This window comes from Pituophis catenifer, unplaced genomic scaffold (assembly GCF_029215685.1).
Source record: "Pituophis catenifer annectens isolate HBS135680 unplaced genomic scaffold, rPitCat1.0.hap2 SCAF_3, whole genome shotgun sequence".
Lineage (NCBI taxonomy): Eukaryota > Metazoa > Chordata > Lepidosauria > Squamata > Colubridae > Pituophis > Pituophis catenifer.
The window spans coordinates 42,842,048-43,130,405 of record NW_027256883.1 but is presented as its reverse complement, the minus strand read 5'-3'; the positions used below and the strand labels follow the sequence as shown (position 1 = coordinate 43,130,405).

Below are 288,358 nucleotides of genomic sequence, written 5' to 3'. Positions count from 1 at the left end.
GTATTTATAAATTGCCCTTTTAATATCTAAGTTGAAATTCCCTAAACAGCAGGTCTGTAAATGATGCTTGCTGGAAGCTGAGCATTACTTCCAAACATTTCAAATAACTGAATACAAGACAGAAAGGAGCTGTAAAAGAATAGCACCATTCTAATTTCTAATTTCTGACCTGCAGAGGAACATCCTCAGATTGGGAATCATTATAATATCTACACTCTTGGTTATCAGAGGTGTTGCAATCTCATCTGGTCATTTGCTTCATCTCCATAATATACCAATTGACTTTATTTGTGGTGACTTAACATTGTATAATGAACTAAACCATTTTAAAAAGAGTCCTGCTTCACATATTTTTATCTTCTGTTTCCTCTGATTTCTGCAGAAAAGGAAGATATTTTAGATTCTAAGTTCTTTGTTTTTCTTATTCACCAAAGCTGGAAATGATGAGAAACAGCTTAATAAACCATAAAATGTTTCCTTCTTTTGCAAAACTGTAGGAAATGAGGATTGCTTCTTAATTGGGTTAGTTAAATTAAAAACAGTGTGTTTCTGATAAATTACTTCTTGGGGTGCTCTTCACCATGGGGCTCAGGTAGCAATATAATGTATCAAATTTGATCAACAAGGAATGAAATGTTAAGGAAGAATTAAGCTCTATTGCAAGTGAGTAGCAAAGAGAAGCAGTAATCAGGAAATAATCAGGAATTAAAGGAGCAAAACTATATGGGAAGAAAATGTAACAGCCTTTGAAGCGTTGAATAATACATGTTGTAAGGACAACCAGAGTTTCATTTTAAAAAGGGGTATGTCGCTTGTCTTCTTTTCTCTGTACAAATGCCTGTTCATGCACATATATTTTCTCATTGAAAGAGAGAAAATAGTTAGCACCTGCCAGCTGCCCTTCCTGCCCTATTTTTCTCCAAACGCAATGCGTTTGCATCTCCCCTGATGCCAATTTTAAAAGCAGGAAAGCAAGGTCAAACCAAACTGTGGCCAATTTTTTCATACCTGAGAAGCAGTAAAATAGCCATCCTCATTCTGTCATCTTTGAGTAGAATGACAAAAATGGAAGGAGCCATTTCAGCTTAGGCCTAATGTTAGATGTGCCTGCAGGGATTTCTTGAGCAGATCTGTTTTCTTTTAAGTTCATCTTGAAGCATGAAAGAACAAATGATAGAGCATCTGCCTAAACAGCCTGTCCTAGCTCTGTCCTTTCTATTTGACTGACACCTAAAATATAACTACGTAAGTTTGTAAAGCATTATGAAGCAGTAAGAAAAGGAGAAAAAAAATGAACGTTTGAAATTCACCCAAGAAACCCAATAAAAGGAATAATAAGAGAAAGAAAAGCTTTAAAGTATTTTATACAGTATTTCCCATCCACACTCATATTGCTGATCTTAAGAACTTAGAGATAAAGAACAGCTAAGGATGATGCCTACAAGCAACCAGGAATTCTCAGCTGGTACAGTCCGTAACTCAGAAATTAACCCTTGGTACCTTTATTACGCACATCTATGGACTTCATTTAAAGCCACTTTTACTGCTGTAATAATATGTACTACAAATTCAAAGAGGCAAATATTATATGGTTGCACTTAGAATGTTTGCATAATGGAAAGGTAAATTATAAAAATAACATGAAATGCAGAAGGCCAGGGCTTCCTTCATTTATACATTCACACAAGCAATTACTCTCAGTCAGTGGTGAAATCCAATTTTTTTTACTACTGGTTCTGTGGGTGTGGCTTGATGGGCATGGTGTGGCTTAGTGGGTGTGGCTTGGTAGGTGTGGCAAGGGAAGGATACTGCAAAAACTCCATTCCCACCCCACTCCTGGGGGAAGGATATTGCAAAATCTCAATTCCCACCCCATTCTGGGGCCAGCCAGAGGTGGTATTTGCCGGTTCAAATTTCTGTTACCGGTTCTCTAGAACCTGTCAGAACTTGCTGGATTTCACCCCCGCTCTCAGTACCTACAGTCCCCTTCTGGCTGTTATAGCCAGATATGTTCAGATCAACCTTCTATTCATTTGATTACCTTCAGGCCAGATATTTATAACCCTGTAAGTTTTTTTTTTTTTTTTTTTAAATCAAGTGATGTTGTAGGCAATAGGGAGCTTGGTCCAGAAACTCTGCAGAGCATTCAATGCTTTAAGCTCTTGATATAAAAATAGTCTTTTAATAAAGGTATCCTGAAATGCAAATACATGACATTCTATAAAGTTATAATGAAGTTAAATGTGAACACTTTTGTTTCCTTGAAAGTAACCATCATTCTCCATCACATATAAAAGAAGTGCTATTTATAGAGGGAACTGATGTACCATTTTTCTCAATTACCCTGTTGTTGTTAAATTGCATCTGTCTTTTCTCTTTGAGTGAAAAGACAGCATGCATAATATGAGCTTTTTAAATTAACTATGCTGAGTGATGGTGCTTGCTTTAAAGTCATTTTATGGATTTCACTAACTCTGACTAGATCCAACGCTGGATTTCCCCAATCACTGCTCAATACCTATAGAAAGGACAACACTGGGGCACAGATATTTAACCAGAGAACGGAAAATTTACCAATTTAATCTTCAACTGCTCTCACTAATATTAGACAGTTACTTTTTTGTGGGGGAAGGGAAGGAGGAAGAATGTCTTCAACTCAGTCCTCACTCTTGGCAAACTGTAATTTTCTTGGCAAGGTTTTTCAGAAGTACTTTGCCATGGCCTAGAGCTGAGAGACAGTTAACTGGCCCAAGGTCAGCCAGCTGGCTTTTTGCCTGGTTACAAATATATGCTGAAAATTCTGATCAGTTATTCTTTTAGGGAAACAAATACATCTTCAGTGAAATGTGACACTATGGAGTGTTCCAGTTAGACTTGATCTTTTCTCCAATCTGTTCTTGATCCTTCCTGAACTGACACACAAAAGGCAATCCTGCGTATTTGAATAAAAGCAAACTGTCGAAGCATGAAAAGCAAAGTATATTGTATTGTATTTGTATTTTACAATATATTCTTTTAATACAAAATAATATATTGTATATCGCTCAGGTTTGAACTGTAGCATCCTTGGTGCTCTCCGAGCTTGGTTGCTTGCTTGCAGATATTTCATTAACAATATAGATAACATCATCACTGCTAAGGAGTGTGGAGTTTGCTCCTGTTTTTATACAGTAACTTGCCCGGCCAGTGTTGGTTGGATTGTGGCTTTCTCCTTTGTAGTTCTTTCATTAGGGTATTGTTTCCTGCTTGATTGTTTATCTGGTGTTAATCCCTGCTGGGCATAAACTTCTGGAGAGTTCTGATCTTTTTGTTTCCTTATTAGATTTTTTTAATCTCTCTTTTGAATGGGGTATAAATGTGGTTTATGTCTATATTTCTATCGATAGCTGGCTTGTCTGAATGCCAAGCTTCCAAGAATTCCAAATTTTACATCATGTCTTCTGATTGCTAGTTGGTGTTCAATGTTCAGTGATGCACTGTCTACCCTACATAATGGCTGTTAAGAATCTTTACCTTCTTATGTTATATATTACTCAGTGGTGGGTTTCAAAAATTTTTACTACCGGTTCTGAGAGTGTGGCTTGGTGGGCATGGCTTGGTTGGCATGGCAGGGGAAGGATACTATAAAATGTCCATTCCCTCCCCAATCCAGGGGAAGGTTACTGCAAATTTCCTCCCGATCAGCTGGGACTTGTGAGGCAGAGAATAGATGGTGGCAGTGCCAGTCAGAATTTTTACTACCAGTTCTCCGAACTACTCAAAATTTCCACTACCAGTTCTCCAGAACTGGTCAGAACTTGCTGAAACCCACCTCTGATATTACTCCTGATTTTTCTTCTTGGGCTCTGAGTCTTTTGGTTTAATTAAGATGTTTAGTCGGTTTGTGTGCTACAATGATGCCATGTGGTTCAGAGGTGGGTTTCAGCAGGTTCTGACCAGTTCTGGAGAACCAGTAGTGGAAATTTTTAGTAGTTCGGAGAACTGGTAAATACCACCTCTGACTGGCCCCATCCACATCTGTTCTCTGCCTCCTGAGTCCCAGCTGATTGGCAGGAAATGAGGATTTTGCAGTAACCTTCCCCTGGAGTGGGATGGGAATGGAGATTTTACAGTATCCTTCCCCTGCCACGCCCACCAACCCACACCCACAGAACTGGTAGTAAAAAATTTTGAAACCCACCACTGATGTGGTTGTTTCTGATAAGCTTTTGATATACGATAGTATTATCCTTTTCATAATTTGGGTTGGCTGTGCTGTGAGTTGAGTCATCAGGCACTTTTTTGATAAACTTTCATGGGTATCCATTTTGTTGGAAAATGTGTAGGCAGTCTGTTTTCTTTTTCTGATATTCTGTACTACTGTACTGTATTTGTACTTGTATGAATAAAGTTCTTACCTCATATGGGAGGTTAGTTTTTTATTTGGCAATGAAGCACTTAGTTAATGTAGGTTGTTTTTCTATAGATTTGCATTTCTAATTTGCTGTTGTCTCCTTTGTTGATAAGAATATCCAGAAAGGGTAATGTTTTTTTTTTTCCCCTTTGTCACTTGTGAATTTTATTCCTTTGGAAATGTATGCCTCTTCTCTGATTATTCCTTTTTTATTATATTGATGGTGTCATCTACATATTGGATCAATAATTTTGGTTATATGTGTGGGAATGTTATACTTTCTAAATGCTGCATTACAATTTCTGTTATGAATTCTTGATGGGGTGATCCCATGATGTTCTTCTGAGCAGTTAATACATTTGGCCATCAAACTGAAAGCAGGAAGTTAGGCACTGGTTGAGAGGTCCATGATGATGGAAATTTCAATGTTAGTGTGTTTGTGAGGTTGTTGTGTTGTGCTGCCATGTACTCTTTCATTAGTTCATTAGTTTCATTAGAACTGTGTATAGAGATAGTGCTGAGAGATTGAACAAAACCATAATTTCATCTTCTTATATTTTTAGGTTTTTTATTTTCTGGAAACAAAATGTTTGCTAGATGTGAAGAGATAATAATAGTAATCATAATTTCATCTTCTACTTTTAGGTGTTTGATTTTCTGGGGGCCCTCTAGTAGGGAGTTGATTTAACATACATATATAAATCAAAGTATATTTTGTAGAGATGGTCAACTTTACCTATGAACTTGGAAGACAATGCTTTGGGATTGCTTTTTCAAGGCCATAAAGGCTCATGTCTCATTTTTACAATATAAAAGAGGAGTACTTACTAAAGACTAAGAAGTACTGACTAAGGAAGAATAGAATACTGCCAAGTTTGCATATAGCTGAGATTTAAATAATGTCTAAAAATAATGTTTCAAAACTCATGTACACAAAACTTTTTTTCTGCATACAAAAGATAGGATAATTAATAGATTTTGCCACTGAATTACATTAACACAATAGAATCATTAACTCAGGTAATCAAATTCACTATAATGAGCTGACTGGAAAAATGTTAAGATTCACAACTATGATGATTTAACTCTTGTAGCTATATGTGGATAATAGTGTGCTGTTAAATAAATATATTTGTTTTTAAATCAAGTGAAACCCAGTTCTTTAAAAAGAAGAATGTCAGGGTTCCAAGGAACACCCCCAACGAAATAAAGCTCTGAGGCCTGAGGTTCCTCAAAGTTCCAATTTATTAGAGATGTCATGTTGGCACATCTGGGAAAACCTGAATCTGAAAACTTCCAGGTTTTCCACACCCAGATGACAGTTCACAGCCCTGCCCCACACCCACAAGTTCATCACATTGTCCAATCAACTCTTCACACTCAACTGGATACAATCTTCAGGCAGTCTCCATCAGATGCAGGCAAAAGTCCTTGAATATGGAATGTTGTTATAACTAACTTTCTACTGCTCTAATAACAACCCCCTCCCAACTTCCTCAGCTAAAATATGTGGCAGTTAAGAAGCAAAAAAGAAAATTGTCTTCCAAAACTGACAAAGAAGAAGAAAAGCTAAAAAAAAAAAATAGTAATTATTTTAAGAATCTTGGCTCTCCAATGTACTTCTGTAGATATCAATGTGTCTGCAGATATCCCTGTAGAATTTTCTAAGCTTTGTGTCCCATCCGATTTTATTTAGTGTTGTATTTATTTCTGTTTATTTTTAAAAAAGAACATGAATGTAATGAAAACAAGAGGTTTATTTATAGTATATTTATTTATACTATATTTACTATATTATATACTATATTATACTATATTTACTATATTATGTACTATATTATACTATATTTATAAGATGCATGTCTAATAGGTTAATTTAGAAATGATTTTTTAAAAACAGCTTTGTTTGGAAGTAGAACTACTACAAGAAATAGACAGGGTGTTGAATTGAGTTGATATAGAGTGTCTGGGAAGGACTATATGACAACATTACGTATTCTTCTTCTAGTAAGTGGCTGTATTGTGATTAATCAAGCCTTTCGTGGCAACAAGTTTTGACACCACCTCTCGCATCTTCTCAAATATCCCACAAGCTTTAAAAGGCTTAAGTTAACCTCCCCACCCCAACTTCATATTCAAAGTGGATTTTTTTCTGGTATTTAATATTGTCACAGGGGGGGAAAAAACTTATCTAAAAACCCCAGAGACACATTATACCTGCAAAAGTTTGAACTTTTTCATACTTACAGACTTTACCAGTGAAAGCCTTCTGGATTTGTTTTTAAATGGAACTTGGAAACCCAGATAATATCTTAACATATTGCTCTATCATCTAAGCCTAAGGTAGATTGTGATTGTGTAATTTATTACTTGGATGTGGGGAAGTCAGGGAGGACTGCAGAGCACTGGGAATAGTGTGCAAATCCCTCTTTCTAAAACCTGATCGGAGGGGGCTGCATCTGAGAGAAGTAGAAATGGCTTTAATCACAGCTGCCAGGGAAGTAGCATTTCTTTCTCTAAGCCTATAATGATTTTTTTTTTCATTCTATTTCATTGCTGGATTTAAGCTACATACAGATTCAAGGAGGCCTGTCACCCTTTAATAGGCTTCTTTTTGAAAAGTGAAGGAGAAAAACAAATTATTCACTCACATTCCCAGAGAAAGGAGCAATTTACAAACTACAGCAGCATAGCAAGGTACTGGTTCCATACCCAGGAAATGAAGAAAAAAGCAGTTATTAAGTTAAAAAACACTCCCCCAGGAGATTATGATTTTCAAAACTGCTTGGGGACGGGGCAAACATAGAGAATTGAAAATGGCAGGTAGATCCATGTGAATGGAGTTTAAATAGATCTTTGCTTAATTCCTTCACAAACCCCCTTTTCTTAAACTAATATTGCTTATATATCCATCTTCATGGAATAAACAAAGTCAATTCAAGATCCCATAAAGTGTGGTATCACTAGTCCCACATGACACCCATATTCTCCATGAGTGTTTTAAATAAAACCTAATTCCCATCAAACTGTGCTGTAAAAATGAACATAGGCACATCAGCATTCCTCGTTTCTCCATGTTGGCTCTCTCTGGCCTCCTTTTGTTAGTCCCTCATTATCAAATTGGGAGGTGGTATGTGCCTTATTCAGGAAAACCTAAGAGACTGCATAATAAAAAGTTAACATGATAATATTACAACATAGCATGCCAATTTGTCAGTTTATTACAGTCTTGGACTATTAGAATATAATACACTCGCCAAGGCTGCCCACCACATTGCTTCACCAGTCTACTTACTTTGCAAGATGATTTACACATTTAAAAATGACAGCTTTAACTCACAATAACTTGCTAAAATTCTGCTGCTCAAGAAAGAAACATGTTTGCCTCCCCCAAAAAGTCAATTAAATATATTTAGTGCCAAATTATCATGTTCCATCTCAGTCCACCTTTCCTAAAATACTTAAACAAGAAGAGAAAAGAATCTGGCGTGATTTATTGAGAAACAATTTTATAGCTTTCCTTATTAATTTCTTTTTAAGTTTTTGAAATTTTGGAAGAATTACAAATGGATACCAACAAAGTTTATAGTTAAAACTCAGATATCCAAAAAAATTCCTTGTAGAAATTAGGACTTCCTTGGGAAAATGTACTTGCAATCATAATGAAACCACTAACAAAGATTTATCAAGATCTTCTTACCTGAGTTTGTTACATAATATTACAACCAGAGTTTCCCTGCAACAGTAAACATCTAATGTTGTTATAACACAGTCATTGTTATAATGTGGCTTCTTTCTTTTTTCTATCCTTGAACTTTAGCCTCCATTCCATCCAAGGATCCACTTTTCTATTCTGCCTTTGCTTTACAGTAAAAACTCATGATGTCAGTAGCAATCAAGGCAACCAAGTATATATGCATGTGTATATGTTGGAGGGTTTTTTTCCATGTGCATGGGGCATGTCACAAACACAGTACAAATCACTTTTTTCAGTGCCGTTGTAACTTTGAATAGTTACTAAATGAATTGTTGTAAGTTGAGGACTATCTGTATATCTCTATCTGTCTCTCATCTATGCATTATCTATCTATCTATCTATCTATCTATCTATCTATCTATCTATCTATCTAACATCTGTCTGTATTGCTAGCTAACTTTGAGAAGAAAAGAGAAGAGAAGAGAAGAGAAGAGAAGAGAAGAGAAGAGAAGAGAAGAGAAGAGAACAGAACAGAACAGAACAGAACAGAACAGAACAGAACAGAACAGAACAGAACAGAACAGAACAGAACATGCATTTAAAGCCGGCACAAAAACAAAAAATACTTCTGGTTAGCTAGATAAGCTTTATCTCACTAAGAAAAGAAAAGCAAAGACTTAACAATACTAACTAACTAACTAACTAGATAAATAAATAAATAAATAAATAAATAAATAAATAAATAAATAAATAAATAAATAAATAAATAAATAAATGCATGTTTCAGCTGCAAGCATCTGATGTAAAGGGCTACTGGAAGGGAGGTGAAAAATAAGGTGATCACAAGATGATGGCAGAGCAGGGCTGTTAAGCTTCTGGCCCAGATGCCGGATGCGTCACATGCTGGCCACGCCCATGCCTGGTTTAACGAAGGGGGGAAAAGTCCCAATACATCATGTGATGTCACCGTGACGACGTGTGGACCCCTGTGGTAGAAGAATAGCAATTTCTGTATCTCTCTGCTGCCATCCAGTGGTCATCCAGACCATTTCCATAGTTCAGAACTGCTAAACAAAATTAAGGAATTTATATTTGCCCAATTCTGAAATGCTCTATTAAGAGCCTCTATAAAACGGAATCCTGAATTAAGAATCAGAATGAATGTAAGAATGTAGTGTGAGGAATCAGCTGTAAATATTTCCTTTTCTATCTGATTGCTTAAATATAGAGGATAGGCAGTTCTATTATACTGCTTTATTCCCTGTTTAGCTGAGTGACCTTGAAAAGGGCTGTCTCACATTATTTTGAAAGTCTGCACTTCTGCAGAATTCTCTTTTTCTTATTGCTTTTAGTGATCTAACTTACATAAAAGTATTCATTTATGAAAACCTCTCACTCTTCCTAAATAATTTGCATACCAAAGAGAAACTGTAAGTCATCCGGAGCTGCATGCTTTTTTAGATCCTTTGTAGATGGTTTTGTGGGCACCTTATATGAGTATGTTCCCATCTCTCGGCTGGAGACTAAAATTTATTCCTTTCTTATGCTATGATGCTTTGAAATGTTAAGAGATAAAACAGGCAGCAGCGTTAATGACTATTGAAGGTCATTTGACAGAACTTGCATTTCATTTTAGCATTTTCTTTTTATTCATAAGTTTTCCCTCTCACATAGGTGAAATATGTTAGACAATATAGAGCAGGAGTCTTCAACCTTGGCAACTTTAAGCCTAGTGGACTTCAACTCCCAGAATTTTCCAGCCAGCTTTGCTGGCAGGGGAAATCTGGGAGTTGAAGTCCACTAGGCTTAAAGTTGCCAAGGTTGGAGGCCCCTGATATAGAGCACTCTTCAGGCTTCATATAGCCACTCCCATTGCTCCAGGCTGGTCAAAGACAATATCACATGTAAGGCAAAGCAACAAGCAGTGCATGCAACCTTCTTCCCACATGAACCTGTAGAACAGGGGTGGGTAACTTTGGCCTTTTATGACTTGTAGACTTCAACTTCCAGAATTCCTGAGCCAGCCATGCTGATTTAGGAATTGCACAAGTCTTAAAGGGGGCATAATTTCCCACCTCTGCTGTAGAACTATAGGGCAAGTCATTTAGGCACTTCTTTGATTCCCCAGCAACAGAAATACAATGGATAGTTCATATCACCAGCCATCTACTGCTTGACAATGTGCTGTACTCTGTCCAGTGGTAGGGTTGGCAACTCACAACCTTTCAGTGCTGCTTCAGGGTAAACATTTTCTCTCTACTCATGCAAAATATAGTCATCCAAAACCTATAAAAAATATAAGATAAAAATCACATGGAGGCAGATTGTGTACAAAGGAATTCTTAAACATTTAAGCTGATTGATTTTTCTGCTCTTTTACCAAAGAGCTTTTTAATACATGGAAGCTAGAAGAAATCAATGAACATAGTTCTTACCATGTATTAGTGTTATCGCTAAATCAATCTAAATGCATACTTTAACTGAAATAATATGGTGTAAAGTGCCAATATACTTGTATATACATTTACATTGCAATAAATACCATGTTATAATTTGCAAAAAAAAAAAAAAAAATAACATGGTTAATATGGCTAAGATCTTTTTATAGAAAAGATCAAATCTAAATTAAAAATTAAAGTAAAAGGTATGTCAATTAAATATAATTCAAGAACAACTTATATCAACATACTCTAGCTATATAATAGCTAATACAAACACATCAAAGAAAGCAAGTATATGGTGCCACAGACATAAAAATAAGAGAAAAGTTGAATAGCTCCTTTTTTTGAAATTGCATTTATTAGGCATCAAAGAACCTATTGAAATATCAACGAAAAAGGTTTTTTTGTAGTGACTTAGTATGAAAAGGAAAGTGAAATGATTTCAGCAATGGAAAAGCAGATACCAATTTCCAGTGTTTTCAACAAACAAAATGCATAAGTTTTGGGAAATAATGTAGCATTACATGACACATAAATGTTTCAGTTTTTTAAATTGCAGGTTACTGTTACAAGTGCTTGGGCTGGCAGACTTTATTTTTGTTTTGTTTTGTGTTCACCATGAGGCATTAAAGTGAAACAAGATAACTATAGTATCTTTGCTGATTATAATGTTTCTGTGAAGTAAAGATTTAAAAGTGCACTTGATGAAATGGAATTGCAAACACTTTATTAGTTCAAAGACTTCTTGGACAAATATAGCATTTTGAGCACCAAACTGCTTGATTATTTATAATTAACAAGAATTTATTAAATTGTTATTATGCTTTCTCCTTAATAATTAATAGTGACTAATAATTGTTTGTGGATCTCATTATCATCCATTTGATCAGTTTGTGACTAGAGTTTGTGACTAAATATAGCCATTGTTTCCTCCAGATCAACTTTCTCCAGGGTCCTGTTTTCAGCCTTATGAGGTAGTCCAGACAAGAAGCATATCCAGATGTACTAGTTATATTTTATTCTAAGTTTGTATTATTACCGTATTTTTCAGAGTATAAGATGCACATCCCCCCCCCAAAGATGGTGAAAATTTGAGTGCATCTTATCCACTGAATGTAGCCCCGCCTACCCGCTGGCCCCCACCCTTTGGCCTCTGCTTCCCAGCAATTTACCTCCTTGAAGCAAGCAGCAAACAGCCCTTTTCAGCTTCAGTACAGCCTGATTAGCACAAGCAGTTGATTGTCAGTTGGATCGGCCTCCCGACCCTCAGCTATTTCAGGCTGCAGGGATTGCCATTGCCTATTGCCGCGCAGGCCTCCGCTGCTTGCTACAAGGAGGCAAATCGTTGGGAGGCAGATTTCTTTTTTTCATGTGCTGAAAATGAAAATGAAACTAAAGCAGCTGTTTGCTGTTTGCTGCAACAAGCAAATTGCTGGGAGGCAGAGGCAGATTTTTTTCTTGTTTTCCTTCCCCCAAAAAGTAGGTGCATCTTATAATCCAAAGTGTTTTATACTCCGAAAAATACGGTATTTTAATTTAACATATTTAGGGACTGCCCAGATTACTTGCAAAGCAACTGTTAACAGAATCTCGCAAGTCTGAAAACACATTTCTCTCCATTGCCTTTCCGGCTCAAGAAACTGGGGAGGCTCCCTTCTGAGACTTTTGTCACATCTACAATATTCTGCAGACTGTGCTGCCTTTTAACTGACCGTTGTTCTGGCTGCTGCTGTTCTTTTTATTTTCCAATATCATTCCCACAGACCTTTACTCCTGCTTTGCAAATGTATTGGGACCGAAGCCCAGAAATGCTCAGGTAGTATGCAAAAGTGAGCATAAAGATAGTCCGCATTTAATAACAATTGGGACCATAATTTTCATAGCTAAGTGAAATTGTAATTGTAAAAGTGGACATCATGTGACTGTGTTGCTTAGTGATAGCAATTCTGACACTTCCAGTTGCCATCTTTAAGTGAAGCCCACATTGTCATTAAGCAGGATAGTGTATGACCTCTTGCCAGGTTCCTCTTGACTCTTTTTTTGGGGGGGAAGTTGGAGTGAAAGTTGCAAAGATGTGACCATGGGGACACTGTGATGGCCACAACTACAAGGACCGGTCACAAGTAGCACTTGTTCAGTGCTGCTAAAACTTTGAACAGTCACTGAATGAGTGGTTGTTAAATGAGGACTACCTGTATATCTCCCCCCCCCTATTTATTAGGAAAATATCCAACCCCCAAAAAATCAACATTGTCAACAAATACACTATGGATTGCTTGTGAGTAACTATGTTTAAGAGATACTTTTTATTCTTGGAGCTTTGATGTAGGAATCTTGACAAACTTGACACAAGTGTGGTTTGAAAAATAAAATACATAAAATCACACATTATCTTCCTAAGTAAGATTATTAAAAATCAATCTCCCAGACTATAGATAAGCAATTTTGGGTGTCCATGGATGTGGCACTAAAATATTTTTACAGTTTATATGGCAAACCTGCATTCCTAAGGCTTGGTGAAAATGTTTGCCCTTCCTTCCTTCCTTCCTTCCTTCCTTCCTTCCTTCCTTCCTTCCTTCCTTCCTTCCTTCCTTCCTTCCTTCCTTCTTCTTTCCCTCCCTCCCTCCTCCCTCCCTCCCTTCTGCTGGATTAGTAGATCGCCTGCCCTTGCCCTACATCTAAGTAAACTTTCCAACATAGATGAAAGGGAAATATTTTGCAACCTCTTCTAATCCATTACAATTTTCCATTTCAGGAAAAAAAAAATTAAGAGTGTGGCATTGTAATAGGTACCTGTTAGATTATGATTATAATGAACATTTCCTCAAATATTATAAGAATTCAAGTTTTATTCTCAAATTGCTCTTTATCTCTATTGTGCTGGCTGCTACTGTTATTTTAACATCTGAACATTGTAGATTTTTCTTTTTCTCCTGTAGGCAAGCATTCCATCTTGTAGAAAACAGTGTTCTGATGGGGTCAACATATTTTTCTAGCAGGAAAGGTCACATTCTGCATTTCAAACAAGATCTGGTTAACTCAAAAGAGAATGGGTGGGGGAACCTTGTTTTACTACAAAGAAATTTAGACTTGGTAATTTACTTATCAATCAGATAACTTAATAACATGAATCTCATTGAGTCTTTGTTTTGATCATACATTTGTTTCTGCTGCTTTGAAGTGCAAATGTAATTCCTATTCTTTCTCTTCTTCCCACTCCACCAGATCCATTCCATCATTATCTTTGCACTGATCTTTTTTGCTTGCTAATTTGAGAATATGTGTGCCCATAATCGCCCTTTACACACATTTTCATGCTTGTTTGGGACAATCCTTATACCAACTGTATAATTTAAAACAATAATGAGGTGTGTTTTTTTTTAAACAACTTGGAAATAGGCTTTGTAAGTTTTATGGCGAACTTTGCTTTCACAGTAAACAATGTGCTATCAGGCTACTGCCAAACTGATGGTTCAAATATATTACTTTGCCATTCCAACATATAGTTAGAATTGAACTGACCATACACACATCTGGGAGTCCAGTTGTTCATGTGTTTGCATTTGTTTGGAGACACATGTCTTGCTGTGTGAAAAAAAATAAACAATATAAAATGACATTATTGTTGCAGTTCTTAACATTTGTCCAGCTTAGTTGCAGGCTCTGTTGATTTTTTTTTTTTTTTTTTGCACAAATGCATAATGCAATAAAGAAGTCTTTTTATTAACCATCTTGTTGCTGAATTCGATACTGATTATGGTTGAAAGGAGGTGGCTGGCCCAGGGTCACCTAACCAGCTTCTTTATTTGAAAACCAAAACCCAAGTCTTCCTGTTCCTAGTCCAGCACCTTAATCACTACACCAGGGGTGAAATGCTCCCAGTTTGGACCGGATCACTCGATCCGGTAATGATGGAGGCGGGTGGTTCGGAGAACTGGTAGCAAAAATCCCTCCCCACCCCCATGCCGCGCAATCATCAGAGGCTTTTTATTTTATTTTTAAAAGCATTTTTTCTACAACGTCTTCAGCCGAAAAAATGCTTTTAAAAGTAAAAAAAAAAAGCCTCAGCCAATCAGGCAAGTCAGCTGGGATTGTCAGAGGCTTTAAAAAAAAAGAAAAGCCTCTGCCAATCGGGCAAGTCAGCTGGGATCATCAGAGGCTTTTAAAAGCATTTTTAACAACCTCTTCGGCTGAACAGGTTGTAAAAAAAATGGTTTTAAAAGTTAAAAAAAAAAGTTGGCCATGCCCACTCAGTCATATTACCCCACCACCACCAAGCCACGCCTACAGAACTGGTAGTAACAAATTTTACATTTCACCACTGCACTACACCATATTTGCCCTCTATATGACAAAGTGTGATGACTCCCCTGGACGCTTCCCCAGATGCTAGTTCGAAGGCGGATGATCTGGCAGCTGAGGGCTATGAGGCAGGAGTGGAGGGGCCAAGCACAGAGGAACAACTAGAGAAGCAACCGACTGGGCTAGACACAGAAAAGGCATGGCTGCAGCTCGGAAGTCCAGAGACTTCAGGTAGAGAAGATACACAACTGCAGGTGGTCAGAGGAGATGAAGAACTACCTCCTTCTCCAGATCCAAGAGCACGTAGAGACAGAGAAGGTCTGTCTCTCTGAACAACATGATAAAACCACTCTAAACATTTTCAGGTTTCTTTTGTATACACATTGCATTTATCAGTTATTGGTCAAAACGTGGATTTTTTTTCATAAATTGAACATATTTACTTTGAGGATTTTATATATGGTAAAGTACCAAAGTAAAAAATGGATTTCATTTTATTTTGTATCCCCCTTGGCCAGTAATAATTGCAACTAAACATTTCTGATAACTATGGATCAGTCCTGCATATCAATTGGGAGGAATTTGAGCCCATTACAGAACAGTTTCAATTTGGGGACTCTGGTAGGTCTCCTTGTATGAACTTCTCAGGTCTTTTCATAACATTTTAGTAGGATTAAGGTCAGGAGTTTGATTTGGCCATTTCAAAACATTAATTTTCTTTTGCTTTGATTTGGGTTCACAAACTTTTAAGCACCACTGTAAATAAGCTTAGCGATTGCATTTGATGTTTGAAAGTAGGCTTATAAAAGAAGTTTGAAAATAATAAATGGCAGAGCTAAAGAAATAAAGACAAGTTACATCGTTTAGGGCACTAAGGTGGGGCCAATGATCAAGACAGTAGTAAGCTTACTGTATTTTCAAGCAACTGAAACTGAGATCAGTGGTCTATGCAGGCAAAGCTGGGAAGTATGAACGCAAAACAGGAGGTGAATTTAAATACCAAGGAGAGCAGATTTTAATCATCTGGTAGGCATCAAATTGGAAAAGCTATCTTTTTTTATTAAAAAGAATCTTTGAAATGAATATTTTAATTTATTTATGACAGAAAGATCTAACACAAAATATTTTCCCTTCTGTACTATTTTTGTTTTCCCTCTAGCTCTTCACAATTTATTAGAAAAAGCCTCTCTTTCTCCTGAAAGAGTGCTCAAATGGATCTTGTATAATTTATTTCTCTGCCACTTTTCATCTTTTTTTTTATTCTATTATTATGGCCTACTTTTTATTAATCATTCTGCTGGCCCATAAAGAAGGGAACTTCATGGAAAAAGTGTTATGCCCTTCACAGTTTTATTACTCCTTCAGATGTCTAAGCACAGGCTGTGTGCCATAGGAATTGACAGTTTGTTAAGCTATCCTTGATGTCTCAAGCCAAAACATTAAACAAATGCAGTTTTCTGATCAGCACTCTGTGTGGCTCAATGCCTCAAAAAACAGGCTGAATTTATAATATCAGGTTATTTCTTTTTCCAAGATAAATAAAAATAAATAAATACACAAAACAAAAGTCTTGATAGCAAGTTAGCTTCAACTTATCTGTAACAGCTCAATATAATTTCTCTTTATAATAAAGAAAAAGGTAAAGGTATCCCCTGTTCAGTCTTTTCCAACTCTGGGGGCAGTGCTCACCTCTGTTTCTTAGCCGAGTAACCAACATAATCCAAAGACATTTCCTTGGTCATATGACCAGCATGACTCTATATGGAAGTGCATGGAATGCTGTTATCTTCCCACCAAAGTGGTACTTATTTATCTACTCGCATTTGCTTTTTTAAAATGCTAGGTTGGCAAGAACTGGGATGAGTAATGGGAGCTCACCCCATCGTGCAGCACTTGGGTCTTAAACCTGGGCTGTCAGCTTTCCAGCTGACAAGCTCAGCAATCTTAACTACTGAACCAATAGTGAGATTCAGCCGGTTCTGTCTGGATCCTGCAAACCGATAGCAGCAACTGCGGGAGGCTCTGCCCACCTGCCCAGATGTAATGCGCAACTACTATGCATGCACACTCACATTTGCGAACCGGTAGGGAAGGTAAGTGAATACCACCTCTGTGCTGAACCACTGCATCCCGTCTCTTTCTAATGCTTAGGCTGAGTGTTGTCCACTAGAAAGAAAAGAAAACACTAACTCAGCTGAATAGTTGTTAATTCTCGAACAGCAAACCTATGAGGTGTGACTCTTCCTTACAATGCTGATTTGTACCATATTTTTAGTTTAAATATTGCTATGATTTCAATATTTGACAATCAGCAGAAGAAACTTAATAACTCTTTTATATGCAGAAAGAAATTTGCAGAAATGTCCCAGGAAGCAGAAAGTTTCAGGCATCGACATTATCACATTAAGAAAGTCTGATGACATAGATGCTATTCTAAAATTCTGACACCAGTAATTTGAAGAAAGCAGTTAATGACTTGCTGATTCTACAATATTTTTGGCCATCTTTTAAAGAATACATGCTGCTATCCTGGATGTAGAAATATAAGGCTCCAAAGTAAACTATACAATAACCCCTACACCATCAGTCATTGGAAATGTTAGTCTCAATGAGAGTGAAGTGCATCTGATTCCAAGTTTAATCAGTATTCCTTCAACTACAATACATAGGTTGGATTTGTGTCATTAGATAAAAGACATCATTCACTTGTATCCACAGTATGCCAATACATTCATGATTAACATAAAATTATGTTTTGTCTGGTTCCTCTCTCAAAACTCTCTCTGCTTTCTGGGAATAATGCATTACTAAAAAGGTACTATGCAAATAAACAATGGGCATAACTTAGAAAAGGAAGCTCCATATTCTAATTAAATGTAAGATAGTTTGACTATAATTTCAGACTAAGTTAGAATCACTTTTGTAGCAAGTGACTCAGAAATTCATATATTATCATCAAGTATTTTTTAGACTATAGTGTAAAATCCACCCAATAAAGTGGAGAAAAATAGCAATAAGCCAATATACCAAGATTATCATCCAAGAGTAATCTGTTGCTGTTTTCTGTAGCAGCAGAAAATAAAAACATCATAGTTCAGTTCTTGCTGTCTGTAGTTCGCTATTAAGGTATACGATCAATTATCTACAATCTCTCATGGATACTCATATTTTAGTCTTACAGGTGTTGTAGAACACAGATGCTCTCATTTATATAATTTTTGAAATCAAAGGAAGATTGTGGAGTTCTCGGGGCTCTCTGAGCTTGCTTACTTCCAGACATTTCATTACCCAACAATGTAATATCAGTGGTGTGGCTTCCAAGTTCAAGTTTGCAGTGATAATGTTTTGATATAATATTATAAATATCATTCATGTTATAATATAAGCTATTTCCTGGCGATACATTCCTCCCTTCTGTATCGTATAATCAGATCCATCTTTATACAAAATATTCAAGTATAACATTTGAAACTGCGACATTCTAGAACAAATGAGAAAACATTTCTGCTTTATGGGAGATACTGCAAAATCTATCATTTTAAAAGAGTGGTGTTTCAGAGGACGCCATCATGCAGCCACTGAATTGAAAATAATCAAGAAGTTTACTAAATCATGGTACAGCAAACCATATCTTAGCACTTCGCATGAATCAAGTTATAGTCAGTAATTGTATCTTGAATTTTTTTTCTAAACTGCTATTTTTATGCTTTCTACAGAGATGCTGAGTATTTGCATTCTAACTTCCATAGTAAAGTAACCTAGAAAAATATTGATTTTTGTTGTAAATAAACCAAAATTCTGTACCCAATCATATTTTCCTAGTTTATGTTGCTATTAACAAAATAATGTAGAACTTCATTTTTTTCCCTTGCTCAACAATCACTAAAGTACCAGAAATTACCTTGATATGACAACAAAATCAGTTAGTAAGATAATAATAATGCATTGAATCTTTAGAATTCTGAGTTTGATTTAAGAGGGAAAGGTTGTTATTTGTTTTATTTTGCTTAACAAATGGAGAATGAAGCATGACTGCTTTGACATGTACAACTTCTCTTTGCAAGTCATTGAGACCAACGCCAGCCTACTGAGAACTGCAGATAGACTTTTATGTTCTATTTTTGAGAGCTGCTAGATTTGATTAGAAATTGTCTATATAATTAAATAAATAAAATATTGGTAGTTTTGAAAATGGAAAAGCAAGTGATCCTACATCCCATGTGCCTATTCTACTTTATCCCCAAGATATTACATTTAGAAATTAATTTTAAAGTACAACAGATAGTTATAAAAATGTTCTCCCTCTTCATATCTTATTTTTGTTTGTATTAATAAGGTCTCCATCTTTCTTTGTGTAAGAGAAAAATCAATAAAAAGATATTGTCAAAAAAGCAAGAAAGAATTCAGTAGGAACCTATATACAACTGAACAAGTACCCTGATTAAGAGAACAGTTGTGAAGTTTCAGATACTAGAATGTATTATTCTATAATCACTAACTACTGTAATTTCCTGCACAGCAAAGTTGTAACAATTCATTACTGTTCAGTCCATTCCCAATTAAACTAGGATATATTCTGAATTTATATCCAACCAAGCTTCCGTCAGACAGGACAGCTTTCACTATTGATGCATGCTCAGTTCATGCTGAACTGCACCTATTATTCAATCTCAAATATTGTCATTCTTTACTGTCTTAGATTTATAGTCCAGCTGTCACCGATAGAGAAATGGCTCAATATAATGACAAGAATATTTAACTCTTTGCCAAACTTATTGATTGTTTCACATAGATTGTATCTTTTCCTAGCCATCTTTGTGAATCTTTCTTAGCGTCATGGATTTCCTGAGGCTTCAATCAGACTTTGATCACATATTTTATGGGGAGAACCATTTATCTATTCTGCTCCAATTCTCCAACCAAATCAGGCATCTATTCATTTCATGAATAGATCACAATGAGCAGTGGATAGAAAAAACTATGGTAGCAACAATGGTTTCCAGTGCACTGAGATTCTTAATATTTCTTATACAAATGCATAATGTAGCACAATAATAGCCATGTATTTGCTTTAATGTTGCTAAGCTAATTCTGGCGGTGGTGGTGGGAAGGATGAAACAAAGAGTAAAAGTCATTTAAGAATATCAGCATAGTCTCATAAGCCTTTGAATCAACTACATTTGTGCCAGGATTGTATGAAATTCTGATACTTATTTTCTTAGTCATTACTCATTGGCTTCTGAATCCTTGCCTATCATTCATTAATTCATTCGTTCATTCAAATTTTGACTTCTGTGACAGCCATTTTGTGAGAGTTCTCATAGCAACTTTTCAAAATTCTAAACAGTCCACTATCATCAAGCTAACTCTGATCTATTATATCTAAGGAGTTGGAAACATATACTTCCAAGATATAAAGAATATAGAAGTATAGTGAAGTATGGTACATTAATTTTACTGCAAGGTATGATTTAAATAAGAGTTGAAACTGGCTTTATTTTGAAGAATACTTACAGATAAAATTTCTATAGTATGATACTAATTCAATGAAAAGTTGATGAGCAAAAGTGATTAACAACTTTTTTTTTTTTGAAAGGTCATATTTTAACATTATTTAAAGTATCAAAGCACTTCAGCAAGAACTTGTTTAGTTACAGCCATTTTACCCAGGCTATTGAATTTATTTCCTAAAGCTTTACAATTTCCTCCTTCAAAGGAGTAATAATCCAACTGTATCTCCTGACATTTTTCTGGGAGATTGATCTTTACAGTCATATGGCTTTTATAAACATAGTACCCATAGTTACATGATTTATTTCATGCAGAAATATTTTCATATGTTAACTATCATTTCAGCTTGTCTTCAACCATATCAACCTATGCAATACGAAGCAACAAAATGTCAATTTGAATATTTTGTTCTTCTAAATGGTCCATAACCGAAAGAATTTTCTAGGTTGTCTGTGATTAAAAGAGCAAATTTATTCAGGAGTAAAGCCACTGCAGTTATATAACTTTGAAAGAGTTTCATAATCAAAATATCAAAAGCTGGTGAAGTTCAAGAAACATCTATTCAGATGAGATAACATTGTCAGCCAGCAAACAAAAATCATCCATCTTTGTTAACTAGGGCCATCTTATTGTTACTATCGAGACCAGTGGTGGGTTTCAAAAATTTTTATTACCAGTTCTGTGGGTGTGGCTTAGTGGGCATGGCAGTGGGAGGATACTGTAAAATCTCCATTCCCTCCCCACTCCAAGGGAAGGTTACTGCAAAATCCCCATTTCCTCCTGATCAGCTGGGACTGATGCGAGGCAGAGAATAGATGGGGGTGGGGCGAGTCAGAATTTTTACTACCGGTTCTACAAACTACTCAAAATTTCCGCTACCAGTTCTACAGAACTAGTCAGAACCTGCTGAAACCCACTTCTGACCGAGACTGAGAGGAATGGTCTAATGCAGGGTTCAGAAACCTTAAACACTCAAAGAGCCACAAAGGTCCTAACCAGAAGCCTCCCGTTCAATTCTGGAGCTGACCAGAAGTCTGGTTCCCCCACCATAGAGTCTCCTCCTAACATGGCATCCATTTTCCTCTGCCTGTCTTAACTGAAAGCCCTATCAATTATGGAGCTGACCAGAAAACCCGCCCCTTGCCATAGAGTCTCTTCCTGGTGCTCCATGCTTTTCCTCCCCATAACTGGAAGCTCTTCTCAAAAGTGTGGTGCTGATCAGTGACAGGGAGCCTCAGCAGAGGGATGAAAGAGCCACATGAGTCTCCAGAGCCACAGGTTGCTGACCCCTGGTCTAATGGAAGGTATTAGACTTCCCATAATATGCAGTTAAATAGAAAGCTTAAATTGCAACCAATAGTCTTTAGAATAATAGAGCTATTCATCAAAAATACTAGATTGTACCCAACAGACAATAATGGAAAGGTCACCGAAATATCCATGTATTCAACTTATATACCATGCTAAACAATGGTTTGCTTAAGCATATTTTACTGAATAACCATAAAACTATAAACCATAAAATTTCTTTGCAAATTATACTAGTTATTTTGCATGACATACTAAATGAAATAAATGATGTTCAGGCATAATGTGTAAATCCAGCCAAAGAATATGGTCCAACAATTCTTGAATCTGATTAGATGTTATTACCAACTTTTCTCCCTCCAACAAGTGACTGACCATAAAAGAGGTCAGAAAGTGATGCTCCATTCTTCATCAGGATCTCTTGGATCTCTGGGTGACTGCAATAGATGCCAACACTCCAAGCACTCCACTAAGCTAATGTGACAAATTGACAGTAATGCAAATGTGAATGTGATCTCTTAATAAGACCATCCTTTATGGTAGGTCAAAGCAGGGATAAGTGCTCAGTCACTCAAGCTCTGGTCATCTCATGGTTGGACTACTACAACATGTTCTACATGCAGCTATCTTTGAAGAGTAACCAGAAACTTCATCTGGTGCAGAACACTGTTGCTGGGGCACTTCTTTGGGTCCATAGGGTGGCCCTTGTTACATTGCTGTTCCACAAGCTGCAATAGTTGCTAGTTTGCTTCCATGTGCAATTCAAGGTGTTGGTTATCACCTATAGCAGGGATGAAATTCGACCGGATCGGACCGGCTCAGGTGAACCAGTAGGGACAAATTGAATCAGTTCACTGAACTGGTAAAAATCACCCCTGGTTGGCCCTTCCCACGCCCATCCAGTCGCCGCTCACCTCTTCCAGCTGCTCACTCGGCCCTTCCGGCTGCTTGATATTCCATAGAATTCAACATTAAATGCAGCAGAGAGAATCCGAACTTTTCTCCCTCCATTCACAGTGGAGCTGCTGCAGCCTTTCCCTTTATGGTACTTTGACCCCCGAGAGGGAGTGGGCATGGGGGGGACCATAAAAGGAGCAGCTCCGCTGTGAATGGAGGGAGAAAAGTTCAGATTCTGTCTGCCACAGCCTTCACTATGAGCCCTTCTCGTGCTCATACATACATTTTTTCCTACCGTGTTCTTTGGGCATGGCTTGGTGGGGGGAGTCCTGTGACTGAGTGGGCGTGGTCATGAAGGACATCGAGTTTGCAGCACCCACTCAGTCACAGGACTCCCACCTAAACCACGCCCACAGAACCAATAGGGGAAAAATTTGAATGTCACCACTGACCTATAGGCATGGGTCCAGGTTATCTGGAGAACTGACTAATCCCAATGAGATTAGCCTACTCCATCTACACCAGCGGAAGAGGCATGCATAACAATGCAAATTGAAAAATTGTGAAAACCTTATCAGGATGTCATGTAATATATTTCATTATACCCCTTCCCCCACTTCAAATTTAGTCTGCCAGCAGATCCCCATAGACCCAGGTGGCTTTCAGAACAAATTATCATGATGACAAAGAAACAAACAAAAGAAGATGAAAATATTAAATGACGAGAAAAATTCATGATAATTGAACACAGACTTTTATCATCAAACAAAGACAAGGAAACATATCTCAATGTAGAATGTCAACAAATATTGGAATAGTACCAAAAAAAAGCAATATTGTTAAGACTGGAGAACTCACTTTGACATCTATGTCTAAAGTAGATTGCAGTCATTCATGGACACAATCTACCAGATATAAAGGAGCATAAAGGAAGATGAAAAGAATATACTCAAACCATTTAGAAGTGGTATCATTGATTGACAGAAACATATAGGAAGAGTAATTCCGATGCCAACTCCACTAAAAATGACATATTATAGACAATAGACTACTTGTCAAATAGGACAGTTCCAGGGAAAGATGAAACACCCACTGAATGCTGGAGAAAAAGAAACAAAATTCTAATTCTATGTCAACAGATATGACACTAGGATAATTAGGCATTATAGACATTAGGATAATATTTTAATACAAATAGATATGAAGAGTGAAATATGGGAATAATGAATAAGAATTAAGCATTAATTGGAAAATTAGAGATTGAATAATGGTATTATTAAACATGCATAAAAATATGATTAGCAGTGAAATGATAAAATTAAGCAATGAGTGATTAGATAATGAAAGAATATATTTTAATGTAAGCATGTGTATTAATAGTAGAATTATACAGATTGGATGATTGGAAAGAACATGAATAGATTTACCTTATATGTTTAAATGATTGCAATTGGTATTAGAATTGTACATTGAAACACTGAACAATGAAAGATGAAACTTTAATATAAATAGATGTGAAGAGCTAAATAAGGGAAATATGAATAATAAAGCAGGTGAAAAATGGAAGATAGAAAAGAAATTTCTTTGAATACTATGGTGACATGAAAAAAAAGTTAAAATAGAGATAGAAATAAGAGGGGAATAATACTATATGCATATATAACAAGATATATGTAATAATAGGAGGAAAGTTTAGAAATTGAAGGGCGGTAGTATTAGATATGTTTAAACAATATGAAACAATGAAAATGAAATGTAATAACCATGAGTAATAATATTATATCTATTTGTAACCCTAATCCTAACCTTTTTGGTGGCTGACAGTGAATGAACCCTCAAGCTTCCACTACAAACATATACATATGTACATATGCACATATTCATACATACCTAGTCATGTTCAACAGGGGTGGGTTCTAAAATTTTTTACTACTGGTTCTGTGGGCGTGGCTTATTTTGTGGGCGTGGTTTGGATGTCATGTGACTGGGTGGGTGTGGCTAGCTGGTCATGTGACCGGGTGGCCATGGCTATTTGTATAGCCCTATGTGTATAGGGCTACTCAGAAGGCTGAAAAAAGTCATTTCTGACAGGTCCTCGCACTTATGACCATCCTCACATTTATGCCCGTGCAGCATTCTTAACAACCATGTCACTCATTTCACAACTGCTTCTCTTCACCATGGTGATAAGATAGGACAAAACACGTAAAATGTGAGGACAGACGTAAGTTTGAGGACTGGTCAAAAGTGTGAGGACCAGTCAAAAATAACTTTTTCAGCTCTCTGAGTAGTCCATATGCAAAAAAGAATACAGCAATAGAGAGGGATGAAGGAAGGGAAGGGAAATTAGAGTAGGAGTGAGGGTAAGAGAGGGAGGAAGAGAGGAGGAGAAGGAGAAAGGAAGAGGAAGTAGGGAGGAGAAGAAGGGGGGAAGAGAAAGTAAGAAGGAAAGAAAAGAGAGAGGTAGTAGGTTTGAGGAGAAAGATTGCTGTACAATAAAAACGATGAAAGGGAAGAAAGCCAACCCCAAACAAATATAAAGATATTAAGATAAAGAATGAATTGTTAAACTTTAAAGAATAAAAGAGAACAAATATGAATAAATAGCAATAATTAGAAACACACATACAAACATACAATGTATTTTCTTTGAACAGAGTATTTGGCCGGTTCACAAATTTAAACAGTGTTTAGTCATTTCAATTAAATTTACAATTTCTATATTTCCTTTTTGCCATATTTATTCCTCATCTATTTTTTAAAAAAACCAATATTACCCTTCATCCTCATCTCTAATCTTAATCAAATTCAATTTTCCCCTTCTATTCTATATTATACCCCTTCCCATTGTCATCTGTTTTTATATCCATCCTCACATTGGTTAATAATGTAATATTAGAGTTGTTTAATACAAATTCAACATTTTAATATAAATCAATTAGTTATATAACTATCTTTTTTGTATATTAATCAATATGAACATGAATATTCCAATTATTTCCATGCAATCCAATTTCTTACAAATCAATTAATTATATTTACCAATAATAATAAACCAAATAATTTCCCCCATATATTCCTCCAAAGCACAACTTAACCATTTCTGCTTTCAACACAATATACAATTAATAGTATCTCAATTATTACAATTCCCTAGTTAAATAGAGCTTTTTTTCTTTTGTATTTTAAAATCTTGAACTCTCCTCTTTTGCCCTAAATTTCCCATTGTTTACAGTTTTGCACCTACCTTTTTTGGTGAGGAAAAAGAAAAAGAAATCTCTCTCTGCCTCATTTTGTCACGTTGCAGCAAAGACCCTGCTTTACTTTCAGTTTTGTTTTTCAGCATAGCTAGGGGAAAAAAAATCTGCTCCAGCAGCACTCTTTGCAGCTAGCAACAGAGCCCTGCACAAAACAGCTGAGAGCAAATCAGCTGAGAGTCGGGAAGCCGATCTAATCAACTTGTGCTAATTAACCTATGCTGAAACTGTAAGGGGCTGTTTTTTCTATTTTTGCAGGCACCGGTCTACTCATTTGTTTTAACACTGATCAGCTGTAGGGCGTCCCTTTGAAGCCCCACGGCAAGAGTTTAAACAGGTTTTTTCCCTCTAGCCATCAGCTGGGACTCAGGAGACAGCAATAGATTAAGAGTGGGCGGGGTAAGCGAACGGGGACCGGGCCGGGAACCGGTTCGGGGGCGTGGCCAGCCAATCTTATTACCGGTTCTCTGAACTATTTTTTTTTTTTTTTACTACCGGTTCTTGCGAACTGGTGCGAACCGGGAGCAACTCACTACTGCAACCCACCACTGATGTTCATGGCTATGCCTCTGTGTATGCTGGAAGTAGTGACCAGGAATGAAGGTTTCCTTCTGTTTGGGTGAAGATAATAAATTAAGTAGAAACACTGCTCTTTCAGGGAAGTTTTGACACCAAAATTCACTGCTATAGTTTCTAGGACTTCGAATAGGTTTGAAAGCTTTATGGATATTTAACCACCTAGGGATTTGATCTAGATCTATTGTGATCACTTGCAATTCTCTAGCATGTCTTTAGTAAACCTCAGAATTCCCTACAAGATGGATAAAGGGGTATTTGTTTCCCCCCTTTTTTTCAAAAAAATCTTTCTTCTGAAATGATAATTTAATGCCTTAAGTTTTGCAAGGTCTTAAGGATCTTATTTCAGAAGTTCTCCACTCCATAGATTCAATCGATGTCACCTGAAATCCTTCTCCCTTTATGTTTGTAATCCAGCCTTCAGGCTGATAAAAATTCTGCATTCTAAGTATTAATTACTGTCTATTTAAATAAAAAACTCTGCTAAACAGTGAATGCTGGGAAGTCAAGAAAAAAAAAAAAGAAAACCAATAAGGAATTATTGAGTTTTTGAACTCATTTCAGCTAAATACAACTTAAAGCATGCTGTTTCCTTATGTAATAATAAAAGTTCAGTCTTCTATTCAATTCAGTCTTCAGATTGAATCATTCAATGTTTAGAAACAAAATAAAATTATTGGTTGTAATTTGAAACGTCAGTACTCTAAATGCTAAAGAAAACGTTCATGTATGATTTCATGGCCATAAGCTTACCTACATGTGTTGCTTTGAGAATCAGACATAATGTGGTTTCTAAGAGGTGATCCCAGCTTAATGGCATGTAGTCATCATCAATCATGCTTTTACTATTCAGTACTTAATATTTTTATTTGGTATTTTATATCTAAGCACAAGAACTTTTTCAATGATACCATTCATGCATTTAATATTTATTGTATCACATTAGTATGTGTTTCCACAACATTGAAACAATGTCCTTGAACACAGTTATAATAAGGCATAATTTGTATAAGTAGCAGTAACATGTGGTTGTTCTAGTATATTCAGTTTGTATTCATATTCAATATAAATTAAAATAGCTGTCAAGATTGAGCATGCTATTATGATAGCAATTGCTATTTAGAAAAGAATTTGTGGGAATATGAAAAGGACAATAGGTTAAAAGAGTTTCAAGATGATTTATTGTAAATACCCTAAAACAATGTTTCATATTTGAAAGTCATTATGAATACTTCAAATGCTGACTAATTGCCTAGTTACTTTTTGCATTGTAGATGAAGGGAATGGCTCGCCACTTTAGAAGCTTTTTGCCTAGATAGAAGAGAAGATGGTACAAAGAGCAGCTGCATAGATTTATTTCAATTGAATCTTTTCAGCTCTAGAAAAATTGAAATTTCTCTTTTCTAATATCCTAATTTAAAAGGAATATTTTATTTTATTTGGTACAAAGTGAATAGCCCAGAGTTGCTTAATAGAGATATGGGTATCTAAATTGATTGATTGATTGACTGACAGACAGACAGACAAACAAACAAACAAACAAACAAACAAACAAATAAATAAATAAATTGCCCATAAAATTATGCTATGAATGTTCTGAAACTCTGTCTTAGGATGACATCCCATTTTCCAAATCAGAAACAAGTAACCTTGCTGCTTGTATCTCTGCGATTTATATTGTTTTGTTTCCTAGTATGATTTGATTGCTTATTAGTAAGCTATGACTATCGCTAAGTGTTGTATCTTATGATTCTTGATGAATGTATTTTTTTTCTTTTATGTACACTTAGAGCATATGCACTAAAGACAAATTCCTTGTGTGTCCAATCACACTTGGCCAATAAAGAATTCTATTCTATTCTATTCTATTCTATTCTATTCTATTCTATTCTATTCTATTCTATTCTATTCTATTCTATTCTATCAATATCTTGGAACCTAAGAATATTTTATGAAAACATTCCTTCTAGTAGGTTCCCCTTCCCTAGCAGGTATTATATTAGGGTCCTTCAGCTAAATTGTTACAAGTAGGAAGACAGATAACAAGTGAGCAAGAACCATTAACAACACACTGATGCAATTACAAAATGTGTTAAATAACTTCTATGTATAGGTACAGAGGAATTGTAATACGAAGCTTGCTAAATTGCATACAAATTGCCCCAACTTGCTAAATAATCCATTCTACAAGCTATTACATATGCAAAGAAGGGAACGCACCATTATTTTCTTGCCAACTTTTTACAGGTTAGGAAAAAAGAGAAATTGCTAAATATTTCTGTCCTGCCTCTTTCCTCTGGCAGTTGAATCTATTGGATCATGATCCCCTTCTCTACTCTTCAATGCTCTCGTCTGTTGACTCTACCTCCCACTTTTAATAAATCATTCACATTTGTTCTTTATTGATGAGCTATCAATAAAATCAGCTTGAGACATACAAAATAATTTCCAACAAAGAATAACTCTTTAATCACATGCCTGTAGATAATAGGAGAATATTTGCTAATATACCTTAAATGTATTTTTCAAATCAAAGAAAGAGTCCATTCTGCCAGCAGTTTCTTACAATTGGTATGTGGCAAAACCTTTTCCATGAAGAATGATTTGTTGCAGTGGCGCAGGGTTAGAGTGCAGTACTACAAGCTACTCCTGCTGATCACCAGCTGCCAGCAGTTTGGTAGATCGAATCTCATCAGGCTCAAGGTTGACCCAGCCTTCCATCCTTCCGAGGTCAGTAAAATGAGGAGCCAGATTGTTGGGGACAATATGCTGACTCTGTAAACCACTTAGAGAGGGCTGTAAAGCACAATGAAGTGGTATATAAGTCTAAGTGCTATTGCTTCCAATCAATAGTGTGGTCTGATTGTATGATACTGCAGATGATCAATCCTGACAGGTAGACTCTGGCTAAAGTCTTGAACTTTAACTTCTTTTCCTGAATTTCTATTTGCACCCTACCTGACAGAATACCAGTATCAGTATTATAACTCCCAGGGGAAACATTCTCTTCCTAGCCAGCTATGCCAGCATATGTCTATGAAAAATGAAATAAATTTACTGAATTCTATTATTTCAGATGTTGTAGCATTAGTTTGTTGTTTCGGTTGAAATATGTAATATTCAATCTTTATATAGGATTGTCCTATCTTTTTTTTCTTATACAAATGTAAGGACAGTGTTCTTACATTTGTATAATGTAAGAACTCAGTGTGGGATAAACCTCTCTGAGTTTAAAAAAAAAAAAACTTGAGAGAAGCCCATTGCTATATAAATATGTTCTACTTCTTTCCCTCCCATACTAAATACCCAGAAAAGTTTGTAAGTATTGAGAATTTGGGCTCACAAATGCTTGTGTGCCATTCTTCAGGGAAGGTGAAAACACCATAGCATTTGAATATCTATGGAGATTCTCAATCATCCAGGTCAGGGGTCCTCAAACATTTTAAACAGGGGACCAATTCATGGTCCCTCAGATTGTTAGGGGTCCAGACCAGCTGGGCATGGCTAGGTGGTCATGTTACTGGGTGGCTATGGTTAGGTGGTCATGTGACTGAGTGGGTGTGGCCAATTTAGCAGTCCATTAAACAATATACACAAATTAAACTTTAATTTGTTATCCTCCTGGGGGTGGAAAGGTTAGTGAAGAGATATAGCTGCCTTGGGGTGTGTGTGAGGGACTTCTGTTTTTGTGTGTGTGTGTGTGTGTGTGTGTGTGTGTGTGTGTGTGTATGTGTGTGTGTGTGTCTTTCCCCCTCTCTCTCTCCCTCCCTCTCTCTGGAGGCTCGGGAGGCCAAAAACAGGCCTATTTTTGACTTCCTCAGTCTTCAGAACCACTCTGCCACCCAAAAATGGGCCTGTCTTTGGCCTCCTGGGGCATCCGCATATCTTGTTTTTGGCCTCCTCAGCTTGCAGAAGGTGGGTGGGGGCGCCAGCTGGTAGGTGGGGTGATGTGGGCGGGGCAGCCTCGTGGTCCCACATGGGCTGGATTAATGGCTTTGGTGGGCCATATGCGGTCTGCGGGCCGTAGTTTGACGACTGCTGATCCAGGTCATAGTTTTTCTAAAGGTGCTTTTCAAAAGGCAATTGTATTTTCTTGTTTTTTTTTTTCCATTAAAACTTTTTTCTTATCATCTAAGCAGCTTCTGCCATTTACTTTGATAAAAGAGTTCACATATCTAAAAAACAGAACTGAAGAAGCTTCTTGGATGAGAAGCAAAAAGTTTTCAAGGAAAAAACTCCAAGAAAGGCCAGTTGCCTTTTGAAAAGCATATTTGGAAAAATAGCATTTGGATAGTCAATAGTCTAAGCTTCCATAGGTGTTACAAATCACTGCATTTCTCCTGAGGTCACCTTGGGTTGAGACAGAATAGCAAATTGCATATACATCCTAAATTAAGATGCATAATAAATTCAATAAAACTATTTATTAAGATAATCTCACAAAAACTTATTTTTTTTCCCTTTAGGAATCAATGCCACAACTCCATAGCTAAATTACTTTTATTGAGTGATTTTAATAACAGAACCATGCAAGTCTGATTGTGTTGTAATCAGGGATATGTCTCACTAAGACTTTCCCTCATGTTTTCTGTTTGTTGTGGATTTACCCCTCATTATTTTGGTAAAAGATTTCACATATCTCTGTCAAGGTCATCATCTTTACAGTAGCTTATATATCTCTGAACCATAGTTAATCACATCTGCTTTCAATGATCTTGTCTCACTGGAGTTTGCCCTAGACAAGGAGAATAAGCCTATTTTGTGCTTGGAATGCTTTATTTATTCCTGCCAAAAATGAGACCATCAAAGGCTCAAAGTTGAGAAAGATCATCCTGCTCTACAAGATGTTCCACCAATGGCAGGCAAAACAAAAGATAGTTCAAATATACCACTAATGATTAAAATAAATGCTTCCATAATTCTGAACTACATCCTCACAGTTTCCTGGTATCTAGGCCGATATCTTAACTACTAGTGTCCACCTGCATATTTTGCTACTTTTTTAAAATATGTGTTTCATTTTCATATTTATTTCATGATGCTTCCAAACCCTAACTGGCTTATGAAAATAAAACAATGAAAGAATGTATAGTTTTTTAAAGGAATTTGATATAAGAACCTTTATATTTCTTTATCCTGTTAAAACTCATTTGTACTGATAAAAGATGCAGGACAAAGGAATTTTGTTATTGTGACATTCAGTTTTACACAATCCACTTTTAAAGACACTAACTTCAGTTTTGCTAGTACTATGTCATAAACTCATTTAATCAAAAGTCTACATAATTCTATATTTTTAACTCATAAGAACATTTATTTTTAGACAAAAATATAAAAATATGCTTCTGATACATGCACAGCTATGCAAAAGATTCATATTTCAAGATATCTATTTGTGAAAAATAAACAAACATTTATAATAAAAACTACAGAACATTATCCAGGTTCCCAAAGTGAGAGCTGTAATCTAGGCAAAGAAATAATAATAATAATAATAATAATAATAATAATAATAATAATAATAATAACAACAACAACAACAACAACAACAACAACAACAACAACTCCTCACAGAAAATCTCTCACCTGCTGTACATGGATGGCCTGAAGCTATATGGAAAATCGGAAATTGAGATCCAGTCACTGACCAATACAGTTTGAATTTTCAGCACTGACATCAGCATGGAGTTCGGCCTGAACAAATGTGCCTCAGTGGCACTGAAGAAAGGGAAGATCGTAGACAGTGATGGAATTGAAATGCCCAATGGACAAACCATCAAGTGCCAGCAACCCAAAGCCTACAAATACCTGGGCATACTGCAGCTGGACAACATCAAGCACGGGCAAGTGAAAAATGTGGTCAGCAAAGAATACACACAAAGGGTCAGGAAACTTCTAAAAAGCAAACTGAATGGCAGTAACACCATCAAGGCTATAAATACTTGGCCATACCTGTCATCAGATATACTGCTGGGATCGTCAACTGGATACAGGCAGAGCTGGACAGCCTGGATAGGAAAACAAGAAAACTGATGACCGTACACTATGCGTTGCACCCACGTAGTGATGTTGACAGGCTATATTTGCCCAGAAAAGCAGGAGGCAGAGGACTTTTGCAAGTGAAACAGACAGTCGAAGAAGAGAAGTATGCTCTGGCAGATTATGTGGAAGACAGTGTTGAACCAGCTTTGATGGAGGTCAACAAGAAGAAGCTGCTCAAAGTGCAGCAAACCAAGAATCAATATAGGAAAACAGCGATGCAAACATGGGCTGACAGCTGGTGTAATAAAGCACTGCATGGACAGTTCCTTGAAAAGATCCAAGGAAAAGTAGATAAGGAAAAGACCTGGTTATAGCTGACTAACGGAACATTGAAGAAAGAGACAGAAGGCCTGATTCTTGCAGCCCAAGAACACACCATCAGAACAAATGTAATCAAAGCCAGAATAGAAAGATCTGCTGATGACCCCAAATGCAGACTCTGCAAAGAAGCGGATGAAACCATTGACCAAATACTGAGCTGTTGCAAGACAATAGCTCAGACTGACTACAACAACGTCACAACACAGTTGCTCAGATGGTCCACTGGAACTTGTGTCACAACTACTATCTGCCTGTAGCAAAGAACTGGTAGGATCATAAGCCTGAAAAAGTGGTCGAAAATGAGCATGCAAAACTACTGTGGGACTTCCAAATACAGACTGACAAAGTTTTAGAACACAATATCCCGGATATCACAATTGTGGAGAAGAAAAAAGTGTGGATCGTCGACATTGCCATACCTGGTGACAGCAGAATCGACGAGAAACTTGAAAAAGTCACCAGATATCAGGACTTGAAAATAGAACTGCAGAGACTCTGGCATAAACCAGTGCAGGTGGTCCCAGTGGTACTCGGCACACTGGGTGCTGTGTCTAAAGACCTAGGCAAACACTTAAAAACAATTGGTGCTGACAAGATCACCATTGGTCAGCTGCAGAAGGCCACTTTACTGAGATCTGCTCGCATAATCTGCCGATACATTACGCAGTCCTAAATGCTTGGGAAGTGTTCGACTAGTGATTTGTGATACGAAATCCAGCATGGTTATCTCGTTTGCTGTGTATACTGTCATTTTTGTGTATATAATAATAATAATAATAATAATAATAATAATAATAATAATAATAATAATAATAATAATAATAATAATAATAATAATAATTGTACGTTTCAGTACAATTTATTGACATACAATTTATTGACATTGCGGTACCAGGAGATGCCAGAGTCAAAGAGAAAGAACTGGAAAAAATAATGAAATATCGCGACCTGGCCATTGAAACTATGTGATTATGGATGAAACAGAGGAAGAGGAAGAGGAAGAGGAGGAGGAGGAGGAGGAAGAAGAAGAAGAAGAAGAAGAAGAAGAAGAAGAAGAAGAAGAAGAAGAAGAAGAAGAAGAAGAAGAAGAAGAAGAAGAAGAAAACTGAAGTTTGAATGACTATGTGAACCAAAGTACAGAAAAATTGCTGCAGGCTGTGAAAATGGAGAACATTATTAAAACAACAGAAACAAAGACAAACATAAGGAAAAACAGCTAGATGTCAGGTATGCTTCCTTCAATATCCAGGAAAGAAAAACCCAAACTCAAACATTTTGAAGAATTTAGTACTTTTACTGAATATGAAATGATCGCAACCCAGGTAAAGCTGGAAGTGAGCAAAATGCGCGAAATGCATCTACTAAGCTTCTCCCCCCCCTGTGTCCATTTATCATCAGCCAATCCAAAGGTCTCCCAAAGGTCAAGTGGCATCACGTCTGGCAGCGTCATTCATCAGGAATGTAGGGCAGTTGGTCAGCCAGCCCCTTTGAAGATTTACTTTCGTTTCCTAGGAAGACACGTCCTACAAGGAAAAAAAAAACACCTCCTGCATCTTCCTACCCTTCGCCCCCATAACTAATCCCTCCCCCGTTTCTTATGGCAGCTGAAGCAGGCAAAGCTGAGGCTGACATTCGGCCCCTCTTGCAGAAGAGACGTTATTCCTAAATAAAAGGAAAGAAGAGAGAGAGAAACAGAATATATACAATAATTATGGTTTATCTGGGTATTTGGTATAGAATTGCTGTACTTTCTTGGGAGCTCGAACATCCCATTTATTCACCCATTCAGCCTGAGACAAAGGGAAATGTTTCCAGGCAATCAGATATTGGACTTTACCATGGTGTTTCCTAGAGTCCAAGATTTCCTTAACTTCAAAATGTTGCTCCCCCTCTATGAGAATGGGAACTGGAAGGGTGCTTTGGTCAGCCCTTAGGGGAGACGAGTGTTCAGGTTTCAATAAACTAACATGAAATACAGGATGTATACGTCTCAACGTTTTAGGCAATTCCAATTCAACTGTTACTGGATTAATTAGTCTAATCACACGAAATGGTCCCACATACTTAGGCCCTAGCTTTTTGGACTTCTGGGTAGTCTGTAGGTATTTAGTAGATAAATAGACTTTATCACCCACTTTATAAATGTGAACTGGGGACCTTTTCTTATCGGCTTGCGCCTTATGGGCCCGGTGTGCCTCATCTAATGCCTTCCGAGTCACTGCCCATGTGCTCTTTAATTGTTCAATCCAATCCATCAAAGAGGGATTTTGAGGATCATCTTGTGGTAGCTCGGGAATGGGTACGAAATCCTGGCCCGACGCGACCTTAAAAGGAGTGAATCCGGTGCTACTGTGTACGGAATTATTATATGCCACTTCTGCAAATGGCAACAAGTCTACCCAATTGTCTTGCTGGTAATTTACATAACACCTCAGGTATTGTTCTGGCACCCCATTGGTTCTTTCACGGGCCCCATTTGTCTGGGGGTGGTGACTGGAGCTTAGCCCCTGGGCGGAGCCTATCAACTTCAAAAATTCTTTCCAGAAACTGGAAGTAAATTGTACACCCCTGTCAGAAATTATTCTTTTTGGAGATCCATGTAGTTGGTAAATCTGCCGAATAAACAGTTTTGCGAGGGTTCTTGCTGAAGGGATCTTTGAGCAAGGGATGAAATGTACTTGTTTGGAAAACAAATCAGTTACAACCCAAATAACAGTGCAGCTCTCACTCTCTGGTAAGTCCACAATAAAGTCCATAGATATTTCCTTCCATGGGGCGTTCGGTCTAGCCACACTTTGCAGTAATCCAGGGGATTTTCCTGGAGGTCTTTTAGCTGAGGCACATATTGGACAGCTAGCCACATATGCCTCTATGTCCTTTTTAAGTGCAGGCCACCAAAATTGTCTCTTAACAAGATGTAGAGTCTTGACAAATGCAAAGTGTCCTGCGGCCTTGGCATCATGAGCATATTTCAATACGGTTGTCCTTAATGTGGTTGGAACATACAATTTCGATCCAACCCAAGCTAGTCCATCACGAAGTGTGCATTCATTCGAGTGGTTCTTAAACCACTCGTCAGTCTTTAGCGCTTCTCGTAATTTTTCGAGCAAATCCCCCGAGAGTTCTGGTTCGGTTTTACTCTGTGCTCTGGTAGTGACAGGTGTTGCCAATTGTGTCAAGGGGATCATTGGTTGAACCACTTCCTTCTTGATGCTGTTGTACTGCGGCAATCTGGAAAGCGCATCCGCCATGAAATTTTTCCCCCCAGGAAGGTAACGTAAAGTGAAATTGAAACGCTTGAAATGTTGGGCCCAACGAGCCTGTTTTGGTGATAGTTTGCGTGGTGTTTTTAATGCTTCTAGATTCTTATGATCAGTCCACACCTCGAAAGGGTGCTTCGCCCCTTCTAAAAATTGTCTCCATGTTAACAGCGCCCATCTAACTGCAAACGCCTCCTTCTCCCATATGGCCCATCTCCTTTCTGTATCTGATAGTTTACGGGACGTGTAAGCACAGGGTTGTAAGTTCCCGTTTTCATTCTTTTGCAAGAGTATTGCTCCTACAGCTACGTCGCTGGCGTCAGCTTGTACTACAAAAGGTTGTTCCATGTCGGGGTGTTTGAGCATAGGTTCAGCCACAAACAGCCGTTTCAGTTTTTCGATAGCGGCTTGACAGTCCATAGTCCATTCTAATGGTTTCGAGGGTTTGGGCCTTACTTCCCCTTTGGTTTTTAACAAATCTGTAATTGGTAGTGCGATTTTCGCGAAAGAAGGGATAAATTGTCTATAGAAGTTAGCAAACCCTAGGAAACTTTGTAACTGTTTACGGGTGCGCGGTGCGGCCCATTCCAGTACTGCCTGGACCTTTTCAGGGTCCATCTCTATTCCCTCATGCAATATACGATATCCAAGATAGTCGATTTTGTCTTGGTGAAATTCACATTTAGAAAATTTGGCATAGAGTTCAGCTGCTCTGAGTTTCTTCAGGACCATTCGAACTAATTTTACATGGTGGGCCATGTTGTCAGAATAGATTAAAATGTCATCCAAATAGACCAACACCCCCTTATACAGGTGCTCGTGCAATACCTCGTTTATTAACTGCATGAACACAGCCGGGGCTCCCTGTAGTCCAAAAGGGAGTACTCTAAACTGGAAACATCCTAGTGGGCAGTTAAATGCGGTCTTCCATTCATCTCCCTCTTTTATTCTCACTCGGTAGTATGCCTCTCTTAAATCAAGTTTGGTGAAAATTTTTCCCTTCCCTAAATGGGCTAACATGTCCTTCATGAGTGGGAGGGGGTAGATATTTTCTACGCAAATCGCATTCATGTTTCTATAATCAACTACGAGACGAAAGGATCCATCTTTCTTTTCGCGGAACATTACTGGCGCCGCCACCTTGGGTTTGGCTCGTTCGATGAATCCCCGTTCTAAGTTTTTGTCAATAAAATTCCACAATTCCCCCAATTCTCGAGGTGTCATGGGGTAAATTTTTGGTTTGGGAAGTTTCACCCCAGGCAGTATTTCAATGGTGCAGTCGGTGGCCCTGTGGGGAGGCAGAGCATCCGATGCCTTTTCGCTAAAGACTTCCTTGAGATCCCAATATTCCTTTGGAATTTTCTCTTCTCCTTCAATATAGTTAATGGCTACTGCCACCCTTTCTGATTTTATGTCATCTTTCAGAGGGGGGCCTTCCTTTTCCGGAGTTGGTTCTGCCGTGCGGATGCGTAGGACCCCCATCTTCCAATTTACTCATGGGTTCCATTTTTGCAGCCAGGGCAGTCCTAAAATGAGGGGTCTCTCCATTCCAGGGGCTACAATAAATCTGAGATTTTCTACATGATTCCCCAACTGCAGTTCAAGGGGTTTGGTCATAAAGCTAGCTGGGCCCCCTCCTGCAATCGACCCGTCTAATTGACAAAATGCAATGGGTCTTTTTAAGGTTTTTAGTCTCAGTCCCATTTCCTCCACTACTTTGGGGCTAATTATGCAACTAGTGCACCCCGAGTCCAAAAGGGCTAATAATTGCACATGAGTTCCTGTGGAGGGCACTCTTATTTCTACGGGGATGAGTAAGGGTTCTTCCGTGTGACTCACCCGATCGTCGGTGTCTGAGTCGGAGTCCGTCTCGCTGTCATCATCATTGGTCGGAGTTCCCAACTCACCCTGGTTTCGGGGAGTGAACTCAACGACTTCTCCTTTCAGGGCGGTGTCACGGGTTTTGGCGGGTATTTTGTCGCTTTTCTTCGGGCCGGCTCCAGTAGCTTTTGGTGGTGGCTTGGAGAAACATTCAGCAGCCCGGTGACCTTCCTTTCCACATTTGAAACAGGTGAAGGGCTTTGACTTGGGTTTGAATTCGGTCTTCCCCCCAGTCATCTTTGGGGCCCCCTTATGGTAGAAAGAGGATGACTGGTCTCCCATACGTCTTCCTCGGAGTTCGCTCCATCTCAGCTCTATCTCCACATCCTCAGCTACTATGTACCATCTATCCAAATCTCCGGGGACCCCCATGCTTCTGCAGTCATGATATGTCTCTTCATTCAATCCATCCTTGAAACTCTCTAATAGAGCCATTTCTGACCAGCCTGTCATATAGGGCGCCAGTTCACGAAACTCTTGGATATACTCTGCCACCGGCCTCCGGCCCTGCTGAATGCTCTTCATTCTGAGTCTAGCCTTTCGTTCAGCTAAATGGTCTTCAAAACGCCTCCTAAGGGCCCTCATGAACTGGTTGTAATTTCTCAGCAAGACGGAGTTGTTATTGTGGAGAACCACCATCCACTCAGCAGCTGCTCCCTCTAGGGCATTCGCGACGCTTCTGACTTTAGCCGCCTCTGTTTCGTAGTCCTCCCCCCAGTCCTGCATGTGGTTCCACACTTGGGTCAGGAAAAATCCCAAGGCTTTAGGATTTCCATCAAACTTCCCAGGAAGGGGGGGGATTTTTGGCTTTTTTCGTCTGCGGGGGGGGGGGGGGGGGCTGTAGGGCTGGGGTTCTCTGGCCGGCTGCATCTCTCCCTCGAACTGCTGAAGCCTGGGACGTTCCCTCCTCAAACTCTTCCTCTCCCCCGCAGGCTGTCTCTTCTGGCTCCCCGCTGGGGCTTGCTCCCCCCTTCTCCACAGGAATTCCAAAAGACTCACGGTTTTTTCTGCTTTCTTCTACATCACGGATAAGCTGCAAGGCTTGTTCTATCATGAGACGTTCCTTTTGCTCTTGCATCCACACTGCCTCCTTTTTACGGGGTCTGGAAGTCGTCACTCCCCGGGGGTCCTCCCCCCAGTCCGGCAGTCTCCCCACTCCTTTCGACCATCTAGCTTCCTCCAGCTCCAAACGGAGTCTTTCCAACCATTCTGCAGTCTCCTTTTCCGACTGGAGGGCAGTTGAACTCGCTGCCCCCATCTTCTCTTCTCCGTCACTCCCTCGATCTGACATATTTTGGATTTACAGTCCCCTCGGTTTTTGTCCGGGATGACTGGATGTGACTTCCAGTTTAATGTCAGGTATGCTTCCTTCAATATCCAGGAAAGAAAAACCCAAACTCAAACATTTTGAAGAATTTAGTACTTTTACTGAATATGAAATGATCGCAACCCAGGTAAAGCTGGAAGTGAGCAAAACGCGCGAAATGCATCTACTAAGCTTCTCCCCCCCCCCGTGTCCATTTATCATCAGCCAATCCAAAGGTCTCCCAAAGGTCAGGTGGCATCACGTCTGGCAGCATCATTCATCAGGAATGTAGGGCAGTTGGTCAGCTAGCCCCTTTGAAGATTTACTTTCGTTTCCTAGGAAGACACGTCCTACAAGGAAAAAAAAACACCTCCTGCATCTTCCCACCCTTCGCCCCCATAACTAATCCCTCCCCTGTTTCTTATGGCAGCTGAAGCAGGCAAAGCTGAGGCTGACACTAGATGACATATTAAATAGATAGAAAATCTATTGGACAGCACTTGAAAAACATTGAAGGAAAATTTGATAACAACTTGACATGGGCATGGCTTAAGATGGGAACCATCAAGAAAGAAATGGAAGGTTTAATAGCTCACTGCTCAAGAACAAGCACTACAAACTAATGCCATGAAAGCGAAGATACAAAAATCCATTGATAATCCAAACTGCCGACTTTGCAACGACAAAGTTGAATGTTTCACATTTAATATGTGAGTGCAGCAAAATCGCACAGATTACAAAGTTAGACATGACCGAGTTGCTAAATTAATCCACTGGTCATTATGTAAAAAATACAACTTAGCTGTATCCGAAAAGTCATGGGAACATAAAGTGGAAAAAGTTGTTGAAAATAAGAAAGTGAAGATCTTGTTGGACTTTCGAATACAGACAGATTGTCATTTGGAACACAACACATCAGATATCACAGTTGTTGAAAACCGAAGCGTACAATTGATTGATATCGCTGTACCAGGAGACGCCAGAGTCGAAGAAAAAGAACTGGAAAAAATCATGAAATATCTCAACCTGGCCATTGAAACTGCACGATTATGGATGAAACATGTGACAGTGATACCCATTGTCATCAGGGCACTTGGCACTATGTCCAAGAATTTTACAAAGTACATCAAGAAATTGCAGCTTCCTGCAATAATGCCGGCAGAACTGCAAAACACTGCGCTACTTGGAACAACATACATTTTAAGAAGATACTTGGTCGATACTTAGGATGCTGGCAGCGACCCGTATCAACCATCAGAACCAGTCAATGATATTTGTGATACATTTTTAAATGTTCAGTTGACTGAGTTTCATGTTTAATGAATAAAAATTTATAATAATAATAATAATAATAATAATAATAATAATAATAATAATTAATAATAATAAAAATAATAATAATAATAATAATTACACATAGAATTACATTTACAATTACACCAGATTTGGTCTTAACTACATCTTTTAATTTTCTTTGAAACGGAACAAAATATCATTTAGTTACTTTGGTCCCTTAAAATTTCCTTTCTGGTTTTCCTTTCAATTGATTTAGTACTGTGGCTATAGTTGCTCCTGCTGCTTGTTAAAAATCTGGAACAAAGATTTTGCTCTTCATTTTTTCATGTCATATGCTGCATATATCATCTTCAGTTAAAAATACTGTCAGTGCTAAACATGCTGAAAATGTAAGACTCGCTGCTAGAATTAGCTTTCAATAATTTTATTCAAATAGAAAAAAGAGAGACCAGGTAAAAACTTTAAAAGGTACCAACATTACCTTTTAAAATGCATGCACTTAATGCTCACATTCTCCTTAATTCAATTATTAATGACAGCTTCATATGAAGAGAGCAGACAAGACTGTAACTTTCAGTGCCAAAAGCAGCTCATCAAGTTCTGTGAGATGAACAAGAACTGAGGAACAAAATATCTGTATCTACATGAATTCATCTCTGCGGGTGAGTGTCATAGTATTCATCATCTACTTGATCTGCTTTTTTATAATTTTAGCACTATGTATTTGGTCTCTGTACATTTTCAAATGGTATTTCATTTCATTAACAGCTTGAATAAAGTGCACTTTCAAAGCATTTGTCTGATCAGATCCAACTTGTTCTGATCAGAACAAAATTTAAAAGTTGTGTTTCATTCAACCCAACTTACCTACTTGCATCTTTTTTTTTTTGAGCAAACAATTTTAGGGAAGTTTTCTTATAAGTACAGTGATACCTGATACTTATTTTTAATTGGTTCCAATATTTTTAAAGCTTTTTTTTTTTACATATCCTCCAAACGGGATAAAATATCCCTTCATGTTCTTCACATTTCCAGCACAAATTTAGAGTTATTTCCATCACTGGTCCAATACTTCCATTCTTCTTCTTTATACATCAGCTGGGACCATGAAAGATTAACAGACTGATTCAGGACTTTCACTGAAATCCAGAATTGGAATTGAGAGGGAGGGGGGAACCCAAGAGTCACATAACACTTAAGAATGTCCAAAGTGCTTATGATTTAAATGTAGCCAGCATTCCAAACTATAGATTATTCTACAAACTGAGACATATAGTGTACATTCTCATGAGTAAGGAATGATTCTTTGTGATATACAAAGTCAACTTATCTCAGCCTGGCTCTCTGCTGAAAATAAAGAGTTATTTGATACAAAAGAGATAATTCAGCAGAAGCCCCTGGAGATAAGTCAATAAAGAACAAGATTTTTGACTTCCGGTTTGCTGCTTGTCGCCGCCAGATGATCCCTTCGGATCGCCAGCCCCATTGCCTGTAAAGAGCTGCCTTCACAACGGAATGGCGGCTCGAAAAAACTCCGTTTCCACGAGGAAATGGAGATAGAGCCAGCTAGGGTGGGTAGAGCTCTCTGCGTAGCCCCAAAAGTTTTTTTTTTACTTTTGGGGACGGAGCAGATGAGACTCCCCATTTCCCTAGCCGCCGCTCCGGGCTTTGGGAGACCTCTGCTTATGCAGAGCTAGGCGACAACAACAAGCCTACAAATTTAGCAGATTAATTAAAGAGGACGTGAATTGGACCTGTGAATCTGAATCGCAAGTATTTCATTTATTTTATAAAAGTTATTCAAGAAGGGAAGAAAGAAAAAAGAATTTTTAAAAATGGTGACTGCCGAGGCTTGAGAAGGGGCTGAAAGGGAAAGTCCTTCTGTTTTCTATTACTACAAAGTAGCGGAATAAATAGTCTTGGCTACAATTGAAGGTAAAACTTCACTTTTGTGTTTTTTTTCTCCTGGAGATTTGATATTGATCTTGGCTGGAAAGAAGCTTTTTTCTCTCTGCTTTTCTTTTCTTTTCTAAAAAAAGTTTGTCTGGGCGGAAACATGGCATTGAGACTTATAAAGCCGGACAAACAAGCAGTGTGGGGGGGATTCCCCCATTAACAAACTACATGAACAAGTTCTAAATCTCCAGTCTCAGAAACCTGATTTTAACATAATAGAATTTCTCTTGGAGGAGATTGTAAGAAGGGATGAGATTGTGAATCAGAACTTTGAAAAATTTAAGCAGGAAATTAAAGAATTGGTGCAATCAAAGTTTGATATTTTGGAACGAAAGATTATAAAAATGGCTAATGGTTTTACAGAATTTATGATCCAGTTGGATGCAAATATTAATTTATTAGAGTCTAAAATGGAAGAAACTGAGGACAATAGAATACAAAAAATTGAAAATGACTTGACAAATACTCAAGATAATAGCTTAGAAGAAAAACCTAAAATGGAGGCTGATCAAAAGACTTGTAATGCAGAAAATTTACAACAACGGATTGAAAGAGAAGTTTTAATGATGCAATACAATTTCACTGAATATGCGATTAGACTGAGAGGACTGCAGGAAAATAACAGAGATGATTTAAGGAAAATATCTTCTGAAATACTGGCTGGGATTTTAAAGGTTCAACCTGAGGAAGTATTTTGTAGGATCAATAGAGTTTATAGAATAAATTCCTGGACTGCAAAGCAAAGGCAATTGCCTAGAGATGTGGTGATTTATTTTACAGATAAGGAGATAAGAAATAATATTGTGCAAAATTCTTATAACTCTACTTTGCAATGGTTTGGAAGAAAGATTTGGATATACAAAGAGCTCCCGCCCAAGATGTTATTGGAAAGAAAGAAATTTGGTTTTCTGGTGACTGAACTTAAAAAAAGAAATATTCTATTCAGGTGGGATGCTCCAGTTGGTATTATATTGAGATATCAAGGAGAAAGATATCAATTAAATACTGTTGAAAAAGCGGAAGAATTTTATCAAAAATTTTTGAAAATGAATTCAACATCTTTATGCACAATACAGGATAAGCAGAAGGAATTGGAAATAAAGGGAAAACATCGAATTATAGAGGCTTCTGTAGACAAATTGCCTTCGGATTCTTTAGACACCTCAGCTGGATTATCTACAAATAAAAGAAAAGTGGCATCGGATTCTAACGTGATCATGATTCATCAAGTCACAGACAAGCATGGAAATCAATTAGCTGATATACAACTGATAGAAAAGAAATATGAGCTACAAAAGCAAAACCAACAAGATCAAGTCATAAAGCAGAATGAAAATCGATCAGTCGATATACAACTTGCAGAAAGGAAATTAGGATGGAGATCAAACCCACAAAAGGAAAAGAAAAAAAGGAATAGGTCTCACAAAAATAAAAATTTCTAAATTAAGCAACAGTGAAGCCAGTTTTTTTTTTTTTTAAATGAATGAATATATGAAAAGACAGCTGAGGTGAAGTATTGGTTAACATTATCCTGAGGAGAGTGACAGACCTCTGCAATGCCGTAATTTTGGGATGTGAAAAGAGCCTTAAACTGGTTGGATTGGAATTATCTATTTTGGATTTCTTTTTATTGATAAATGTATTATATTTAGGTTGAGCTATAAGGCAAGAGAGCTACGCTGGGGCACGCAGAAGATCTGGTTGTTACCCATTATGATGATGGGAATTAATAATCCTGAAGAAAACCACAATTACAGATATTATATGGAATATAATTATAATGTCACTCGGGTGGTTGTTTTCCTTTTTTATATATATATGAGGAGATTTATTACTGATGGGGGCAGATGATAACTGAGGATTTTGAACAATCTGTTGCAACTAGGATGCTATGTTACCCTAATATGGATGATGTACTCAACAATCTAGTGGAAAGACATCAAAGAAGATATTATATGGATTATAAACTTAAAGCTATTGATTTTTTTTACATAACGGAATTTTTTTTTTTAATAGGGCGGGCAGTAGATTAAAGATATTAAGAATTGTTGTGTATGGCAACTTTGTAGGAAAGTGGGTGGAGATAGGTTAGTTTACTGATTGTTTAGTTTAAGAAAAGGGATGCTTAAGTGATATATTTATGGGAGTGGAGCAAATGGATGGAGCTGAATAAATGCTAAATTAGGATTTATGGGGAAAGCTGCTTTGAAATGTTATATTAATATATACAAAAGATTAAATGTTAAAGCAGGACTTATTATATAGTTTTAAAAGTGGAAAGTTGTTATGAAATGTTGTATTAATATACAGATATAAGTATGGGGGAGGAGTAAAAGGGCAGATTACTGTTAAATTGGGAATTATAATAATATTATTATGTTAAATTAGAAGTTATTATGCAATGTTATAGTAGAATGATATTTTGAAATGTATGGTATTAATAATATTATTAGTAAGTAAGGGTCAGTATTTAGAGGAGGGAGTAAGAGGATGGTAAAATATTATATAATCTGTTATGAATTAGGTTTTTGTTGTGAAGAAGTCACGGGGGGATGGGTGGTGAGGGGGGTTAGGGAGGAGGGGGAGAAAAATGTGGGAAAAAATTTGTATTTGAAAACTTTTTCAATAAAAAAAAAGAACAAGATTTTTCCTCTTTTCATCAGCCTTTATTCAACACAGTGGAACTTCCAAGAAATTGGAAAAGTCTAGATTACTGAATAAGGGGAACATTTTTTTGTAAAAGGATTGTTGTTTCTATAAAAATAGAAATGCATATAGCTAGTCTTTTTTCTTTTACTCCTATTTGTTATGTTATGCAAAGGTTCATGTTCTTTATTTCTTTATTGCAAATTATGAAATTGAGTATTTAATTTGAGCCTTGATCCTGACTTCAGACTATGTTCAGGGAGGTACAGTTTTTTTTGATATAGTTTTTATTATTTGTAATAATATAGTTTTTATTATTTGTAAAAAAAAATAATAATTTACTAGAAGCTTTCCTGCATCACCACCTGTGTTCTATAAAGCTCTAAAACATACTGGAGTGGGGAAAGTCCCTGAAGTTTCAAAAATAATGAGATTAACAAAGTTAAGCATAATAAATGCAGGAGATACATACTGAAACCCATTTTCAGCTTCTTTCACCATTGGCCATATTTCCAAGAGACATTAAGAACTGCTTCCTAGGTCTTCAATTATGTGAACAAATGAAAAAAAAGAGCAAAAGTCAATATTGCATAAGATTTATAACAGAAGCAGAAAATTTATGGCTTTCTAGCCAGTATAAAATTACAACTTCCAACTTTAATCATGCCATATAGTAATATTGCAATATCAAGAAAGATATAAGTCCTCAACTCCTGAGTTAAAGGAATTTAAGAAAATATTGTCACCAAAATAAAGCACAAATTACAGGGAGCCTCCAAATTGTTTGGAAAGGGATTTCCTAAGAAGGAAAAATAAATATATCAAATTGCTGCTATATGAGAGAAAGAGAGGGGAAAAATGCTGTTTGGAGAAGAGCTATCAAATTACATATATCATAGAGGTGATAACATAATGTGAAAATCAATCTAGCAAAATTTTAATTCAGAATTTAGAATAACTACAGTTCAGAATAACTACAATTTATATTTATATATTTTAAAATAACTTTAGTAATAGTTCAATTAATTATGTTATTATCAGCCCATATCAATCCATTGCAGGATGTTTGTCCTGCGCAATATATTCAATGGATAATTTTCAGCTTCCTAGCCTCGGGCTAATAGAGAATAACAGACCCAAAGTCACCCAACCAGCTTCTCAGCCAAGTAAGGGAAGACTAAAACCTGTACCAGTGGTGGGATTCAAAATTTCTGTGGGCGTGGCTTGGTGAGCGTGGCTTGGTGAGCATAGCTTGGTGGGCGTGGCAGTGGAAGGATACTGTAAAATCTCCATCCCCTCCCCATTCCAGGGGAAGGTTACTGCAAAATCCCCATTTCCTCCAGATCAACTGGGACTCTGGAGGCAGAGAATAGATGGGGATGGGGCCAGTCAGAGGTGGTATTTACTGGTTCTCCGAACTACTCAAAATTTCCGCTACCGGTTCTCCAGAACTGGTCAGAACCTGCTGAATACCACCTCTGACCTGCACCTCTTTGCTTTGTCCAGCATCTTAATCACCAGAACAGGGGTAGGGAACCATGGCCCCTTTATGACTTGTGGATTTCAACTTCCATGTTGGCTCAGGAATTCTGGGAGTTGAAGCCAACAAGTCATAAAAGCCAAAATTTATATTTATTTTTAAATGTTTTAATATTTGTATTCTATGTTTTTTATCTTGGCTGTACACCGCCCTGAGTCCTCAGGGAGAAGGGCGGTATATAAATTGGAAATTAAATTAAATTAAATAAAAGGGCCATCCTTCCCCATCTCTGCACTAGACCATATTAGCTTTCTGTTGAGATAATATAGTTTATTTAACAGAAGTGTACAGATTATAGTCACTTTGCCTCAACAAAGATTAGAGGTATGATTCTGCTTTGCATTGCATGTACACTTGGTTTGAACTTCCAACAGGATCTACATATCACACTACTTAATATTTTAAATCTTAAACTAAGAAAGGGTCAAAAGATATAAACTCTTATCTTTTATTTGTCCTACTAATAAGAATCAATTTCAGAGAACAACCCAAAAGTTATTTATAGGAGGAAAAATATCATTGAATGTAACTGCATTTCCTTCTGGGGAATAACTGCATCAGAGATTGGTTTCAGAAGGTTGTGACCAGTTCTGGAGAACCGGTAGCAGAAATTTTGAATAGTTCAGAGAACCAGTAGTAAAAATTCTCACTGGCCCTGCCCCCATCTATTCTCTGCCTCCCAAGTCCCATCTGATTGGGAGGAAATGGGGATTTTGCAGTAACCTTCCCCTGGAGTGGGGAGGGAATGGAGATTTTACAGTATCCTTCCCCTGGAGTGGGGTGGGAATGGAGATTTTACAGTATCCTTCCCCTGCCACCCCCACCAAGCCACGCCCACCAAGCCATGCCACGCCCACCAAGCCATGCCACGCCCACCAAGCCACACGCACAGAAGTAGTAAAAATTTTTGAAACCCACCATTGAACTGCATGGTATTAAATCTAAGAGAACTGAAATATTAATAACTAATATTCACTGAAGAAAGTGTTTCAATTTCACCTACTTAAACAAATGTTACCTACCAATTTTTTTTATTGAAAAGTTTTATAAGAAATACAAACAATTTTCTCCCCCCCACTCTTTCCTCTTCCCCACATAATAGAAAGTGTACATTTTCTTATACAAAACAAAGCATTAAAATAAGACATTTTAATTACATTCGGAGTTACTCTTCTTCTCTTTCTTCCCTCATTCCACAACAAACCTTCTTCTTCTCCTCCTTTCTTTCCCTTCCCTCCCTCCTCTTCTCTCCTACTTTCTCCTGCCTCCTCTCCCACCTCATCCTACTTCCTTTTCCTTTCCCCATTTCTCTCTTTTTTCCCCCTTCTCACCTTCACTCCTACTCCTGTCCCCTTCCCTTCCTCCTCTCCTTTCTTCCATTCCTCACCCTCCCTCTCCTCTTCCTACCCCCTCCTCCTCTCTCCTTTCTAACTTCTTTGCTGTGAAATATTTTCCTCCTTTAGTGTCTGAGCAACTCCTGTATTCTACTCGTAGATACTTTCTTCTGCTAAAACTTTCTCTATTCACCACTTCCCCCCCCATCCCTTATCCCACCCTCCCCATCCCCCCTGACTTCCCAGAGCAAAAACAGGGTATAGTATCTAACGAACATATGCTAAAATAAACTAACTAATTATAAAGTTCAAAACTCCCACATGTTCTTTAACTCCCCTTGCTCCAATTCATCAACCTCCCTTTTATAAATTCTCAAAACCAGTTAAATTAAATTCATTCTTCCTACTTAAAAAAAAAACTTTTTCTTAATGTGTAATCCGATACTTTAGCAGTCTTTCAAACAGTAAAAATCATGAATAAATTCCATTTCTATACCCTCGAACATCATTCTTTTTAAACATTACTCCCTAGTGAAATTCTGAGTTTAACATTAATCCTCTTTCCTTCAAAGAAAAAAAAAGAAAAGAAACATTTTTCATCTTAAAAAATCTTACACATTTTATCTCATATATCTTTTAAAATAATATAGTCTTATGTTAATCATTTTAAAAATCTCTTAATACCTTTAAAACACTTATTTACCAAATATAAATTTCAAAATCTACAGGAGGATGTCTTTCAAATTTTCAATTAACTGTCTTAATACCTCTAACTTTTTAGAGAGCAGCCCTTTTACTATCCAAAACTAATTATCATTTTGCAATAAAATTCTGAATTTAACATTAATCCTCTTCGCTTCAAAAGGTTAGGCATCTTAAAAGCTTATACAATTTATCTCATATATCTTTTAAAATAATATAATCTTATGTTAAACATTTTAAAAAATCTCTTAATACCATTAAAATACATATTTGCCCGATGCCAATTTCAAAATCCACAGGAAGATATCTTTCTTAATCTTCTGTTCTTCTCTTCTTTCTATATTTTTTCCAATCCTTTTTTTTTTATAAATTCTTTCAACAGTTCCCCCAATTTTATTTTTGAAACTTTTAAAATGGTGATTTGAGGTTGATGTTTCTGAAATACTCGCTTTCTTCTTGAGGTCGCGTTTTCTAACTTGAAATCCCCATTCCGTCTCTTCTTGCTTGTATAATCATTCAGTCCTTTTCTTTGTCCATATAGCCAGAATTTGTTGCCATAAAGATTGTCAACTTGCAATAAAGAGACTATTTGTTGCTTTTCTGTCAATTAAATGGAAACGTCCAGCAAAACCTTTGTTTCAACTGTGCCAACCTGTCTTTTAATCCTGACCATCTCTTGATCTTCCAAAAACAAATTCCTCTAAATAATTTCCTGCTGTCCCTCTAACAACTGCTTATATTTTCCCAAGCTGTTTTTTGAAAAAGCCCTTTCAATTGTATCCAACAGGGCAGAAGTAAAAGAGTCTAGAAGTTCTTGAAAAGCCTGAGCAGTCACGGCTTGAGAATTTGCTGATTCACCAGCCCTATTGTCAGCCATATTTCAGCCACTTTGTGTTCATCCACCTATCAGGACAACAATTCAACTCTTTTCCATATAGTATAAAACAAGATTTTAGTTAAAGTCAGTACCAAATTCTTTCCCTCAATACCAAATTCTTTTCCTGGCCGCTTTCACTTTAAAACTTTCTCTTAAAGTGTAATCCAGTAGCTGTATCACTGTTGCGAACGTTAATAAGCCTTAACAAGCATTTTCCCTAGTAGTTTCCTCCTCCTGCCCTCAGGCGCCATTTTCTGCATTTTAAAACGGAGTTAAAGTGTTACTTGCAAGTTTTCCTTTTTGTTTTCTCCTTATTTACTCTGTCTGCGATCAAAGTAAAGATGTTAAAATTCCCCCCATTGATTTTCAACAGATTTTGGTCGCGGCTTTTAGCTCCGCTTTGGCAGAGTCGTCCCTGGTCTGGAGCAGCTTGACAGGCTTCAATAGCGAGCCCACACCCTTTGCGCCCCAGGATTTCTCCTAGCGCACTTGGGGGGCTCTACCTCCGCCTGTCGACTCTTCTCTCTCCCCTTTGCCGGGGAGAGGGTTCCAAGCCTCCAGACAGCTGGTTTTTCGGCTGTTCTGGGGCTTTTATGGAACCGGGGATTGGGCACTCGTAAAAGAGCGTCTTCAAAGCTCACGGAGCCAACAGGAAGTCCCCAATTTTTTTTATCTCTCTTATTTTTTGCAGTGACAACCTATGTGCAGTCACACTGACTGAAGTACAATGGCATGAAGATTCCAATTCTCTATGCATTCATTCATCAGTGTCAGAATGACTTTATGTGAGAGTCACCTCCAAAAAGCCATTGAATCTCATATATAAGAGTTTATTAAGCAAAACAAGTTATTGTTTTGTAAAATATCAAGGCAGGGAACATTCACACTGTTAATTATTATTTAATTTTGATGTCTATTGATACTTTTTATAGGACAGTTTTTATTTGGGTGCTTCTATTTTACATAGTCATGCTATTAACTGGACCATTTTAAGTAAAATAACATGGAAACGTTTCAAACAAATAAATTCTACTTTAAAAGTTACATTTAATGGAGTTCTCTTTTTTAATTTTCTGCTTGCAACCACTTTTATTAGGGCACCTACTAAGCCACATTGAAATCAACATAAAAACATCACTAATTACATGATTTTTTCACTGAAGATGGAACTATAAAACCTATTGCAGTTCTTCTGGCTTTAATCTCAATTTTATGAACATAAAAGGAAAGGTTAGGGTTACCAAAAAGTTAATTGACCTATTCGATGTATAATGAAAAATATAACACAAGCTTTTAGTGAAATTCATCAGTTTGACAATATTATGCAGACTGGATTTAGAAATGTTCCCAATCTGAATTTCTTTCTGCGGTTTAGTGGTTTGAATTATTTAGTGTGCATTTGAATTATCTAGTCTGCCAGGGTCACAGCAGAGAAGGCTCTTCTCCGGGACCCTGCCAGCTAGAATTCCCTGACCGGTGGGCAGTGGTGGAATTCAATTTTTTTTAACAACCGGTTCTATGGGTATGGCTTATTTGGGTGGCTTGGAAGTCATGTGACTGGGTGGGCGTGGCTAGCTGATCATGTGACCGGGTGGCCATGGCTATGTGTATAGGGACTACTCAGAGGGCTGAAAAAAGTGATTTCTGACAGTTCCTCGCACTTTTGACCATTCCTCGTACTTATGACTGGTCATCATTTATGCCCATTGTAGCATTCTTAACAACCATGTCACTCATTTCACAACTGCTTCTCTTCACCATGGTGACAAGATACAGTGAAAAACATAAAATGTGAGGACAGTCGTAAGTGCGAGGACTGGTCAAAAGTGCGAGGACCAGTCAAAAATAACTTTTTCAGCCCTCTGAGTAGTCCATATGCACAAAAAGACTACCCAGAGGGCTGAAAAAAGTGATTTCTGACAGGTCCTCGCACTTTTAGTCCTCACACTTATAACTGGTCATCATTTATGCCCGTTGCAGCATTCTTAACAACTGTGTCAATCATTTCACAACTGTGGTGCTTCATGTGACTGGGTGGGTGTGGCCAGGTGGTCATATGGCATCGCTTCTTTGCCCTAATGACAGTTTGCTGCAATGGTCATAAGTGTGAAAAACAGTCATAAGTCACTTTTTCCAGTGCCATTGTAACTGTTGTAAGTCAAGGATTACCTGTACAAAAATACAAAAAGCTTCTTTGCTTTCAAAAAGCTGCCCTAAATACAAATCATTAGATTAGAAATACCTGCAAACTGGAGTTACAAATCAGGCAGGGTGGCAGAGTACCTTGAGGAATTAAAATAGTTAAAATGCAATGATAACTATCAGCAGCCAACTCTTGCTCATAAAGGGAAACCCTTTAGTAGAGAGGTCATTTAAGCTCTCCAGAATGAAGCAAAGGAACAGAGTATCTGTTGCTTGTTAAACCAGTTACCAGAATAAATAGACACAGAACTAGTCAGATTTCCAAAGCTGCTTCTTTTCAGGAACAGAGATTAACATTTTTCCTTCCAAAAAAAGCTGAATAGGGAAAATTATCCCATCACTAAACACAGGATTAAACATCACCAAGCACAGAATTAAACTTCACCAAAAACCAGTTTTAGACCAAAAGTCAGAATGGGTATGTAAACTCATGTTTGAATGTCAATCTTTCTAGCTAGCCAAGAAGCCTTGCTGAATGTCACTCCTTGTCATGTTCCTTGTCATTAAAAGCTTCTGCTTCATTATTCAATTATTTCTTCAAAGTGCTGATCATTGCACTCTGGCTGGAAGAACTCCAACAGGAAAGTGTTTCCTCCCAACAGCGGTGTAAAAAGCTTAAAACAACCCTTCCTCCTTTAAGAAAGTCAAGCAAAAAAAAAAAAAAAAAAAACCTCCGAGAACCTCCGGAACCGGAAGCAACAGTAAGTCCAGGCATACTGCCGGAGACACAGTTTCTGTAATCAGGGCCATAAAGATTAGGCTAGGAAACAACACCAAATGTTGTAATTCCTTACAGGATTAACCCTGTAAAGTGGAAAAAAAATAAAAGGAGATTTCTTTTAACAACCGGTTCTCTGAACTGCTTAACTACTTAACAACTTAACAACCGGTTCTACCGAACCAGTGTGAACCAGTAGAATCCTACCACTGCAGTTGGGGTCCACAGCATGCCTTCTCTACTAGCACAGGTGGAACAGGTCATTCCCATGTTCTGTGGAGAAGTAAGCAAAGAAGAAATTAAAATAGCATTTGTTTTAGCTTTAGTTCCTTTCTGATTTGTTGTGAGGTAGTCAGTTAATGGATCAGAAGGTTATTTTCTTTTCTCTTTCCCCACAGACACTCATTCCAGGAGGCTGTCATCTGCTGCAGTGGACGGTCATCAAATTCATTTGCAGGATGAAAACAAATTCCAGTTCTGCTGAGACTTTTGTGTGGTTTGATGGTGCTGCTAAATAGCATACACTGATCACTGAATAGCCATAGCACAATAATGGGACTATGGGCATAATGATGGGAAATTGCTGGTGACCTTTTATTTTTTGAAGGCATGTAAACATTTTCTTTTGTGTTGTTTTTGGAAGAATCAGCAGGTAGGGATGTCAGTTTCTGTCACCTAGTAGAGGAGCAGCAGAAAAAGCAATTCACAAACCAAATAAACCAAGTATACTTATATGGTCTGCAAACCAACCCCATCATCTAAATTGAGCTAGCTACAATAGCGATAACGACTTACAATTTTGTTGCACACAGCAAGCTCTGAATTGAATTAAATGGTTCACCAGGAAAAAAAAGTTTACAATATTGAAGCCCCCAAAACACTATGCCAGTCTTAAGCTAGATTTGTTGTTTTATTATTTTTGGTATGCATAATACAACATGTTTGGGTAGAAATATACATATACATATACGTATACGTATACATATATACATATATACATACATACATACATACATACATATATATATATATATATATATATATATATATATATATATATATATATATATATATATAATGGTGTTCTTTTCTTTTAAAGAGGTGGTTTTATCATTCCCATAATTGGCACAATCTCCCATCTCTAACTCCCAAAATCTCCAATTTCCCCAAATCCTATCAGAATAAACGTGTGAGTTCCTGCAACACCATCTGGAATAAGAGGTTCAGACTGGCTGTCACATCTTGAAATCTAAATTTGATCCCCATTATAGTCACAGTGCAGCAGAGTTTCTATTCCAGAGGTGGGTTTCAGCAGGTTCTGACCAGTTCTGAAGAACCGGTAGCAGAAATTTTGAGTAGTTTGGAGAACCAGTAAATACCAACTCTGACTGGCCCCGCCCCCATCTATTCTTGCAGTAACCTTCCCCTGGAGTGGGGAGGGAATAGAGATTTTACAGTATCCTTCCCCTTTCATGCCCACCAGGCCACACCCACCAAGCCATGCCACGCCCACCAAGTCACGCCCACAGAACCAGTAGTAAAAAAATTTGAAATCCACCACTGTTCTATTCTTAGTCTGCTAAGGAATAGCAGGAATAGGAATTCACAGTTTTGATGTTTGATGTATCCCTTTTCCTGGTTTCCACCTCTCCACAAAGTTGTGCTGCAAAAATTCACCATCAAAATAGAGAAGTTACGATAACACAATTTAATTTCTTGTTTGATAACAACAAGAAGGAAAACTAACTTATTGAGCCTCACAAAAATAGTCTGGCAATTTCCCAGAATAGGAAAAAAACAATTGGGCTTGACAAGTCTCATATCACTCTCTCAAGTGATGTCCTTGGTAAATTAAATAATTCTTACCAAAAATAGTGCAACTGCTGACTGCACACCCTTTGTGTGGCTGGCTGGCTCTTTTCCTGCTGATCTGAATGGTTGGCAGCCTCTTTGGCAGATATTGCCAGCCCCACAGCTGTGTTATTGGTCCCAAGGATCAGAGCTCAAAATATGTACAAAATAAATATTAGAGAGATACAGTAATATTATATCAAAATATATTTCCCCAGTGTCCTGACTGTTCTTTTCCCTTTGCAGAAGTCATTTTTAAAAGTTTATTTTTTTCCTAAAACACACTTTTTGATAGCACTGAATTTGACACTTAATTTATTGCTGCAAGTTGTTGTTTGCCATCACTCTGCAATCTTTTTGGCTGGTTGGTTTGTGGTTTGAAAAAGCGCCTATATGACTGCATGCCACTCAGAGACTTTCATGTATCCCCTCTAGATAGATTGGCCATTTATAGTAAGGCTGTGACTGATGCACAACCTCTTAAATCCTAAATCTTCCAGAGACAAGGGAAGATTTTGAGCAACCTGCTCTTAGATTCTTCTGATTAAGGCTAAGTATTTTCTGATCTTTTCTGAAATGTTCTAAGATTAGCTGTAGAATCAGTTTTAATTTATGTGCATGCATCACTTAAAACAGACAAAAACTAATATATAATTAATTCCAGAGTCTCATAACTCTGATGAAATATGCATTAAAATGTGTGTGTATGGATCAGGGGTGGGCTTTACTTACCTTTACTACCGGTTCGCAATAGGATCGCACGCGCGCATACGCAGAAAGCCAATGACGACATCCGGGGTGGTGGGCAGGGCCTCCCGTTGATTTTACTACTGGTTCTTGCAAACCGGTCCGACTGGTGTGGATGTATGTATATGTGATACATATACCAGAGATAGTTTCAAAATAAATTGCTAGTGTTCAAGAGGAAGTTATTGACAATAGCTGATGCAAGAGAAAAAGTACAGAGGAACAGATCAATCCTATTAATGAAATAATAAAGGTAATTGAGAGAAATATCATATCAATTTCTTGAATCATTAAAAAAAAGTATAATTAGGCATCTGAAAATTATCATCTGAATAGTATAAACATATGTATTATTTCAGAAATTCTGAAACAGCTATTACTTAATTAATTAGATTTATATTTCCATTTTTGCTTTACAAACTTTTCAATGTTATTACATAGAATTTATTCTGTGAAATTGTGCTCTTCATTGGAATGGAGTTTTTAAAACATATCTAAGTCAAACATAGCCAAACATAGACTTCTCTTTTTATTTATATACTACTAAAACTCTTGCATCATGACTGGGTGAATCAATGCATCACTTGCAAAACATTTTGGTCAAGGTACCTCAAATGGGTTAACTTACAGAATGCATCCAAAATCCAGGATCCACGACTTCCAAGGAAATGAAATTTGGGAAAGTTGTGGTTGCTTCAATGCTCCTAGCTGTTGCTTTGCTGCTGGGTTGCTGCTGCAGTGATGTAATCTTAATTTTCAATATTTCATGAGTTTTCCAGTAACTTGTAATCCTTCTCTCTCTCTCTCTCTCTCTCTTTCTCCCTGCCTTACCTAATGGGATGAGATGGGATGGGAAGGAATGAGAAGGGAACGGAAGGGAAGGGAAGGGAAGGGAAGGGAAGGGAGTTTTCCAATGCTCCCTGCCAAATTTCCATAAGGAAATTCAATGTGGAAGTTGACAGGATGTCGCTCCTCCCCTGACTGCTTTTCTTCCTGCCCTTAGTCACTTTGTTTCTTTGTTTAGATATATAATAATTAATATCATATCATATCATATCATATCATATAATTTATAATAACAGAGTTGGAAGGGACCTTGGAGGTCTTCTAGTCCAACCCCCTGCTTAGGCAGGAAACCCTACACCACTTCAGACAAATGGTTAGGTAAGATAAGGAAATATAACTGAAACGATGACCCAAGGGCCTATCACAATATTCTTACTAGATCATATACCCATATTATGTCATTCTTTTGTAGTTGGGTGGTGGAATCTTTATTACTTGCAAAGTCAGTTCTTGTCATTACCCTGACTGACATGTATCTTACTCTTTTTCTCTCAACTTCCTGCTTGCTAGTTAGCCCCATGACTATGCCATTAGGCACCCACTGTAAAGCAGAAGCCACACATCCACTGCACGTAAAAATAAAATGATGAATGAAATTAATGGAATAGATAAGAGAGAAAGGAAATCACCCACTTTTGAGAAAACTGTCCTGTTCACAGTCAAAGTGAGAGTGTTAGGGAGAGAACTTTAAAAACAGCAAAAACAGCCAAGTGAGTAAATGCACAATGTATTTAGCTAGAGAAGATTGGTTACGTGCTTATAATCTTGAAATATTTTAATTCAAGTAGTTCTTTCCAGTTAGTTAAATCTGATCTCAAGGGAAACTGTCTTGTTTTATGATTTTTTAAAGCTGTTGTCTCTCTATTTAAGACAAGTCAACATTGTGTCATCTTCCATTTTCCCTATATTTGACAGCTACCTTGAAATATTTTTTCTGTTGACAAGAATTACAAATTCATTTATTAATTAATTAGCACTAATAAACATAAAGTCTGTCAAATAACCACTTAATATAAAGTAAATTAAGGCAATTATTAAGTTCCTGAAAAGACTGAGGCTATAGCTAACATAGGAAGCAAGACATTTAAAACTTTTTTTAATGTGATGGTAATCTGTCGTATCTAATTTATTATACTATGTCATTCTTTCCTAAATTGGTGTTTTCCAAGTCTGTTGAGATATCAACTCCCCAAATTCTGGGAATTGCAATCTCAGCTTACAGGATATCAATTTCGTAAGTGGAATAGAAAAATGTCAATTTTTATTTTGCTATCAGTATGGGTAGAGAGGCCTACACATGTCAAGAACTTAGTTAATTGTGAATGTATGACTTTTCCTTTATTTATTACATCAAAGTGCTCAAATTATTTGGCTTATTTCTTTAGTTGTTTACTATAAGTTACATGTGATATGAGAAATCTAGCTAGATATTTGCTTCAGGATTCAGTTTGTTTGTTTGTTTGTTTGTTTATTTATTTATTTATTTATTTATTTATTTATTTATTTATTTATTTATTTATTTATTCATTCATTCATTCATCCATTCATTCATTCATTTATTTATTTATTGTTTATTAGTCCAATTTACATGCTGCCCTTCTCCGTAGACTCAGGGCGGCTTACAATGCATTATAGCAATAGCTTGCATACTTTTTTGTATATACCTGCTTATTAGGGCTTTCGGTCCCCCCAAGTGGTTTTGTTCCCACTAAGCATTAGATAATAAGGCTAAATTGCTGCTGTTAAAAACTCTGATTAAAAAAAAGAAACTAAAAAGCACATGCAGATTACAAAGTAAAAGAAAGAGCACATGTGAAGTGTTTATTTATTATTGAAGACCAGAAATGTAGACGATGCAAGTAGTACCTTTCCTTTCAAAAACAACAGCTCCCTATGCATTACTATCAAAAGCAACACCTGCCTATGTTAACAGATTTACCAATAAACTCCACTGCCAGTTCACCATAGGTTTCTTCTAGTATATGCTTGTAAAACTAATTGTACTTCACTGCTGGGAAACTCTTATGTGCCAGATTCTGCTAGAAAGTTTAAACATTGCTGCTTGTAACAGAGCTGTCACAGTAATATTGCGAATAATACAAAAATTTATAATACAAAATAATAAAGAGAAAACCTTAATCTACATTAAGAAAATCAACAGCTGAAATGTATTGGAAATTCTGCAAAGTTAATAAAGTATTTTAAGAATGTATTTGTTTGTTCCTTCAAGTCACTTTTCACTCTTCAAGAGTCTGGATAAATCTCTGCAGTTTTCTTGGCAAAATTTCCAGGTGTGGTTGGCCATTGTCTTCTTCCCAGGGCTAAGGAATCATGACTGGCCCAAGGTCATCTAGTTGGTTTTGTGCCTAGGCTAGAACCCACAGCCATTCATTTTCTGACTTGGTACTTTTAACCAGTACACCAAACTGCCTCTGTTTTGATATTTGCCTGTTCAAATTTCATTCTTTTTAAACTTGTTGTTTTACTAATATGTCGATCATAGCTATGACACAGGGGTGGGTTCTAAATTTTTTTTACTACCAGTTCTGTGGGCGTGGCTTATTTTGTGGGTGTGGCTTGGAGGTCATGTGACTAGGTGGGCGTGGCTAGCTGGTCAGAGTCATTTCTGGAAGGTCCTCACACTTACGAACAGTCCTCGCACTTACGACCTGACTCATTTGTTTGCTTTTAACACTGATCAGCTGTAGGACGGCCCTTTGAAGCCTCGCGGCAAGAGTTTAAACAGTTTTTTTCCCTCTAGTCATCAGCTGGGACTCAGGAGGCAGCAATAGATTGGGGGTGGGACCAAATAAAAGGTAAGAATAACGTGGGAGGGCGGGGGGATGGGAGGGTGGGGGGGGGAAGAACCGGTTCGGTGATGTCATATCGTCACCACTACCGGCTCGGCCGAACCGGACTGAACCGGGAGGAGCCCACCACTGCTATGACATCTCATATTTTTCTCAGCTGTTGTTATTTAGGTTCTGTCATTTATTTAAAATCTCTAACAGTGCAACTATATTTATTGTGATTCAGATGAAAGGCCTGTGCATTTAAAGAGAATTTAATCAGTTCATCATTTCAACCAAAAATAGTTAATTTTTATTTTTTTAAAAAAAAAACAATAAAATGAATATAGTACAAAGAATGAGTAGCATTCTTTTGAATTTGGCTGGAGAGACTTTTTACAGTCTTCTGTATAAAGTACAGGTATTCAACTTGGCTTAGTCACAATTTCTCCAAATAAGTCAACTCTGAATCCAAGCCACTGAAAATACAGGTAAATTCTGTCCTTTTTCATCTCATTCTTATTCCTTTATGCATAGACATAGATCTAGTTATTATCTTACAAATACACATATACATATGTGTCATTCCACTATGAATATAACAGCACAAATGCCAAGATGGCACATTCCCTCAGATAATTCTCTCTCTCTCTCCATGTTCACCCTCTTCATTTCTCCTTCATTTTTAATACAATAGCTGGTCCAGGAAGAAAGAGAGAGAGAGGGAGGGAGGGAGGGAGGGAGGGGGAGAGAGAGAGAGGGAGAGGGAGAGATTTTGGAAACCATCAGAAACATTTAGCACTACATTATCCTTCAATCTAGAGTAGATCTAAAATAAAGGTATTTATCATTCAACAAATGACAGTTGAGTCTTGGCAACTGGACTTTTTTTCTTTTTGGTTTGAAACTGTCCAGTTCAAAAAATCCAGTTGCCATGATTCAACTTCCAGACAACTCGACCTGGATGACTGAGAATCTTCACTGACATATTGTCATTCAATAATGCATCCTATGCATTAATTAGTCATTGTGGCAAGTTTTTTTTTTTTATCTCCTTTGAAGATGGTCCAAAGTTTTAGGACATAAATTCACAATACCTTAACAAATGAATGTTTTATTTTTATATCTCCAAATATAACTATGGAAAACAATAACCCAAACTGAGGCAAGCTTAATGGAAAGGAATTGCTGAAGAGAAAAGAGACATGCTAACCCGTCCTAGTTTAGCTGATTTTTTTTCTCTGTAAGAGCCAAAAAGCCCTCTATTTTTTTAACTATAGTTGGCATGAAAACAAAACAAAATCAGTAGAAGGAAATTTGTAAGAAAGAATTGGCAACAAGCAAAACTTTAACAATACTTGCAGCCTATTGAATTCCTCCTTAACATACATTAAGATGAACATTCTCCATGCCAAGAAAAGTGTTTTCTTCACATTGTAATTGACCTCAAACTATTTAAAGGCTAATGCCAGTAAGTTATTTTTTTAAAAAAGTAACATGAACTGCCAAAGTAAACGAAATATTATCAAAACTCTTTAGGTGGTCCCAAATAGTGTCAAAGGGTTGCAAATTACATCTTAAGATGATCATTCTTATTCTTCCTGACTTAGTTCATGAAAATTTCAAGCAAATTTCAATAAATACCATAGCATTATTTATTCATGGACTAGCAATATTATCAAAGCTGAACTGCTATTGTGATAACTGTGATAAGAAAGTAAAGTGCTAGTTTTATGTTAGTTATATTTAATGTTATTTCTCAATTTCATTGGAGGTCATCGGCTGTCTCAGATAATGTTGCCTCAGATGTTGCCTCATTTGTTACTGAAAACTCCACACATAAATAGTTAAGACTGAATTAAATGTGAGTGACTTTGTCAAAAAAAGAGAAAAATAAGAAGGCTAGCAAATATTCTTGCTCATCCAAATCAACAATCCTCATTTAGCCACCACAATCCATTCAGCAAAATGGTTGTTAAACAAAAACCTCCAGAGATGGAGCACCCACAACTTGTTCTAACTGTCAGGAAACTTCTACTTACATTGGTTCTCTCTTTGATTAGTTTCCATCCTTTGCTTCTTGTCCTGCCTTCAGGTACTTTCGAGAATAGGTTGATCCTCTTTTCTTCGTGGCAGTTGCTTAGATATTGGAACACTGTTATCACATCAGCCCTAGTCCTTCTTTTCATTAAATTAGACATATCCCCAATTCCTGCAAGCATTCTTCATATGTTTTAGCTTCCAGTCCCCTAATCATCTTTGTTGCTCTTCTCTGCACTCTTTCTAAAGTCTCAACATCTTTTTTATATCGTATATAACATTGTGTATAACAACATTGCCAAAAAGACATTAAGAGTTGTTAACCGAAGGCATATATTTCCTTGATTCCCAAGGCAGAAAAAGATTCATTGCTGATCCACAATTACAGGACTATATCCCTTTTGAATACCAATTATAAGATCTTCACTTCAATTTTAGCAGGGAGAATGAAACATTTTTTAAACCACTACATACATAGAGACCAGAATGGGTTCTTGCCACATAGACAAATAAGGGATAATGTGAGGACAATAATAGATGCAATGGAATACTATGAGACGTTTTTGGATAAGGAAGTAGCATTCATTTTTGTAGATGCTCAGAAGGCATTCGATAGGATTAGGTGGAAATTTATGTTTGCCTTGTTAGATAAAATGGAATTTGGAGATAATTATATACGGGCGATAAGATCAATCTACTCAATTCAAATAGCTAGAGCTTTAATTAATGGAGAAGAAACGGGTAGGATTGAAATTGGAAAAGGCACAAGACAAGGATGCCCACTGTTCCCACTTCTATTTATCTTTACACTAGAACCTCTGCTACTGGAAATTAGGAAGAATCAGGGAATAAAGGGGATGAAGGTGAGATCTGAAGAATATAAAACTCAGGCATTCGCGGATGATTTGGTTTTTATTGTAGAGGATCCATTAGAATCAGGTAAAAACTTGCTTCAGGAGATAGAGAAGTATGGTAGAGTTGCAGGTCTCTGAATCAACAAAGACAAGATGAAGATTATAATAAAGAATATGACACGAAATCATTGGAATGAATTGGAGAGAGAATTGGGCCTTCAAGTGATTAAAAGAATAAAATACTTGGGTATTTGGATGTCTTCTAAAAATACATCCATTATGGCAGATAATTACACAAAGTTGTTAGCCCAAACAAAGACAGACCTAGAAAAGTGGGAGCACCTGCAACTCTCCTTACTTGGTAGGATAGCTACAATTAAAACCCACGTACTTCCAAAATGGAACTACTTATTTCAGACTGCCCCCATGAGACTGGATAGTGGTTTTTTTAAACTGCTAGTTATGTGAGGAAATTTGTGTGGCAGAAGAAGAAGCCCCGGATAAAACTTAAAATGCTCCAAGAGGCTCCATGTAGAGGAGGATTTGGTCTACCGAAATGGGAGTTTTACTACCAAGTGGCTAATTTAACTTGGATCAGAGACTGGATGCTTTTAAATAGGAAGAGGACTCTTACATTGGAGGGTTATGATTTGTGTCAAGGTTGGCACCATTTTCTATGGAGGGAGAGGGGCAAGAAATGTGGACAGTTTTAGAGACACTACCTTTGGAGAATATTATTAGAATCTTGGGAAAGAGTTAAGGACAGGCATTATTCAATGATTCCGATTTGGTTTGCCCCATTAGAGGCAGTAACACATGTGACACTATATAATAAGGAAATACCTTTGACTTATCAGGATTTGCTTGACCCTCAAGGGGAATTGAAGACCTGAGAGGAGCTTACAAAACAGGGCAAAAAGGTAGACTGGTGGGCGTATGCCCAAATACAATCCAGAAAGGACCAAAGAAAGGAGGGAATATATAGGTTACTACAGGAGTTAGATAAAATCTTATTGGGAATTGAAAAGAAATTACTTTCAAGGTGCTACCAGTTTTTAGTATCACGATGGATTGGCGAGGAGGTGATCAAGGACACTATGATTGTCTGGGGGAAGAACCTCGGATTTTCTCCAAATCTGGATAAATGGGATGAGATATGGAATAGGAATATGAAACTTACTTTGTCAACCCCCTACAAGGAAAATATTTATAAAATGGTCTATCGTTGGCATATCCCCCCGGCAAGAATCGCAAGAATGTTCCCGGGAATTTCTCCAGCATGCTGGAAGTGTGGGAATGGTTGTGGGACGTACTACCACCAATGGTGGACGTGCCCCAAAGCAGGCAAATATTGGTCCAAGGTTTGGAATTGGATGGTGGAAATTACAGGATATAATATAGAGCTGAAACCAGAGATTTTTTTATTAGGAATGAAACCAGACAAAATAACTAAGGAAAAATGGTATTTGATCCTCCACATCACTACTGCAGCTAGGATACTATACGCACAAGAATGGAAAAATGAATTAATACCCACTGAAAATAAATTGATTTGAAAAATTACAGAATGCGCAGAGGCAGACCAGTTAACGAAACTACTTAGGAACCAAAAAGATTCTGATTATTACAAATGTTGGAATTGATGGTATAATTGGGTGAAAGAAAAGAGAGGAAAATGAAATGGATTGTATTAGTGGTATAGGCGCAGATTTGTGTACGTTAGTTGCAATAACCTTGTATGTATATATGTAAAGTATTGTATTTTTAAAAATGAAAATAAACTTTTTTTTTAAAAAAAAAGAGTTGTTAATCTAATCTTGCATAGCTTCTTCTCTGGTAATATTGTACTACTAACTAGAGCATACAAAACATTTGCTAGACCAATTCTTGAATACAGCTCATCTGTCTGGAACCCGCACTACATATTGGACATAAATACAATCGAGAGAGACCAGAGATATTTTACAAGAAGAGTCCTCCATTTCTCTAACCGCAATAAAATACCTTATGCCACCAGACTCCAAATTTTGGGCTTAGACAATTTAGAACTACTCTGACTTCAGTCTGACCTAAGCATAGTACATAAAATTATCTGCCACAATGTCCTTCCTGTCAATGACTACTTCAGCTTCAACCACAACAATACATGAGCAAATAATATATATAAACTCAAGGTAAGCCGTTCCAAACTCAATTGCAGAAAATATGACTTCAGTAACAGAGTGGTCAATGCCTGGAATGCACTACCTGACTCTGTAGTTTCTTCCCCAAACCCCCAAAACTTTAACCTTAAACTGTCTACTGTTGACCTCACCCCATTCCTAAGAGGTCTGTAAGGGGTGTGCATAAGTGCACCAGCATGCTTACCATCCCTGTCCTAATACTCCTTTTTACTTACTCTTTTCATGTATTCAAATTATGTTTATACTTTTACCTGTTATCTTATATATGCTTGACAAATAAACTTATGATTATGATTATGTGGTACAAAAACTGAATGCAATATTTCAAGTGTGGTCTTGTAAAGGTATTGTAAAAGTTGTACTAACACTTCATGTGATCTTGATTCTATTCCTCTGTTAATGCAGCCTGGGACTGTGATGGCTTTTATAGCAGCTGCAGCAAACTGTTGGCTCATATTTAAGAGATTGTCTACTAGGATTCCAAGATTCCTCTCACAGTTACTGCTATTGAGCCAGAGACCACATATTCTATATCTATGGGAGGTTTTTCTTACCTAAGCATAGAACTTTACTTTTCTCACCACTGAATTTTATGTTGTTAGATAACGCCCAAGTGTTCAAGTCTGTCGAGATTCTTTTGTATCTTGAGTCTATCTTCTGGAGTATTAGCTATTCCTGCCAGCTTGGATGTTAGAATAGGAACTCATCAAATTTGTCATCTGCAAATTTGATGAGTTCCCATTCTAACATCAAAAACATCATCAAAAAAGCTCAACAAAGAATGTCCTTTCTGCGCAAACTCAGAAAGCTCAAACTGCCCAAAGAGCTGCTGATTCAGTTCTACAGAGGAATTATTGAGTCTGCCATCTGCACCTCCGTAACTGTCTGGTTTAGCTCTGCAACCAAATAAGACAAACACAGACTTCAACGGATAATTAAAACTGCAGAAAAAACAATTGCTACCAACCTGCCTTCCATTGAGGATCTGTATACTGCATGAGTCAAAAAGAGGGCTGTGAAAATATCTACAGACCCCTCACATCCTGGACATACTGTAAAATGTTTTAACTACCCTCAAAATGATGCTATAGGGCACTGCACACCAGAACAACTAGACACAAGGACAGTTTTTTCCCGAATGTCATAATTCTGCTTAACAACTAATTCCCATAACACTGTCAAATAATTTACCGAGACTGTATTACTATTATTCTTCTCTTCCTTACTAGTATCTATCTCTTCCCACTTACTACTATAACCATGTTGCTTGTTGTTGAACCATCTTTCAATTATATTGTTTTTATTTGTTTCCTAATACGATTTGATATCTTATTAGTAACCTTGACTCTCACTAAGTGTTGTATCTTTTTGTTCTTGATTAATGTATTTTATTCTCCTTATGTACACTGAGAGCATATACATATACCTAAAATAAATTCCTTGTGTCCAATCACACTTGGCCAATAAAGATCGTATTATTCATGATCACCTGTAGCTGCAAATTAGCTTTCAAAACTTCATTACATTACATTCTTCATTGAGATGAGTAGTAATTTACATAAATTTACTTCCCATTTTCTATTGCAATTTACAAAATGAAAATTTCAAGAACTAATCTGCAGAAAACATTTCCTTGTATGTTTTACTACCCATTTTGTTCAGTTTGGTAAAAGAGATTGCTCTGAAAGAGTTGGGTAGAATGTACTTCTTTAGTTATAAGATGGCTAAAGGGTTTCTATGAATAGTCTTATAATGTCCTTGTATAATAAAGCTTGTTGTTTAATTATCTCCGTCTCCTGCTTCCTATGTTTGTTCAGTTAAATTCTGAAGGAATTCATGAAGTACAGTTGTCAGCATCCAACTAAAAATCATGGGTCTTAAAGATTTCAGAATTCTGTAAAGATTTGTACTTTATATACTTACGGATAAACCAAGAATTTTAGGTGCTAATATCCACTCAAAAATTGAGTTTGGCTTATCCACAGATGAGCTTATATACAGTAATTGAACATAGCCACAATCAACAGTAGCATTCTTTTCCCCCTCAGACTGTATTGTAAGGTCAAAAACATCACCAAGAGAAATTTAATATGGCCTCTCAAGCACTCTGATAATATGTTCTGTACACGTCTCACTTTTTTCAATTTTTGTTTCTGAAATAGGGAAAAGCACAATCTTACATAAAGCCCATTTTTCTTCTTTCAGCTAAGATTTCCTCCTCACAACAAACCATCTACTACCCACTATCTTTTGACCAGCATTTGCACATTTCCCCATCTTTAGAAAACATTCTACTTGCTTCTACTTTACTTGCTCTAGTTTTTCACCATTTGTGTATATAACTAGCAATTGTTCTATTTTTAATGCTGCTGGCTGAGAACCCAAATGATTTGCAGCAAACATTAGATGGGACTGTCTGATAGAGAATATGAACCTGAAAATTTATATAGCCAACTCTCTCAATTTTCAGATACATCTTCCATGCTGGATTATACAGTCTAAATTGACTGCAAATCATTTGGGTTCTCAGCCAATAACCTAGCATTGTCTGTATAAAGTACTACATGTATCTTCATTGCACAAATCATCTTACACCTTCACAAACATTTTTCCACATTTATCTATAAATCACCAAGAGGACATCACTCTTCCTGAACTTACTGTCTCAGCGTTGTTTATTCTCATGCATGCTTTATTTCTATAATATTCTATTCTTATACCGTTTAGCAGGCAACCTTAACCTCCATATCTGTGCAAAAACTTCCATAGTTTTAGCTGGGTTGTCCTTTAAGTCAAAAATATTCAATAAAAATAATATTTTAAAAATCAGAACTTTTTCCTTTTACCACATCTGAAGACAACTTGAATACAGAATTCCATGTGTGTGTGTGTGAGAGAGAGGGTTGGAGAGATCTAGAAGCTAAAGTGTTGCTGAAAAAATAAAGGTATATTTAAAGGTAGGCAAACAAAGGCCTACAAGAAAACTTGTGGGCTGTGCAAATGGAAGACATTTTCTTTTTTCCCTTTCAAGACAAAGATAAACCATGACAAAGAAATGAATATATTATTATTGCCATAGTATTCCATGAATACTCACAGTCATTTGTCTGTGAATGTGAAATCTGTGAAATGAAGAAATCTGGAAATAAATTACTATAATTCTTTTAATGTAGAAAGCCCAACATGATTCAGAATGAACAAAGTCAGGAAGTGAATGTGCTGTCTCTCACTTTTATTTATCGATTATTGCACATGTACAGATTTTAGCTATGCAGTGCGATATATATTTGCACAAATGATTTTTTTCAGCTTTTGAAATCTGTAGGGTTTTTTTTTTTTAATTATGCAAACAGTTCCTCCTCACTCAGAGTTTTTATTTTTCATCATATTCTTCTGTAAGGCAACATTGCCCTCTTGTGGCTTTATAAAAGGCATTGGTTTTGCTTTGAAATAACCTGTCCTCCTATAACTGGTTCAGACAGTATTTGTTTTAAAGGTTCCCTCTACGGCAGCAGAAGCATATAAATGAATCAAGTCACAAGGATCTGCATCTACCACAAAGAAAAAAGGGGAAATAAGTGGATTCCTTCCATTTGTTTCATTTTCACTGTTTGGCACTTATTGTGTTAACAAAGGAAATGAAAATAAGCACACTTCATTGGCCTGGCTGGAAAACTAGTCGTTACAAAGTCACTCTTTCTATTTTTATTTATTCAATTGATGGGGTACTCCCATTAGGTGCAGTAAACTAGGTAGAAATTCCTAATTGCATTGTAGTCATTGAAGCATTACATCTACATTCGGTTTGTAATAAAATCAGTGCAGCATTAAATCTTGATTTTGAATGTTCAAAAAATGCCCCCCCTTTTTTTTTTTGTTAAGGATAAGAGCATCTTTGATCTGCATATTACAAGTCCTTGAAAACCACTTTAAAAAGTAATATTAACACATTAAATTATGAGTTTATGAGACCACCAGCTCATATGCTTATGAGACCACCAGCTTTAAGTGGCAATTGAAATCTGCATCAAATAACGTCATAAACTATAAATATTCAAAGCCAATGCTTTAAAATGCACACAACACCTTTCAGTAAGTAAATATATAGAGATACTTTTTTAATTGGACAATATTTTTTATCCATTTAGGATGAACAACAAGCTTTATTCTGAGAACTACTCAGTAAGGCAGACAGGAGAGTCTAAATCCACTCAGCAGCTTCATGGTAAATCAAAATTAAAATTAAGACTCCTTGATTGAAAGCAATACCATTCTTTCCATTCAAGGCCTGTGAAATGTAGAACAAATGCTAAAACATTTGTCTGCTTTTACCTTCATCTGAAATGATAAGTAATGAGTTGTAGTCACTTTCAGGAAATCTGGATTTTATCTTTTTCCCCCTGATGGCAATAGAAGTATAAAATTATTATTTTTAAAAATGGTAAATGTACATTTGTCACTTTACAAAAGAAAACTGCACAATCATAAATTTACTCAATCAATTTTTATTATCACAGACCAGCATTACCATGAATTTACTTATTCACTTGGGTGCTTCTGCTTACCTACTTGGAGTGCCACAGTTCTTCTGAGAAAACATGTACTGTGTTAATGTAATTTACCTTCAGCACAGCGAACCTAGAACTCACTTCCATTTTAGGGCTTTGAGGAGTGTTTTATGTAAACAAGATCTGGAAGAACTCTGGAAGAACACCACTTTTAAATATACTGTATGTTTAGAAGATCCTTGTTGGATACGAAATTACCTCATTATATGACTAGTGCAGTATACAGGTTTCTTTGCAAAAAGCCTGTGGGTCAAAATGGGGAACATGAAGGAGATAATGTCTAATATTGGGACAATTGCACCTACAGTATTTATCCTAAACAGAATTTTGAGGAAAATGCTTTCTTTGGGCATCATTCTCATCAAAATATAACATATAGCATAACATATCATGACTTTAAGGGAAAAAAAACTTTTTTGAGCTCAACCTGAGGTTAGTACATGAATGGAAGACAACCAGGAAAATTAGGGCCATTAGATTATACTGAAAAGTAAGTTAAAAGACAACAATCCTGTAAGTATTGCAATTACAAACCACTTCTATATTGTGGGCAACAAAGCAATTTAGATGTATTGAAACAGATTGAAATAAAATAAGCTGAAAATGTATTGTGATAAGGAATCCCAATTGTCCAATTTAATTTGTACGATAACTGCTACTGAATCTAATGTAGAAAATATGCAAAACAACAACAACAAAAAACCAACCAGCCGTATAAACATAATTAGGAGAAAAGAAATGTACAAGTAATTTGAAAGCAAGCAATGCTATATAAACCCTTGCTTGGGTAGAATCTGATTATTTATCAGCGAAATCATTTAACAAGGATCATGAAATCTGAAGTATCCATGTATATCTTCAGATAGTGGCAACATGATTATAAAAACTATTTCACATGTACACCAAATGGTGGAAAATGTACCAATATAAACCTGAGAAATGCATACGATAGAATATTTTACACAATTGTTAGGACAATTTTGTAAAGAACATTTTGTATCTGTCAATTATGTGACATTAATTTAGACAATTGTATTTTAAAAAATATACATGAAAAAGACTGCAAAAATCTGAAGCTGAGTTATTTGGCTTGCAGAATGCATAGAACAGATTAAACATTGAAGTTGATGCGATTATGTGATACTGATCTAACTTAATCTATGCTATTTTAGTTTTAATTTTTAATAAATTTACTTTTAGCAAAAACTGACATTTAGCTTCAAAATATTTTAATTATTAAAAAAAGCAGTTCCTACCAGTTTTTAGGAAGTTGCTAAAAACAAATGAATCTGAGGGTATTTTCTTGATTTATTCATCACACCATTTTAATCTTTTGGGGGGGGTAATTTATGCTACTTTATTGTGGCTGCCTTCTGATTGAACTTATATCTCACTGCAATAAAGATATCATGCCAGCCATATGAATGTGGAAATGTCTTCAGATGGCGCTGGCTCAAGGCCTTGAAACAGAGATGACTACTGCCCCCTAGAGTCAGCAACAACTAGCGGAGAAAATCCACAGGCACTCTTTTCCTCCCTATAGTATAAGATTGCAAGAAGCTACATGCCGTACACAAATCTGTGTATTTCAAAATTTCAATATATATTCAGGAACAGTTCAAAAAAAAAAAATGTTAATATTCAAGCTATTACTTGAAGCCTGTCTTCACATATAAAATAACAAAACAAAAGGTTTTATACAAGGTACGTGGTCGAATACGGCCATTATGTGAATCATAGTTGTTAAATAAGAAACTAGAGTTTGGTTTGTTTAAGGAGTGGACAACCATGCCAACGGCCCTTAAGATTCCTAGTCCCAACAGTTGGCAGCTGTTATCAGTAATCAATATTTTGATTTTGCTACACACAGCATCTTTGCTCTTCAATTTTCCCAGTAACATAATTTCCAATCATTTAATATCATTTAGAATTCTGAATTTCCCAATGTGGACAGATAATTTTGCAAAGGGGTACAATGTAATTGAAACAGGAAGCATGCCAGACATTTTTACTGGAATGATGATCAGAGATTTAACTTCGATTGAGTCTGAATTTTATTATTTTATTTTAAAATACAAATCCAAAAATGTGAAGTAAACTTATACACAAACAAAAAATGCTTCAGTAACTAAAAAAAACCAACATAATATTTATAACTCTTCTATTATCTGAACAAGTTTACAATAGGAAACACAAGAAATCATTCTTCAAGAAACAATTTGTATAAATTTCTGGGAAAACCTTTGCACTCTGAAAATTGAGAAAGTACGAAAAACCAACACTAGAAGATAATTGTTTTTCAAAATATCTTAAACTTTATTTCAGCTAATAAAATACACTGGATGTGTCAATGCTTTCCACCACCGAATGTTCAGAATTACTGCAGTAGTTTCACTATATAAGCCTGCCATTTGTCAGTTTCTGTTGCTGTGATATAAGACTGGCATACTTTTCTAGAAATGTATGTTATTTGTTAGTGTTACTTTTCTGAAAACCACTCTACATTATAACCCCTGAACATTTCCCCCAATAGAATTTAATTTGATAATTGCAGGGGAGGAGGACATTATTCTGTATTTAAAAGAAAAAGCCCATGTATTTCACAGACTGCTCAAAATTTTTATAATACTATAAAGTGGACACGAGTAAAAAGACTTTTTGAATTATGTAGATGAAATGGTTGATTTCTATTAATTCTGAATGTGAGAACATATATATAGCAGTCATCTACTGAATCTGCTTTATTTATCTACAATAATAAACTGTATAGGAATCCTCTCCATAAGGAATGCTTTTAATTGGCCCCAGAGATTAGGTGTCCTCAAAAATTATAAGTCTTAAAGCATATTTTGAAGTTTCTTTCATTCACTTAAAGCTAGTAGAAAGATGCTCTAAAAAATTACCCCTTTAAATATTCAATAAAATATTCAATATTGAATATTCAATATTCAATAAAAATGCAGTTGGAATATTATAGTCAAGCAACATGAGTCCCCAAGCTTGCAAAGAGGAAAACTAATATCAAGCGTAAAAATGAAATGCATCTTCCCTTATCTGCAATAAATAAGGTACAGAATCAGTTAAAGTGCATTGCTGAACAAATCCTTGAATTCTATTATTACTGCTATGCAAAAAAGCAATACAAGATTGTTTTCATATGTTCTATTCTATAAAGGCGTAAATATAGTAGCTGAAATTACAATCTTTTATAAATGAAAGATGTTTTCTGTACCATTAAATTTAAAAATAAGTTACATACTTTTTCATAAATGCTGGAAAGTTAAGAAATCAATCATTGGCTGGTGTTAAAGAAAAGATTTTTTAGAAATGCTATAGTCAGTATGTTCTTTAAGGCTCAGAGAGAGAGAAAGAGACAGAGACAGAGAAGCAATCATTTTTCTTGACATTTTTTGGCAAGATATATAAAAGAAAATTATCTGTCATTTCTAAATTTGAATGCATATATTACACTAAAGCTAGCTCATTCAATGTCCACTGCTATTGCACTTCTGTATTCCTTTGAACACACTTACTTCAACACAGTAACAATGATTTGCAATATAACCATGGTAAAATAAAATGTTCCAATTCAGTGACATGAAAAATGTCTGCTTGTTTAAAAACTTTCTTAAGAGAATGCAGACCATCCTTATTGTTATCTGAATACACTTTTATTCACTTATATAAAAATGTTATTAATTCTCATCAATACAAATTTGTCAGGGAACAAAAAGATTTATCATGCAAACTCTTAATTAATGCTATATACTGGTGTGAAACCCATTTCTAGTCAAGTTAAAACAATATAACCTGGGGGGGGAGGGGGGAGAAAAGGCAACAAAATAGGATTTAAAATAGGAAACTACTGCTGAATCCAAGTCCTTGTAGCAAGTTATGTTTCGATTCATCACAGCTCTAAAGCCTTGTTGAAAGATTACTGTACTTAAGTAAATGCTACATTTCAAGGATTAAGAAAATATCAAGTAGGCATTATTATTTTACTTAAAAGCAAAGGTTATTTTTCTCTGTAGTATGTCAAGTAGGCTTTTAGAGATTCAGGGAGTGGTAGATTCATAATCTTTTCCCGCAATAAATTTGGTGGAGGTTCCTCTGTTTTCAAGACTTCATTTTGATCTTTTTCATCATCTTCTTTGTGGTCTTCCTCCATCTTTTCATCTTCTTCACTATCCAAAGGTTGAGGAATGAGTTGATTGCCAACAAACACATAGGTATTAATCCTGCGTCTACGACACCTTCTGCGTTTACGTTTTGGTGGAGGTTTCTGTGTAATACCTTTGGTTTGCATTTCATCATTTACATAGTTTCTAAGGGTGCGTCTAATGTAGATCCGTGCCAAATCCTGTAGATTCCTAACAGCACAGGGAGCTAGAAAGAGAAAAAAATGAATTAAATAAGTCATGGTACTTAAATTACACTATAAAATATTTTGAAGTGAATCATCAAAAATATTGAACTAAATTTAAAATATATAAAAGCAGCAATCACTTTTCTGGCATGATTTCTTAATAACTTTGACAAAGGACCTTGGAAGGCAATGTTTTTTTGTAATTTCTTCCAATGGCTTCTTTTGCTCCTTGTATTTTATTAAACCAGACACCATCATGACCATTTTGAAACAGGAGTTTCCCTATATTCCAAATATTTTTAAATATGAGTACTACTTGGTGCTGTCTTGCAAGAAAAATAAGGACCCCTTATTTCAACTCTGAGCTACAAATATTCTCCTTTATTGGTATTTTAAAATATTTTTAAAACTTGTGTCCAATATAAAGAAGTTTGTAATAACATGGTTCATCAAACAAAAAATCTGAGATGACAGAACAGTGAACATATAGAAAACCACAATAAATCACATGTAACTTTAACAATGTTTAAAAATTTAGACTTATTTATTTTCAATCATCACTTTTGCATACTCATTTACTTGCTATGAATTAATTCCATCCTGGCAGAAGGGGCATGCTATGGACTCCATCAGCCATGGAAATTTCAGCTGGTGGAGAACAGAAGAACTTTTTCTGAGATGGCTCCTGCCCTCTGGAGCATCATGCCCCTTGAGGTTAGATCCACCTCTACTCTCTTGGTCTTCCATAAGAGTCTGAAAACTTTGCTCTTACATTTGGCTTGGGGCCCTGTTTGGGTTGTCCCTTGCTGGAGATAATTAGTAGACTAAAAAGATCCCACCTCCACCCTGTTCATGTATTTGTTTCTATTTTACCCAGTTTTTATTAACTTTTAATGCTTGTTTTTAATGTTTTAATATTTTATATTAACATTTTTATGATATTGTAAACTGCCAAGTCGCTTGATAGTGAGATGGGCAGCATATACTTTTAATACATAAGTAGACACATAGTTTGGCTATCTAACTCAGAAAGAAATAGATTGACTGCAGGCAATAAACCAGAAGACTGTAAATTCTATTCATGCCTTAGGCATGAAAGTCGGCTGGATAACTTTGGGCCGGTCATTCTCTCTCAGCCCAACTTACCTCACAGGGTTGTTGTTGTGGGTAAAGTAGGAGAAGAAAAGGTATTAGGCCTGTTTACCTCATTGAGTTATTTATAAAAAATAATAAAAACAAAATATAAATAAAATAAAGTTTATTCTGAAATTTTATTATTTTTACAAATAGAAATATGCAGCAATATAGTACAGTAAGTTATACCACAATATGCCATCCATTAAACTATGTTCTAAGCAACTATATTTTATTTAATTCACATATCAAAGTGAATCAAATCCCAGTAACAATGAATTCATAAATTGTTTTAACCCAGAAACAGGTTAAATTTACATGGTGCACTACCCTCCCATATCAGCAACCCCTAACAACTTTTGTTAGCACATCAGCTAGGTTTAAAATTAAGATTCTAAAAACAAAATCACAAAATGGAATCAGTAACAAGATGGATTATAAATATGGTATCCTAGTCAGCCAAAGTTGTTCAGCTTCAGGGAGAAAATATTGTAGACAATTATTAGGCAGAATGGGCGGAGTCCAATGGATTGTTTGCATAAATAGGAGACACATTTGTAAGATTACCAATTTCCTTCTAACAGGGAATTCTTGATAATATATATTATGCTCTTGTTCAGGATCTCAGAAATGTTTTGTAGTTAGGACTATTTATTGCTTAGAACGTGGCCAAATATATAGAGGAATTATTAAGTAAGTGTCGATATGATTTTTTCATTTATTCTTTTTCAAAAAGAATACATGCTTTTAGCTGCTTAAATTTACTTTTAGTCTATGCTAGTTGTACTACAAGGAAACACACAACAAATACTTACGCAGCCCCACACTATCGTTTTTGCTGGTGTCACTTTTGCTTGGCTGTACAAGTGGAGCAAATGATACAGCAAGGATGTTTTTGCTTTCCCAAGTATTCTGTCCAGTTCTCAGGATCTGGGTTAGCTATATAGAATCATTGAAAATTAATGATACAAATTTAAGCTATTACATCAATACTTGTATTTTGTATTTGTTTCTCATATAATGATCTTGTTCTGATAGACTGGGAAAAACTATAGCTTATAATTTATGCAAGTGAACTTGGGTAAAACTTAAGACTTGTGGGACCCATTTTGATAAAGGGTTGCGGGGTTCCAATAAACATTTTACTTCTTAAAAGCTCTTCGTATAAATCCAAAATTTGGCCAAAAATCCTCGGTTTTCAGGGTTTTAGAAAGTGAATTGGATGTAGGCTTTGCGACTATTTTAGTCCATCCCACTTACCCCAAAAACCCCTTCAAATAAAAAAGGATTTTATTTAATTTTTGCTCCAACTGTTTGGCAATATGAAAGTATTAATGTCTTCAATTCTTTCTGCTTCTTTTTCCCTCAAAAGAAAAGACAGCTGCAAAAAAGTTGGCTGTAACTAGCCAATTTCAGACTTTATTTATGAAGCCGAATACCTATTATTGGCTAATAATACACTCATAATTGGATAGAGAAACATGCTAAAGTACCAATGATTATCTCTCCCACAATAAATGTCCTAACACCAGGAAAGATTATACTTGTTAACCCTTTTAGCCAAATTCCATCTGTGATTATAGTCACAAGGATCATCTTCTGCAATTATAGACATGAACTTAGTAAGGCTACCCATCTTTTAAAAAGGGATATATTTTTGATACTTTCCAAATAATTTGAACATTTAATTTCAATCAGTCCTAGCTATCATTTATAATACCTAGGAAACTGAGGAAATTGTAATCTAAAGTAAACAAAGGGTAATGTTTCCTTCTATCTAACTTAGAATTTGGGGGAAATCATAAACAATGAGTTGGTAACAGCCATGCTGCTATGTGTAATTATTCCTATCATGATCATCACAATTTTGTGATGATCCGTCAGTAGCCACAGATGGAATTAAGAACATATTAGTATAATTTTTGTATTTTCCTTCAATTTAAATTAAAAAAAAATTAAATTGTTGAAATTTATTAGTGGAAAAGTATGGTTTACTATTGAGCTGTAAGTACTTAAAACCTAATTTGTAACTGAAGCAGCCGCAGTTTCATCTTTTTTCCTTTACAGTATTAGCTCATGAAAAAGTATCAACCCAGGTGACTACAATCTTTCCTCTCTTCTTCACCATAGTACACACATTAGGGAAAGAACCTACTGGATATAAGCAAAGTGGCAGCAATGTTTCCAGCTACTTCATCAAAGGCTTTTGTTTACAGCACTGGACAGTGTAGACGCATAGAGCTGTGTTATTCAGTTTGTGATGCTTGCCTCCCCAGTAACTGTCACTATTTGCCTACTAATAAGTTTTGGGGACTCAACTGATAAGCCAGGTACAAATAAAAGGTTTAAAATATCTTAAACAAAGTATTCAAAATTACAAATTAGTAACATTTATTTTTAAACTGCAGTATTTCAGCATATTAACAGGCAGAAGTAAGAATCATTTAAGAAAAGGAATGGGCGATTTCAGTGTCTAAGAGAATAGATAATTTAAATCCTGTTTTCCCAAGCTTTTTCTTTGGGAGAAGGGTTCATAGGTCACACAATATTGTATAATGGATTAATGCTGTCAAAATTATATTTGCAAATTCACTAAAAATCAACTACAGGTGGGCTAGTAGAACTGTCCTGAAAGATCAAACTGTTCAATTAGAACATTTCTTGAAGACAAAAGAGTTTTATTGTTGGTCCTTATTCTTCCATTTTACATTCTGTTTACAGTACTAAGGTAGCTGACAATAGAAAGATTAAGAATAATGTTATTTAAATGTGACAAAGGAAATATAAATATTCAAAGAAAAAAGGTTTAAATCACCTGATCTTCTATAGGCATAACCAAAATCCCTCCAATTTTCAATAAAATTTTCATGTAGTTTTCGTGGTCTTTTTGCACACCTGCTCCACAATAAATCCGGTCATACTGATGACTGTCTGAGGCTATCTGCAAGCAATTTCCAACTGCAAATGCAGGTTCACAAAATTCAAATCTGTGGATAACCAAACATTTCATTTTTTTTTTTAAAAAAGTAAAATTAGAAAAATATAAATATTGCTGAAACTGAAATATCTCTGCAATTAAATACACAACCAACATTTTTATGTTATATATCTTTATTTGATTAAAATGTAAAGTTGAACATGCTTTAGTATTGTTTCAATCTGCTATTTATTACTCAATATTTTGTAATTTAAATTAAAAAATATAAAATATGGATTTTTTTAAAAAATAAGAAAATAAAGTACATTACAAAAATATATTGGCAAGCCTACAAAGAAAACCAGAGTGAAAAATATACACCTAAATGAACATCTGCAAGGAGAATATTCTGAATAAAAGGTATCATGACTCAGAAGGCACATCACAAATGACTTTGGAATGACAATCTACCGATTTATGGCATCCACAGTAAGATCTCCCTAGGCAAATTTAGCAACCATGCAGGTTTATAACAGGGAAAATAATCTGCTAGATAACTCAGTGTGAAATTACTCAGTGCTTAATATGCCAATTACAAAGTATTTATCCCAGTAGCTAATATGCAAGCAGTACAGTTAGCTTTATTATATAAATAAGATGATTCTGGCCAGATCCTGCTTCAAAAACCTGGTCTTACCTCCCAGGCTAGAACACAAATGTAGAGCGTATTTTAACCATCATAAGAGTTATCTTTGTCCAGGAAAAACTTTAGTAAACCAACAAAAGCTAGACAATTACAAGCATCTTGTCCAAACCTCAAATATTAAAATCTCATATTTTAGAACAGGCAGTACACTGAATATCTCACTAACTCTTATGTGAAAAGAAATATGCATGGTGTCATGAATCTAAATTATCTTATAGTAGGTGCTTTACAAAATTGTTACCACAAGCTACAGATGAAAGTGATATCAATACTATTTCAAAAATTTCTTATAAGATTCAATATTCTTATTTTATTCTTTAGGAACACTGATGCAAGCTTTACATTCAAACATGATAGCATCCCCAGTATTAACACTTATACTGAAAGTCAGTTTTTAAAATCTCTTAAATAGGCTGCAAAACATTTTTTTTGTGACTGTAATAATTCTGAACGGCTGTAAACCGACTGGTCATTAAATGAGGACTATCTCATATTGTAACTGTATTATATTGGAAATATACAGAATACCCATATTTACCATGGATATAATTTAAAATTCAGCATTCTATATTTATTCATTTCAGTGTGAAGTCTGCTAAATTAAAGATACATTAAAGAGATGGTGATAAAGTGACATGTTTGCATCACGTTGCATCTCCTTCTTTAGCTCAAGGAAATATTTTCCTGAAACTGCATAGTTCCTATGCAAGCCTAAGAAAAGCCATGGTTTCTTTAAAGAGTTGCTGTCTGGTATATAAAAAACACTTATACTGGGATCAAACACTTTTCCTGCTTTGGATCCAAATAGTTGCACAGACATTCTTCCAACTGGAATGACTTCTTAGGGATTGTATTTAGTCCCTATTCTTTCAGATTTTATGAAATGGGTCAATTTAGACAGAATATTTCAATCTAAATGAGTTATTTCAACGATTCATATTTTATTTTCCCTGTTAGGAGTGGGCATGCTGCACTTCTAGACTGAGATCATAGAGGTGTTTGGAATGTGGGATGGCTGATGTCTATGGAATTTCTCAGTAATCCAGGTGGTCATGGTTGTCCCAAAGGTGCTTTTTCAAGAAGCAACTGGACTTTCTGGTATTTCCTTGAAAATGTTTTGCTTCTCATCCAAGAAGCTTCTTCAGCTCTGACTGGATGGTGGGGAATGGAAGGCTAAAGGAATATTGGAAAAGCTCAGGAGAACAGAGAGGATTGCTGGTTTGAAAGAGGAGTCAAAGAGGCCATCTATCTCAAAACTGAACAGCCCTCTCTCAACAGAGGGGGAGGGATACAACATCTATCTATCTTCAGTCTACAACATAGTCCTTTCAATAGTTCCAAGTAGGCTCCACACCCATGCCTTGATGACACAGATAAACCTCTAGCTGGCCTTAATGACTTGCTGAAAGAATGCAAATGACCAGTTGTCTGCAAGGAGTATAAATCCTTCTATTCCCCATCATGCAGTCAGAGCTGAAGAAGATTCTTGGATGAGAAGTGAAACGTCTTCAAAGAAAAACCAGAAAGTCCAGTTGCCTCTTAAAAAAGCACCTTTGGAACTTGTCTGCAACAAAGCTGCTGCTTTTTCTCCACATACTTCTTTCTGTAGACAGCAGAGTCCTGGAAAATGACAAGCTTGGTTTAAGGAACTGCAGATCTGCTCAGTACACAATTCTACATGGTATATGGCAGGTTTTTTTTTTTTTTTTACTTCTGTGCATGCAGTGAAAAAACATTTTGCCATGCACAGGTAAACTAAGTAGCCCTGTTTCACAGAACATTTCCACAATGTGCCTAATGGCAAACAGTACAGATATCAGATAATATATTTAGAATTTATATCAAAGCAATATTAGTGCAAGAAATTTATCATGCATAAACCTCATTCAACCAGCTGTGCTGATGATTAAATTGGTTAATGCTATAATGTAAATCAATCTCTCACAATACAAAGGACAGATGTTAAGCAAATTAACTTGTCATATCCTCAGCAAACTTCTATTTTCTTTCATCAAAAGTTCAAAAGATTCAAAAGAGTAAAAAAAAAATGACACCTCAATACTGAAGATAAAGTTTCTTAACGGAGAACCATTGTTTGGTGTTATGGTATTTGTTGATTTTATTAGATTTAACAACTATAAATCTATATGAAGGATTGCCTCTAATATGACTCCATGTTTACCAGTCACATACATCAGGTGTTATCAGTCCCTAATCATGGTTGGAATCTTGCAACCCTTTTAAGATTTTTTACAATGCTTCTATTGGGAGTTGGATGCTACATATAGTCTCTGCATCAGAAAATTAATCTAGGAAAATACACTTATGTATTCAATGAAATACGTTGAGACATGCTGAATTAATGGAAAATAATGATAGTCTCAGTGATTTGCTATGGGGAAGACAAAAGCCCAATTATAATACCATTAATATCAAAGTTATACCATTGAGTAAAACAGAGTGGCCCAACAATGAAACCAGACAAAAACCCAAGATAATGTATGGTAATGTAAGGGCACAAATTTATGCTCCAAAGGCTGTTTAGAAACGAGTGGATTCTCCTGAACCTTTTCTCCTGTTGTGTAGCTGCATCCAGCTTCCTATTTAACTGTGTACTGTTACAGACTATTCAGATGCACACTAAATGTTCTTTCGAAACCCCTGAAACTCCATTGGTAATGGAAATGAGCCATTGTACAAATCTGTAGTTATACAAATAAACCCAAGACACTAGACTGTTGTTTTAAAACATTCTTTTTCTTCATGATCAATGAAACCGTGTAGTTAGATATAGCATCAGGTTGGCTTTAAAATTCACACCAGTTAGTGCCACATAATGTGCCTTAGAACAATGTAATGGTCAAGACTAAAAGTTAATGCTAAAACATATGTATGTTCGTGTTACGATTGCAGATACAAAAAGTAACAAAATAAATGTATTTCAGCTTTTTATTTAATCTAGTGAGCCACAGAAATGAAATGATTATTTAAAAGAAAATACTACTGGAGTAGAGTAAGAACTTTCATGTCCTATGTATTGACCTCCTTTATTTAAATAACTCATTAGAGCACAATCTTCTTTCAATCAAGTTGCTTGTTAGAACATGGTCAAAGATTGATAAAATGGATAAAACACATTGCAACCCAATCTGTGGCACAAAATAGACAAAAGAAAAAAAGAAAATAGTCAAATGAGCAATATGAAATACAGTTCAGAAAATTAGGCCAGATTTCTCAGATTCACAAGGCAGATGCAAGTAAAATAATTACTTAGGAACTCCGGAAGCCAAAAAATGTCCTGTCCTTATGGCTAGCTACTGAGTAAATATAAGTTTACTCATATTTATATAAGTTCATTTCATAATTCAGTCAGAACACATCCATGTTTTTCCCACTTCTGCATATGAATCATTAAATATACTCCATTATTTTTTAAAAAATAATAGTAATCATATGGCCTTTGGAAATACTATAAAATGGATTGAAACAAATTTGGACAAGAATTCCTTCAAGACTTCTGGTATATGTGGATAGGAAGGGAGGGAGGGAGGGAATTTATAGTATGATGATGAACCTGTAATTTGACAATGTTGATGTAAGAAATTTAACATTAAACATGAACTAATCTATATAAATTATCATCTGCTAGTAAGTAATCTGATGAGTGCTAATGCACTTCAAGGGCATATTACATTAATCTTGAATTCCCAGTATCTTCTATAATAAATAGAAACCAAATCTCATATAAAAGAATCATTAACTGAAGAGGTCATGTCAGGACTGATTAGGCTGAGGCTACCTGAAAAATTCTAAGAGCGCCATTACTTTTGGAATAAATTAGACCTTCTGATAGGTGATGATTTATGATGGTCTAATATATCATAAAGATAAGATTGAATTTACATACGTTTATAGTCTCTTCCCTTTATGCAGCAGGTATACATGTTCCATTGATCCACCACTGAAGGCTATATAAAACTTCAAAAAATATCATTTGTCTAACTTTGGGGCATTATGCTGACTCTGTAAACCACTTAGAGGGCTGGAAAGCACTGTGAAGCAGTATGTAGGTCTAAGTGCTATTGCTAACACAGAATTGCAGCAGTTTGTTGCAACAGGAATTAAGCTTTCCTCTTCTGCCATTTTAAATTGTTTTTCACAGTTATAACTTTTGTGGATTACAATGGTTTCAATTTTTTTTTGTTTATTTTAGATTATACAGTAAGGATGTATAAGGGATGTACAGTAAGGGCTCTTTTTAAAATATGCTGTCTTCAGAGCCAAATAATAGTTTTCTCCAAGGTGTATCATATTTTAAGATTTTCAGGGTAGCAAGGCATGAGAATTTTATCATCAGATACTTTCTTGTGCTATATAAATATATTTCTAACTATTCTAAGCAAAATGAAAACTGCCTTGATGTAACTCATTTAAATAAAATTATCATATTTCTTGTTTGCTATTTTTCCTAGTTCTTAATAAGTCATAGCATTTTTAAGAGAAAATAACTTGATTGTAATTGTATTCTGAATATAATACTGTAACAAACTATATACCGTATTTGTATAGGACACACTTTCCCCCCTCCCCCCCAAAAGTGGATGGAAAGATCTGTGTGTCTTATACAGCGAATGTTGCCGAAGCCCCTCCCACTCGCCAACCCCCACCTTTTGGCCTCTGTCTCCCAGCAATTTACTTCCTTGCAGCAAACAGCCTGGTCAGCTTCAGCAGAGTCTGATTTAGCGCAAGCAGCTGATTAGCGGTTGGATCGGCCTCCTGGAATACCACCTATCAGCTGTTCCAGGCTGCTGGGATCGCAACCGCCCATCAGCACTGGCCATTGTTGCAGCCGCCTATTGCCACGTCCATGTGCCCCTTTTTCGGCCTCCGTATGTCCCATTTTTGGCCTGTTCCAGGCGATGGCGATAGGTGGCAGCAGCAGCAATCCCTGCTGCCTGGAACGGGCCAAAAACGGGACATGTGGAGGCTGAAAATGAAGCATGTGGAGGCCAAAAATGGGATGCACGGAAGCCAAAAATGGGGCACTTGGAGTCGGTGATAGGCAGCAGCAGTGATGGGCGGTGATGGGAGGTGACAATCCCCGCAGCCTGGAACAGCTGATAGGCGATATTCCGGAAGGCCGATCCAACCACCAATCAGTTGCTTGTGCTAAATCAGGCTGTGCTGAAGCTGACCAGTTTGCTGTTTGCTGCAAGGAGATAAATTGCTGGGAGGCAGAGGCAGATTTTTTTTTCCTTTTTTTTCCTCCCCAAAAGCTATGTGCGTCTTATACTTCAGAGTGTCTTATAGTCTGAAAAATACGGTAATAATTGTAAATGACAAGTTCAGGTTTAAAGAAAAAAAATATCAGCAAAGCAGGTGGCAACAATGACTTAATGGTCAGTATATTGGCATATCACAATGATTGTGCTAAACCATAATTTTAAAGAACAAAGTTTAAATTACCTTTAACTGGACCAGTTATTACTTTCTTCTGTATTTTTTAAAATGATAAAATAGGAAAGCGATAACCTTTTATACTACTTTAATACCTTATATAGTAAATATTATTTATTAGATTTATGTTCCATTTTTCTTTAGGGGAGTTCACAATGCTACCCTTCATTTTTCCTGAAAAAGGAAATTATAATTCGTCTAAATTATCCTGTGAATATATGTAGTTGAGGATGAAATGTATTGAAATTCCAAAGTCCTTAATTATTAATTATTCATATAGCTCTGAATGGAACGTATGGCATAAATGTGGTAATAAAATTATAGTTATATTTGGATACAGATGCATTAAGTACTATATAGATTCTGTAAAGATTACCTTTAGTCTTGGTAAAAATTACATTTCATATCAAAACATGCAAATCTATATTGGCACTACATTCATCTGAAGTTAGTTTTTTAAATGTTTTCCAAACTATTTTGTCTTACACAAGTGTAAAATAAATATTTATCAAACTTTCAAATGGGTATATTTAAAGCTGTTATTACTGATGCAGTTAGAAGAGTTTTAAGTAATTACTTTTGAAAACACCAAAATTTATTGCTTGCCAATTAGCTGTATTTCCATATTTAATCTGTATTGATTGCATTCTGTAGAGCTTTGTCTTGAAAACTGAGCACTCTTTCTTTCAGTATGTTAGCAGAGCCTAATATTTGGCAAGGATCCATCAATGTCATGAGCCAAGAAAACTCTCTTAACCAGAGGAAAGGTTTCACAAGGGTTGGTGTTTTGGGGGGTTTTTTTGGCCAAAAAGTGCCAGCAAAAATAGTGAGAAAGCACAAGAGCATTGGTAATAGAAGTTTATGGTAACTGTGGTAAAATTTTGCACATGAAATAATTATCAGGAAGAACTTTAATTTTATTGTGTTCAGTGATTAAAGCCACAGCATATTTAGCCATACAGTACACAGTAATGTGTTTGTTGATTGCAGAGATTTGTTATATGGACAAAGTATTTTTTAATCCTGATTTCAATTTTGGCAACCGGACGAAGCAAATGCAATAGACACAATTCTGTTTTACAGGATCCTTAATTATTCTGCTGTTCTTTTTTTACCTGGATAGAGACTTCGTCAAAACTTCTAAGTTCAATGTGCTTGCAAAGCATGATGTAAATATAGTATTCACCCAAAGTGTCTGCTAAGAGAATCTCAAATCTTTCCAACCAAAGCAACATGAAAATTATTCCAAGGATTATGTTTTGCTTGCTTTTATAATAAGTAAATTTATCACAGTTCTCATTTCAATAGCAGAAGCTTCCAAATCTGAAAACTGTAGATTTCTACTTTTTTTTCTTCAAATAACCAATTATCTGTAAAATGACATATTTATTCAAGTGGAAATTGGATAAAAGGCCTTTCTTTTTGTTGTGGGTCAGCAGAAGTTACTTTTCTAGTCTTCACTGTATTAATAGAACTAAAACATACTATTGTTTTATTCCTGGGAGGCTGAATAAGTGGACTTTCTTTCCTTCTGCAGATATTAGCGATTAAAAATATTATCTTATTAGTAATACTGTTTCCAGTAGTAATACTACAATTGTTCTCACTTACCATTGTAGAAAGATGACTCTTTCATTACCCAGAGATGAAGGTATCCTTGCCCAGAAGGAATCATATCAGCTTTTGCACTTGGGGGAATGGTAGAGTGCTAGCAGGTGGGCAATCTAGCACTGCCCCGTGGCTGTCCCTCCAAGACGGATATTCTACATCTAGAAGCTGACTGGGAGCAGAAAAGACAACATATTCCCCTTCAATAAACAAGTGAAGAGGAATCCTGGCATTGCAACATCTGTGCATTAGACAGCCATAAGGATCCTTCTAGTTTCAAAATTTAAAGTAGATCATGTCAACTAAAGAAAGAACAGCATTGCTTATTAATTTTCAAAATGAGGGCAATGCAATGACCTAAACTTACAAAGTGCTTCTCTTAAGGATTGTCCATATAAAATAGAAAGTTGTGGTTTGCTGCCTAAGGTAATGTTTTCTAGTGAAAGTAAATTTTAAAAGGAAGAAGATCTAGCCTTCATGTGTTTCAAAATGATATCTCCATTTCAAAAGGGAGCTAGTTTTTTGAAATGTATGTCAAACATAGAAGCTGAATTTACTGCTAAAATATCTCCACCTTTTGAGAATAGGTATACAACTTTGGTGATTTTTTCCAACTGCTACAAAGTTGAACGTATAGAAAATTTTACTTTGAAAATGTAGATTTAAATGTCAGATAATGAATGTCACAAACTTATTTGTGAATAGACATTTCTGACACATTTTTGAACCCACTTTGTCATTTTAGATACCTATAAAGCATCAAAAGTAACTAAAAATTCTACCCTATTATTGCAAATACCATGAAATTTATGCCAAAGAAGAATACACTGCTTCATTTTCTGATTAGTTGAATATACTGCTTTTTCTAAAGTAAATATGATATACATTTCCAAAGATCATTCCTTGATGAAATATAGCTCTACTTATGCACATTGAAATACTAATATTAATAGTTTTTAAAACCAGATTACATGGGCCAGCAATCTTTCAAATTTGTTGGAGATGTTTACATCTCCAAAAAAAAACCAAAATCTGATACCCAATACATTTGGGGTGGAGGAAGAGTGCAATAGACATGAAATGCAGTTTTAGTCTTAAACATGTTAACATCAATTTAGCATTTTTAAGGACTTGCAACCATTGGTGTCATATGAGTTTCCAATTCTTCTGTCCATGATTGAAAAATTCCAATACTAATTTAAAAATGTTCATATATAATTGGAAAAGATATGTTCTGGGTTTAATTTACATTAGTGATTCCATCAGACATGAAAGCACCTCAAGTAATTTTGAAACAGCCCAGGCATCAGGGATATATTATGCCACCAAACTCTACTTAAATTGAAAATACTGATACTGTTCTGAGCTAAGCGATTCAAATTCGATTTGAAGCTAAGAAAAGCCTTTAGAGTAATTGTTGCATAACTGATTTAAAATACTATCCCAGTTTCTGCCCATTCTTTCCAATAAAACATTTTACTATCTATTTCTTAGCATGGATTTCTTCCAAAGAGTTAAATATTTTCCTCATTTATTTATTAAAATATAATTATAGAACAGATAGTATTAATAAGTGGACAAAGAAAATTTCGTAAGTTATACAACTAACAGTCATTATAATATTAATAAAATATAAACCAAAGTAAAATGAGTTGTTTTTGTCATATTATACACAACACACACATACACATACACCTTTATCTATATACTACTAAAACTACTAAATACTACTACTAAAACTTGTATGTTTGTCTGTGTGTAACCTTTAATGGGACAGTGTAGCACAGGCAACAATTTATAAACCAAGGTACTTCAAACTGGCTGTGTCCAATGCATCCAAAATCCAAAAGAATGACTCATATGAAATTGAAATTTGGCAAATTTTATAAAACGTTTTATTTTATGAAATTATCATAAAACATTTTATGACATACCAATAGTCCTCAATTTACCATCACAATTGAGACCAAAATTTCTACTGCTAAGCAAGATGGTTGTTAACTGAGTTACATCTGATTTTACAATCCTTTTTGCCATGGTTGTTAAGTGAATCATACAGTCATTAAACAAATTCAGCTTCTTCCATTTCAAATTTAATTTTTAAGATTCTCTAAATCTTTATATCTTTCCAATGCTTTGGGGTTTGCTTGTTTTGTTTTTACAAAGCCACGAAATTTAGTAAAATGTTCCTTCTGTTTCATGGCATTTCCATCATTTATTGCTGCATGATCTCTCTCTTTTTTCTGGCAATTATTAACAGAATTGTATGTCATCTATACAACATTTCTTATTAGTTTTTTTTCTTAAAATCATGTGATATGTGAGCTAAAAGAATAAATCTAATCTTAAAAATTAGAGAGGGACATACTTTAAAATACTCCTTCAGAATACTACTTATTAGAACACATATATACATTAACATTTAAATATGATGCAGAGAGATATTTTTTAAGAAGCAGGATAAATTAGACAAAATTATATATATATATTACATATATATATATAATTTTGTCTAATTTATCCTGCTTCTTAAAAAATATCTCTCTGCATCATATTTAAATGTTAATGTATATATGTGTTCTAATAAGTAGTATTCTGAAGGAGTATTTTAAAGTATGTCCCTCTCTAATTTTTAAGATTAGATTTATTCTTTTAGCTATTTGTATATTTGTTTATTAGTTTGTTTATATGGTATAGCTTTCATTAAGTAATTCTTGCTGTTTTTAATCTATTCATGATATCTGGGTGGACTAGATTTATAAATATAATTACACTTGCTTTTACTTTAATTATCTTCAACATGAAAAGCATTTAGAGTAAAGGCTAACTGTGAAATTGTTATTTCTCATCATCTTTTTGTAAAGTTCCATAATTTTATCAAGCTTTGTCTTATATGTCCTTTTTGGTATTGTCCTCTTTTATATCCCTTATATCATAAGTATCTGTACAGTCCATTAGCTAGACCGGCTTCTTCCAGTATTGACATTCTACAATTCAGGAATTAAAACCCAAACAGTTAAGTTTTCATGAGTCTCAATCAAAATCTATCTACATCCCAATAAACCCCAAAGATTTCTTATGGCATACACTCTTGGAAATAAATATCTTTTCTACTATATGTTTCTACTATTTCTATTATATAGAGCCATGCTAGCGCGGTGGTTAAAATGCAGTGTTGCAGGCTGACTTTGTTCACTGCCAAGAAGTCGATCCTGACCGGCTCAAGTTGACTCAGTCTTCTGTCCTTCTGAGGTCGCTAAAATGAGAACCCAGATTGTTGGGGGCAATATGCTGACTTTGAAAACTGCTTAGAGCAGGGGTGTCAATTTCGTGTCGTCACGTGACATATTGGGACTTTTTTCCCCTTTGCTAAACTGGGCAGGGGCAGGCCCAGCACGTGACGCATCTGGGCCATGGGCTGCGAGTTTGACACCCCTGTGTTTAAAGAGTGCTGTAAATCACTATGAAGCAGTATATAAGTCTAAGTGCTATTGCTACATTGTTAGAAGAACGTTCTATGACGATAATGAAAATAAATAACTTTTCAATAAGGCCCACAGAGGATGATTTTCTACTAAATTTTCAGTTAACAAACTTATGGATGATAAAAATAACTTTTGTGATATTTTCGCACGTCTGGTACATTAAAGGTCACAATAATCAGGGAGCAATCTTAGTTTAGTTAATGAAATCCTTGGTGATCTATTTCCCCAAATATATAGTATATTCTATAGAACTTTCCACTCTGAAAACATTAATTTCTAATTAACACTGAGATACTTCTCAAAAAAGAAATCAAATGAGGTACAATATTTATTTTAATAACATTAAATTTACCACACTTTAAATTCATTTATTAACATCTAAATCAATATTTTCTAAATTTTTCAATATACTTCCACATATTCAGAAAAAAAAATCCTCAAAGTAGTAATAAAGTGTCCACAAGGATCAATATATTCTCGCCATCATTACCGTATTAGCGCTTTATTTAAATCATAACTCCATCTGACTTTGCTATTGCCACTAATTGAAATATTCAACCAACCAATTTTATATAAGATATTTCATCATTGTACAATATGAGATTCATGTATGACATCAATTTTATATCTACTGAATATTTTAAATACCTTAAGTGTATTTCACATATCATTCATTTCAACTCTGTATCCTTCACCTCAATACATGAAGAATTGAAATTTAAAGTAAGTGCTCATATAAATCACAGATTATAAACCAGTTTGGCAGGCAATAAATGCTAACATTATAGATATATGAGTACAAATAAATATTAAATAGGTAATCAAACAAGTGACTAGAGAAGATAAGTCTAAAATTAAAAGTATAAAACAATACATAAAAAAGGAACTTAAAGATATGTATAACATTATTTCCTTGAAGAACAAGTTCGCCACCAAACTCACTTCTCTTCCAAATGTCCAAATGGTCCAAATGTTAATATTATTTTATTTATTTAAACCAATATAATGATAGCAAAACCCTGCAGGAGACAATAGAAGCCAACAAAAATAAAAACAGAAGAAATCTAAACACAAAAAAAGACAGAATTTCAAAATGGCAATGACCATTCACTGTACAGTGAGAAATGCCAGAGCAGGTGAACTGGGAGGCAGAAAATAATGGAAGGGGGAGGGAAAGGAACTGTTTTTTTTTGTCCAAAGTTTAACCCAAGGACATTTTGTACAAACATATGTAAAAAATAAAATCAAGGAAATAATGAAATATTAAGACAGTTAATAAATGACTTTCAAAACCTGAAACAGAACCAAGAAACAGGAAAAGAAAAAAACAGAATTTAAAATCTAGAAATCTTCAAGCTACCATTATTTTCTCTGAAGATTTACTAGGAACCATTATGAGCTAGTAAAATAATCAAACTGGTGATGGGTAAGGAGTTAGATAAACTGGAATAGAGAATTTGCTTACACATGCTTACAGGTATTATGAACACTAACTATCTTAAATAAATAGCTAGGTTCAAAAATGCTTTCTACTGGGTTCAGTAGGTTTAAAAGCTACTCATTAAGTGACAGGATATTTTATATCATGCACATATTTATAGTATGGTTATATTAAATACTTCCTTCTCCAGGAAGGAACAGTTCACATTATCTTTAATGCAACATAATTGAGAGGTGCTCATCCTCCCTTTATAACTATCACCATTCTCTGAAATAAATTACACGCCAGCCTATATATTTTAATGCAAACTGTAGAAACGTGAGAAAAGTAAACAAATGTAATAAATAAATAAAAATAAAAATAGGTTGCATTATGCTGTTTTGCCTTTACTTAGGTTATAATATTTCCTAGTACATGTGTACTATGATTAGCAAGTATTTGCCCCCTTTCGCTTTTGTTTTATGCTTTCCAGGGCCATTTTAGCTTATTGCTTCTTGTTCTGTGGTCCAATTATTTTAATATACTGTAACAATTATTTTTATGTTTTGTCATATTTAAAGTCTCAAATACCACTGGTAACCAGAATAACTTTTTTTGCAAATAAAACAATTTTCCAGAAAAGTCACAAAAATTGCTTTTAATCTTTTAATGGATCATTTTTCTTATTGCTCAGTGAATTTTGTAAGCGTGTGGGTGCCTGCTTTACTTGTTGGCATTACTGTAGATAACAAAGTTATATATAACCTTGGGAACCTAGTCTAAGGCTAGAACATGCATTAAAAACTTTTAATAGCATACTTACACCTTTCCATATTTGCATGTATTTACAACAGATTAACAAAATTTTGTTCTAGATGAAAGGATGAGAACTCTTCATGCTTAAAATATTAAATCAATAATAAATATCTCACTATCACCATTAAGACTTCTGTAACAGCTAATTCTCAGAGAGTTTATTTTCAAAGCAAGCATATATTGGGATATTTACGTGACCCAAACTATTAGTATAAATGACCACTTTAGGGTTTGTTTCTCATTTCAAATTAGCTTAAATTGACAGAATTATCTTGAATATTTCCTGCTAATGTCAGGAATATTAAAAATACTAATTTACCTTTCCAATTTGACAGGACTGGACAGACAGGAAAGGAAGGCATGTAACTATTTTGCCTAAAGCAGATATTTCAATCATACAAAACTAAAACCAAAAAACAATATCAATACATACTGATCTATGCTTTAGAACCTATGGTTTGCCTATATCCTATGCTCAGCATAATCAATTAATAGATGTGAGTTTATGCAGACATAACCTACAATCCATTTATACGAAGAATATAACATTTAGTCTGAAAATTGCTAAATAAAAATAGTGGCAGTTATTAATGAAATGGTAAATTAGATACTAGCAATTAATACATACTCGAAATATGTGCCAAAATACAACTGTGAAGTAGCTAAAGTGCTAAATACTTCGTAATACATACAATTTAAATATAGCATGAATCCTTTCATTATAAGCTGTAATGAAAGCCAAAAGATTACTTATTTACTGATTTTAGACTTTTTGAATCATGTAATTCTTTACACTTTGCAACAAATAGCCATAGTATAAATAATATAGCATAACTATAGAATGTAACAAAAAACTCATAAATAGCTTACTGTATTTTTCAGAGTGTAAGATGCACCTTTTTTCCCCAAAAAAGAGGCTGAAAATTGGGGTGCATCTTATACTCTGAATGTAGCCCCACCCAGGTTTCAGAGGCTGAAAAAAGCATCAGAAATGAAGCTTCAGAAAAGCCCCCAAACTGAGTTTTAGAAAAGAAGTCCCCAAACAGAGTTTCAGAGGCTTTTTTTGTGAAGCTCTGTTTCGGAGGCTTTCAGAGGCAGGAAAAAAAGTTTTTTCTGAAACAGAGTTTCAGAAGTTTCAGAGGCAGAAAAAAAAGCAAAGAAAAAGCAAGGCACAGAGCTCACAACCAAGGAACCTGTTGCTAAAATTCACCTCTGGGAACAACTGATTTGGAGTATTCCAGGAGGCCAATCCACCTGCCAATCAGTTTTTTTCTTATTTTCCTCACCAAAAACTAAGGTGTGTTTTATACTCGGGTACATCTTACACTCCGAAAAATATGGTAATACCAGAGCAATATATAAATAAGTCTTCCACACTATCTTAACCAAACATATAAGTTCTCCAGAAGAACTCAATTTTAATCTATTTCTGTAAGGTCAACAGAATCAGGTCAAATCTAACTTCCAATGAAACACTATTCAATAGTACAGGGATCATAATAGATAAATATCTCCTACAAGCCTTGCCCCCTCTAAATTCAGTAGTGAGAAACTATCAGCATTTTTTCAATATGTTGTATCACATATGTTGACTTTGGCTGGAGGAAGCAATCCTGAAGGTATCTCACTACTAAACCATATAGGGCTTCATTGGCTAAAACCAATAATTTAAATTGCTAATGCAAGGCTCCAATTGTAGGTTTCATATTTGGATGGTTTAATATTTTCAAACCATATAAAAGCAGTTAGATGCTGCAAATTAATGAGTGATCTTTAACAGCAGTTCCATATATAAGTCACTGCAGTAGTCCCAACAGGTGGTGGTAAGAATGTGAGATGTCATTGCAAAGTCCTCACATTCCAGGTACCACTACAATTGGTGTACTAGTCAGGGATGGTTAAAGAGTTTCTTGGACATGGCCTCCATTTGCTTATCCAGCAGTAGCTGTGATCCACAAGTTACAGAATTACTCCTTCATGGGCTCTTCTGTCCTCCAAGAAAAACAGTGGACATTGCAGAGACCCTAAATAAAGACTAATTGTATCTTGCTGGGTTTAGTATCAGGTTGTTCCTTTCCATCTAGACCAGTGGTTCTCAACCTTCCTAATGCCGCGACCCTTTAATACAGTTCCTCATGTTGTGGTGACCCCCAACCAGGGGTGGGTTCTAAATTTTTTTACTACCGGTTCTGTGGGCGTAGCTTGTTTTGTGGGCGTGGCTTGGAGGTCATGTGACTGGGTGGGCGTGGCTAGCTGGTCATGTGACCGGGTGGCCATGGCTATGTATATAGGGACTACTCAGAGGGCTGAAAAAAGTCATTTCTGACAGGTCCTCGCACTTTTGACTGGTCCTCACACTTATGACCATCCTCACATTTATGCCCGTGCAGCATTCTTAACAACCATGTTACTCATTTCACAACTGCTTATTTTCACCATGGTGATAAGATAGGGCAAAAAACGTAAAATGTGAGGACAGTCGTAAATTCAAGAACTAGTCAAAAGTGCAAGGACCAGTCAAAAATAACTTTTTCAGCCCTCTGAGTAGTCCATGTGCACAAAAAGACTACCCAGAGGGCTGAAAAAAGTGATTTCAGACAGGTCCTCGCACTTTTGACCGGTCTTCGCACTTATGACTGGTCATCATTTATGCCCATTGTAGCATTCTTAACAACCGTGTCACTCATTTCACAACTGCTTCTCTTCACCATGGTGACAAGATAGGGCAAAAACATAAAATGTGAGTACAGTCGTAAGTTCGAGGACTGGTCAAAAGTGCGAGGACCAGTCAAAAATAACTTTTTCAGCCCTCTGAGTAGTCCATATGCATAAAAGGATACAGCAATAGAGAGGGATGAAGGAAGGGAAGGGAAATTAGAGTAGGAGTGAGGGTAAGAGAGGGAGGAAGAGAGGAGGAGAAGGAGAAAGGAAGAGGAAGTAGGGAGGAGAAGAAGAGGGGGGAAAGGAAAGAAAAGAGAGAGGTGGTAGGTTTGAGGAGAAAGATTGCTGTACAATAAAAAAGATGAATGGGAAGAAAGCCAACCCCAAACAAATATAAAGATATTAAGATAAAGAATGAATTGTTAAACTTTAAAGAATAAAAAAGAACAAATATGAATAAATAGCAATAGTTAGAAACACACATACAAACATACAATGTATTTTCTTTGAACAGAGTATTTGGCCGGTTCACAAATTTAAACAGTGTTTAGTCATTTCAATTAAATTTACAATTTCTATATTTCCTTTTTGCCATATCTATTCCTCATCTATTTTTTTAAAAAAAACCAATATTACCCTTCATCCTCATCTCTAATCTTAATCAAATTCAATTTTTCCCTTTTATTCTATATTATACCCCTTCCCATTGTCATCTATTTTTATATCCATCCTCACATTGGTTAATTATGTAATTATGTAATACAGTTGTTTAATACAAATTCAACATTTTAATATAGATCAATTAGTTACATAACTATCTTTTTTGTATATTAATATGAACATGAATATTCCAATTATTTCCATGCAATCCAATTTCTTACAAATCAATTAATTATATTTACCAATAATAATAAACCAAATAATTTCCCCCATATATTCCTCCAAAGCACAATTTAACCATTTCTGCTTTCAACACAATATACAATTAATAGTATCTCAATTATTACAATTCCCTAGTTAAATAGAGCTTTTTTTCTTTTGTGTTTTAAAATCTTGAACTCTCCTCTTTTGCCCTAAATTTCCCATTGTTTGCACCTACCTTTTTTGGTGAGGAGAAAGAAAAAGAAAAAGAAATCTCTCTCCCTGCCTCATTTTGTCACCTGCTTTACTTTGTTTCCTTTTAGCTAGGGAAAAAAAAATCTGCTCCAGCACTCTTTGCAGCAAGCAAAGAGCTTGCAAAACAAAAGCTTGTAAAGGAGCCTACAAAACAGCTGAGAGTGAATCAGCTGAGAGTCGGAGGCCGATCTAATCATGCTAATTAACCTATGCTGAAGCTAAAAGAGGCTGTTTTTTTCTTGCTGTTTGCTTGCAAGGAGGTAAGTGCTGCGAGGCACAGGTCAAAGGGGGGCCACCCTCCTTGCCACTTAGCCCCCATTACCCCCTTTGCTTCTAGCGTCCCTCTGCCGCCCCCCCTTGCCGCTTACCACCCCAAGGCATCCCACCGCCCCCCAGGGGACGGTACCACCCACTTTGGCAACCACTGGCTTAACTACTTAACAACCGGTTCTACCAAAGTAGAATCCCACCACTGGGTCTACCCATTTATATTTGCAGGCACTGATCTACTCATTTGTTTTCTTTTAACACTGATCAGCTGTAGGGCGCCCCTTTGAAGCCCCGCGGCAAGAATTTAAACAGTTTTTTTCCCTCTAGCCATCAGAGGGACTCCGGAGGCAGCAATAGATTGGGAGTGGGCAGGGTAAACGAACGGCTGGAGATCCAACAGAACAGAGAGTGAGGGTGAGTGAAGGTGTGAGGGGGGGTGAGTGGGCTTTGGCGACCCTTGTGAAATGGCCGTTCCAACCCCAAAGGGGTCACGACCCCCAGGTTGAGAACCACTGATCTAGACCCTAATAACTTCCAAATAGTGGGACAAGGCTTTGTCTGCATTGCCAGTATGGCCAGGATGGAGTATCACCAGCCTTTTAATATATCAATCACATCATGAACTGACAGATGACATTCTTAATATCTTCAAAGAAACATTAAAAAGTCATGGGTAGAGGATCAAACCTGTAGCAGTCCACATAAGAGGCTACTGGATTGCTTCTTTGACAACTTCTGGCTAAAACTACCCACTGCTGAAGCACAGTGCCACCCCCTCCAATAAATAAATAATTCAGGACATGATAGTTAATGGTTGTCAAGAGGTCAATTGGACCAGAAGTTGTATACTATCCCATCAATGTTTTGACAAAAGTCATGAACAGGGATGAAATATGGTTCCGTTACATATCCAGGATGGACTGAGAAGAGTCCAGATAATTCATTCTAGGAAGGTTTGCTTCATAGAATTCCACTGTTTTATCACAGTAGTTCAACAATCTTCTCAAAAAAGGGAAGCTTAGGAATAAAGAGTTAGTTGTCCAATACAGTTAAATCCAGAGAGGGCTTTTAAGGAAAAGGTGCATTACAGCTTTTTTTAAAGATGCAGAAAACACCCTTTCCAACAGAACTAACTGACCACCTCTTAGATACAGCTGATCACATTTCTCTCAACTATCCAAAAAAATCTGGAAGTACATTAATCCAACCCATGCATTCAAATGAGACATTAGCAAGCACCCTGTCATTTAATTGGCTAGTGAATATAGCAGATAGTTACCATCATGAATCCTATACATGAAGAGTCAAGAGTTCATAGACAAAATGTTGTATAGAACAGTTACAAATGTCAAGCAGGCAGGTTTACTTCCAGTCTTCTTCCATTAGCACTTTAGGTGTCGCTGCTAGGGCTGCATTTCCAGAATTCTTCAACAAACAAAGGAGCCAATCCAGGATTGGCTAGCACAGAAAGGCTATTTGTAGGCAATAATATTAAGAGAACAGGTTGCTTCTTGCTGCTGGTAGCTAAACAGGGAGGTGATGGAACTGCCTACCAGATTCATCGGAAATTTCCCAAGTATCTGCTGGTACTATGAAAAAGTAGCAGAGATACAGGTGCTATTTAAAATATTCCTTGACTGAAATCCAAAATAGGTTGTACTACTCAATTTTAATTTGAAGTTCAGAAATATTCAGAATGCATTCCAGTAATTTTAGCAAGTAGAAATATTTACATATGTGTGTGTGTGTATGTACATGTATGCGTGTGAGTATATATATATATATATATATATATATATATATATATATATATATATATATATATATATATATATATATATAAAAAGACGAAGAGTGAGAAAAAGTAAGGTAAGGAATACGAGAATCTCCTCAAACAACATGAGAGACCAAGATGTGCAATACTTTTAAAGACTGTACAAGTATTGATAATACAACCGCATTATCAAATTAATGAATGCCTTACATTTTGAACATTTTAAAATAATGTTGCAAACTTGTAATTGTGGCTGCAATAAATAAGCATGGCAAGTTTCCTCAAAAGTCTTCATAAATACTTTACTACTATAAGGAAAAAGATTTTAATATAAAATTAGCCATCAATATACTTACTTATCAAAGCTATCGCTGCATTTTATGAAGCTCTCCAGTTTTTCCTTAGCATATTCCACCACATCAGGATGAAGTTCTATTCCATGATTTACTCCAAAAGGGCCTGTAAATTAATATTCAGCAACCATGTGAGATTATTGAATCAATGTATTTTTATAAAACTGTACATTGATGTGTATGCTAAACAACTACATAGCATTAAGTAGATAGTGGAAACGTATGTATTCTTACAAAAGAGAAAGTTATCCAATAAGCCACAAACCATATAGCTGCTATACTGATACAGGAGTAAATAAAGATCCCAGGGCTTAGCAACTATTCTTTATAAGTAGAAAAAGGAATGACTGCAGATAATTTAGTGCGCTGCAGAAAGTTGTTTATTGTCAATTGCAGATCTTTGGATGGTTTCACAAAACTGTGCTTAACCTTGTTTTAAAATCAAAACCACTATGTCAGGGGTATCAAACTCGATTTCATTGTGGGCCACATCAGAGTTGTGTTTAACTTGGGGGAGGTGTGGGAGCATGGCCAAGATGGGCATGGCCGGGGTAAGCATGGCCAGCTCGACATCACTTGTCGAGGCTCAGTTTTTGGCCGAGATGGGCTCCTGCAGCCCTCTACCAGAGTAAACAGAGCCCGGGGAAGCCACGTGTGGCCCACCCAGGCTCAGTTTTAGCTGGCCGAGTGTTGCAAGAGTCTGTTGCGACCAAAAATGGAGCCTGAGAGGGCTGCGCGAGACCCACCCGATCTCTCTTTTTACTGGCAAAGCACAGGGGGCCAGTCATTCGCTATTTCCAGGGCGGCCCGGTGGGCCAGATCTAAACACCCCGTTGGCCAGGTGTGGCCCATGGGCCTTGAGTTTGATACCCCTGCACTATGTGGTTATGATGGCAATCTCATTTATGATAGTGGTAGTGCAGGTTTTTATTCAACTGCCTGCTTCTGTTTATAAAAAGCAGGAAAAGATCCAGAATAGTGCTTAGCATTATTAGCTGCTTTTTCATTAAAACATGGCAAGAAGGTATAGCTCAAAATTCCTTATTTATCAGGGAGAATATATTGAATTATGTTATTTTCCTCACTTTATCTCCCACTTTCAAAATAATGAAATAAAGATATAATATTTAAATTTAAGTCTCAACTTAAATGTCATGATTGTACTTTTAAAACAATTGAAGGGTTTCTATTTTGTACAAGTGGGCAATACTGACATAAAAATTAAGCTATAAATATTTGCTCATCTTTGCAAAGTCACAAATCTCTTGGTAATTTAAGAAATTTTGATCAATTACATATCAGGAACACTAATTTGAAAAGCTACTTGTTAATATCTTGCAAGTTTGGCAGGGGCATAAACATGCTACTTTAAAACCGAGAATATCAGTAAAGTCAACCTATATAAAATTAATGTTCAATAATTTTAAAAATATTACCTAATATTAATCCCACCATTGTACTTAAATATCCGGTTCCACTACCCAGATTAAGAAAAGACAATCCAGGCTGAAGCTTTAATGCTTCCATGACTTCAGAATAAATGCATGGTGCCGATAAATGTATATTTCCATGCTTCCAAGCCAAGTCTTTATATGCATTGTCTCTATAGCCTTCCAGATAGTAATCACCACGATCAATAGCTCTGAAGGCTTGTTCTACTCGCTCAGTGCGAATATATTGTGCTTCTTTCAAGTTATCAATTAAGTCATCATTATCTTCGCCTGCACTCACAGCTCCTCCCATGATGATTGTCTTTTAACAATTCAATTAATTTTGAGAATACATTGGTAGGTACTTGTCTGATGTTTCCACATAGAAGGTCCAATCCAGTCTGGCTCAATACTGCTTTGCAAGAGAATCCTAAAAAGATTTTTAAGAAGACATACTTTTATTTTCACAAGTTGTAAAATGTAACCAAATTCAGTGATAATTGGATAGGAAAAGTAAATAATCTTCTTTGATGTCTAATGTAGTAGACATACAGTTGCTAAATTAACCAAATACTCAATATACAGTGAAAGTCCTCAGAATTTGTAGAAAGCCTTACTAGATGAAAGTAATCCATATCCGCCACCCCAAATGGAACTAGGTCAAAACAAAGCTGGTCTGGAAATGTACAGTTGATCCTCAGTGGAAAACAAGTCTATTAAAAGAAAAGAGCAAATCTGTATGTTAATTGCCCATTCAGAGTAATACCGATATAGTAATAGCAAGCAAAATTTTCCTTGTAAATTTTTACTTACAAGTAAAATGTTATCTTATCCAGCAGGTAACTGGATGTTTCCATGTACAAGGAAACAGCAGATAACTGGATGTTTCCATGTACAAGGAAACATGGCAGATTTTATATATTTTTCTTATTGACTATGGAATACATTATTTGACAGTCTCTTTTCTAAATACAACCTTCATGCAGAAAGCACTGGAGAAGATAATATTGAAACTGATACTATGGTTTTTAAAATCTATTTGAATTAAGTTTTATAATAATAAACAATTTCAGTTAAATATTGAATTTTCTTCTCAAAAACGTATTTGTCTCCTTATTTATTATAAAAAAAATCCAGAAGAAAAAGTGTGTGAAGAATTGTGGAAGGACACATGAATCAATAAAGTTGATTGTAGTAAAAAATCATTTAAAATGAATCTTAGTCTAGTAGTCCAAAGTTAAATGTTGTTATATTAGGGTAAGTTAAAGATGGATTTAATGGTCTTTCATACGAAACAATGACACTTGAAAGCCCAATTAAGTAATGAACAGAGCTTTTTCTCCCCAGGAAACTATCTAAAGGTTATTAAAATAGCTCAGCTTCTGTGGAACAGTTACAGTAAGCTATATGATAAATAGAATAAACATGACATCTAAAATGTTTGAGGTTGATTTGCCCACATCCAGAAAAAAGGAAGTATTTATTGGAGATCACAACAAGTTGAATTATATTTTTATTTACTCAAGCAAATGAGAATTATTACTGCATAGTTGGATCATCAAATGTTTGGAAACAACTGGTATCAGTAAAAACATTATAGACTATTTATAGAAAAAATAACAAAGCAGTGGGAAACAGAATACACAGCTGGAAATGAAAAATAGAGGCCTGTCAGCATTAGGAGGGGCATCTTCCAGAGTGACCAATTATCATTCCTATCTGCAAATACACGATGCTGATACATTACAACATCCCAGGTTCTACACATCTTGGGAAGAACTAGATGGGTAGAAGGCCTATATGTTATTTAGAATTTTCTTTTTAAAAAACGGCAAACCATTTTTATGTAGTTATCAATAAAATCCCATATAGTAACCAGAAATTGAACTTCAATGTTTCTTCAGTTCAATTCAAGAGAAACAGGAATTTTTATTTTAATATTTCTTATCAGTTATACTAAAAATAAAAATTTCATATTAATAATTTGTGCTTCTATATAGTTTAGAGGTGGTCAGATTTGTTCTTTGCGAAAATGAAATGCTGCCAAACACATCAAACTGAAGTCGAGATGCTGTAATTAATGAAGCATTTTCAGCAACTTAAGTTTTAAAACTTTTCTCATTCTGACTAGTTGAAAAATTCTGAAATGTATATATAACCAAACTGATTAAAAAGTACCTCTTCCCTAATAGAAAAAAAGCTGTTCAAATTGCTACTACTGTCCAAGTAATTATGTTTAAAGTATTTCAAGCAGGTAAAACAATTCTTTCTCAGCCTTATTTCCACCCATAACTACTTTACCTTTGGCAGTTAACATATACCTGCAAGTCAGTGACACAATCATAGGCGCACAGATGACCTTACAATAAGCAAACATACCTAGAGCAATACGTTTGCAATTCTCCATTATCCTTGAGATTCAGTAATGATATTTCATCATTTAGACCCATGGAAAGGGGATCTCATGTAATTCTTATGATCTCAACAATTTTCTCCTTTCTTTTAGCCTCAGCCTTAAACATCTAGAGAACATTTCCTGATGTCATGGTAAAACCATACAATGGACACATAAACACCATGTTATTTAGAAAGCTTACAGAGTTCCTTCATAATCACATATTTCCTCTTTTTATCTGGAACACACCATCAAAACTATCATCTATTTTGAGACTTTAACTACAGCCTCATTTGTTCTGATTTGATTTGTTCTGATTTGATCAACTGAATGGAATTAAATCAGGCACTGTTAACTGATAACTTGAAATCTGTCTCACATTTAACCTGCATCTGTATAACCTTGTCTTCCCATTCCTTTCCTCTTGCCTCATACCAATTAAATCCTTTATCAATTTAACTGTTCCATGTATCTGAAAAAAGAAGTTATAGCTAACAAAAGTTTAGGCGTTTTAATGAAATTTGTTAGTCTGAAAAGTAATTATCAGACTCCTCCTGATTTTCCTCTCTCAACTGTTAACAATATCTTTCCAGTGAGCAACAGAAAATTTTCCTGTAACGAGGATATGGAAATAATCTTCTCTCTACCTCTTTGCATTTTCCCACAAGTACAGAATCTGCTGTTTTAGGATCAACCAACTATTCATTCATTGATTGTATAGGAATTGACCAATCAGTTTTCATCCAAACCTGACAATGTGGGGTATAAGACAATGACTAGCTAAAGTCTTCTTAATTATGTCTAAGATGAGACTAGAACTGATAGTCTCCTGTGTCTTAATCATTAGACCAAACTAGCTCTCGTAACATATGAAACTTATGGCCCTCCCAATTTTTGCTGAATTGTAACATGCTTATAATAGATTTCAATAGGATTAGAAACTAGAATAGGTTTAGAATAGGATTCCCTGCTCTGATTTTAAAAGATACACTAGGAGGACTTCTAGATAATCATTTCCCAATGAGAGTTAGCACCTGTCAAGAGATGTGATATACAGAATTCCTTTTGTTCTAAAAATGCCATGAACTGAAGATAGACCATGGGCTCAACAAAGATTTATGTTTTATTAAGAACTGTATTATAAAGCATCAGGAAATATGACATAATTTATATGATCAAAGTATGTGGCTGTGTAATATTTGCTCATTCCAATTACTATAGGGCTAGCCACACCTGACTCCAAACAATATATATATTAACATAAAAGTTTTTTTTGTTAAATTAAGGGTGGCCAGGCTCTTAACATTTTCAGGATCTCAGGTTTGCGCACACAGCTAGATCTTAAGAGTCTTATGAAAGACCTAGTCACAGCTGCCACTTGCTCTTCAAGCAGGAACAAGTCCATGAAGACCTCACCAGGTCTTCTGGGGCAATGCTATCCCATCCAATATGGTACCCATCCCTATGGAAAAATCTTGTTCTCAGGAGGAATAAATACCCAAGGCTACTCCATTTTGCTTGGACTGAATTGGAGACAATTGTCCCACATTCAGGGCCCTACAGCCTCTAGACACTGGGATAGGATATTCACGACATCACCCAGCAGATCTGGTATGGAGATATATAGCTGGGTATCATCTGCATATTGATGGTATCTCACCCCAAATCATAGAATTGCATCACCCAATTATTTCATGTAGATATTAAATAGGACAGAACACCAAGCTCTAAGCAACAATATGAAAAACAGAAGATAAGCAGAGCCATTCTATTATCAAAATATATTACAGGAACACTGTAATCGTGTTAATATGAACAGGAACAGGTCTGTTACAAAATTCTACTGTCAATAGATTATAATGCTAATATGACACACTCAGAATGCTCTAATGCCGTGATGACGAACCTATGGCACGCATGCCAGAGGTAGCATGCAGCGTTCTATCTGGTGGCACAGGAGTCATCGCTCCAGTTCAGCTTTGCTGTGCATGCGTGCACACCTCCTGCTGGCCAGCTAGTCTTCGGGTCTCTGCCGTGCATGCGTGGGGGGGGGGCAGGGCATTGTGGGGGACCATGTGCGCATGTGCAGGGGGCAGGCTGTGGGGGAGCGCACACATGCACAGGGCAGAGCACGTGCAAGGGGCACACAGGCCTGCGCTGGAGGTGGGGTACATGCATGGGGGCCACGTGTGCATTGCATTTTGGGGGTTCAGGTGCGTGTGCGTACTTTGGGCACTTGGTCTAGAAAAGGTTCTGCTCTAATGCATTAACTTGTGTTTTTTATGCTGGCTAAGCTTGCACAAGAAGCAAACAGAAAAATTAGGAGGGGAAAAGAAAGTTTGCTGAAATAGCAACAACATTCTTCCTATTAGAAAAGATTGTTGTGAATATTTAAGACATATTCACTATCATCTCACCATAATATCCAATTTAGTGAATGGCTACATGACAAAAGGTATAAAATGATCTGGCCTATTTCAAGGACATATAAAGACATCCTTTGTCTAAAGAGTTACTTATAAGCATTTAAAGCATGCCCTTGAAATAATGTTCTTATTCAATTTCAGCAATGAATAACATTAAAAATTATAGCTGTAAGATTATAAGTATAAGTATAATTTTATTTCTATACCGCCCTTCTCCCGAAGGACTCAGGGCGGTGTACAGCCTATTTAAAAACACAAGACAAACATCAATTAAAAATTAAAAATTATTAAATAAATTCAGCTCAATTTAAAACCCCAGAAATTTAAAATACCCCAATTTAAAATTATTATGTTGATAGCCCGGCCTGGCGGAACAACAGGGTCTTCAGTGCACACCGAAATATCTGGAGGTCGGAGATCTTACGTATTTCTGGGGGCAGTTCATTCCACAGGGCTGGGGCTCCCACAGAGAAGGCCCTCCACCTGGGTGTCGCCAGCCGACATAACTTGGCCGATGGCACCCTGAGGAGACCCTCTCTGTGGGAGCGAACTGGCCGGTGGGAGGCTATTGGTAGCAGAAGTCGGTCTCGAAGATAAATAAAAGATAAATGTTTCCTCGGTCCAGTGGTATTTGACTCAAGGGGGCAATGCTCATCTCAATTTCTTAGCCGAGAGTGCCAGCGTTGTCTCAAAACATTTGGTCATGTGGCCAGAATGACTATACACCGAGGCCAGGGGTGGTATTCACTTACCTTCACTACCGGCTCGCATGCTCACACCTGCCAGCTCTGTGCATGCAGAGCGTCAAAAACGGAACATGATGACGTGCCAGATGGGTGGGCAGAGCCTCCCGCAGCCACCACTACCAGTTCATGTGAACCGGATAGAACCGGGTGAATACCACCACTGACCGTAGCACATGGAATGCTGTTATCTTACCATCTAAGTGGTACCTATTTATCTACTCACATTTGCATGCTTTAGAACTGCTAGTTTGCAGAAACTGGGTCAAGTAACCAAAGTTCACCCTATTGCATGGCACTCGAGCCTTGAACCCAGGCTGTCAGCTGTCCAGCTGATAAACTATGCATCTTTAACCACTGAGCCATGCCTTTTTATTGTGTGTTAGAAAAAATATGTTCTAAATATGTTCAACTTAGCAAAATCAGTTTTGCTTCAATGTAAACTGCCAACTAAACTGAGTTATATATTTCAAACCTGGAAGAAGTTACTAATGCCCTTTCTCACATACTTTCTTTAAATAGTATTAAATAGTATTATTAGTATTAACAGTAGATGGCAGCTTCACTCAATAAACATTTTTTTTCTGGGGTTAACCACACCTTTCAAATGGAGTTTTATTAGCAAATACAAAACTTATATTTTCCAGAAATAAGATTTAATTTTGTTCTTATGCTTATTCTATTGCTTTGAAGAGACAAAATATAATATGCACTACTTGCAACAGATAAAGAGCAGATGCTTTGGATTTATTTCACCCTCACTAAAGTGCCATATGCCAATTGCCAGATACCAGGGCTCCTACTTGCTTCTCATGTCAACCTTCCCTTTTTTATTTGTTTCTGTTAAGAGTATGAAATTACAGATGGGAATTGTCTCTTCATTTCTGTACAATATTAAGACAATTACATACACTGGAAGATACTTCTTGGCCTTTTGGCTAACATTAAATGTAGTAGATATGTCTGAGAAACACAATACTGATTTGTCAGAGTTTAACATATAGCTAACAATATTCAAGTAACAATTTAACAGAACTACGAATTGTTATACAATCTTATGCATGTTTACTCAGAACTTCTAGAAATTCAATTTAATTTGAACCCAAGAATATAGTTTATTGCATAGCTGCACAGATTAAGAACCAACATGTAACTTAGTTTATACTAGGGCATTTAATTTTCCCAAGGAGCCACATGAAAAACTGGGACTATTTGTTATAGAAATGGCTTATATACAGGTGAAACTCGAAAAATTAGAATATCGTGCAAAAGTTCATTTATTTCAGTAATGCAACTTAAAAGGTGAAACTAATATATGAGATAGACTCATTACATGCAAAGCGAGATAGTTCAAGCCTTGATTTGTCATAATTTTGATGATTATGGCTTACAGCTCATGAAAACCCCAAATTCACAATCTCAGAAAATTAGAATATTACATGAAATCAATAAAACAAGGATTGTACATAGAACAATATCGGACCTCTGAAAAGTATAAGCATGCATATGTACTCAGTAATTGGTTTGGGCCCCTTTCGCATCAATTACTGCCTCAATGCAGCATGGCATGGATGCTATCAGTCTGTGGCACTGCTGACATGTTATGGAAGACCAGGATGCTTCAATAGCGGCCTTCAGCTCTTCTGCATTGTTCGGTCTCATATCTCTCTTCTTTCTCTTGGCAATGCCCCATAGATTCTCTATGGGGTTCAGGTCAGGTGAGTTTGCTGGCCAATCAAGCATAGTAATCCCATGGTCATTGAACCAGGTTTTGGTACTTTTGGCAGTGTGGGCAGGTGCCAAGTCCTGCTGGAAAATGAAGTCAGCATCCCCATAAAGCTCGTCTGCGGAAGGAAGCATGAAGTGCTCCAAAAACTCCTGGTAGACGGCTGCGTTGACCCTGGACTTAATGAAGCACAGTGGACCAACACCAGCAGATGACATGGCTCCCCAAATCAACACAGACTGTAGAAACTTCACACTGGATTTCAAGCATCTTGCAGTGTGTGCCTCTCCATTCTTCCTCCAGACTCTGGGTCCTTGGTTTCCAAATGAGATGCAAAAGTTGCTCTCATCAGAAAAGAGGACTTTGGACCACTGAGCAACAGACCAGTTCTTTTTTTCTTTAGCCCAGGTAAGACGCTTCTGACGTTGTTTGTTGTTCAGGAGCGGCTTGACAAGAGGAATACAACATTTGAAGCCCATGTCCAGGATCCGTCTGTGTGTGGTGGCTCTTGATGCACTGACTCCAGCCTCAGTCCACTCCTTGTGAAAGTCCCCAACACTTTTGAATGGCCTTTTCCTGACAATCCTCTCCAGGCTGCGGTCATCCCTGCTGCTTGTGCACCTTTTTCTTCCACACTTTTCCCTTCCACATAACTTTCTATTAATGTGCTTTGATACAGCACTTTGGGAACATCCAACGTCTTTTGCAATTACCTTTTGAGGCTTTCCCTTCTTATGGAGGGTGTCAATGATGGTTTTCTGCACAACTATCAGGTCAGCAGTCTTTCTCATGATTGCAATTCCTACTGAACCAGACTGAGAGACCATTAAAAGGCTCAGGAACCCTTTGCAGGTGTTATGGCTTAATTAGCTGATTAGAGTGGGACACTTTGAGCCTAGAATATTGAACCTTTTCACAATATTCTAATTTTCTGAGATTGTGAATTTGGGGTTTTCATGAGCTGTAAGCCATAATCATCAAAATTATGACAAATCAAGGCTTGAACTATCTCGCTTTGCATGTAATGAGTCTATCTCATATATTAGTTTCACAAGTTGCATTACTGAAATAAATGAACTTTTGCACAATATTCTAATTTTTCAAGTTTCACCTGTATATTATTCTGTAAGAGTAAAATATTGAGGCTGTAAGGTTAGTATCTTATTCTACTATGCTAAAAAGGGTCAGAAGTCAATCCTTTTCTTTCTTTCCCCCTCCCCTTTACTCTACATTTTCTCCTCTTCCCTTTTTCCTCCCTAATTTCTCATTTTTTTCATTTTCCTTTGCTTTATATCCTGAAAAACTAATAAAAATTGATGAACAAAAAAAGAGAGAGAAACTGGCACTGCTGTATAGGGCTCACACTGCTGGTCCCTCCTCCAGTTACTCCTGTCCCCTGCTGCCTCTGCAGACTGGGCAGGGACAAGCGAAGGGCCAGATGTGGCCACGGGGCATAAAATACCAAGGTCCGGTTTATACTGTCTGTAAAATGAAAAAAATAAAGTAATACACATTGTAATAAAAACGGTTTAATTATTATATGAATGCTTGAAAACAGAACATCGAAGGCATTATAACAGAACTGGCATTTTTAATACTTCATGTCATTGAAGAATCTGGCAGCATTAACATCCAAAAATACAGTTCAATCCTAAGTATGCATATGCATAGTCCTGGAAAGGTTTAGTCTTGTTGACCTGAATGATGTATATGCATAAGATTCAGTTACTGTTATAATTAACATAGAACTGCATTTATTTGTCTGCACGATCTATATTCCAGAATATAATTTATCCTTAGAAATGTCATAATTCAAGTTTCTAATCAGACTAATAACGTGGAAATGTAATACATTATCTGCTATAATAAATAGTGCTTATTTTTAAAAATTAGACCTCCTCAATCAAGATAAGTTAATGTTGGTTGCAGTCATATGGGATGCTACAAATGGCCATAAATGCAGGCTGGTTACTGAGTGCCCAAAATGCAATCCTGTGTCTGCAGAGTGAGCCTGGATGTCAAAACCTCAAATCCAGGCTGTAACTTTTTTTTGGCTCCTGGTCATATGTTGAAAATTCCCTGTATGGTAAAGTATTATTTATAATATCAGAGGCACTATATATCACCATACTACCTGTGGATTATATGATAAGGAATATTTAATTATGCTGAAGGATATTTTGGCATTGTAGGAAATATATGCTTAATTAGATGGGATTTTTGTCATAAAACTTCAGCTTTTAACTTGCACCTTTTATTGCGCTATAGTAATCAGGAACTGGGGATGCTGTACGGGTTGAAACAACCCTTAAGTTTGCTTTAGGAGATAAAACAAGCAAAGGAATGTGCATGGCACAGATGATGTGTAACATGAAAAATAAATTCCATGGGGAAAAAAATAAGTGGACTAGATTTGAAAAAGTGTTCTATTGTACCAGATATATTTAGCTTTCAGCATTCTACATGTTTTATATCTTTTCAAACATCAGGAATTATCTACATAGTAGTATACTTTATTTCCTACCATGTTTCCCCAAAAATATGACCCTGTCTTATATTTTTTTGAACCCTGAAATAAGTGCTTGGCCTTATTTTGGGGGAGGTAGTATTTTGGGGCACATGGAGCAAGACAGGGCTCCTCTTGCCGTCTTACCTGATTTCCAGCTCTGTCTCCCTAACCCTAACCAGAAGAAATGGTGCGGACCAGCTGCACGTGTGTTTAAATATTTTTGGGGAGGGCTTATTTTCGAGGAAGGGCTTATTTTCAGGGAAACATGGTAGATGTCAGAAAGTTTCAATTATGTAAATTGAATAACAATATATTCAAATAATGTTCTAAAATATTAACTTATTTGAATTAAAAATATCATTCCTTGCCAGTAGGGTTTTTTCCCCTAGAAATGGGTATGGGGAGTCATGGGCTTTTTTCTGTAATTTTGTTTTTACACCATTTTGCTTATTCTGCTGGAATTAAGCAAATGCATCCTAGCTTGAGCATGTCAACACAGAATTTTATTAACATATAAAATATACATTTATTTTTATTACATTACATATCAGTAGCTGTTGAATCCTGATTATATATGGTTTATTCCTTTACATAGGTCTGTAAAGGTTTGTTCCTTATGTTGTTATATGTAAGGAATAAATCCAAAATAAGGGCAATCCCAAATTATCTGGAATCCTATACAGATAGTCCCTGTTTAGCAACCACAATTGGACCTGGGAAATTGGTCATTAAGCAATCACTTAGCGAAACCACAACTGTGCTTATGATCTTCAGTTTTACTTTGCTTTACAGACCTATGAAGTCATAAATGTGAGGACTGATTGCTACTTTTTCATTTACATTGTAATTACAAATGGTCATTAATGGCAGTCAAGTTATTTGGGCCATTGTAAAATGGACTTCGTTTTTCAATCATTTATTGATGCAATACTGGATTTTTGTTTTCTCATTAAATCTGCTAACTTCAATAGAAGATGCTCCACTTCTACTATTTGATGTATTTTAAAAAAAAAAAACTTTGGATGATTTTTAAAAGCTTATTGAATGAAGTAGATAAATATACTAAGGATTTTATTCTCTTGATGGCAAAATGTGTGTCTATTAAACATTCAAAACCAGCAGGATCTCATCCCATGTCATACTTACAGATTTTATACAGGATGAAGCACTATCATATTACTTATTAGTCTGAAAATCTCAGGAGAGGATACCAGATTCACTTCTTATAGTCTTTCCCTTTTCTCCCTTAATGATCTTTCTTTTGCTTTCCCCTCAAGTCCTTACCCAGTGAAGAAATGAGACAAATGAACCAATACAGTAACAAATTCTTGTCCCAAAGGTGCTTTTTCAAGAGACAACTGGACTTTCTGTTTTTTCTTTGAAGACGTTTCGCTTCTCATCCAAAAGAAGCTTCTTCAGCTCTTGACTGGATGGTGGGGAATGGAAGGTCAGAACTGAAGAAGCTTCTTGGATGAGAGGCAAAAGGTCTTCAAAAAAAAAAAAAAAAAAAAAAAGAAAAAGAAAAACCAGAAAGTCCAGTTGCCTCTTGAAAAAGCACCTTTGGGACAACCATGACCTGGATAACTGAGAATCTCCATAGACATTTAACAAAAGGCCTGGTGGCTCAGCAGACTAAAAGCATTGTGATTAACACCAGCTGTCTGCAATTACTGTAAGTTCGAATCTCACCAGGCTCAAGGTTGACTCAGCCTTCCATCCTTTCTAAGGCAGGTAAAATGAGGACCCAGATTGTGGGGGCAATAAGCTGACTTTGTATAAATATACAAAAGTATGAAGGTTTAACGCATTGTAAGCTGCCCTGAGTCTCTGGAGAAGGGTGGCATATAAATCAAATAAAAAAAAAAACTCTTGTGCACTTAATTCAGCATCCAGACGAAGCTACACACTTCAGAAGGGGAGGGGGGGAGAGAAGGGGAGAAAAATAAACGCAAACAGGCCCTCAATTTACAGCAAGGTCGTGCAGCCCAGCAGCTTTAAATCTGCCTACAAAGCCAAGTTGCCTTTTCTCTCCCAGTTGGACACTTCAGAGCAGTGGTGAAATTCAATTTTTTTTTTACTACCGGTTCTGTGGGCGTGGCTTGGTGGGCGTGGCAGGGGAAGGATACTGCAAAATCTCCATTTCCAGCCCACTCCAGGGGAAGGATATTGCAAAATCTCCATTCCCACCCCCCTCTGGGACCAGTCAGAGGTAGTATTTCTCCGAACTACTCAAAATTTCTACTACCTGTCAGAACCTGCTGGATTTCACCCCTGCTTCAGAGACAAACCAGGAGTCCCCAACCTTGGCCGCTTTAAGCCTGGAGGACTTCAACTCCCAGAATTCCCCAGGCAGCTTCGCTGGCTGCTTTGCTGGCTGGGGAATTCTGGGAGTTGAAGTCCTCCAGGCTTAAAGCGACCAAGGTTGGGGACCGCTGCTACAAACGACCCTGATTCTCCTGCGTCCTTCCCTCCCTCCTCCAATACAGTCTTCCTATAAAGAGAAGGGCAGCGTGACGAGCTCTGAGCAGGAGATGGGCTCGCGGCTGAGGGTAGGAGAAACTTAACCGTTTCACCTAAACCGCGGCGCGTCCTATCTTGAGACAAGCCTTCCGCCGACATTTAAAGCGGTGCGTGAACTTTTAGCGCCTTGCGAAAAACTGTGGTAGGCACCACGGGGGGTGGGGGGGTGGAGGAGGAGCAAAAAGAGAAGCGAGAAACGAATTTCTTTCCCTCTCGTGAAGTGAGGTGACGGGGGGGGGGGCGTGAGGGGGGGAAGGAGAACTCGGGTGCTCTCTCCGCTCCTTTGTTGTTCGGGTGATTCATTCGATCTCTTCCTCTTTGGCACCTCTCGACACCAAGCCAACTGGCGGCCAGTTGGTTGGCAGAGCGAGGAAGTGGCAGAAGAGGAGGAGGAGAAGGAAGAGGCGGAGGCGGCGGCGGAGCCTCCAACTTGTTTATCCCTTTTATAGTCCCAGCAAACGCTCGGACCAAAGGGAGGCCGCCTCGTTAAAGAGCCGGAGGCGGCGAAGAGCAGCCGGGTAGCATTAAAACGACCGTCGCCCTTCTTCCGCCCTCAGCCCCGAGCTCTTGCCCCCCCCCCTTTTTTTTTAAACGCTCAGAGACGAAGAGTCTCTCAGATACGGCGGGGCTCGAACTGCTTCCCGTGAGGAACGGCAGACGCTCCCCACCCCTACCCCGCTCAGCTGCACACTTTCTCAGAGTCGCGGACCCTGGGGGGTGGAGTGGGGGGGGTGGGTTGAACCAAAGAAGAAAGGGAGGGAGGGAGGGAAGTGCCAGGAGCTCCGAGGGCGGAAGAAGGGTTTTCCCCCGGAGCTTTCAACGGCCTTTAGAGAACTAACCTCGCCAGCCAGGTCGTTTGGAGCCTTCGAGGCCGCCTCGAGCACCCATTGCTGTTCTTTTTCTGTCAGCGTCTCTCCTCCCCCCCCCCCCTCAATCCGACTCACCTTCCACACGTCCTTTGCGTCCCGAAGCGGACTGAAGCTTTGAGAGCCTATCAGAGCGGAAACCAACCAGTTTTAAGAAAGAAAAGAGAGAAAGAAGCGTCTCGGGCTCCGAGTCAGAGAAGACGTTGCCCACTGAATGCGTATATATGTCTGTGTGTTGTGGGGGGAGGGGAGGAGAAGGAAGGTTCTCCTCGCCGTCAGCCTCGTCCCGCCGGCCGCGGCCGCTGATCCTGACTGTTTGTGTTGGCCTGAACGACGCCAGGAAGGAGGGGGGGAGAGGGGGAGGGGAGAAGCCAAACAGCTGAGAGGATGTAAACACTGGGGCACGTGACCCTATCTCTGGGAGGGAGGCGGAGTCGATCTATCCTTCCTTCGGACTGGACGCCTGGTTGTTGCGTCGGCTCTGCAAGCGGAGAGACTCCGCCCCGCAACTCCACGACCAATGAAGATACAAGAGTGTTGCGTCAAAAAAAAAAAAAGATAACGTCAATAAAGCAGCCAATAGCAGTTGGAGATTTTTAGGCTTTGTGTTTTTTACTTAGTCTGTCAAAGAGCAGCTCTTCGGACGAAGATAGGGAGCGATAACTTGTGAATGGAATCTATTTGTTTGGAAAATAGAAAATGTGATGCAATAGGCATTATTAAATTTAGCTTTAAGTATCCTAGTATCACAAAAAATGTAAGAGCTCATTTTATGCTTATTTAATGTTATGGTCTAAAAAAAATAAGAGAAGATTTTATTTGCTTTATTATTTTTGCTTTTGCTTACCAGGATCATACCAGGTTCCCCTAAAATCTCTTCACATGAGTGTAGATTCACATACTTATTTTATGCTAGATAGTGTGCCGCATTTTCCTGCTTGGTCTTATGCTTTCAAGAACAAAAATATAGTTAAAGGGATTTTAAAAAGATGCTTCTCCCTGATTCATCATCAATTGCATGTTAGTAAAGCTGCCATTAAAAGCATATGAGCGGAGAACATTTTTAAACTTGTCAGATTTTCCTAGAGCCGTGATGGTGAACCTATGGCACGGGTGCCACAGGTGGCACACGGAGCCATATCAGTGGGAACGCGAGCATTGCTGTAGCTCAGCTCCAGCGCGCATGTGTGCGCCAGCCAGCTGATTTTTGAGCCTTTCGGTCCTACCAGAAGTTGGGAAATGGGCTTTTTCTGGCCTCCGGAGGGCTTCCAGGGGAGTGGGGAAGGCCGTTTTTGCCCTCCCCAGGCTCCTAGAAAACCTCTGGAGCCTGGGGAGAGTGAAAAACAGGGCTACCAGGCCCACTGTGCCATCATGTGCTAAAAGTGGGAGGGCGCATGCGCAGGAGTGGGGAACATTGAATTATGGGTATGGGCACACATGTGGGCGACCTCACCGCGCTCCCCCCACTTTTGGCACGTGACGGCAAAAAGGTTAGCCATCACTGTCCTAGAGGTTAAATAGCTATGATTTACTTGTTTCATACTTAACCTCATTTAAATCCATCATATATCACATGACACACACCTTTATTTAGTCTATCAAGCAAATATGAATTGAAAACATTACCAGACTATGTAAAATACAAGGTCAAACTTGATATTTTCTTGAATGCATATTTTCTAGAGTTATATCCACTTCTGGGAGTTGAATTCTGGGAGTTGAAGTCCTCCAGGCTTAAAGTTGAATTTAAAGGACCCTTTAAAAATGAGAATACTACATTTGTTTTATATTTTATTATGTTTTATATTTGTTCCAAATCTTTAGGATGGCATGTCTACCAAAGTGACATTTAGTTTCCTCAGATAGTGATATCTTTTTTCAAGTTGGATGGGGTATTTGCCCCATTAATATTCAATATTATATATTCTCCATCTTTAAACAATGTAACAAAGTCCTATAGTGTAACACCATTTAGCAGTTTGAAAGTTGTTTGTAAGCAGGTTTTGGCCCGTAGATGCTTGATGTTGTTGAATCTTTCATTATGGATCTTTCATCTTTCATGTCAGATGTAAATGCCTTATTCTCTAATGTGTAAATAGTATATGAATGGGGTATCAGGGGTTAACTTATTCTTCACTTCTTAATGTATTCATAATTCACCACTCCCACTTATAGCTCCACCCATTGTATATATAAGGAGCCACCTACACCCTTTTCCTTGCTTCTATCTGTGAATATTCAGTGAATATAGAATGCCTATTGTAAATAAAAGGAAGTATATTTAAAACTTTAACTCTCACTAATATTATTGAGTCTGATCCTGAAAATATTGCAACAAGCTGGTAGCAGAGGATGGTTAATTGACTCAATAAAAACTTAAAAATGTCTAAGAAAGATAGGCCCAACACCAGGGCCTACAGCAAAGAAATGGAAACAGAACAAGAAATAATCAACGAATCCACAAACGCAATTTCGAGAGAATCCGAAGAATACACCACTGAAGACGAAGAAATAATAGACGAAAATGATGACCAGGAAGAAATCGAAATAGAGAATAACGAACTCAGGTCAGAGATATTAAAACTATTAAAAAGCCAGAAGAATGATGAAAGCCTCATCGCGAACCTCCAAGAAATGCTGAAGAACAGCGGAGCAGCGAGAGAGAAAAACATCACTAATGAGAAGTCTAAAGACCCAAAAATAGTGAGTAATATGACTGCAGAAAAAGTCATTACGAAGAAGAAAAACAGTGATCCCGCGCGAAATTTTGAATGGCAGCCATCTTGGTTTCAACAGACCTCCAAGGTGAGCGAAGCAGAGCCAATCAAAATGCTCAATTCAAAATTTCTGGCGCGAAAAACGTTATCAGACAACGAAAATGAAAAAGAAGATTCGAACTCCTCAGAAGAATCAGAATCAGAAAGTGAAGATGACTCAACAAAATCCCAAATAAAATCAGCAATGAAAACACTTTTTGCTGCATTTGGGCCAAAACTAAAAATTACCAAAGAGTCACCGAAGAAGCGAGCGAGCAAGCCGATACCTCAAGACCTGCCCGCTCCTATCCTGACTTCAAAAGCGCCGACGCCTGAACCCAGAGAGCCTTGTCGATTCCACCCTACACCACAGACCGAAGCAAGTGCCAACGCTCCCAAAAGAAAAAGGAGAGCAGCCGCCGTCGTCAGAACTCCCAAAGTCGAACCAGAGACCGACTCGTCTGAAGCAGAGCAGAGCGAGCGAGCCGCAATGGAGAGAACCTTCCACGACGACTACAAAGAAGAAATGGACAACGCGCATGCGCGAAACTACGCAGACGGTCCGGGAAGACATGAACTGGCGAGAGAACCACGCAGACTCGTTGCGAGCATCCCCATGCCGTTTTGCAATTTTCTACACTTGCGAGACCACGGACTGCCCCAGGTCGTAAGTAATGGACAAAATAATGTCGGAAATTTACCCAGTGACTTCCCAAAACTAAGGGTTGATGGCATTAATTTGCAAGAATGGTATCAACAACTCCAGGTTGTCTTTATGAAGGAAAATTTACTATTTTTTATCACTAGTCCCCCAAAAAGACCTTGGACTTTAAAAATAGATTGTTTACACCATAGAGCATTTTTCTTAATAATATCTAGTGTGTCTCCTGCAATGTATCATAGCATCAAACCTAATCTGACTGTTTCAGAAATTACTCAATGCATGTTTAATTTGTTTCACAGCGATAGTGTGGCTACCACCACAAGAATGTCTAAGGATTTCTTTTCATCTAGAGTGAAACCAGGGGTTTCCATAAGTGAGCATTTAATATCTTTAAACAAAATAAGAGCTGAGCTGCATTTGAGGGGGGAGGTAATTTCAGACCAAACAATGAAAAGTGTTATTATCAACTCACTTGATTCATCATGGGACAGTTTTATGTCACATTTAGACACTATCAATCTAGGATATTTATCCATAGAAAGTCTATCCAATAAATTGATAGCAGAAGACAATTCAAGAAGAAATCGTTCCAGCAATCACACAGAATACAAACCTTATAGGAAAGTAGCTTTCCAAGAAAAATATAATGAAACATTTAAATGTCACAATTGTGGATCCAGGGAACACAATAGAAGAGATTGTCCCAAAATTTCAAAGGAAAGACATAGGTCAGAATATAGGAACAAATACAATTATAGACAGTCTTCCATAGATAGACATAGATATAGAAGCCCACCAAATTACAAAGAGAATAGAGGGGGCAGAGATAATTCAAAGGATAGAAAATCTGGTTCACTGAATGGATTAAATAAACAAGACAACACTAAAATACAGCAAAATGAGAACAATAATTGGCTTATTGATTCTGGAGCAACTAATCACACCACTAATAACAAAAATATATTGTCTTCATTTACAGAAGATAAATTTGTAATAAAAGTAGCTAATCAAGAAAAGGTTCAAGTGTTAGGCAGAGGAAACGTAACCTTGCCTGGTCTAGGAAAAATAGAGGGGGTATTGTTAATACCTGAAATACCTCATAACATACTAAGTGCCATAAAACTAAGTAGAGATTCTGACATTAATATAGTTTTCTCAAAGGGAAAAGCGACTTTAGAGAAGAATAAAATAAATATAGGCACTGTGATGATTAAAGGAGGCCTACCTTATCTGATAACAAAGGAAAAATGGTTGCATAACATTGATTCAAATATGGAAGATTGTATTGAAGCAGATGATGAAAATATTAGTAACAGTGACAATGATGAATGTAAAATATCTCATGATCACGCAGATGCACACAATGAAAAAAAACCAAAAATAGGTAAACCAATTCATGATGAGTGTGCTCACATCTTACATAGGAAGTTAGGACATGCCAGTTTTCCTGTAGTACAAAAAATGACTGAACACGCAGAAGGTGTCAAAATAAAAAATTGTGAAAACTATTTGGAATGCTCAGTATGTAAATCTACAAAACTAAAAACTAGTCCCAGACCAAGAAAATCTACTAGATCAACTAACAAAATTTTTGACTTAGTACACATGGACTTAGTTGGCCCATTAACTCCATCAATCACCTATAGAAAACGTTACTTCCTGACAATAGTAGACGATTATAGCCGTTATGGGTTTGTTTATACATTAAAACACAAAGATGAAACCTTTCAAAAATTTAAGGAATTTTACAAACGCATAGAAACACAACACAATATCAGAATAAAACAAATTATGACAGATAGGGGATGTGAATTCATGTCTAAAGAATTCTCCCAATGGTTAAAGGATAGAGGAATGCTACATTACACGTCTAGTCCATTTTCTGCGTTTCAGAACGGGATTGCAGAGAGAAAGAATTCCACATTACAAACCATGATTAGATGCACATTGGAGGATGCTGGCTTAAGCAAACAATTTTGGTCAGAAGCCTTACATTATTCAAATTACACACAAAATAGAACCTGGTCCAGTATTGTAAATAAGACACCATATGAAGTAATGTATAATAGGAAACCAAAATTAGCACACATGCACATATTTGGAGTCACTGCAGACATACACATACCTAAACAGTTGAGAAGAAAGGGAGAAAACGTATCCAGAAGACTCAGATTTATGGGATATGAAACTGGCACCAAAGGGTACAGATTCATTGATAATAATAACAAATTTATAGTTTCCAGAACAGCTGTGTTCCATGAACAGGCCAACTGGTCTAAATTACATCTTAATGAAATATTTCCAAATAAATGTAAAGATACAAAATCTCATGAGGAAGGGACCATAGAAAAACAGAATATCAACAAATATAAAAGCAAAACCAAAACTTGGACAAATAGCCAACACAAAATAAAGACAGACACACTAACAAAAAAAGAAGCAAGATACTTGCATGATAACAATAGCAAACCTGAAAGAGCCATTAGAAACAACAGAAATCAAATGCCAAATAAATACAGAGATTACATAATGCATATGGATGGTGAGCCAATAACGCCTAATACTTATGAGGAAGTTTTAAAACTCCCTCGTGAAGAAAAAGAAAAATGGGAATTAGCTATGAAAAAAGAGATGGAAAGTTTACAAGGATTAAATGTATTTACACCTGCAATTGCACCTAAAGATAAAACGATTATTGGTACCAGGTGGATATATAAAATTAAGAACTTAGAAGGAGGCAATACTCTATATAAAGCTAGATTAGTTGCACAAGGTTACGCACAGAAATATCCGGAGGACTATACTGACACGTATTCCCCCACTGTAAGAACAGAGAGTGTCAAAACAGCTCTAGTGGTAGCATCAGCACTCAACCTTGATGTATTTCAATATGACATACAAACTGCGTATCTACACGCAAAACTAGATAAGGAAATATACGTAAGAGCACCTCACAGTCAATACACCAACAAAAATGAAATTTGGCTGTTGAACAAGAGTTTATACGGATTAAAACAATCTGGTAAAAGATGGTATGATTGTTTAGTAAAAGTACTTAAGACCATGGATTTCAACGCTACCACTGCTGATAACTGTTTCTTTGTCAAAAAGGGTGATGATTACACTGAATTTGTGTTGATTTATGTAGATGACATTCTATATATAGGAAAACACAAAGAGAGAAGAGAATTTTTTGTAAATAAGTTAAATGAACATTTCTCGTTGAAATCTCTAGGTAAAGTGAACAAATATCTCGGTGTTCAAATTAATAAGACTAGAAGGGGATTCAAACTTACTCAGAGAGATAAGATTATAGAACTTTTAAATAAATGCAATTTAAACAATGCCAAACCCTGTGATACTCCTATGCAAACTGATTTTCTTAGAAATACTGATGAATCTTCACCTGAATTCAAGGATAACACGTTTTATAGATCAATCATAGGTTCACTTCTTTATATATCTAATTGGACTAGACCAGATATCGCCTTACCACTCAATTTATTATCCAGACACGTCAGCAAACCAACAATGTATCACTGGGAAGCTGTTAAAAGAATTTTAAGATATCTGAAATGTACACTGGATTTTTGCTTAGTATTAGAACCTAGTAATAATAAAGAACCAAAGCTTACATGTTATGCAGATGCGGACTGGGCTGGAGACACATCATGCAGAAAAAGTACATCTGGTTATATTTTTCTTTTAAATGACTGTCCAGTTTACTGGTATACTGGTAAACAAGAACTAGTAGCCACTTCAACGACAGAAGCGGAATATGTTTGTTTATCCAAAGCTGCAAATAACCTTGTATGGTTTAATGATTTAATTTCAGATGTTTGGAAAAAACCTGCTTTACCTTTTGTTATGCATGAAGACAATAAAGCAGCCATTGAAATATCTAGATCTGATGCCATTGGACAAAGGTCCAGGCATATAGATATAAAATTTAAACATGTAAGACAATTATCTCAGGATGGATTTATTAAAGCAGTGCATTGTGATACTTCAGAACAATTAGCTGACATATTGACAAAGCCTTTACCTTCTAAGCAACACAAATATTTAACATCTAAATTGTATGTCTTGTATTGTCCTGAATCTGAATGTAATTGGTGTTGTATAACGAATCGGCATTTAGAGGGGGATTTGTCAGATGTAAATGCCTTATTCTCTAATGTGTAAATAGTATATGAATGGGGTATCAGGGGTTAACTTATTCTTCACTTCTTAATGTATTCATAATTCACCACTCCCACTTATAGCTCCACCCATTGTATATATAAGGAGCCACCTACACCCTTTTCCTTGCTTCTATCTGTGAATATTCAGTGAATATAGAATGCCTATTGTAAATAAAAGGAAGTATATTTAAAACTTTAACTCTCACTAATATTATTGAGTCTGATCCTGAAAATATTGCAACATTTCAGATGTTAACTAACTTTCAATTTTACCTCCTAATAGTATGTTGCTAAACTATTTGGCAATTAGTGGGTGTAGACCAGTCAGATGTTTCAATCAAAAACTTTGCAGTTCATCTTTCATAGTTCACTTGGTTCATCTTGCACCACTTCACCTGGTGCTGATCAATTCTTGATCTTCCTTGTTCATTTTGGCTGTTATTACAAGTTACTTCATTTCAGCTTCTTTTTTATTCTTATCCACATCCTTTATCTAAGCTGCATTCTTCTTGTATTTATTTGTATTGTCCCATAGCTGCATCCAGAACTACACTTTTTTTTTTCTTGTCAGGTGTTGATTGGTTCACTTCAGTGTCCATGGTTGGATTGGGAGAAATGTTTGACTCAAATTGGAGATTTCACCTATAATTAGCAATTCTATCTTCGTATCTGCTGATCTTTTTGAGTAGAGTTGTTACTTGTTGCTTTATTACTTTCTGTGCTTCCTTAATATTCCTTGCTTCTAGTTGATATTTCATTGTCAGATAATCTTTGGTTTTTCTTGTTTTTGTTTTATTTGTTCTAGCTTGCTTGCATCTGATCTAAATATGCTGATCTTACTTTCCATCCTGATCTTCCATTTTGGTCTGTCTTATCCTTCACTAAAATTAAATTAAATTTAATTAAATTAAAATTTTAATTTGATTAAAATTAAATTAAAATTAATCCATCATTTGCCTTCCCATGAAAGCCCAATTTAATTGCTGCTAGGGCAAAAGTATGAATCCTCTATTAATAAAATAAGTATCCTAGCATCCAGTTTCTTGAAGGAAATAAAAATGTATTTCAATGCACATTTCAGTTTGCTTTGAAAATATATTTCATAACTTTGGTCCACAAATTTATTTCCTACTTTGTAATGTTTCCAGAGAGACAGTTCCTATATGGATTGGGCCTTTTAATTGTCACTTATCACTTACCAATAAAATTGATAAATAAAAATCCTTCATCTAAATCCCATATTCTATATCAGAGAAGACTGATAATTTATCTTTGGCTGTCAGAGAATTCCATTACCTTTCTAAGTCTGCAATATTCTGCTGAAGGCCTTTATTAATTGTTTCATTAATTGAGCAGAGGCCAATTTATGGATTAAACTATTAAATCATATGATTTCCATATTTCTGATTCCTTGTGGAGGGATAGGATGATCACTTGGATCTTCTTTCAATAACTGGTCATCCTCAGCACAGTCCTGACTGTTTTTATCGTAACAAAAATAGTACATTAAGAGTAATTCTACAGCAGAGTAGAGGAAAACCACATACCTCTTAACCCATTCAATCTAGCAATGAATTTGTCTTGATTATTCCAAGGCAATTTCTGGGAATCTATTAAACATTCTTCCTTTGAAACAACCAGGTCTTTTTCTACTAGCTGTGGTTTATTTTTTATCCATTATTCTTATTGTTCCTCAGGCAGATTAAGGATCTTATTATTAGATAAATATGTACTAAATTATCTTGGATAGAGATTTTGACATTGAGTTGTATGGCAAAAAGATATCTGTAATATTTTCATAACAACAAATACAGTCTGTTGAGATGTGATGGACTTGTAAAAACATGTTTCAGTTTGTACACCTACTGTATAATTGTTGGTTTAGTGAAAGTGCAGGTTCCTCTAGAACAGGGGTGTCAAACTCGCAGCCTGTGGGCCAGATGCGTCACACACTGGCCATGCCCACGCCTGGTTTAGCGAAGGGAAAAAAATTTGCAATACATCATGTCACGACGCCGTGACGACGCGAGTTTGACACTTCTGCTCTAGAACTATCTGAATACTGTTTTCCCAAACTCAAAAACTTTAGTCTCTCTCAATTAATTCTCATCTAGTGAATTGGTATATTAAGAAAGCAGGTTGACATTACTTGGATGTTGTTGAAGACAGCTGTAGTTAGAATACCCTGTAATTTTGCAGGATTTAATGTTATAGTACTAAAAGGCCTCCATATAGTCTACCTCTTTAAACTCTCAGATGACTCATTGATCAGTTAAAGAACATGGGAAGTTAGTCTTGAGTCTGGAACAATATAATCCATGTCCAATGCAATCAAATAGTGGATTTTAGGACTTTTTCCTCATAAATTTGCCTTAGAGGCTTGAGCATAACCATCCTAATACAAAACATTTCTCTCCTGTTCTATTCTGTAGTAGTAGGGGTTAAGTAGTCTCTAGTTTCTGAAATAATTTAACCAGAAAAAAGGTACTGTGTCTATGTGACATTTTATGATCTTAAGGGTATGGGACAGTTTTGTTAAGGCATGGACTCATTATCCTGTCTTTCAAGGTAATTAGGATTACTTTTTACCACAAAGTGACATTGATTACCTCCTTGACTTACTCAGTCAACCCTTTTAGCTCAATTAAAGTAGTGACATAAAGAACTTCCAAGAAACTATTTTTAAGATGGAAAGAAAATAATTTCCATTAGATCTTTGAAAGTAACATGGGAGTTCTGTTCAGTGAAGGAGAAAAATATTTTATTAACAATGGTCAGTTTTGTTTGCTTCCAAAAGGAGATGTTTAATTTGCTTTTTGCATTTACATTAGTTCTGGCTCAAAACTGCCACCCACATTGTCTTGGGATTTGTTTGCTTGTCTGTTTGTTTGTTTGTCTTGTCTCTAGAAATGCTGCTGGAGGAATGGTAGCAGTTGCTAAGAAATATCACTAAGAATCAGTTTAGTGAGCTATTTATCAGGGGCTGAGATAAATTCTAGGCCTAATATTGCAAATTTGCATACAGTAGTCAGTTTTTCAAATTCCATCTACTGCCTAGTGCTTAGCTATCAAATTAAATACTAATGCTTCTTAAGAAACAGTAAAATTTTACACAATATGTATCTCCGTGCTTTCCGCCATGCCCTCAAAACCCTGATGTTCCAACAGGCGGGGCTAATCATATGAACATGTGAATGTTTTTAAAATGTTATCTAATTTTAGGTTCTATTTAAGGTTCTATCCAAACTATGTTATAATAATAATTTTAATTAGCAATTTTATGATGTTTGTATATCTATATTTTTCTTGACTGTACACTGCCTTCAGTCCTACGGGAGAAAGGCGGTATAGAAATTAAATAAATAAATAAATAAATAAATAAATAAATAAATAAATAAATTAATTAATTAACTTGAAAAAATTTTTTTCCCCGTTAGCTTTTAAATGCAGTAGCTTTAGCAAATATTTCAAATGGCACTTATATATATGTGCGAGTGTGTGTGTGTATAATTTATATGTTGCATACTCCACAGAACCTAGGTAACGTATTTTCCAAATAATAACAAAATCATAACAAACAAAAACTATTCAATATGCTGCACATTTACCCTTATCACCTGTCACCACAGACATCTGTTCTTAACCATAGTGATGTCAAAATATGTGTGACTCATCTACAGATATACTGTGCCCCTGATTAAGGAGTGTTTCTACTCTGAAGTCTGGGGGGTGGAGTGAAAATGGTCTTCACTGTGTTTCTAAAATGTTAGCAAGGGAGGAGGACTCCTAAATTTGGGTAGCCTCTGCCTGAGTAAAGAAATTGAGAAGGGAGTTTTCAATCTCCCTCCCTCCCTCCCTGCCACTTCTGGATTTGCAGGGGTAGCAGACTTTCAATGTCTCCCCCCTACTAGGGCAAAGGATCAGGCAGATTCTACCTGGGTCAATTGTTTTCAAGGTTCACAAGGCCCTGAAATTTATAAGGTTGTTTAGATTAACTCATTATCTTAAATTGGACCTAGAAGCCATATGATAGTCAGTGTAGTCCCACGGCATCAGTCTTGTTCTATTATACCTGTCATCATTCTCACAGCTGTATCTTTTACCAGCTGTAGCTTCCATGTTTTTTTTCAGAAGTAGCCCCATGTAGAACAAATTACAGTAATCTAATATATGATCTGTTAAATTTGTGATCATTTTTGACAATTTTGTATGCTTCTATGTTCCTGAAATATTGTGAAAGCTATGCTATTTTTCGGTTCTAAGCCCCACTAGCTTCTTTACTGTACCTCAATGAGAAAATATACCCCAATTTAAGCATTAATGTTCCAATACAACTGCTTTTAAATGTAAATAAATATATCAGGAAACCCAGATTTATAGTACATTAAATAACCAAACTTGTTTTCTCCTTTTCGGAAGCTGAAATGTTCTATTTTAATTATGCAATATAGTAAACCTCTGGTGACTTTATATCTTCAAAAACAGAGCAAAGATGTGGAACTTTAACTCCTTCCTCTTTCACTTACAGAATTTATAATATGAAAACAAGGATGGGGTGGAGAATCCAGCATTCTGTTGAAACAGAATTAAGAAAAGTGTGAGTAAAATACTTACCCTTGCCAAATCTGCTCAAGAAAATGATGGATTTATTTATTTTTAATTTGGAGCTATGGTCAATTGAGTATGATTGGTTCAAATCCACTCAACTGTGAAGTTCATTGTGTGACTTTTGAACAGTCTACAGTTCTCACACTATATTACCTCATACGGATTTAGTGTAGATAAAATAAGGAGTGGCCTGCCATGAAAGCAACCGTATACTTGAGCAACAACAAGAAATCTCTAAATAGATTAATTATATAAAGAATCTTTCTTCATCTCTTGTGAGAGAAATCCTAATGAAGAGGTTATATATTAAAGTTTGCTTTCAATTCTGTGTTTGCTAGCTGAGATTGCAGAGAGAGAGGAGAAGACAGTGATATACTGTATTAACTAACAGTGAATATTAGTTTGGATTGGCTCTATTTTTGAACCTTTGGGGAATAATTTTTCAAGGTTTTTTTTAATGTAATATGGAAGGTGACCAAGAACAAGATGTACATTGATAGAGGAATTCACCTTAGTTAAATGGGAGACCATTTGCTTGGAAAAATCAGGTTCCAGTTTGAAAGTACAACTGAGCTCAGCTTTTACTTAGAATGTCGACTGGTGAGATCAGACTTTGCCATGGCAATATATGTCTTAGACACAATTTGAATGGATTATTGTTGGGTACTAACACATGTATTGTTGCATAAGTTGAATTTATCCATGAAAGGTTATTCTATAAGCTATGTGGCTGGGCCAAATGAGACATGATGCTAATTGAATGCATGATTTTAAAAATCTTTGCAGATTTTATTATGTGTCTTATGGGGAAAAAGTATCATAATTTTGAAACAAGGTTAGTGTCATCTGCCTGAAACACAAGTCATTGTTTTGACCCTTGCTCAAGATTTGGGGTGGGTGCGGATTCAGGTTTAAGAATTGGATAATGAAGTTGAACTTTCAAACAGCTTTCATGTTCAGCTTTGAAACAATTTCACAGCCTGTACAAATAGGTTATTCACTGTCATGCATTATAGAAAGCTCTCACAACTAAAGATAATGATGCCTAGAAAAAATGTCACATTTGGAGTTGGACCTGCCCTTAAAAGGCAAGGAACTTTGGTAATTGTCTGATTTTTAGCAGGACTATGTAAATTCAGGTAAAAAACTTTCTGTCAACTATTTCTATAATAGTTCTATGAAATAGCTTCTGATGGCAAACCTATGGCACGCGTGCCACAGGTGGCACGTGAAGCCATATCTGTGGGCACGCGAGCATTGCCCTAGCTCAGCTCCAGCGCACATGTGCACACCATCCAGCTTATTTTTGGGCCTTCCGGACCCACCGGAAGTCCGGAAACTTGCCGTTTCTAGCCTCGGGGGTGGGGGTGGGAAAGGCCGTTTTCGCCCTCCCCAGGCTCCTAGAAAGTCTCTGGAGCCTGGGGAGGGCAAAAAATGGGCCTACCGGGCCCACCGTGCCATCATGTGCCAAAAGCAGGTGGAGCACGGAGGGTCACGTGTGCATGGACGGGGGTGGGGCGCATTGAATTATGGGTGTGGGCACATGCGCACGTGACTCCCCCACACTCCCTCTGCTTTTGGCATGCAACGGCAAAAAGGTTAGCCATCACTGAAATAGCCTTTCGATGTACTATATATAATGTTAAAATAAAAAAAATAAGTTTTCCTAAATTTCCTAATCTGATATGTGCTTAAATTATTTATTCCTTAAATTCATATTACAGGAATCATGATTCATTTTGTGTTCTCTTTATCTCAGCCTATGATACAATGCAATCCTGTTTATAACAAACTTTCATTTCTGGTATCTAATAGAGTTAGTTGTTCTGGATGAAATTTAAATGAATGATTTATGTCTTCCAGTTGCCACAACAGTTATTTCATATACTAGCTAATTCTTACGATGGAACTCTCAGTAAATTAAATCTAGTAGCTAGAATTTTGATTGGGTTTCAGAGATTTTATCTGGGAAAAAAAAAATCTAAAGAACCCAGAGACTACATTAGTATTTGAAATGACTTTTAAATACACATTTGATTCAGTGCCTCACCATAGCAAGCGTTTTGCTCAAAATATCATTTGTCTTACATTCGGTGCTGCAGAGATGATTCTGGGAGTGACAGGTATTGTCATTTATAGCCATAGCAGAGACTTATCTCCCGCTTCACAGTGCTTTACAGCCCTCTCTAAGCGGTTTACAGAGTCAGTATCTTGTCCCAAACAATCTGAGTCCTCATTTTACAGATCTCGGAAGGCTGAGTCAACCTTGAGCCCGGTGAGAATTGAGTTGCTGAACTGCAGGCAGCTGGTAGTCAGCAGAATTAGCTTGCAGTACTGCATTCTAACCACTATGCCACGATAAACTCTGGAAACTGGCAAAAAAAAAATGTCAAAAATTGCAGTCATATAACTGTGAGATGCTCTAAATAGCCTTCCAGGTAAGCCAGTTGCCAATTGCCCAAAATGCGATCACGTGATGTGTGTGTTTGTGTCCATGTGCAGCCAATGTAACTTCAAAATTAGACCGTAAGTAGCTTTTGGTAGGTCTGTTGTAACTTCAAATGGTTGCTAAGCAACTGATCGTTTCATTTTTATATGTTAAAAGAGATGGGATACGTGTCAAATTGCAAATTAGATTTGGGATTTTTCTTCCAAAATACTTGGATGTAAAACTCAATTTCTTCTTCAATACAGGAATTCATTATTTTCTTACAGCAGTGAAATTTATATATAGCATATTTCCTTAGAGTTAAACTGGAATCAGTGGGACCTTCAAGTGAATGAGTACAGGATTATAGCTCAAGATATGATTTTCATCAGAGATTTCCCACTATACGAAATAGCTAACAGATTCATCACTATTTTCTTTTAAATATTTTTCTAAATGGAAGGGCCATCTTAAATTCAATTCATTTGTATTATCAAATGAAATGATTTTTGATAGAAATCATTTGAAGATGGAGATTAGATTTGCATCAATCAGGATGGTTGAATTCACTGAAATCCAATCTGATATAGTAGCAAGGAAAGTGCTAGTTAAAACTTATTACATGTTACATTAAAAAAGAGATCACTATTACTTATTAATATTGGTTGTGTTGCTAAGATAAAACAGAACTCTCCAAATTTAATGACATTAAATCATACCCACTCTCTAGTGAAATGAACTTTTGGTTCTGTTATCTAATATATCATGAAATATTTTTGGGAGTTCTATGGTGACCTTTTAAAAGAACACTATTATTAACTTTTGGACAATCTCCCTTTGCTTGAATTTGAATTATAGTTTATTAGAAGTACCCCCTCCACCATTCCATAAAATTCAGAAAAAAAGTAACCCTTCTTTCCCCATCCCTCCCACAGGTAATGTACCTTCTCTTTCTCTATACAATCCAATTTTAAACTCCATTTAAGACTAAATGGTAAGTTTCCCCTAACTTTTTCTAATGGCAATATCTATGGTTTTGTTTTCTATTATGGTATATTTTGCTTACTAATAAAAAGAGGAAATTTATATGTTATTCATTTGGTGGAAAGTAGTTTACAATTTTATTGAACTGTAAGTATAAAACTTAGAATAGGAAGATCATTTTATTGGTAGAAAACTGGTCAACATCTAGTTTTAATTACTGGTACTTACCACCTTTAATTACTAGTTCTCGTATAAAAGAAAAAATCCAAATATCTGGTGAAAGTTATTGAATCCAAGTAACCTGCAATCTCTTAATATTTCTACAAGAAATGGGAGAAAATGTAGCTGTTTATTCAGAAGCAAATAGCTTCTTCAGTTCATTAGAATGTGTACTCAAAAAAATTCATCCAAGTGCCCTCAAATTAAGGATAAACTATCAAGGACCAATTTGTGGATACTTTTTCAAATGCTTGAATGGAATATGCTTTGTTGTTGGAATCAGGTGACAAATGGATACACAAAACCCTCCACAAACTGACTGAGCAAGAGGAAGAGCAGGAATGAGGATAAAGGAAGGCAGCCTCGGTAACTCTGGAAGTCAGAAAAATGATTAAAGATGTTAACAGTGGCTATAGAAAATCTATGCATCCCTGTTAAAATGCCAGGTTTTTGAAATGTAAAAAACAACAAATCAAAGATAAATCACTTCATAATTTTTTCCACCTTTAACCTATAAGCTGTACAATTCAATAGAAAAACAAGCTTTTGGGGATAAAAAAAATAAAAATAAAAAACTTGCACTACTGTGCTTGCATAAGTATTTTCACCCTTAAGCTAATACTTTGTTAACATACTTTTTGATTTTAGGACAGCATTCAGTCTTTCGGGGTAGGAGCCTATCAACATGGCACATCCTTCCTTGGGAATATTTGTCCACTCTTCCTTGCAAAACCAGTCCAAATCTGTTAGATTGTGAGGGCAGTGATAATGTGCACAGCCTTCTTCAGCTCACCCAGAGATTTTCAATTGGATTTAAGTCTGGGCTCTGGCTGGGGCATTCCAAAACTTTGATTTTCTTCTGATGAAGCTATTCTTTTGTTGATTTGGGACAATGCTTTGAGTTGTTGTCATGTTGAAAGGTGAAATTCCTCTTCATTTTCAGCATTTTAGCAGAGGCTTGAAGGTTTTGTGCCAAAATTGACTGATATTTGGAACTGTTCGTAATTCCTTCCACTTCGACTAAAGCCTCAGTTCCAGCTGAAGAAAAGCAACCCCAAAGCATAATGCTGCCACCACAATACTGCCCTGTAGGTATGATGTACTTTTAGTAACGCACAATGTTGTCTTTGCGCCAAAACACACTTTTTGGAATTATGGCCAAAAAGTTCAACCTTGGTCTCATCAGATCACAACACATTTTCCCATATGCTTTTGTCAGACTTGATATAGTTTTTTGTAAAATGTAGCCAGGCTTAAATGTTTTTCTTTGTAAGAAAAGGTTTCTATCTTGCTACCCTAGCCCACAGCCCAGACATATGAAGAATACAGGAGACTGTGTCACATGTAGTACACAACCACTACTTGCCAGAAATTTCCGCAGCTTCTTTAATTGTAGGCCTCTTATCAACCCCTTGGTCCAGTTTTTTTATTTTATTTTAATTTTTTCTCTTAAAGATGATACAGACCAGCCGTTACGTCCAATTTATTCATACAATGTTGACTTCACACTTTCTAGGCCATTTTATGTATGCTACAACTTTGATTGGACTCTGTAGACCTCTGGCTCTGGATCCTTAAACTCTTGGCTTCTAGTCATATTGGCAACACCAACATTGTATCCTGACTATCAGACAGGGTCTCTTTTGTGGTTCAAGTGATGAAATGTGCATTGTGAAGTAATGAAAATGCTATTTTGGCCTCTGCAACCTAAGTTACTTAAATATTCCTGCTGCCAGGTTGATAGCACAAAACAGTGAGATTTGCGTCAGTAATTTTGATAGGAATGCCTGTAATTGTCAGAGAGAATTAATGACTCATGAAGAAAATAAATCTCTTTTGTTTGCTTAGTCATTTCCCTTAGTTTCTGATTACAAATAGGTTACTCTGGCACAAGCAACACTTAAAATCTCATCAGCTTCTTTTATTTGTTGGAGTGAAGAACACCGGTTCATTATTATGATGCTCTATCTGGTATTATAATCAGACTTTCACCAGGGAAAAAAGATTGTGCAGTTATTTCAGAAGCACTTTTTCCTATACTGTAATCTAAGTTTTGCATTTGCTCTGTTCAGTTGGAAAGTATTGTTAGCCATAGCATTAATTTATATTAGCTATGACAGACATACTCTGAATTTGATTTTCTAAGTATAAAAAATGTTTTTAAAAAGGAATGAGAAAAAATAAATTTTTCATACATACATCGTTGTGCAGATAATTTCATTTTATAGCATCTCACTAAATCAATTACTAGGTTAAATACTGTTTTTCTTTGGTTTTTTTATTTTTTAATGTTTATCCTTATTTACATATGATTAAATGCTGTTTTGTCAGGAATCTCATTTAATGCATAATGATCCTGCAATTAAAAGTAAGTAAATTTATACTGCTTACATGTATGTATAGTCCTTCCTCTTCTCTGAAAGACTGTAATGATGAAAACCATTTTTCACCTCTGTTTTCATCTACATACGTTTCTTTGTGGGTGAAAGGGAAACTATTTTGGGAATGGTCATTGACTAGTTTCCATACATCTCTAGATTAGATATGGTCATACGACAGAACCTGAATTGGACCAGGATGAACATGGAAAGAATGGGACAGATATGTGTAAATTCAGTCCATTTTGATTATGAAACCATGAATTGTTGGTGTTGGTTTGTTTTCATCATGTTGTTCTGCATTATTAAAAAGTCCTCCTGATGTTTATGTAGAACAGTGTTTCTCAGCCTTGGCAACTTTAAGATGTGTGGACTTCAGCACCCAGCATGCTGATTGGGAAATTCTGGAAGTCCACACATCTTAAATGTGCCAAGGTTGAGAAATACAGATGTAAACTCTGTGCTGGTTATAGTGAAGGATAAAGATGAGGCAGCACAAAAACATGAAAAGGAGTGTTTAATGTCTTATATATCTCTTCTTAACTCAAATTGTCTTAACCCTACCTATCTACATATCCTTTACCATTGTCCAACTCTTCCTAAAATTTTGTTTGAAATTTGTATGGGTATTCCAACCCATAATTTACCACAATTTATCATCTGAGAGGTCGCTTAAAAGAAATACATTAAAGGAGCATATCTATACTTATTCTTACAAAATCTAACACTCCTCATTTCTTCCAAATTTCATCTGATAGAAGATAAGTTACATACATTTCTGCCTTTTTTCTGTAAGAATCTAACTCTGTTTCTTTCCCCCCCAGACTTTATTTGGACCTCGATGGTCATATCAAATTGCTTCTAGGATGACCCAGTCCATTAAGTATGTAGATGAAAATGTCAGCCAGTACAGCATCTACAAAAAAAGTTCTGTTTCTCTGAAAGAGGTATTTAAAAATATCAACCTGCATATAGATGGGCTGAGAAGGGCTAAGGAAAAAATAATAATTTTCCCTGTAATTAAACAAATAAACAAGCCCAAGTCATAAAGCAGACATATTTCAATATTTTTTAATGTGTGATGAATTTTATCCAATAAGGATCAAATTTGCTCTCATACAAGAGGGTCCAACACCCCAGAAACATTTCAGAAATACACACTAGAAGCTTAAGTAAGGAAGGTGTAGTAAACTACTAATAGCCTGAATTGATGGGTGATTTTTAATAGCAGGAAAATTTGGTCATGTTACTTTGTCCTTCTGGTTTAAATATCATCTAGCAGCTATTCAAAATCTTTTCTTTGATCTTGGGCATAACACTAGAAGTTAGGTAACATTTAGAGGAGGGACGCAGTTCTGTAGAAAGCAAGTCATACATCTGTTGGCATGAGAGTTCCTAGGAGTACTTTAAAAAAGCATCGTGCAACATGTGGAATTTTTAAAAATGCCAAATAACTTGGGGAAGCCGTTCCAGTATCAGTTTTTATTTCCTACCATACACCAAATGTACAGCACAGAACACAGTTTTGTTGCTTTGATGTAAGAAATATTAACTGTATGAAGAAACAGTATACAAACTACCCAAAAATTAAAAAAAAAAATGCATACATCATTGTCCTTTACAAAAGGTCTAATTTACAGGATAGCTCATCAAAGCAAATTAACCCAGAAAAAGGAAAGGAAAAAAAAAAAGAAAGAAAGAATGGGAAGACAGAGGAAGGGAAGAATCACAGCTCACATTACAGAACATCAAATACAAAGAAGGCAAATAAATATGAAGGTACATCTTGAGCAAAAATCCAAACACAGATAAATTAACTGAAAGCCATAGTAAATAATAATAGATTAAAAAGAGATTGCTTAATTTAATTTAAATAAAATATAGAATTACTTTCTTAAAATATTTAGTACATTACTTCTTACTTTTTGTCATGGGTGAATGCCTTTGTATGCCTTAAACTGGCGTCAGCAAATGTCTTATAACAAACAAACCAACCAACAAGTACAATAATTTAATAGCAATTTGGTGTTCTAATTTATATTAGCACATACTGTAGCTTTGTCAAATTGTTTTCTTTAAAAAATAAGCACAGCTTCTAAGAACATACACCTCTCCTGTCTAAACTAAGGTCTGAGGGCCAAGCCAGTCCCTCCACGCACAAACAGCAAGCCCACCTAATGCCAAAGAGCAATCACAGCATATGAAAATTGGAGAATGACCGAGAGGCATCTATGGATAGGAACACTACGTGTATGAATGAAAACTCTGAGCAGGGTCATACCCAGTTGAGATAAAATGTTGGCAAATAAAACTAATCATGGGCATTGTAGCACCAAAAAAGTAAAGCCGATGCTGTAGCCATTATACATTTTCCACTGAGGCACATATGCACATGAGATATGTATGGATGGGTAAAGGCAGTTCAGCTGGTGGCTTGTATTTTCTTTTTTAAAAAATTAATGTTAACTTTCTGGAAGGGGAAAAATTATTATTATCATCCAACATCCCTAAAATAGATGTTGGATCTTTGTTCAGAGCAATTACAAAACAGGAACTGAATAGAGGTTATAAAAGGGCTCACCTTGGACAAATGTGAACGTGTTTCTAAATGAGGGCTTACAGACTGCAACGTTTGAAGACCTCCCTTGCCATCATCAGTGGAAACTGAAACTTGCTGTCACCTCATTCGAAGTTATAGAAGACTCCAGTATGTACACTAATCACTTCTGGATGTTGTCTGTTTTCTTCGGTGTAAAAATCAGTTTTCTCAACTAAGCCACTCCTAAGATTTACTACCAGTTGATGTTGACTGGTAGTCAACATCAACTGATTCATTGAGCTGAATAATAAGTAGTGTTTAATGTCCTTGCTTTGTGGTATGTACAAAATCATCAACTTGGGAAGCACTTTTCCAATATGAAATTATATTGATAGTGGTAAACAGAAAAATGTTTTTTCCCTCCAGCTTCTGTACTTCGAACCTATCTTATTTGAACGATTGAACAGTTTGATCTTCCTTCATGAATGAGCATGAAATTGGGGCAATGAGAAAGTATCCTTTATCAATCCAGTCTTCCCCTGAATGGTTTCAAACAATTGTTTCATGTAGGCTAAGGCTGTAGCTGGATCCAGTGGTTTGCTGATTGCTATATTTCATTATTGCTACAAAAATTCTTGAACTCTTACTGCATGCTGTGCTCAAGACGATTAGCCACTAGAGGGCACCATCCACCTTGGTATCACTGGGTCTTTGCCTCTTATGCTATTTGCAAACCCATTTCTTATTTCATAAAAAAAAATTGTTATAAAAAGCAGGATGTGGTGAAAATAAACTAGAATCACAGTTCTGTTACTTTGTTTCTTTCATAGTATTTTTTTTTCTTCCTGTACAAATCCAGCACATTATTTAATTTACACTATAACTTTCAGTCTATTTAAAATCCCATTGGAAAATAAATTAACAAACACATTTGTAAAAATATGGTAGGCTGCAAGAAATGCTGTTAAACAATCTTTTCTTTAAAAAAAATCCATACAACTCTTTGATTAAAATAAATTAAAAATAAATGTAAAAAAATAGTTACACACACTTTGTACATTCACTTTACAAAAATGAAACAAGTGCAAAACGACAATGGCAACAAAAAGGATTTGTACAGAAATAAATATGTTTGATGATCTAACTCATTGCTGTTAATACAATAGTCTGTTATGTTTAATGTCCTTTTTATGTCAGCTGGAAAAAAATAGTGCAATGTTGTAATTAAAAATGCAGCACAGCAACCAATATTTCTAAGCAGTCCAGGTGCTTTTCATGGATTCATCTGGAATTTGCAGCTGCTGAGACCTTCTTGTTCCAGCAGTTCTTCCATCCTACACATGAATACCCTTCACTGCTTGCTTGATACTTTCCAGCAGAGCCTTGCAATCTGGGGAATAGTCCCTTTCCAGATTGCTGTACATATCTGTGAGTGTATTCACGTATGCTTCAAAATTCTGCTCGCTGATTGGGCCCTAAATAAAGGCAAAGGCATGACACAAAACAAAGAAATCAAAGATCAGTGGGATGTTAGCAAGAGAGAGATTTTTTATCTGTGGACTGCAGACCTGAATCTGGCTGAGATGCATGGGAACTGAGTTTTTAAAATCTAAGTCAGAACTTTTTTTTTTCTTGTGAAAGCAATCCGTTTGAATCATGTTAAATGGACACCCCTTTTCTCTCTGCCTATCCCTCGTTCTGTAAGTGCATTCACTTGTAATGCTAGTATACTTGCCATATTACAAACAAGTAAAAGGCTTGTCTATACCATCTGCCTTGGATGTCCCAGCAAGTTGCGGCAGGCAGATATATGTAATTCTTCATCATCTGTGGCTGCTACTCCAACATCACAAGAACATCTGTGAAGATATCACTTTTTTGGGTCTTAAAACAACAGGCATATGGAGGCTTGATTGAGTTGCGATATGATTCAAGGCAGAGGCAAGTGATTTTATTTTTATTTTTTTGCCCAGGGACTCTGTTTGTGTCTGAGTATGTCTGTTTAAATCTTTGAACATACATGGGTGATGTGATGATACCATGAGTGGTTCTTGTGTGGGTTACCCATACAGTATTTATCTACTTCCCTATTTCAACATGTGGCCCTTGGCCACAGATATTGTGGCCATAGAACAATGGGGAGCCTTTTCCCTTCTTGCCAACTGATCACTGTCATCTGGTTTGCAGCAGAAGTGGAATTTTATTTCCCTGCTGCCATTAATGGAAGGGGACCAAGTAACTTGGTCTATATTGGTCCCCTGCTCATGGGGCTGGCAGGGACCAGATGCTGGTTTCCCATTGGTAATGTTGGCAAATAAAAGCAGTACACCGTATGCCATTGGCAAAGTCACTGTATGTGTATAGGTTCAACCTTTGGATTTGATATTAGAAAAGAAAATCATTATCCATCTTCATGTTAGCTGTGTAAGATAGTACAGGTAGTCTTCGACTTGCAACACTTCATTTAGTGACCGTTCAAAGTTACAGCATCACTGAGAAAAGTGACTCGTGACCGTTTTTCACATTTACAACCGTTGCAGCATCCGATTGGTCACATGATGAGAATTTGGCTGCTTTGCAGCTGCAATTTATGAAGGTTGCACTGTCCCGGAGTCATGTGATCTGTTTTTGCGACCTTCTGACAAGCAAAGTCAATGGGGAAGTCAGATTCACTTAACAACTGTGTTACTAATTTAACAACTGCAGTGATTCACAGAAAGGTCATAAAATGGGGCAAAACTCAAGTAACAAATGTTTCATTTAGCAACATACATTTTGGGATCAAATGGGATTGTAGTTGTAAATTGGGAACTACCTGTATATCTCTTATCTCTCTACAAGATGACTTGTCCCACTCCAAAAATATTATTCTTTTCTGTTTAAAGAATTGTCATTATTCTATCTGGAATTGCTAATACAGATTTTTCCATAATTTTATAGTGAGATTAATAGAATAGAATAGAATTGTTTATTAGCCAAATGTGATTAAACACACAAGGAATTTATGCATAAGCTCTCAATGTACCGTGTTTTCCCCAAAATAAGACCCTGTCTTATATTTTTTTGAACCCCAAAATAAGTGCTTGGCCTTATTTTTGGGGATGTCTTATTACTTTGGGGTGCGTGGAGCAAGATGGGGCTCCTCTTGCCGTCTTACCTGATTTCCAGCTTTGTCTCCCTAACCCTAACTAGAGGAAATGGCGGGAACCACCTGTGCATACATTTAAATATTTTCGGGGAGGGCTTATTTTTTTGGGGGGGGGGTATTTTGGGGGGGGCTTATTTTAGTGCATGTGCTCAAAAGCCCGATTTGGCTTATTATCAGGGGATGTCTTATTTTAGGGGAAACGGTACATACAACAATAGTGATAATGGATTCTGCATCATAATTTTCTGTTTGACAGCTCTGCAAGATGCTATCGTATACTTCTCTATTCTTCGACTCTTAGAGAAAGTGCAGAATTCTTAGTCACAAACATACTGTACCATTTGTGGAAGTTGAATGTCGGCAAGACTGGATATGAGAGCTTGGCTTAAGCCAGCTAGTTCCTTCAATAGGCTCTCATTATTCTGCTCTATCAGTTTATTCTCTTCTTCTATGGTTTTCAGATTGCTCTCCATTGATGTGATCTGAATCCATAAATAAAAATGAGACATGGCAGAATGAATACTTAGGCTCTTGATATAAAGCTACAACTACGTATGAGAACTTGCTCTGAAAGACCAAGCAGAGGAGATGCAACCTTGAGACTCACAAAACTGTGTTAACAATAGTCATCAGAAAAATGGCTATTTTTAGCAACACATTATTGTTTTTGAAAAAATGTAGAGAAATGGAATTTGTTTGCCACCTGCTTCCATTTTCCCTTCCCAACACTTCCACCCAGCTCCAACTTGTGGAAAGTTGCCTGTCTCCACTCTAAACAGCAGCAGAAAGCCTTTAGGATGAAAAGAACAAGTATTTGTTTCCTTGCTTGTTTTGTGGGAGTTCACAGGTGGATGAAAGGCCCCAATTTGACAAAATAGGAGAAGGCTTAGCGGTTGGTTAAAAACGCCTGGTTATAAAAAGAATGTTGCCGTTGGGCATACAGAAAAAGAAGCAAACAGACTGCTGTTTACATTGCTGATTTTTTTCCCTTGCAGCATCCCTGCTGACTCACTACAATAATAACAGCCTTGGTATTCGCACTAGAGCTAGATAAGGCAATGCTGTAGGATGACTGAGGTTATAACATTTCTGAATGTAAAAATAAAAGAAACAGGATAGAAAAAAAGATGGACCCTCTTTGACAAGAAAGGCTAACAAAAATATCATTTTGAATGAATGATCCATCACAGTAAATAATCCTAGATTAGGAGCACCAATAAAACCTATACATTCTTTAAAAAAACAAATATTTCAGATGATACAGTATGAGTCAAGTGAGAGCTAAGCAAAGACAGATCTGTCCATTTTGTGTGAGCTCCACTGGCCATCACAATAAGCTGCAAACTTTCCATGAGTTTCTCATCACTTTGAAATTCTCACCACTGTTTGCATGCTGCTATGGTGCCAGATTTATGAGTGCAATTATAGGACTGCACATTATGCATTACAAGCAAATCTATATTTAGGAAATATGCAGTATATAGTTAGCATTCCAAAGTTAGAGATTTAGTCACTCCTTGTGAATGTGTTAACTATTCGTTACAATGGAAACTTCTGATAACTCTCCTGTGCTCAGGAAGAAAAGAAGGCATTCCATAAGAGAAGAGCTCTTGCAAATTGCCTACAGATTCTTTCTTAACCATATTTCACTGGTAAGGGAGGCTCAGCAAGCAGATTCCATTTAGAATTAGTGGTCTGCAGATAATCAGGCACAAGCCAGATAGGATTTTAAAGGTTACAAACAACATTTGTCTTTAAGCCAGAAATAAACCTATGATATTAGTCTTATAATGACAGCATGCTGCATTGTGCATTGATTGCAATTTCTTGATGGTTATGAATGTGGCCACGCGTGTGGTTATAGGAGCGACATGGTGTTCCCATGTAACACCTCTCCTGCGCGAGCTGCACTGGCTCCTGGTGGTCTTCCAGATACGCTTCAAGGTCTTGGTTACCACCTTTAGAACGCTCCATGGCTTAGGACCTGGGTACTTACGAGACCGCCTTCTGCCACCAGTAGCCTCTCACCGGCCAGTACGTCCCATAGAGAGGGGCTCCTCAGGGTGCTGTCGGCCAAACAGTGTCGACTGGCGGCCCCCAGGGGGAGAGCCTTCTCTGTGGGGGCACCTGCCATCTGGAACGAGCTCCCCCCGGAGATACGGAGGATCCCGGACTTACGCACTTTCCGCTGTGCCCTCAAGACCTTTTTATTTCAACAGGCTGGCCTGGCCTAACCTCCTTTTAATTGTTAATTTTAAATTTGTTTTAAAACAATAGGGGTGTTTTAAATTGTTTGGGCCAAATTATTTAATGTGCTTTTATATTATTTTTAAATTTTGTATTATGTATGTTTTATCTTTTGGCTGTTCACCGCCCTGAGTCCTTCGGGAGTAGGGCGGTATATACATTCAAAATAAAGTAAAGTAAACTGCTCATTACGTATCTATATACTATTTAAATTCTCATGCATGTAACCTTTAATTGGGCAAAATGGTTTACCATGGAGCAGAACTTTTTCACCTGAAATAGGCTAACTTACGGAATGTGTCAAAAATCTTGTGGAATTGAAATTTGGCAAATTTTATAAAACATTTTATAACATACAATTTTTATCATAAAGCATTTTATGACATCAAACAAAATGACACAAAACATTTCTTGCAGGCAACCTCTGATGTTTGACTGTGCTGTGTGCAGTTCAACGTGGGCTACTTTCAAGGCATCTCTCTCTGAATTTTTAAAGAACTTTTCCAATATGCAAGAAGCTCTGCCAGTGTTGAAGGTATTGAGGAATCTGATAGGGAATGGGGTATCTCTGAAAGAAGGATCCAACAGGTCACAGACTGTCTAGTTGCATCCTAACATGATGAGGATATGACTTTAGCCACAGTCTTCTGCTCTAAGATTGGCCACAACTGACACACCAGTCATAGCTGGGCAAAGGACTCACTAGTCATAGCTTTTAACTTCTGTTCTACTAGGAGATAAGAGTACAGGATTCTGAAATTGCTCACTAGTTTTTTCTAGGGGAATCCAACTCCTTTCACAGCCTAAAGTTGGTTTTATTCTGGAATCACTCAGCTTCAGAAGTCACTGCTACAGTCTCCAGACCCTGGATTTATATTCCACCACATATTGATGATACCAACCCCAGGCTGATAGTTAATCTCTTCCAGAGGCTTCATGTAAATGTTAAATAGAAAAGAAAGTTGATCTCTGTGGCATCCTGTTGAGGGGCTCAAACTATCTTTTGCCCAACCCGTCTCAAACCATCCACTTAGGAAACAAACCAGCACAAAATAAACTCCTGACTTCTAAGCCTCACAGATGATCCAGAAGGATACTGTGGCTAACAGTATTCAAGACTGCTGAAAGATGCAGAAGGACTAAGAGGATCATGTTCTCAGGTATCTAAACCTCAACCATCATCAATAATGACCATTCTAATTTCTATCCTCTGCCCACCTGGATTGTGACTGAAAAGATTGCAGATAATCCTTCCTACAATCTACTTTAGAAGACAACTGGAATCCTAATAAAACCACCCTGCAGACTGCTGGTAACTCTCCAAATGCCATTCGGCAGCTAGTAGAATCTATTCTATGCTGGGATGGGCTGATCTAATTAGATTTATCTCCTTGCATAGATCAGTAAAGCCAGCCAATTCCATGGTCACTGAAAAGTGATCTGTCAATGACAATGGACTAGTTCTTATATCTACCACCACCAGATCATGCCTCAATTGCTCCAAAGTATAAACCAGGTTTCATATGTGGCCTCCTAAGCATTGGACTGTGATAACTTGGCACAAACCCACAGTTGTCATGAGCACTATGATCTCCCAAGCTGTCTCAGAATATCACCCCCTCATGGATGGCTGTTTGAGATCATCTATACCAGGAGTGTCAAACTCGATTTCATTGAGGGCTGCATCAGGGTTGTGTTTACCTGGGGGGGGGCACTTGACCTGGGGGGTGGCCAGGGGCATGGCCAGCTCAACATCACTCGTGTTGGGAGCACCTGTGGTGGCTCAAGTGCTCTGCCAGCAAAAATGGGCTCCTGAGCTCTGTTTTTGATTGCGACAGCTTCCGGCAACCCTCTGCCAGCAACAACAGAGCTCGGGAGGGCTGTGGGCGGCCCTTGTAAGCTCTGTTTTTGGATGCAATGGCCTTCTGCAACCATCTGCCAGTGAAAACGGAGCTTGCGAGGCCTACTGAGCTCCATTTTCACTGGCAGAGGCACTGTGGGCTGGTCTTCACTGTTTCCAGGGCAGCTCCGTGGGCCAGGTCTAAGCACCCCATGGGCTGGATCTGGCCTGTGGCCCTTGAGTTTGATACCCCTGATCTATACTATTAAGTATCTAAATCACCACCCATAGTGAGGAACATGTTTAAGCTCTTTTAATTTCTTTTTCCAGTCCTTTCTTTCTCTTTACATGCTTTTTCATAGCACATCATTTTAAAATACTTCACTTTTCTTCTTCCTTTCTTTCCAATAGATCTTGCAAACAAACATTCCTAGACTCAGCCTCAAGCAATATGAACCACTTGCCGTGTCAGGATAGTCAGCATTTTAAAACTCAGCTGGTAGTGCTCAGTGGCAGCCAAGGCCTTAGTGTGGTCCAACCAGGAAGAGGCAGAGCATGTGCCAACTGGCAAATAGCACACAGGGAAGTGTTCATGTGTTGTTCATGCTGTTACCATCTGTCACTATTGCCCCCTTTTCCTGTTCTTCTGAGGATGAGCTGCACACAGAGAATGTCTGTACTGACCTGGTCACCAGTATTCTTCTTTAGCAACGGCCTTCATTTTTCCCCCCATACCAAGCTAACTTTCTGAAGAGTAGGAGACTAGATCCTTTCAAGCACTAAAAGGAGTGGCTGGGGAAAAACATGTATTATTGCTATATTTCAGTGAAATAGTTATGTTCTTACCTGTGTCTGGAGTTTCATCATGTCAGCTTCAATTTTAAGGTTGGATTCATTTAGTTCTTTAATTTCTTCATCCAAATGTCTGATTTCCTGTTCATTCTCTAAACCTGCATAAGATTTACCAGTTCAAATCAAGTTTAAAATTTCTTCCTGAAAATATTCATATCTGTCTTTAGAAACACTGTGAATCGGTTAGATACCCACCCATTTAACTGGAATCAAAACTAGATATTAGCAATTTCATTCTACACTTATCAGAATCAATATAAAATTCTCCGTTGTGACATATCAAGGACCAGGAAGTTATGAAGGGTTTCAAAAGGCTCATGCATGTCCACTACATTTCTCAATATTTTCCTTATCTTCCTGCTTTACTACTGATTTAGATGCCTGTTGTTCAGGAAGTTTTATATGTAATGGGAACACAGTTTTGGTATGTAATCTATGCATCAATGTCAGCTATATTTATATATCAATTTCAGCTATGTGAAACAGGCCCAAACATTAAGCTATATGTGTTGTATTATATAGGAGTAGGGACTGCTGATCTTCTCTTGCATATCAGTAAAGTGATAAAGTGATAAATATAAATTTATAATTAATGCAAGTACATCTATGCACATGCATAATCATAAACTTCAATAGCTTTAAAAAGGGAATCCATGGTGGCTAATAAAAATGACTATATGTTACCTATATTCAATATCTACTGATGGAAGACAGAGAGCAAAGTGTATCACATAGATACTGAGGGAAAATAATACATAGTCAAACCTTTCGCAATAATACTATTATATTGCGCCACAACAGTTCTTATAATTATCAGTAAATGAATGGGTTGATACTAGATTTATGCAATCTAATCTCCTTACCTCCATTTGCTTTCAACTTAACAGTCATTAGTTCTTCAGATATTTTGCCTTTTTTTAAGGCTTGTGCATTCAGGGGACATCCAGACAAACTAAAAAGAGTAGGAAAGGGGACCTATATGAAAGTTGAAACATATTTTGATTGCCACAACTCAGCTTCCAACTTCTTGTCAGTATAAATCCATTTTACTGTGCTTTCCATTATGCTCCATCCTTATAATAATGTCAATACAATAGCATTTGTTGTATATGATTTCCACTGACATGCCTACAATTGTCTACTCATTGTTCAGTTCTATTATGGCTGCACCTTGATAGCACTTGCTTCAAAGCACCAAATCTGATATTTTTGCACTACTGTTTTACTAATAGCCACACCAGCTACATTCATGCTAGAAAATCTATGACCTTAAAGTCACATTAGAAGATCAACAGGACAAATTATGCACAGTTTATGATGCCCATTCTTCAAAGGTCTATAAAATATTAGTTCAGTGATTTGATCCTAGGAATAATTTATTGTTATATAACAGGGGTGGGCAATTGTGGCTCTTTTACATTCTGGGAGTTGAAGTCCACAGATTGTAAAAGAGCCACAATTGCCCACCCCTGTTATATAGTATGCATAAGTATTCATTAAAGGTTCTAGCCCCGATCATCCCTGAAAGATGAGCTATTTAAAATGCATGCAAAATCAGTTGAATAGGATTGTCAAATAAACGAAACTCCATTGATTTATAGATATTTGCTGAGAGAACGGGAAAAGGGGGAATAAAAACAAAGGGATACCTTCTGTGGGTGACAAAAACATTATTAACGTGACCCAGCCCATTGCAGCCTGGCAAAGGGCAGTGTGGCAGCTCTTGCTTGTTCAACTTCCAGGGTAGTGAAGATCCATTGAGAGGACTTTCCTTCTGTCTCTTGGAAGCCATGGGACAACCTGAAGCTGTGCGATGGGAAGTGTATTTACCTGATACATGACCTTGGCCATCACAGCCGAGCACTGGACATCTGTAGGAGCACAGCAAAACTGATATTTGTCTAAAGATCTCTCTTTAGAGGGAAAATAAATTCAAATTAGCAAAATAATATGCACGTCCAGGATTTTTAATCGAAAGCTCTTAGCATATTTGATCTCATAATTGACATAAGTCACCAGAGCTATAATGCGGATTGCTTTGGAGTGAGAGTTCTGTGTTAACCCACATTATATCTTGGCATTTTCTGTGAACTTATCTTTGTGTTAACCCACTCATTGCATTTAGTGAACAAGCCAAGGTTAGTCTACCAGAGCCACTTTAAAAGATTTAAAATATCCAATGATATTTCATCATAGAGACTTGATAGTTATTACATTTATCAGCGTCTGTAACTGCATGAATAGTTGCCAATCAAACTCAGGGTAGGAAAAAAATTGCTGAGATTATATTCAGGGAAAGGATTAGAAACGTTCCTGCATTACACCTTTTTGGCAATATTAGGAACGTTGGTGTTCACTGAAACCATAAAACTAGCTTTTGTAACTTTATTTAAATTTGTTATTATATATGCATGCTTATGTTAGTGAGATCAACTGGGGTGTGTTTTGTGATTTACCACAAACCTTTGGAAGCCTACTTACTTAAGTTCAGGATCTTCTTTCTCTTCCTTTGTAGGAGTCACTTTCAGACCACTTTTCCTGGCCCGAGGACAGCCAGACAAACTAAAGAAAAGTATGCAAAGCAGTTTATTTCTCTTTCTGAGTCCCAATGTTTTACTTTTGAATAAGTAAAGGGTCTGTACCTTCTGTGAGAGGCATAATTTCCTGTCACATGACCAGAGCCATCACATCCAGGGGTGGGGCACCTATCAAACAAAATACAGAGAAAAAGAAGAAATGTTTAAATAAATCCTATCTTATTAAATTGAGAACTTTAGCAAAAGTTTCAATTTTACTTTCTTGCTTTGCAATTTTACTACTTCATGGTGAAAATCCAGAAAATGCGAAAAATATCTCTTATCTTTAACTTAAAGTTTGTATTATTTTTACTCTGTGAAAAAACTTTTATATGTATATTTAAAAATTCCTTCTCATCCCTATGAGTGGTACGTGTGTTTCTCAATCTTGGGGATTCTGCCAGAGGCTTGGGAGTTTGAAGGTTCTGCATAGTATCTTAGCCGTTCCTAGCACTGCATGCATCTGGACAGAAAGCTTTGATCTTCTTCCTGAAATTTGTTGGAACCATTGTTCCAGTTTGGCAGCCCTGAAATACTCTTATCACCACAGGGACCATTCGGCTTTTACTTTCGACATCCTTTCCAGTTTTCACTTCTGGTCTGATACTTCTCGAGCTTCTCATATTTCCTCTTCCTGATGATGCTGTCACTTGGCACCACTACATCTATTACCAGCTCTGTCTTCTGCTTCTTATCTACCATCATGATCTCTGATTGATTGACCAGTACCTGTGTGCCCATCTGGATCTGAAAATCCCACAGAATCTTAGTCCTGTTATTCTCTATGACTTTCTGTTGAATATCCCATCTGAACTGGGGACAGTCCAACCCATACACAGTGCAAATATCTCTGTACACAATGCCAGTTGCTTGGTTGTGCTACTATTCTTATCTGCATCTTATACCCTGCCACTATGGGTTTGACTGTATCTGAGGCCTATCTCCACAGCCTGCACCTTGGATCGTGTATGGATTTGGTGCTTGATGCTAGTTCTTATGTTGCTATGATCAGTGCCTCAATGCTGTCTTTTAATCAAGCTTCATTTTCTAATGAATTGTTCTGTTAGCAATTTATAAGGAGGCTTCGATGGTTGCTGTAAAGTACCGGTATATTGCCCACAAGTAACTCCTGAGACATACCTTAGCTGGACAACCAAGTTATTTTGACTTAAAAAAATCTGAAGGTAGAATATGTATGCATCTGTATCTATAGTATATGTATTTATTTTCTTTAATTATATATAATTGTATGCTTCCAGCTTCACTTCCGGTACAATCATATAAAAGCATTGATAAAACATAAAACACATCACTCTATCATCCAAAAATTGTGGTATGCGTACCCTGGCCTAGAGTAATTTCTGCATTCTTCAAACATGAAATGCCAGGTAAAAGAACTCAGGTTTGACTGCCCTATAGAAAACTGTAAAAAGAACATTGTCTGCGCCTCTGAAGTCAGGTGTTCCAAAGGAGAGAGACGTAACTTATAGAGCAATGGGAGATGCCTCTCTCCTTTGATCTCTTCTGAAGTTCTTAACATATTTCTCTGGACTGAATGCACTGAACAGATCAACTCAAGAGTCAGTCTTTGAGACTCACAATACTGTCTAGGGTCAGGACTGGAGTGTCTCACTAGAACAGAATTTCCAGCCATTCATTTCCAGAAGAGGTTATTCCTGATTCCTCAACAGGTATACAGTAGCTATGCACTTCCATCGTGTACTTTAAACTTGACCTTGGACAAAAGTCTTATTCTTCAGTTCAAAGCTACTCTACCAGCAGCAGATGGTGAAGAGAAAACATCTAAATGTCAATAGCTAAGTTCACCCTTCCTCTTCATCCTTTTATTATTTGTCAGTGGGATTTATCACTGCTTTTTTTTTAAAAAAAGTACATTAAGATTCAACTATTATTATTGATCCTAATATAATGTTCAACTATTGTTAATGATCCTAATAGAATTATTATTATTATTATTATTATTATTATTATTATTATTATTATTATTTAATCTTTAATGAGATTCACAGCCTTTGAGGCTGGTTAATAGTTCAGCAGCTCGAGTTCTAATCAAAGACCTAGGAACTGTTAAGGTATCGTCGGAGGATGTAAGCTGTTCCGAGTAAGGTGGTTTTTTGTAGAGTCAAAATGTTCAAATCCAGCAAATTTAGAATTTCTAAATAGCGGGGTAGCCCTTTAGGTATTGCTCCAAGGGCTCCAATTACAATCGGGAAAACACACGATTTCTTTTTCCACAGTCGCTCAACTTCAATTTGCAAATCCTGGTACTTTGTGATTTTTTCTTGCTGCTTATCTTCAATCCGTGCATCACCAGGTATTGCAATGCCAATGAACCATACTTTTTTCTTTTCAACTATTGTTATGTCAGGTGTGTTGTGGACCAAGTGCCTGTCAGTCTAAATCCTAAAGTCCCACAAGGTCTTGAGTTTCTCATTCTCTAAAACTTTCTCAACCTGATGTTCCCAGTGGTTTTTGCTGTACTCAAATCCAAACTTCTGGCACAATTTCCAGCGAATGATCTTAGCAACACGGTCATGGTGTTGTAGGTAGTCAGTTTGTGAAATTTTGCTGCACCCACTGATCAGGTGGTCGACTGTCTCATCTTTCTCTTTGCAGAGGCGGCATTTGCTGTTGGTGGTAACGTTGAATTTTTGCCTTCATGCAGTTTGTGGCTAGGGCTTGTTCTTGAGCTGCCAAAATAAAGCTTTCTGTTTCTTTTTTCAGTACTCCTGATCTTAACCAGTTCCAAGTTAGTTTCTGGTCAGCTTTGCCTTCAATACTTTTCAAGTTTTGGCCATGCAGAGCTTTGCTTTTCCAATTTTCAGCTCGCTGCTCAATTACTTCTTTCTTATATTCTCCTTTTGTTTTAGTTGTCTTTAAAAGGCCTCCTTTATTTACTTCCTTAATCATTGGTTCTTCACTTTTCTGGATGTAATCATTCAAGCTGCGTTTTTCTTCTTCCACAGTCTGCTTTACTTGTAGGAGTCCTCGACCACCCTCTGCTCTTGGTAAATATAATCGGTCAACATCACTTTTAGGGTGCAAGGAATGATTCATTGTCATAAGCTTCCTTGTTTTCCAAATTGTCTAACTCCATCTGGGTCCAGTCAATTATTCCTGCAGAGTATCTAATCACAGGTATAGCCCAGGTATTTATGGCTTTTATGATGTTTCCTCCACTCAATTTGGACATTAATATCTTACGAATTCGCCGAATGTACTTGGCTGAAGTTAATTCCTTGACTTTATTATGCATTAAGTCAGAGGCTTCTAAAATCCCTAAGTACTTGTAGCCTTCTTCTGATTTTACTGCCTTTATCATTTCTTCATTCTCTAGTTCCATTCCATCCTCTTCTATGATCTTGCCTGCTTTGGTTGCTATTGTTGCACATTTGTCAATTCCAAACTGCCGATGTCTTGGCTGAATTCTTTTGTGTTTTCAATTAATAAATTCAGTTCAGCTTTTGTTTTACCAAACAGCTTCAAATCATCCATGTACATCAAGTGTGAGATTTTCAGTCCTTCCTTTGCAAGTTCGTATCCACAGTTCATCTTCTTCAAAATGATTGTCAGTGGTAGCATTGAGAGTATAAAAAGTAGGGGTGAAAGGGAATCGCCCTGGAAAATGCCTCGTTTAATTTCAACTTCACCCAGTTCTTCTTCATTAGCCATAAGTTTCGTTTTCCAGAGGTTCATTGAAGATTCCATGAATTTTTGTACGTTGCTGCTGATATCTAAGTTTTTCAGGCATTTCTTGATCCAGCTATGGGGAACTGAACCAAACGCTTTTTTATAGTCTATCCAAGCCATGAACAGGTTGGTTCGTCTTTTCTTTGAGTTCTTTAGGATTAGCTTGTCAATCAGCAATTAATCCTTTGTTCCTCTTGAGTTTTTGCAGCATCCTTTCTGTTCTACAGGAAGCAAGTTATTTCTTTCCAGGTATCCATAGATTTGGTTTGCAATGATATCAGTAAGAAGCTTGTATGTTGTTGGCAAACAGGTGATTGGCCTATAGTTTCCAGGGTCCTTTCCTTTTTCTTTATCTTTTTGGATCAAAAATGTCCTTCCAGTTGTCATCCATTCATCATTTTCAGGTGTTTTTAGGATCTGGTTCATCTGGGTTGCCAATCTTTTGTGCACACTTGTAAGTGCCTTTAACCAGAAGGCATAGAGGCTATTATTATTATTATTATTATTATTATTATTATTATTATTATTATTATTATTATTATTATTATTATCTTTATTGCACTCAGGTTCCCCTCGCACATATGTGCTAGTCGTTCCTGACTCTAGGGGGCAGTGCTCATCACCGTTTCAAAGCCGAAGAGCCAGCGCTGTCCGAAGACATCTCCATGGCTAAGTGGCTGGCATGACTCAACACCATTCATAAATGCACTCATAGCAGCATCTAATTTATGGGACGTTTGGATCAGCCTGTTCTCCATGCAATCAAGCTGGTGGGTCTGGATCATTTTAATGTTTATACTATTAGAAACTCATCTGCAAAATGGGGGGAATAAGTCTCCAACACTACCACCACTGTTGTCATTATAGTCCTCCAGGAGATAGAGGACAAGGGTTTTACCACAATACTTATCTAATTAGATTCTTTCCCACCCATGAGCACATCCGTCTGAACTTTCCATCATGCAATTTTAATTACAAGAGATTGGAATGGCTTAATTAAGCTGAAGAAAGAAAATATTCCTGGTAAAAGTGATTTATGATGTTTGAAAAAAGAGAGTACAAATAACTTGCTGTTCTTATTAAATAATGGATTTTGAGGAAAGAAACCCTGTAAAGAAACATATCAGTCAATGCCTCCCCCTTTTTTTTGGAACAAATTCATACTTAAGCTCTTGAGAATTGGCCGCCATTAAGGATTTTAACGTCTTGTCAGCCAAAGGACATCCAGAAACACTAAGAAAAAGAAATGCAAGAGAATTTTAAGGATACTGTAACAAAATAATAATTAAAAAGATTACTGGTTTTTTTTTCTTTTTAAAAATAAATTAAGAGCTTAACCAAAGTAAGAGGCACCAAATCTAAGGCTTCAGGATTATTATTATTTTTTTTTGTAACATAAATTTCAGTAACTACATGCAGGTGAAGGAGATCTTGTGAATTACCAAATCCAAAGTATTTAATATTTTACAAATTAAAATATGTTTTAAATTGGGCCCAGAAATATATATTGGTCTTGGTAAATACATAGCTATTATTACAACTTCCGATTGCAGTGTTGTATCTTTATAGTTTGTTAAATGCTTTCACATTTCATTTTTTTTTACCTGCGGTGAGATGCATAGTTTCCTGTCACATGACCACTGCCATCACATCCTGGAGTTGGACACCTAAGAAAATAAAGTGAACCAGTTAGACACAAATTAATTGGGAAAGAGAGAGAAAACAAATGGGTTCTCTTTAAGAAAAAAAAAAGCATAAGGGGGAATAACTATCTTCTGCTGGAGGAACCATGTTCTGCTGCTCTCCATGATCATTGGGCTGTGCAAAAGATTTGATGTATTTCAGTAGTCTGTCCTTCAGTAGGGTTGGCACAATTATTTTAGGAGGTACCTGTGTACAAGCAACACTCATAGTACTGACAATATGAAGTGGCTATATATTCACTGACATGCATGGATAATTTGGAAAACCTCTTGAAGCAACTGCACAGAGTCTTCTAGAACAGTGTTTCTCAACCTTAGCAACTTTGAGGTGTTTTGACTTCAACACTCAGAATTCCTCAAGCAAATAGGTGGAGAATTCTGGGAATTGAAGTCCACACATCTTAAAGTTGCTAAGGTTGAGAAACACTCTTCTAGAGGATGTTCCTGTCTCTGGGCTTTGAGGAGAGGCATTCCATTCAAGCCACTATGCTTTCCGAAGTGTTCCTTGAAATACTTTATATAATGCTATGTGTTAGTAATGAGGAAGCTGTCTCTTCTTTCTGTCCTTGTAATGGACTTTAGGGAAGACGGGTTTTATGGGTAAGCAAGCTCATATTTCCAATATTTCTGAGAAGGGGGAGGGAAAGAGAGAGAGGGAGAGGAAGAGAGATTCTCTATATGCCTGGTTTAATTTCTCTTTATCAAGATCTGAACCTTAGTTCAAATCCTGGTTTGAAAAAAAAAATTAACTTTCTCCTTATACTTGGAAACAATGACTTCCACTGCTAGTTAAAAAAAAGAAAAATAAATGAAGTTTATTCATTTAACTACTGGTTTAGCCGATGCTGCTATTACCTATTGTAAAAAGTCAAAAGTTCCACATATATGGAAGAAAGGTATGGGGAAACACAAAAGCAAACATAGAAGGCTATGTGTGAATGATAGAAAAACATGTAAGAGTGAAAATACAGACTTGCTGAGAAATCAGATATTACTGTTTATTTTACTAGTGTTTTAATTGGAGGCACACTTAGTTTAATTCTATAAAATACCTTCTCATGATTGTCTTCCTTTCTAGCTGCTTATAGCTGCCTTACTTAATGGTAGCTAGTGACATTATAATGATTACTAATTAGTATAAGAAGAGCAGCTGAATTGAGGTCCCAAGAAGAGGAGGGAAAGAGTAGTTTGTGTGGGGAAAATACTGCTTTAATGTAATAAACATGGATTATAATACTATAAGTATTTTCACTGAGATGCATCTGCATGTTTGATAGAGGGAAAATGAAGATGGAAGCTGCAAAGCTATAGCCCAAAGAGATGAAAATATATTGTTTTCTTATAAAGTAACTAAACCATTTAATTATTCAGTCAGTTATCCACTAATGAGTTGAGGCTTCTAACATTTTTTTTCTATTTTATTTTCTAATAATTAACTGATTACAACTTTCAGTAATATCCTTAAACCACCAGTGAATCAGCCCATTGTAGCTGCTTAATAGTATTTCAAAAATAGACAAAAATAGACTATATATGTATAGTTTCTTTTAATTAGCAGTATAACACATTTGATAACCTAGTTCATTCTGTGGAATACAATTTGCCTTGGTATAATATAATCATTGAAGAGGTCATTAATATTCTAAAAGATATAATCCATATTTATATTTGTATTGTAATTGAGCTTCAGACAGAATTTCTCTTTATAATTGCTGTTGTCATTCTTAGTATTTCCTCATGATGGAGCCATTTGCATTACCAATTCTGTCAGCAAATATCTGGTAAAAGTTCCTTGCCCTGAGTGTTACTTTTAGACCTTTTACATACTTGTGTCGAAACATATTTCAGTTAAATTGCACAGCCAAGCATATTTTGGATGCACATTAGCAAGCAAAACAACTATTACTGGATGCTTTAAAATCGAACGCAAGGTTTATAAGGTATGTAAGTTATTATATGCAGAGTTTAATTATATTCTGTGTTTATTGTGTTAAACCATCGGGGATCCTGGGAATTAACATTTTACAAATGGAGTTCTTGAATCATTGAATGAAAAAATATTTTTTTGTCCAAAAATTTTATTAATATTTTCTTCATACAGGAAAACTAAGCCATAACTGATGCAACGTATATGTAATTATCTACCTACCTACCTACCTACCTACCTACCTACCTACCTACCTATCCATCTATCTATCCATCTATCTATCTACTCACGTGATCAGTTCCTTTTTGAGATCTCTTGAATGGACCTTGGGTTTTGGACTAGGTTCTGAGACGTCTGAAGATTTTTTTTCCTCCAGGCTTTCAAGACAGATTGCAGGATCTTTCTGAAATAATAGAAGAGACGGTTATTTTGAAGAACTGCTATTTTTTAATCCATTTTCCCCCAACCTGATGCCACCCAGAAGTTGTGGACTCCACAGTTTCAGTTACCTAATTCACTCAACTAACTTAAGGTAAATAGAAACTGTTGAAAAGAAACAGTTTTTAGTTTAGTGGTATTTCACACAAATCTTTATAAATGTTGTAGGAAAATGCATGGAAATTTTACTTTTTCGTGTGTAGTCATATGTACTCATTGAAACACATTGTTTGTTAGGTCTCAGGGGGAAATTGTACAAATTGTTCACAATTATAAACCCAAACAGAAGTTAGTCAAAATAAAGGAATGTCTGATTTTATAAGCTGATTCTTGGTTTGTGGTAAACCATGATGTGGTTTATTTGGGTTTGGTTTAACAAGGTATCTGATTGCAGCCAGGGTCATTCAATTTCTATGTTATATGTTGCATGCCACTATGATTTGTTCCTCAAACTATGGCTTAACAAGTCATATGAATCTAACCATACTGTTTGGACAGAAAAAGTAATCAGCATGTTCACCATGCTGGAGTAGTTCAATACCAAATAATAATGTCATGATCACCTTATTTCATCTGTCATCTTAGATCAAAGTCTGGACTCAGAGTTTGTTGTATCTACTCAAATACAAGAGACAGCTATTGGAAATAAGTTTATTAATGTGACCTTTTCTGTATGCTTGTACAATCTGTCTTCAAAACCAGAAAACTAGAGGCAAACCACATTATTTAATACAAAGGTATATTAGGCAGTGGTAAGGTCTAGAAAACTAGCATGAAGTAAACTACAAATATGAGTTGTTTGTTTGTTTTTTTGTTTAATTAACTTGTCTCTATTCTGTTTCTAAGTGATCTGTTGGGCTGTCTGTATGTGTGAGCATTATTTGGGAAGCTGAGTTACATAGTTCTTAGGATCCTTGCCAGCCTTCCATATTCCTACCCATTCAGGAGGGGGGGGGAATCAAATGAAATTCCATTAATGTACAGATGGACATTTATATTGATTTTTGCAAAGACCAGAACATAATGACAACACAAATAACAGATAATAGCATCTGGCACTTTTAACATTTTAAGCCCTGAAATCTTTGGAAAACTGACAGTTGAACTAAACTAAAAGCTCCAGTTATTTCTCAGTTTTTTTGCTTCCTTTTAAAAAGAATATCAGCTTTTTCCAATTCAGAATTTTATTATTTATTTATTTATTTTTGAGGAGGACATTTGGACAGATAGGCTATTTCTTTGTTAGGAAAAAAAAAACCTTCTAGAAATGACCTTCAAGTTGACAATCAGTTCTATCTGTTTGTGTATGTATATATATATGTGTGTGTGTGTATTAAACTAGACATAATAATGATTACTTACTGCGTCTAATATAGTACCTTTATAGTATGTTTTTGACCTAAGAGTTTTAGGTTTTGACCTAAGATATTTTCATTTATAACCAATATTATTTGGATCTAATACATTTTAGACATTAATCAGACACAAAATTATTTAGATGAAAGGATAAATATTTTGTCTCTTCCTTCCTGTATTCTCAAGGCCCCTTTGGAGAATTATTTTGGTTCATTCATGACCCATGTATACTACCATGCTTTTATCTTTATATTATAAATGACAGTATAAACATCTCTATTTGATGAATGAAGGCAAAAAATGTGTCCCAGGATAAAGTTGCAGGATTCAGTCTGGATCTGGAACCAGAGGTTTAGTCTCCTGGACTTTTGGACTCGTGCTGGAACCCATCCTCCAGACTGGTGAGAGAGAAATTCCCTGAGGATGGGCTCCAGCACGAGTCCAAAAGGTCTGAAAATTAAACCTCTGGTCCCAGTGATCGACCCAGATTGGATTCTGCATCTTTATTTGAGTGTTTTATATAAACATTTAGTTTCAGTTTACAATCATTCTCAGCTGTTCCAGCTGCAGAAAATATTACTTACTCTAGATTCATCCTTGAAGATAGTGATAAATATTATCAGAAAGACTCATAGGGTCATAGAATTAATATGGCCTTAAGCAATTTAGCTCAACTTCTGCTTAGTGCTTAACAGTTCTTACCATTGGTAATTTCCTCTTAATATTCACCCTTAGTTTTAATTTATATTCTTTTGTCTTTTTCCAGCTTCCAGTTTGAGTCAAGAACAGATATATCCCATCTTATAACACATAACATCATATCACAGCTTTTCAGGTATTTGTATACCATTGGCATATTTATTTTAATCTTTTGGAAATGAAATGTGTACCATTCCTGATAAGTAGTGGTTTCCAGATCCCTTACTATTTTGATATATCTTTTCTGAACTTGTTTTACCTTCTCCATATGTCTTTTAAACTGCATGAGATAATATCTCTGATGATCTGGATATAATACTTCAATCAATACAGCCCAATATTCAGTTGTCTTTTTAACTGATGTCTTATAATGTTTCTTCATGTTTTGCTAGTGGTCCACTAGTTCCTTTACTTCTTTTAGACAAACACTCCTGACAAGTCAGCTTATGAAAATTCTATAGTTATATGTTTGATTGTCTTCCTAATCAGAAGCATTGCTTAGTGGGCCTAGTATTGAAGCCTGTCAAGATAATTTGGACTGTGGTTGCCATCTAAGGAATTAGCCTGCCTCCAGGCCTGGTGTCACCCACAATTTTGATAAGCACCTTTCCTATCCCATCTTGTAAGGATACTTATAAAGAAGCTCAATGGTACCTGACCATTGATTGAACCATAATATTTATTTCCATGATGATGGAGAATCGCTTAATGTACGCTCTTTGTATTTGGTTGTTTAGACTGCAGAATTGTCTAAGTCAGATGTATTCATCTTGCCATTAAGATAAAGAGAGGCTATATCAAGAGATTACTTTACTAATATCAAATAAAGTAAATTTGCTACCTCTATCTCATTCATCTACCAAACTAATTTCTCTGTCATAAGAAGATAAAGATGTACTTGAGTAGAACCTGTACTTCTGAAACTGATGCTGGCTCTTGGTAATGGTACTGTTTTTTCCTAATTGTTCACAGAGATTATGTTTGATAATGTGTTTTAACAACTTGCCCAGTATAGATATAAAACTAACTGATATGTAGTCTCCCAGGGCCTTCTTTCTCCACCTTTTAAATACTGACATGATGTTTGCTGTTGTCAGCCATTCAGTCATGTCTGACCCTTGGCCACTCTATGGATCAACACTTTCCATGCCCCTCTGTCTTGCACCACTTCCTTCAGATCTGCCATGGTCATTCTGGTGTCATCCTTTATACTGTCTAGCCAACAGACATTAGGGTAATCCTCCTTTTTCCATTGATTTGCTCCCAGTATGATTGACTTTTTGAGTGAGTCAGTTAGCATGACATGAACAAAGTATGACAGACTCTGTTTGGAGATTTTGGCTTCAAGGGATATTTTTGATGAGGTTTGGTCTAACACTTCTTTATTTGTTATTTTTGCAGTCCATGGGATGTGTAATAGTTGCCTCCAGCAACACAGTTCAAAGGTGTCCACCCTTCTCCTATCTGCCTTTTTCAGAGTCCAAGTTTCTGCAGCCATAAGTAGCCATTGGAAAAATTATTGTGTTAACTAATTTGCATTTGATGGTGAGGTTGAAGTCTTTTCTCTTCCAGATGTTAATCATGCCATAGACATTACAGTTCTTCCAAGTACTATATGCCTTCTGATCTCAGGGCTGCAGTCATCACTTTGGTCAATTTTAGAGTCCAGGAAGATGAATTTCTTTACTGTTTCGATGGTCTCATTGTTGATGTACACTCTGACCTTTGTGTTCTCTGCATCTGTCATTAACTTTGTTTTCTTGATGATAAGGTGCAGTCCAATTTTTTCACTTCAACCTTTGACTCTCAGGATTCACACTCCAGATCCTACTAGCTTTCCATGAACAATGTTGTATCATCTGCATATCAGAGGTTGTTGATATTTCTATCACCAATTTTAACCCCAATGTTTGATTCCTCCAAACGTACATTTCTCATTACTATTTTTGTGCACATGTTCAGATGACAGGACCCAACCATGCTAAGTGACTTCTTCAATTCTGAACCATTTTGCATCTCTACATATCATTCTTAACAGTGGCTACCTGATCAAGAGTACAATGACTGCATGAGCTGGATGTTGTGTGGTGATATTCCCAGTTCTTTGCGGCAGTTCCAGAGTTTGCCATGGTCAACATAGTTGATAACATAGTTGATAGCTGGCTTTTGTGTAGTCAATGAAGTACATGTAGAGATCTTTTTGGTATTCCTTTGCTTTTTCCATTATCCAGTGTAGATTGGCAATAGGATCACATGTTCCTCTTCCTTTCTGAAATCCTGCTTATACATAGTCAGTTCTCTGTTGGCATTTGGATTCAAATATTGCTGGATTATCTGCAGGATAATTTTATTCACATATGGTATCAAGGCTATGGTTTGGTGGTTGGAACAGTCTTTCATTTCACCTTTCTTTGGTATGGGGATAAATATTAACCTTTTCCATTCTTTTGGCCACTGACCAGACTTCCATACATTTTGGCAAAGTGTTGACAGAGATCTCAGCACCTCTGCAGGAATTCCATCAACTCCTGAAGCTTTGTGGTTAGACAACTGGTTGAATGCCCACATACTTCCTCCTCCAAGATATCTGGTTCCATTTCTGGTAGGTCATTTTTCCCCTTATGGCTTGCCTTGTTTTTTGTTTGTGTAAAGTTGTTCTGCATATTCCCACCATCTTTCTTTTATTGCTGATTTGCTGACCTTTCTTTAATTTCCCCTTTTTCCTGGTGATGTACATCATTTGTTCCTGATTTCAGAATCTCATTTTTCAGGCCCTCCTACCCCTCATTTACCTGCTTATTTTTTAAAATCAGTTTTAAGCCGTGGTGTGCTGTGCACCTTTCCTTTCAGTTCATTAAAAGCTGATTTCTTCAAGTCCAAGGCACATGACTGATTTCACCCAGCTTTTCTTTCCATTATTATCTTGAACTCCAAAAGATGGCTGTTGCTTTTGTCCAAATTGCTTGTCTTCTTTATTCCATTTCTCATTACTGATCAGGACTGGGTCCGGATGAGAAATCTGTTGGTCCCCTTCTACTAAATGTTTTATCTGTTTGCAAATAAAGACTCCCATTACAACTTTATGCTTTATTTTCATGTAAAACTTCTCTGCCTTGCTTTCTGTTAGGTCTAGTTTTTAGCATTTTAAAAATATCCTTCAAGGTATCTTTTACATATAATCATGAGTCTAATTTCACCAGAGTTTGGGGATGCCTTTGGACATATTTTCTAAATTAAGATTTCTAGTTCTACCTCTTTATTGCTATCATGTTTCATAAATTGATACATCAATTACTGGAGACTGAAGATATCATGTTTATTGGTCTCCCTACGGTCTTCTATTGATGATTTTTGAGCACACTTTTCTATCTTGGCTGCACCATTATCATCTGCAAGCACGCACATAATGTTCAGCATTTTTCCAAGTCTCTTCCTCTGGAACCTTCTTGATAAAGTTTGCAACAACTTAAAAAATAAAGTTTGCAAGTTTGCAACAACTTACGTGTTCCCTATTCATGAAGTTTTCATTTGAACATGGGAGGTAGTGGAGATTTTCTATACCTTAAATTATACCATTATGCTTTTTTTTTCTATTACCAAATTTGAATGGCTGCATTCAATATAAACTCTCCTTCTTTCAATCTTTTGAAATATTCACACACAGGTTAATTTACTTGGACTGTTTGAGACTCAAAATGTAATAGATGAGATATAAATCATTCCACTAACAAATCAGTTTGAATATTATGATATAATATTGCATTTTGATCTTTTGTTAATGCCAAATTGACATTATGAGCTAATACCGATTGTTAAAAATTGTTATGTGAAATGTTTGAATGGTTAATGGGATTTTTACTTTTAACCAATTACTTAATTCATTTTCATATGCCCAGAAGCAATATTTACAATTATAACTTCTAGTGACAGCTCGATTTGGGCCTGCAATATTTTCAGCTTCAGAGACACTTAAATTATTAGACATGATTACCAAAATTATAAGAATAAAAGATCCCACAATTAACCTTTATAAATCTTTGTCAATGAATTAATTCAATAGGCAAATGTTAAAAACTAAATAGAACAAGGAACAAAGAATTAGAGGTTCCCATTTCCTTTGTCAAGGAATTTTCATATATAAAAATTAAATAGTCCCTAGACTATGTCATATTTAATTAATAAATAAATAAATTTAAATAAATTCAATCTATTGTATTTTTACTGGAAAAATATTAATTTTCACCATGTTGTTTAATACACGGTAAGAATAATGTTTCATTCAGACACATTTCTACAATGACCTTAAACTGCTATATTCTAGGAAGAAGTCCTATATATTACTTCAATAGTTAATTTTATAAAACTTTGCCATTGTTCCATTATATTGTGGATTCAGGAAGATAGCACACTTTTTTGTGAGAACTTGTTTGATCCACATATAACAGAACACCAACTTTCTTTTATTTTGTTAATCCCTGAAGTGGTAAAATCCATTGTTCTAGTGAGATTCAGAAGTAAGTAAGTAAGTAGGAGTTTGCCCTTCATTTCCATATCTTCAGACTGATTAGTCAGCTCAGACATAAGTCTTTATTGATTTTTTTTAATATATGTTTCTATGAACTCACTATTTTCACAGAACTTCCTTCTTTCTCTTTCTCTCTTCCTTCTTTCTTTTGCTCCTAGACACCTGCATCTGCCTGGTTCTCCTTGAGATATTATTCTGTTGGCTAATATCATGAAGAATGTTCTTATGTAACACTTGTATTTTCCCAGAGGAGTCTTAAAGAAAAAGATTGCCCTCTAGTCTTTCATCTCCTTCAAGAAGATACTCATGCACTAGTCACCTCCCGTATTAACTACTGCAACACTCTCTACCTAGGGCTGCCTTTGAGGACCACCCGGAGGCTTCAGCTGGTACAGAATGCAGCCATGCAGGTCGTGATGGGTGGTTCCTGATATGCCCATATTACACCTCTCCTGCGTGACTTGCATTGGTTGCCAGTTGCCTCCGGGTGAGATTCAAGGTGCTGGTGATGACTTATAAAGCCCTACATGGCTTAGGTCCAGGATATTTGTCGGACCATCTGCAACCAGCAACAGCTCCCCATCGCCCGGTGCGTTCTCACAGAAAGGGCCTACTCAGGGTGCCATTGACTAGACAGTGTTGACTGGCGACCCCTAGAGGCAGAGCTTTCTCTGTGGGTGCTCCCACTCTCTGGAACCAACTTCCTCTGGGGCTCCGGTTGGCCCCTGACCTCCGCACCTTCCGCCACGACTTAAAGACATGGTTGTTCAGCCTGGACTGGGGGGGTTAACATGTATTTTAACACACTTTTATTTGGATATTTTATTGTTGTGAGCCGCCCTGAGTCCTAGGAAGATAGGGCAGCATATAAATCAAATCAAATAAATAAATAAATAAGAAGGAAAATAACTTATTCTTGTAATTAGCATACTCTTCTGGTAAGAAGACAAATAATAATAAAATAAAATAATAAAATAAAATAAAGTTGCTTTGTAAGAGTGGTTTTATTGATGTAAGAGCAAGAATACTTCCAGACAGATAGCTGCACTGCTAACAATCAAAAATATTATGAAAATATTGCATCTTCTTTTGTTTTTTTAATAAAAAATCATTGATACAAAATAATCAACATAGCTTTTAAATTGACAACATGCTCAGAGTATAATTCCTTGATAAGTTTCTTTCAACTAATGGTTCCATTCAAGTTTGATGTATTCAGATATGTTCTGTTTGATTCATAAAATTGGTGGTCTTTGAGCTTGGTGGTTTTCTTGCAGATGATATTACCTAGTTTGGTAATGAAATGTCTGCAAGGTAACTACCAAGCTCAGGAAGCACCAAAGACCCCACAGTTCAACCCTGAGCTACAAATATTCTCTTCTATCGGTTGTTCAAATTGTACCATTTTCTTCTTATGTGTTTTATTGAAGTAAAACACAGAATGCTTTATTGTAAAGCTTTAAAGCAGCTGTTTAACTGCAGAAAGCCAGAGATTGGGGTGATGGCTCTTCCTACACAACTGTGATCCTTCTTTGCAATGAAAGATTGCAATGACATGGAAATAAATCTCCCACTTTCTACACTAATTTTCATGTAATTAATATGGTCTCCACCTGGCAGTCATTATACATGCGTTGTTCTTATGTTGTACACAAAGATAAATCTGAATAAACAGTGCTGATTCCTGTTAATTTATCTAAGTGTCATTCAACTCGCATTATAAGAATCTGATGCTGATTATTCATCATAAGAGCAAGTCTAAATAATACTCTACTTTGCTTAATTCTGGCAACAATATTCGTATAGAAAACATGGGCAAAAAGTTGGGGGAAGGGAGAAAACAAACAAGAAATGTACTATCAACAGTCAATAAACATATAAATGAAAAGGGCATAACAAAAATCAAGGAAATCATCAGGTTTTAAATTATAATTTAGTACAGTATCTGTTTCAAATGATGATTCCCTTTATGTAAATATTTGTCTTATTTATGTAAGGGAGAGTATCAGCCCACAGCTGCATTTTTGTTTCCTGTTCAGCTTCTATTGTAAACCAAATTGATGCACTATACTGATATGCATGTTGATATTTTGTGAATGCCTTGATGAAGAATACAGAGGAGCAAATGAGTTATGGTTTATGTTTTAAGTGCTTGATTGATTTCTTTGATGATCACTGTCCGAGAGCCAATTTCTATATGATTTATATGTTTCTGGCAATTGAGATTTCAAATTCAAAGAAATACACAGCCAAGCAATATTGAATCCTCATGTATGTATTGTATTCCTGTCTGATTCAACTCCCTACACCAAACCTGGGTATAATCCCAGGATCAAAACTGGGCTGAAAATATAGATAATAGAGAACAGTAGATGGACTTCTAATATCTTTGATCTGCATACCTCTTTCTACCTTAATTGTCCCTCCATTTTATTTGACTTAGGGTTGGTCAAGTCTCTATTTGAAGATTATTATCCTGTTATATAGTATCGCTTAAAGTCAAAGGCTTAAATATAATAAATATTAGACCTAGATGGGTTTTGGCTTCTATATGATGAATAACAACAAGATAGAAAGCAACAAGAACAGAAGCCATAAATGTCTTCCTTGAGACTGATCAGGAGCATTTTTAGACCTAGCTTTTAAGAACAAAATTAATCAGAGGTTTAACATGCTGCAAAGCAGAACACCAGCCTAAGGCATTAATCTGTCTGTACAAAAATGCTATTAGGTTCTACAAAGGAGTCATAAACATTGTTGGAAAATAAAATAGAGGATGTCTGCTTTGTTTGGAAGCATGTTCATCTACTTTAAAAAATATGCAGGGAGTGTCCTAGCATGACTAAATTAGTGACAAGAAGCATCTCCCTTTATGTGTACAGTATTTGTGTGTTTGTGTGGATGAACAAATTATTCTGTTGCAGCCATTTTAAGGAAACTCACAACATGCTCTCTAAAATTTAGACATGGCCTTCTCCTGCTGGAAAATATTTAAAAATGCATATCTGCCTTCCTAAAATATGGTTAAATAACTTATTGAGCTGGTCATTTAGATGTTGCTAAACTGCAACCCTATCAGTCATGGTCACTATGAGCAATATTTTTAAAGTACAGGTATGTGTAGAGGGTTGAATGTTTTATTTTCATTCTCATAAAAAATTGGCAGCCTAATGCTAGGAATACCACCACACTTTCAGAAATGAACATAACAATTAAAGGGCAGATCATTCTAAATACCTCTTTCTGCCAGCATCGGGTAGGCAGAAATAACCTTGATCAGTCCTTAAAACAATAAACCAAGAAATGAATTGCATTTGTTTCTTATTTATATTTAGGGGTGCAGCAGTATCTGTCATTGACTCAAGTTATGCATTGGGAAATAAACAGCCCAAAATTAGAGATGATTCCCATCACCCCTGGGTATTATCAAGTAAAATAAAACAAAATACCTCTTTCTCTTCCTCTTTTTTGCCCTGGCTCTTGCTATAATTGATTGGTGTATCCCAACCTTCTTTTTCATTCAAAGCTTGGTAGAAAGTGGCATTGACCAGAATGCTGCCTGTTTTGAAGGGAGAGGAGGAAGGAGTGGGGACATTGGCACTGAAGGAACTTAGAGAAGTAATATTTTCTTGACTTCGGTTCTTTTTCATGCTCAGATCCAAAGTGCCATTTTCATCTACTTCTATTTCAGTTGCCTGAAACATAAGAGAGAAATGTTTAAAGAGCTGTTTGCAGAGGCACCCTAAGACATGTGGAGCTTTTAAGGGATAAGTGAAAATGCCTCCTATTATTTAAATATATCTAAATCTAAAACCAGCTTTACCGTTTACACCCATTAATATTTAATTCTTAGGCAGACTTAAGTGATACTTCAATAATGCTCTTTCTGTGTTTGAACACTTACATATTGCAAGCAGAATTGGAAAAAAGGCTTCCTAAATATAAACTATATATACTAAATTGGAGGATCTTTTTAAAATTTAAATCTTGCTCATTTTATTTGCAAAGAATTATGATCGCTTTTGGATCAGAGCATAAATTTATTACTTATCAATCTTATTCTTGTATTCCTTCCTTCCCTCATACACTAGACAAAGTACATTTGCATCAGAGGAGAGTAAAGAAACACAAAAACATTTGTCCTTTACATAGGAGCTACAATCTCACTTGATCTAAAGTGCACTCTGAATTATAAGATCATGTTAAAGGATTATTGTAATAAATGTGAGTGGTATCCCTCTCTTAAATATAATATCTCATTGGAAATTATGAAGAACAAAATGAGATATAAATTATTCTTGTTGATCTGTAGCTTGCATTATGACCAAATTATGTGTATTTTTCCTTATGATACTCTATGCATGTTTGGTATCTACAAAAGTATCTTAACTATTAAAAGGTTTTGACCTACATAGGTTCAATTTTTAATCTGATGCTTCCCCTACATCCCACAATTCCCTTACTGCCCTATTGACTGAGGATTTGGGGGAGTTAAAATATAATACATTTCCAGGTTTGAGGCAACCCTATATACCAAACCGGCTAGATTTGCATTTAATCTCAGCATCCTTTCCTACAGAGGAAGAATGGGGAATATTCTCTAATTCAGGGGTACTCAACCTATAGCAAATGAATTCTCATTCCTGTTTAATTTTGTAGCCAAGGTAGCCCCAGGAACTATGCTACCAAAATTCAGGAGAAATGCAATTGCCAACGTATTTTAATAGATTTTGGCACTAACTAAAATAGCTTTTAATAAATTAATTCAAAAAGAACAAAACAATCAGAATGTGGAAAACAACTATTAATTCTATGACAAAACAAACTCAATACAATACAATTAAAATACAAAGTGTAGAGTTGAGAAAGGGGATTCCAGTAGAGAGATAACTTTTGTTTAAAGATGGATGAATGATAAATGGAACAGTGCTTTTGCTTTATATATTTCCTTTATATAATATTGCAAAAAGGGCCTGGTGGCTCAGCAGACTAAAAGCATTGTAATTAACACCAGCTGTCTGCAATTACTGTAAGTTTGAATCTCATCAAGGCTCAAGGTTGACTCAGCCTTCCATCCTTTCTAAGGTAGGTAAAATAAGGACCCAGTTTGTGGGGGCAATAAGCTGACTTTGTATAAATATACAAAAGTATGAAGACTATTGCTTAACGCATTGTAAGCCGCCCTGAGTCCCCGGAGAAGGGCGGCATATAAATCAAATTAAAAAAACAAACTGAAAATGGTTTAGTTACTATGGTACTCAGAAATTATTAAACCCATTCAGCGGGCTGGATTATTATGCTTACTTCCTGGATCCAAAATTTATTCAGGAAAAACAAAAATCAACCATCCCATAATCTAGTATTTGAAACATACAGTATACCAAAACAGTAATAACATTTTCAGGAAAGTTAGATAAAAAGTTTATAAGAAAGTTATAAGAAGTTTCCACTTTCATAAAAATCTTTGCAAAGATTTTTGAGCTACAATGCCTTATATTGTTATATTTTAAGAAAAAATTGGTAGCATTTATATTCTGAGTCATAATATCACATTTATAGTAAAATTGGCTTTCATTGAAAATAATATTCCTAGCAAATTTTACACAGGTAGGATGAAGGAATTTGAGGTCAATTTTAAGAGCTTTAACTTAAAGGGGAGGGATGTTGGAAAGAAATGATGATGATGTCCTCCGCAAATATGTTATATTGGGAGTAGAGCAATATATAAAAATTTCCTCACTAATCTTTTCAATAAAATATCAAATAAACATCTAAATTAGCTCATGAAATATCACCCTGCAACAGGAAATAACAAGTAAAGCAAATGACAAAACATATCCTTCTAAAGTGTCTGCAACCTTCCAAAGATATTGTAAGGCTAGTCTGATCTCAAGAGGAAGCCCTGTCAGTCATTCAATGTAATTTTTGTTTCCCCTCCCAGTACAACCTGGATATAAATTTGGAACAACAAATTGGCAAAATGCATTGTGAGGATGTTTTAATTGGGAGCAAGCAGGGTAGATGGATACATTCTACCTCATGTACTTCACAATTTATCTCAAATTATCTCAATAAACCTTGACGCTCAGCTTTTGACAGAATCCAATGCTAAACTCTTTTACTGAGTTAGCCTGAATTTCTCCTAGGTAGTAGGAAAGGACAGGAAGTGAGGTAAAAAATACAGAGCATATATCAGTCTAATATCTAGTTTTTTTTCTTCATTTAAATGATGCTGTGCTTGAATGGTAAATTGACCTAGACTTTGGTATCTGAATATATATCTTTTTAACATTCATATTTTGTTTTCTGAATCAAATATTTTGTTTTTTTAATCTAGGTGAAATGTTAATATATATTGCAAGTCCATGTGTGATATGCCATATGCTAAATAAATAAATATGTGAAACTACTTCTGGTATGATTAGCTGGCTGTTTGGTGGTTATCTTCCTTAACCTGTAAACCACATGTTGCCTAATCTGATCAGCTGCTGCTTTAGTGACTAGAACATTCTGGAATTGTTCGTATAAAAAGTTTTATTATAAATCCTGACTGACAAATGTATCTTATGTATGATTAGTTGCTCCACCATACAGTACATGGTTGGCCACCAATTCAATATGTTGGTTACTGAGAAAAAGACAAAGGCAACCAAACAGAATAAATCCTGAAAAAAGTTACAAAAGAATAAACTATTTTGGCATAGCTGCTAAAATATCAATCTTTTTTAGAGTATGTTGATCATATATCGTATTGTTAGAAAATAATCCAGAAAATATAAAGTTTTCATGATACTTGTATAAGGTTTTAGAAATATCAGTTCTCTTGCTTTCCTTGGAAAAAGCTGAAAACAATTGGGCCAATTACTTCACTGTATACAAATGAGAAACTCTTCTATGACAACAATCACATTTTAATCCCTCATTTTAAGAGAGATATACTTCATTATATTTATGGAAAGTAAATATACTTATAATATGTTCATGCTAAGATGCTTTCACTATATCTTTCTGTCCCTTTTTAGCAAATAATTTAATCTCCTGTGATAGTTTTAAGCCCTGAATTTGCCAGTACAGCTTATCCCGGATAATAACTTAGTAACCACATCTTATGCCATCTGTATAAAATCAAATACAGTTTTATATCAGCATTAATAACCCTTACTTACAAAAATCCAAGATATTAACTATATCATTGCCAGCTGAACTTTCCAGGGCCTGACTGCATTGCCATAATTACCCTTGTGTTTTTTTGGCTTCATAGTTGATATATAAGTGCAGCCATGAAACGGAGCTACAAGTAATCAAGTTTAATAACCACTGTAAAGTAAAATGCTAAATATTGTAGTTGCAAACATTTTTCATAATAAAAAAACTTGGGTTAAGTCTGCCTGACCAACATTCACATAAAATGCCAGACCTCTGTGACAGATGGCTTAGGAGAAGATGCCATGTGATAGGGCTGCAGTAGTTTTATGGTGAAAAAAAAAAACCATAAATAGTGCAGATTTTCTGTCACTAAATAAAATACCAGCTATAGGGAAAGCAGAGACAACAGCAAACAAATTCCATAAAACAGTCAAAGTCTTCTCAAATTAAAACACAAATCCAAATATGTTAGGAAACACATCTGACAATTGGGAACCAAGCCGTATTTAACTGAACTAAAAAGGTCTGGTTGGAAGGCAATTCATACCGAGAGATGTGAACATTCTTGATTTTTTTCTTTTATTAACATTTAACATTTTATTGCTTGTGTTTTTATCATTATTGTTAACTGCCAGAGTGGCGTGCCAAAATATGGGTGGCCATATAAATCTTTTCAAATAAATAAAATTAATAAAGTAGCTAGGGTTTCTTCTGATGTGTAAACATTGGTGAACACAAATTTAATTATGATCAGAAGGTTGTGCATTTGCAAAAAAAATAAAAGGGTATTTGACATATACGTGAGCTCACTGTTGAACACAATGATCAAATGGAGAAATGAGTCTTGGGTTTGAAAAAGAATGGACCGCATTTTACATCTTGACTATTTATTATATGATACTTTTCATCTAACATTTTCTACAGTCATAGTAAATGCTAAAGGAATATTACTATGGAATTCACCTTTCTGTTTCATTAATTAATCTTTTAATCATTTTAAACATATATTACTAGAAGAGGATGGACACTTATTCAAAGAAGTAGTTTTTAATTTTCATCTTGCTAAGATGTGCTTAGATAGCTCTGGAAGATAAATTTTGGAAAAAAAAATACACATGGGGTAACTCTTTGATTTCTCCCCAGCCAATAAATTGGTTGCATAGAAAATCAACAACTCAGGAAAATGGCTAGGCAAAGATATTTCTCTGTCATATTAGGATTTGATAGGCAGGAAGGTTTATAGAACAGGCAAGTGGTTCTATGTATTGGCTGCATTCACACAACATACTGTACTTCACCTTGTTTAACATAGTAGACTATAATATAAATCATCGATAAGAGATGGTATTAAGAAACAAATGTGGAAATTTGATCCAGGAGGAATCATTGTTATCTTTTGGGATGATTTGGGATTGATAAAATGCCATAATAAATGTTCTCTATGTTGATTACAATAACAGTTTGTTAACAGAGGGCTTTGAAACCTTAACCTTGCCTTTTTTTATTACTATTGTTCTTGTTAACTATTATGTCACTAATATAGTATATAGATGATAGGTTAATAACTTGTAAATAGACTCAGTAGTTTAAAAATTAGGGGAGCTGTTTCTCAAGGGGTGGGAAGCTACCGGTAATATTGTTGTAACATATTAATCAGTATTCAACTAGAGGGGATAATATGTGCACATGTATTAGTGTTTTTCCTTTTTAATGCACTTTTTAAATGTCTGTTTTGTGATTTTTTTCTTAGTTTTTTTTTTTAAAAATTTAGTTTTGTATTTTATATTTTAACTTTTTTTTTTGAATAATATAAAAATAGAATTGAAAAAAAGTCTATAATATATATAACAATATATATAAATATATATAAAAATATATTTCTCAACCTTGGCAACTTTAAAATTTGTGGATTTCAACTCCCAGAATTTCCAAACCAGCATTGTGGGTCACAAACAAATAAAGAAACAAGCAAAAACGTCTGCCTAAAGTTAACACTAACTAAGCTACTTAGTAAATTGTGCAAATGTGTCAGCTAGCTTTACCTGATCTGGTTAAGAATGTTACCTGAATTTTAGTCTGAAGTCATATAGTCCTAAAACAGCTGAACCACAACATGTTTGGAATAAGGAAGATTAACTGCAGCAGTGGTTACCAAGTTTAAGACACATCAGTTATTACTGGTTTACAATCCCCATCATCCTTAAATATTAGACATGGTATGATGGGAATTACAGAGAATAATATCTGGGGATCCCAATACTAATGCTGCTGATAATCTAAAAGATCATGAATATTCTTAAACCTACTCAATCCTATAATCTCAGTATGGAACACAAATCTCATGGCACACATAAGAATTATACTAAATTATCAAGGACTTGCCTAGTCTGGTATCCTATTTCCACAGTGAGCTTCTGATGTTTCAACAAAATTTACAAGAGGAATCAAGCAGAATCAATTTCTTGCTTCTGTACTATCAGCAGTTGCATTTCATCAGCAATATGTTTGCTTCTTTCCATCAGAAATAAAGTACTAGAGATATGATGCAACGAATATGGAGATTCTTCTTGGGTAGTAATAATTTCCAGTCATTGAGTTACATGCTGTCTATTTCTTTTAAAATAATCTGAGCCAATGGTCATATCACATTTCAGACTATTATTGGTGGAAACTATGTTTTTCCAATACAAACTCCTGCAGAAATGTGTCTTGTAACACTACATTTAAAATATGTCTAATCCAAGAATTCATTATTCTATTTGTGCATCATGTTTCACAATATAGGGACTAAAAAAGTTTTCTGGCGACTGTATTATGTAGTGTGATTTTCTTGCTCAAACTGAGTATATGATCTGCTGTTTCTTCTTTATCTTTGCTCAATCTGCATTTTGAATCATTTGATGATTTTTCAGTTTTGGCCTTAATTGCATTCGTTCAAATAGCTTGCTCTTGAGCAGTCAAAATTTAGCATTCAGTTGCTTTTTTAATGTTCCGGTGTAAACCATTGCCAGGATTTATCTTTATCAACTTTCTCCTTCATCATTTGTAAAATTGACCATGGAATGTTTCTCCTTGCTGGTATTTTATTCTTGTTTGAGACACATTTCAATGTTCATGTTTGTTTCCTGTATATTTAGTAAATTACAATTTTTAACTTGCATCAATGCTTGTTCTTGGCCATCTTTTACATAATCAGCTAATGCAGGCTTTTCTTTGATAGTTCGTTTGATCTGAAATAAACTTCTGCCTCCATTTATGCAGGATGAGTGTGACTCATTAATATCATTACAGGAATGGTATACTTAGTGAATACTCATCAGTTTCTTATTTTTTTCAGTCCAAACTGTCCAAATGAGCTTGTGGGTAGTTCATAATTCCAGTAGTGTGTCATATCACAGGTATGGCTCAGGAATTCATGGCTTTGATGGTGTTTCCACTGTTCAATTATATTTTTTACTAATCACATTTTAACTTGTCCATCCTTGATGTTATCCAATTCTAAAATGCCCAGATACTTGTAAGTTTCATCCTAATGGTTTGACCATTCAGCATTTAAATTCCATTACTGTTCATCATTTCACCCGGATTTATTGCTAAGCCAAATTCAATTGCTATATTGTTAAATATTTATCAATGACTGGATTTTGATTTCTTATTTTACATAAAGTTTCAGATCATTCATAACTGTGACCTAACCCTACTGTTCAAAAGTTCAGAATATTTTATGAATTTGTTTGCCACCAACTGATGAATGGGAATGTTAGCTTTATTTGTCTGGATAGAAATCCACTTCCAAAATTGTTACTTAAACTATTTAAATTATAAGAAATAAGCATTACAAAGGAGATGAACCTATAGAACAGATACTACCTCGAAGAAGTCCTGCCATTGGACAGAATAAAATACGAGGAAAAGAAATTAAGAATACGAAACAAATTTAACCAAATAAATTTACTCAAAATTCATTGAGTGGGCCTGTAAAGGTCTAATGTCTCATGCTATTCTATTTAATTAAAAATCTGTAGATTAAAAATAATAATCAAAAAGCAAACTGCAATAAACACTAGTTTTCAAAAAAATTAAAATAAATTATTCTGCTTAGCATTTATACTGCAGTGTAATAGCTTTAAATGTATTGACTGCAATGGTATCCCTGATTTATACTTAAATATATCCTTAATGCCACAATCCAGATTCCTGGGTTCTGTTTTGTTATCTATTCACCACTTTCAGCACCAGGAATAATTGAGACACATCAGATATGCTTGTCTGCTAAATATTTCATGCTGTTTGTTTTCTTGTTGTGTTTTCTTTCAAGATACAGTACACATATGCCACTCTGTCTAAACCTGTGGGGGGAACACCCAAACATTAAATAGATTTCTTGGCAAACCACCATAGAAAGATAAAGATAGAATATACTGCATGCCTCTCCTTCTTTGAATGGCAATTACACAAGGTATGAGATAAAATCAGAGAAAACTGTGGCAAGAAGTGATATCACAACAGGCATATTTCCAAGAATTTAAATAGAAGGAAAGTTAAGAGCATCACCATTTCCCAAATCATTTTCAGAACACTCTCTAACTCAAACAAACAACCAATTTCCTTAAATCTGGATAAATACAGGTGATCCAACCTCATATTATACTGTGGTGCCTATAATATAAAATATTTATATTAGATCATTTGTAGTTATTTAAATGTATTGGAATCATTAAAAACAATACTGGAAAAGTGCCCTGTCTTTTGCATGTAGTGATAGAAAATATAAGATTTTGAGCACAATCTGGTTTAATTTATTTGGTTATTCAAACTGATCCAGAGAATTCTTTGTAGGAATTCATAACTATGCATTTAAATATGTTGTATTTGATTAATGTTGCTACTATGTGTTGATTTTTTCCTTGCTTCATTTCATACAGAAAACTAAGTTATGGAGATCTGTGTTCTTAAATAAATATGCAGATTGATTATAGATCATTTCTATTCTTTCTTAACATGGAAATACAAAAAAACAAACAAACAAAAAAACCCTTAAAATAGCTGTTATAAAAACAGATTAAAGATCTCAGTTAAACTTTAGAATGTTTTATTTTATTGTTTTGATAGGTTAATCAAAACACATATTTTTTCAACAAAAGAGGCTTTATTTGTAAGTGCATTAAAAGCAATTTAGAAATTAATTATACAACAATGTAAAAGCTTTACAACTAAATTATTAATATAAGCCTCACTAAATTTATTCTCATTCTTGAGGTTAAGTCTGAAAGTGGATAGTCATTTTTCTCCATATAATTGTCCACATAAAGGTAATATTTTATTGGATGATGGTGAACAGACAATATACAATAAAAAAGCATGTTAAATAATCTAAATAATTTTGCCTGGTTCTTTCTCTGTCTGTCTCTCTGTTTCTTTCTTTGCTAAACTGAAGTTAGAAGTATGTGGCCTATTGATGAATTTTCCTCTTATCATGCTTTTGATGAGTTACGGGCTGTTTGATTAGAACATTTTCTCTGCAAAGAGATTGGAGGGGAAAGCTAGTTTACAAATTCATTTTTTATTTCATAGAAAATATTCCCAGCTCAGTGGAGAGGGAGCTACAGAATTTTAGATTCCTTGCTTTATATTATTTTTAAATGTAGTAACAATGCCTTCTGAGAAAGTTATACACATAATTAAAAAATAAATTATAAATATTGTTTGGAGAAACAATATTGAAAATCAGAGTGATTATCACACCGAAATAAAACCATACAGTTCTAGAATAAGTTTTGGATCACGTTATTCTTTTTTCTTTCAGGAATAAGCAACAAAAATATCATAATGTACAGTATAATATCCTGTTTAAAATCTCAATTTCCCTACAAGGGATCATTATTTTAAAAAAATAAAAAGAATATCTTTGATTCTGGCAAATCCATCTGTTTGAATCTTGCTTTGTTTTGCTTTGGCCAAAACCCTATTTTGTTGGCCCTTCTGGCCCAGGTTGTCATTTTTCCCTGCTGGAAGTTTGGCGAAAGTAAAAAACTGGCAGAGGACAACACTTTATATTTTTTAACTGAATATTAAAAACTTTTTTGTATGCCCATTATCCTGACTTTGTGCGCCAATTGTGACTAGTTGTTTCAATCGCATTCCCTTCTTTGGCAAATGCAAAGCAGGTATATATATTCAGTTATACACCTGTTTTGCATTTGCCAAAGAAGGGAATATATATATATTCTGTATATATATACACTGTATAATACACTGTATATACACTGTATAATACTTTTTTAATTGACCTACTAATTCTACACATCTGTGCCTGTTCATCTTTTCTACAAGACCACCTCAATGTTCAAGACACTACCAGCACTATTTCCAATGATGTTCTTGCTACTATATTGGTTATGAATGGTACTAATGCAACCTAATTTGCCTACTCGCAAGGCTGCATTGTTAAACATTTCTGGGATTCCTTAACAAAGCTGAGGTCCAGCAAATCGAGAAGACACTGGTTGAGAATCCAATCTTATTAAGGAACAAAACAACAAAAACAATGAAACTGTTGCCTTATAATCAATGAAAACAAAGTCTAATTAAAATTAAAAGTTAACAGCTACACATTTTCGTCAACCACCATCTCATCAAAACCTGTATATATCTCCAATTTATCAAGACTTGAATTTCTTAACATTTCTATTAATTTTATAGTAGTCTTTATTTCACGTGGGAAGAAGCCTCTTTTAAACCACTTTTGCACCATGTTCTTCCATAGTTCTTTTCCACGTAGAAGCCATTTATGACAACTCTCCAGAACATAGTCCTGTCACTTTTCAAAGGAATATTCAGAAAGGTGTTGCTCTTTTCAGGGATAGGAAGGGGGAGCAATTGAATGCAATCATTAATATGAAAGACAGTTTATTCACACAGTTCAGTAGCTAATGCACCCTCCAGGTTTCTGGACTTGCCTACCTTGGCAGACAGACTCCGTGGTTTGCTGGAGAGGATCTCTGTAGCTTCCCTACAGTGGGTGGAAAGGTTCAGAATTGCAGCAGCTGCTGCTATGTGGGTGTCTTCACTACATTGACCATAGCGATAAGAGCTGGCATGGCAAGGACTCTGTGTGTGGGCGCTAGCACTAGGCTGCCGATTAGAAAATTTCCCTGGATTTGAAAAATGCTTTGCTGTTGAAGAGAGATTTGATTAGAAGTAGTTCTATGTAACTGTCCTCCTATTAAAGGGACAAAGGCAATCAGTTCATACAGTAAAATAGACAAAGAATATATGAAATAAAAGCTACTCTTGACACAAAACTCAACGTTTTTTTTAAGTTTCAGGAATTAAAAGATTTAAAACATTAGACTGTGTTGTCATATCAATGTTCAGGTACTTCCAAATTCAGTAGAGGACAACATTATAAATCCATTTCCTAAAATATTCTCATGCCATGTGAAGGAAACTTTATAGAAGTTTGATTATGAGATACATGCCTGCCATCTAGCAAATTCTGAAGCCCTCCCCTATGGACATTCCTGCCTTTTGGTACAGTTTTGTCTCTTTAAAATGTTTAATTGATATTTTATATACGTTTAGCTTCAACTCAACATTTTATGCAGCATTAATTTTGGTTCTTGAATTAAATCTCTTGGGATGTATTATCATTTTCCTGCAAAAGTGCACATTCACTTAGAGTGCAATTGAGTTCCAGTTATTCAGTTTGAGTGTGCTGCCAGTTAAGTTCCTATATAATTGTACCTTTAACGGAGAATCTTAAAGTGGATATTTATAAGATGACAATTCATGTGGGGTACAACACAATATTGTGTCTATCTGTATGTCAGGAATCAACTGGATTTGCCAGTTAATAATACCCTAGAACATGAGTTTTCAAAATGTACATGACTCATAGTTTATCAGTATATTCTCCCAATCATGCACTGAAAATAATGTTGCCAAAGCATTGGATACTCTTAAGAACTATGTAGATCAACTCAAGGCAGAAGCATAATTAATTAGAGGTTCTGAACAATATTCTTCCCACTCTGATAGATTTAAAATAAAGTTTTAAATTTAGAGGAAGTAAAATTTATACTTTGAGGATTATGTTCACCTTCTCTCTAGAGATAGCTAAAATTGCATTCATTTCAAAACAATCTCGTTTTTTTCTTGAACCACCTGAACTACAGATTTATTAAAGCAAGCTGCACTGAAGCTTCTTTAGCAAGAGGATTGAGCAAAGAGGTAAGGATAGATGGACAATTTAGCCACCGAATTGTATAGGCAAATGCAAAAAGCAACCAATAAACAACCAGTACATCAGATAAAGGAATTACAGGTGGATCACAATACAAACATCAGAGCAATCACTCTGACCTTATAAAAATGGCAAGGTCTTATTTTAACAGTGTAATTCTAGTAACTTAGATGTCACTAGCATTTCCGCAAGAGATCATCAGTTTTGTACAATTACACCTTTTTACATTAATCAATGGGCATTGCATACACGTTTGGGTATGAGTCTTATCTAAACAATATATTGTTTGCTATCTGCAAGAGTTGTGATCATAAGAATGAGTATGTATGTATGTATGTATGTATGTATGTATGTATGTATTTAAGTAAGTAAGTAAGTATGTATGTATGTGTGTATATATAGTGTGTATATGTGTGGGTGGGTGTTTGTGTGTACACATACACATGTGCATACCAAATATATATTAAAAGCATCAAGCACTGTTAATGTGTATGTACTGTAAGATATGCAAGCAAGATATGCAGAGGCCTCCATGATTTCTCAGAAGGAATTAGATATTTTTACCATAATGAAGCTTTTAACTGTGCTAGTTGCATGTTTTGCTTGGTATGTACACCTTGGGAGATAAAACACACAAAAAATACAGTTTAATTTTGTCAGTCCCTTACTTACATTCAAAGGATTGTGTGGGCTTTTGTCCTTGTATAGTTGGCATCATTGTGCATTTGCCAAAGACTTGGGCATCAAAACTAGCATAGTCAAAAGGTACTTTCCCATATTTCTCTTGGTCTCTTGTAAAAGTGGTTCTGGAGGAAGGGATTGCTTGGGAAGATCGGCAGCTGTACTGAGATAACTCAAAATGTTTCACCAAGTTTGCCCTTCATAATGAAGACATAAAATATCAGAATAATAACAATTATTATTAGATTCATTCCCCTACAGAGATACACCTAACAGACTAATTTGTTAGAGATACAGATTAGCACTAACTGTTTAGAACTAGGAAACACAAAATAGTAAGACATAAAAACTAATATTGTTCGTATATTTTCTTAAAGGTCCTTTTTTACATATATAAAGATGTGCAGATTTCAACTCCTAGTATTCCCCAGCCAGCGTGCTTAAAGCTGCCAAGCTTGAGAAACATTAGTCTACAGCAGAGGTCTTCAAACTTGGCAGCTTTAAGACTTGTGGACTTCAACTCCCAGAATTCTGGGAGTTGAAGTCCACAAGTCTTAAAGCTGCCAAGTTTGAAGACCTCTGGTCTACAGAATTATCTTTCTCACCATAAAACTCCTCACAGCTGAGGCAGACAAATTTAGTGGATTTTGGGTTTAGGCATGCCTGATACCAGCTTTGACTGATTCATCTGTTATGTCTTTTCCTAAATACAGTGCTCCACACCTACCCTTGGTTGGTGTTTCTCTGAGAAATTAGAAGGATAGAGTTGAGTTGATTTTATTCCTCCCCACTTAGGCCTCATGAATGCATACAGTATTGGTCAGTTCTTTTCCATGACCAAACAGTAGTTACATTGTGAACCAACCTGGCATTTACCAGATACCTAAAAGAAAGACCTCAGGAAATTTCAAAGTTTCTTTTGAATTTGTCTTTAGTGTTGGTGATGGCAACACTAGCACTGCCAGCATCGGGGAGTTTTTTTTTTCTACACACCATCTATCATTCTGAATCCTTCATAACTGTCCATATGTGTGGCCTGTCGGCCGCCTGCCCCTCCAGCAGCCCAATTAGAGGAGGAGGAGGAGGAGGCGTGGGAGTCAGGGTCAGCCACAAGGCAACATGAAAGCTCTGAGGGGAAGAGGGAATGGAGCTGGCAGAGAGATAGAGGCTGAGGTGGAGCCTGGGCTATCCATCAACCCTCAGATGGAGAGCCCCCAGGTCTGGAGGCCTGGTGATGAAGGAGAAGAGGAACAGCTTGGTCCAGTGCCTGATGTGCGAAGGGGAGAGCAGTGGAAAGTCATGGGCTGATCCTGGGGAAGGAAGACCCACTGCTGCGAATGAGACCTCACCCTAGCTCTGGAGTTAAAAGGCAAGGGGCGGAGATGAATAGATGTGGCAGACAACCGTGTGGATGGACTTGTTAGCCTACAAGATAAACTTTTTGCCAGGGCTGTCAACATTCATAATAAAGGAATCTTTTGAGTTCACGTCAGAGGGTTTGTCGGGTTTGGGGAGCTGGGTCAGAACACCATACTTCTGGAAAAGACCAGTCCCTTTTCTAGAAAGGAATAGCCTGGTAATTGCTGTCCAAGGGTAGGTAACCTCACATTTGGATTTCTGAAATAAACTGTATGTGGGGCTTCTTTGTTTCTGTCCTGGAAAATGCAGATGAGTGGCTAGTCTTCTGGATGGGCTCCTAGCCATACTTACAGTATTCATATGCTGAAGCTACAGTGCTGGCTACCCATTAGCTACCATGCCAATTAGTACTGGCTTATAATGCCCTGAGTTACAACAGATGGCATCTCCTAAATGACCTTGGCTGATTTTGAAAAAGCTAAGCAGGGTAGCTTTGTATTTGAATGGAAGATCACCACAAAAGCACAGGGTTATGGACTAATCTGAGATGTCATATATAGCATTCTGGAAGAAAGGTATGGCAAGATATGGATGTGGATGTGAACTCAACTGCAGGGAGACTTTACTTCTTTATAAAGCTCAGAACAATTTGGAATCATAATCACAATGTGCCTATCTTTGCTTCAATAGGTAAAGGTAAAGGATCCTCTCACACATATGTGCTAGTTGTTCCTGACTCTAGGGACGGTGCTCATCTCCGTTTCAAAGCCAAAGAGCCAGCGCTGTCCGAAAACGTCATCGCGGTCATGTGGCCTGCATGACTAAATACCTTCCCACCAAAGGTGGTCCCTATTTTTCTACTTGCATTTTTTACATGCTTTTGAACTGCTAGGTTGGCAGAAGCTGGGACAAGTAATGGGAGCTCACCCCATTACATGGCACTAGGGATTCGAATCGCTGAACTGCTGACCTTTCAATCGACAAGCTCAGTGTCTTAGCCACTGAGCAACCGCTTTAATAAATCTTAATAAATTTAATAAATCACCACTTTAATAAATCTGTACAATTGTTATAATCCTCTTGAGAGGTCTTACTGCTGATTTCAACTGGGAATTGTCATCTTCCAGACATTCCAGTCTTTAGTGATAGCAAATATTCTTTGGAAGGGCTTTCCTTTGAAATTAGAGGTTGCCGCCTCTGTGTAAGTCTAGGTCTTCCCTGTGTAAACAGTAGAGTGGGTTTTTTTTCTCCCTTTATACATTTTAATGTATCATATATTTTTATTATCCTTTTTTGTAATAAAATAAGAATTTTAAATATTGTATATCCTTAATGCCACAATCCAGATTCCTGGTTCTGGATTCAGCATATAAATAGGTTAGTGAATATGAGCTAATAAAAAAAAAATAATGAATTTGAGTTAATACATGTAGTCCTCCATTTACAACAGTTCATTTAGTGACCATTCAAAGTTATAACACCACTGAAAATATGACTTATGACCATTTTTCACACTTATGACCTTTGCAGCATCCCCATGGTCACCTGATTTTCATTTGGATGCTTGACAGCTGGTTCATATTTATCTGCAGTCATGTATCCTGCAGTCATGTGGCCATCTTTTGCAACCTTCTGACAAGCAAATGCAATGGGGAAGCCAGATTCACTTAACAACCGGGTTATTAATTTAACAATTGCAGTGATTCACTTAACAAATGTGGCAAGAAAAAGTCGTAAAATGGGGTAAAACTCACTTAACAAATTTCTCACTTAGCAACATAAATTGTAGGCTCAATTGTGGTTGTAAGTCGAGGACTGCCTGTAATGAATAGATTTATAAATGAAATGATAACAACGTCTCAATTTCCCTACAGAATAACCATGATCAATTGGTGGGTTGTGGTGATCTTTCAGGTGAGAAGACATGATGAATGTTATTGCAAACATTGCAAACATGTGGTGGTGCATATGTTTGCAATGCAGTTAGAATGCAGTATTGCAGGCTCTGCTGACTGCCAGCAGTTCGATCCTGACCAGCTCAAGGTTGAGTCAGCCTTCCATCCTTCTGAGGTCGGTAAAATGAGGACCCAGATTGTTGGGGCAATATGCTGACTCTATAAACCGCTTAGAGAGAGTAAAGCACTATGAAGTGGTATATAAGTCTAAGTGCTATGGCTATTATGATGCTTAGATCAGCCAAATTGCCCTTGAATTTCAGTAGCAAAATCCTCAGGGGATTGGGGATGCATTAGGACTTTATATTGTTTATTTCTGTAATAATGAATGATGAGGTCTCATCTGCACCTTTTACATGACATTTTATAATGTATTAGCTTAATATCTGTGAATTTCTACCTGCACTACCAATTCAAAATATTTCAAAACATTACAGGCTATAGCATGAATATAACACGAGTTATAAATGTCTTTTTCCAGAATGCATTTACTATAAATATAATTCAAAACTTTTACCTGTGGATCTGATCATGGCACTGCCCTGTTTTGAGTGATTCGTGTTGACCTTTTTCCTGAGACATTGCCATTTTCTCAGCTGCAGCAATTGGACATCCAGAAAGACTATTGAAAAGATTGTCAAAAGTAATTGTTAACAATTTATACTCAGAGATATTAGGATTTCTAATATGTACTTTGCATCAAAAATAAAATATTATTCAGCTTGTTGCTCTTTTTATTCTGCTTATCATGTTAATTGCTATTACAGCTTTTAAAATCTAACTATATCTTCTTTTCACTGTTATCTCAAGCTATTATGCTTGCTAGAACTTCCTCTCCTATACTGATGATTTTGATTCAGCTAAGTTCCCATGCCCATTGGAGGCTACTAGGATAGCCTCCTACATACTAGGAGGCTATCCATTCTTTCCACTTGAATGTTGCTAACACAATTATTTCATTACTTCTATAACATCATTATCTCTTTAGACTTGTAAGATCTTTGACCTCTCTAGTAGCAAAGTTGACCATGAACATTTTGTGATATAATACTTGTTTCTTTCTTCCTCTGGGAAATTAGCCAAGTAAATTTTATCAATGATTTTAATGTGGTAAATTAAACTATGATCTATCATAAATGGATCATAAGTTCTTAGAAGAGTAAATCAGTACACCAAAGTATATCAAGTTTGAATGTAATCAGACATTGTCACTATGCAGAATTGATCACTTGATTAGTCTTTATGGTTCTTTGTAAGTCATTTTAAATTCTTTATGGTTTTAGATGTTTTAATATCCAGTTTACACTTAGTATTTCATATGAAATGAAGATGCCACATTCCTGTATAAAGTATACATACAGTAAGTTCATAATTGAAAGCAAAAAGATGGGGAGGGCATACATTATCTGAGATTGGGTAGCATGTATTTATATTGGCATCCTGGCTTTCTTAAGCAGAGCTGTCAATAGATTATGATTTAGAAATAAATGTATTTGATTCAATTCTAACATTTCTTAGTACTGTAAAAATGAAATAACATAATTTCTCCAATTATGCACTCATCTTTTTCATTGCTTTCAACAGGAGGATTAATTATATGTGTCATATGTTTTCTTGTAGGAGTTAAAAAGTTATGTTGATAGTCCTTCATTATCTACAATACTTGGGCCAGGAACTCCTTACTAAGTGAGGCGGTTGTAAAGTGTCATCATGTGACTGTGTGGATTTATGATGACAGTTACAACAGCTCCCATTTCAGATTTTAGGAAAATCCCACACAGTTGTCAGGTGCAATGTTGCATGATCTCCATTTGTGATCTCCTGATAGCTTTCCCATGAATTTTCTTGTCAGTAGCCAGCAGTGAAGGTCTCAAATGGCAATTACATGACTGCAGGACAGTGTGATCATTATAATTATGAGTTGCCAAGTGCCCAACTCCTAATCACATGACTGTGGGGATGCTGCAATAGACATAACTTCAAAGACCTGCCATAAGTATCCTTGTTCAGTGTCACAATAACTTCAAATAGTTGCTGAACAAATGGTCATTAACTGAGGATTACCTACATTGTTGCTTTATATGAAATGACACATATTTTAAAAAACCATACCCTTCTTGAAGATACTAGATTATCACCAATGGAAGACCATTGAATTACCTTCTGTGAGTGTTGCGGTTGCTATTGACATGTCCTCTTCCTGTACATCCAGGAGTGGGGCACTTTAAAACGTTTTCATGCATGGCAAGGACTAAATAAAAAGAAACAAACAAACAAACAAAAAATCCTGAAATCCATGCTAATTTTACAGAATAGTTCAAAGTTGGCAATTAAGGGGAGATTTACACCCTTAAATTTATACTAGTAAAGTTTCAACCCCCAAAAATATCAAGACTAGTCACAGCTGCAAAATGGGTAGCTATATAAGGTGATTAAATGAATGAATTAATAGATGAATATACATAAATAAAAAAGAAACCATCTCACACATTATGTAATTCACAATAAGCAGAGAATTTAAGAGTTTGAGTCACCATATAATCTCCCAAGATAACAAACCTGACATTTGTTAAATAGTTGCCCATCTTTTTTAGAGAATAGAAATTTGTGTCCACTCTTGAAAAGCCCTCATCATCTGAGTATTCCTATGTCTGAGATCTAATGATAGATAGATAGATAGATAGATAGATAGATAGATAGATATAGATAAATTGATTGATAAGTATCTATCAATAGAGATATATAGATATATCATGTCTGTCTGTCTGTCTGTCTGTCTGTCTGTCTGTCTGTCTGTCTGTCTGTCTACAGCATCTATCTATCTATCTATCTATCTATCTATCTATCTATCTATCTATCTATCTATTGAATTTAACACAGTTAAACTCAAATGGGCATTGGAAGGTAGAAGGTTGTTTTACTGGCAAACTGACTTCCAAGCTGTGAAATAATATCTGCATTATCCTCTCAAACTGTATAAGCTACTAAACTATTTTTGTTCATTTCGTGCACTTGTATTTCATAATTTACTTCAGTAATTCTTGATAAAATAAAATGATCCAAAGTTTCAAAGATATAATTAAGGCACTTTGTAAACAGCTATGGGAAATATAACCAAAATAAATTTTTCCTAGCATTAAGTTCCAATCATTGCAAAGCAATTTTACTTCTATAAATATCACCACATTTATCACCAAATTCAATATTAACTCCATAGGATTACTTTTAAATTTAAGTAGATAAATTTGTGGTATAGGTTAATTTTGGATCAGGTTATCTGTTGATGGTCATAGAAAAGAAGAGGATAGTAATGACAAGTATAATAGATATCCAGGAGGACCCAATCTGAGTTGGTCGAAACCAAAGGTTTTGTCTTCTGAGCATTCCAACTTGTGCTGGAGCCCATTCTTATACTCTGTTTACTTTTGGCTGTTCTGTGTGTGGTAGTTCTCTGAGAATGGGTTCTAGCATGACTCCAAAAACTCAGAAGACAAAACTTCTGGTCCCGGTGATTAACCCAGATTGGATCCTGAAACATTATCCTGGGACATATATATTCACCTTCATTCATAATAGATATCCCTTTAATTAGAAGGCTATTACTAGCCTCAATCTTTGCTTAAATTCACAGAACAGCACAACTGTGCCATTTAAAAGCTCTGAAGGCCGATGGAATATTTTCTGAATCATCATACAGTCTTGAAAAAACCACAAGTCACCAGCTCTGTGCCACATAATTGCTTCTCTGACTGTCACCCAGTGGAATTGTCTTCATATATTCAGGGAAATGAAAAGACCAAAGGCAGCATACCTACCATTCCAAGGCATAGTGCCTATTCATATCAGTAGAAAGGGATTGTATAAATTTAATAAATAATGCTCTTCCTGAAGCTTATTTCTGCTTTCAACAACAAGTTGGAATTAAATTATCCCCCTTGCAAGATTGCTTGGGAATTTTCTTCTTCTGTTCTGTTAGACCAATCATGAAATATGTAAAAAAAAAAAAATCCTATAGGAAATAACAAATTTGTGATCTTCTCCATAAGTGTAACACACCTATTTTATATTTTTAAGGAGTCACAAATAAATAGCCAAATATATAATCCTTTCCCTCAGGAGGCGCCAAGCACATTATTTTCATAGTCTATCAGTGTAGCAATTATTTTTAGCACAATGAGAGGCCATAAAAATCAATCTGCCGAGAGAAGCAAAGGGCTTAGGGTTATAAAGGTATTCCCTGGGTATATATTCTTCAATAAATCATAGGGAATTTTATTTTGACCAAGAGCACAAGGCAGTATTTTCATTTCAAATGCCCACTTATGTTTATTTCTTAGAGTGATTGCAAAGTAGAAGTTCAATTCACTTACATCCTAATAGGTGTGTGTGAGTGTGTATGTGCACACTCACTGATACAAGACCTGATTGGTTTTTTGCATTTGAGAAGCAAAATAGCATCCAATTTAATTTTTATTTTCAGTATGAAAATTTGATTTTAAGTCCTAAATGTGGGTGCTTAAACTGCTTTGCTTAAGCAACAGAAATTTTAGTTCAGTTGACTACCTGTATCTGTACTGAACTAGGATGCTTGCTTATTATTGTAATAAATTCATACATCATAAGATAGTAATACAATCTTAAATACAATTAATTTTAAAATACCCCAAACTTTTGTAGGCCCTAGGCATTGTGCCTAATGGATAATAAGATGGTGCTTTGCCCATCCTTTGATTTAACTTGGTATGGCTTGATCTCATGATATTGTTCTGATTTGTCTAATCTTCTTGAATTATAAATACAGTTATGAAGGTAAAGTAATCCTGACGATAGTGAAGGTGTTCATACAAAACAGGAGGGGATCTATATTGAGGATTTGTGGCAGCAAGGAACCTCCAGCCTCCATTCCCCAAGTCAAATAAAAAATATGAATAAACTTGACATTGTGTCAGCTTACAAATCTAGGTGTCCATGTTATAACCTACATTGTGTGTTCCCTTGCCCTTCTCTTTTTGTCTCAAATGGTACAGTTGGAGGGCTGTTTAGAAGTCTGTTTTCTTACCACCAATACTTATTGCTCACTTCAAAGAGGAAGAAAAATATAATTTTTTTTAAAAAAAAGAGGTTACTTGCAAGTGACGGGAAGAAGATCACAATAGGTAAGTAGTTTTATAATGTAAAATGTCAAATACAAATATGAGGAAAATGCACCAAATGTTAAAGCTTTATCAAATTGTAGTGTTTGCTGCTGTTGAAAGATGTTCATTCGTGTTTGTTCCTTTTGGTTTAACTTTTAAAGGCTAAGCAGGTTCAGACCTGGTTAGTGTTGGTAACCAGGTCTGATACCTAGAAATATCAAAGCTATGTGAGTGCCTGGGAAGCTGAAAAATCATCAAAAAGTCATCAATGTCAAACCATTTCTGTATGGATATCAAGAGGTCTCTGCATCCATTTCCAGCTTGACTCAAAGAAGGCTTGACTTTATGTATTTATTTGTAAAATCTTGACACTCATTTACTTAATCTAGGAGTCTGGGTACTTGAAATAGAATACTCTGGTAAACACTATGAGATACCTAGAAGTTGAGGGATACTTACCCAATAAAGTTTCATAGTGCTGAGCTTTTGTTCTGGAGTTTTACCCATGCAGTATTACCCAGCAGTGGTAGGGTGAAGTAGATATAAGATTATCATTTAGTTATGATGGCATGGTTTTTATCTGATCTGGTCCCTTAGGCCAGGCTGGTTTTGCTCAGCAATGGACTGTATTCAGCTTAAGCAACACCCTTCTGGATCTGAGATTTTTCTGGAATATTAATTTCAGGTGCTTTAGTGACTTTTCATCCCATAAATAATAGTGTATCTTCATCACTGAAATGGACATGAAATTATACCACTGTTATAATGCAGATCCTTGCTCTTGGTTAATACAGTTATGACCCTTATAAAAGGCTATGCCTTGTGTCATCATGCCAGTGGTGTGACATAGAGTTTTCTGTATTGAAGACTTTCTACTTACTTTCAAGTGGCACTCTGACTTTATGTGGACAGCCCGAAAGACTGCGATGATGAGGATACAATCCAGTCACGTGACCTGTTCCATCACACCCTGGAATGGGACATTTGGTCTCTCTTTTTTCAGGCCTGGGTACATCTGTAAAAAAAAAAAAACAGAATGGACAGTCTGGCTGGAACACTGTAAATTATATATTAGGTTCAGCCTTATATATATATATATATATGTGTGTGTGTGTGTGTGTGTGTGTGTGTGTGTGTGTGTCTTTGGTTATTCGGGTTTTCTCCCGGGTAAAATTGAAAGTGTCTTGACGACGTTTCAACGAAGTCTCATTCGTCATCTTCATGCTGGTGTTTTCGGCTTCGTGCTTCTAGGAGCAATGTGTGATCGCAGCTGTTTCTTCCTTTTAACTTCCAGTGGGGGTGTGAACTGATTGGGTGGGAGCTTGGCTGTGTTCTGATTGGGTGAACCCCCAACCAATCAGAACACAGCCAAGCTCCCACCCAATCAGTTCACACCCCCACTGGCAGTTAAAAGGAAGAAACAGCTGCGATCACACATTGCTCCTAGAAGCACGAAGCCGAAAACACCAGCCTGAAGATGATGAATGAGACTTCGTCAAAACGTCGCCAAGACACTTCCAATTTTATGCGGGAGAAAACCCGAATAACCAAAGACCTACATACAAACACCCGCGAAAACCTCAGAAAATATATATATATATATATATATATATATATATATATATATATATATGTGCAAAAAATTAAAATCTCAGGTGTTTTCCCGCGTCATTGTAAGTAAATTGGTTAAAATGTTTAAAATTCTGGTTAAAATCCCAGCTTAAAATCTTCTAAAAATCCTTACAGAGCTCTCTGCAAGGTCCTTTAAAACCTCAGCTAAAATCCTACCAGTAACTTTAAAAGTTTTTCTTATAGCAACGTTTCGACAGGCTCACAACCCTGTCATCTTCAGGCTCTTGTTTCGTTTAGAAGCTATGGGTTCTATGTTGCGAGGTCGGAGCTGTCGCTTATCTATATTTTCTGCTGCTGACGTATGCTGTCTAGCCTGCAACTCTGTGTCCCGATTGGAGGACAGCAGTTTTTCTTCCTGCTTCCTCATCCTAGAAGATTTTAAGCTGGGATTTTAACCAGAATTTTAAACATTTTAACGAATTTATTTACAATGATGCGGGAAAATACCTGAGATTTTAATTTTTTGCATATGCACACCCGCGAAAACTTAAGAAGATACACACACACACACACACACATACGCACGCACGTTTTGGTGTATTCGGGTCTTTTCCATTGATACACCATTGAGAGTATCTTGGCGACGTTTCGATGAGGTCTCACTCGTCATCTTCAGGCTGATGTCTTCGGCTTTCCTCGCACAAGCATGAAGCCAAAGACACCAGCCTGAAGATGACGAGTGAGACCTCATCAAAACGTCGCCAAGATACTCTCAATCTTACACAGGAAAAGACCCGAATACTACCCGTGAAAATCTACGAATATATATATATATATATATATATATATATATATATATATATATATATATATATCTTTTTCTTTTTCGTAGGCTTTTATGTGCATATTCTTTCTAGCCAGGTTTTACCTACATAAACTAAGTTGTTCTACAGCCCTGGTTCTGTGAATGAGATTTCACAGAACCAGGGCTGTAGAACAACTTAGTTTACGTAGGTAAAACCTGGCTAGAAAGAATATGCATATATATATATATGTATGTATGTGTGTATGTATGTATGTATGTATGTGTATATATATATATATATATATATATATATATATATATATATATATATATATATATATATATATATATATATTAAGCTGAGCACTTTTAAGTATTAGGATAGAAAGCAATTTTTTTCCAAGGTGTTAATAAATCCTGAAATGCTAGACAACATTTAACATCCTACTTTAAATAATGACTTGTTATTTTTGCACTAAGACATATGGCATTAGAATTTGCAATGACATTTGCGTCATGTGCCAAAAATTTGGAACTGTCTATGAATGGAAAAATAACTAGCTAAACAACTAGCTATCAGGCTTTGGAAAAGTTGGATTGCTGTGAACAAATCATACATTCCTCCCAAAATATAGAACCCTAACAATGTCTTAGAACCTTACGTTGAATTTTTTTTATTTCAAGATGCTTTAATAAGGAATTTATACAAGGAATTGTATGAAATCAATATACCAGCATGGCTAAAAGTGCAAGATTTGTTGACAAGCTAAAGCTATAATTATATAATATTTCATTCGTATTAGATATGAAGCTCCTGTTTATGCAACAAAAGGAAGCATGCAAAATATGCTAATCTCTCCATTAAACACTATAAAAGTTCTGTTTCCTTATATATTGCATTTATTTATTCTAATATAAATGGACCTTTCTTGCTTTTGAGAAAGGATAAATATAATGATCATAGAAACATTTGAATTTTGAAACTACGTTAATAGAATGATAAAGTTTAAAATTATTCGTTATTCTTGCTATACAAATACATGATTTTAATATATATTTAAGATATACAGAACATTGCACTTCTCTCTCTGAAAAAGGGACACAGAAAACTGAAATAATATTATTGTTTGACTTTTTTCATCTTTGCAGGCATATTAAAAGCAAAATTGTCTGGATGTATCTGCCCCATCCGTGGATATAACTTTTAAAATCTTAAATACGTATGCATTTTTCTTCAAAATAAGGAAATGCCATTGAATTAAATACAAATAATTTTCAAGAGTCATCTCTGCATCTTCAATAAAATGGCAGACTGAAATCAAATAAGAGTTCTTCTACAGATATATATCATTAAAAGGACTGGATCCATTAAGTAGGTATAGTTTGATCAGTTCATCAAAATGAAACAATTTACAGTATCTTCTATATTAGCCAATTGCATTTTTTTGGCACATACACATTTTAATGTCTTTAACTGCCTCCACCACCACCAAGTGATCTGCTTGCTTCCATAATATTTTCAAATTACAGTGATAAGTGAGAGATTGGCCAAGCCAGAGGGAGGAGTCAAACAGGGAATTAGCTTGAAATCCCTATGGAGTCACAAGACAATTTGACTCTGTCCGCCCTTAAATATCACTGAACTTTATCTAATATCACTCACATGCAAACTGTTAGTCTGAGAATATTCCTGTGTATAGGCTTGAACAATAAAACAACTAACTGAATTCTTCATGTGTGAGTCTGGATGTTTGTGTCTAACAGTAAGGCAAATAGTTTGCTGATACATGTACTTATAACTGGAATAATCAGTAAGCATACAATTATGGCTTCCTGTCTTTTTTCCATGCAGTTAATTTAATAGCTCTTATTCAAGTTTTCTCCATAATGTGCCCTTCATATCATCTTACTGAAGAAACCCATGGCTTCTCTCAAGAATTCCATCTCTGGTACTTCTCCAATCAAAATTAAATGGCTCCAGTGAAGAGATGTCAGCCTTTTCAGGTAGATCTGACAGGAAACATGAGTAGATGAACTAATTCTACTTTATTGAAAGGCTATATTAATAGAATCTTGCAACTTTGATAGTACAAATCTCCCATCATCTCCTTTATAGGTTGAGAAGTTAGGGAGGGTCCCTCCTGAGCCTCTTTCTTTTTCATTATGCAGCTGCAGGCTATGTCCTGTCTTATGTGACTATTCCCTAGACACCATCTTTTTGCCTATTCTCAAGGTCTTTCTCATATACCATTTCAAGAGGCTCCATCTCAAAATGGTGAATGTTACCAGGTATCACATTCCCAACATCTTTGTCTTTTTCATACTACCATTGTGGGTCTTTGGTTTTACGGACATTTCCTGAAATGATACATTTCTATGTTCCAGTAATATATGATAAATCTTTGTTGATTTGATGTAATGCTTAAATGATGCCATTTCAGGCACTGTATGATATTTCTGAGACCCTAAATACATAGATTGCTTAGGTCAATGAATGTGGATTCTCTATCTCATGTTCTGAGTAAACAAAACCTATGCTATTGTCACAAGAAAACATGACAATAGACTTGGAAGGTATCACTTAGCAGAGATAAAGAGAATGTAACAACCCCATATTTCTACAATAGATAAAAGCCAGTCAGGCTGATGAGAGTTTGCAAAGAAACTATGCTTTAATACAGCAGGCATATCTTGGAACCCATACATTGTATAGTCTTCTTTAGTATAATAGTTTCAGCTAGAATATAATTTAATAGATACAATATACAATACAATTCAAAGTAAAATTACATTCATTCATTTACATGGGATTATTTTCTCCTAAAGATCTTCCATTGCTCAAACAATTTAACATCATAAAACTTACCTATTGATAAGTTTGGCAGTAAAATTCACAGCTAAAAACACTTTGAAATCCATCATATATCTGTGAATGATTTAGCGTTTACTAGAAACTTATCATTTGACAAAGCCAGTAAAATATGCAACGATATATATTATATACAGATATGATTTAGTTTTTACATACTGTATCTATATGGTATGGTAAATGATTTTATTGTTTAAAATCTAAGTTGGGACCAGAAATACACATCTACAGAAGTGTTTTCTCTACTGCGTAGTACACTGTTCTTTATCACTGGGGAATCCAAAGAGCCTTGTTGCACTTCCAACTGAATCAAAGGCAGGTAGTCCTTGATTTACAACCATTCATTTAGTGACCGTTTGAAGTTACAGCAACACTGAAAAAAGTGATTTATGACCGTTTTTCACCATTGTAGCATCCCCATGGTCATGTGATCAAAATTCAGATGCCTGGAAATCGGTTCATATTTATGATGGATGCAGTGTCCTGGGGTCATGTGATCACCTTTTATGACCTTCTGATAAGCAAAGTCAATGAAGAAGCCAGATGTACTTAACAATCGTGATACTAACTTAACAACTACAATGATTTACTTAAGAACTGTGGCAAGAAAGGCTATAAAATGAACTGGAACTCACTTGACAACTCCCTTATTTAGTAATGGAAATTTGAGGCTCAATTGTGATGATACGTCAAGGATTACCTGTAGTATTGTGGAAGTAAAGAAAGTGACCTCTTCCTGTTCTCCCCATTACCTGAATCATTACACAATTGGAAGAAGAGGACTACTGCACCATTGCAAACAAATGATGTGAATGTAGTCCACTAAGTGTTGGCATGATAAGTTGAAATCTTTCACATATAGAAGTCATGTATAAATTGTATAATAGCCATCCAAGCAGTACTTTTCAATACAGGGGGCAGGGAAAGGGCAAGGAAAGGAAATATATACATATACATACATACATACATACATACATACATACATACATATATATATATATATATATGCATATTCTTTCTAGCCAGGTTTTACCTATGTAAACTTAGTTGTTCTTCAGCCCTAGGTTCTGTGAAATCTCATTCACAAGTTCTTGGGCCCTTTTTCTGCTGCCAAACTGCAACTCTGTGTTGCTTCCTGGGAGACCCAGATAGCTATTTCTACCTCTTAAGGCGTCATCAGTGGGCCACACCCACTTCCCAATTATCCTCCCTGTAAAAGGCATAATGTATCTTTTTTCTTTTTTCATAGGCTTTTATGTGCATATTCTTTCTAGCCAGGTTTTACCTATGTAAACTTAGTTGGGCTAACCTAGGGCTGAAGAACAACTAAGTTTACATAGGTAAAACCTGGCTAGAAAGAATATGCACATAAAAGCCTATGAAAAAAGGAAAAAAAGATACATACATATATATATATATATATATATATATCTTTTTTCTTTTTTCATAGGCTTTTATGTGCATATTCTTTCTAGCCAGGTTTTACCTATGTAAACTTAGTTGTTCTTCAGCCCTAGGTTCTGTGAAATCTCATTCACAAGTTCTTGGGCCCTTTTTCTGCTGCCAAACTGCAACTCTGTGTTCTCCCAGGAAGCAACACAGAGTTGCAGTTTGGCAGCAGAAAAAGGGCCCAAGAACTTGTGAATGAGATTTCACAGAACCTAGGGCTGAAGAACAACTAAGTTTACATAGGTAAAACCTGGCTAGAAAGAATATGCATATATATATATATATATATATATATATATATATATATATATATATATATATATTTTCTTTTTCGTAGGCTTTTATGTGCCCAGAAACTTGTGAATGAGATTTCACAGAACCTAGGGCTGTAAAACAACTAAGTTTACGTAGGTAAAACCTGGCTAGAAAGAATATGCATATATATATATATATATATGTATGTATGTATGTATGTATGTATGTATGTATGTATGTATGTATGTATATATATATATTGGCAGTCATGTTGTTGAAGCCCTGCAAAAAAATCTCCCATTCACTGGTATCATTTTTGCAATAGCCATGAGGAAATTCCTTATCAAAACTTTTATATCATATTAAACATGAGTGAAAAACCCAATGGAGTGCTCAAAAGCCAATGTACTAGCTAAAATTCAAAACAGTGCTACTCTGAAATCAGGGATGAGGACCAAGATTTAACAACTATTTAACTGAATGTGTAATTTACTGTGAACAAAGAAAGTGGACTTACGCTTGTGGTTATAGACTGGTCTACCACCAAGGTCAACTATTTTGGCTTGTCTTCTTTCACTTGCAAGATGCTCCAGTAGGAACCTATCCAGTTCTTTGTAAGTGCTATGAAAGACGTGACCCTGCTCTGCCTGAAGAGCGATAGCTTGTTCCAACAAATTTAAGTTCTGTTTTGTTTTATCCAAGTCAAATGACTGTTCTGTGTTTTCTGATAGACAATCATCTTCTTCACAATCTGGAAATGGATTCTGCATTCTATTGCTGCAAGTGTCAACATGCGAGTCCTGTGATTCTTGCAGTTCTGATCTCAAACTACTAAAAGTTTCAGAATTGTTAACATCTTTTTCTTCAGCTTTGACACCAGGTGTTTTTAGGACCTCTTCCTGATTACATCCTACAAGATACGTTTTATTTAAAGGCAGTTTTATACTTATCTCTTCAGAAAAATTTGAGGAACTATCCCATTCATTGTCTAGAATTTCAGAGCTACTTTCGTTATCTTCTGAGGAACAGTATTGTGAATGTGGAACACTAATTCTGTCCCTTACAGAAGAATTAATTCCATAACATGCAGCAATGTTCTTATTTTCTGCTTTTAAGGGTTGGTTGTCACTATCACTTAGTTTATCATTCTCTAGGGAATTTGGTGCATCTTTTGCTATTTTTTCAAAATTAATTAATGTATTGGTCATTGTGTCCTGGCAGTTAGTGAAAGTGTCCTTCTTTTGAAGATCATTTTCTTGCATGTTGAAATATGAAATACTTTTTGCTGACATTAAAGTGGTGTTTTCTAGATAGAGAGAAACAGAGAAGACAAAGTTAGAGTACTTCTATTTTGGCTACAACAAATCTGTTAACTATAAATTAATCTAACTATGTCAATGAGTTCCTGGGGAAATGCTGCCTGTGTGGTTGTTAAGAACTGGCAAAAACTTGATGGCACAAAACCAATCGATCAATGTCATTGAGAACACTCCAGGGTCAAACATTCTTAAAAAACTTTTTAAGGTTTCTTTCTTGATTTATATGAAATCATATTGTGCAAAACATTTCTTTAAAGAAATAAATGGAAAGTACACTAAATAACCAAACTATTATGTGAATCCATGATAAAATTATATAATTTTATATATAATCCCGAAATATAAAACAATTATAATAATGTGAAGTGTGACTTGTATTGTGATCACCACTTCATATGTCGAGGCAGGCAGACATCTAGATATATATAGATATATATCTATATCTCTTCTTAATTTAAAGATTATCAGAAAGAGACTTGCTTTGTATGCAACACTATGTAAAATTATGTACACTATTTTGTACCTGGCTTACTGAATTAATGGAAAGACAATCCATAGATACAAAGTAAAGCTAGGGGCAACTTCATCATTGACTTCAAAAGAAATCAGTTAATTACTGTGTGCTAAATTAGTTACTATTAATGTGAACATGGATACACTGAGCAGTGGGAAAAGTGCCTCTTCTTATTTACAGGTGTATTTAATTTTTGCTTTGAAGCAATAGAGCTTGCAAAAACACAAATATAATACAGAAACTGGCAGCCAAGACTTTTCTCGTGTTGATGAAAACATTTTTTTTTATGACTCTTCTTTGACAATGTTAATTTTTCCCCATTGCTTATATTTTCAATCAATTATATTATTAAAAGGTGATGTATTGGATTTCTTAAAGTATTTCAACATACACATGTCCTGTATTGAGAAGCACTTTTTCTTTGAGATTACATGACAAAACAATTGGTAGCAGCTACAAGGAAAAGAATCTCAAATGCCAAAAGACAATAAATCCTTTGTGTTTCATTTACTTTTTTTTTCCTAAACATTTTTGTTTTCCTCTTACAAGGACACTCCAAAATACATCTCCATCATCTTCCTTTCTGGTAATTATCTCCCTAAAATCAACACTGGTCTGCCAGGATCAAGTAAATATTACCATAGTAACTAAAAGCATTTTTGGATGAAGGGAAGAATTTAGCCATAACACTAGCCCCTTCAATAATGCTGATTATAGGGTGTATTCTTTTGTTGGGATGCATTCAACATAAACTGGAACGTTTTGCACTTTACTTCCTAGAAGAGAAAAAAATGAGATAAACAAGTGCATAATAAAAAAATAAGACAGTCTGGTTCTTTGCGGAATCCATGTCAAACCAACTCTGGGTTTAAATATTAACTTAAATATCATCCAGAAATGCAAATCAAGTTTTGTCTCAGCAACAGTAAGCTATTAAGAGAAAGTATAAAGGGTTATCATAATTTCAAAGTATTATCAACTACCGAAAACAAATAAAAAGCATTTTCGGTGAATATGTCCAATTCATTGAACTATTCTCTCAAGCCACTTAACTACCCACATGTGTACAATAATGATTTATAGACATTATACCTAATTATGCATATTTGGGCTATGGTGGAGTGCCTAACAAAAGCTCTAGAAAGCAACAATTACCTCTGTTGCTTAGCTACATAGTTTAAAATATTCCTATTAAGTGCAGATTATTGTGGAAGGGGGGAGGAGGATAGAAGTGCACATGTGCCTCTACAATGCATTTCACTTTATAGCTGCCAAACTGTTAGCGTTTTGGGTCATTTCCAGTTTACATAATTGTTTGGTTCAACTGTTTGTTATACATTAAAAGAAAAATATTTATTAATTGTTTCTTACACATTTTCTTCCAGAAACTGGGCCCGATACCAAAGGATGGAGCCCTTTTTGAACTACTTGTCAGGCATTTGTTGTTGCTGTTGCTGTTATTGCCTGACCTGAAAACTCTCAACACAACTTTATTTGTAGATGTTCTTCTTTAAGGGCATAGAAGGAAACAATCAAGAACGGCAGGCAAGGTAACAAAAATCCAAATACTTATTAATAGTTGTTCTAATCAAGGACGTGGTGGCTCAGTGGCTAAGACACTGAGCTTGTCAATCAGAAAGGTCGGCAGTTCAGCGGTTCGAATCCCTAGCACCGCATAACGGAGTGAGCTCCCATTAGTTGCCCCAGCTTCTGCCAACCTAGCAGTTCAAAAGCACGTAAAAAATGCAAGTAGAAAAACAGGAACCACTTTTGGTGGGAAGGTAAGAGCATTCCGTGCATGTTTGGCATTTATTCATGCCGGCCACATGACCACAGAATTGTCATCAGACAGCACTGGCTCTTCGGCTTAGAAACAGAGATGAGCACCCCCCCCTCTAGAGTTGGGAAAGACTAGCACGTATGTGCGAGGGGAACCTTTACCTTTACCTTTAATCAAGGACAGACAGTCTGAGTAAGGTTCATATTTTCCCCCCTTTTCTCCATTTAAATTAAATGATAATAAATAGAGGAAAGTGGTAAGTAGACAGAAAATGAATGTTTTACGTTTTTATAACAAAAAATTCCCCAACAGCCAATCTATCATTCAAGAGTCAATAGTACAGATATGTCCTATAGAGCTATTTTCCTTGTAGATAGATGTGTGAATTGCAGTTTCTGACATATGAAATCAGTTTGAGGTTATTTAGAAGAGATCATTACTACCCTAACAGCTATTCAAAAATAGAAAATAGGGCATGATTTATTCTAGCAATACACTCCTCTTCCCCCATAGAAGAATGTATGTGATTATTAATCATATATAAGTACATATAATTATAACAATAATAACTGTGGGGCTGAAACAACATGAAACTTGCTGGATATCAATATGATATGTCCCTTGGTCTATAAATGTCCATTAAATTCATGAAAATACTGGTGCAAGGCAGCCTCCTAGTATTGGCATTGTTTTAATCTGTTTCTAAAATGGACTCTGAACCATACACAAAGATTATTTATCCATTTATTGGACAAATACAATTACCAGTAAATTCTATGCATGAACACATGCATTCACATCCACATGTTCATGTAAAGAAGCAAGATAACATTATGACTTGACCATCAACAATCAGACAAAAGCTCTACATGAAGAACTACTTATGAATTAAAAGGATCTACATTATACCTCTTGTATCACTCCAACTTTATTTGAGAATGAGAATCTTAAACATTTAACTGAACAGGATCACTATTATGTAGAACTATCATAAGTGTAAATGACTTCTCTTCAAAACTATGCTTGATGCCTGGAAATATGAATCAGTCAGGCATGCATTGTTAATTATAGATCCAGAAGACAAGTCGATTAATCCCATGAATGTTAGCCTACATATCACTGCAGAGAAGTCTTCTCACTTGTGAATGGACGCAATCCTTCATTCTAAGGCTGACAGAGAAGGCTAAAAGGTCTTCTAATGGCTACACCTTTGTTCTGCTAAGAATATGGATCAATAGACATAGATCAGTTTCATAAATTCATGTGCAATTTTATTTGTTTGTTTGTTTGTTTGTTTGTTTGTTTGTTTGTTTATTTATTTATTTATTTATTTATTTATTTATTTATTTATTTATTTATTTATTTATTTGATTTTTATACCGCCCTTCTCCAGCAGGATTCAGGGCGGTGGACAGCCAAAGTAAAAACACAACGTACAAAAATTAAAACAGTTTAAAAGATATTAAATAGTGTTGGCCACAATTTAAAATAACCCAGTTAAAATTAATTTAAAATTAAAACCAAAGGATGGGATCAAGCCAGCCGACTAGATGAAATAAGTGAGTTTTAAGGGCCCGACGAAAAGTCCGGAGGTCCGGTATCGTGCGTATCTCTGGGGGTAGGTCGTTCCAAAGGGCGGGTTCCAGAGAAGGCTCTCCCCCTGGGGGTTGCCAGCCGACATTGTCTGGCCGACGGCACCCTGAGGAGGCCTCTCTGTGAGAGCGTACTGGCCGGTGGGAGGCAATTGGTGACAGAAGGCGGTCTCGTAAATATCCAGGCCCTAAGCCATGGAGCGCTTTAAAGGTGGTCACCAACACCTTGAAGTGCACCCGGAAGACCACCAGGAGCCAGTGCAACTTGCACAGGAGAGGTGTCACATGGGAGTGCCCCGTCGCTCCCATAATCCCCCATGTGGCCGCATTGTGGACCAGTTGGAGCCTCCGGGTGCACCCCAAGGGGAGCCCCATATAGGAGAAAGAGTGGTTTGCTGGCATCCAAGGTCTTGAACGAACTGCCCTTTGGAACGAACTGTCCCCGGAAATACACACAATCTCTGACCTCCGAGTTTTTTGCTGTGCCCTCAAGACCCTGATCTTCTGACAGGCAGGGCTATCTTGTAATGGAGTTTTAAATTTGGAATTTTTAAATTTTGGGGTTTTTAAAGAATTTTGGCCGCAAATGTAAGAATTTTAATAATTTTTAAACTTAATCATGATGTTTGTATTGTGTTTTTACTTGGCTGTGCACCGCCCCGAGTCCTTCGGGAGAGGGGCGGTATAGAAATAAAATTATCTTATCTTATCTTATCTTGATAGTGTACTATCATTGTCATGAAACCTAATTCAGATATCTTCTATTCAAATCCAATAAAAAAATTCAAGTTCCAGATCAATATTTAAAAACAATAAAGTGGAGGGGGGAGTGAGGATGGGGGATTGGATTTTAGTCCATTTAAGACAGAGTTGATCAATAAAAATAGATCAGAGAAAAGAAAACATTATGTCTTAGTTTTATACTTTGGATTTATTTCTAGAATCTGCCATGACCCTTGTTATGCAGCTGTCAGTGTCAATCATATCTGCTCATGTAATATCAGTTTTAGACTATTAAGTCAGAATTAGCCAGGATGACATGTACCTTAAATACATATTATTTGAATTCTCTATGCGGTAACTTTTGAAAAGTAGTTCAAAAAATCCAAGTGTTTTAGAATACAATAGCTAGACTATTAACTGGGAAAGGTTTAATCATTAATACATTTTTGGATTTTTAAAAATGTTTTTGAATATTGGCGAAATGAAGACCCTTTGAATTGGCAAGGTTTTATTGAATTCATCAGGTGAGTTTACACCTCCTTAAAAGACAGTGAGATAATTTTGATTGTAAAAGTTTTAAAAATATGATTTTTGGGGGAGACTATGAAGCAAAAGGATGCTTAGTATATAGATTTTTGAAAATTAAAAACTGATTAATGGGCAGAAAGATTTGGAATTATAATTTTGATTATTTACAAGATTATTATTTTCTTGTGGGAAAATGGGGATTGCTTTTTTTAAAAAAAAATGATAAGGAGACTTTGAAGGCTGGACATTAGAGCCAGAGGATAAAGAAATGGGAGCAGAAATCCTTGGTGCAAAGTTTTGAGTACTTTTCAGCTATGTTTTAGGACATAATGGATCAAATGCTTTATAAAATTGACAGAGCATATTGTAATAAAGTTATAAAACAAAACGGGTTGCAATGAATGTCTATGAAATTAATTTGAAGGGGGATTTAAAATGTAAAACAAATGAATCTGTTGGATGACTCATTCCCTAAAGGAGATGAACAGATATTAAACTAGGAAACTGATTTGGATTTTTTTTTTTTTCTGGATGCACAAAAGAGCTCTGCTAAAATTTGGAAGGACTTTTTTTAGAAGTGAAAAACAGAAGGATAAATTTTACTTATTGATGTCAAAGAAATCTGTTAAAGTTTTGATGGAATTTTGTTTTGAAACACAGATGAGAAGCAAACTACTTTTTTAATGGATTAAAAATAATTTAAAAAAAACAACAATGATTTATAAGATTGTCTTGTTTGATTAGGCTTAATAGAGGAAAACAGTTATATCTAGTTTCCCTTAATGGACTTTTGATAAGAAAGATTGACTGAAGTAGCATTTGGACTTTGTTTTCCTTAACTATGAGATGAGCTATAGGGAGAAGAGAGATTATGCTTTATTTAGAAATAGTGATAAGCTGTTTAAAAAACCTGATAGGGTAAAGTTACCTCTTTTTTCTTCCTCCTTCCCTTCCCTTTTTTTTCTTTTTTTCCTGTCACCCCCCCCCCCAACCCCATTTTATACTCTTGTGTATTTTTATTTTGGTATTTTTTGTAGTTTGTTTTGATTTTAATTCTCTTAATTTATCATTCTTAATATTTTAATGCCCTTCTGTTCTTTACTTTGAATTCTAGGAATCATAACAATTAGTCTCAATTTAATAAATTAAATGAACTATGAAACACACTACTGTATCTGGTCCCTCTCATTTTGGGGGAATTTAGTAGTGTGCATAATCCTATGTCTGCTCCCCCCTCCCTTCCTTCCTTCCAGCTCCCATGACAATACAACTACATCATCATCATCATCATCATCATCATCATCATCATCATCATCATTATTATTATTATTATTATTATTATTATTATTAGTTAATCTTTAGTGAGATTCACAGCCTTTGAGGCTGGTTAATAGCTCAGCAGCTCAAGTCCTAACCAAGGACCTAGGAACTGTTAAGTATCGTCGGAGGATGTAAACTGTTCCGAGTAAGGTGGTTTTTTGTAGAGTCAAAATGTTCAAGTCCGGCAAATTTAGAATTTCTAAATAATGGGGTAGCCCTTTGGGTATTGCTCCAAGGGCTCCAATTACAATCAGGACAACACACAATTTCTTTTTCCACAGTCGCTCAACTTCAATTTGCAAGTCCCGGTACTTTGTGATTTTTTCTTTCTGCTTATCTTCAATCCATGCATCACCAGGTATTGCAATGTCAATGAACCATACTTTTTTCTTTTCAACTATTGTTATGTCAGGTATGTTGTGGACCAAGTGCCTGTCAATTATTATTATTATTATTATTATTATTATTATTATTATTATTATTATTATTATTATTTCAAAAATGTGGACTCATAGTTGCCAGTTCTTTTAGTTGATGTTGGCCTTCATAACCATTGAGTTCTTCCCAAGAACCAAAGAAGTTGTAATGTACTGGCATAGTATAAGTGCAGATCCAAGTAGTGTGGCTTTGTAAAATTGACATATGAAAATTTTGTCAATGTACAGATATTCTAAGTGCCACACAAGATGTCTTGGTATGGCACTCAGCATGCTGATGACCCCAGGGATTACCTTGGCCAGTTTATGATACCTTGTGCGTGGTTGTTATTATATACACAAAAGTGTAAAATCACAGCTGCCAGTTCTTTAGGTAGTGTTGGGTTTGTACGGATCAATTTATTTGATTATCATTATTATTTTAGAACATATCCCTGCTTCCTATTTTCTGACAATAACCCTGAAAAGTACATTAGACTGAAAGACATTAGGTAACTTGTATGCAATTATAAAGACAAGTCATTAGAATCTGATCCAATAAATTTAATGGAATTTATTCTCATGTGTATGATTGCAGACTAAGGGACCCAACTACCTATAACTCGAATCTTACACAAATGAATTTATTAAGAAAGTAACCCAGTACAATTCCAATCCCATTGTTTTAGACATTTGACAAAGCAATTTCCAATGATCAATTTTGTATTAATTTGTTATTAAATTTATATAAATTTACAGGAATTTTGATCTGAGCAAAGATGTGTTCCACTGGTTTGTTTTCCTGACTCACACAGTATATTCAGCAGAAGACATGAGAATGCATGAGCATAAATGCACAAATTCAAAACAACATAATGGGCATGATGTAACTGCTGTTTGTCCCGGCATCCCACCTACCATTTCATCCCATGTGATAAGCCAATAGTAGTTATCTGTTATAAGTCTTGCTCTACTGGATGGGCTGGGATATTTCTTTTTAAACAGTAATCTAATCACAAGTTAGAAAATAGTTCTGAGAAGAATTTAGAATATTCCATTCTGGTGTTTGAAACACTGAGCATGTTTTGCTTAGAGCACTGAATAGTTGGAATGGCTATTTTGAGCTATTTCCAGTTTAGAATACTTTATACACCCTAAATCCTAAACCTGATCCACTTTTAATTTTATAGAATAGAATAGAATAGAATAGAATAGAATAGAATAGAATAGAATAGAATAGAATAGAATAGAATAGAATAGAATAGAATAACAGAGTTGGAAGGGCCTTGGAAGTCTTCTAGTCCAACTCCCTGCTTAGGCAGGAAACCCTACATGACTTCAGACAAATAGTTATCTAATCTCTTCTTAAAAACTTCCAGTGTTGGAGCATTCACAACTTCTGGAGGCAAGTTGTTCCACTAATTAATTGTTCTAAGTGTCAGGAAATTTCTCTTTAGTTCTAAGTTGCTTCTTTCCTTGAATGGTTTCCACCCATTGCTTCTTGTTCTACCCTCAGGTGCTTTGCAGAATAGTTTGACTCCCTCTTCTTTGTGGCAATTCCTGAGATATTGGAACACTTATCATTTAATTACCATTATCATCCTCACCAGTGTATCATCCTTGCATCACAAGTCAGGTCAATAGAGATAATATGAATGATTGGTCCAAAGTCCTCCAGTGAGCTATGTCCCCAATTGTCTTATATGCTAACAACAATACCACATTGGCTTTCTGATATAATTTTGAAGGGTGTCTAGTGATAGGATTTCCCTTGTGTTCTTTGGGAAGTATTAAGAAATATTAAGTTAGAATCCATGCTTTTTCATACCTGTTTGGAGAACATTATTATTGTCCTGAAAGTGTGTCCTGCCTTCATTCTCTCCTTTGCCTTCCAAGGTGGGATTGTAGTGGCGAGGCTTCATTAACAGAGATTTCCTTTTGTTGATTGGAACTTCCAAAATCTGTTCTTCAGCTTTTCTCTTCTTAGCCATGGAGTTTTTGTAGGCACTGTATTTATACAAAAGCTTTTAATAATGGAAAAAAATAAAATGAAAGACATTGCACAAGAAAAATAGTATAACCGAAGCTATAAATGAATGGATCCTGTAAAAGTGTGTATGTATGTTCATGGACATATGTTGGTATGCTTAATTTTACTGGATGGAATTAAAGGTGAAGACCCTTTTCAGAATGTTTTATTTTCTAATGCAACCAAAAGTCTAAAGAGGCACAATACATACATTTTAAGGAAAAGAAAAAGTCATCCTTAATTCTGAATAGAACATGTGTTAATATAATCTCAGCTCTTGATTAGATTATATGTGTCCAGGAGTAGATAAGGACAGATCTATAATGATTTGTTAATCCCCAGAGAGAGCTAATATGAAAATTCCAGTTGATAGTGTCTAATTTCGTTATTTTGTTCAGATGAGTACAGTTGAATTATAACCATTTGAATGGTTTGCTCTTTTTCTTGTATGTGACAACCAAGGTACCGAGCTTTAGAAATGGACAAAGAGATAGATAGAAATTCATAGAAAAGGTACATTTGGATTGTGATCTAAATCAGAATCACCACATGATCTGCAATGCAAGATATTGCTGCAGCATTTCTGAGCCACCACGATGTCTTACTGTCATAGCTAAATCATTCAAAACTGTTATACAAACTCTGGTTTCCTTCTTGTAGTTTTCAGTCCCTGGAATCTAACACTGTAGAGAAGAAATTAAACACACACACACACTAACAAACATTATTCTATCTTATGTTTGACATTCTCTAAGATATTTAAAGATTACTATAATAATCAACTTAATCTCCTCTTCTTTGCTCAATATGCTCACTTTTTGCAATTTGTTTTTCATTGGATTAAGTTTTTATGGTTCTGGTAATTCTTTTCTAGTCCCACTTTGATCTATATTATGGCTACTATGTTTTCCCGAAAATAAGACCCTGTCTTATATTTTTTTGAACCCTGAAATAAGCGCTTGGCCTTATTTTCAGAGAGGTCTTATTATTTTGGGGCGTGTGGAGCAAGATGGGGCTCCTCTTGCCATCTTACCTGATTTCCAGCTCTACATTTAAATATTTTTGGGGACGGCTTATTTTCAGGGGGAAGCTTATTTTAGCACATGCGCTCAAAAGCCCAATTGGGCTTCTTATCAGGGGATGTCTTCGGAGAAACAGGGTATATAGATCAGATTTCAAGATAATTGTTTTGGGGGCTAAATAGATTTATTCTGCATCTTCAATTATAATATGCTATATATTTATAGAGTTCTTTTTCTGACTTTATAATCTGGAAATGCCACAACTCGATAGCAGCCACAAACTGCTATGAAAGATTTGCAAGTAACCCCCATAACTCTTTCAAACCTTATAAGCAATATACAAGGAGTAACATTTTTTTTATTTGATTTATATTAACTGCATTTAAATTTATTTCTTAAATTTATTTGCCACTTATCTCATTTCAAAAGACTCTGGGCAGTTTACAACATAATACACATTAAAAACATTAAAATCATAAAATATAAAATTACAGAAGACACAGAATCAAATCATTTATTTATTTAGTCTATGGCATGCAATGTCAGAGAAATTTACAAGTGCTAGACAAAATGCAGTCTTGACAGCCTAAATTGCTAGTTCATTCTGTTCAGTGCTTGGGTGCCTATCCTTGGTGCACCATAGGGAGCAAACTAGGTTACACCAGCTGACTAGCAGCACTCGGTTTCATGCTTTCAAACTGTTGGGTGGGCAGGAGCTGGGGAACAAGTGACAGGAGCTCACCCCACCACACAGAGCCAGGCTCAAACTGCTGGAGTACAAACCATTTCTGGCTGGCAGTTCCAGCACCATTAAGCCGCTGAGTCACTGCTTCCCCTACAAAATCATGGAAAAGGAGGGAGCCAGATATATTTGGGGGGAGGGATTAGTTAGTCAACCACCTCCAGTGTGAAATTCCCCCATTGGGACCCCAAGCCATCTGGCAGAACCAGGTTTTAAGGCTCTTATGAAAAGTCAGGAGGGTGGGAACCAATCTCATCTCAGGGGTAAGATGTTCCAAAGGGCAGGAACCATGGCAGAGAAGGTTCTTCTCCTAGACCCCACCAGCCGAAATTCCTTGACCGAGGGGATCCGCACCGTACGCCTTCTCTGTGACTCAATTAATTGTATTACATTTAAGAAAATGAAACCACATTTAATATGTATCCTGATCCCATTCACTTCTTTATTTTGGCTTCACTTTCTGGATTGTGGTAACAACATTCAATTCAAAAATCAGATGAAACCCATAACTTCCGGAAAGAGTTGAATGCATTTCCTACCTAACAAATCATATGGAGGTGTTCCCTAAGACTGATTATTTTTTTTTAAAAAAATATTATGTACTACATTCTAAGAAAGTATAAAAATGTTTTATTGTTTGTTAACAAAGTTGAATGGCTGGAAATGAGTATCTCTCAGCCAGAAGGGTCATAAAAAAACTTGAAAAAATATTCAGACTTGATATATATGTTCTTTGAAAAGTCCAGTGTCACCTGCTGAAAATTCTATATTTACTCTTAAAAAAAAAAGATTCATTATCTGTTGTTCTCTCTCAGTTATGCAATATGAATAAAACCATTATATCTGTCACAGATGAAAAATTGCATTTATGGATCAGTGTAATCCACTCATTGGTTGCTGGACTCAACTCCCCTAGGGAGTATGACAATTCAACATGATACCACTGGTTGTTAAATTTTGCATTTGGCTCATTGATCTAGCAGAAAGATTTGCAAAAATCCCTGTCTCCAGACAGCTCCCTGTTGGTTACACATATTATGAGGCTCAACAGCATAAATTCATCTTTAACTTATGTGCACTAAATTGGCTCCAGTTTGGATTGTTTTGGATGATGGCATATGACTAACTTAAGCTTTTTACTTTTTCTTTTTAAATCCAAGTTGGCAAGGCTTCTTCTTGGCAAGCTACCATTACAAATATGAAGGACAGGGAAACAAATGTGAAGATCTTCACTGCGGCAAAAGTTAAAGCACAACCGAATGCATTTTAAATTGTAAATTCTCTTGCTCTGTCACAATGTTGCACAAAGCAAGAGACCAAAATAATGGATTCCTTCCAATCCCTCTATTTAAAATGACTATGGTTTATGTGGCATATTTATCTGCTACAGCAAAGCAAATGCCACAAAGCAGTGTACATGGTACACAGGTAAAGAAGTGTAATTGGTGGATTGGAATAATTAAAATTGTGCATCAAGTTGTTTTTTTTTCTTCATGTAACTTTTGAAAAATCACTTGCCAATTAGGCTCTGCTGGTTATATAGGAATTCAAAACAGTTATATAGGAATTCAAAACAGGCAGGTTTTTCTCAGGTTGCATGTACAAACTATATGAATATAATTTCTTTGGATTGCAGAGCTCCTTCTATTCATAAGAAAACTAAGATGACTAGGAACAAACATGTTGTGTTCATAAATAGGCTAAATATCACAAATATCAAAGTTCATGGCAGCGCCTTAGATGCATAAATGGGAGCCATAACACATTTTTGTGTTATGTTGTGTAACTGTAGAATAAAGGATTAAAACCCATAAAATCATGAACTATAAGTGAGGTGAATATTTCTCTTTTACTTTCCATTGAATATAACAATAAAATTACTTTCAATAGAAAGTAAAAGAGAAATATTCACCTTACTTATAGTTCATGATCTTATGGGTTTTAATCCTTTATTCTACAGTTACACAACATAACACAAAAATGTGTTGGCCTCCCATTTATGCATCCAAGTGGCTGCCGTGAACTTTGATATTTGTGATATTTAGCCTATTTATGAACACAACATGTTTGTTCCTAGTCATCTCAGTTTTCTTATGAATAGAAGGAACTCTGCAATCCAAAGAAAAACAGACTGGTTTTTTATAATGTCACTTATGATAGGCATGATTCAAAGAACTTGGAGACAATTACTTTTTTGTTTCCTTTCATCTACTTTCTTCCTTATCCAAATTAATATTCCATGGGCAAAACTATCTGATATTGACTGGGAGCAGGTGGTGGTAGTAGAATTGATAAGAAACTGAACTTTAAGATACATTGAATCTTAACATTGATATAAAGGTATTAATAAAAGAAACGGGAAATGGTTTACAATTTATTAGATAATAAATTTGCATGCAAGTTTCTTTGTATGTGTTTATTAATCTTGCATGTGTGTGTATGTGTGTGTGTGTTAAGCACATCCAACTGTGTCAGTCAACTAATGAAATTATTTTGTACGTGGAAGTACCTAACAGCTCAGAAGTAAAGAAGCTGTTGTGGCACGCCAGCGGCCTGCACAGCCGGTGCTCGTGTCGGACAGCGAAGAGGCTGAAGAGGATGTGGTGCCAGAGGCAGAGACTCAGCCAGGGTCTTCAGAACCTCCAGAGGCTCCTTCAAGTGAAAAGAGGGAAGTGGAGGAGCCTCTCCTCAATGCTTGAGCACGCAGGGCTGCCAAAAGGCAGGAGTGGCTACTCAGGAGGAGGAGGTCTCCTTGAAAGTAAGGCTTGAGGATAATTGGCCACTCCCTTAGCCTATTTAAATCACACGCCGTTAGTAAGTTTCTTGCTAGAAACAACGTGTAATTATCATCAGAGCATTTTTTGGAAAAGTCTTATCGTATCTTGCTTTCTGGGCTGGTTGCCAACCTTTGCCGGACTTGGTTTATTTTTGCTTCTTAATAAACTTGATAAGGACTGTTGGTGTGTGTCAATATCCTTGGGAACCCGAAGCTGGGGCAGAACAGAAACCAAGAATTTTCACCAATGGGAAACTACACCATCCCAAATCTCTATAGCACCTTCTAATTGTAAATTGGCCTCAGATCGGTTACACTTGTGGTGCAAGTGAGCTGAAAGTAAATTGACTCAGTTGTCCAATGGGAATATGTTGTGAGATCACAGGTTTATAGGAACAGTATAAATACCAGATACGGATTTAGCTCTTGTGCATTTGAGATTTCCATTTCACTCCTACTTTCTGGCTTTCCCTTTCCCATCTCGTATTTCTTCCCATCTTTTTGATTTCATATGTGATCTCATTCCTTCAGATTAATTTGATCCTAATCTGGCAGTTTAAATGTGAACCTGTGGTTTCCAACTTCAACTATATTAAACACTTTCTGGACTTGCTTTCATATAACCAAGTTATCAATATGTGCTTCACCACCCAGCATATGGCAAACATATATTTAATCTTTAACTTTGAAGTGGTAAATCATTTATGTTCCTACCATCATTTGATCATTTTGGTACCATGAACACACAAAAACTGGGACACCAACCATATGTATTCATATTTTTCAAAGAAAGAGGTTTGTTTCAGCTGTTCTTGTAGCTCATATTTGCATTCGTATAGTAATTAATAACATAATGAGAATAAAGTCTAAGGCTATGCATAGACAAAAAAGAATGGCTTTACTTTTTATCAATAATTTGCATATTAAAATGTTGCCTTTTATTCTTGTACTACAAAACATGTCATGTAATCTATTCATGATGGTATTTCTGATGATAATGTATGCTTTGTACAAAATTTACCAAAGTGTTGCCTTCTGCTAGAGAATTCAGTAAAGAGATATTTAGTGTGTCCCTTTGTATATGAGGTTTAGTGATGTATATCCATACCTCCTACATACAGTAACTGAGAGAACCTTGTCCAAATTGATCCATAGTAAAACTGTTTCTTCATTGAATATACATCATAACTACTTTAGTACTATTCACTTTCAGAATATTTTAAACAAATTTTCTGAATCTCCCCCAACATTTCTATTAAAATAAAAGCTAGGAAGGAGAAAGGAAGAGGAGAAGGAGGAGGAGAAGGAGGAGGAGGAGGAGGAGGAGGAGGAGGTGGAGGAGGAGGAGGAGGAGGAAGTAGTAGTTTACAATTAATAACTGAAGGTATTGCAGGGCATGGATTATACTGTGTTATAAAGGCAGTTTAGCCTGCAGGAGGAATGATTCAAGAAAGCAGAAACAGCAGAAATTGGGATAAAATCACTGATCATGCTATAGGTAGATTTGCATAAAGGCTGGAAACAAGGAAACCTATCTTAGCCATGAAAGCCAGTTGGGCCAGTTACTCTTTCTCACCTCAACCCACTTCCCAGGGTTCTTGTGGGGAAAACAGGAGGATGAAGGTGTGTTGGGCATGTTTGTCACCTTGAGTTATTTGTAAAAGTAATAAAGGCCAGAAACAAACAAACAAACAAACAAACAAACAAACAAACAAACATTCCCATATTTAGAACAGCTTATACCATAATAAAAATTCTTAACTATTCAACATGCAAATTATATAGTTCTCATTCAGTGGTGAAATCTAAAATTTGTTACTACCGGTTCTGTGGGCGTGGCTTGGTGGTGGGGGTAATGTGACTGGGTGGGCGTGGCCAATTATTATTTTTTTTTACTTTTAAAACCATTTTTTCTACAACTTCTTCGGCGAAGAGGTTGTAAAAAAATGCTGTCAAAAGGCTCTGACGATCCCAGATGAGTTGCCTGATCGGCAGAGACTTTTTTTCTTTTAAATGCCTCTGACGATCAGGCAACTCAGCATGGATCGTCAGAGGCATTTAAAAGAAAAAAAGGGTTTTTTTTCTTTTAAAAGCCTTTGACGATCCCAGCTGAGCTGCGCAATCATCAGAGGCTTTTTTTTTTTACTTTTAAAAGCATTTTTTTCAGCCAAAGAGGTTGTAGAAAAAATGCTTTTAAAAGTAAAAAAAAAGCCTCTGATGATTGTGCAGCTCAGCTGGGCATGTGGGGGGGGGCAGGGATTTTTGCTACTGTTTCTCCAAACCACCTGCCGCCATTGCTACCAGATCGGGTAATCCGGTCTGAACAGGGAGCATTTCACCCCGGTTCTCATTGCAGTAATTCTCTATGTAAATAGCCTATTTATTCAAATTATATTTTTATGAGCCAAATAATTTAAAAAGTTCTCCTTGAATCAAAGAAAAAGAATACTAATACGGACCATTTAAAATACAAAGTCTCATATTCCTTAATTGTATTAGACCATTTCTAACACTGAAAATAACAATGCATTTTCCTCATAATTTTAAAATATAAGCCAAACTCTATTTTTTTCTTTAGAAAATATGTACTTCTTATATAAAACTTCTATAGAAAGCTTCCTTTTAAATTCTTTTCAGTATAACAAATCAGCATGTCAATAAAGTTTTTTTCTTTCTGCAATGCATATATTCATTTGCAAAGATATGTTAAATTGTAGTTTCCTAACAGCAAGTCTCTAATTTAGCATCTCTATTATGCATCTCATATATTTTGTCATTAATAGTTTTGTTGCTATTTATCCACGGTCCACTTGTTGTCATGGAATAGCAATAGCAATAGCACTTAGACTTACAGTATATACCACTTCACAGTGCTTTTACAGTCCTCTCCAAGTGGTTTACAGAGTCAGCATATTGCCCCCAACAATCTGGATCCTCATTTTACCGACCTCGGAAGGATGGAAGGCTGAGTCAACCAGTGGGACTGGAACTGCCAAACTGCTGGCAATTAGCAGTCAGCAGAAGTAGCCTGCAGTACTGCACTCTAACCACTCCACCACCACGGCTCATATGGTTCAGCTGTCAAAGTTACTAGATGGTCTCATAGAAGAGATATTTTTTTAATGAATTAGGATCTATTATAATTTCATTCCTGTGCCTGATGTGGCATTTTTGATGAAATATTGATAAAAGGACATATTTTAACTAACAATTCAGTTTCTGTATTGTGAAATGACACAAAACTCATTGGGTGATTTGAAGATGTTGAGATCTTCTAAACATACATCCTTGATATACAACTCTCTTAGTAAGTATAGGAATAACATTTCTGAAAGATTATTGATTGATTTAATATGCTGCCCATCTCTCCAATTAGGCGACTCTAAATGACGTACAAAGAATAAAAAGATAAATATAAAAACAATTAAAATTTTAAAAGCTACCATATATAGTTCATCTATCTATAAAATTTATCTATACAGTTTAAAGTTTAAATATATAGTTATATAGTTTTTCATAAATCATCTATCTTTTACCTTACAAAAGAAATTTTATCAAAGATTCAGAATGGAATCAATTTTCTTAATATATACAAATAAAAATGTACTTAAAACTGCAGAAAAATCGGTGATCATTTCTTTGTACTCTTAAAATGTAGATAAAATGTAGTTTTGATTTCACAGCAGTCATTACTGACAGCATTAACAGCATTATATTCTAATAGAAGTTTAACTAAATTCAATTAAAATGGCTTTTATATAGATTATACATTATGCATCAAAACAAATGTAAATATTTAGAATATAGTATTACAGCAGAATTGATTAAAGAACTGACGTCAGAAACATGATAATTTTAAAATGTTTATAAATATTGTATATCAGAGTACAAGACAATTTAGAAGTTAAATATTTATTGAATAGTGTTTTAGTTAGATTTTTTCTTTCTTTTTTCTGTTAATTGATTTATCTTTGAATAATTAAACAGCAGAGATATTGGCATTCAACTCAGAGATTTAAAAAGTCTTTTAAAACCTTTTTTCACTTGTTAAATATAACTCAGTGTATTCTGCTTTTTATGATTAATCCTTCATCAATGATTTACTGAGCACCAACTATATAACTTTTCCAATGTTTTTCCTATTTAGTGATATTATATCTTTGCATTATTTTTTTCTCTCTCTCTCTCTTTCACACACAAATACACACACACACACTTTTCATTATGGATGCAAATCGTACCTGCATATGCTCTTGCTCATTAATTATTTATTAACTATTTGTATCAAAAACATTTGTGGACGCCCAGGGGAATCCAAAGTGAGACTGCAAAACAGTGCACCATTTCAACGTTGCATGCATGCATTTTTCTACCAAAGTCCTGATGACACTTTAAATTTTTTAAAAAATTGTTTGTTTTTTTAAAAAAGTACGTTGCTTTTCCTAACCTAATTTTTTTCTTAGAGAAAAAACATGTAAACCAAACAGTTGCAGACACATATAAAAAATAAAATGATTGATAACATCATCGGTTTGCTAATAGCACTTCCTATTTAGATACCCATCCCAGGATACTGTGTTTATTAATAATATTTTCTACTTGTCATTGCAACATGGAGTCATTTTTATGACTGATATCTGTAATATTTAGTTTCATGGATGCATCAAGCTTCCTTCCATAGGAGAAGGATTTGATCGGTTGTGCTATCTAGATTGTACATCAGAGTTATACCAAATGATCTGGATCCATAGTAGAAAGGGTGAAGAGAAAGATTTCTTTGCAATAATACAAATGAATGATGTTCCCTTACTAATACTAACTAAAGTTCAGATGTGGAGTTTTCAATTATATTTACATTTTATAATGTCAAAAAAGGAATACTGACCACAGAGAGATGAAAGCAATACACAGAAAGGTTTAACTGCCAATGAAGATAAAAGAAGAATCAGGACTGATGAGCAGCAATCTTAGAGAAAAGTAACATAGAAGTTATTAAAATATGCAAGTCCAAATATACTAATATGACAATTGGCAAAGAAGAAAGTAAGATAGTGCCGAGACCAGGGCATATATAATAAGTTAGAAAGCAAATACATCGTGATTTAACTGGAATCAGGATGCAATTTTAATATCAAAGGATAATTTCTTTAAGAGAATAAAATAGGGAGTAGAGAAGATGGTGTAGCCTTTTTGGATTCTTCTAAGAGAAGCCTGGGGAGGAATGGATAGTGCTATTGACTCATTATGCTAGGAAACCGTAGATTTTTCAGACAGTAAACTAATGTTTTGTGCTGCCTGACTAAGATGAACAATTGACTGTGAAATACAAAAGAAGTGTCTAAAAGGGCCAAAACAATAGAACATTGGTTATAACCTGGATAAGGCCTGCAACCATAATGAAATGTTGGTGTGATTGAATTCCATTTGAAAACAAGGGAGTGGGAGAGAGACCAAATGTGGACATACAACAAAGGGACAGGAATCCAAAGAGTTCCACTTCTCATATTCAAATCCTTGACCATTTGCTTATGTTTATAAAACTTGGAATACTATGGTCAGGTTTGATCATTTCCTGGGGCAAAAGTCATTTTACATAAGGAACAATGCCACCAGTTTGTCATGGGATTAACCCCCTTTTTTTCTAGTTCCTATTGGAAGAAATAATCATGTTTATCAAATAGTAAAGAAAATTGAATACCACTTTAGAAATGGCAATGTTTTCATACTGATATTGCCTCCTTATTTTAAATTAATTTCAGTTAAAATGGCTGTAAAGTGAAGAGAACTGTTCAGAAAGTAAAAGCATTTCCACATAATTTACAGTGTCATCCTGCCATCATGCAAAGGCTTCCTGCGTTACAGTATAGATTTTATTGCTATATTCATGGCAGGTGATATTATAAAATACTAGTTTTTAAATCCTCAAAGTTTTACTTGATTTGAACCAAGCTAAAGGCTTATTTAAACAAACGTTCCTTTTCCTTACACTAGTTAAGAAATCTGTATATGTGTTATTTAAAGTAATATTTAGTACTCTAAAGATCTCTAAAGCTCTTTAATGAACTCCATGAGTAGCTAAGGGTTACTACCAGGGGTGGGTTCTAAATTTTTTTACTACCGGTTCTGTGGGCGTGGCTTATTTTGTGGGTGTGGCTTGGAGGTCATGTGAATAGGTGGGCGTGGCTAGCTGGTCAGAGTCATTTCTGGAAGATCCTCGTACTTATGACCAGTCCTCACACTTACGACCCGACTCGTGTTTGCTTTTAACACTGATCAGCTGTAGGACAGCCCTTTAAAGCCCCGCGGCAAGAGTTTAAACAGTTATTTTCCCTCTAGTCATCAACTGGGACTCAGGAGGCAGCAATAGATTGGGGGTGGGACCAAATAAAAGAGAAGAATAACATGGGTGGGTGGGTGGGTGGGTGGGTGGGAGGGCGGGGGGGAGAACTGGTTCGGTGACGTCATATCATCACCGCTACCAGCTCGGCCGAACCGGACCGAACCGGGAGGAACCCACCACTGGTTAAGTCTTGCTATGTATTACATAAAGCCATATGAATACTTCTACTCTTTATAAGAGATTGTGAAAGTCCAAGGAGGTAAAGTGTTATGAACATCAATATTTAAATATTTACAAAGTATTTTTCATTCCTAAGAAAAAAGGGTTTTAAAAGATACAACTAATTACAGGGCAGATCTGTAATAAAACTAAACAAAAATTTTCAGGAGTGGGTGAAGACTGTTTTTGAGGTTTTCATAATGACTTAAAATCAAGAGTGAAGAATATATTTTGGACAGACCAAACTGAGGTTGTATTTAGTTTGCAATCATTGGCTCCCCATGCTTGAATGAAAAAGCTATGTATTGAATCATGAAAAATCCAACTGATATCATGAAAAATATTTAATGATAATAATTGCACTTTTGATTAGAGCATATTACATTTTTATTTCTAGCCTTAAAATATTATTATTAAATTATATACTTTCTGATTTATCCCAGTTACAAACAGTTATATTGTTATTGATATTTGAAGTACTCTTCCTTCTCCTTATTATCACCCTAAATGAAGTCTGACAGTATGGAAAATCTGAATTTTTTTTTTTAAAAAAAGCCTAGATTGCCCCATTGATCTAAAGGGGTTATTCCATAATGGTACTAAACCATTCTTGCCATGAGATAACCAGAGTTATTGAGCAGATAATACAATTAATCCAACAGTAACTTTCCATGTGCAACTTTAAGGTTCTTCCAGGTAAAAGACTGTTAGTATTGCCAGTCAACAGAAACTATACTCTATCCTTTCCTCACTGACGATGGGAGGAGAAAGGGGCTGAAAATGGAAATGAAAATTATGGTAGCAGTGCTTTAAAAAGACTGGAAAAATATGTTTATATTAAATGGAAAACCAAACTGTTTGGAGATAGATGCAAAGAAGTATATTTTTATTGGAATGTGCTACAGTGATCACCAGGATCCCTGCCAACAAACATCTGGAGAGAGAGAGAGCCCAAATGAATCAACTCTACAGACTATATATATTGTTTGTTAGAACACAAAGAATAGATAAAATGAATATTATAAATAAAACACAACCCTTATACAGGAATGTTTTTGACAGATAAACTATTGGGATCACATCAATGTTATTTTTCACATTAGATTCCAAGCTTAGATAATAGCAGGTACACCAAAAGCTGTTAATTGTATTCACATTCTTTCACACTATTCTATTCACACTTAGGAGATAGGACAGTTGTCTGGTTTTATTTAGGATTTACCAGAGGTACTGGTCTACCAGACTTTTAACTGCTTGCAGAGCTGTACCGATCTACCCATTACTTTTGCAGGCACTGCTCTACCCATTTATTTTTGCAGGCACTGATCTACTCATGTATTTTTGCAGGCACTGATCTACTCATGTATTTTTGTAGGCACTGATCTACCCATTTATTTTTGCAGGCACTGATCTACTCATGTATTTTTGCAGGCACTGGTCTACTCATTTGTTTTCTTTTAACACTGATCAGCTGTAGGGCGTCCCTTTGAAGCCCCATGGCAAGAGTTTAAACAGATTTTTTTCCCTCTAGCCATCAGCTGGGACTCAGGAGGGAGCAATAGATTGGGGGTGGAGCCAAATAAAAGGTAAGAATAACGCAGGGGTTGGGGGAGCGGGGGTTGGGGGGGCAGAACCGGTTCAGTGACATCATATCGTCACCACTACCGGCTCGGTGGAACCTGGCCGAACCGGGAGGAACCCACCACTGGGTTGGAAACTAACCAAGGAGAGAAGCAACCTAGAACTAAGGAGAAATTTTCTAATGATGAGAACAGTCATCCAACAGGATCACTTGCCTTCAGAAGTTGTGGATGCTCCATCACTGGAGGCTTTCAAAAAGAGACTGGACAACCATTTGCCTGAAAGGGTATCAGGTTTCCTGTTTGAGCAGGCGGTTGGACTAGAAAACCTCCAAGGTCCCTTCCAACTTTATTATTCTATATTCTATGTTTATAAAGAATCCAGCAGAATGGCTTTTTTTTTTTGTTCTGACAATACCAGGAAAAGAAGTCTTTTCAAAATGTATGAGGTTATAACTGGTAGAATTACCAGGCATTATAAGAGATGTAGCCCTGAGTTTAAAATGTGGTTAAGTAATGATAGCTCTGAAAGGTGGGAGAAATGCTGAAGCTATATAAAGACCACAACCATATAAAAAAATATTACAATAATGGCATACATTTATAAAATGTAACAATGTGTGAATGCTTGACAGACAGGAGTAATAATGAGAATAAGTGAACTTTAATATACATCCAATATATAAACTAGTGTCATGCTTTATACCAATATAATTTCAGTGTACTATAAATAAGCAAATGCATATGCACACAGGTACGTACACACATAGACATACTGTACTTACTGAGTTGTCTTGTTGATGACAGATTAAAATTATCTAGCATGATTGCTTCAGACATATAAGCTAAGTTCCCAAACAGCAATTATTTGATTTTTAATAGAAAACTCTTCAGACTGTAAATGCATTATAAGCAACAACATTTCTATTCTACCTTGGATTAAAATTCAGCCCACTAATGTACTTGTAATAGTCAGCAGTTAAATCACTGGTCTAACTCAATGTCTCCTCATAGCTAACATTCAACAGGCGGAAAATTTTAACTACATAGCAAGTTGTTGACTGTTTGTCATTTACTTATCCTCAAATGTGGCCTATACCACACTTTGAAAAGTCTCCTTTTTCCCTTGAGCTTTCACAAAATAGTTTTAGATAAAGCCCATATGAATTCATGTTTGACTAAAATTAGCTTTAGACCTACTTTTTGTGGCAAACATTTATAAACTATATCAAACCTATTTATCTAATCAACAGAATCAAATAATATTATCAAAATCTTATCAAATAAGATTTTGCTGAACTGTACCATTTCAGGTTACTAGTAGGCTATGCTAATCATACTTCTTCCCAGTTAAGAGCTTCTAAATAGGGGTAGTGGTTAGTGATTTAAGATATCAGTATCAGAGATAAAATATTTCTCAAATCTACCTCCTAAAACTATGGAATATGGTTGGATGTTCAATCTAGTGCTACAAAACCGTTGGCATCCTTCTATAAGACTGATAAAACTGTTGGCTGGTTCAGCTATCCATTTTATTTGGTTGATTGAACAAAGAGCAATAGGCAAGTGCTGTTCCTCCTCATCCTGGGAGCTCCAATTTTTTAAAAAATCCTGTCATTTATCAGTTGCCATGAATATGTTCATGATATGCAGACATTAGGTGGATGTAAAGCAAATGAATCACTCTGAAAGATTGCAATACCAATTACTTTCTTCTAACACCATGTAATTCTGATACAGTATGTTTTATTTTTAAAGGCCAACTTCTGGATGGAGAGATCTTAACAAATGGGTAATTACAGCATCATTTTAAAAAGTTGTATCAGATTTCAAAAGAGGAAATCTTCCAAACATAAAAGACTTGGTTTAAAAAGAAATGAAAGAAGACGTTTAAAAAGATTCTATAGAACTATCTTATTCTTTCATGATATGAAAATATGGGGTCATCTAATAAGTACCGAAATATCCAAGATACAGAAAACAACACTATAAACAATTTACTTAATGTGGATTCAGTTCATGTCATACTTAAACTATGCAACTATACACATTCTGGGGTAGCATGACTGATATCTATGTTTCTTATCAAAGGCGGATAATCATGATGTTATGTAAAGGCTACAAGATTTGAGAAAATATACCACTAAATATCAATCTTTGGAAAACACAATCAAGATAATGTTATCAGGAAGACTTTCAGAGGTATCTAGCTAGCTAATGAAGACAAAGATGGAAAAAAATCCACAACTGATTCTGCTAAGAGAATGAAAGCTAGTTACTTCGTCCTCACTCAGAAAAATACACTGTGGGAGTAGATTACGATTGCATTTACTTCTTTAACATGATGAGATAGTCAATAAAATCTGTTCCAGCTTTATAAATGTTCTACATTCTTGTGAGTTGCAGAATCAAATGGCCACATTATACAAAATAGGAAGAATTTTACTGTTCGACATATCTAGACCTGAAGTAAATATGCAACCTTTTTGAAAATTAAGAGAGCTTAAAAAAGAGTAACCTTATCATCAATCAGATCCAAATCCATCGTATGTGGATTTAAATTAAAAATCAGTAGAAGGATTTGTCATCTTGGAATGTGGTCCTAAAAAAAAGAATATCCTTACAAAACTTAATTATATTACTGCAGCAGGAGAACAAGATGCCGCCTTAAGCGCCGTTTTTGTGGCCCTCAACTTTCTCCACAATTATACTGCTAAAGATCATAACACATTCATTATTGTTTAAGTGCTTTTGAGATGTTGGAATCCAGATTATCTTCGAAGAGGCCTCTAGTAGTCTATTTTTAAATGGATTTGTCAAATCTTGTCTTCCATTTACCCTTTTGTTTTGCTTGCCTTCTTTCATATCCCCATATCACATTAATGCCATTTTTACATTCACAAATAAGAAGCACTATATACATATATATCAGAGGTGGGTTTCAGCAGGTTCTGACCAGTTCTGGAAAACCGGTAGCGTAAACTTTAAGTAGTTTGGAGTACTGGTAGTAAAAATTCTGACTGGCCCCGCCCCCATCTATTCTCTGTCTAACAAATTTGGAATCTAAAAAGATAAATGAAAAGTATTTCTTGCCTCTTTTCTTGCTTCTTTTAACTTTAATATACTGTTTTTATGCTTTTAATATTTTATTGTACACTGCCCAGAATCCTTTTGTGAGAGAGATTAATGGTTCTTAAATACGATAAATAAATAAATAAATAAATAAATAAATATAATAAATATAATAATAATAATAATAATAATAATAATAATAATAATAATAATAATAATAAATTTCTTTCTACTAGATATATCAGGGTTTTTTTCTTCTTCAATTTTGTTCCACTGTCAGAGGCTGCTTGGACAAGTCCTTGCAATTTTCTTGGCAAAATTTTCAAGTAGTTTATCACCGCCTCCTTTCTAGGGCTGAAAGAAAGTGTCTGGGCCAAGATCACCCAGCTAGCTTTGGTCCTTAGGCAGGATTTGAATTCACAACCTCTCAGTTTCTAGCCTGGTGCCAAACTGGCTCTCATATTAGGGTATACCACTTGTCATAAATGTAAGGTTACTGATCTTATGCCAGAGATAATATACTCTTTTTAAAGTTTTAGATAATTATTAGTATTATTTTTGTTTTAAAAAATAACGCCCAAATCTTTATCATATCCACATTTGGAAAAAGACTATTTTTAGCTGCTGTTCAACTGAAAGTTCACTTTCACTGTTACAGCCTCATACTGCATGTCCTTGAAATGCCTTTGATTTAATAATTTATAAATAGAATATGAAAAAAAATGGTTTTTAATTTTATTTTTCCCCATTGAAAAATTGCTGGAACTTTTTCATTTACATAATGTGTTTAGATAGTATTTACTTAATATTTCAGTGACCAATAACAATGTGAGCTAAATAAAAATATGCAGTAATTTTGCAATTATCACCTTTGGCTTCAGTAAAATGCTCAATAGGAAGAGATAGGCAGCTGAATGGTGCCAATAAAGAGAAATAGATATCATTTTCTTTTACATGGCATAATTGCTACATAAGGCATGATCATTCCACAGGTTTTGTTAGATCTAGTTCCATCTTGCAGAATAACAGGAAAGGAGATATACCTTCTCAGCTATAATCTAATGCAACACTAGCTACTGTACTTGCAGTGATAGAGAACAACAAAATATGAGATTTTAGGTAACTTTTGACATTTTTAAAAAACTTTATTCATTTCAAACTTTATTAAGAAAGAAGAACCATAATACAAACCTACAATTTTGGAATCTAAGGAGATACATGAACAGTGTTTCTATATCTGAACTGAATGTCTTCACACTAGATATATTAGAGTATAATGTACAGTTTAGTGAAATTATTGGAAAAGTTATGGCAGAAGAATTTAATGGAACAGATATGACTGCCTGCCTGTCAAATCACTAACATTAATCACAGAAAACTATTGGAAGTTTTCTGACACACTGAAGAATTCTAGGAGGTATTTAATAACTAACATTAACATTTTGTTTCACCAGCATTTCTTCTAAAGAAACAACTATATAATAACTATGAACAGGTCTACTTGTTCTGGTTCTTATTTTGTTGTAATAAATGCCTAAGACAGGGGTGTCAAACTCACCGACTATGGGCCAGATGTGTCACATGCTGGCCATGCCCACCCCCGGTTTAGGGAAGGTGGGGGAAAGTCAGGATACGTCACATGATGACAATGTGATGGCGTGAGTTTGACACACCCCTGGCCTAAAATAAATAGCCAGTGATGAAGTCAAGATATAAACTTTAAAATCTTACCTGAGTTCCTGCACGATTGAATCCACATGTGCTGTAAAAGAAGAGAAAACTGAATAACTTATATGTTTGGTTTTTTTAACCTGCTCACTTCTGATAAGAAAAGTAACCCTTTTCTTAACAGGGTTACTTTAATTCCCCCCCCCCCCGGCACAGGATTATTATTATTCTAAGTAGTAACTATTAAGTAGTAAATTCTATGATGACTTTTAAAAAACAATATGCAGATGATTTTCTACCACACTGGAAGATGAAAAATACTGTACAATGGATAAAATTTACCCCATAGTTTCTTTTAAAATAAATACAATTGCTACTAATAGCAGTAGTAGTGTTGATTGTACAATGAAAAATCATATTTTTGTAGAGATGATTTGAGAGTGAAGAACTCTGGTGTTTACTTATTTATTTACCTCCCTGAAAAAGATTAGATGGTTTATTGGACAAGCCATTAGATCTTTTATTCATCTTTCACCCTACCTTTGGGAAAACAGTTACTCTTGTAAGCCTCTTTGTGCAAGAGAGAAGCATTTAATGCTTAAATATGCTTAACTGTTTTGGTAAATAAGAGTGATAGCCTCCTTAATGTTTAAAGAAATTATGGCAGTATGTTAACTTTGATTAGAAACTACTAAAGAAACTCAGTTAGCCTGTAGCTCCCTGCAGATTTAGTCAAATAGAAGCTCACAACAATGTTCAGATGTGCCGCAGTAACTTCATTATTCCATTGCAATTAATCACCTCATTTGGGAGTTGTTTTTCATCCTGCTAATCTAAATGGAACTGCTGTCATTGATCTCAACTGAGGGTAAAGGAAGCTTTTTAAAGAATCATAAAGATCTAGATAAGTGGTGGGATCCTACTGGTTTAACAACTGGTTCGCTAAGCGTGCACTTCACAAAGCAAGACCTGCGCGTGTGTGCACAGTTTGAAGAAAAGTCACCTTCCACATCACTGTCAGCAAGGAAAATAGCTGAGGCGCAGCAATCCACTCTGCCGTGCTGATCAGCTGGGCTTCGGAAACAGAAATATAGGTTGAGTATAATGCAGGGGCAGGAGGGCGGGCCCACTTCAAAATTGGGAGCGAACTGGTTCGCTTACGGCTGAAAGTTGGAGCTAACGGTTCGCCTGAACCAGTCCGAGCTGGTAGAATCCCAGCACTGATCTAGATGGATATCATTATAACTACTTATATTGCTAGTACTAAGGTATCTGGGTTGATAACCTCTTGGTGACCACAAGATGGCAGCAAATGGTCAAATTTATCTTTGCTACCATCTACTGTTTGAATTTATGCAGTTTACGATAGCTCCATACTTTATACTCACGAAAGTGAATACCAAAATGTGCACGGATGTAGAAATTTTATAGCAAATTTGTTTGGAATTTTGGGAAGTCTGTCTTTTAAAAAGACATAAAATAGGAAATTATTAATAATGATAAATTCATGGTTTGCACATTAATTTCTTATATGCATAGACATCTTTCACATTGAAATGTTGTAATGCAGTAGTTCTTAAATGGTGGGTCATGAAATCCTTAAAGTTCACAAATAAATAGAGAGGTCCTGATCACTATCCACAGGAATGTAATTATCAGAGCTTGGAAACAGCAGTCATTAAACAGCAGGGGTGAAATTCAGCCGGTTCTATCCGGCTTGGGTGAACCGGTAGCGGTGGCTACGGGAGACTCCACCCACCCATGCGGACATCATGTTATCACTTTTTGGTGACATTTTAAGCCTCTGCGCATGCGCAGAAGGCTTTGCACAAGTGCAGACAACGGCACAAGCAAGCAAAGCAAGCACGCGAGCACTGCACGCGCACAATTGCAAACCAGTAGAGAAGGTAAGTGAATTTCACCCCTGCATTAAACCCAGAATTAGCAACAACAGCATGGTCTGGAAATAGGAGTAGGAATCTCAATGGGGAAGAAAACAGGACAAGAAGACTCCGGAAACTAGACTTGAAGAAAAAACTTGGAACCACCAAATGTCTTGCACGAATTCTGCTTCAATCCAGTTCTGCAAACTGAATACCAGGAACAAGTTACAATGGAAGATACAAGCCCATGGGAAGATATACAATGATGCTGACTGGCCCAGGAAGAACAAATATATATTTCAGCAGAATTGTAGTCAAGAACCCTGATCCAATTGCAGGAAGGAATTTGTGTTTTATTAGTATAAGAAGGTTCAAGAAGTTTCTTACATTGATGTGTTCCAAAGTCCATACTCCATATGGGCTTCCAAGAATCAGTCTTTTTTCATTCATTTTTTACAGCATCCCACACTTATGTGTACATATTCTTTTCTATATGCTAATGCATAGCTGGACCTACTTCTGGAGAATACAGCATCCAAGAACTCCATTCAGAGATCCTGGGACCGGTGAGAACTCATTCCTAAATCATCAATAAAACTGAGTTCTCACCAGGCACTGACTTTGCACATGCACAGGGCTATGACACTTCAATTAGGAACACATTTGAAGCTAGCTATCACTACTAGTACTTCCAAGGGGAAAAAAAACTCATTACAACAATGGAAAATATATGCAGCTCTGATTTGAATTGTTTGGTTCTTGATTTTTCTGAACTTGCTTTTCATTTTGAAGACATTTTGTTACTGGCTAGGCAACATCATCAGTGCATAGGAGGGTGATATTTGATGGCTGTTTATATATGGCAGCTTGTCCTATCAGTCTTGATTGGAGTATTATTTCTTCCTTGATTACTCTTTTGATTGCAAACAGGTAGAAGACTGGCAGGTAGAAAACTGGAACATATACATGAGCATGGCAGTCAGAAGACATAATGAAAATTCCTTAATTTCACAACACATTGACAAGTTCCAGCACAATTTCAACTGGAAAACCATAGACTTAATCAAGGTAGATCCAAAAATATAATACAATTTCTAACAACTTGGCACTCTGACAAATCAGCTGGTAACAAAAATACTGAGATGAGTTCTATCTAGAAACCATTCAAAAAACGTAGCAATTAAAGGTCACAGAAACAACCAAACAACCTTAAGTACATTGATTCTCATCACACCATCACTTGTTTACCCACATCCAGATAAGCAGGAACAATCAAGAAAGAAACAATATCCAGTTGAAAGAGCAGTCAATGAAACAATACAGCAGTCAAGCCTGATAGGACAAGCTACCATATTTAAACAGTCAGAAAACTTCACTCCCCTCTACTGTGTACTGATGAAGGTACCTAGCCTGGTTATTAAATATCTGCAATGAAAAAAACAAGTTCAAAGAAGAGGTCACTAGTCAGAGGAACATGAAAGCTATTATTTTAGACGGACCCAGCTCCACAAAGTTTGATAATTGCTGATTTCTGATGTAAGGAGTTAAGTATCTCTGCATCTTTTAAAACAAGTACTTTATAGGGGTCAAAGCACTGTAAAGAGGGGTCCCCAAACTTGTCGAAACAAATATGAAAGAGAAGCACATCTCTTTGAATTGTTAAAGCAGCCGCATTTGTTACAAGTCTCAGGTGACTGATAGAAACTGCTTTTGGTCACCTTGACAGATAAGAAGTGAAGTAATCATATGTGCATATGGTATGCATGTGGAGAAGTTGAAAGCAGCTTCAGAGCAGAACTAAAACTTTGCAGTGATATAGCTGTTTTAATGATTCAAAAAGGAACATTTCATACCCATTTCCACGCATTGTAGTTTATGCTTTTCACGCAATCTTTTCACAGCCTTAATATTTGAAAATGCTTACAATGAGAAGGAAGAAAATTGCCATATGGTTGACCTTTAATAAAATAATTTATTTAAAATATGTATGTTGACACTGAGCTTATTTTGAATTCACTGCATTAAGAAAATGCCTTCAAATCAGAGATGGGCAAACAGGCCTCTGTTCATAAACTGAAAGTAGTTTTCTGAGCATTCAGACAAAATATTTGGAAGGCCTTGAGTATGGAATCCATACAGTTAGGCCACTTTCTTTGGTTAGAGCTGATGTTTAGAGCATAATTTTCTACTGGGGATAATTGAGTCTGTAATCCATTCCCATCACAGGAATCACTGACACATTTTTGCTACTAGTGTCCTTCTCCATTTTCTATTCCTTACTATAAAGGCGGTTTTTCCTACAATGGGAAAAATCAAGGCAGAAAATGCTTGGGCAGGACCATTTATTCATTCATTACATTTTTATCTTACTTTTATTACTTTATAAATTACTCAAGATGGCAAACATACATAATACTTCTTCCTCCTTCCTCCTATTTTCCTTACAACAACAACCTTGGTAAGTGCATTAGGTTGAGAAAGTGTGACCGGCCCAAGGTCACCTATCTGGCTTTCATGCCTAAGACAGTATGGGAAGAGAGTGACTTCAATACCCCCTATGACATATTCTATGTCATCCTTGTCATGCACATCATCCACTAACCTCGGCCATGTTTGAGCTCATCAAATCCCAGGTCATAAAACAAAGAACTACTGAAGTTTTTCTGCTCATACGGACTCTTGGGCTGAACTGGCTGAGTGGATCTCCCTTTAAGATATTAGCAACTGAATCAAAACCCATAGGAAATCTTTTAGGACGTGTAAATCCTTTACACAGAGAAAGAGTTTGTGATTGGCCAAAGGCTGAAACCCATTGAGCTAAACATTCCTTTAAAGAATAAGCAAAGGATCCCTTTCTCTGGGATTACCACTTCTAACTACAATGTTAATTAAGCAGGAAGCCAAGTGATATGGAGGAAATGGAGGGGGGGACCCTGCAAGCTCAGCAGGATGCCTAATAAAGCACCTCCTTTTGGCTATCCAGCTAATTACAGTTTCCAATAATTTTTACTAGGCAGGCCCTGTTCTTGGAAGGAACATAGGGAAGGTATAAAGGTAAATACTTGAGAACTGTACTTGAGAATTGTTCTATTGCAGGTTATGTTGGCAAAAAAACCCGACCCATCAAAATAAATTGATCCATTCTGAATATTCAAAAAATGACCTGGCCTGGATTTGAACCCAGAACAGAAAGAGTAGAACTCAGAATTTCCTGTCCCAAAGGTGCTTTAAAAAAGGCAACAGGAGTTTCTTGATTTTTCTTGAAGATGCTTCACTTCTAATCCAAGAAGCTTCTTCAGTTCTTGTTGGATGATAAATGAAACATCTTTAAGAAAGTCCAGTTGCCTTTTTTTTAAAGCACCTTTGGGACAACCATGACCTGGATGACTGAGAACCTCCATAGAGATTCTCCTAGTTTCTGGGTCAGTACCCTAACCACTAAATCAAACTACATATTTCAGTTCAGTCTATGGTGGTCTCCCACATAGCTGTGACAGAAGTAGTAATGGGATGGTATCTCATAGGAAGAAGAAAGTGTCTTCCAGCTATAAGTTACAGCCTTTTAGGTTATTTCAACAACTAATGCTTGAATCAAATTACTTGCCCTGAATTGTTCATTGTATGCATTATCTCCTTGCACCAGCATATTCAAATGTGATATAACTAAGCAGATGCTTTAAAGGTCCTTCAAAGAGTCATATGTCAAAGTACCCTTAAAGTGCCCTTAAAGTAATGGATTGTAGCAAATTAGATTTATTAGCATTACATTCAGTCATTGAAGTTCTGCCACAAACTTTGCAACTAAAATCTGTTTCAAATGAAAGTAAAATATCCCCATTTATTTACTTTTATATATATTCCATTTTCAATGAAGGGTCACAAAGAACATTAACAATTATAATAAAAAGTTATTTTCCTTAAGGGGTTGTATTACTAGTCAATCATGTTTTCCAGATGTTTACATCATTAAGGGGCCTTTTAATCTCAATATTGCATTGCCATCTGTTCCACTCCTTACCCAATGAGAATCAGAAAATGAATTTAGCAAATATATGAATATATATATATATATATATATATATATATATATATATATATATTCACACACACATACATACATACATACATATACATGCATATTTTAAAGAATTGGAATATAGCAGTGTTTTAGGTAGACAAAGATTCATTTGGAAAGGGTTTTTTTTTAAAAAAATGGTTATAGCAGAATTTATTCAACAGGGAACAGAAATTCACTAAAATGCATGTCCCTCGTTTACCAAAGTTAGCATATAATTTGAAAAGGATCAGTTGCACTGAAGAGTTTATATTCTGTTCCAAAATCGTTGCTTGCGTGGCAAAAGCCATTTAGTGTCAAAATATCGGAGAGCTTCTGTTGGGAGATTTTTTAAATTGTCTATGTGAAATTTATCATGCATTAGAAAGATTGTCTTTCCTCTTTCATTCCCCAATGCATGTAATAACATTTCACCTCATAATGCTTGCATTTTCTGTCCTGACTTGATTAAAATGAGCCCTAAGGAAGGTGTTGACTCAGTGACTACACATTTGGGAGCCTGTGCAGAGATCATTATGCTTCATGGTGTGGTGGGCACAGGGTCAGAGAAGGGGGTCTTTTAAGCTAACTCACCCTTGATTCCTCTTGAACGGGTACGTAGCTTTTTATCTTCTCCGTCAGCATCCATCTGCAAGAAAGCAGGAAGCATTCAATTAAATCTATTTACCACTGAAGACAGTTTTGATGTCTTACAAATGAAGAATTTATTAATCTGTTGTAACTTAGTTAAAAAGTCATCCATGAATGACTTTCAGTGACAGTTCAGAATAGTATTTCTTTAATATGCTCTCAGCACAACTGCCAATGAGCTACAAATGACTAATGATTTAGGGATTTACATTCTAATTTCAATCAAGAAATTTTGTATATGTGTGTACGTACTCAGGTGACAAGTCCCTCTAGCCTAGAACATAGCCTAGAATTTTGTTCCCCTCCCCAATAAATATTTCCATCAAGAATCAAGCAGGGCATGAATGCTACTGTATATTGATGCCTTCCAGGAAGTGGCATATAGTAACAAACTGTGTGCAAATATTGAAGTTCCATTTATCTATCGTAATCATTATTACCAAGAGATGTATCACTACATGAATTTGTCTAATATCCTTTTAAATTCATGGAGGGATGAATTGTATGGCAACAAATTTCATACATTTCTGTTGTTTGGAGAAGGCAATTTTTTGTCTGCCCTAAATTGACGGTCATATTAATATTTTGTTTAAAATTATAGGAGAAGAGTTTAAGTTTAAAGTTATAGGAGAAGAGAAAGGATAATAAGCTATTTTCTCAGTAGTAATGGATAGGTTCTTGGTACCCACTAGAAAATGGCCTTATGAGATTCAGCAACCAGTCTGGCACATCATCTCCTAGAAATGTGTACTGTATGTTGGTACAGTTTGGAAACATGCTGAAATGTTTGTAAATTTAACACTGTATATGAAAATCTATGTCCATACTACTAGATAACCAGTTAATTATTTTATGTTGTTATATTTGTGATATTGGTCACATTGTAATTAATTCATATTCATATTTCTGTACAACCTCTGGAAATACAGAGCTGGCAGAAAGTTAATAAATATTTTAAATAAACCTTTTAAAGAAGAAATGAGAGAAAATATCTTAAGCCAAAATGTAATACACAGGTTTTTTTAAAAAAAAATATTTCATGTTCTTCTTTTTCAAGACTACTTTATTATTTAAATTGTTTAGATTTGTGTTCTGCTTTTTTCCTCTGGGATTTCAAGATAATGTATGAATTTCTGGTTCCTTTTGATTATTCCCACAATAACAACTCTGCAAAATAAACAAGATCATGATTGATTTCTAATCAATCTTCATGGGCAAAGATTTGAACCTAGGTCCTAGACCACCACTCTCATATCTCATAGATTTTAGATTTGTTTTATGGGAGATGCTAAGTCTATTATTACAATCAGTATTGTAACTATACTGGTGGTATGTTGTGGATTTTGAACATATCTTGGCACTGGAGATATGTTTCACACAATTGGGATATGATCATTAAATTCATCATAACTTTGTTGTCTATGGTTTATTCACAGAATTTTAACAAAGCAATGTATCTGGTAGAATTATACCATGAAAATTGGTCCAGCTTCTGGTAACATTTATCAGTATAGTTTCAAGCAATCATAGCTTCAAGTGAAACAAATATATTCAAACTATATAATTCAGAGTATATCATTTGATAGAAATTTCTTTGGATAGACTGATGACAAAACCACAACCAAGCAGGGCTGATTTGGTTCCTATTGCCTCCCTACAGTTGCCACCCTGGAAATTAGCATAAAAACATTCTGTCAATTATATGTAATGCCATTTTATTATATTTGAAAACTCTAAACATTTTTCTGTAAAGTAAAAACATTGCTTTTATTTACAGTATGAAGAAATCCACTATCTAGTTAGAAATGGAAAAATTTTCCTCCATCATTACTGGTGATAAACAAAATTTCAGACTGACAATGAAAGCAAGAGGAGCAGCTGTTCTTAAATTGTGTGTATGATTATGTGTTTTCCACTTAAACAGAGGAAGGAAATGTGAGGGTTTTCGTCCTGGATCTGAATAAGAAGAAGGGACAAAAAAGTAATTGGAGATTTTGAGTAAAAGAGCTAATTAAATTCTGAAAAATACAAAGAAACCACATTTTTGAGATGATGAAATGTTTGCTTATTGAATTAAGATCTGGTAGTATAGATTTTGTAATCAGTAAATTAGGCACATATGCAACTGATTTATTCACTATGACTTATTTTTTTTTAAAAAAACTCAGTTTATTTTAAGGGCAACTACTCTATTCATTGCTCCTTTGATAAAAATAAAATTCTGTACAATTTTCATGATATGTTTCATTTAGAAATAAACATTTTTTAGTAGGCTAAGAATATGTTTATATAGAGGATTTACTAGAGCACAATAAAAGATGCAGGAAGCTTTCTGAATTTTCTGATCTCATCCAGCCTACCAAGGCTTCAGAACAGTGCCCACACTCTGCCATGAACCACAGAAACCTCTGTACACTCTGTGGATCAACCTGATTATCCAAAAAACAAAACAAAACACAGAAAGATATTTTGCACTAGAATCAGGGGTGAAATTCAGCAGGTTCTAACAGGTTCTGGAGAACCAGTAGCAGAAATTTTGAGCAGTTCAGAGAACCGGCAAATACCACCTCTGGCTGCCCCCAGAGTGGGATGGGAATTGAGATTTTGCAATATCCTTCCGCCAGAAGTGGGGTGAGAATGGGGATTTTGCAGTATCCTTCCCCTGGAGTGGGGTGGGAATGGAGATTTTGCAGTATCCTTCCCCTGACATGCCCACCAAGCCATGCCCACCAAGCCACACCACATCCACCAAGCCATACCCACAGAACCGGTAATAAAAAAATTTGGATTTCACTACTGACTAGAATTATGTTTTGTGTATTATTTGTTATAAAGGATTCTAAATTTTAAGAGAAGGCTGGTGTCTCCAGATGTATTGGGATTATAGTCTTCAATTCAACACAAATTAAAGGCTGGGGGAAACTGTCTGACATTTATTTTCTTCACCCATCCATAATTCAAAAGCTAGGAAATGTGTTCTAAAACTATGCATTCAGTTTATTATTATGAATTGTAGCCTAGAATGATTGCAGTTAAGCATAACTAAGAAACTTGACTATTCGGTGGTAAAACAATTGCATATTGAAGTAATTCTGATTTTGAATTATTGTGCTTTATGTACTGCTTGATCTCTGCCCAATACTGGTGCCACCTTGCTTTAGTTGGGATGAATTTTATGCTTTGGTTAACTGGTTGGGATTATAAATTCTTCATTATCCTTCCCAGGAACATACAGACACATGAACACATAGACTGTCATGATGAAGTCAATACAGTAGGATTTGAGAGGGAGTCAAAGCATTATATGATGCAAAACAGTCAATTCTCTATAGCAAGTTCAGTCCATTTAATTTAGAAAGAAGGTAACTTCTGCTGAGTTAATAAATAATGTGAATAGAATTTACTCATTAATCTTGTGTACCTGTATTAATAAATCTGTATTTCCATTCCCAGAAATCTTTTTTTAAGATTGCATATTTACTACAATCAAATGTTAGAGAATTCAGGAACTTTTTAATCCGCATATATCCACATTTTTCAGTATTATGACTATAAATGTAAGAGGCCTAATTTAACCCAACTTCAAAATATAACAAGAATTGTGAGCATCTCTGTTCCCCACCCCCACAGCTAATATTACAGAAGGCTATATGAGACATGTAACATATGGTGTATGACATATGACCTAAATAGCTCTTTATAGGAATAAACAAGCAGTCAAACAGTTGAACAGATTTTTGTAAATGTTATGCAAATACTTGAATAAGTCTGTTTCTTTGGTTTTGGTCTTGCATAATCTGAAATTAGAAATATGTTTGTGTTTGGGGGGGGGCGGGTGTTATTTGTGTGTGTGTCTTAGCAATGAAGGACAATGGAGGATAATAGAATATGCTCCAAAGAAAATGGCTATCCATGTAGATAATTAAAAATAAAGTGTTTGATCAGAAAGAAAACTTCTCTGTTGCTTGCTGCCATTCAAACCTTAGATGGGGTAGCTTGCAGTGTGATTGCAATAGTAATGGGAAATGTGGCTCTGTTCTCTGATGCTGAGTCGTGATTGAAGGCACTGACCTGCCATAGACTTATAATAGGGGAGCAGGTGTGGCAATGATGGACTTTAATTTCCTTTAATAAACCTTTTATGTGCCACACTTTTACTGCCATTCCATGCTCTCCAAGGTCCTGCACATAATAGGTTCATTACTTTTGATTACTATAGTCTATTGAGACAAACAACTCCAGATCACACTATATATTATGTGCAGTTAAACCAATACAGACTATTTATCCAATGTGCTGTATTTCACCTGCAACTCTGCTGAAAAAATTAACAGCCACTCTTACAAGCTAAAACTATTATTATTATTATTTAAGCAGTTAGAATTCCATTCTCATCATTTCATAATAAACACTACACCAATCGCTACAGTTCTTTTTTTAATTATGAAACAAACAAAAAAAGTGCAGGAAATTCTGGCTCTTTTTAAGTAGCATTTATTTGAGTTTTTATTTGGTCATGAATATTTAAATACCACACAGTGGGTACAAAACACTAGCCAAATCAATATAGGTGATTTTTTTTTCTATTGATTTTCTTTCTTTAGGAAAATCATTTGAATTTATGACAGATGTTTAAACAGATTAAGATTAATCTGGCTAGGCCTATTTAGTATGATGAACATAGCACTGTAAACCCATCATCACAGGCTGAGGGTGTCTGCTGCATATAAAGTAGTCCACAGAAAACTCAAATCACCCTCCCCTGCCCCAACTTCCTCAAAAGCTGGAGTTATTTACAATGTCCCAATGCAGTGCAGTTTTCCATCCATTCAATGGCATATTTTAAAGAGTTGTGATGCAAACTTGGGAACTTACTTCCATTACCTTCAAAAGTCTACTTGAGCTCTTTGATAGAGTCTTGTTTTAGGACACTTTGCTTAATATTAAGCAGCACTTTCTTAATAAGAACAATTGAAATAAATAAATTGGCTATTCAACTAAGAAATTGAGGGAAGAATGTGCTCAAGGTGTGGTTAAAAATATATGTAAAGATGGAGGCTGCAATGGTAAAATCAAAGCTCCACTCATTTATCTGATGCACGTAAAAAAAGGTGGAGCTTCATTCACATTATCACAGCCACCATCTTGATTTTTTTTAAAATCACATTTTGCAGACCCTCCTACTTTGGGGCATGGTACCAGAGCAGCCTTTTATTAATTCAAGCAATACTACATTTTTAAATAATAATAATAATAATAATAATAATAATAATAATAATAATAATAATAATAATAATAATATAACATCCTTTTTCCATTGAAAGACACCACATTTTTCATTATGAAGCAACAACAAATAAGAAGCAGCAGGATATCACCATAATCCAGCACATCATATTTTGTCTCAATTGCTGAACACTAAAAGATAAATAATATTATATCCTTTCTTAATTCTACTTGTGTGCCAAACAACTACCTAGTTCAACTTTTTTTCCAACCTGGTGCCTAACAGATATTATAGGACCGTGATGGCGAACCTATGGCACATGTGCCACAGGTGGCACACATAGCCATATCAGTGGGCATGCGAGCTCAGCTCTGGCATGCATGCACGGGCCAACCAGGTGATTTTTGGGCCTTCTGAGCCCACTAGAAGTAGGGAAACAGGCTGTTTCCGGCCTCCGGAGGGCTTCTGGTGGGGGGAAAGGTTATTTTTGCCCTCCCCAGACTCCTAGAAAGGCTCTGGAGACTGGGAGAGAGAGAGAAATGGGCCTACAGGGCCCACTGGGCCATCGCTTGCCAGGAGCAGAAGAGCATTGGGGGGGGGTCACATGCGCATGCATTGGGGGATGGGGCGCATAGAATTATAGGTGTGGGCATGCGTGCGCATGACTCCCCCCCGCTCTCCCCACTCCTGGCATGCAATGGCAAAAAAGTTAACCATCACTGATATAGGACCCACTATGAAATGTAGTGTCTTCATTATATTCCTGCTTTTATCATGCTTTTCTATTGTTTTTCATGCATTATCTTTTCTTGTAAAGCCACTCAGAGCTTTACAAGTTAAATGGGGTATCATACAAATCTAAACAACAACAATAATAACACTAGTTAGTGTGATGTTTGGAAGTTTGGAAGTCACAACAAACCTGGAGAGCAACTAATTAAGAAATCATTGATATGATTATTTTTCTGAACTCTAGAAGCATTGACATTACTAAAGACAGAACGTTTGATGTTTCCTTAAATAGCTTGTACATATTTTAAGTTTTCAGAGGATAATGAACTGAAATCAACATTCTTAAAATAGTGTTCTGTAATTGTAAGTGAAATAATAACATTTATAGGTTGGTTGTATGAATGAGATGACCAATGAAACAGCAAATACATCTACCCTGTGGAATAGCATATCCATGGAAATTCAAATTGTCCCTACCTTGTTAGCCTTTTGCAAGGCACTGAAGACCCAACTGTTTTCTCAGATGTCTGGATCAAGAGATTAAGTTAGTATTGATGCATTTCCTTTTCTTTCTTTCTTTTTCTTTCTTTTTTTGGGTGTGTGTATGTGAGTGGGATTATTATTTTATGCTTACATGACAGTTATTCTACATTGTAGTCTTGTGTTTTAATTCCGTATACTATCCAAGTCACCTGTGTGAGATGGGCAGTCATAAAAATCAAATAAACAAATAAAGCTGTTTTTCAACATGACTTTAAGTTTGAAGGAGGCAGTATGATCTCACCTTAATGTCTGTGTTCCCTGCCCTACTTTGACTTTCAGTGTTTTAATTTTAAAAATGATAATGGAAAGCAGTACAACCAAGAAGTCATTCCTAACATTTCTTTTTCTTTTTACTAAAATGTCTAGACCTATATACTATATACTGTATTCTTGTGCAAGAAAGAAGATGAAGATAATCTTATGGGGCTAGAAAGTATTGGAGAGAGCAAATTCATCAGTTTCCCTTCTATGTTGGAATGTGAGTATGATTGGTCCCATCAAATGTAGCAACCATCTAATCAATAGATAAGTTCCTTTGATTTTAGTGGAAGTGTTTTATAATGTATATAACATGCTCTCTATTGCACATTATAAGTATGCTCAAATTTATACTTGTCAGCAGTTTGAGGTAGGTCAAACAGAGTTTGAATAGAGCCAAATTGGTGCAGGCAGCAGGCTAGAAACTGGGAGTCTATGAATTCTAGTCCTGCCTAAGGCACAAAGCCATCTTAAGCTCTCTCTCTCTTAGCCCTAGGAAGGAGACAAAGGCAAACCACTTCTGAAAAATCTTGTCAATAAAACTTCAGTCTAGTCCAGACAGTTGCTAGAAGTCAAAAACTGCACTATCTTTTCTTGTAAAGCCACTCAGAGCTTTATAAGTTAAATGGGGTATCATACAAATCTAAACAACAATAATAACACTAGTTAGTGTGATGATTGGAAGTTTCGAAGTCACAACAAACCTGAAGAGCAACTAATTAAGAAATCATAAGAAAACTCTAAGACACACAAATGCAGGTACACATACATATACACACACCTGGAAGATATTCCAGCATGCTATGTGATTGTTTTAGGGTATTAAAACAAACTCACAAAAGCCCTCTCCAAATTTCTCTTTGTCCCACCTTATTTAAAGCAAAATCGATGCAGAATTGAGTTTCTTTCTTATTCTTGCTTCAATTCTGTGTAATCTTTTTTGTAAATCACTCTAATAGTTCTTTCATACCTTCTTCAAAGCCCTACCTAAAGTGCTTTATACCATCAGATCAACATCCTCCTGTATGTTTTCAACTCATCCAATCATAGAGAAAATATATCCTTTCTCTACTATACCATAGTATAGTTTTTTACTGAGATTGAAGCTAATTCTTATTCTTGGTCTTTAGTTTTCCATGTGCAGAGTGTTTGATTAATTGACTCTAACAGGGCATCAAACATCTGCAGTTTGAAAAAAAAAAGGCTTGGTGATAAGAAGGCTGAAGAGTTATGACAATGCAGTTCCTTTGGTTTTCTCATGCCTCTTTGCTCCATATAATAGTCCACTAAAAGCTTGCTTGCTACACACACACACACACACACACACACACACACACACACACACACACAGAGAGAGAGAGAGAGAGAGAGAGAGAGAGAGAGAGAGACAGAGACAGAGACAGAGACAGAGACAGAGAGAATGAACATGGTTACTCATTGCACAAAAGTAGCTCTGAATGGCATAGAAAAGTTAGAAACAATGTAGTAAACTGTAACACAAAAATAATCTCAACTCATAAAAAGACAAAATAAACCAGCATAGCTCACCTAACCCTAACTTTAACCCAACTCAAATGCCTGAAGGAACATCCAGGTTCTTGATATTTTACAAAAAGCTAACAGGGTTGGGATTATCCAAATGAAACAATAATGTATCATAAAGAAGCAAAAGTTCCAATTAGTTCCTTCTTTTCTTTGACCAAACTTTGTTCAATATGTAATAGTGAATCTGCATTCTTTTGAACTACATTTTAAACATTGTAGGGAAAAAAGAAGAAGAGCTGAAATAAACTGAACTATGTTATGTGAAGCTATAAATTGAAAAACAGATAAGCATCTCTTATTCTTAATTTAATGGCATGATTTTTTTTAAAAAAATTGACATCATTAAAAATAACAGATTTGAAATTTGAAAAGTAAAACTGTGGGAGGAAGTAATTTTGTTAGGTTTAAAAGATAAGAAGCACTATTGCTTATATATTACTTTTATGTAGAGTTTACATTGTAATTCCCAATATCCTACTAAAAGCTGCCATCTTAAGTACACTTATTGGGATGCATATTTCACCCACAGACATAAAATATGTGATTTAATCAAGAGTTCCTTTAAGTACGTGTTCACACAATAGAGCATTAGAGTTCATTTGACTAATGATTTTCATTTTAATAACGCCTTCAAAGAGCTTTTATATTCACTAGTGACAGGCAATGTTTTATGTGATCTTAAAATGAAAATATTATGCTTTGCCCTTAGTTTCTGGGAGCCACATTTTGTAATATTTTGGAGTAAAATGCAATGAGGTCATATGCAATTAAGGAAAAAAAGTATATAGCAAAACAAACCCCTCATAAATTCTGCAAAGTAACCAATATTTTCATAATAGACAGTAAGTGTATCACTATGTATATATGAGTGAATATATGAACAGACATAAACACTCATGGTTTTGTCTACAAATAAGTTTTGACATATCCATTTTAAACTTCAATACTAAACTCAGTTTAACTTAACAGAATTAAGTATACATGATTTTGGTACCACTGAATTTAACTGTCAAACTTTTAAACCTAAAACATTTGCCTGTTTTTTGATTGTCTCCAGTTTTAACCTGCATAATCAAAAAAAGACCCAAGTAAACTGCACATTTGATTGAGCTCTTGTTTAGATTTCTGTTTGTAGTGTGCATTTTATAGAAGTACATAGGAGTACATATACTGTATGCAGCAAAAGTGAGCCTCCAAACTTTTGCCCATCTTGTTATAAAAGTTAGAGGTTCACAAAACAGTAGAAGTTGCAAGCATCAGCTGAATGATTGTGTTCTCCATGCCTAAAAACAAAGGAGTTCGAACTGTTTCCTGCCCTATATCATGTTATCAAGTTAAATTGGTTGCTTTTATAAAATGAAAATGAAGATTATGATCGGAACCTTAAAATGAGCCTTGCCATTTGAAGCCCTTGCTTGTAATTGATAAAATGAATGAATCCTTTTTCCTTTACATTAAAGCATTTTTGTGAATAAAATGGCCTTAAGTGAAATTTTCAATATGTTTATGATTTTAATTTATTAAATTTGTTTGCTGTCCATCTTGCCATAGCATCCTGTGGTCATGTGATCATCATTTGTGACCATTTGTGACCTTCCGTGCTGGCTTCTGACAAGCAAGGTCAATGGCAAATCCTGTAGTAAATTGCAAGTTGTAGTCACATTATGTCACACTTAACGACTTCAGACATAAGCTTAATGATTGCAGTGGAACTGACGTCACAAGTCAGGCACAGACACAAGTTATTTCACTTAATGATTGTCATTTTAGCGATGGAGTTGCAGGTAGAAATTGTGGTTAGTAGGTGAGTACTACCTGTAGCAGAATGCTTTGTCTTCCAAAATATTTCTAGAGAATTAAATAAAGTTAAAAGTAGGGGCCATTTCCATTAAGTAAGCTTCCATTTAATGAAAAGGCAGTCTGACAGTTGCTTAACTATATTTCATAACATTTCCCAATGTGATTGGACTACGTTTTTGAAAAACAGAACAACAGTAAAATAAAACAGGTAGTTGCTGATTCTGTTCCTTTTCTCCAGAACTGAAACACAAGACACGCCCTTTTGTGTGTGTGTGTGTGTGTGTGTGTGTGTGTGTGTGTGCGCGCGCGCGTGTGTGTTGCCTGAATACAACAATTTTAATCTTTCCCTCTATCATTTTTGAGCATAACTGCAACTTGATCTGGGAATAAAAGTGTTACCTGTAATTTTTCCTCCAAAGCAAAAAAAAAACTGTGTAAAATCCTGATTAGAATAGGGTGACTGCATTGCTTAAATACTTTGTATTTAATATATTATCTAGTTTCACCATCATTCAAATATGGCCTCCAATTTGTTTTACAAAATCTTATGATTGAATTGATTTGAGATTATACAAACAATTTTTTGTGTGGCGAATAATGTGACTTGATTGATTGGAGCAGATAAGAATTATTTAGGAACCATGCAATTTACTCTTCTGTGTAACATAAAAATATGAAACTGAATAAAACTGTTGAAGCAAAATAATAAATATCTGATCACAATCCCCCCATTGATTTTTCTTCTTCTTCTTCCCTTATAAGTTTTCACTTGATATTAGTATGAAACAAATTCCTAGGAGATTTCTGGGTTGTGAATAAATTTACCCACTACTATTGGCCTTTTTGGTAAGCAAGATGTCAATTTCATTCTGCTTTATAAAATGTAGATTGAAAGAAAATTATTACCAGCAGAGAAGAATAAAGCTGATTAAATACATTTTATAAGAACTCTTAAACTAATTAAACTAATTACAATTGGATGAATATTAAATTTCATATTTTACACACATACATACACCATGTTATAGAATTAAAATGTGGATAATACTTAATAATTTTGAGGTTAAGAAAAGAACAATATCACATTATGAGATATTAGCAGATACTTATTAACAATGAAAGAAAATAAAAAGTCAGTACGGAACGTGACTTTGGAAGATTATCTGTATTTGTTTTGTTTTTTAAAAATCAGCTGTACATCAACAGCATCAAAGCTGTAATTAGAGTATTTTCTCTGATGCTTTATAGCTTTCAGGATTTTGAAAGCTTCTTTTGCACACAGTATTATTCATATTATCATTAATACTGTTGCACCCTCAAAATGAAAAATATATGATATGAATCTGACTACTGTACCAATATTCCTGTTCTCCAAAACTAGAATAAACAAGTTTAAATACTAAACCTAAATCAGAAAGATTTTTAATTTGAGACTATGCACCATGTAATCCTTTCTATCATAGCATGGTAAAATAGTATGTCTATTTTCGAAAAGGGATCTAAAATTCAAAACTGGGTTAACAGTGGAATACATGTTATACCAGAGACAAGCTTGGATGGTTCTTTAATGAGGATGATTTATTTTGATTCTCACTTCTGATTTTGGAGTTGTCACTGCTGTTGTATACCTCGTCCACGCAACTTTGCACAACTGGCAGGACTGAATATAAACCAAAGCCATATGTTTATGTCCTTTTGCCAAACGATTACAGCAAATAGTTCTATTATTCCCTTAGGTAACTCATGTGTGCCAAGGATTTCTATTAGTCTGCTTTACCAAGGCATCAGAGGGTAAAGTCACAGCTTTATGAAATGGGGGGTGGGGAGGTGCTAACTTTATATTTTCAGAATAAATATGCACAAATCTTATGCTATATAGTAAAAAATTTTTTTGTAAAAAATAAGTATCTTTGGGGTTTAGTACAAGGATATCAGTTTTCTGGATAATTTGTTTCAACCACAAAATTTAAAAAGAAAGAAAACTGATTGTTAATACAATGGCAGAGTATAAATAGAATAAAAGAACTTTTAGTTTTAAAGAATAAAAGCTTCGATGTACTGTGATGGAAATATGTAATGTTTTGCACAATATTTATTTATGTGAAAATATTTATTTTTAATACGAAGGCATATATATGTATGTAAAAATATCATTGCTGCTTGCCTCATCTGAAAGGAAAATGAATAGAAGCACCAGTCCATTATTTAAAAGATGCTTGGGGAATGAACTAATCTAAATAAATCAAAAGTTTTTAAATCCAAACAAAATGTCCAGATGAAACAAGTTTGACAAATGAGATACTTTCCACTCAAAACTAAACACCAAAAACATTATCCCACCTTTGTTTGCTTCGGAGTAAAATTATGTGCAAATTCCAAATGACCAAATCCGTCTCTTGGACCAAAATGTCTTGTCTGATTTAACAGATAATCCCAAAATTCATTCTCTGTAAGAAAGAATGCAAGGTTTACAAATTGTTACTGAAATTAAATTTGGACAATGAATATGTGAAGCATTGCATGATTCAATGGCCAAAGTATTTGGAGGATAATATAATGCTTGAACAATGGGAAAACATGTGGATGAAGGGTTGCCAGTTTACATTAAACTATTATCTAAAAGAAAAATTTTATAAAGTGATGTACAGTTGGTATTTAATACCCCCCAAAATTGTCAAAGATGTACAAAATTATTTCAGATGTATGTTAGAAATGTAAATGCAAAGAAGGAACATTTCACCATTTTGGTGGATTTGTGATAAAGTAAAGAAATACTGGGGTAAGATTCATATTTTACTGCAGAAGATTTTTAAAATGAAAATAAAACTAAGGCAAAGATTTTTCTTTTAGGCTTAATGGACAAAGAATTTGGGGGAAAAAATCTGGAACCTTGTTGCTATACATATTGACAGCAGTGAGAATAGAGAGCGTATAGAGAGAAGTTCCCTGAAGATGGGCTCCAGATGAGTCCGGAAGCTCAGAAGACAAAACCTCTGGTCCCAGTGACCGACCCAGATTGGATCCTGCAGAATGCTTCATGCACAAAAATGGAAAGATATTCTAATTTCCATAATGGATGAATGGCTAAAAGAACTGATGGAACTAACATTGATGGCTAAATTCACTGACCTAACCAAATAAAAAAATACATCTAACTTTTGGATTTTGTACTTGAGATGGAGAAAAAAAAATGAAACTTTGGATTTTGCTAATCAGAGAATATACAGTATTTTACATATTTTTATCGTTTGGTGTTATCATTTGAAAATTCAAAGGAAACTATACCGAATGTATGCTATGAATTATATCATAATTACACGTATGTATGTATGTATGTATGTATGTATGTATGTGTGTATGTATGTATGACAACAAAGACAAATTTATTTGCCGATGAATTACACAGTTCTTTATTTAGAATTTGTAGTTTCGCTTAAGTATAATATCGGCAATGTGAACTAAAAATGAGATAATTCAACAGAGTACAAATCTGGCAGACTTTGTGTCTTCTCAGGCCACATCATGTGCCATATCATAAAAAGTTATCTTCAGTAAAGAAACATAGGCATCCATATCAAGTAAAGCTTTTGCAAACCGTGTGATTTTATGTCATATGCAGGTTTCGCCCCTTATATTTTTGATTATGATGTCATGATACAAGTAAAACAAAGAGTAGAATTCACATTGCAGTATTATATGATTTGTTATTATTTGTGTAAATATAAATATATGAGAGTAATGTATCTCCTGTGCTTTCTCAGACAAAGGGACAGGATAAATATTGTGGAAAAATATAGTGGGGGAAAAAACCCAGACTTGTACACCTATTCTAAAGTTTTATTTCAAAAACAGGTATCTTTAGTGCAATTGAAAACCAACCGCTCTACAATACACTTCTAATATAATATATATACTTCCTGATAATATACTTGGAAAGTACTATAGAAATTTCATTATTATTACTGTAATATTGAATATCTTTAGATATGGGAGACTTCTAAGTCAATCATTATATGATATAAACCTAGGAAACACAATGGGTTTGCTAATGGTTTTCTCCAGCTGAAAGAACTGCAAGGGTTTACCCTGACATCTGTTTATAATTTAACCAAAGAAGTGTATAATATAAGAAGAAAAAGGTATACATAATGCTGGTTAAGTTGCTAGTCAAGAAGCAGGGAGAACCAAGGGGTAGTCTTCCCTTGGCCACTGATGGCATCTAAGTGAGTTTGGGCCAGACACTTTTTTTTTCCCAGAAAGACCCTGGGCTATTAAGGTCTGATTTAAGAATAAATCTTAGATATGAACTGGCTGCCTATTACTAAAAATGGCAAGTGGTGTTGTCCTTCCTTAAGCTGACAAACTGCTGAAGCCGCTCAATGCTTTCAGGAACTGCTGAAGCCAGACACTTTTAATATACAGCCTTTTCCCAACAGTTTTCAGCACTTCCTGAGACCATTCAATAGTTTGTCAGCTTGAAGAAGGACAACACTCTCTGCTATAGACAGTCAGTTTTTAAAAAGAAGTTCTGACCTACATATAAATTTGAGTTAAAAAATGGGAATGCCTCAAATTTATGATAGGATCTGGAAGATGATGATAACCTTCTGAGAAGAAAATTCAATTCTTTTCAACTGGTCTTCCTTCCATAGTTCTGATAAATAACTTCTACTCTCCCTGGAAACATAAGCTGGCATTGTATGGGCTTTCTCCAATAGAATAAGAGATATGGAGTTCCAGTTAAAAGTCAATAGCATACCTCTACATAATAGAAATGGGATAAGATGGGATACATGGCAATCAGCAAGATAGCTGAAAATCTATCCTTCCCTAAATTCAAACAGAATTTAGAGGTAGATTTAAGCACTATATCGGCAAGGTTGGTATAATAAAATCCTCAAAGCAGAATGGATATGTACATGTGGTAACAAGGAAGTTGAAAACATATCACATGTTTTGTAACGTGACAAATACTATAGGGCTATTAGGTCAATATACAGCCTCCCCATAATAGAGTGATTCCTAGGGAGACCATATAATTTTTACATGAATTCTGCAGGACTTAAATCCTGCCATTACTCGTACAGTAGTCAATTTTTTGTGCTATTATAATGAAAATAAGGCAAAACCAAATAAAGAAGTAATGACTCTTATTTTCACTAATATTTTGTTTGATTTTACTTTAGTAATTTTTGGTGAATATATATTTTGTTGTATAGTCTTAATATGTAGGATTTATTAATGTGCAGGTGAACAAATATAATAGTGTTTTAATAGAGATGCTTTAATAGGGATGTACTCTGTATTTTATTTACTTAACACTGATCAATATATTCTTATGCTCATTTGCCTTATTTTGATTCTGATTCTATTTGTTTTCTTTCATTCCTTTTTGGCTGTTTTATGTTGCTGGTCATTGAATGAATAAATATTACATGACAAGAGTTAAAACCTGAGTTAGGAACAAAATTTGTTCTAGACTAGGGTGGCTGCCTGCATAGAATTGGGTGGTTGAAAAGACTGGACCAGAGTGATAGATTACAGTTCATAGTTTTCAGCAAAGAGACATTCATTTTCAGTGGACTGATTTGTAATGGACATACTGTGTTTTCCCAAAACTAAGACCCTGTCTTATATTTTTTTGAACCCTGAAATAAGCGCTTGGCCTTAGTGCCATGCGCTCAAAAGCCCAATTGGGCTTATTATCAGGGGATGTCTTATTTGGGGGGAAACAGGGTACATACACACACTCTCTCTCTCATACATACACAAGTAAAAGAACTTCTGTGTGTGTGTGCACTCACGTGTATGTATGTGTGTAAGCAATTTTTAAATATTGTTCTATCAGGTCAAAGGTCCAAAAAGGCTAGAGTCTTAGCATTAAAGCCAGTGCTAGCATACAAGGTGCTTAGAAATCAATACCACTTAGAAATCAATACCATTTTCAAAACCTCACAGTAAAAAAATATTTAAAACATTATACACCACACAAATTATACACTGGATTGCAACAGCCCTGTCCACATATCTTTTTCTACAAGTAAAACTGGACAGTTAAATAATGAATTTTAGAACCTTGGCTCGTTAATATCCTTTTATGTGTCTTGACAATTTACTCAGGAACATGTTTATAGTCTGAATGCTACTTAGTCTTGAATAGTCCATAGTCTAGATTGTTACACAGTTGCAGCTTCAGCATGGAGGAAAGACATGATGAAAAAAGTGAGGAATATTATAGTTCAGTGTTTTTCAACTTTGACAATTTGAAGAAGTCTCATACAAAATTCCCTAAGTGTCAAGCCTCTAAGTAACATGTCCCAAAAAATAAAGTCCAAGGCATCCATCTTCCTTTTCAAATCCATTTATTAGGAACACATTAAATTGGCACAGACTTGGTGTAATTCCGACTATGAACTGGATCTGGAATTACACCCAATAAAAGCATAAATTAGAAACTTTCTCCCAGAGTCACAACCTTCAGTCAATTATCAGTCCAACAGCCCAGTGACTCCAAACTCCACCTCAACCAGTCACAGGCATTTTCTCTCTTCCCATGGGAAAGGAGTGCCACATAGACATAACATTCCCCCTTTACCTTTACACCCCCCCCTTTCAACAGTTAGAAAGTGGTGAGCCTGAAATATTTATAAAATTCAGTTACTACAAACTTAAAAGCTAATAGAAAAAGAGTACAAAGGCTACAAGAAAATATGGCTACATATATGTCATCCTCAGGGTCAATAGGCTGCCCCCCTTCAAGTGAAAAGAATGTCCTGCAAAGAGACAACCATAAAAGATTAATTAACTCTAACCTCCCCTGCCACCTCCAGGAACCCCCTGTGGTTTATGAGGATTCTTCTCATGGAAACTTTTAATCAATCTATCATCATTCACCTTCCAGCTTTTTACCCAGGTTGCCTCTGAAATAGGATATCCTTTCCAATGTATTAAATACTGTAATTTCCCCCTATAAATATGGAATCTAAAATTCATTTAACCTCATAATGTTCATGACCCACAATCAGTAAAGGTTTCGGTGGAGCCCGATCTACTGGTCTAAGAGAGGAACTGAGAGCAGGCTTTAACAACCTGCTATGGAAAACCAGATGCACTTTCCATAGTAGGCAAGGGAGCCTGAGTTTCACCATATCTGGGTTTATTACCTTTGTGATTTCAAAAGGACCTAAAAACTTTGGTCCTAACTTCCTAGATGGCCACTGCAACTTCAAATATTTTGTAGACAGGTAAACTTTATCTCCCACTTTAAACTGTGGCTGCTGGGAGTGATGTTTGTCAGCTTGTGTTTTGCTGATTTTCACGGCTTCCGCTAAAGCTCGCTTGGTATTTTCCCAGGATTATTTCAACGAGTCCATCTATTCATTTACTGACATGGATGAGGGGGGTTCTGTAGGTAACTCTGGCATAGGGACAAATTCCATCCCAGTGCTAATTTGAAACAGAGTTAACCCTGTGCTACTGTGCACTGCATTGTTATAAGCCACTTCAGCGAACGGTATGAGTTCTGCCCAATTTGATTGCTGGTAATTTACATAACATCTCAAATCCTGCCCAATCATTGCTTTCATTTCATTTCATTTCATTTCATTTCATTTCATTTCATTTTATTAGATTTCTATACCGCCCTACTCCCGAAGGATTCAGGGCGGTGCACAGCCAAACAATAAAAACACATACAATACAAAATTTAAAAAATAGAATAAAATCAAATTAAATAATTTTGGCCCCGACAAATTTTAAACCCCAAACTTTTAAAACCAATTTAAAATTGAATATATAAAATACTAAAAGATATTTAAAATTTTAAAAATCTTTTATAAAAGAGGGGGAAAATTCACCAGGGGGCCAGCCTGGTGAAATAGTAAGGTCTTTAAGGCGCGGCGGAAGGTGCGCAGATCCGGGATCCTCTGTATCTCTGGGGGGAGCTCGTTCCAGATAGTAGGTGCCCCCACAGAGAAGGCTCTCCCCCTGGGGGCCGCCAGTCGGCATTGTTTGGCTGACGGCACCCGGAGAAGCCCCTCTCTATGGGAGCGTACCGGCCGGTGGGAGGCTATTGGTGGTAGTAGGCGGTCCCGCAAGTACCCGGGTCCTAAGTCATGGAGCGCTTTAAAGGTGGTAACCAGAACCTTGAAGCGCACCCAGAAGACCACCAGGAGCCAGTGCAGCTCGTGCAGGAGGGGTGTTACATGGGAACGCCATGTCACTCCCATTACCACCCGCGCGGCCGCACTCTGCGCCAGTTGGAGCCTCCGGGTGCACCTCAAGGGGAGCCCTATGTAGAGAGCATTGCAATAGTCCAGGCAGGAGGTGACAAGGGCATGAGTGACTGTGCGTAACGAGTCCCGATCCAGAAAGGGACGCAACTGGCGAATCAGGCGAACCTGGTGAAAAATCCTCCCGGTCATGCTTTCATACATTCCGCCGCCTCATTCAGGCTCGAATGGAATGCAGAACTTAACCCTTGGAATAACTCAATCACTTTTATAAACGCCCTCCAGAATTTAGCCGTGAATTGGACACCCATGTCTTATATAATCCTACGAGGAATCCTATGTAGCCGATAGATGTGTTTAACAAGTAGCTAATTTCATTGCTGAGGGGAGACTATTGCAGGCTATAAAATGGGCTTGTTTGGAGAATAAGTCAACCACAGTCCAAATGACTGTTCCCACCACTCTCCAGAAGTTCTACTATAAAGTCCATCCCTATCTCCTCCCAAGATCAGGATGGTTTTGCTATTGGCTGGAGAAGTCCTGGAGGCTTCCCAGGTCTCGTCTTCATTGTTGCACAAGTGGCACAGCTCTTTACATAGTCCTCAACATCTTTTTTCATCTTCGGCCACCAGAACTGTCTTCTGGCTAAGTGTAATGTTTTTTAGTAGCCAAAATGTCTTCCTTGTTTAGAATCATGGCTCCTTTACAGGAACTGGATTTGCAGAGTGTGGGGAAGATATAGTTTTGATCCTTTCCAAGCTATTCCATCTTTTTGAGTTAAAATGTCCTTGTTGTTTTGGTACCATGGGTCCGTTAAGAGCTCATCTTTCAATCTTTTGATCATTGCATCTTTGTCTTTTGGGCTATGCCTTTTTGCTTGCACTTTGGTAGTGACTTGTGATACTAATTGGGAAGGAGGAATTATGACGTGAATTACCTCCTCTCTCTTGCTGTTGAATTGACAAAGCATCTGCAAGAAGGTTTTTTCCCCCTGGAATATATTTGAGTTCAAAGTTGAACCACTTGAAGTATCTCTCGGTCTCAGTGAGCTTTTTAGAAGTGTAAGCACAGGACTGTAGGTTTCCATTGGCATTTCTCTGCAAGAGGACTGCCGCCACAGCTACGTCGCTGGCATTGGCTTGGACTAAAAAAAGTTGGTCTGGGTCCGGATGCTTTAGTACTGGTTCTTTTGCAAAATGCCTTTTTAAGCATTCAAATGCTCATTGGCATTCTAATGTCCAATTTAGGGGTTGCCCTGGCTTCAGTTTTGTAGGGCCACCCTACAATTTTTAGCAGCTCAGTGATGGAAGGGGCAATTTCTGCAAATGAGGGAATAAATTGGCGGTAAAAATTTGCAAACCCCAGAAAGCTTTGCAACTGTGTTCTGGTGCATGGGGGTTGCCAGTCTAAGATCGCTTTCACTTTCCCAGGGTCCATTTCTACCCCCTGATTAGATATGTGGTAGCCAAGGTAGTCTAAAGCGGTTTTGTGGAATTCACATTTTCACAGTTTCGTATATAGCTTGGCTGCCAATAGTTTTTTTAACACTTGCTGAACCAATTTCACATGTTCATCCAGGGTTTCAGTGTAGATGAGAATGTCATCTAAGTAAACGAGGACCCTCTTATAGAGGTGCTCATGCAGGACCTCATTAATCAATTGCATGAAAACTTCAGGAGCTCCCTATAGTCCGAATGGCATCACCCTGAATTGGAAACTTCCTAAGGGGCAGTTGAAAGCAGTTTTCCACTCATCTCCTTCTTTTATTCGTATGCGGTAGTACGCCTCTTGGAGATTGAGTTTAGTGAATACTTTTCCTTTTGCCAGACGCTCCAATATGTCTTTCATGAGGGGCAAGGGGTAGTTGTTGTATATGCATATAGCATTTTTTCCTTTTAAATCTATGATAGCTTCATCTCACCATCTTTCTTTCTTCTTCTTCTTTTTTTTTTTTTTTGAATAATACAGGGGCAGCCACCCTGGGTTTTGCTGGCTGTATGAGCCCCTGTCCAGATTGGTGTCAATGTATTCTCTCAGCTCCTTCATTTCCCCGGGGGTCATGGAATACATTTTTGGCTTTGGTAATTTGGCCCCCTCCACAAATTCTATTGTGCAGTCTGTGGTTGGGGGGGTGTAATATATTGCATTCTTCTTCACTAAAGGCCTTTTCCAGATCCCTGTATTTCCTGGGAATCTGTTGGGTCCAAGCAGAATCATTCTGCTAACGCTGCTGTCACCTTGCTTTGATTGCCAAGGGGTTGCTGCCCATTAGCCCATTTATCTGATGAGTTTGGAGGCAGTTTGGGGCCAAGCACCAATATGAGGCCTTTAGTGAAGAAGAATGCAATATATTACACCCCCCCAACCACAGACTGCACAATAGAATTTGTGGAGGGGGCCAAATTACCAAAGCCAAAAATGTATTCCATGACCCCCGGGGAAATGAAGGAGCTGAGAGAATACATTGACACCAATCTGGACAGGGGCTCATACAGCCGCCTTCCCAGGTAATAGTGGGACACCATTTGTCCAACCAGGCAAGGCCCAAGATGGTTGACTCAGTCATTTTTGGCACTACTATGAAGCAAATTAGCTCCCAATGTTTGTCCATCTCAAGTTTTAGCTCTTCGGTAATGAGTATTGTGGGTTGGCTTCCTATTAGGGACCCATCTACTTGCTCAAATCATATGGCAATTTTTTAGGGGTTTTGTATTTATCCCCAATTTCAGTACTGTGGCCAGGCTGATGAGGCAGTGGGTGCAGCCTGTATCTATGATGGTTTCTATATCCCCATGCAGCCCTGGGCACAGTTAACCTCACTTTTATTTGAAAGGGGTGGTGGTTGTAGTCCCCCTAGGTCGTTCTTCTATTTGGTGAGGGGCAGTACATGATCTGAGTTGTCTCCAGGGCTGCTTCTCTGGTGCGGCTCTGTGATGTTGTCTTATTTCATTGTCCAGGGCAATGGCCACCCAGTAACACTCATGGATACATTCTCCTGGTGCTCAGCATAAACATATTTTTAATAATTTGTCATCAATGCATCCTTTGAAGTAATGCACGAGGATTCATTCAGGCCAGTTTCTTAACTTCCCAGCAAGACGGCAGAATTCTTGCACAATTTCTTTTGCTGGCTGGCCCCTTTGCTTCATCACTCAGATCTTCATCTTCCAAATTGTCACCCAAGACAAGACAATCTCACTATCATTGTGGAATTTGTCTCCATGTCAATCGATGTAAGACCAGTCTCAATTCAGTAAGTAAGCAAGCTTGTTAGTGGTCCCATCAAAAACCGGCTTAAAGGGTGGAGGTGCATTCAACCTAGCAGCAGACGATGGTGGTGGTGGTGGCACTGGTAACTGAGCTGCAACATGTTAGTCCTGGTCTTGCACCCATCTTTGGTTGAGGTAAAACACCCATCCTGGAGAAATTTGGTCAGCTGGAGGGAACCGCAGCTGTGGAGGAGGGCTGGTTCCTCAATGGTGCCTCTTCTGGCTTCATTGCCTTACATTAGACAGCCCTGGTGCAAGAGGACTGGCTGCTCAAGCTTTGGCAGCAGTAGATCGAGCTCTCCTCGGGGGGCTTCTTTCCCTGATCAGTTGTGTCAAACCCAGGGTTGATGGGCTCGAAGCTTGGGTAGCTTGATCTCTTCGGGGAGGTATTTGCAGCATTGGTTGGTCTTGGGATTCCCATCCAATATTCAGCTGCTCGAATTGGTCAGGTAATTCCTCAAACATCTTGCTATACATTGCGGTTTGATACTGCCATTCTCTGGTCTCGCATAGGTCGATTGCTCCAGTGGACCTCTATTCCAGGATAATAACTCTGGATTCTGTGGATGCGTTGAGGGAGTGATCTGTTAGCAGGTGTGGAAATGTTGCTTGTCCAAGTAGGTCTCTCTCCTTCAGCTGGATCCCCCCTGTGGCTACCAGTCAGCTTGGGACAGATGTCCACCTGGCATGCGATGCCCTCTACCACTGCCGCTACTTTCAGAGTCTCTGTGGGGATCAGCAGCCTCATGCAAGATCCTCCACAAAATTTGCATTCTCTGCCACATTCCTCAGGCTTCTCCTTTCTCTCCATCTTCCCTGAGTCTTTTCTGCTGCCTGACTAAATAGGACAGGTAAGCAGCCAGGGCTCAGGACCCTGGATAGCGATCCTCAATGAGGAATTGGAGGAAAACTTTTTAAAAGTCAGAATCGGAATAATGTCAAACCTCCAAGTAATATGTTCCAAAAAATAAAGTCCAAGGCATCCATATTCCTTTTCAGATCCACTTATTAGGAACACATTAAATTGGCACGGACTTGGTATCATTCCAACTCTGAACCAGATCCAGAATTACACCCAATAAAAGCATAAATTAGAAACTTCCCCCCAGAGTCACAACCTTCAATCAATTATCAGTCCAACAGCCCAGTGACTCCAAACTCCACCTCATTTTCGCAGGCATTTTCTCTCTTCCCATGGGAAAGGAGTGCAACCTAGACATAACATTTCCCCTTTATCTTTACACCCCCACTTTCAACAGTTGGAAAGTGGCGAGCTTGAAATATTTATAAAATTCAGTTACTACAAACCTAAAATAGAAAAAGAGTAAAAAGGCTACAAGAAAATATGGCTATACGTATGTCATCTTCAGGGACGAAATATCATCTTCAGGGACGACACTAAGCTTGCTGAGCAATTCTGGGAGTTGAAGCTATACATCTTGAAGTCTCCAAAGTTGAGAAACATTGTTATACTTTGAGGATGAGGGCCAGTTAGGTGGCCTCATTCCCCGGAAATAAAAGACATCTTGCATGCCTGTTTGCCTACTTGTCAGTCAACCTATCTATTTCTCTCATACATCAGTATTTTTGTCACTACAATTTAAAATAAAAATAATAAATAAATAAATAAATAATTTTATTTCTATACCGCCCTTCTCCCGAAGGACTCAGGGTGGTGTACAGCCTATTAAAAACACAAAGACAAACATCAGTTAAAAATAATTAAAATTATTACATAATTTTGGCTCAGATTTAAAACCCCAAAAATTTAAAACACCCAATTTAAAAAATCATTACATTGATAGCCCGGTTTGGCGGAACAGCAGGGTCTTGAGGGCACAGCGAAATACATGGAGGTCGGAGATCTTACGCATTTCCGGGGGCAGTTCATTCCACAGGGCAGGGGCCCCCACAGAGAAGGCCCTCCCCCTGGGTGTCACCAGCTGACATAACTTGGCTGATGGCACCCTGAGGAGAGCCTCTCTGTGGGAGCGAACTGGCCGGTGGGAGGCTGTTGGTGGCAGAAGCCGGTCTCGAAGGTACCCGGGTCCTATGCCATGGAGCGCTTTAAAGGTGGTAACCAACACCTTGAATCGCACCCGGAAGACCACTGGGAGCCAGTGCAGTTCGCGCCGGAGGGGTGTCACGTGGGAACAACGTGGGTGGTTATGGGTTGCGCCCATAACCACCCACGTGGCCGCATTCTGGACCAGCTGGAGCCTCCGAGTGCTCTTCAAGGGGAGCCCCATGTAGAGAGCATTACAATAGTCCAGCCGGGAGGTGACAAGGGCGTGAGTGACCGTGTGCAAGGCATCCCGGTCCAGAAAGGGCTGCAACTGGTGAATCAGGTGAACCTGATAAAAAGCCCCCCTGGCCACGGCCGTCATATGCTCTTCTAAAGACAGCCGTGCATCCAGGAGGATGCCCAGATTGTGAGCCCTCTCTGTGGGGGGCAGAAATTCACCCCCAATAGTCAGCGATGGCACCAGCTGACTATATCGGGACACCGGAAGCCACAGCCACTCGGTCTTGAAGGGATTATAGGATTATATAAGTATCTACCATATTTTTCGGAGTATAAGATGCTCCGGAATATAAAATTCACCTTATTTTGGGGGGAGGAAAATAAGAAAAAAAAATTCTGCTTGAGAGGCTCTCCGTTTGAGAAGGAGCTTCTCTTTGCAAAGGCAGCCTCTCAAACGGACCTTTTGGAGCCTGTTTGAGAGGCGCTCTGTTTGGGAGGCTGCATTTGCAGACTCCAAAAGCTCCAAAAGAGTGGGAGTCTGCAGGTGGGCGGGGCTACATTTGGTGTGTAAGACGCACCCAAATTTTCACCGCCTTTTAGGGGGCAAAAAGTGTGTCTTATACTCCAAAAAATAGGGTATATGCAATCCATTCAAGGACAGTTATGGTAAAGAAAAGGTACACTTGATTTAGAGAGCTTCAAAGCATGTTTTTCCCTTTGACTTCAAACTGCTATAACTATCTAATGATTAAACAGAACAAAAGTTGCTTGTTCAGAAATTACTGGTATTCCCACTGTCTGAAAAATCTCTTTAAATATTTTGTAGGTGATCTTGGTTGGATAAATATATCACTGAATCCCAGTACATGCAGCTATTCTCATAATGTCAATGAGAACATTAGAAAATTTCTATTGTACAAGAAAAGTTTGTGATGGATTGTATCCATTCACCTTTATTTTCAAAATATCTTAGATGTTTAAACAGCATTTTGTATGTTTCATTGATAGAATGCCTTTGAACGTCCTAGACTGCAAAAAAACAAAACAAAAAAACCCTTTTTATCACAGCATTTGAAAAGAATATTCAGATCAATGATATTTTGGAACTAACAATGAACAAAGTTATCTTTTGCAAGGATATCCAATTATAAATCTGATGGTTTGTTTCTTTAAACTTTTGTTTTAAAAACAAACTGAAGAAGAAGGGGAAGAAGGGATTTAAATTCCTTTTTCTATCCATATCCCATTTTACCTCCTCATTTTTCTGGAAAGGCTATTTTTGAAGCTGAGTGACATTCAGGGCTGTAATGAACAGCTAGATTTCCCACAACTGGTGGAAAATACCAACTTTCCTACCACTACCATCACTTTGGCGATCTATCCTATGGCACATCTTGAATTAAGGAACCACCAATTTTTTCATGGTAGAAGATTACTTTTGATGCATATTATTTTAGTGTCAATAATTTTTTGAGTATCTCCTGTTGAAGCTGAAAATACTGTTTGTAATATTTATATTGATAAGAAATAGAGGCACATAGACAGAGGCATAAGTTGAGTTAAGGTTCTTTTCCAAATTTGGTTGTATCAGATAGACTAAGGTAAGTATTATAGCAAAGAAAGAAAATGGCATTATGGATGACAGGAAATAAAGAGCCTTGATGGTACAGTGGTTAATGAACCCTGTTATTAACACAGCTGCCTGCAATTTCTGCTGGTTCGAATCTCTCCAAGGCTCTCCAAGGCTCAAGGTTGACTCAGCCTTCCATCCTTTCTAAGGTAGGTGAAATGAGGACCCAGTTTGTGGGGGCAATAAGCTGACTTTGTATAAATATACAAAAGGATGAAGGCTATTGCTGAGCACATTGTAAGCCGCCCTGAGTCTCCGGAGAAGGGCGGCATATAAATCAAATTAAAAAAAAAAAAAAAAAAAATGATCCTAATAACTAAAAGCATGTTAATCTTATAATAGACACACTACTAGAAAAGTAGGTTGTGTACCCTGATAAGATTTTAATTTACTAATCTAGTTTCTTACAAGAGGCACTTTGCACCTGCCTCAGTCCTTTTGTTTGTAATACATTATTCTAAAACAAAAGATTACTGAAAGGAACTCTTTCAACATCCTCAAATTTAGTAGTCTTCCCCCACACACAAACACTGCTTCCTTACTCTCTAATGCTCCATCAGGTTCTATATTTATTAGCAATACAGTTTCCACTTATTTTCCCAAAGATTGCCAATAAAGCTCTAAATCACATGAGGGAGTAGCTGTAAACCCTTGGAGTTCCCTAATGTCAAACTCATTAGCATCCGAATAACCATACGCCAGCACATCATCTGCACAATTGTGAATTTTACTACTTTTAATAACATTTCTCAAAAGGCTCATTTTTAACTTTCTTCAATGGCTGGTCCTCAAGGGACAAGGTGCTTCCTGACGCTCACAGCTTCAACTCAAGAACCGGGCCGTTTGCTGTCAGAAGAGTCACCCTCTGCCCTAACCCCATCTGCTGTCTTTTGCTTCCTAAGGGACTGAGAGTTAAGGCAGCACAGCTGAGATCTACTTAGGAGACTGCACTGGGGAGGGTGTAACTGTGCAGATTGACTGCACAATGTGCTGGATTTCTGACAGAAGTAGGGATGTTGCAAAAAGAGCTTGGGAAAATATCGAGGAACTACTGGGATTTTCTAACCCCTTTACGTCACTGAACATCAGGAGATTGATTTCAAACGGATTGAAAGTTCAGCCATTTCAAATTGTATAGCTTCTTATGAGAGATGCATGAATAGACCAATATTAACAGTTAACTTGTTAAGAAAGGGCTTGGGGAAGTTTCTTTAGAAGCAGATGGAATTCGCCCCTCTTGTCATTTTAGCTATACACTCCTGAAAAAGCACTCTGATTTCCAAGTGGTTATTTTGGATTAATTAATATTTTTAAAATAAGATATGTTTATGTACTGTGACTTTCTGAACCATTTATTTTAAAAAGTAACATAAATAACACAACTAACATAAGAATCTAACTTCTACCTAGTTATAGAACTAATCCATTTATTTAATTATTGCATATATTGCCTAGCATAGGGGATGTGGTGGCTCAGTGGCTAAGATGCTGAGCTTGTCAATTGAAAGGTCGGCAATTCAGTGGTTCGAATCCCTAGTGCTGCGTAATGGAGTGAGTTCCCGTTAATTGTCCCAGCATCTGCCAACCTAGCAGTTCGAAAGCACGTAAAAAATACAAGTAGAAAAATAGGGACCACCTTTGGTGGGAAGGTAACAGCATTTCGTGTGCCTTTGGCATTTAGTCATGCCGGCCACATGACCACGGAGATGTCTTCGGTCAGCGCTGGCTCTTCGGCTTTGAAACAGAGATGAGCACCGCCCCCTAGAGTCGGGAACGACTAGCACATATGTGTGAGGGGAACCTTTACCTTTACTGCCTAGCAAAAGTTCTACCTGACTATTGTATGTATTGTCATTATTACAGTATGTCCAATGAAACTGGTGGAATGGCCAATCTGTAGTTGAAAATTTGAAAGTTTAGACTGCAAAGAATTTTCAGTTTATTACAATATTTACTTGTACATCATATAATTTCAATATATGATTAGATTGTTCACGATCCAGTCATCATACTATATATATTGGATCCATTGGATATATATATCCAATGATGGTTTTTTACGCTTTCTTGTCTATTACACTGTCGTCCTTTTGTTTATCTGTGAAAATTGGAAGTACCTCCTCTTGAAATGTATTTTTCTCCTGATAAACCAATTATCTCCAGAATCTTTTCCACAACTTCATTCTATTCAGTTCTTTCCCACCATATGTTAATTGAAAACATTTGGGGAAAACGTGGCCACCTGATTCATGCTTGTATTTATCACAATAGGAATTATGAAGTAAAGATTTTAGATATAGTAATAATGGAAAGGAGGAAGGAAAATATTTTAGATACTAAATGTTTTATATTTTAGGATCAGCCAATGAATACAAGAGAGTAATATATTAATAGAGTGACAGCATGGTGTAATAGTTAAAGATACAAGGCTAGAAACCAGAAGAACTCTAGAGTTCTGCTGGTTTCTATCTGGTATCTTTAGGCATTAATGAAACTGACTGAATTTGGGCCAGACAACGTTTTTCAGCCCAACCAACTGACAGAGGTGTTGTTGTTTGTAGGCCATTTTGACTGACCAAAATACAGATGGGATAAAACTCTAATAAGATGCCAATTGCTCTTTTTCAAACATTCACCTCTTTGTACCAGTTCTGTCCCAATGGTTATAGATATTCACATGGTGACAAAGCTTTCTACTAAGATAACATTTCTCATATGCCCTTATATTTCACCCGTGAAAGTTTTCTGTGTACTTTTCATTGGACATCACATATTTGAATGTTCTCTCATGAAAACAAGTTATGCGTTTAATAAGGTAATCAGAAGAAGGTTAGCGTAGGATCAGTTTCTACAACTTGTTAATTTATTATATGTAAATATTTCCAGTAATGAGGGAGCCTTTAAAATTCCTCCCCTGAATATGTTGATAAAGAAATGCCACACCTTGTGCTCTGGCTATATATTTGCAGCAGTTGAGTTACAATTAGAGAAGTCAAATTGGTCTGGGCTACTGTTCACCGAAGAGTGCTCCTAAGCTGTTTATATCTATCTCACAGAGCACTTTAACATGCACTCTCTTATTGCTGTCTTGGGTGTTAGTGGGCTGGCCAGAGTACAGCACAAACAATCAGAATGGCACTGCTGCTTGCCCATGAGAAAGAAATCTAGATCAAAAGCTCTCAGAGGAAATTGTGTGCTGATAAAGTCTGCAAGCTGTGTGTAAACATTTTAGGAAAGCTCTGCATCTCAGGCTGTAGCCTAATTAAAAGTGGAGTTCACATCTGCATGTCATCACTTGATAACTGCCATATGATATTCCAGGTATTTTATGCAGATTAAGAAAAAACTCCCTTTGGAGGGGGAGAGAGAGGGAGGGAGGGAGGCAGGGAGAGAGAGGAAGAGGGAGAGGGAGAGGAAGAGGGAGGGAGAGGGAGAGAGGGAGGGAGAGGGAGGGAGAGAGGGAGAGAGAGGGAGGGAGAGAGGGAGAGAGGGAGAGAGAGGGAGAGCGAGAGGGAGAGGGAGAGAGGGAGAGAGAGAGGGAGAGAGGGAGAGGGAGAGGGAGAGGGAGAGGGAGAGGGAGAGGGAGAAAGAACGAACCTATTTTTGCCATGACTATCATGAACACTATGTGATACTTAGGAAAAGTGGAATTATTGTTTTTGCCTCCAAAGCTGTGATTGGCATATCTTCAGCATTCAGTTGTTAAATATGAACCAGAGGTTACCAGGAACTACCAGGACAATAGACTTTGCTGGGCTGTTAGAAATAACTTTTGTACAGTTTGCCAACATGAATGTCTGCAACGGGAGTCAAAATCTGTAAGATGGTGGGTGTGATGCCAGACATACAAAAAGGATGAGGCTTTGATTGCAACATCACACCTGCAGTCTTACAGATTTTGACACAAATCCACAGATAATTCTGGCTCCTAAGAAAACTGCATAGATGTCTCCATGCAGTGACTGGGAGCCATGGAGCTATTGGACATGGACAACTATATATTTCTTTTTACCTTTATTTCTAGTTTATTGAAGATTATTTGGCACAACAAAATAGGGAACAGTGTTTGGGAAAATAAGCAAAGAATCCTTCTGCATATCTTTCCCTACCTCTACCCAGCAGTATATTTAATTCTTATGCCTACATATAATCAATATCAAAGCCTTTAGGTAAACCAAATGGATAATAAGTGAAAAGTAAAATTTCATTACTGGTGTTTTATGGATTTAAATTTGAAACAAAAGAGCTTCGTAACCATGTGCCCTTGCATTGGCAATTCACTATGTAGTTATTACAAAAGTGTTTTGCGGAGAATTAAGTGCATCAGCTTTGTTATGAAGGCACCAATGCCCCACAGATTAGAAGAGCATGTAGTGTAGCCCTTGGAGTTTGGACTAAAACCCAGTGAGACCCAGGTTCAAATCCACATCCAGTCCTGGAAGCTATCTTATTTCAAAACTACCCCATGGGATTGTGGTTTAAATGAAATGATAGAAAATAATGCTATTTATAATTCCTTAAACTCCTGGAGAAAAGGCACCATGCAAATCAAATAAAAAACATCAAATACATTGCAAGACAATTGAATCAGTGGTAGGTTACCGGTTTGCCCCGGATCGGGCGAACCGGTAGCAGTGGTGGCAGGATACTCCGCCCACCTGCCCAGAGGCTTCTGCACATGCGCAGAAGTGTTGTGTGCGTGCGCGCCCACAAGCGAACCGGTGGTGACGGGTTTTGAAACCTGCCCCTGAATTGAATGTTTATTCTTTTTAGCCCTTGTTAGAAGATAACAGTGTTGCTATCTCAGTAGCAGTCTTCATGATATGATAGCAAAGAAAAAGCTGACTGGGGATTTGAGGACTTCCAGAAGTTGAAATCCCATCACATCTGAAGAGTGCAGGTTCAAAGAGGCTGCTACAGATATTGTAACACAACATGTTCTTGAAGAAATGATTGTGATCACATGTCATTTATCCATTATTATTCCACATCCTGTTTACTTTTTCTGTATGGTAAATTCACTATTATTACTATTCATCATCATCATCATCATCATCATCATCATCATCATCATCATCATCATGTTTGATTGATATTATATCATGTTTGGGTCTCATGTAATGCTATTATAATTACTATCAGTGAAATGCTGGTGAATATATTTAGAGTATTCTAATTCTGTTTTTAGTTAGAATTTTACAACTTGTTATAAACTTTATTATTATAAAATGTTTAAATGATCAGAATATATTCTGGAGTGGATTGCAATTTTTTGAAGAAAAAAGACACTGCAATTTGCTTCTATCATATCTCAGTTATTTCAGAAATATCTGGACCAGTACCTATTATAACTATTCTATTAATTTGTGCTTGACTAGGATTGTTATATTTAGGGTTGCAAAAGTCCAGATGACCACTAGAAGGAAGAAAAAGACTACAGAAAATTCTGAATTTGCAGCCCAGATAAACTAACTTTCTTTCTTTACACTTGTAAGTATTCTGATTTACCTGAATGTCGATCATCCCTAGCTTCTGTATACTATTTATAATTCATGTAATATTTGTAGGCTACCATCTGTCTCTCATGACTGCAGATTAGACTGCTCCTAGCAGGTAGCATAGGATTTCTGTTCATCTGCTGCAAAGATGGGGAAAAACTGTCTATATGGACTGCAAGGGCTTGCACATCTATGAATGAAATATGATATTGTATTTGCTGGAGGGTGGAAGCGGCCTGGCCTAATAGCCTAGGCTAACCATGATTAGTTTATGACCCATGGCATATGAATAGGACTTCCCATTATGCTAAACTCTTAAAATGGGTAAAGAATGTATGTATAATCTCAATGTCATAGGTTATTCTGGCCAAGGCTGGTGGGATGTTCAGTACTGGAAGGCCACAAGCTTTCTATCCTTACTCTAATACAGAGACCATAGTGCTCTACTTTGAGAACAGCCAGGCAGAATCTGTACATTCCTTCTATGGACACCTATGGACAACTGGTTTATTGAATGTCATCAAGTTGGATTTAACTCCATCACCAAAAAATTGATATCTTGACTTTTCTTTCATAGTAACTAGTCACTCTGGTAAGTAACTAGTAGTTCAAATTGAATACAGTCTCTTGTTGAAGGGCCACATAGCTAGTTGAGATGCTTGTCATGCCATCACTCAAGTGGCTATGTAGCAGTGGGATCTCTGCAAATATATCAACCTTCTCCGTTCTTTGTTTTCCAAATGATGTTGATGAGGGCAAGGCTGAGTCTTTTATTTGCAAAGTGGCTTCCTAGGCCAAGCGTTTCTCCCTCCTGTCTTTCTTTATAGGCATTCGGGGGCAATATGCTGACACTGTAAACCGCTTAGAGAGGGCTGTAAAGGCACTGTGAAGTGGTATATAAGTCTAAGCGTTATTGCTATTTCTCAGTCAAGCTTGGCCTTCACAATAACTGACACCTGCATCTTTATGCTATCACCTTCCCAGTAGACCCAATATTCTACCATGGCCCACAGCAATACAGGGGTCTACAAACCAGAAGTATAAATGAATAAAACATTATTGGATCTTGAAACATAGTTTGGAATCAAGCCAAAAGACTAGAGGCAGAGTAATGTTTCTTTTTAGTTTTTACACTGAAACAGACACACTAATTGAGTGTACAATAATCCATAGTGTTTTAAGATTTTTAGTTTAACTCTGCTTGAGCTCTTGGCATGACACAATGAGAACAGGTGAGCTGGTGCCTGTACAAAAAAAGACTTTTCACCTCTATAGTTGTCTACACCTTACCTCTACATGGCCTCTTCTTTCTTTTTCTTTTTCTAATATCTAGCAGCAGCCTGTATTGCCTTGTGTAAGCTATTTTGCTTAGCAGAAGGGTTTAACTTTCACCTGATTTAAGCTACAAAAAATCTGTCACAAAGATACCCAACTCCTTATGTTAATTAACACAACTGCATTTAGATACTGTTTGTGGTTGATAGTTCCAACACCTTGTGCTTTAAGAGAGAGGGAGGGAGGGAACGAGGTAGGGAGGGGTGCCTGCTGTAAACATTATAAACATATTCAAATAAGCTTAACACAATCTGCCATGCTTATTTCTGCCTAGATCATGGACCAGCGAAATGGTTAATGCAAATGGATTTATAATTTGCTTTGGGGGGCCAGTTTCTTCTCCTTATTTATTAGCCCAGCTGATGGGGCAGATTTGATGAGGCACTTCTGGAATAATTGAGTCATCACACAAAGAAGGCTGCTAGCATTCAGAGTGGTTTTATCAGCAGCAAGCAGGCCTGATTACTGACAATTACACTCTGATCCGGTGATGGAGGAGAAAGAGCCAACGAGTGGGAAATGTCCGTGTTTCTATCCAGGAATAATTTCTACATTCATTTTACATGCTAAGTGTTTCCTATCTCTGCATAATAAACTGTAAACAGGAATAGATGGCACAATGTGCCTTAATATTTCCTGGTAATGAAGACACAAACGTACAGTGAGTGCTGATAAATATAGATGAAACATAAGCTATTCTCCGACTCCGTATTGTTACCTTTAAAATAAATGCATTTTGGTGGTAAAAGCATAATCATAGGTAATGCAAAAAAATGACAGAAGATTGAAGCTCTCCTTGTAACTACACAGAAACTTTGCAAAAGTCCTGTTAATCACTGCTGCTTTCAAGCTGAAGGTGAAATAGGTAGAAGTGCATCATTTTTTCCCCCTCTGCAACTATCAAACGGGCAAAAACTCTTTTGGCTGTACCCAGCAAAAGGAGGCAACAGGGATGACCTCCATTAACACTTTCAGGAGAATGCATCTGGATATTAAACAGGTTTCAAAAAGAAAAAGAAATCTAGTGATACTGATGCTAGAAGACGTATACAGGGTGATGAATTCAATTTTCTTCCCAACAAGCCTTTCAAGGGATTGTTTGTAATGAATAAAGTTGGGTCTTGGAATAGATTAGGTGTTAGGCATAATCAAGTCTCTCTCTCCCCCCCCCACTTCCCTTGCTGTTGATTGTATGTTGAATAACTCATATGCTGACTGCACATTAAAAGCATAACCCAAAAGCAGTTTCTCTCATGTTTTGAAGAAGCACATAGTTGGAGCAGACTTTCATCTTTTTTAAACCAGGTAAGTGTACCAGAGCAAATATTAACATAATAAAATCTGACGACTGTAATTTTCATCTTAATCTTTATTAATCCACTTTTTTTTTTAAAAAAAATCATCCATTGATTTCCTTGTTTGTTTTTCTCTCTAATTTAAAAGAATACTGCAAAAGAAAGAAAAGTTGTTGTCTCTTCTCCAGGGGTAGCTATGGCAACTCTGTGCTAATGAATTAACCACTTAACTTCAAGGCCTGGGTTAGAACTATATACAATATTTGTAATACAACCGTGCCACAGCAGCCTCATAATTTCAAAGCAATTTATTTTAAATAGCAAAATATAAAAATTCAAAAACAAAGTTCATTTTAATCGAAATGCCATTTACAGCAAAAAAAAAAGTATTTGAACACTTTTATCAAACTAATATTTTGGAAAGAATCAAGTAACTGGCTAGCAGATCGTGCTGCAAAAATCTGGACAACCACTAAGTTGAATGTGTAAATGTAAATGTGCTGCTGTCTGGAGATTGTCTATATATTTTATACTCCTGATATGTTAGCCTTACTATTATTTGTTGCTACTGAGAAAAATAGACTATAGACAAACATATATTTTTTTTAAAAAAGAGAGGAGAAAATTAATACAACTAAAATGGAAAATATATACATTTATCTATATAAATGTTTATTTTGGTAAATGACTTCTTCATAAGTAATCATAATATAGTAGGACTCCTTAAAGTTCCTGGGTTTCCTCTAACAAGAACACAGATAAACATTTTGTTCAGTTAATGCATGTATGGCTTTACAAATCAGATGCCCATTCCTGAAACAAAGGACAGATTGGAATATCTTATACTTCTTGTGCTTCCAAATTTTGTTCAAATGTACATGAAATTAATAGTTTAGCTGAAGTGTTCACAAAATACAGATAGTTTAGTTCAAATGTACAATCTTTTTTTAAAAAAAAAGTAAAATTGAAGACTGCAGGAGTTTTCATAATAATAATAATTTTTAAAGAGAGAGAGAGAAAATGTCGGAAATCAGAATTTTCATGCAGTCCTATTAGTTTGTAGAAGTTTAATACAAATACTTGATACAGACCAGTAAGAAGGCTTCAAGGCCATCCCATCAAGTTTGCCCTGTGCAAATGTCACTGAAATGCAGGACAGTTGTATAGTCTCAGCCCTATATCAGTTGCGTATATATTGATAATACATCCAAACGAAGCAGCACTTCAAACCAGAATAGATCATGATGGACTGGACAGAAAATTAGCCAAATCATCTTTGCTATATTCTGCAGAGATAACTATAGTGGTTATGTGATGGGCAAAAGAGAGAAGCGTTATTTTCTTTTGGACTGCAATTCTACAACTATATGTAAAAAAGAAGACGAGAGTTCTTCCTCAATAATAAGAGTTTTACCACAGTGATCCTTACAGCTATGATATTATTACTACCACAGAGCAATACCTTCAATAAGAAAAAAAGGGAATGTACAGCTGAATTATCAGTTCTAGAATTTCTCTACTTCCTTGACTACATTGAACCATGGTGTCCACATATGATGATATAATCTATTGTTCTTCCTCCAGAAGGCAAGTTAATATACTTATTTGTAAACAAAGTGTAAGAAATTTTAGAGAGATCCGAAATCCCGGTAAGTATATTTTATCTTGCACTGAGCAAAAGTTGTGAATGTATTTTGTAAGCTGATTTTTACAACTTCTTCATAAAGAAACTTTAAACTTGGCCTGTTGCAGCTCAAATAGGGCAGTTCAAGTTAAAGCAGAACTTGTGCTGTAATTCTTTTCTTGTCTGAGTTTTTGTAATTATTTGAAGGGGGCTTTTACTCTGCCTTCCAACTTTAGATCTTACTAGGCAAATGCTTTGAAAGAAAATATAAGCATGATAAAGCACTTTGCACACTGGAAGTACTTTCAAACCAACAATTACATCATGAAGAAAGATCTATTCCATTCAGCCCTCAGACACAGTCTTGCTCTTCTCTATGAACAAAGGATTCTCCCTTCAATAGACATGACAGACATACCCCAAGGAGGGGAGGAGGTAGTCACACAAAAGAAAGAAGTGTGCCATCTTTGAGCATGCAAATCACATATGTTCATTAAATTCAACAGGACCTTGTGAAAAGCAGTCTGCTGCCTCTAAAAGATTTGCAACTGCCCTAATAGTTATATTCACAAGCTACTTACTGGACTGTGATTCTAAACAATCACTGCTGATAATACATGGCCTATAAATGTGTGTATTATTAGAAATACAATCCTGGAATAGCTCCCATTATAAGAGTTTCCTATGACTTTGAACTACTTCCTTAAAGCAACATGACTGGCCAGTCTTACATTAAAATTGAAGATCATCATGTTCATGCATAATTCAGATTGAATATGTTTTCTATCAATTGTTTATGAGGTATCAGTATTAAGCAACTAGTGACCCACACCTACAGTGTTTGTCACCATCGAAGTTACCCTACTTTGCCAGCTGAAAATGTGAGAGATTTGTCTGGGACATCATCAACATCATGATGATATTTCAAAAGCATTATACGCCATTTTGTAAAGAATGTTTAATGACTTTAAACCACAAATTTCTATAGTAAATCTCTTGCTAGTCTAGAAGATTTGGATTAAGAAGAATAGATTTAATGGTCGCAAGTAATCTGGTTGTTTGAAAGCGATATCTGATATTTTCAACCACCATACATCAAAATTAAAGAAAATTATTAGATCTCAACTAATATTTTCAAAATATGTATTTTGGGAGGAGGAGGAGGAGGAGACCATGCAGCTCCAAATACATCAGGCAGTCATGACTTCTTTTTAAAATCCCTAGAGAAATCCCTTCCCCTTATTCTATCTAGATGCTTGAAATGTGCTTTAAGTGTTAATACTACATTTTTAGCAGAAGTGGTCCAAAGCTTTTCTTTGAAAGATTTTTTTTTACATCACCATAGTTATGTAACTTTTTATCAGAACCTAGGAAAACTTCAGCAAAGTCACATAACCAAAGGTTTTTATATGCCGTATCAAAAACACATACCGTTCTCATTCTAACTTGCCTTTTTCCTGATCTATCTTAACTATTCTTAGCTTTTTAAATTTCAACTTCTATCCCAACCCCACACACATTCCAAAAGAAGTCTGTGTTGCTTGTCCAGATAAGCCAATGACAATTATCCAAATGAATGTCAGTGAATGCTAAAAATCAATACAGGCAATCAACATTTTTTTAAAAAATAAGTGCACCCATTTCTTCTTTTCAGATAAAAAGCCTCTGATTTAATATCTATTTGATTCTCTCAGTTGTTTTACAGAGTTTAAAGATGTCCTCAAAATAGTCAAGAAATCATAATGAGAAAAGTCAGTTGGCAGCCAAACAGGTGGGTAACGTTCACTCAGGCAATGTTTTCATTTTGAGAAGAACCTTTAAAAAAGCACCTAAGTATCATTTGAGGCCCCCTTTTAGGAGGCCATACCTGAAAATGAAAGTGAATGATCAATGACGTTTTTTAAAAGAATCAGTGGTTTAACACTAATTTCTAATCAGATCCTACAGAAAGGAACAGCTCGCATGGCAGCTGTACTTTTCCCAGGGTTAATTACCTTTCGCTGCTCTCTGCTAATGAGTCAGCTGTTCCTGTCATCACAGAACTACACTCTGCTCAAGCTCCGAGCTGTGGACAAACACAGAACACCGGTGATATTTGTTATGCAGAGGTTTGCAAAGAAAAAGAACTTCAGCCTCCTTTTCATTTAATGGAAATACCTGTGAAATGTGCATTTTCAGGGAAATAGGAATGGACAAATATCTCACCCTAAATATTTTCCTAACTGCCTTCAGTGTAGCTCTGCTTGATGTGTTGCAAACTTTCATCAATTAAATCTCTTGCCAGGAAAGAAGGAAGGAAGGGAGGGAGGGAGGGAGGGAAGGGGAAGGGGAAGGGGAAGGGGAACGAACGAAGGAAGGAAGGAAAAAGAAGGAAGGAGGGAGGGAGGGAGGAAGGGAAGGGGAAGGAGAAAGGGAGGGTGGGAAGGGGAAGGGGAAGGAAGGAAGGAGGGAGGGAGGGAGGGAGGGAGAGGAAGGGGAAGGAAGGAAAGAGGGAGGAAGGAAAGGGAAGGAAGGAAGGAAATTAGACAGCTAATGAGCAGCTGTGTAACTTTGAACTGTAGTTTTTCTTACTGTGTACAGCAATGAAACCTCAGCTTCTTTTTCTTATAATTTGGTAAATTATTGCTTGCCCATTTAATATAATGTACAAAGTGCAGAGACTAATATATATTTTTAAAGTTGCTTGGAATGTATCATTTTCTTTCCTCTGAAATTTCCTCTGGAGTTTTTGGCCAAATAGTCATGAACTGAAAACCTAGATCTCAGTTACAAAGCTGGGAAGGTGACAAGTGTATCTCCTCTTCTACCCTGGTGAGCATGACTAGAATTAACCTGTTATCCTGTGACCAAGTTTGATTAGTGTACATCTTGATGCATTGAGGTAATTCTTGATAAATATATACTGTTTAATCTTATATACAGAAATGATCACACTGGTTAAAAACTTTGCTGTATGATCTTTCGGTATGGAACAAAAGGAATTTTCAAGGTGTTCAACTTCAGGGACTGAGTAGAATTTTGTCCTAGTGTGTATATTCAGTTGAATGGCACCTAAAATTTGGACCACTGTCAATAGGTACTTATTTATGGTGTTTATATTTTTTTTCCTTATTTTTTCAGTAAAGTTTTAAAAAATACTTAAAAAACCAACTACTTTTTTTTCAACATTTCTCCCCTAATGTAAAATTCTTTGTCCCAGTCTAGTTGCAATGTTTGAACCTTTATCCCAAGAAAAATCTGATTTTCCCTAATTTATAAAAAAAATTTCCATAATAGTACAAAAATACTGATCTCATACTAGTGAAACGTTCTACTGTCCAAAGAACTACAAATGACCTGGTGAGAGATTAGAAAATATGATTACAAAATTAAGAAATACCCTAAAGGACAGTATCAAGATTCAAGAGAATTGTGACATTGTGCACAAATCAGTAAGAGAAATTTAAACAAGGAAAAATCAGAGTATGACTATGAGCATAAATATAAGCAGCAGAATGTGCAAAAAATATCTGGGTATTTTAGCAGATCATGTAGTAAACATGAACAAACAGTGTGATGCAGCTGCAAAACAAAAACCAAAACAAATGCAATCTGAATCTGAATCTGAATCTGCACTAATAGAAGTATGCATTGTTCTCCCTATTCTGGTTTGATCAGGCTGTACCAAGAATATTGTGTTCAGTTCTGGACACCACATTTAGGAAGGACTTGTCTGTCTAGAGCAGGGGTGTCAAACTCAATTTCATTGAGGGCTGCATCAGGGTTGTGTTTGACTTCAGGGGGCCAGGTGGGCATGGCCAGGGTGGGCATGGCCAGTTTGATGTCACTCATGTTGGGAGCACCTATGGTGGCCCAACACTCTGCCAGTCAAAACAGAGGTTGGAAGGACTGTGCGTGGCCCTCCCAAGCACCATTTTCACTGGCAGAGGGTTGCAGGAGGCCATTGCAGCTGAAAATGGAGCTTGGGAGGGCCGTGCTCTTTTTTCACTGGCAGAGGCCAGTCCTTTGCTGTTTCCAGGGTGGCCTCGCGGATCTTGAGTTTTACCCGATCTGGCCCACGGACCTTGAGTTTAACACCACTGGTCATCTAAAGTGATAAGATGTCTTGAAGGAAAAATTTAATGGTTGTAGGTCTTGGGAATGTATAGCCAGAAACAGACAAGACTATGAGGTGATGTAATTTTTTTCACTTATCTGAAGGGCTGTCATGTAAACAATGAAGCAGACTTGCTCAGTGTTGTTCCAGAACAGAATTCGAGAAACAATGTGTTTAAATTATAGTGGATTAGAAATTATCCCTGCTATGTTGAACAGTGCTGGCTCCTTAATAAGAAAGCTTTGGGGAGTGAAGGTTGAAGATTTGTTTGTGTGTGTGTTTATTTATTTTAAGAGCCTCTCCCTGGTTACATTCACCCATTACATCAGATTTGGCAGAAGAGTCCTGTCTATTAAGAAGCATCATGTGATGGGATCCAGGAAGAGAGTCTTTTCTTCAGGAAAAACTCTGGAATACCTCTGGAATACCTTCCTCTTAAAGATTAGATTGGCCTTGACTCTATCTGCCCTTTGGAAGGCTCTGAATTCATGCTTCTGTTTTTCTGTTTCAGGATCCGATGGGTTAATGCAGGACTCATACTTTTCCACTAATTATATTTCATAGGGGTTTTTTTTAATTTTGGTTTTATTTGTTCTTCTTGTTTTATCTGTATTCTGTTTATTCTTTTTTTTTGTTGTTTGTTTGTTTGTCACCTGTCACAATGTGAGACAGGTGACTCTACAATTTGAATGAATAAATAAACAAATGAATGAATGAATATTCCTTCCATTTGAAATAGCAGCAGAATGGTAAAATGATATGGGTCACTTTTCTGAAATAAGTTGAATGGTCTCCACTCCATGTTCACTAGCTATCCAGCTGCAAGATCTTTGCCCCCTGCCCTCAGAATGGAAAGTCCAGGCATTTTGTTATTACAACAAGCATTATGGAAATGGCCACATTTTCTTGTATTATTAACACATGTTATATTGGGGCAGCTAGTAGTGAATGTATTAATATACTGAATTGTTAATTGTAATTTGTAGATTATTTACATCATATCTGAATTTTAAAATCTTTTTTTCAAGTAGCCCTTAACAGTTTCATCCTTCTTGAATTGTTTATTCGCATCACCCAAGCTGATGATAACACCATATTTCTATGATAGCAGATTTTATAGTTTATGTTCTTTTATCTAGCAGAATCCCACAGTATTCACTTTCATAGGTTGAATTTGATTTCTAATACAATGGGAAGGAGAAAAAGATTTATCTATTGTTGCTACTTCATGCATAATTTTATACAGTTCTCTTTTGGGGTACCAAGCTAAGAATTGCACTTGGGCTTTTGAGGATGATCAACAATGTAAAATAAGGTATCTGTAACAGACATCAAGACTGCATGCTTTGACCCCATTCTCAACTTTTATATATCTTATGTGGGATCCATCTTCATAATTCCCAACAAATGCATGGATTGGTGAATTCAACATCTGGATTCCTATGGAATGGCAGAAGTGGCTTCACAATATTCCAATATCATTAATTTTAACTTGCAAATGATTAGTGAAAAGCAAAGCTGTCTCTGTTAAATGAGTAGTCATTATTGCCAGCCACAAATAAATATCTGCTTCTTTTTTATATTTTATGTTTTTAATGAAGAAAAAAAAATATGGTGACATGAACAAGTCAGAGTCACCAAAGATTATTTTAAGTTTGTGGGTCAGGATGCTGGGTAAAAATACTTATAAAGTTCCTTTAAAAAATCATATTTTACTCACCTACTTCACATTTTGCGGGGGGAGGGGTATTCTCCAATAGGCAGTGAAGAGCATGGTCCTATGCTAATCTTTGTTTTCAAATGCTGTTGCTAACCAGAATAATTTATCTCAACTAAAAAAAAAAAAATCTGTTTGGGGTTAAAAATGAATCTCTCTCTCTCCTCTCTCCCTCTCTCCCTCCCCCCTCTCTTTCTGTGTTTTTTCATGACATCTAACTCCAACCCAGGGTTCAATTAAATACAACATGCAAACTGGTAGACATGATTTTAAACTGTAATATGTGCCATATATTATACATATAATTTGATGTGTACAGTATGCCAGGCATAGAACAGAATTTTAAAAGTGACAAAACTAATAGAAATAATATATTATTTCAAAAGCAATTAACTAAAGCTCAAAGATTTAATCCTCTGACAATACATTTTTATGAAAGAAAAAATCTTGTACTTCAGCCAGAGTAGTGGGTTACTTACATTTCAGTGACATAACACACAGAGAGAGACAGAAAGAGAGAGTGAGAGGGAGTGAAGGAGGAAGGGAGGGAGGGAGAGATTAGAATTAATTTTCTCCAATTCTCAAACTTTATGGAAAGTGAAGGAGCACAGTGAAAGGGAAAGATATCTGCATTATTTTTCTTCTGCTAACTTACCATGTGGTTACTCTTCTAAGTATAGTTACTAAACTATCCTGAAACTCCTATTTTTGATCATGAAACCCTATGAAAACTTGCCAACACAAGTTAAAAATATATTAGAATGTCTCTCTGTGTGTGTTAATTTCTATCTGAAAAGCAATGAAGCCAAATTGCATTTTAGCTCCCTTCCTTTTTAATTTCAGTATTAATTCCATAATCCAAACCCATTGTTCAGAAAACAATGAATTGCATTCTTCCAAACTGGCTAATAATTTATTTTAGTTTTACACTCCATTGATACTGTAGCTACTCTTTCTACAGTGGGCTTGATGCAGAGTCTTCAAGCATTAGACTTTTATGGTAGAGATGAAACATTTATCATCAGCCACTTTAAGGCAAGAGTAGTGATCTTTAAAAACAAAAATACCAGTCACATTCCCTGCTGGAAAATAAACAAAATTGCTGCAGAAGAAACCAAGACACGAAAATATGTGAGAATTACTTTTCAATCGTCTAAGGCCAGAATCAAAACTTGCTTCAATATTCAATTCAAGACTTGCCTCATTACATGACATTTGGTCACTCTGAAAAAATGATATTAAATTAGGGTTTATTATTTTTGTTTTGCCTCCTTGATTCTTTGCAATAGTTAAACTCTTGGCAAAAAAAGACATTTAATTAGATTTTCCATACTACATCTTCTTTTATCCAGCACTTGGTTTCATAAGGTTTGGAGAGGGTCAATACAGAATTAATATAATATGTCCTTGATATCAATTTGCATGTTGGCTGGAACATAATCTCCACTTACTTTGAGTTGTAAGGCCATTCACACCATCTATCTCCCTAATGGTCATCTTGTCCATAAAGACTCCTGTACTCTTCAACATTATAATTAATTACTTAAATAAGAAAGGGAGAGAGCACTTTTCAAATCTGTAGGTGACACAAAATTGACTGGAAAAGCTATCAGCCCTAAAAGACAGAAAAATGATTAGACAAATGGACTTAAATACCAATGTGAAAGGGAGAGAAATATGAAGTTCTCATTATTTATAATTACAATGTATTATATTATAAAGCAGTATACTGTATATAATATACAATATTATGCAACAAACACAATAATATAGCATATAGACATACACATACTAAAAAGGAAACAAAACCTTTCATACAGAAAAGAACTTGAAGAGATAGATATTCAGTAAGTCCCGCGCCCCTGAAAAACCCAATTATCTGACAAATTTCAAGAAAGGGACTATTCCAAAGTATACTGTAAGTATAACCAGTGAGAAAATCTGCCTTAATGTGATTACAAGATGTAGAGTAAGATCTCCTCACACACAGAAATATTTCTCCTAACAAAAATACTAACTAACAGTGGCCTGAAATAGTGAGAGTGATCCATCAAGTATCCTATCCAATATTGTTCTGTGGTTGACATGTCACAAAGTAATTCTTTACCCTGGCATGGTAGCTAATGTGTGACCAGGGCCATTGCTTAAACAAATATGTAATGTCTGTACCATGTACTCTTCTTAGCAAACTGGATGCTACATTCTGGAGCAGCTGTAACTTCTGGACAAAGTACAAGAATACCCTTATATAAAATCCATCTTTGTGTGAAGTTATCAGTGCATGGACAATAATAGTTGTAGTGAACAGTTCAGGATTGTTGGTCTAATCACTGAAGCAGCACTTGGTTATTAGAGGCCCAAGTGATCTCTCTGACCACACACCTATTACCAGCTTTTTAATTATACACTGATGGAATCTAGGAGCAACCCCAAACTACATATCTGTTCTTTCTGTATAAATGCAAACTCATTGAGAACAGACAAATTTTACATGTCTTATACCTAGGAATTTTATTGGCTTACAAAACTGCAATCTAATCAGGCTTTAATCTCAATTATGAAGTTTGAAAATGGAAATCAGATGCAAAGCGTAGATATTTGGTTCAGCAATAATACTTGTGAAAAAAAATATTAGTAGTGGATTATAAATAGAATGAGTCAGTATTGTGTTGCAACTACAAAACAGGCAACTGTAATCTGAATCAGGGGGTATAATTATTCCAGTTTATTCTATATAGGTCAGACTTCACTTTGATTATTGTGTCCAATTCTGATCGTTGCACTAAGAAAGAGTCAGCGGGTTCAGAGAAGGCCAATCTTTGAAAAGGGATGGAAGAGTGGAAATGTTTAGCCTTGAGAATTGTAGAATGTAACCTTGGTGATCATCTAGTCCAATCTGCTTCCCAGTCAAAGAATGTATTACCTCAGCATTCCACCAGACTCCTGAGGTAGTCAGCTTCAGTAAGACACTAAAGTGGTATACAATAGCATTATTCAAGCACCTGAAATAATATCACACAGAAGAAGACAGAGATTTGATCTGTATCATCTGATATGGCAGAATATGAAATAATGAATTTAAATTATTGGAACGCAAATTCCAATTATAAAAAAGGACATTTCTCTTAACAATGGTAGCACATTCAATGTGGAAAGAAATACCAAGAAGGGTGATTTCTCCCACATCTCATGATGTATCCAATCAGACAATGTACAATCATCTATTGCAGGGTTGTTAAACTCGCATCGTCACGGCAGTGTCATGTGATGTATTGGGACTCCCCCCCCCTTTGCTAAACCAGGCATGGTCATGGCCAATGCGTGACACATCCGGCACACAGGCCCCAAGTTTCACAGCCCTGATTTATTGCGAATGCTTAAATATGGATTGCTATACTGAGGAAAGTGATCTGAATAGGCCTTCTAAATCTGTCGTTTTGTAATTTTTATGACCCATTAACACACATTTCTCAGAGACCAAAATCAAATGACACTTCAGGTGAATATAAAAGAGTCTGTGTTCATTTCAGAGATACCTTTTGAGTTAGTCTGATCTTATGTATGTTAAAATTCTACTTCAGTTCTTCAGGCTCTTAAGCAGAATTTTCAAGCAACTTGTTAGCTAATCCATTTTGCTTGGAAACAAAAGAAAACCTGAGTGATAAACTTCTCATTTTCGATATTTGACTTGGAAACTTAACCAGTCAACATTCTTCGCTATTTCAGATAATATGGTTTAGGGGGGAAAATATGGTTTAAGCACCATTAATTTAAAAAAATATAGAAAAGTTATTTGGCAAATTCCCAATTGATCTTGCTTTTGTTTTTCATTTTAGAACTCTGCATAAGTGATTTAAAGGCTCACTCAAGCATTACTTTACTACCAATAATAAATCTTATTTGTGTTAGCAATGTATTACTACTGCAATGGCTAGGTGGTATTATAAATTGCTAGTATGGAAATACTTGTTATAACTTTAAATAAAAATGGTGGAGGATATATTTATATTTATAGCACTCCTCATCCTAAATATAATAATTGTGGCTTGGCAGGTAGTTCAAGCAATGAAGCAAATATTGACTAGTTTCATACATTTCCCATTTTTTAAAGAAAAACACTGAACCCAATTAGACCTATTTCTGAGTAGATGCTCTAGTGTTATCTATCAGCAATTAATAGAAAGAAAGAAGGAATACTAAAGGACCAGAGGTTTGCCCCTTGATCTCTCCTTTCTAAATCAGAAATACCCAGTCTATGTTTCAATTACTTTTTATAATCATGAAAAAGGTATATTGAAACATTATTCATAACTATGCACAAAATACCTTTCTCTCACTTTTAGCAATACGTCACTACATTTTCTGTAGTGTCTGTAAAGAACAGACACTTATCCAAGACAAACAAATCCTATCAGCCTGTAAGCCAGCATTTCCGTTTTTTTTAAAAAAAATAATATTATAGTATCTCCCATTCAAAGTCCCACAACAGATGAAAGATTCTTCTGAAATCATTGAGATGTCTTGCCTACAGAGATTACAGATGTAGAGAGGATAACACCCAAGTCATCTGAGATCCCACTGCTAGGCCCCTTAATATCTAACCTGTAATCCAAGCAATGGAAGCCACAGCAAGTCTAAGTAGTAACTTGACACAAAGTCCTGCCTATATTCCTTACCTGTTTCTCTAGATAGCTAACTGGAAATAGATAGAATTCCAAAGGAAAGCCAAACAGTGATTTAAATACATACAGTAGTTGTCAACTATTATTCTGGTTTAGAATGCTAGAAAGGTAACTTAACTTACATCAAGACTGCTGTGTACAAGAAAGGATGTATAAGGAGGAATACCTAATTGCCCTCACATACTTCTTGTTTAAGAAAAAAATACACAACACATACTGATATTTGCATTCAAATTTTTTAAGCTTTGCTTCAGTTATTTTTTTTAATTAATCAACATATCTGTGTTTATGTTTTTTGCAAATGACATATGGGTAAATACTGTATGTTCAATATAATCTCATTTATTAGGCAATCCTATGACCTGGTGGGCATCCTTTCAGAAAAAACATAATGCAATATGATGTGATCAAAATGAACATTAAATTTTAGGCTGACTATATATTTTTTTACTTCAATGCCAGGCAGTCCTATGATCATCTATATATCTGTGGTGCAATTACCAGCTAAAGACAAGTAGGAGTAAAGAGACATTCCAGCTTGGAAGCAGATTGGAGGAGGAAACATCTGAACTCAAACCCTTAGACCAGGGGTGAAATCCAGCAGGTTCTGACATTCCCCTGGAGTGGGGTGGGAATGGAGATTTTGCAGTATCCTTCCCCTGCCACGCCCACTAAGCCACGCCCACCAAGCCACACCACACCCACCAAGCCACGCTCACAGAACCGGTAGTAAAAAAAATTGGATTTCACCACTGCTTAGACTTTTTTTTCTATAATCTATTTTTTTTCTGATCATCAAAATAGATGTTAATAAGTTCATTTTTTTTTTGTTTCATGCAAAAAGTCTAGAAAGAGTTTCCAGTCAGCATTAGATAATGTCTTTTCTCTGGTCAAAGATGTCAATTTGGTTATCTCAGCAAGTTCCATCAACTTCATCATCCTTTCTTCCATTATGGGTAATGTAAAATCTTTCTACCTTTGTGCATATTATAATCTCACTGCAGTCATGTATAGAAACAAAATGCCATGATTTTTTTTCAAATTGTTTATCAATCAGTCTGAAAAGAAAAACCTCTTGTTTTAATTGTATATTAATATTTTAAATGCTCTGAATTAATGAGTCCAAAATTTTATGGCTTTTTGACACATTCACCAAGCATGGTAAAATGTCCGCTCTCGTTGTTCACATTTCCAACTTAAATTTGAAATAACTTTATATACTCTAGTCCAGTGTTTCTCAACTTTGGCCACTTGAAGAGGAGCACATGTTATCTAAGGAATTCTAGGAGTTGAAGTCCACCCCTCTTCAAATGGCCAAGTTGAGAAACACTGCTCTAGGCAAATTCATCAGTGACATATACCAACAGTACATCTTTTTTACAAACATTCTTTTTAAGATAACATAATGTAAATTTGAGTGTTTCAACTGCATATTCTCCCAATGTTCCATTTGTATATTGGAACCAAAATGTTTAATCCATTTTATTATGCATTCTTTCACTTGTTCTTCTTCTACTCACAACCAGAAATTCTCTTACCTAATTGAAATCTTTCTAATAATTGTAAATAAGAGAACCGTTGACAAGTGTATCCTTCTGCTGCTAAATTTTGTCTTGATTTTATTTTACATTCCCCTTGGCAAACATCTAACATGATAAGTTAGCCATTTGCATTTATTTATCGTTGTCCTTCTATATTTCTTGTGTTGAGAGCACCAAAGGTATTTTGGGGCACAACCTGGGTTCATATCTATTTCATATTCTCAGTATGATACATCTAACAAAATCTTTTTTAAAATCTACATTAACCACAGTCTTGTCATACCATAAATATCCATAATCACTAAAAACTCAATTGATATCCTTATAACTCCAAAAGCCTTTTATTTCAGCAGCATCCACTCTTTCATCCAAATCAACAAGCTGCAAAATATAATTTCAAATCACATAAACCTCCTCTTTCTTTAACATCTCGTAACACCTTATATTTAACATGTTTGTTTCCTTCGCCACACAAATTTAGGCATATCTTTCTGTCATTGTTTAATTGGTACATCAGTTGTCAAAATGGTATTATTTGAAAGAAAAATAATATTCTGGTCAAAACATTCATCTTAATCACAGAATTTCTCTCCAACAATGACAACTGTAATTTTTACCATCTTACCATATCCCTTTTAACTTCATGTCTTTTTTGAGATTTACATGATTTTCAATTGACTCAATTCTCCAATCAATATTTCAAAGAGATATTTATTTGAGGCACAGAAATATCATAAAATGTCATGGGATAGATGAAAAAAGACCCACATACTTAATAGTCATTAACAAAATGTCTTGTGCTCTAAGTTTCTTTTTTTAGACTAGATATAAAGATTATAACTGGATTAGACTAGAACCTACCTAGTTAAACAACCTGTTTGCCATAATAATCAGCCTGATTCCATAGAAAACCTGGAAGTGAGACTTGGGAACAATGTCTGCCTCCTCCATTGTTCTTCAATTTTTGGTTACTGCAACCATGCAATTTTCTTGACAGTATTATGGAAATGATTTGCATTGTCTTATTCTGTCCTGCTTTTCATCTTTCCAGTCTAGCCAAAATAAAAACCAGCAATTCTCTGCAACTGTTTTTTACAATGGACCAGTTGTAAAAAACAAAAATAGCAATTCAGTTTGCTGTTTGAAGAAAAGAATAAGATTGCGAAGCCACCTAGACTGGCAATTTGGTTGTTCTTTAACACTAATAATGGACAATAAGTAATTCATACTATGAAGTCCGCAAATTAGCTCATAGGTTTAGAACAAAGTTATCTCTTCAACCTGAAGTTAGTATGCATCTACCAGCACCTAAGATAATTATATAATAGTAGGGATAGCAGTGTCCTACTGATATAAACTATAAAGGTAAGAGAAATAGAGGAAATATTTCTGGTTAAACTGTTAGGATCACAAAAAGATTTTTTCTGGTCAAATCAGTCTATTATTTTAAAAGCCTTTGGAAGTTATTACCATGTTAGGCTTCCATTATAATATTCTTGGTCTACACTTTCTGATATAAGACTATATTTTATGAGTTATTGCTCAGCTGCAATACTCTGATTTGCTTCCAATACCCTATTTTCAATCTATATGTATATTTGTGTATTGGACATGATGAAAAGGAACAATATTCTCTGCTTCTCCCTTATTACGGCATCCCAAAGAGAACCTTCAGTTCCTTCCAAATCTTTCTTCAAGTTCTACAGTCTCTAGAATCCACTTACAGTCTTTACTAGGTAAGCTAGACATGAATGTATAGCACGTGACATCCAGAATAAGATTTATCTTTTTAAATCACCCTTACTAGATAAGATGCAATAAAAATAAATCTTGTGCAGTAACCTAGCTAATTTTGAGGAAGAGCTGAATGTCTTTTTCCAAAAAAAAAAAAAAAAAAACCACCACCAGATCATTGTGATTTAGCTTAATTTGTGGGTACATGGGCACTTTGCACCTGCATTTTCAAGAACTGTAATTTATTCCAGTAGTCATACTTCACTTCTGTACTGCACATAAAACCATTTCAGTGGAAAGTAAATTAGCGCTATTCTTCTCAACATTTTCCTGATGGAAAGAAATTAAGCATAGCACAAATCTATGCTTCTTTTGCAATATATATATATAAAGGATGGAGAATTACGCCTATCAAAAGGACATTTTATCTAATTCTTTCTAATTAGGGGAACATTTTAAAAAATGGAAGTCTTTCACACATTCCAAGAAAAAGTAGACATCTCCTACTAGATGTTCAAACAAAAAATTAACACAGGTCAAATCTGAACTATACATCTTTAGAACAAATCTGAATTATACAGCACTAGGGAGATGCCATAGGTCAATTTCAAGGACCCTGCCTGGGGCTCAGCTGAAACTCAACCACGGAACAAATCTAGGCTGATTTCAGATTCAGCAGATGTTTAAATCAATGAGGAAAGTCTCCTACACATTGAATATATAATTGATACTCCAGGAGAGATTATGGAGTTGGAATGATGCACAAATATATATGTAAAATAGTTACTTTTCTGAAACCCTAATCAAAATGCCAAAGTGAAGGGAGGGGAAGAAAAAAGCATGACTAACTGATAGCTTCAGCTTCTAATTACAGGGAGTGGTTTTCCCAGGAGTCTCCGTTGACAATGATTTGAACTATAATTGTTGAAGTAATATAGTGAAGGAATGTCTTAATGCCATTTTTCACTTCTCTTTTCCAGAATCAGGCAGATTAAAAAAATTTTTTTTTATAGAGGCTCTGGGATTGGGAATAGTGTAGCCTCATATGATTGCCTGCAAGTGGGTACCATGGCTCAGGACTTTTCACCAAGTTTCAACCCTACCTTAAGTACAAGGACATTGCTACAATGACTTGTATCCTCATTACTATATGGTTAAATATATAGGGCTCTAAATAGGGCTGCTGTTAAAGACAGCTTGCTCCAATTGATTTAAAAGGCAGCCAACCAGGTATTATTCAGTTTTTATTGATCTGTGCTATGGATCCTCTACTGTCCTTTTATAGCAGGACTGTCAAACTCGTGGTCCGCGGGCTGGATGCCTAATGCGCTGGCCATGCCCATGCCTATTTTAGTGAAGGAGGAAAAAGTCCTGATATGTCACATGATGCTGTCGTGATGCTGAATTTGACACCCCTTTTCTATAGAGTTTGGGTTGCAATTTAAAGTGCTGGTGCAATTTAAGTCTGCAAAGACCTTTAAGACTGTTTGTACATTTGAATTGATTTTGCCAGGAAAAACAGCTAGTGATTATTACTGTCAGGGGGATACAGGGGGCCAAGCAGGGGTGAAATCCAGCAGGTTCTGACAGGTTCTGGAGAACCGGAAGTGGAAATTTTGAGTAGTTCAGAGAACAGCAAATACCACTTCTGGCTGGCCCCAGAGTGGGGTGGGAATGGAGATTTTGCAATATCCTTTCCCTGCCATGCCCACCAAGCCATGCCCGCCACGTCCATCAAGCCATGCCCACAGAACCGGTAGTAAAAAAAATTAGATTCCACCACTGGGGCCAAGATCAGAGGTGCTGCTCAAAACAGTTGAATAACCATTAAAAGCAATTGTATTCCACTATAATGCAATTTTAAAAGTTATAGACAATTCCTTAAAAAAAATAATAACAATGGTAAATTGGGCTTTTTTCCAAATGGAAAATGAAACTTTATGGCTATCTTCATTCTTCATACATTTCCAGTCTTTCTTATTTGTTCATCCTTCTGCATGGGATTTTCATACATTATAACCATGGAATAAGTAAACTAAGGGAAAAGACAATGTCTTGAATAAGATAACATACTACCATAAACAGAGTTAATTGGGGGAAAAGTCCAGCAGTGCACCAGAAAGTCTAATGACCTAGTTCTTGCTATGTCTTCTGGAACATACACATTCAAAAAGGAAGATGCCAAATTTTGTGGCATTTGATTTCCTATTTTTCTATATTTAAGTTTGTTTCATTGGAGTCAAACTTAATCATCTATTTTTTAAATTTTTTTTGCCTAAAATCGATGTACCTTTTCACATGTGTTACTCCTAATATACCCTTCTGGTATACCGTTTTCCTAATATATGCAGTTTTCCTAGGTAAATTGATCTTTACATGTTATATTCATTTTTACATATATCTTGGACATATTTTCTCTGAAAATATACATATTTATAAGTAATTTAAAAAAATAAATTGGGCTGAAAGATGCATTTAGGAAAGCATTAATATCTCATTGCAACTGTGTATTAGTTTTGATTCTGGTTTTGTGCTCAAGAATAAGTAAATTCCCAGGCAAATTAAATGGACCACATTTCTTTCCTGTTTCTACTCAGATGTGTGAATTTCTAGCAGCTAAAGTCAAGCACAAGCGAGAGTCAAAACAGTCATTATACAAAATGCATGTCTGCCTCTGAAAAGAGTAGCTGTGTATTGTGTCTCTATGTCACAATATTTTGCATTTTCTTCTCTCCCTTTCTGTTCCATATTACTGGTATCTTCTGATAAGAAATGGAAACATGAGAACATTATGGACATTGGTACATTCAGCTAAGCAGTACCAGGACGGAGATACAGTTAGTTATGTGGCTGCTTCTGGACTGGGTTTTGAGGATTCAATAATCTAGGAACTGGAGCTCCACAGGTTACTATCAGGGCCGGATTTTCCTATAGGCTAACTAGGCTTCAGCCTAGGGCCTCAAGATCAAGAGGGGCCTACATTCAAATTGTTAGCAAAATTAAAATTAGGTGAAAGGGCCTCATAAGTGGAATAGCCTAGGGCCTCTTTTCATCTAAATCCGGCCCTGGTTACTATTAAGATAGAAATATATTCAAGTTATTGGAGAATATAGCCCAAATAAACTAGCTGGCTATGCAAACAAAAAATTTAAATGGTATAATGAGCTGATGTCATTTTAGGTTCTAGATTTCTAGATTTCTAGATTTCTATTGGATATCAAAACTGACACCAGCCAGAGTATAGAAAAACTCAAAGAAATAGTGCAAAATTGGAAGGAGTGGAGAGACCTGGCCCATGCCGGCTGACGACCCCCAGGAGGAGAGCCTTCTCTGTGGTGGCACCTACCCTATGGAACAATCTACCCCCAGAGATACGAGTGATCTCCGACCTCCGGATTTTTCGTCGGGCCCTAAAAACTTATTTTTTTCAGCTAGCTGGTCTGTCCTGATTTTAGGGCTAGTTTTAAAAATTTTAATATTTATTTTAATTGACAAGTTTTAAATTATGAGCCAAATTTATAAATTATTTTAACTTTATTTTTAACTGTGATGTTTGTATAGATGTTTTTTATCTGGCTGTTCACTGCCCTGAGTCCGAAAGGAGAAGGGCGGTATAGAAATTTGAATAAATGAAATGAAAAAATGAAATGAAATAAAATCATCAAGAGTTGGACCCAACTGAATGAATAGCAACACCCTATCATCATCATCATCATCATCATCATCATCATCATCATCATCATCATCATCCTCTCTAATTGAACAAGAAAAACATTACATAGTGAACATCAGAAGGAGTCTGGTAGCATCTTTTCAGACTAACACATTTTAAAAAGCATAAGCCTTTTGAGGTACAGCACAAGTCATCAAAGTATGGAATGTACATGTATCTCAATGCATATCTATTACTAATTCTTTTCAAACTGCAACATTGTGCAATAGAACAAAAAAAGGTGAGATTCCTGAATTACAAACTGACATATTTAGGAGCAACATGTAAAATATTCTTTCCAGAATCCTTCAGAATAGCTTACTGTACCTTTACTTTCAAACATAAACACACTGCAAATCATAAAATCATACTGGTAGAAGGTATGACCTTAGAGACCATCTAATCTGCTAAACGCATGATCCGTAGAATGGTTCTGAAAGATTGTCTGGATCCTTTTCAGTCAGGATTCAGATCTGGATGGAACAAAAATGGTATTGGTCAAGCTTTTGGATGATATCTAGCATGAGCAGGATGGTGGATGTAAGTTCATCATTGCTTTACTTGACCTCTTGGCAACTTTCAATACAGTCAACCATAGTATCCTTCTAGACTGACTCAGAGTACTGATGGTGGGTGTCATGGTGTTGTGTTGGTTTACCTTCTTTGTCCAAATCAATTCTATTAGGTGGTGTTTGGGGAAGAGAGTCAAGACTGAGTGATTTTGGGTTTTGTGATTCTTGGATGCTGTTTTTGGTGCTGAATGAGGTTGTACTACTCCAAAAAGACCTTGTGAATATCTGGGGGCGGGAATCCTCCTGTACTGACAAATCTTGCTGAGGGAGCAGGTGGCAGTCATGGCTAGGCAATCCTTTGAACAACTTTGTAATGTGCATCAGTTGTGCCTATTCTTAGATCAAAAGGCCCTAGTCACAGTCATTCATGATCTGATCAGCTGCCAGTTGGATTACCGTAATGTGCTCTACATGAGGCTGCCCTTGAAGAGTATCTGGAAACTTCAACTGGTGCAAAATGTGGCAGTATGAACAATTATGTGTATTTCTCTTAGAATACATGTTACACCTCTGCTTTACAAGTTGAATTTCTTGACATCTTTTTGGGCCCAATTCAAGATGCTGGTGTTAACCCTTAAAGCCTTTCCTGGCATGAGTCTAGGTTACTTTGCCTGAGTTCATCTGCCATCCTGCCGTACCCAGCAAAGAGGGCATGTCACAAGTTCCATCAGTTAGCTAGCTACCATTGGCAGGCTCTAGGTCAGGGGTGTCAAACTTGACTTCATTGAGGCCGCATCACGGTTCTGTTTGACCTGGGGGGCAGAGGGCATGGCCAGGAGGGTGTGGCCAGCTTGATGTCACTCATGTCGGGGGTGCCTGTGGTGGCCCAAGCACTCTTCCAGTGAAAACGGGCTTCTGAGCTCCATTTTTGGCTGCAATGGCCTCCTGCAACCCCTGCCAGCAAAAACGGAGCTTGCGAGGGCTGCGTGCGGCCCACCTGAGTTCCATTCTTGCTGGCAGAGGCACCAGGGGCCAGTCCTTTGCTGTTTCCAGGGTGGGCCCATGGGCCAGATCTAAGCACCCCGCAGGCTGGATCTGGCCCCTGGGCCTTGAATTTGACAATCATGCTCTAGATGGTGGATCTTTTCTGGGATGGCTCTCACATTGTGGAATCTCCCTCCCCCCCCCCCGCCAAAAGGTGAGATTGGCTCATCACTTCTATGCTTCCAAATGTCCCTTAAGATCTGTTTATGACAGCATGGATGGGTGAACTTCTGAGGTGGGTCCATTATTATTAACTTTCTTTCATCTATTACTTCCTTGTCTGTTTTGTTTTTTATGATTTTAAATGTTTTTATTGATGTTAAGTGGTTTTATGTATTTATTCACTGTTTTAGCTTTGTTGTATGCTGTATGCAAAGTCACTTTTGATGAGATGGGTGAATATATACGTTGGATAAATAAAATAAATAAATAAAATTATCCAGCTTCTGTGAAAAACCTCTAGGTCACTCCATCATGTGCCAGCCTGCTTCACTGCCTAAACATTTTATGCAATCAACAAGTGCCTCCTATGCCTAGCTTGAACCTCCTTTTTTGTAGCTTTAACCTGGTTGATACTTCTGAGGCAACAGAAAACACATCCTTCTCTATAACAAAAATCTTGTTTCAGAAATTACTAACAACTAATCATTAGTTGTCTCTTCTCATAGTGTATAGTTTCTATACTCCTGCCAATATAAATAGCCATTCTCTGAACTTTCTCCTTTTTGAACTGAGGTACCAAAATGGAAGTTAGGATTCCAAATAGAGTTTGCCCAGCAGAACTGAGTACAGGTAGTCTTTGCCTTACAACCAATCATTTAGTGACTTTTTGAAATTATAACAGCACTGAAAAGAAGTGATTTATGTCCGATCCTCACACTTTTTACTGTTGCAGCATTCCCTTGGTCAAGCAATCAAAATTTGGGTGCTTGGCAACCTGCATGTTTTTAAGACAGTTGCAGCATTTAAGGATCATGTGACTACAACTTTCCCAACTGGTATCTGATAAAGTCACTTGGGGAAGATGGATTAAATTAAAGACTGTATTATTCACTTAACAACTGCAGTGATACAACTTAACAACCAGGGGAAAAGGGTCATAAAATCAGGTGGGACAACCGTCTTACTTAGCAACAGAAATACTGGTCCCAACTGTTGTCATATGTTGTGGACATACTGTAGAACAATTTCTTCCATAATCTCAAATCCCTGAGTCCCTTCTGGGAGAAGGGCGGTATACAAATTAAATTAATAAAATAAATAAATAAATAAATAAATAAATAAATAAATAAATAAATAAATGTTCATGTTAATGCATTCCAAGTCAATTTTATGGATTATGAAGTCCTTAAGTAATCATTTGAATAATATTTCAACATTCCATTCCACGTTTTTGGTTATGTATAGTTCAAATAGAGTGAAACTGTACATTTAACTCAGTAAAGTAACAAGAGCATGGAGTGGAACATTAGTGAAAAATGTCATATATGAATATTTGCAAAAACTATGTCTTGAGTGGTGCGCAATGCTCAATGGTTAAGATGTTGAGCTTGTCAGCTGGAAAGCCAACAGCCCAGATTTGAGAACAGAGTGCCCTGTGATGGGCTGAAGTCCTTGCCTGCCCACCTCCTGTCAATCTAGCAGTTTGAAAGCATGCAAGTGCAAGTAGATAAATAGGTACCACCAAATGTGGAATTCAGTTATTGAATTCCACATTTTCATGCTGGCCACATGATGATGGAAATGTCTCTCAGCCAATGCAGGCTGAAAATCGGAGATGAGCACTGCATCTTTGAGTCAGCCACGACTGGACAGGGGAAACCTTTAAACCTTTAAAAAATATATTTAGATTGTGTGTATGCACATGTGCATCAGTGGTGGGTTCCAACTGATATTACCACCGGTTCTCTTTGTGCACACACTTTATGTGTGCTCATTTCGCTCTCACACACGCCGAACTTGCATGCTGCACAAGCACATTAAATTTCTGCCCAGCTGAGGTGCAGAAATCCACTCTGCCATGCCTATAAGCTAGGCTAAAAAACAACAAATAAAGGTAGGTATAACGCAGGGGCAGGCAGGAGGGCCCTGCTCACAGTCATAGAGAACCAGTTTGCTTACATCAGATCATCACCACTACCGGCTCATCCGAACCGGGCTGAATCTGGAGCAACCCACCACTGATGTGCATGCATCTTTGAGTTAATGTTGAATACTGGTGACTGCCTGGAGAAGTCCCAGCAAGGTTTTATTGGCAGGATTCTCAAAAGTGGATTGCCACTGCATTCTTCCTAGAGCTGGAAGAGAGGGATATGTTAGTCACTTGAGGATTAGAAGTCACAGTCTCAGTTTCTAACCTCATGTCTTAAACCAAACTGTACCAAACTGGCTCTTTAGCTTCTACTGGGACTTCCATTTTTATTATAAATATACTAGAACAGGGTGTCAAACTTGTGACGACACATCGTCACATGACGTATTGCAACTTTTTCCCCTTTCTCCAAACCAGGGGTGGGCATGGCCAGTGTGTGACGCATCCAGCCCACAGGCCATGAGTTTGACACCCCTGTACTAGAAGCAAAGGCATTCTGTCAGTAAAATGAAAAATAGAATAGAATAGAATTTTTTTATTAGCCAAGTGTGATTGGGCACACAAGGAATTTGTCTTGGTGCATATGTTCTCAATTACATAAAAGAAAAGATATGTTCATCAAGAATCTTAAGGTACAACACTTAATGATAGTCATAGGGTACAAAAAAGCAATCAGGAAACAATATCAATATAAATGTAAGGATACATTTATAAATTGTACTTTTTAATATTTCTATACAGAAAGAATAAACTACAAAAAATATACCCCGAAATATGAGCTGAAAGGAAAGAGAGTAATTCTGGTAAACTTACAAAAAAGAAAAGTCTTAGATAAAGGAAAAAAGTTGAGAATGCAATAGTCAACGAACTAACAATCAGATCAAATAGAGTTATGTGTCAACTTTTTAAGGAGTTATCTTCATTATCTGTAGATTTATAAGTAAAAAATTGAAGTTTGAAAAAAAATCCTGCTGCTTTATATGTTAGCTGGGTAAAAGTGAAGAATGCCCAGGTCAGCTAAAATAATGTTTAATAATAAAGTAGTATTATTTTGGAAAAGGGGAAGGCTTGCTCCATATGCCTCTTCAAAGCTCTGAAATAATTATAGAATATAAATCTAGTTATAAATTTATTATGCATTATTCATTTCAATAGCTTGTCAATGTTATTTTGTTTTGCATCAATCTGTAAAATGTATAGAATAGCCTGATACATAGAAGACATTCCTCTTTTAAAAAAAAAAATGATAGGGAGATCCAGAAGTAGCCAATGAAATTATTTTGATTTAACTGGGGCAAAAATCTATTTCAGCTATGGATTTTCCAGGATATCTTTGAACAAACGGACTTCATTCTTTAGTGGTGTAATAAACTACTACGAAGGAATAAGCTACAATTTAATACTATGCTAGCCGTCTGGAAAATGTTCAGAGTTTTCTTCCTACAGAAATGCTCTCATGCATTTGTTTCGAAGCATAAAAAAGCAAAGCTACCTGGTTTTTGTTGAGGTATGGCAAAAAATGCTGCCACTGTAATCTCATCAATTTCCCCACTCTTTGCAGCCCAGCCATGCTGGCTGCCCTCCTTTCCATCTAGAAAAATTTTGCTGCCTCATGTTTTCTTTGGAACTTCTTTGGTGTGGAGGGTTAGAGCACCTGTTACTATTTGACCCTTTAGTTATAGTCTGAAATGTGAATCATTTTAGGTGCAACACAATGTAGACAGCTAAAGTATCTTCCATTTCAAAGTTCTTCTAAAACCAGATCGATCATAGCTTTACTTCAGGAAGCCGGGCTGAAGCTTTTCTAAAAAGAGGACCCTCAGCAAAAGGTTGGGGAAAGCATTTGAGCCACAGAGATGCACATACAAATGCAAGAGAGAAGATACAGTGAAAGAAAGAAAAATTACTTATCCTTTGGCAATCTCAGAGTAAGTGCCAGGATCTCACACCCACTCCAGGATAATGTAAACAAGGCTGTCTTCTTCTTATTCTCAAGGGAGAAATAATTAAAATCTATTTTCCCCATAAAAGTGAATAAAGATTGTATAAAAAAGGAAGAAGAAAATTAAAGCACAGCACAGCACGGCACGGCACGGCACGGCACGGCACGGCACGGCACGGCACGGCACGGCACGGCATGGCATGGCATGGCATAGCATAACTTTTATTTATAGAGCTCTGGGTTTGGCTGAAGCTTGAAATGCATTATATCATGCAATGATAAGGAGCAACATTTCTTCTATAACATTAGCATAGTGTCAATCTCCTACCTACCTATCTGATGAGAATTTTTTTCCCCCAAGTCCCCAAATAGAAATTTGGGGATGCAAAGCCTTGTTATAAATTCATCTCACAACAGAGAGTTGGCTAAACTTGGCCATCAGTGATGGTATTAGTAGATATGAATCTATACAAGTCAACCAATATGTCTTCCAAAGGATGGTCATTCTCTTCCTGTAAACTGGGGTGTATACTCCACCTGCAAAGAAACCTGTGGTACAAATCCAGCCTTTTAAAAAGGCTTTCCATTGACTTTGCACGTCATCTTTTGGATTTCTAAAATGATGCTTTGTGATTTCCATGTGAAAGACAAGTCATTCAAATAACTCCATGAAAAGGGGGAAGGGAGTCTTGGTTTCCTGAGTTTCAACAGATGTCATACTTAATTGGTTGCAAAATAAACCAGAGACACAGTCAGCTGGTTTGCCTAGTTTCAGCTGTGCAGACACTTTCCAACATGTGCATTCACCTCCTGTTTTCCGATAAAGGGCTGGGTGGTGTGAGAATCAAACTTCCCCAAAGGTGCAAAGCAATATGCATACTGCATGGAGTGTTTGGGGTTCTATTAAAGAAGACGCAAGCTGACAGCTGAGAATGCAATTAAAAATATAACAAAGTAACCTCAAAATATTATTTGGAAGGAAAATATTATGGCTGGTTTTTTACCATGTTTTATTTGGGGCATTTCCTTAATACTTACTAGGTATTCCAGGTTTTACATCTATAGCATTTGATCTTACCAATTTTTCCACCCACCTGTTCAGTTTTACTCTATATTCCAGATTATTCATATGTAAAATTATTTCAACATAATTCATGTTGTGTCATCCATAAACTTTTCCTGGTCAGAAATCACAGTTTATGGCCCTATAAAAATATAGGCCATGAAGATATGAACACGCCTCAAGGTTTTTTGTTTTTTTTAATCAGGTCAGTTACAATAAAGATAAGTTATTATGCTTTGTGTACTGCTATTCTACTTCTTAAAATTTAGAGGCCCAGATTTGTCATGGTGAAAGGCAACTATTGATGCAAAATACTCCTGCTCTTTTACAAGACATGAAAAAGTTCTGTTAATGCCCCCGAAAAAGTTCCTGAGCTATAAATAAAAATTGACTTTAAGTCACCATGGGCTAATGGTGGCAATATAAATCTAATAAATAAATAAATATGCTGTTTTCCACTGTTCAAATATCATTGTTACAAACCATGTCCCAGTCTTGTAAATTTGTCATCATTATTATTACTACTCCTTTTGCCTATGATGGCTGAAGCAACACTGACTCATTGAAGCTAATTAATAAATTGATGGGATGATCTGAATCCAGATCTTGGTATGTGGCTTTGTGTTTTACCGCCTTTTCTACCCCGTATTTTTAAACATTTGTACTTCAAACATGAGCAAGGTCAAAAGAGCTTCATTCACCTGTGACAACCAAATTGAGTACTATTTGTCCCTTTAGTTCAGAATCAGGTCTCAAGTGTGACAGGAAAAGCTTAATCCCCAGAAAAAAAATCAAATTCCCCAAAAGCATTGGAGAATAATCTGTTCCTGAAGATGGAATTAAAACTCACACATAATACCCAGGAAATTCCTTACATTTAAGTCCAGGTTTGCTAATGCATAGGGATGCTTTTTAACAGGTCTGACTTGGCAGATGACCTCTCTTGTTTGTTCATATGTGTTTTCCAAAATATAAAAGTGAAATAGAGTCCCAAAGGCACTGTACTTGAAAGGTTATGAGAGTTAGAGATTTTAACCATGCCTGCCAAATCAGCAGATGGCTTGTGATTATAATTATATGCATCAATAAAACGAATAATCTTACAAAATTTGAATTTCTACTAAAGTAAGGGATTTAATAAGCAGATGCAACAGAATGCATTTTCTTTAACCCTTTTTGTTAAGAGTGACAGCTCACATACAGAACCCAACAAGTTCTGCTCAAGCAACTTGTTAAGTTAAACATTATGTATTTTTTTTCTATAGCATGAGTGATCTTTGGCCAAATAATTGTTTTGCTTTCACTCAACATACTACCCTGTTATCTTTGCTTCCAAATATCATTTATAGAAAAGTCATGATCCTTTGACAAAAGCTGATAAACATAACAGATCCTTATTGAAAAAGGATCCCAAATGAAAGATTGTTTGGGAATTTCATCCAACAGACTTTGGATCCGAAAGTATCTTGTTACGTCTACTGAATTTTAAATGTTTTTAAGGTCTGCATATGAAAATAATAAGTGCTACTCTCGCTTTTTTTTTTAAAAAAAAACATTCATTGCATGTTTACAATTGGATATATAAGGTTTAGTTGATAATATAAAACTTAGATATAGCACAATAAATTGGCAGGCACAATTATAAAGTGGCTGTCCAAATCTAAACTAATGAGTAGTACATTTTTATACAATCCATATGCACAGCTTGAGAGTAAACAGTGAAATCCAGTAGGCTTACTTTTAAACAAATATATTTAGGATCAGGCTACATGAGACAAATGTAAAGGAGCACATTAAGTTTAAATTGCTGGGCTGTTTTTATGAGCACAAAATAGAAAAAGAGCAATTTTGTTTGCAAATGGATTTATATCTTCATACTATAATTAAGGGACAAGAAAATGTCATTGAAGAACAATTTGGTTCAGCACGATGAAAACAGAGTCTCCTTTGGAGATAAGTCCTATTTAATGTTTGATTGCATTTGGACATTGTAAATATCACTTACTGGCTACAGAAGCAGTTTTTGAGCACTATTTTATTCAGTAGCATACATCTGATATTGATAGGGCTAAGAATTTTTTGATCATTACTTTTTTTTTCATTGAGAATAAACAAAACTAGTTTTTGATACTATGTAAATCTTTGTTTTACAAGGTTGATACTAATATTGCTTTTGGAAATATTAATATTTCGTTTTGCAATTCAACTGCTTCATAAACAACCAAAGAATAATGTTTCAATAGAAATAGAGTGAATGTCATCTTTCTATATCAGATGTATTATATGGGTAAATATGTTCCTTTGAAAACTGAATATTGATAATAATTCTAAGTAGTTTTCAGAATAAAATATTTCAATAACTTAAAAGAACATAAAATCACTTGAAGAAGGATTCTGTGATAGAACAGCACAGTTCCAAATCTCACTTCAAATGAAAATAGCTTTGAATAATGCAATTATGATTTGAGGGAAAAAGAGTATAGAGGAATGCTTAGATACATCATTTCAATTAGTTTGCTTACAACAGCAAACTTAAGCACCCAGAATATTCCGTGAAGCTCAGGATCCTTGCATATCTTGCTTTTGATAGAAAGTTTTCTGTAAAGATATTGTTGGTTTCTTATGTAAGTGAGTGAGTGAGCGGGTGAGTGAGATAACAGTCATACTGGCAAAAAGTTAACTTTTGACAGGATTTACACATAAACCAAAACCCTATCCCCTCCCCACACACAAGCAAACATAGTAGAGACAAAGCTTAAAACAACTCAATCTATCTTGACTCCTCTCTTCCTAAGATACCTCTAAGACTTTCTCATTACCTGTTCTCTCCCTTGGTATTATTTTATTTTTCATTTGAGTGAGAAATGGAACTTAACTTTATATTTTGGAAGCAGTCTAAGCTTTTCTCATTAAAACATTTTTTTAAAAAAGTTACCATACAGTTAACATTCTATTAACACAAGCCTTGACTTGCAAAGTTTGAGTGATTCTATCAAAATACTTACATTTCAACCACTGCTTCTTTATGTTGTTATATAGATAATAAAATGTTGCAGCCTGGAATATTATTTTCTATAAATGCCTTGAAGAGATTATTCTAAACATATTTAAAAAGCATACATGTCATCTTCTTAAATTGAAAAAGGGGGAGTTCCCACATCTATAAACAATAGGAACAAGACTGTAAATTGAAACTGCTGGTTAAAACTCTTAAAAAGTCAAGGAGCTTCATTCTGCACCTTGCCATGTTTCAGTTATAAAATGATAAAGTTTTTGAAGATTGCAGGGTCTACTTCTAATGATATTTTTGAGTTACAGATCTACTCATGAAAAACATGGGAGGAATTAAGCAAATATATTAGATATTTGAAATGTTCTTCAATAGTCTAGTGGCTATATAGAGAGATATAATGCTCAGAAAAATTGTGTAGCCATAGTTTTTTATGAATACATTGCAAAATGTTCAGTTAGATCTTGAACCTGGCATGTGGTCATTTTGTAGGTTTGTAGACTTAACAAATACATGTTTTCCATTACAATTCTCCAAATTGTCTAAGCAATCACTTGATGCTACTCTGAAATTTTTCTATGAGAAATTACAATTGTAGGCAAGATTTTAACTTACTGAAGAAAAATGAACCATAAAAACATAAATTAGAAATGTTTCAGCTTAAAACTCTAGCTGAAATGACATGCTTTCCTGAGAAATGTAATGCGATTTGTAGAGACTTGCTTGAATACAGCATTACTTTTTTCACTATATTTTATGTTACTTTTGTAACAGTTAACAGTTTTGTAGAGTTAAACAAACATATGTGTTTCTGGGTTACAAACACTCAGGAACATATGGTACAATTGTAATTACTAACTTGAACTTGACACACTTCTAATTCAGCTTTCCTAGCAGAAGAAATTGAAGGTGTAAAGAACAGTTGTAGATGAATAACCTGGTATACAACATGCACATATTGCTATTCATTCTACTCAAAATTTAACTTTTAAGCATTCATAAAGGGGATCTGAATTTTCAGCATCTGTTATAATGAAGGTACTCTCAAATAATATTAATTTTGTGTTTGTGGTCTTCTACCCACGTTAATTTTTTCACTGATTGCAGTATGCTTTGATTTGCAGTTTTATGTTGCAATAATAAACCTCTTTTCTGTTCAAATTTGATATATCAAATTTGTGGTGTTTGCTTTCAAATAAATGTGTTCAGCTAGGTAGAAAACTTTCAATAAGCCTCTTATAAATACTTGAATAAAAATATAGCTTACAGAGGTTTGTAAATTACCTCAGAATACTTGCTTTCCAAAATACAATAACTAAATAAAAAAAGAGACTATACCAGCATGGTATAAAAATGCTGCATTTGAAATTTTAACTATTAGTCAAAGGCAAATAATAGAATGATTTTTATCAACAGAGATATTCAAATGCATATCTTACATATTTGTAATTGATGTTCACTTTTCATCTATTACTTTGGTTTTGAAGATAAGAGCAGAAGAAAGTGTTTCAGGTAACAAGACTTTCTTACAACTTCCTGTTGCCATTTTCCCCCCAGAATATGAACAACAACAAGATAATATATATATACAGAAATATCCTTTGATCTCCTAAACTCAATGATTGCTACTTCAACAACAAAACCATACAAGTTTGATTAGCTGCCATTTTTACACTTTTATAGATTTTAGGACTGTAATCAAAAGTACCTTACATTCTTCTTTTATTTTTTAACTAAAGCATAGAGACTTTGACTTTGATGTAATGCTGTGGCTTCTATCTGAAATATTATTTTATGAAAATATCATTTCCAATGCCATTTTTCTTAAGCACTTGGCAAATTGATGGAAATGTGAAATTAATCCACAGTTATGGTTGTTCTATAGCTTCAAGCACTTTCAGTTCTGCAGAGAACTAGAAAAGAGTAGGTTCCTGCAAAGTTGACCATACAGGATGAAGAAACAGCAGAGGTAGCACTTATCAGATTCAGATATGACAAAAGAATGCATTCCTCCCCACTACCACCTCTTAAGTCCCCCACAACATTAAGTTCACTGAGCATCCCATCTTTCCACTTTACTTTAGAAATTCAAAACTTTTGTGAAGATGACAAAGAGAGGAAAAAGCACCATGTCTTTTTAAAAATCCGCTATACTGGAGTGGCACAAAAGCTTTCCTTGCATTATGACCTATTTGTCCAGAAATGGACTTCCAAGCCTATGCTTAGGCTAAAATTTGCTCTACTTTCTCCCCAGGGCATAATTGTCAGACTGACTTACCGTGTGCCTTTTAGCCTTTGTTCTGTCTCTCGCGCTGACATCAGGGAAGCAGTGATGTAGAATAACGCAGGGGTGGGCTAGGTTAGTCCAGTGTTTGTGTCGTTGTGTGGTGTGCAGGGACACTCTGTGATACTCTAGTGAGCTGCTAAGCTTTTTTTGTAGGCTTTGTGTCATTTACTTAACGACCAATCTCATTAGCTGCCAGGGTACAATGGGCTGATGCATTTTCTATGTACATACTCCACACGCTGACCCTCAAGGTTGCCGAAGGTCTATTTAATCAGTCAGATGCTGAATATATTTGCAGTAAATCACTAAAAAAAAAAAGGCTACAGAGGTATCTCATGAAGCTTTAATGTTTCTTGGGAGCTTGTTGAAGGGAAGAGGCATGAGATTTAAACATAGACAATGGGGCAGAATGGAATGGGACAGTAGGAAAGCTTTGCACTGTTGACCTTTAATAATTATCACAACTTTGTTACCTAGATCCTGAACATTTGTGAATGTTAATTTCTGCATACAGATCATGCTTCAGGGTAATTACATTTTCATCCTGAAATCCCTTTAAACAAATGAAACAAAATAAGATGAGTCTTTTTTTTTTCCCCACACAGGTGGGCAAAGGTGTGCTTTCCTCGCTCCCTCATTCCATGCACCCTCAGAGCTGGCATTCATGAATCTCTGCTCTCTCTTCAGTTACAAGCCATAAACCCTTTTAACTCCTATGAAGAATGACATGCTCAAAACCCCACTGAATGACGACAGCTGTCCATAAGTATCAGGGAGAGTTCTATTGTCCAACTTGTCCCTAGATAAAATGAATACTTTACAGCAGAGGCTGTTCAGCTTGGCTAAAGAGTATGGGAATAAGGGGAGGAGGTCACTGGAGATTTCGCTCACTAATTTAATCTGGGAAAAGGACAGGCACTGCATCTCACTTGAACAGACTGGCGGCAATCTGGGCACTCACAGAACTATCTCCTTTTGCCTGTGCTCTATTTATTCCTTATCTCTGTTTACCAACCGCTAGGTCCCTTTCATTCACACCATGAGGCCGTTCTCCTACTATCAGTCAGCAGCTGACACTGTAGAAGAGCCTCAAAGGCAAAAAAAAAAAAAAAAGAAAAAAAAAGAAAGAAAGAAAAGAAAGAAAGGGGGGGGTCAAAACTAAACCAAAGCTGTA

General features: G+C 36.2%; 2 protein-coding genes across 3 annotated transcripts; both read right to left on the bottom strand.

The window, feature by feature from the left end:
• Positions 1 to 71,710: 71,710 nt before the first annotated feature.
• Positions 71,711 to 111,368, bottom strand: PCMTD1 (protein-L-isoaspartate (D-aspartate) O-methyltransferase domain containing 1). 2 transcript variants are annotated; one of them, XM_070940545.1, is made up of 7 exons: positions 111,118 to 111,207; positions 98,472 to 98,567; positions 97,861 to 98,284; positions 96,428 to 96,530; positions 76,657 to 76,828; positions 74,657 to 74,780; positions 71,711 to 72,727 (listed from the first exon to the last, which is right to left on the bottom strand). In XM_070940545.1, exons 3-7 carry the CDS (start codon positions 98,165 to 98,167, stop codon positions 72,357 to 72,359), a joined length of 1,077 nt encoding a protein of 358 aa, XP_070796646.1. In that variant the 5' UTR covers positions 98,168 to 98,284; positions 98,472 to 98,567; positions 111,118 to 111,207; the 3' UTR covers positions 71,711 to 72,356. The 2 variants fall into 2 exon arrangements, with proteins under 2 accessions (XP_070796646.1, XP_070796648.1); XM_070940547.1 differs by lacking the exon at positions 98,472 to 98,567 and having other exon boundaries at positions 98,156 to 98,284; positions 111,118 to 111,368.
• Positions 111,369 to 133,133: 21,765 nt separating this feature from the next.
• ST18 (ST18 C2H2C-type zinc finger transcription factor) lies at positions 133,134 to 198,490 on the bottom strand. The gene is made up of 18 exons (XM_070940544.1): positions 198,313 to 198,490; positions 188,810 to 189,598; positions 182,223 to 182,357; positions 178,368 to 178,458; positions 176,725 to 176,829; positions 172,885 to 173,090; positions 170,931 to 171,142; positions 160,271 to 160,516; positions 150,094 to 150,206; positions 147,778 to 147,840; positions 147,338 to 147,406; positions 142,529 to 142,591; positions 142,368 to 142,448; positions 141,536 to 141,757; positions 140,750 to 140,838; positions 139,881 to 139,984; positions 135,286 to 135,429; positions 133,134 to 133,274 (listed from the first exon to the last, which is right to left on the bottom strand). The coding sequence occupies exons 1-18, from the start codon at positions 198,473 to 198,475 to the stop codon at positions 133,134 to 133,136; spliced, it is 3,036 nt and encodes a 1,011-aa protein (XP_070796645.1). The 5' UTR covers positions 198,476 to 198,490.
• Positions 198,491 to 288,358: the final 89,868 nt, after the last annotated feature.

Coding starts and splice junctions, on each gene's coding strand:
- ST18 (XM_070940544.1), bottom strand. CDS start 198,475: ATGGCTAAGAAGAGAAAAGCTGAAGAACAGATTTTGGAAGTTCCAATC. Junction 189,599..198,312: donor TAATAATGTTCTCCAAACAG/GTATGAAAAAGC, acceptor CTCTCTATCTAG/AAAACACCACTTTAATGTCA. Junction 147,841..150,093: donor CTCAAAAAGGAACTGATCAC/GTGAGTAGATAG, acceptor TTATTTTCTTAG/GTGTCCAACTCCAGGATGTG.
- PCMTD1 (XM_070940545.1), bottom strand. CDS start 98,167: ATGGGAGGAGCTGTGAGTGCAGGCGAAGATAATGATGACTTAATTGAT. Junction 96,531..97,860: donor AATGGTGGGATTAATATTAG/GTAATATTTTTA, acceptor ATTAATTTACAG/GCCCTTTTGGAGTAAATCAT. Junction 74,781..76,656: donor TTATGCCTATAGAAGATCAG/GTGATTTAAACC, acceptor GATTCTATATAG/CTAACCCAGATCCTGAGAAC.